Source organism: Loxodonta africana, chromosome 11 (genome assembly GCF_030014295.1).
Source record: "Loxodonta africana isolate mLoxAfr1 chromosome 11, mLoxAfr1.hap2, whole genome shotgun sequence".
NCBI lineage: Eukaryota > Metazoa > Chordata > Mammalia > Proboscidea > Elephantidae > Loxodonta > Loxodonta africana.
Window position 1 is genome coordinate 102,218,871 of NC_087352.1, and position 273,581 is coordinate 102,492,451.

At 40.3% G+C, this 273,581-nt stretch overlaps 1 protein-coding gene across 5 annotated transcripts; it reads right to left on the reverse strand.

The window, feature by feature from the left end:
- Nucleotides 1-35,636: 35,636 nt before the first annotated feature.
- On the reverse strand, nucleotides 35,637-141,384 carry PPP4R1 (protein phosphatase 4 regulatory subunit 1). 5 transcript variants are annotated; one of them, XR_010323494.1, is made up of 21 exons: nucleotides 141,283-141,384; nucleotides 141,014-141,058; nucleotides 114,149-114,284; nucleotides 113,259-113,365; nucleotides 103,175-103,317; nucleotides 102,545-102,691; nucleotides 99,370-99,477; nucleotides 99,177-99,242; nucleotides 98,342-98,500; nucleotides 79,623-79,753; nucleotides 71,480-72,003; nucleotides 65,969-66,117; nucleotides 64,555-64,647; nucleotides 53,768-53,953; nucleotides 52,511-52,672; nucleotides 48,870-48,970; nucleotides 44,709-44,829; nucleotides 44,475-44,609; nucleotides 43,480-43,621; nucleotides 41,637-41,921; nucleotides 35,637-39,624 (listed from the first exon to the last, which is right to left on the reverse strand). XR_010323494.1 is itself a non-coding variant. In XM_064294724.1 (20 exons), the coding sequence occupies exons 1-20, from the start codon at nucleotides 141,287-141,289 to the stop codon at nucleotides 41,758-41,760; spliced, it is 2,826 nt and encodes a 941-aa protein (XP_064150794.1). In that variant the 5' UTR covers nucleotides 141,290-141,384; the 3' UTR covers nucleotides 40,327-41,757. The 5 variants fall into 5 exon arrangements, 4 of the variants coding, with proteins under 4 accessions (XP_023399750.1, XP_064150794.1, XP_064150795.1 ...); XM_064294724.1 differs by lacking the exon at nucleotides 35,637-39,624 and having other exon boundaries at nucleotides 40,327-41,921; XM_064294725.1 differs by lacking the exon at nucleotides 35,637-39,624 and having other exon boundaries at nucleotides 40,329-41,921; nucleotides 114,149-114,233.
- Between the last annotated feature and the right edge of the window lie 132,197 nt (nucleotides 141,385-273,581).

A 273,581-nucleotide genomic window follows, 5' to 3' on the forward strand; every position in this document is an offset into this window, starting at 1 on the left:
CAGCCCTGCTCGGGTATGGCCTAATTACCATAACAAAGGAAATTCCGTTTCCAAAGGGGATTATATCAACAGGTATGGGGTTAGGATTCCAGCATGTATTTTGGAGGGACATAATTCAATCCATAACAGCCTGGTCACAGGGAAGGAAAAAGAATTTGACCGAAACCCATCCCTGAGGAAACTCAGACACTATAATTATTAGTCAAAGGTATTAAATCAACTGTCTTAAATATGTTCATTGAGCTAAAGGAAATCAGGAAAATGATGTCTGAATAAAATGAGAATACCAATGAAGAGGTAGAAATTATAAAAAAGGAACCAAACAAATTTTGGAACTGAAAAGTACAGTAATTGAAATGAAAAAACTCCCTAGAGGATTTCAAACCGAGCAGGCAGAAGAAAGGATCAGCAAACTTGAAATTATCCAGTCTGAGGAGCAGGAAAAAAAGAAAAATGAACAGAGCCTGAGGAACCTGTGGGACACCATCAAGTGTAACAGCATACACATTATAGGAGTCCCAGAAGAACAGAAAGGGAGAAAGAGGCAGAAAAAAGTAGTTGAAGAAATAATAGTAGAAAACTTCCCAAATAATGTGAAAGGCATGAATATACACATCCCCAGAAGCTCAACAAATTCCAGGCAGGATAAATTCAAGGAGCTCTACACCGAGACACATTACAGTCAAATTGTTGAAACCCAAAGACAAAGTACCAAGAGAGAAGATACTCATCACGTACAAGTTATCCTTAATAAGATTACCTGCTAATTTCTCAGAAACCATGAAGGCCAGAAGGCAGTGGGATAGCAAATTTAAAGAAAAAAAACTGTCAAGAATTCTATACCTGGCAAAATGATCCTTCAAAAATGAAGGAGTAAGACATTTCCAGTAGATAAAAACTGAGGGAGTTCATTACCAGTAGACCTGCCCTCCAATAAATGCTAAAGAGAGTCATGTTGAAATGGAAGTACAATAGTAACTTGAAGCGATAAGAAAAAATAAAGAACAACAGTAGAGGGAACTTCATAAGTAAATATAAAAGCCAGTATTATTGTACTTTTGGTTTGGTTTGTAACTTCCTTTCCCTATGTGATTTAAAAGCTGAATGCATAAAACAATACTTATAAACCTATTTTCATGGGCATACAATGTATAAAGATGTAATCTGCAACAATAACAATACAAAGGGGAAGGGACAGAGATGTATAGGACCAGAAAGCCCCTTCCTCTCCCAGTCTCTTTCCCACAATTGACTGCATTTCTCTAATCAAATTTGATCTTACTCCCTTTTCTTGAAATATTTCAGGGGCTTCGCATTGAAACCAGGAGAAAATCCACAATTCCTGGCAAAATGTGCAAATTCTTCAACCATAAAGCTCGTAGTTTTCCAAAACCGTGTTATGTTTGTCTGCCTTTACAATTATTGTTTCCTTTCTCTTGAAAACCCCATCCTCTGGCCACATGATCTGGAATTAACTCCTACTCATCTTTCACAGCTCAGTTGCGGTGTAATTGCCCATGGTACCGAGCTTTTGGCCTCCCTATGCTTTAACTGTCACATGGAAGTTGTTCCATTACTGCTCAGTAAATAAATGGGTGAATGACATGCAACAAAAATGGTCACTTTGCTCTAGTATTAAGAATAAAAAAAGAATGATGATGGGATTACAGAATTTTTGAGTTGCATGGACCTTAAAAAAAATTAGGAATTATTAATGCTTTTGTCTTAAGAGTAGGGCCGAAAGAAAGTATCCATGTTATAGAGAATTATTTACAAAAAAAATGTTCTTTGAGTCAGATGGTTTTTGATTCAAAATCCAATCCTGCAACTTAAAGAGTTTCTGTCCTTGGACAAGCCATTTAGTAGCCTCAAGGTTATCAGTTAAGAGACATTTAACAAGCTCATAGGATGTTGTTAGGTGCCATCTAGTCAGTTCAGGCTCAAAGTGACCCTATGCACGACAGAACGAAACACTGCTGGGTCTTGCGCCATCTTCACTATCATGGCTATCCTTGAGTCCATTGTCGCAGCCACTGTGTCAATCCATCTTGTTGTGGGTCTCATTTTTCAATGTCTGCCAACTTTACCAAGCATGATGTCCTTTTCCGGGGACTGATCCATCCTGATAACATATCCAAAGTATGTGAGACAGTCTCACCATCCTTGTTTCTAAAGAGCATTCTAGCTATATTCCAAGACAAATTTGTTCATTCTTTTGGCAGTCTATGGTATATTATTCATTGTCCAGCTTTTGCATGCATGTGAGGCAGTTGAAAACACCATGGCTTGGGTGAGGTGCACCTTAGTCTTCAAGGTGACATCTTTGCTTTTCAACACTTTAAAGAGGTCCTTTGCAGCAGATTTGCCCAATGCAATGTGTTGTTTGATTTCTTGACTGCTGCTTCTGTGAGCGTTGATTGTGGATCCAAGTAAAATGAAATCCTTGACAACTTCAATCTTTTCCCCATTTATCATGATGTTACTTATTGGTCCAGTGTGAGGATTTTTTTTTTTTTTTTATGTATGGCATATATATATATTTTTATAGTGGTTAAGTGCTACAGCTGCTAACCAAAGGGTTGGTAGTTCAAATCCGTCAGGCGCTCCTTGGAAACCCTATGGGGCAGTTCTACTCTGTCCTATGGGGCCACTATGAGTCAGAACTGACTCGACGGCAGTGGGTTTGGTTCAGTGGGTTTTGAGGTGTAATCCATTTTGAAGGCTGTATGTGCTTTAAGTCCTCTTCACTGTCAGCAAGCAAGGTTGTATCATCTGCATAATGCAGGTTGTTAATGAGTCTTTGAATCCTGATGCCCTATTCTTCTTCATATAGTCCAGTTTCTCGGATTATTCGCTCAGCATACAGATTGAATACGTATGTGAAAAGATAAACCCTGACACACACCCTTCCTGACTTTAAACCACGCAGTATGTCCTTGTTTTGTTCAAACGACTGCCTCTTGATCTATATACAGGTTCCTCATGAGCACACTTAAGTGTTCTGGGATTCCCATTCTTCCCAATGTTATATATAACTTCTTAATGATCCACACAGTCAAATGCCTTTGCATAGTCAATAAAATGCAGGTAAACTTTTTTTTTTTCTAAACATCTTTTTGGTATTCTCTGCTTTCAGCCAGGATCCATCCGACATCAGCTATGATATCTCTGGTTCCACGTCCTCTTCTGAACTCAGCTTCAATTTCTGGCAGTTCTCTGTAGGCATACTGCTGCAACCACTTCTGAATGATCTTAAGCAGAATTTTCCTTGCATGTGACATTAATGACATTGTTCAATAATTTCCACATTCGTGGGATCACCTTTCTTTGGAATGGGCATAAATATGGATCTCTTCCAGTTAGTTGGCCAGGTAGCTGTCTTCCAAATTTCTTGGCATAGACGAGTGAACACTTCTAGTGATGCAACTGTTTTTGAAACATAACCAATTGGTGTTCCATCAATTCCTGAAGTCTTATTTTTCACCAATGCCTTCCGTGCAGCTTGGACCTCTTCCTTTAGTATCATCAGTTCCTGTCATATGCTACCTCCTGAAACGGTTGAATGTCAACCAATTCTCTTTGGTGTAGTGACTCTGTGTATTCTTACCATCTTCTTTTGATGCCTCCTGCCCATATTTTGCCCACAGAATCCTTCAATATTGCAGCTCGAGGCTTGAATTTTTTCTTCAGTTCTTCCAGCTTGAGAAATGCCGAATGTTCTTCTTTTTTGGTTTTCTAACTCGAAGTCTTTGCACATGTCATTATAATACTTGGTCTTCTCAAGCCACACTTTGAAATATTCTGTTCAGCTCTTTTACTTCTTCATTTCTTCCATATGCTTTAGCTACTTAACGTTCAAGAGCAAGTTTCAGACTCTCTTCTGACATCCATTTTGGTCTTTTCTTCTCTTTTTAATGACCTCTTGCTTTCTTCATGTATGATGTCCTTGATGTCATTCCACGACTCGTCGGATCTTCAGTCATTAGCGTTCAACGCATCAAATCTGTTCTTGAGATGGTGTCCAAATTCAGGTGGGATATACTGAAGTTTGTACTTTGTCTCTTGCGGACTTGTTCTAAGTTTCTTCAGCTTCAACTTGAACTTGCATATGAGCAATTGATGGCCTGTTCCCCAGTCCACCCCTGGCCTTGTTTTGACTGTTGATATTGAGCTTTTCCATTGTCTCTTTCCACAGTTGTAGTCGATTTGATTCCTGTGTATTCCAGCTGGTGAGGTCCATGTGTATAGTCGCCATTTATGTTGGTGAACAAAGGTATTTGCAATGAAGAAGTTGTTGGTCTTGAAAAATTCTATCATACGATCTCGTTTCTATCACCAAGGCCATATTTTCCAACTGTTGATCCCTCTTTTTTTGTTTCCAGCTTTTGCATTCCAATCACCAATAATTATCCTGATTGCCTGTTCAATCAATTTCAGTGGTTGTTGCATAAACTTGAATAATAGTTGTATTAACTGGTTTTCCTTGTAGGAGTATGGATATTATGACTGACAGCATTATACTTCAGGATAGATCTTGAAATGTTCGTTTTGATGATGAATGCAATAGTCATTGCAGCATAGTAGACCATATGATTGTCCAATTCAGATGGCCAATACCAGTCCATTTTAGCTCATTAATGCTCAGGGTATGGATGTTTATGTGTTCCATTTCATTTTTGACCATCTCCAATTTTCCTAGACTTGTACTTTGTACATTCCACATTTCAATTATTAATGGATATTTGCAGCTTCTCATTTTGAGTCTTGCCGTACCTGTAGATGGTGGTCACCAAAGCTTGACTCCATCCACATCATTAAGGTCAACACTACTTTGAGGTGGCAGCTCTTCCCCAGTTGTCAATTTTGAGTGCCTTCCAACCTGAGGGGCTCATCTTCTGGCACTATATCAGATGATGTTTCACTGCAGTTCTAAGGTTTTCACTGGCTAATCCTTTTCAGAAGTAGACTGCCCAGTCCTTCTTCCTAGTCTGTCTTTGTCTCAAAGCTCAGCTGAAACCTGTCCGCCATGGGTGACCCTACCAGTATTTGAATACCAGTGGCACAGCTTCTAGCATCACAGCAACATGCAGGCCCCCACAGTAAATGATAAATGGACAGATCTCATAGGAGAGTCTGGCTTAAATAGGATACTCTTTAGGAAGATCATTTATGATCTGAATTGTTTTCCTCAAACATTGGTTATAAGGTTGAAGTCCCAGGTGATGAAGCTATTGAAGAGGCAGAATCAGGACTGGAAATTCAGGTTTACTCCCTCTTTGTTCTAGAGGTTTGGGTAGGACATGTTACTGCTTGGATCACCTAGATTTCTTGTGTGGCCAGGTGGGGCCTAGAGTGGTCAAAGCTCACCAGCTGGTTGGCTCTGGCTTTAATCAGCCTTTTCCGTTCCCCAATGTACTGTACAAATGTTAATGCTTACAGCTTGCACGGTGACTAGAGCACAGAGAGGGTTTCCTTTCCCCCAACCCCACTGATGGTCTGTCCTAGTTGTAAAAAGATTGGAGTGACCACAGAAGGCTTTGAAGAATTCAAGTCATCTGCCAGTGGAAGCCAGTTGTCTGAACTTGCAAATGCTGTGTCTGGCAGCACTGACTAAAGATGAATAGACCCACCTTTTCACTGGGGGAAACAGGCAACCTTCTCCACTAAGAGCAGAAAAGTGAGTCCCCTACAATTTAATCTCATGGAGTGATGACAGTTCCTCTTGAAGGACAGGCACAGTCACTCAAAGAGGTATCAAAATCCCTCCAGTCTTGCTCTTAAATGCTAGCAAGTGGCCATCTGAGATGCATTAATTGGTCCCAACCCACCTGGAGCAAAGGAGAATGAAGAACACCAAAGACACAAGGTAATTATGAGCCCAAGAGACAGAAAGGGCCACATAAACCAGAGACTACATCAGCCTGAGACCAGAAGAACTAGATGGTGCCCAGCTACAACCGATGACTGTCCTGACAGGGAACACAACAGAGAACCCCTGAGGGAGCAGGAGAGCAGTGGGATGCAGACCTCAAATTCTCGTAAAAAGACCAGACTGAGACTAGAAGGACCCTGGAGGTCATGGTCCCCAGACTTACTGTTAGGCCAAGACAGGAACCACTCCCAAAGCCAACTCTTCAGACAGGGATTGGACTGGACTATGGGATAGAAAATGATACCGGTGAGGAGTGAGCATCTTGGATCAAGCAGACCCATGAGACTATGTGGGCAGCTCCTGTCTGGTGGGATAGATGAGAGGGCAGAAGGGGTCAGAAGCTGGCTGAATGGACACAAAAATAGACAGTGGAGAGGAATGTGCTGTCTCATTAGAGGGAGAGAGCAACTAGAAGTATATAAAAAAAAAAAAAATTTTTTTTTTTTTTTAAGGTGTATATAAATTTTTGTATGAGAGACTGACTTGATTTGTAAACTTTCACTTAAAGCACACACACACAAAAAAATCCCAATCTCAAGTGACTGAGGGCAAAAATATCTTAAAGGCATCTCAGAAGTGTATCAGACAACATCAGAGGGGAATAGTCAATGGTTTGGGTGAAAAGCTTTCATTCAGGGAAGCCTAAAGCTGTTTCTCTAAGAAAATGCTGAATGGAAGGAAAGAAGGCAGGAGCTGAAAGAACAGGGAGAAAAAAAGGCTTGAAAATTTCAACATGACCAAATTGCTTACAGTTCAAGTCCAAAGTCTCCAACCAGAGCAAGCACCTTTACTGGAACAATAAAAAAAAAGTGATATTGAAAAACCTCAGCTGAAACTTCAGGTACTGCCTGAACCACATGAAGAACATGAAATGCAGCTTCACAGAACGTCAGTGGAGAAGGGAAATTACTGGTCAGAAATAGAAGTTCCCAAAGTGCATGAAAACATCAGCCTTGCACATCAGCACCGTGATTCTTACAGGGAAATGGCCTGAGACCTGGAGACACAATTGGGAAGCACCACTTCCTTCATTCAAAGGTACATCAGCTCCTGTGAGGAAATCAGTCAAGAAAGTTGGTTGGCAGTTGTGTCAACAGAGAGAAAGCTCAATGATCTAAGAAACCAGTCACAATAGGAAAATTTGGCAGAATTAGAGTTTGAAAGACAAATTCTTCAAAGTGGCCCCTTTGGGCCTGCTATTCCACGGGTAGCCCAGGGCAGCAGCCTGAGAGTATCAGGGCCGCCTCTGGCTCCTTTGGAGCCCAGGGCAGCAGGAAGGGCGAGCCGTGAGGGCACAGGGAGACGTGCAGGTTTGAGTCTGGTTTACAGCAACCAAAGCTGAAACATTCATAGCACGCCAAAACATCGGATGTGCTTCCACTCTTTATATTAATTCTGATTGATGTATTTTTAGTTTAACTTCTGGTACTTAACTGATGCTATATTTGCTCTTATTGAAGTATGATAGAAGTACAGTTCCTAGGATGATGCTTGCAGAATATAGATCATTTTAGTATAAATTTTTTCAACAGTTTTTTTTTTTTTTTTTTTTATATAGTACACATTGTTTTATGACATTGGTTAAGCAACCCTACGACATGTCAACACTCTCCCTTCTCGACCTTCAGTTCCCCATTACCAGCTTTCCTGTTCCCTCCCGCCTTCTAGTCCTTGCTCCTGCGCTGGTGTGCCCTTTTAGTCTCGTTTTGTTTTATGGGCCTGTCTAATCTTTGGCTGAAGGGTGAACCTCAGGAATGACTTCATTACTGAGCTAAAAGAGTGTCCGGGGGCCATACTCCTGGGGCTTCTTCAGTCTCTGTCAGGTCAGTTAAGTCTGGTCTTTTTTTGTGAGTTAGAATTTTGTTCTACATTTTTCTCTAGCTCTCTCTGGACCATTGTGATCCCTGTCAGTGCAGTCAGTGGTGGTAGCCGGGCACCACTGAGTTGTTGGACTTAGACTGGTGGAAGCCATGGTAGTTGTGGTCCATTAGTCCTTTGGACTAATCTTTCCCATGTGTCTTCAGTTTCCTTTCTTCTCTCTTGCTCCCAAAGGGATGAGACCAGTGGAGTATCTTAGATGGCCACTCACAGGATTTTAAGACCTAGGATGCTACTCACCAAAGTAGGATGTAGAAGATATTCTCTATAAATTATATTATGCCAATTGAGCTAGATGTTCCCTGAGACCATGGTCTCCACAGCCCTCAGCCCAGCAATTTGATCCCTCAGGGAGTTTGGATGTGTCTACGGTGCTTCCATGACCTTGTCTTGTACGAGTTGTGCTGGCTTCCCCAGTATTGTGTACTATCTTACCCTTCACCAAAGTTACCACTTACCTATTGTCTAAACCCAGAAAAAAAAAAAAAAAACAGTGCCGTCGAGTCGATTTCGACTCATAGCGAGCGCCTGGCAGATTCAAACTGCTGACCATTTGGTTACCTATTTTATAGGTTACCTATTTGGTTACCTATTGTCTATTTAGTGTTTTTCCATCCCCACCCCTCCTCCCTTGTTACCATCAAAGATTGTTTCTTTTTGTGTGTAAACCATTTCATGAATTTTTATAGTAGTAGTCTCATACAATATTTGTCCTTTTGTGATTGACTTATTTTACTCAGCATAATGCCCACCAGATCCACGTTGTGAGATGCTTCGCAGATGCATCATTGTTCTTTATTGTTGTGTAGTACTGCACTTTTTTTTTTTTTTTTTTTACTGCATAGTTTGTTTATCCATTCATCTGTTGATGGGCATCTAAGTTGTTTCCATCCTTTTGCTGTTATGAACAATGTTGCAATGAACATGAGCGTGTATAGGTCTGTTTGTGTGATGGCTCTTATTTCTCTAGGATATAGTCCTAGGAGTGGGATTGCTGGATCATATGGTATTTCTATTTCTAGCTTTCTAAGGAAGTGCCATATTGTTTTCCAAAATGGTTGTACCACTTTGCATTCCCACCAGCAGTGCATAAGTGTTCCAATCTCCCTGCAGCCTCTCCAGCATTATTTTCTGTTTTTTTGATTTGTGCCAGTAATGCCAGGGTGAGATGGTATCTCATTGTGGTTTTGGTTTGGATTTCTCTAATGGCTAGTGATCAAGAGCACTTCCTCATGTGTCTGTTAGCCATTTGAATGTCTTCTTTGGTGAAGTGTCTGTCCATTTCTTTGCCCATTTTTTAATTGAATTTTTTGTCCTTTTGTTGTAGAGGTGTTGGGTTTTCCTGTAGATTTTAGAGATTAGGCCTTTGTCTGATTTGTAATAGCCAAAAAATTTTTCCCCAGTCTGAAGGTTCTCTTTTTACTCTTTTGATGAAGTTTTTTGATAAGCATAAGCGTTTAATTTTTAGAAGATCCCAGTTATCTAGCTTACCTTCTGGAGTTTGTGTATTGTTAGTTATGGCTTGTATCCTGTTAATGTCATGTATTAGGGCCTCTAGCATTGATCCTATTTCTTCTTCTATGGTCTTTATAGTTTTTAGATTTATATGTAGGACTTTGATCCATTTTGAGTTAGTTTTTGTGTATGGTGTGAGGTATGGGTCCTGTTTTTCGTTTTGTTTTTTTTTTTTCGCATATGGACATCCAGTTTTGCCAGCAATATTTGTTAAAAAGACTGTCTTTTCCCCACTTGATGGACTTTGGGCCCCTGTTGAAGATCAGGTGACCATAGGTGGATGGATTTACATCTGGGTTCTGAATTCAGTTCCACTGGTCTATGCATATGTCATTGTACCAGTACCACGTTGTTCTGACTACCGTAGCTGTATAGTAGGTTCTGAGGTCAGGTAGTGCAAGTCTTCCTACTTTATTCTTCTTCTTCAGTAATGCTTTACTTTTCCAGGGCCTCTTCCCTTTCCATATAAAGTTAATGATTAGTTTTTCCATCTCTTTAAGCAATGTTGTTGGTATTTGGATTGGGATTGCATTGCATTTTGGGTAAAATTATTTTCACAATGTTGCATCTACCTGTCCATGAGCATTTATGTAGATCTCTTTTGGTTTCTTGTAGTAGTGTTTTGTAGTTTTCCTTGTATACATCTTTTACATCCCTGGTTAAATTTATTCCTAAAAAAATTTTTTTTTAGGGGCTATTATAAATGGTATTGTTTTCCTGATTTCCTTTTCATTGTTCTCTTTTGGTGTTTCATGTAATTCTTTAGAATACATATTTCCATTTCATTGGACTCTCTAGAACTAGATTCTATTAAGCATTGTATTTTAATTTAATAATTCGGTCCATTATAACTTAAACCATATTTGAAGTTTGACTTGACCAGGTAAAGACAATTGAAAAATTAAACACCATTTCTGTATGCTATGAGGTGTGATATGAAATCTATACAAAAATAACCTATTTGCCTCAATATATATTACTTAGCTTAAAAAAAAGAAAAACCAAATCAATGACAACCACACCCCCAGCTGAACACATTGGTATTTTTATTAGTTTCTCCCTAAATTCATGGCTTAATCTTGGGGTGGTGACATTTGGTAAGCTTTTTTTAAACCTTTGCTATGTTTATAATCTTTGGTATTTAAATGTTTCTGAATTTTATGTAGTCTATGTTTTTATGTTTGAGAAAAAGGAAAAATGTATATATTTAAATTTTCATTTACTGAATGTCTAAAGCACCCTGATGTTGACTGCATTTGCAGTTCATCTTCACTTGGAATGGGATCTTGAAATGGTGTGCTCCATTAATGTAATGCAAGAACTGAGATAACGCCAAAGAAGGAATCTAGTGGTTACAGGATGTTTTTCTTTTGACTGTAGCTAGTTGTTTTAAAGAACACATTTCTTTCTATTTAATAATCTGTACCGAATAACCACTTACTAACGTCCAATAAATCCTAGGGCACCTTAAAAACAAAACACATTTCCAGCCCAGCCCATGCTGAGTGGGATGCAGGCTAGGACACCAGAGCTTTCATCAGTGGCATGTTCTCTGTTTTCCTCTCTGTAGCCCCAGCCCTGGCACAATGCAGGTATGTAAGGTACTGTTTTCATTTAATTTTCATCAGAAACTACAGCTGAGGCCCAAAGGGAAGAGCCAGAGTCAACTGGATTGTAACAACATCACAGTAAGATTATATACTTATGTGGACAAAAACACAAAACCTGGGGAGAACTGAGAAAGTTAACACCTTCGAAAATTCCAATGTCCTCCCCCCAAAAAAATCACAAGACACACAAAGAACAGAGAAATAATGGTTCATCCAAATGAACATGATGAAGGGAGTGAAAAGAGATGACCAAATAATTTTTAAAAAATGGAAGAATATATTACAGCGTTAAACTTAAAGAGTTAAGCAAAAACACAGACAAAGATCTCAAAGAAATAAGGAAAATAATGCAAGAACAAAATGAAGATCTAAAAAAGAGATTGCAACTGAAAGGGACAATAAATGAGATACACAACTGAAGGATCTACCAACAGATTTAATCAGCAAAAGAAAGAATCAGCGAATTACAGGATAAGACAGTTAAAGTTACTAAGGCTGAAGAGCAACAAGAATAGAGGCTCAAGAAGGCTGAGCACAGTTTAATGGAATTATGGCACAACAACAAGAGACCTAATATATGCATCGTGGGAATTTCAGAAGAAGATGACAGAAAAGGACATAAAGAATAGTTGAAGAAATAATCACAGAAAATGTCCACAATCTAATGAACACATCAATCTAAAAATCCAGTATTCATGAAGAACTCTAAGCAAGATAAACCCAAAGAAATCTACACCAAGATATATCATAGTTAGGCTCTCAAACAGTGAAGGTAAAGAGAGAACCCCGAAAGCAGTGAGAGAGAAGCAGTCACATACAAAGGATCCCCAGTAAGATTAAGTGCGAATTTCTTGTCAGAAACATTGGAGGCCAGAAGGCAAGGTAGTGATATATTTAAAAAGCTGAGAGAAAAAGAAAAGAAAGAAAGAAAGAAAGAATAAACAAACCTGTCAACCAAGAATACTACACCCAGCAAAACTGTCTTTCAAGAATGAGGGTGAAATTAAAACATTCCCAAACAGAAGCCGAGAGAGTAAATATCCACCAGACTAGACCTATAAAAAATACGGGAGTTCTGTAGATGGAAGGGAAAAGACACTAGAAAATAATGCAAAAAAAAAAAAAAAATTTTTTTTTTTCATGCAAAGCTATACATAAAAAGAAAAATCCCACATAAAGGGAATTGTATGGACAAGTATAAGGGCACTTAATAAGGTATTTCTACTTGATAATTGTAATGCTTTTGTCCTTCTTGCTTTTTAGTGACAACTGTATAAAAATCCAGGGTAAAATTATGTTCAGGGCACATGAAATATAAAGATGTAATTAGTGATCTATCCAGAAGTACAATGCTATCAGTGATAATATCCATACACCTACAAGGAAGACCAGTTAATACGACTATTATTCAAATTTACGGACCAACCACAAAGGCCAAATATGAAGAAACTGAAGGCTTTTAGTAACTTCTGCAGTCTAAAATTGATCGAACAATCAGGATAATTACTGGTGATTGGAATGTGAAAGTTGGAAACAAAGAAGAAGGATCGATAACTGGAAAATATGGCCTTGGCGATAGAAACGATGCCAGACATGACATGATAAAATTTTGCAAGACCAATTACTTCTTCATTGCAAATACCTTTGCTGACCAACATAAATGGCAACTATACATATGGACCTCACCAGATGGAATACACAGGAATCAAATTGACTATATCTGTGGAAAGAGATAATGGAAAAGCTCAATATCATCAGTCAGAACAAGCCAGTGGCCAACTGCAGAACAGACCATCAGTTGCTCATATGGAAGCTGAAGAAAATTAAAACAAGTCCACAATAGCCATCGTATGACCTTGAGTATATTCCACCTGAATTTAGAGACCATCTCTAGATTTGATGTGTTGAACACTAATGAATGAAGACCAGATGAGTTGTGGAATGACATCAAGGACATCATACGTGAAGAAAGCCAGAGGTCATTAAAAAGACAGGAAAGAAAGAAAAGACCGAAATGGTTGTCAGGAGAGACTCTGAAACTTGCTCTTGAATGTCAAGTAGCTAAAGCAAATGGAAGAAATGAAGTAAAAGACCTGAACAAAAGATTTCACAGGGTGGCTCAAGAAGACAAAGTAAAGTATTATAATGACATATGCAAAGAGCTGGAGATAGAAAACCAAAAGGGAGGAACACACTCAGCATTTCTCAAGCTGAAAGAACTGAAGAAAAAATTCAAGCCTCGAGTTGCAATAGTGAGGGATTCTATGGGGAAAATATTAAATGATACAGGAAACATCGAAAGAAGATGTAAAGAACACAGAGAGTCACTATACTAAAAAGAATTGGTCAATGTTAACCATTTCAGGAGGTAGTATATGATCAGGAACTGATGGTACTGAAGACAGAGGTCCAAGCTTCACTGAAGGAATTGGCGAAAAACAAGGCTCCAGGAATTGATGGAATACCAATTGAGATGTTTCAACAAACAGATGCAGCACTGGAAGTGCTCACTTGTCTATGCTAAGAAATTTGGAAGACACCGACTGGAAAAGATCCATATTTATGCCTGTTCCAAAGAAAGGTGATCTAACTGAATGTGGACATTATTGAAAAATATCATTAATATCACACGCAAGTAAAATTTTGCTGAAAATCATTCAAAAGCAGCTGCAGCAGTATATTTACAGGGAACAGCCAGAAATTCAAGCCAGATTCAGAAGAGGAAATGGAACCAGGGATATCATTGCTGATGTCAGATGGAACCTGGCTGGAGGCAGAGAATACCAGAAAGATATTAACCTGTGTTTTATTGACTATGCAGAGGTTTTCGACTGTGTGAATCGTTACAAACTATGGCTAACATTGTGAAGAATAAGAATTCTAGTACACTTAATTGTGCTCATGAGGAACCTCTACATAGATCAAAAGGCAGATATTTGAACAGAACAAGGGCATGCTGTGGGGTTTAAAGTCAGGAAAGGTGTGCATCAGGGTAGTATCCTTTCATCATACTTATTCAATCTGTATGCTGAGCAAATAATCCGAGAAGCCTTGCTTGCTGAACACAAAGAGGACTTGAAGCACTTACTGATGAAGATCAAAGACCAGAGCTTTCAGTATGGATTACACCTCAACATAAAGAAAACAAAAATCTTCACAACTGGACAACAAGTAACATCATGATAAATGGAGAAAAGAGTGAAGTTGTCAAGGATTTCATTTTACTTGGATCCATAATCAACACCCATGGAAGCAGCAATGAAGAAATCAAAAGATGCATTATGTTGGGCAAATCTGCTGCAAAAGACCTCTTTAAAGTGTTAAAAAGCAAAGAGGTCACTTTGAAGATAAGGTGCACTTGACCCAAGCCATGGTGTTTTCAACTGCCTCAAAAATGCATGCAATAACTGGACAATGAATAAGGAAGACCGAAGAACTAACGCCTTTGAATTGTGGTGTTGCTGAAGAATATTGACTATACCATGGACTGCCAAAAGAACAAACAGGTCTGTGTTGGAAGAAGTACAACCAGAATGCTACTTAGAAGCAAGGATGGTGAGACTATGTCTCGCATACTTTGGATATGTTATCAGGAGGGATCAGTCCCTGGAGAAGGTTATCATGCTTGGTGGAGGGTCACTGAAAAAGAGGAAGACCCTCGGTGAGATGGATTGACACAGTGGCTGCAACAATGGGCTCAAGGATAACAACGACTGCGGGAATGGCCCAGGACCGGGCAGCATTTTGTTCTGGTGTACGTAGGGTCGCTATGAGTTGGGACTGACTCAATGGTACCTAATAACAACAATTAGTGATAACAACAAAATGGGGGTGTGAGGTAGGAGGAACAGTAAAGGTATAGAATTTGTTGTATATTATCAAAGTTAAGTTGATACCAACTTACCCTAGGATGTTATAAATAAAAATGGTTAATGTAATATTCATGGTAGCCACTAAGAAAATATCTAAAAACATAGAAAAAAGGAATGGAGAAGGAAAGCAAAATGGCTCACTACAAAAAAACAACAAAACACAAAAGCAAGCAGTAGTAACAGACAGACAAAAAGGCTTAAGACTCAACAAAAAACAAATAACAAAATGGCAGAAGTAAGTCACTTATTGGTAATTAATGTAAATGGATTAAATGCTCCAATGAAAAGACAGAGATGACAAAATGGATAAAAACATGATCCAACTGTATGCTGTTTACATGAGAGACACCTTAGACTCAAGGATACAAATAGGTTGAAAGTGAAGGGATGGAAAAAAATATACCATTCAAATAATAACCAAAGGAGAGCTGGGGTGGCAATCTTAATATCAGAAAAAGTACACTTTAAGACAAAAATCTGTCAGAAGAGACAAAGATGGACATTATATACTAATACAAGGATCAATTAGTCAAGAAGATTTAACAATCATAAATATATATGGACCCAACATTGAAGCACCAAAATATATAAAGCAAACACTGATAGAATTGCAGGGAGAAATGGATAGCACTACAATAATAATTGGAGACTTAAACACACCACTTTCAATATTAGATCATCTAGAAAAAAGATCAGCAAGGAGACAGAGAACCTGAATGACATTATAAACCAACTAGTCTTAAAAGACATATATAGAACATTCCACCCCAAAACATAAAATCCTCCCAACTGTACCAATAAGCAACATCATGATAAACGGAGAAAAGACTGCAGTGATCAAGGATTTCATTTTACTTAGATCGACAAACAACACCCTTGTAAGCAGCAATCAAGAAATCAAAAGACATTCCATTGGGCAAATTGACTGCAAGAGATCTTTTTAAAGTGTTAAAAGCAAAGATGTCACCCTGAAGACTAAGGCAGGCCTGACCCAATCCATGGTGTTTTCAATTGCCTCGTACACATACAAAAGCTGGACAATGAATGAGGAAGACCGAAGAATTGATGCCTTTGAATTGTGGTGTTGGCAAAGAATATTGAATATACCTTGGACTGACAGAAGAACAAACAAATCTGTCTCAGAAGAAGTACAACCAGAATGCTCCTTGGAAGCAAAGATGGTGTGACTGCATCTCACATACTTTGGACATGTTGTCAGGAGGAATCAGTCCCTGGAGAAGGACATCATGCTTGGTAATGTACAGGTTCAGCGAAAAAGAGAAAGACCCTCAACGAGATGGATTGACACAGTGGCTGCAAACGTGGGCTCAAGCATAGCATCAATTGTGAGGATGGCACAGGACTGGGAAGTATTTCATTCTGTTGTGCAGAGTCAGAACTGACTCGACAACACCTAATAACAACAACCCCAGAACAGGACGATATGCATTCACCTCCAGTGCACATGGATTATTTTCCAGGATAGACCACATTAGGTCACAAAGAAAGTCTCGATAAGTTTAAAAATATCGACATCATACAAAGTATATTCTCTGACCACAACAGCGAAGCTTGAAATCAATAACGTATGCACGCACGCACACACACACACACACAAACACAATAAACTAGAAAATACAGGAACACATAGAAATTAAACAACACACTATTAAACTACCAGTGGGCCAAGGAAGAAATCAAAAGAGAAATCATGAATTTCCTAAAAATGAAAGCACGACATACCAAAATTTATGGGATGCAGCAAAGGCAGTACTCAGAAGGAAATTTATAGCAATAAATGCCTACATAAAGAAAGAAGAGAGATCTAAAATCAACAGCCTAACTTGACAACTCCAGGAACTAGAAAGAGAAGAGAAAACTAAGCCTAAACCTACCAGAAGAAAGGAAAGAACCAAAATCAGAGCATAAATAAATAAAACCAAAACCAGAAAAACAGTAGAGAGAATCAATAGAACCATAAGTTGGATCTTTGAAAAGATCAATAATATTGACAAAACTTTAGCCAGACTGACAAAGAAAAGATGCAAACAACCAAAATAAAAAATGAAAGAGGTGACATTACAACTGACCTGATAGAAATAGAGAATTATGACAGAATATTATGAACAACTGTATGGCAAAAAACTGGATAATCTAGATGAAATGGACAAATTCTTAGAAGTACAAATCCTATACAAACTGACTCAAGAGGAAATAGAAAGTCTCAAGAGACCCTATAACAAGTGAAGAGATTGAATCAGTGATCAAAAACCTCTCAATAATAACAACAAAAAAGTCCTGGAACAGATGGCTTCACTGGGGAATTCTACCAAACATTTAGGGAAGAATTAACACCAATTCTGTTTAAGCTCTTCCAAAAGATAGAGAATGAAGGAATACTCCCTAATTCATTCTATGAAGCAAACATAACCGTGACACCAAAACCAAAGACACCACAAGAAAGAAAACTACAGGCCAATATCTCTTATAGACGCAAAAATCATCAACAAAATACAAGAGAACAGAATCCAACAGCATATTAAAAGAGTCATACCTCAAGGCATAGTGAGATTTATTCCAGACATGCAGGGATGGTTCAACACTGGAATATCAATTAACATAATGGACCAACCACATCAAGAGAACAAAGGAAAGCAACCACATCATCATTTCTATGGTTGCAGAAGAAACATCTGATGAAATGCAACACTCTTTCTTGATGAAAACCCTCAGGAAGATTGGAACAGAAGGGAAATTTCTCAAGATGATTCAGAGCATATATGAAAAGCCAACAGCCAACATTACACTTAATGGAGAAAAACTGAGAGCTTTCCCCTTGAAATTGGGAATGAGACAAGGATCCCCGCTCTGAACACTTCTATTCAATATTGTATAAGAATTCCTAGCCAGAACAATAAGACAAAAAGAAATAGAAGGTATCCAGACTGAAAAAGTAAAATTATCTCTATTCACCTAATGATATGATCTTATAGGTAGAAAATCTCAAAGAGTCCATAAGAAAACTTCCAGAGGTAATAGAAGAATTTATTAAAGCTGCAGGGTACAAGGTAAACAAAACAAATCAGTTGGGTTTCTACACACCAGCAGTGAGAAATCTGAAAGGGAAATTAGGGAAACAATTCCATTTACAATAGCATCTAAGAGAATAAAACACCTAGCAATAAACCCGATTAGGGATGTGAAGGATTTATACAATGAAAATCATAAAATATTGCTGAAAGAGATTAAAGAAGACTTAAATAAATGGACAGATGTTCCATATTCTTGGCTTGGAAGGCTTAATATTTTTAAGATTTCAATACTACCCAAAGCAATCTACAGATTCAATGTAATCCCAATACAAATTCTAACAGTCTTCTTTACAGAAATGGAAAAACCAATCCTCGACTTTATATGGAATGGCAAGAGGCACCGAATAGCTAAAGTAACGTTGAAAGAGAAGAACAAAGTAGGAGGACTCATACTTCCTGATTTTAAAACATCTACAGTAATCAAAACAGCCTGATACTGGTATAACAATAGATACATAGACCAATGGAATAGAAGTGAAAGTCCAGAAATAAACCCACACATCAATAAACCCACACCTGGTTTTCCACAAGGGTGCTAAGTCCATTTGATGGGGAAAGAAGAGTCTCTTTAGTAAATGGTGCTGAGAAAATCAGATTTTTCACATAAAACAAATGAAAGAGGATTCATGCCTCTTACCATGTACAAAAACAGATTCAAAGTGGATTAAGGACCTAAACGTGGAAACTTAAACCACAAAATTGTTAGAAGAAAAAGAAGGGGCAGTGCTGTCGGGCCTAGCTTTTAACAATGGATTACTTAATAACAAAAGCACAAAGAGCAAAAGCCAAAATAGATGGGACCTCATAAAAATTAAAAAACTTTTGTTCATCAAGACTTTACCAATAAGGGAAAGAAGTTACCATCTGGGAGAATATCTGTCGAAACCATATATCCGATAAGAACCTAATAACCAAAATATATATAAAACTTTGACAACTTAACAACAAAAAGACAAATAGCAAAGGATAAATGAGCAAAGGACTTGAATGGACATTTCACCAAAGAGGACATTCAAATGGCCATCAAACACATGAAAACATGCTCAACATCAGTAGCCATCAGAGACATGCAAATCAAAACCACAATGACATACCATTTCAATCCCACTAGGATGACTAACCCCCATGTGTCTGTCAGTTTGTCGTACTGCGGGGGCTTGCGTGTTGCTGTGATGCTGGAAGCTATGCCACTGGTATTCGGATACCAGCAGGGTCACCCATGGAGGACAAGATTCAGCTGAGCTTCCAGACTAAGACAGACTAGGAAGAAGGACCCGGCAGTCTACTTCTAAAAAGCGTTAGCCAGTGAAAACCTTATGAATAGCAGCGGAACATTGACTGATATAGTGTTGGAAGCCACTCAAAAGTTGACTGGGGAAGAGCTGCCTCCTCAAAGTAGAGTCGACCTTTAGTGACATGGATGGAGTAAAGCTTTCGGGACCTTCATTCGCTGATGTGGCACGACTCAAAATGAGAAGAAACAGCTGCAAACATCCATTAATAATCAGAACCTGGAATGTATGAAGTATGAATCTAGGAAAATTGGAAATTGTCAAAAATGAAATGGAACGCATAAACATCGATATCCTAGGCATTAGTGAGCTGAAATGGAATAGTACTGGCCATTTTGAATCAAACAATCATATAGTCTACTGTGCTGGGAATGACAACTCGAAGAGGAATGGTGTCACATTCATTGTCAAAAAGAACGTTTCAAGATTTATCCTGAAGTACAACACTGTCAGTGATAGGATAATATCCATACGGCTACATAGAAGGCCAGTTAATACAACTATTATTCAAATTTACGCACCAACTACTAGGGCCAAAGATGAAGAAATAGAAGATTTTTATCAGCTGCTGCAGTCTGAAATTGATCGAACATGCAATCAAGATAATTACTGGCGATTGGAATGCAAAAGTTGGAAACAAAGAAGAAGGATCAGTAGTTGGAAAATATGGCTTTGGTGACAGAAACAATGCCGGAGATCGAATGATAGAATTTTGCAAGACCAACGACTTCTTCATTGCCAATACCTTCTTTCACCAACATAAATGGCGATTATACACTTGGACCTCACCAGATGGAACACACAGAAATCAAATCGACTACATCTGTGGAAAGAGACGATGGAAAAGCTCAATATCATCAGTCAGAACAAGGACAGGGGCCAACTGTGGAACAGACCATCAATTGCTTACATGCAAGTTCAAGCTCAAACTGAAGAAAATCAGAGCAAGTCCGCGAGAGCCAAAATATGACCTTGAGTACATCTCACTTGAATTTAGAGACCATGTGAAAAATAGATTTGATGCATTGAACACTAGTGACCGAAGACCAGACGAGTTATGGAACGACATCAAGGACATCATCCATGAAGAAAGCAAGAGGTCATTGAAAAGACAGGAAAGAAAGAAAAGACCAAGACGGATGTCAGAGGAGACTCTGAAACTTGGTCTTGAGTGTTGAGCAGCTAAAGCAAAAGGAAGAATTGATGAAGTAAAAGAACTGAACAGAAGATTTCAAAGGGCCTCTCGAGAAGACAAAGTAAAGTATTATAATGACACACGCAAAGACCTGGAGATGGAAAACCAAAAGGGAAGAACACACTCGGCGTTTCTCAAGCTGAAAGAACTGAAGAAAAAATTCAAGCCTCGAGTTGCAATAGTGAATGATTCCATGGGGAAAATATTAAACGACGCGGGAAGCATCAAAAGAAAATGGAAGGAATACACAGAGTCATTATACCAAAAAGAATTAGTCGATGTTCATCCATTTCAAGAGGTGGCATATGATCAGGAACCGATGGTACTGAAGGAAGAAGTCCAAGCTGCTCTGAAGGCACTGGCAAAAAACAAGGCTCCAGGAATTGATGGAATATCAATTGAGATGTTTCAACAAACAGATGCAGCGTTGGAGGTGCTCACTCATCTATGCCAAGAAATATGGAAGACAGCTTCCTGGCCAACTGACTGGAAGAGATCCATATTTATGCCTATTCCCAAGAAAGGTGATCCAACCAAATGTGGAAATTGTAGAACAATACCATTAATATCACACGCAAGCAAAATTTTGCTGAAGATCATTCGAAACCGGCTGCAGCAGTATATCAACAGGGAACTGCCAGAAATTCGGGCCGGTTTCAGAAGAGGACGTGGAACCAGGGATATCACTGCTGGTGTCAGATGGATCCTGGCTGAAAGCAGAGAATACTAGAAGGAAGAAGGATGTTTACCTGTGTTTTATTGACTATGTGTGGATCATAACAAACTGTGGGAAACATTGCAAAGAATGTGAATTCCAGAACACTTAATTGTCCTCATGAGGAACCTTTACATAGATCAAGAGGCAGTTATTCGGACAGAACAAGGGGATACTGATTGGTTTCAAGTCAGGAAAGGTGTGCGTCAGGGTTGTAGTTTTTCACCATACCTATTTAATCTGTATGCTGAACAAATAATATGAGAAGCTGGACTATATGAAGAAGGATTGGGCATCAGGATTGGAGGAAGACTCATTAGCAACCTGAGTTATGTAGATGACAGAACCTTGCTTCCTGAAAGTGAAGAGGACTTGAAGCACTTCCTAATGAAGATCAAAGACCACGGCCTTCAGTATGGACTGCACCTCAACATAAAGAAAACAAAAAAATCCTCACGACTAGACAAATAAGCAACATCATGATAAACGGAGAAAAGATTGAAGTTGTCAAGGATTTCATTTTACTTGGATCCACAATGAACAGCCATAGAAGCAGCAGTCAAGAAATCAAAAGACGCATTGCATTGGGTAAATCTGCTACAAAGGACCTCTTCAAAGTGTGGAAGAGCAAAGATGTCACCCTGAAGACTAAGGTGCGCCTGACCCAAGCCATGGTATTTTCAATCGCATCATATGCATGTGAAAGCTGGACAATGAATAAGGAAGACCGAAGAAGAGTTGATGCCTTTGAATTGTGGTACTGGCGAAGAATATTGAATATACCATGGACTGCCAAAAGAACGAACAAATCTGTCTTGGAAGAAGTGCGGCCAGAATGCTCCTTAGAGGCAAGGATGGCGAGACTGTGTCTTACATACTTTGGACATGTTTTCAGGAGGGATCAGTCCCTGGCGAAGGACATCATGCTTGGGAGAGTACAGGGTCAGCAGAAAAGAGGAAGACCCTCAACAAGGTGAGGGATTGACACAGTGGCTGCAGCAATGAGCTCAAGCATAACAACGATTTTAAGGATGGAGCAGGACCAGGCAGTGTTTCGTTCTGTTGTGCATAGGGTCGCTATGAGTTGGAACTGACTCAGCAGCACCTAACAACAACAACAACAGTATGACTAAGATTGAAAAATAAATAAATAAATAATGCTGGCAAGAACGTGGGGAAATTGGGACCCTTATCCATTGCTGGTGGGAACACAAAAAGGTACAGCCATTGTGGAAAACAGTGTGGCAGTTCCTTATAAAACTAAAAGTAGAACAACCATAAGACCCAACAATTCCACTCCTAGGTGGATACCCAAAAGACTTGAAAGCAGACTCAGAGACTTGTACACCAATGTTCATTCCAGCACTATTCACAATAGCCAAAAGGTGGAAACAACCTAAATGCCCATCAACAGATGAATGGATAAACAAAATGTGGTACATACCTACAGTGGATTACGACTTAGCCAGTAGAAGAAACAAAGTCTTGATCCATGCTACATTACGGACGGAACTTGAGGATATTATACCAAGTGAAATAAGTCAAGCACAAAAGGACAAATATTGTATTGACCTCACATATAAAAAGATAAGAACAGGCAAATGTATAGAGACCGCAGTTTATTAGTGGTTACCAGGGGTGGGAAGGAGTGGGGAAAGGGCTGTTAACGGTGATGGAAAAATCACATTGATTAAGGCTAGGGTTGCACAGCGGATCATCGTAATTGCTGTCAATAAGTTGTACACCTGTAAAAAGTTGAGCTGGTAAAAGTTGTGATGGATATATTTACAACAACAGCAACAAAAAACCCTAAAAAACAAAACAAAAAGTAGCTGCTGAGGCTGCTTATGTACAACCAAAAACCTCATGGCATTTGGTTCCTTGGTTTGGAGGTTTAGGGTGTTTCAATGGGACGTCCCAGTTAATTGGCCTAATAACATTCAGTGTGTCTGTTCTGCCTGCTATTATTTTGTGTAGTCCCTGGGGTTGGGTAGTGGTTAAGAGCTATGGCTGCTAATCAAAAGGTCGGCAGTTCGAATCCAGCAGGCACTCCTTGGAAACTCAATGGGGCTATTCTACTCTGTCCTATACGGTTGCTATGAGTCAGAATCAATGGCAACAGATTTTTTTCTTGGGGGGGGGGGTGTCTTAAAAGCTTGCAAATGGCCATCCAAGGCATGATAATTGATCTCTATTCATCTGAAACAACAGAAGCAGAAGGAGAGTCAAGAATAGAGGAGGATATGAAATGTGTCATTGCCTCCATGAACAACTGCCTCCTTTGCCACAATACTAGAAGAACTGGATGGTGCCTGACTACCATAACTGAACATTTTGATCAAAGATTCCATAGAAGAATCCTGATCAAAAAGGAGAAAAAGCAGAATAGAATTTCAAATTCTCATGGATTCCAGACTTTCTGGAGCACTGGAGGCTGGATTAACCCCTGAAACTATTGCCCTGAGATAATCTTAAATCAAAAATATCTCCTGACGTTTTCTTAAAACCAAACAATGTTGTTGTTATTGTTAGGTGTCAGGGAGTTGGTTCTGACTTATAGTGAACCCATGTACAACAGAACGAAACACTGCCTGGTCCTGTGCCATCCTCACAATTGTTATGCTTGAGCTCATCATTGCAGCCACTGTATCAATCCAAACTCTTGAGGGTGTTCCTCTTTTGGGCTGACCCTCTAATATCCAGGTATGGGTGGCAGGACAGCAGATTGAGTGTTTAGCACTCAGTACCTCATGAGAACCCTCACAATTTTTTCATGTGACGTCTAAAAATATACCAAATATCAGTCTTTTATCCAACAATTATTAACAGCAAATAAAAACTGACCAGAGTGAAAGACACACATGGTAAACTACTGACTAAAAACTGTAAGTATCAAATCTTGAGAAATTTAAGTTAGCAAAATTTGATCTAAAAAAAAGTAAGACTTGGTAGTAATAAATGTCCATTAACACTAAAACACCACATGGACTAAAAACTGGATGAAATACAAAGGTGTAAACGGCTCTCAGAGTCCCCTGCAGGAAGTACCATCCACACAGGGGTGTCCTTGATGGATGTTTGTGTTCACAAACAGCCAAAACCTCCATGAAGTCAAGCACTCATACTCAAGATGACAGAATTACCTAATCTGAAGTTGATGGTGGAGGATGAGAAATGGGCCACCTTCTCCTCCCTCACCTAAAACAGGATCAGATTTCCTAGTGACAGATCTTGCCCTGCAGACGCTGGATACCCAGGCCACCTGAAGACCGTCCCACACACCCATCAGGAAGGGCCCAGCCACCATCCTTCCTGTGTGGTGTTCCACCCACAGAAGCCCCAAGTGCAGGACCTAGAGTGGAGGGAGGATGGACCCCTGAAGATGCTGTGCTTGGCAGCTCCTACCAACGGCCTGACCGTTCCCCATGGCCCTGCCTGACAGCATACATCTAGCATGATGGCAATGTCTTAGGCTGGGTTCTCTAGAGAAGCAAAACCAGTGAAGCATATATATACAGTGTATATATATGTGTGTGTATATATATATATATATATATATATGGGTTATATATGTATATATGTGTATATATATATGCACATGTATTATACAGAGAGACAGAGATTTCTATCAAAGAAATGGCTCACACGGTTCTCGAGGCTGGAAAGTCCCAAGTCCATGGGCAGGCTGGAGGCTTCTGCAGACTCACGGAGCTGCAGGGGCTGGCAAACACAAGATTGCCAGATAAGACAGTAGGCCGCTGGCTCACATGCTGCAGTGGCTGACGAATCTCAAGATTGGCAAGTAAGATGCTAGCTCAAGTCCCAAGAACCAGAGGTCGGATGAGTCTCCAGAGTAAGCAAATGCCAGTAAGCTTTGCCAGCTCATAGCAGATCTCATCATGGAGGTGGTTACATTATATCAGATCTCATTATGGAGGTGATAACATGATTATATAGCTCCCAAAGTACATCATAAGTGTCAAACCACTGAGAATCATGGCCCAGCCAAGTTGACACACAACCTTAACCGTCACAGTCCACCCCTTGTCAACCTGGCACTAATTAACATCTCCCTAAACCATACACGATGTCTACATAAAGACAATTATGTGCCTAACATGATACAACCAATGTGTACAACTGAAAACGCACTACACTGTTTATGTCTTATATTTTATAAGTGAAGAAAACAAAAATATTTGAGGCACACATACAAGGAAGAAATACTCATAACAATTACAGTCCTCATTTCTGCAACTGGTCACATGGTCATAGCTGGTATTTAGAACTACCTTCTTCCATCACTCATTCCATTCTCCCTTTATCCTCAGCAAGCACCTCAGCGGGTCATGGTTCTTTGCCTGGTGGAGTGACTCAAACATTCATTTCTGGAGGGTCTGAGCCATTAGTAGTCGTGCTGGAATTTGGTTACTGTAGTTTCCCATTGACTTTAATCACAGGGGATGGTAGTACTAACAGATGCCCTTAGGTGTCTCCCTGTACTCCAGGCATACTCTGCCTCCATTATGCAACACCAGTCTGATTTCCTCTAGGTAGTCAGGATCAATCACATCAGCCAATACAGTTAACTCCCTTCTTTGCCTGCTGATCCAGAGGCATGAGGAGCCCAAAATGCCTGGGCGGCATTCTTAACTTCTAGTTCAATGGAATCTGTGTTGTATCTCCTGGTGGGAGCATTTCTCCCTTTGGAACTAAGACCTCTAGACCTGCGGAGCATGGGGTTGCAGGACAGGAAGCAAAAATTTTGCAAATGGGCTACTAGGGGTAATAATGAGTGGTGCCACTCCCATTCCCACCCCTTGATTCCTGGACCCATGAATCCTGGCAATGGAAGAAACAGCACCACATATTGGATGCTGGTTTAGAGCATCCTGGAGAACACTGCCCCAACCCTGCAAGGTATTGTCACCCAGCTGGTGACACAGTTCTGTCTTTAGAAGGCCATTTCATCGTTCTATCAAGCCAGCTTCTTTAGGAAGATGGAGAACATGATAAGACCAGTGAATTCCATGAGCATGGGCCCATTGCCACACTTCATTTGCTGTGAAGTGAGTCCCTTGATCCGAGATGATGCTTTGTGGGATATTATGACATTGGATAAGGCATTCTGTAAGTCCATGAACGGTAGTTTTGGCCGAAGCATTGCATGTAAGAAAGGCAAATCCATACCCAGAAAAAAAAAAAAACAATACCCAGAGTGAGTGTCTATTCCAGTAAGAACGAAATGTTGCCATTTCCATGATGGAAATGGTCCAATGTAATCAACCTGCCACCAGGTTGCTGACTGATCACCTCAAGGAATGGTGCCGTATCAGGGACTCAGTGTTGGTCTCTGCTGCTGGCAGATTGGGCACTCAGCAGTGGCCGTATCCAAGCTGGCCTTGGTGAGTGGAAGTCCATGTTGCTGAGCCCATGCATAACCTCTCTCCCTGCCACCATGGCCACTTTGTTCATGAGCCCATTGGGCAAGGATGGGAGTAGCTGGGGAAAGAATATGACTAGTTTCCACATAACATGTCATCTTATCCACTTGTTAAAATCCTCCTCTGCCAAGGTCACTCTTTGGTGGGCAGTCACATGAGACACAAATATCTTCACTTCTTTGTCACATTCAGTGAGGTCGATCCACATGTATCTTCCCCATACCTCCTTGTCACCAATTTTCCAATCGTGTTCCTTGCTAGCCCCTGACCATCCAGCCAAACCACTGGCCACAGCCCATGAATCAGTATACAGTTGCACATCTGGCCATTTCTCCTTCCAAGCAGAGTGAACAACCAGTGCAATGCTCAAAGTTCTGCCCATTGGGAGGATTTCCCTTCACCACTGTCCTTCAGGGAGGTCCCAGAAAGTAGCTGTTGCTGCTACTGTCCACTTTCGAGTGGTGCCTGCAAAAAGCACAGAACCGTCTGTAAACCAGGCACAAATTTTCTCTTCCTCAGTCAACTGATTGTAAGGAACTCCCATGAGACGATAGGTACAGACACAGACTGGAAGAGGGCAGAAAATGAGACAGAAGTGGAGACTGGGCATTTGGGCCACTTCCTCATGCAACTGTCCTGTGCCTTCAAGTCCTGCTCAGGCCTGATCTGATATATACCACTTCCATTTAATGATGGAGTGCTGCTGTGCATGTCTCTCTTTATGACTCTGAGTCAGAGAAGGCCCAGTTCATGATGGGCAGCTAAGGCCACATGGCGACTTGGTGGCCCACAGTTAAGCGTTCAGTCTCTACTAAGGCCCCGTAGTAAGTCAAAAGCTGTTTCTCAAAAGGAGACTAGTTATCTGCAGAGGATGCCTGGGATTTGTTCCAAAATCCTAAGGGTCTGCACTGTGATTCACCAACAGGGTCCTGCCAAAGACTCCAAACAGCACCTCTATCTGCCACTGAGACTTCAAGCACCATAGGATCAGCCAGATCATATGGCCCAAGTGGTAGAACCGCTAACACAGCAGCCTGAACCTGTCACAGAGCTGTCTCTTGTTCTGGGCCCCACTCAAAACTAGCAGCTTTTTGAGTCACTTGAAAAATAGGCTGGAGTAGCACACCCAAATGAAGGATATATTGCCTCGAAAATCTACAGAAACTTACCAGGCTTTGTGCCTCCTTTTTAGTTGTGGGAGGGGCCAGATGCAGTAACTTAATCTTCACTTAGAAGGACTATCTCCACATACCCCTTTATCACTGGACCCCTAGAAATATCAAGGAGGTGGAAGGCACCTGAATTTTTTTTTTCTTTTTAGGTCAGCAGTTTTAATCACATCAGCCATGTAGAACAACAGTAATAATTTCGTGCAACAGATGGATAGATACACTTAAGTTTACATGGAATGAAGTGACTTTTAAAATAAAGAGAACTATTTTTTTTTTCCTGTCTAATCTTTTTTTTTTTTGTTAATCTTTGGCTGATGGGTAACTTCAGGAGTCACTTTATTACTGAGCTAAAAGGGTGTCCAGGGGTCCTACTTTTGGGGTTCCTCCAGTCTGTCAGGCAAGTCTGGTCTTTTTTTGTGAGTTAGAATTTTGCTCTACATTTTTCTCATGCTCTGTCTGGGACCCTCTATCGTGATCCCTGTCAGAGCAGTCAGTGGTGGTAGCCAGGCACCATCTAGTTGTGCTGGACTTAGTCTGGTGGAGGCTGTGGTATTCGTGATCCGCTGACCATTTGGATCTTTCCCATGTCTTTGGTTTTCTTCATTCTCCCTTGCTCCAGAAGAGCTGAGACCACTCACAAGCTTTTAAGACTCTAGATGCTAATCAAAGTATAGTGTAGAACATTTTCTTTATGTTATGCCAACTGAGCTAGATGTTCCTGAGACCATGGGACCAGCCCTCGGCCCAGTAATTCGGGCCTCAGAGAGTTTGGATGAGGCACCTGAATTTTTGTCGGATTAATTTCCCACCCTCTAGCATACAAATATTTTACCAGCAAGTCCAGAGTTATTGACACTTCTTCCTTACTAGGTCCAATCAACATAATGTCACCAATGTAATGGACCACTGTGACATCTTGTGGAAAGGAAAGGTGATCAAGGTACCTGCAGACTAAATTATGACATAGGGCTGGAGAGTTGATATAGTCCCGAGATGGGACAGTAAAGGTGTACTGCTGACCTTGCCAGCTGAAGGCATACTGCTTCTGGTTGTCCTTCCAAACAAAAACCAAAAAAACCAAACCCGTTGCCATGGAGTTGATTCCGATTTATAGTGGCCCTTTTTTTTTTACAGGACAGAGTAGAGCCGCCCCATATGGTTTCCAAGGAGTGCCTGGTGGATTAGAACTCCCGACCTTTTTGGTTAGCAGCCATAGCTTTTAACCACTATGCCACCAGGGTTTCCCCTTCCTAACATGTATAGAGAAAAAGGCAGTAGCCAGATCAATATCTGCATATCAGGTATCAGGAGATGTATTTGCTCAAGCAATGAAACCACATCTGGCACATCAGTTGCAATTGGAGTCACCACCTGGTTAAATTTTCAATAATCCACTGTCATTCTCCAAAATCCCTGTTTTTTGCACAGGCCAAATAAACAAATAGAATGGGGACAGGGTAGGAACCACCACCTCTGCATCCCTCAGGTCCTTAATGGTGGCAGTAATCTCTGCAATCCCTCCAGGAAATCAGTATTGCTTCTGGCTTACTATTTTCCCAAGCAGGGAAAGTTCTAATGGCTTCCACTTGGCTTTTCCTACCATAATAGCCTTTACTCCACTTGTCAGGAATCCAGTGTGGGGGTTCTGCCAGTTGCTGAGTGTATCTAATCCAATTACACATTCTGGAACTGGGGAAATGACTGCAGGATGGTTTGGAGACTGACTGGACCCACTGTGAACCAAACCTGAGCAAAGACTCCATTAATAATCCAGCCTCCGTACACCCCCATTCTGACTGGTGGGCCACAGTGATGTTTTCTGTCTCCTGGAAATTATTTTCAGTTCAGAGCCAGTATCCAATAATCTCTGAATAGTCTATTTCCTCTTCGCCAATGAACAGTCACTCTTGCAAAAGGCCATAGATCCCTTTAGGGAAGGCTGTGAGAAAGATTACCATTATAAACTTGTGGCAGTGTAGTGGTGTCCGTCCTCAAGGGGACCCTACCTCCCCTTCATTCAAGGGGTTGTGGGTCTGTAAACTGGCTCAACTGTGGGAATTGAGGGGCCATGACTATTCTGGCGATTCGCAATACACTGCCTTTCACTTGACCTAGAATTCTTCTGTTTGTACAGATCAAGCTAATTAGATTTTTGTGTACCAATGCCATCTGATTACTGCTTTAACTCTACTGTCCATTACAGTAACCATGCCCACTTTTTCTTTGTTGACTGCCGCCACTTGGCCCCTACCGCCACGGGGTCCGATCAGCCCCATTGTAGTTAGGTGTCTTAATCAGTTAGGGCGGTTCCCACTGTCAAATCTGACTTACATAAAATAGCCATCACGGCAGTCTTCAAGGATGCTGGGGCTCCCTTCACAAATTTGTTCTCCACTGTGGTGGTAAAAGGTGTGTCCTCTGGGCACTCCATGTGCGGGTCTGAGAGTTTAATCTGATAAATCCACTGTAACATGCCAATTTCCCTAAGTCTTTGGATACCTTCTTTTACAGTATACCGAGGCAGGTTTGGCACTTCAACTTGATTTAGTGTGGGCCACTGTGTGATTACGTGCTTCAGCGAACAAACCAAATAAACTATTAGATCCTTTCCTAACCTCTCAAGCTGAAACACTGAATGAGGAATCTGTGCTTAGTGGGCCACTATCAATAAACTCAGACTGATACAACATTATGTTCCTTGCACCATTATCCCACACTTTTTTTTTTAAGGCCAAGTTACATTGGCCTTATCTTTTTTAAAAAAAAAATTTTTATTGTGCTTTAAGTGAAAGTTTACCAGTCAACTCAGTCTCTCACACAAAAACCCATATACACCTAGCTACACAGTCCCAATTACTATCCCCCTTAAGGAGACAGCCCGCTCTCTCCCTCCACTGTCTCTTTTCGTGTCCTTTTCGCCAGCTTCTAACCCCCTCCACCCTCTCACCTCCCCTCCAGGCAGGAGATGCCAACATAGTCTCAAGTGTCCACCTGATCCAAGAAGCTCACTCCCCATCAGCATCCCTCTCCAACCCATTGTCCAGTCCAATCCATGTCTGAAGAGTTGGCTTCGGGAATGGTTCCTGTCCTGGGCCAACAGAAGGTCTGGGGGCCATGACCACTGGGGTCCTACCAGTCTCTGTCAGACCATTAAGTCTGGTCTTATAATTTGGGGTCTGCATCCCACTGCTCTCCTACTCCCTCAGGGGTTCTCTGTTGTCTTCCCTGTCAGGGCAGTCATCAGTTGTAGCCGGGCACCATCTAGTTCTTCTGGTCTCAGGATGATGTAGTCGCTGGTCCATGTGGCCCTTTCTGTCTCTTGGGCTCGTAATCACCTTGTGTCCTTCATTCTCCTTTGATCCAGGTGGGTTGAGACCAATTGATGCATCTTAGATGGCTGCTTGCTAGCATTTAAGGCCCCAGACGCCACTCTTCAAAGTGGGATGCAGAATGTTTTCTTAATAGATTTCATTATGCCAATTGACTTAGATGTCCCCTGAAACCATCGTCCCCAGACCCCTGCCCCTGCTACGGTGGCCTTCAAAGCATTCAGTTTATTCAAGAAACTTCTTTGCTTTTGGTTTAGTCCAATTGTGCTGATCTCCCCTGTATTGTGTGCTGTCTTTCCCTTCACCTAAAGTAGTTCTTATCTACTATCTAATTAGTGAATACCCCTCTCGCACCCTCCTTCCCTCCCCCCTTTCGTAAACACAAAAGAATGTTTTCTTCTCAGTTTAAACTATTTCACAAGTTCTCATAATAGTGGTCTTTTTTTTTTTTTTTTTATAGAATATTTGTTCTTTTGCAACTAATTTCACTCACCATAATGCCTTCCAGGTTCCTCCATGTTATGAAATGTTTCACAGATTACTCACTGTTCTTTATCTATGCATAATATTCCATTGTGTGAATATACCATATTTATCCATCCATCTGTTGATGGGCACCCTTGGTTGCTTCCATGTTTTTGCTATCGTAAACAGTGCTGCAACAAACATGGGTGTGCATATATCTGTTCCTGTAAAGGCTCTTATTTCCCTAGGATATATTCTGAGGACTGGGATTGCTGGGTCATATGGTAGTTCTAATTTTTAAGGAAGCATCAAATCGATTTCCAAAGTGCTTGTACCATTTGACATTCCCGCCAGCAGTGTACAATTGTTCCAATCTCTCCACAGCCTCTCCAACATTTATTATTTTGTGTTTTTTGGATTCATGCCAGCCTTGTTGGAGTGAGATGAAATTACATTGTAGTTTTGATCTGCATTTCTCTAATGGCTAATGATCATGAACACTTCCTCATATATCTGTTAGCTACCTGAATGTCTTCTTTAGTGAAGTGTCTATTCATATCTTTTGCCCATTTTTTAATTGGGTTATTTGTCTTTTTGCAGTTGAGTTTTTGCAGTATCATGTAGATTTTAGAGATCAACCGCTGATCAGAAATGTCATAGCTAAAAACTTTTTTCCAGTCTCTAGGTAGTCTTTTTACTCTTTTGGTGAAGTCTTTGGATGAGCATAAGTGTTTGATTTTTAGGAGCTCCCAGTTATCTAGTTTTTCTTCTACGTTCTTTATAATGTTTTCTATACTGTTTATGCCATGTATTAGGGCTCCTAACATTTTCCCTATTTTTCTTCCATGATCTTTATCGTTTTAGATTTTATATTTAGGTCTTTGATCCATTTTGAGTTAGTTTTTGTGCATGGAGTGAGGTATGGGTCTTGTTTCATTTTTTTGCAGATGGATATCCAGTTATGCCAGCACCATTTGTTAAAAAGACTGTCTTTTCCCCATTTAACTGATTTGAGGCCTTTCTTAAATATCAACTGCTCATATGTGGATGGATTTATGACTGGATTCTTAATTTTGTTCCATTGGTCCATGTATTTGTTGTTGTACCAGTACCAGGCTGTTTTGACTACTGTGGCGGTATAATAGGTTCTAAAATCAGCTAAAGTAAGGCCTCCCACTTTGTTCTTCTTTTTCAGTAATGCCTTATTTATCTGGGGCCTCTTTCCCTTCCATATGAAATTGGTGATTTGTTTCACCATCTCATTAAAGAACGTCCTTGGGATTTGGATCGGAATTGAATTAAATATATAGATCGCTCTTGGTAGAATAGACATTTTTATAATGTTAAGTCTTCCTATCCACGAGCAAGGTATGTTCTTTCATTTATGTAAGTCTCTTTTGGTTTCTTGCAGAAGTGTACTGTAGTTTTGTCTTTTACATCTGTGGAAAGTTTTTTATTTTATCTTCCTGGGGGCTACTGTAAATGGCATTGATTTGTCGATTTCCTCTTCGATATTCTTTTTGTTGATGTAGAGGAATCCAACTGATTTTTGTATGTTTATCTTGTATCCCGATACGCTGCTGAACTCTTCTATTAGTTTCAGTAGTTTTCTGGAGGATTCCTTAGGGTTTTTTGTGTATAAGATCATGTCATGTGCAAATAGAGATACTTTTACTTCTTCCTTGCCAATCTGGATGCCCTTTATCTCTTTATGTAGCCTAATTGCTCTGGCTAGGACTTCCAGCACAATGTTGAATAAGAGTGGTGATAAAGGGCATCCTTGTCTGGTTCCTGATCTCAATGGGAATGCTTTCAGGCTCTCTCCATTTAGGGTGATGTTGGCTGTTGGCTTTGTATAAATGCCCTTTATTATGTTGAGGAATTTTCCTTCTATTCCTATTTTGCTGAGAGTTTTTATCATGAATGGGTGTTGGACTTTGTCAAATGCCTTTTCTGCATCAATTGATAAAATCATGTGATTCTTGTCTTTTGTTTTATTTACGTGGTGGATTACATTAATTGTTTTTCTAATGTTGAACCATCCCTGCATACCTGGTATGAATCCCACTTGGTCATGGTGAATTATTTTTTTGATATGTTGTTGAATTCTATTGGCTAGAATTTTGTTGAGGGTTTTTGCATCTACATTCATGAGGGATATAGGTCTATAATTTTCTTTTCTTGTGGTGTCTTTACCTGGTTTTGGTATCAGGGATATGGTGGCTTCATACAATGAGTTTGGTAGTATTCCATCCTTTTCTATGCTCTGAACTACCTTTAGTAGTAGTGGTGTTAACTCTTCTCTGAAAGTTCGGTAGAACTCTGCAGTGAAGCCGTCCGGACCAGGGCTTGTTTTTGTTGGGAGTTTTTTGATTACTTTTTCAATCTCTTTTTTTGTTATGGGTCTATTTAGTTGTTCTTCCTCTGTTTGTGTTAGTTTAGGTAGGTAGTGTGTTTCTAAGAATTCATCCATTTCTTCTAGGTTTTCAAATTTGAGTATAGTTTTTCATAGTAATCTGATATGATTCTTTTAATTTCAGTTTGGGTCTGTTGTTGTATCACCCATCTAATTTCTTATGAGGGTTATTTGCTTCCTCTCGTGTTTTTCTTTTGTCAGTCTGGCCAATGGTTTATCAATTTTGTTGAGTTTTTCAAAAAATCAGCTTTTGGTCTTGTTAATTCTTTCAATTGTTTTTCTGTTTTCTATTTCATTTAGTTCAGCTCTAATTTTTATTATTTGTTTCCTTCTGGTGCCTGTGGGTTTCTTTTGTTGCTCTCTATTTGTTCGAGTTGTAGGCATAGTCCTGTGATTTTGGCCCTTTCTTCTGTTTGGAAGTTTGCATTTATCAATATAAATTGGCCTCTGAGCACCGCTTTTGCTGTGTCCCAAATGTTCTGATAGGAAGTGTTTTCATTCTCATTGGATTCTGTGAATTTCTTTATTCCATCCTTAATGTCTTCTATAATCCGGTCTTTTTTGAGCAGGCTATTGTTCAGTTTCCAAGTGTTTGATTTCTTTTCCCGTTATTGATTTCCACTTTTATGGCCTTACGGTCAGAGAAGATGCTTTGTAATATTTCAGTGTTTTGGATTCTGCTAAGGCTTGCTTTATGACCTAATATGTGGTGTATTCTAGAGAATGCTCCATGTGCTCTAGAAAAGAAAGTATAGTTGGTTGCTGTTGGGTGGAGTGTTCTGTATATGTCTATGAGGTCAAGTTGGTTGACTGTGACAAGTTCGATCTTCCGTGTCTTTATTGAGCTTCTTTCTGGATGTCCTGTCCTTCACCGAAAGTGGTGTGTTGAAGTCTCCTACTATTATTGTGGAACTGTCTATCTCACTTTTCAATGATGATAGAGTTTGTTTTATGTATCTTGCAGCCCTGTCATTGGGTGCATAAATATTTAATACGGTTATATCTTTTTGGTGTATTATCCCTTTAATCATTATATAGTGTCCTTCCTTATCCTTTCTGATGGATTTAACTTTAAAGTCTATTTTGCCAGAAATTAATATTGCCACTCCTGCTCTTTTTTGATTGTTGTTTGCTTGATATATTTTTTTCCATCCTTTGAGTTTTAATTTGTGTGTGTCTCTAAGGCTAAGGTGTGTCTCTTGTAGGCAGCATATATAGATGGATCTTGTTTTTTAATCCATTCTGCCACTCTCTGTCTCTTTATTGGTGCATTTAGCCCATTTACATTCAGGGTTAATTATGGATAGGTATGAATTTAGTGCTATCATTTTGATGTCTTTTCTTTGTGTGTTGACAGCTTCTTTTTCCCACTTGATTTTATGTGCTGAGTAGGTTTTCTTTGTATATTGTCCTTTCCACATATTTGTTGTTGATTTTTTCTGCTAAGTCTGTATTTTTCCCTTCTATTTTATTTTGATGAGTAGGATAGTTTGTCTCCTTTGTGGTTACCTTATATTTACCCCTATTTTTCTAAATTTATAACTAACTTTTATTTCTTTGTATCGCCGTATCTTCCTCTCTATACGGAAGGTGTATGATTACATTTCTTAGTCCCTCTTTATTATTTTAATGTTGTCTTCTTTATATAATAACATTGCTGTTACCCTGTGTTGGGCTTTTTTTTTTTTTTTTATTTTAATCTTGCTTTATTTTTTTTTTTTGGATTTCCGTGTCTGGGTTGACTTCTGGTTGCTCTGCCCAGTGTTCTAGTCTTGGGTCGATACCTGATTTTATTAATTTTCGAACCAAAGAACTCCTTTAAGTATTTCTTGTAGTTTTGGTTTGGTTTTTATGAATTCCCTCAACTTGTGTTTTTCTGGGAATGTCTTAATTTCACCTTCATATTTAAGAGACAGTTTTGATGGATATATGATTCTTGGCAGGCAATTTTTTTCCTTCAGTTTTTTAAATATGTCACCCCATTGCCTTCTTGTCTGCATGGTTTCTGCCGAGTAGTCCAAGCTTATTCTTATTGGCTCTCCCGTGTAGGTGACTTCTCTTTTATCCCTCGCTGTTCTTATAATTGTCTCTTTATCTTTGGTTTTGGCAAGCTTGATTATAATATGTTTTGGTGACTTTCTTTTAAGATCTACCTTATGTGGAGTTCGATAGGTATCTTCTCATCTTCCACAGTATCAGGGAAGTTTTCTGCCAACAAATCCTCAACAATTTTCTCTGTACTTTCTGTTATCCCTCCCTGTTCTGGTACTCCAGTCACTCGTAGGTTATTTTTCTTGATAGAGTCCCACATGATTCTTAAGGTTTCTTCATTTTTTTAAATTTTTATCTGATTTTTCTTCAAATATATTTGTGCCAAATGATTTATCTTCGAGTTCAGAAATTCTAGCTTCTACTTGCTCAATTCTGCTCCTCTGACTTTCTATTATCTAATTCTGTAATTTTATTGTTAATCTTCTGAATTTCTGATTGCTGTCTGTCTATGGGTTTTTCCTGCTTATTAAAGTTTTCATTATGTTCCTGACTAATCTTTCTGATTTCTTTACTTGCTTTATCTGTGTGTTCCTTGGCTTGTTCTGCGTATTGCCTCATTTCCTTCCTGATGTTTTGAAGGGTTCTGTATATTAAACTTTTGTATTCTGCATCTGGTAATTCCAGGAATGCACTTTCATCTAAAAGATCCCTGGATTCTTTGAGAGCCTGTTGAGGTGATCATAGCCTGTGTCTTTATGTGACTTGATATTGACTGTTGTCTCCGAGCTATCTATAAGTTGTTGTATTAGTTTATGCTTGCTTACCGTGTCGTAGATACTTGCTTTTTTTTGTTTTGGTATACCCCTATGGGTTGCTTGAGTGAGCTAGCTTATTTTCGCCTTTGGAGCTCTGGTGTCCTGTTCGCAGCCTGCTAGACCTGTTATCAGGTCTATCAGTCTAGAAGTCCATTCACTTTTCTTGTATGAATTCAGCTTAGGTTTCCAGGTGGCTGATATCAAGTGTGTGGTACAGGCTCTGTCCTACAGTCTTAGAGAGGCAGGGGTGATTGGCGTATATACCTGTATCTGATTGCACCAGGGGGTCACGCTCTGAACAAGGCAGGGGGCTGAGAACCGACCCCCAAGTGTCTCTGTGGAAAACGTGTCTGTTTCCTAGGGCGTGCTGGTGGGTGGGCTCTGCAGAGAGACCATGGGCACACACAGTTTTTGTTGCAAGGACTGGGAGGTACCAGTTATCCCTGGACTCCTGTTGCTGGTGGAAGGGCAACCCAAGTGGACCCACCAGTCCTTAGGTCCCTGTTGCAGGTAGGTGAGGACCGTGTTTAACAGGCAAAGCAACGTCATACGTCAAACACCCACCTCTCCACTGTACCGCTCAAGTGGTTGGAGTTTGCCAATAAGGGCTTATTCTCCCGAAATAGGCCCACACAAGTCCGTGCAGAATGGAAAGGTGCTCAAGGTCCATGGTCAGTTTATGCCTGGACAGGAACCGCTTCTGTTCTGAGCTCTCCCAGTGAATGGAGCTAGCAAATTATCTTGTCCCCCCAGTTGCAAATTTTTTCCTTCCTCAAGGCCGGGAGGACGGCTCCAGGTTCTCAACAGGGTCTATCTCAGGCCTAGGGATTCAGCCACTGAAGCTGGCTTGGGGGCAGGGGGCATGGTAAGATATACGCAAGTACTTAGCTTTTGCCAAGGGCGCCCGTCTCCTCAGGTTCCGGAGGTGTGAGTGGACTGTGTGGCGGGCTGCTTCTCCCTGAGGAAACTGCGGCCAAACGCTAGTACCAGCCTGCTGCCACCACTGCTCTGGGAGCGGTGCCTGAGGCTCCCCGCGATTCAGCTCCGGCAACTCTTCTCCGCCTCTGAATAGTCTCTTCCTTCCCCTTCCCCTCAGTTCTTTGTCTAAGCTTGTCTTTGATGCTCAGGGCTCCCAGCTTGTCATAAATATACTCGTGAATTTCACTTGTTTTTTCGGGTCTTTGTTGTAAAGAGGGCTTGAAGGAAGCGTCTATTCCACCATCTTGGTTCTGCCCTATCCCACACTTTTAATAGCCATTCTCACACATATTCCCGAGGTTTCTGTTTGTATATATTAGAAAACTCAGGCAGTTCTTCTGGAGTGTTGTGTACCTCCTCCTGGGTCATGCCTTGTACTTTACGTTTTGGGGCTCACTGGGACTTAAGTCTAGCTATAGGTGTAGAAGCAAAACTGAGTGGTGGGGATGTGTTCTGAGAACATTCAGCAACGTCCTGTAAGGCATCTGCCTCAGGTGATGCCCCAGGCAATGACTAAGATGCCACCTCAGTTTATAACAACTTAGAAGTAAAAACTCAAGAGAAACCACAAAGTCTTGCTTTTTCACATTTGTTTCCACACTCAATTCATTTTCTTCTGGTATGAGTTAGAGGGATATTAAGAGGCTACTTGCTTGTTTTGAATTGCTGCGAGTTTCCTTCCTTCCCTCCCTCATTGCTCTCCTCAGTCTCCTGGTATCTCACACAGAAACATGACCATACAAGGAAGGAATCACTTGCTTCCCGGTGCCCGAGATGCAGCAGCTTTTGCTATAGACGGTCACTTTAGAAGTCTGGCCTCTCACTCATGTTGGTCCCGTCTTTCCTGAGCTGTGCTGGTGATAGTTGGGCATGTGAAGACAGAAACACACGAAATCTACCACGGCCTACTGCTGATGCGAGAGTTCCATGCTGCAGTGGGTATGTGGTTGCTGACACTTCCCTTCAACCCTACTCGGGGCCCTGTAGGCCAGGAGAGAGGTCCAGCCCCAGGTCAGGGGAGCGTGTACTGTTCAGGAAGGAGAAATGATGATGCTGTAGCCACCTCCTGAGCTTGGAGCCAACAACAGCTCAGCACACTGACGTCACCCAGGGCAGGTGCTCAGCAGCAGACTGGCCAGGTGTAGGGATCTCTGGGGACATGAGTGCTACTGTCCACAGTCGCTGTCTCAGAACACGGTACCAGCCAAGTCCGAGTTAGCCGGTGCTACATGCACCAGAGGTCTGGCACTGCAGAAGTATCTGTGCTCAGGACCAAGTCTCACACACCCGAATAACTGCCCTGAGTGGTCAGATGGGAAGTCTGGCCCCCTGGGATTAGTACATTCAATAAGTGACACTCACAGAAACATACTTCTCCCACCCAGCAGGGCTACAGAGACCGAGTACAGCACATGAATGTAACCCATACAATGCTTGCGAGGAGGCCCCTCGTGCAAGTGCACACGGCGGGGTCGGAGGGGGTGGAGGACAGGGGGACCGGACTGGAGAAGAAACTTCTGGCAACAACCAAGTACATGGGCTGGACAATGAGCTATTTTAAGTTTTCTTCTTCATCCTTATTCATTCAAAAGTCCTAAGACATCACTGAATATCTTCTATGATTAGTAATGCAGTATTAAATACCTACAAGGACATAATTACAACCATTTTATTCATTTGTATATTGTGAAATTAAAAGTTTGAGTACTAATTGGCTTGCTGCTTTTGTTTTCACCTCCTGGTGGTTTTGAAAGGAATCATTGAATAACTGTGTTTGCTTGGTCTCACACTACTTTCTACCTTAGATCCTGTCCCGTGAGAGGCCACACTTGGTTTCAGTACCCTTGTGGTCTTCAAAAGTTCAGCCCCTGGTTCTCATGTTCAGCTCAGCTCCTGCTGCCCCATAACATGCCTGAAAAAAGCAGAAGTCATACCTCAACTAGTCTTCATTAGGGCAACTACAGCAGTATTACTACAGTAATTACTAAATAAATCACTGAAATTAACGGAGATATAGATTTTAATTTTTTTTCTTATTCTGAAATATATTAGTGATTACTCAAACTGGAAATAACTGGATTGCATTATATAATTGCTACTAAACAATACGGGTGCCTTTTTGTACTCACTCCCATTGATAACTAAAATTCCAGAACAGTGTGGGGAGCACTGTGAGACCCAAAGGGGAGCCTGAGGCTATCTGTTGGTACAATACAAGCAGCAGCATCAAGTCCAGAGATTAAGGACTAGCCTGTGCATTTTAACTTTACAGGCGGTCTGGACGCCCTCAGCCTGAATTCAAAACCTTTTTGCCCCAAAATGCAAGTTATCATTACCACTGCTATAAAAAAAAAAATTCTTGGGAGGGCAGAATATTTAATAGCAGAGAATATATACCTCAAACATCAAGCTAAGTGAGAGCAGACCATGTCCTCATCCCTCTTGGCTCTAACACCACTCTGACAGATGCCTTTGGTGACTGCGAGCCCCTCCCACCCTCCTCATCCTGTTTTATTCATTGCCCCAGCCCTGTGAACTTATTTATTCGTTTCCCCAGTGGGATTTGTTCTCAGCTATATTCCTGGGGTTCAAAAGGATCTATTCTGACTATGAGCCCAGAGGCAGAGCCAGCTAAGTAAAACCAAAAATTATAGTCTCAGATGTGCCAAGGATTTTTCAGCCTGGCTAATAATAGCAACTTACATTTATACACAGTGCTTTAGGAAAGTGCCTTTGCATATTATTTTACTGCAAAATGAGCTGGTGGGAGGTAGGGCACGTTAGGCTAATTCTCATCTTGCAGATGAAGAAATCAAGGCTCAAAGGTGCTTTCTTGTATCCCAGGAGCATCGGCACAAAACCAGAATCATGTGTCCACTCTCAGTCTCCGGGTGACAGCCTGGTCAAGGCCCAACATGCACTCGGCCCACATTCCCCCTGGTGGGGTCCCACAGCAGAGGCTGGGGGTGCAACGCCCCATGTGCCTCTGCTGTGTGCCAAAAGCCAAACACCTGCCCACGTGAAACAGACTTCAAAAAAAAAACCACTAAACTGCTTAAAGGACAAATATTTTAATTTCATTTCCCCATTTTATACTAAATCATTAATACAGGTCACAAATTACATTTATTTGCAGACATCTAGAAAACAATCAAAAGTGTATATATCTCTCCATATAGATCTTATTAATAAATTTATTGGGACAAGTAGGAGAACTTGTGCCACGACAGTTTCAAACAGCGTGATTACAGACCGCAGCACGCCCAGGAGTGGTCACAGGTGTGCACAGTGTCTGAGAAAAGGCTGCACCGCAGAGCCAGTCATGATCAAGTTAGGACACCCGACATACAGTGTACGTGCTAATAAATTTCCTCCAGGTCATGACCAGCATGAAATAAAAATCAAGACATAGATAGTTCTGTAAATGTGTACAGCAATATGCTGCATTTAAGAGTTAAAATCAGTCTCTACTTTAGTGTTAGCATCAAGCCCTTAGGAGAAATCCAAAAAAATCTCCTTTTCCCATTTACACATGTCAAAACCTATTCACACAGGGACGGCTGGGCAGTAGGTCACAGAACCCAGAGGTCCTTGCCTGGGTTAAGCATCTAGAGCGAATACTGCAGGGCTCTCTCTCATCCTGGCTCCCCTTTGCCTTCTGACCCTAAGAACTCCATCTATGGGTCGTTAGATAGAGCCAGGACAAAGCAATGCAGATCTCTGGGGATCTTGTCCCTTCCATAATGAAAATGCTCTGCCAATTCAAGTTTCATTCAATCAGGAAGACAGAAGGATTTAAGGCTTCGGTGACAATTATAATCCTCTGAGAAATTATTTTCCCTAAAGTCAAGATGAGATGATAGTGTTTGCTGTACTTTCTCTTAACTTTTAAAATCCCTGGCATCTGGAGTAGGCGGCTTTCACCTGCACTTAAGTCTGGCAAGAGAGGAAGGTCTTTCCTTCTCCACAAAAGGCCGCTGCAGATCATACATGTGAGAAGCACGTGGAGAACCTCGCCCAGGAAAGACGCTGAGAGACAAGCTCTTTAGTAAGTGGAAGAAGCTGTGCTCATGGCATCTTCAGCAATTTTGGTGCTGGCAGGGTGAATGCTTGCGAAGTATTTCACATCACTGTCACGATCCATTTGAAGAGCCATAATTGTCTGTTCTACAGCCTCCTGGTGACAGTTGGCAGAATTTAAGAAATATTCTGCAAATGAGAAGTACAGATTACAAATAAAAGTAGTCTAATATTTAACAGTTTTATCAAGATCAAATATAAAAACTTCTTAGTCATTATAAAACACTTTTTCTGCACAAATAAACACAAGTTATGTTGACTGACAACAGTATCCTAAATTAATTTGTGTTAAATTAAAAATATATATATATAAGAGTTATAAGACTGATTATTTTTATGACAGACTAAACCTCATGATTCTCAGAGGCAGTTAGGCAGTATTAAACTAATAAATATATTGAAGCATGATACTTTTTTAGGTATTAATTAGTTCAGTAAAAGAAAAAACACCTCCGAACACCCACCCCACACACACACACACACACACACACACACACACACACATAACCAAACCAAACCAGCATCTTCTCTAGCCGTTTCATTCTAATTGATATTTGCTGTGTGATTAATTACTTTCGTGGGTGGCTTTTCTAGGGGTCTTGTGACTCCTACTCAAGTGATTGGGTGGGGCTGTGCAAAATAAGATAATTGTGGTCGACCACAAGGATTGGTCAGTTTTGCCTTAAAGAGAGCCAACTCCAGAGCAAAGAGGAAGAGCCCACCACCACAAGGAAGGAGAGACCCAGCAGTATGAGACAGTACAGTGGGCTTCCTGGCTCATCTAGATAGAAAGCTGAGTGCCTCTGGGCAGAGACTGAGGGCCAGGGAGAGGTGTGCCTGCGAGCACAGCTGGGGAGAGGCTGTCCTGATGGGAAAACTGTATCCTGAGTGTTCCCAAGCCTGAATTGTAGCTGTTACTTCCCTATAATAAACCCCATAATCGTGAGTATGTTCTGTGTGGCCACTGGAATGAATTATCACACCCAGCAGAGAAGCAGAGAGTGCTGTGTGAGGGACAGCTGGTATGAGAATTAGTGAAGATGGCAGAGAGGAAGCCTGTCTGGCCTCCGCCTCAGGAGAATCAGCCCTGGGTTGTTGATCCTGGTTCTTCTTCCCCACTGTGGGGTCGGAGGGGGTTAGACGCTGTCCCCAAGCCGTTTTTACACTATTTAATAAAATCTACGTGAATTCCAAAGGAGGAAAAAGAAACAACATTCATTTACCTTTATTTTTTGAAGTGTACTACTGAAACCTGTAAGGCTTTCTGGGGGGGATTACAATAAAAAAAAAACCACCTGAGTCATGAGGCGCTCACAGCTGGCAGCCAAGCAGACGTTCCGGAGCATGTCTTCTGCTTGATGAGATAGGAAGAGGAAAAACCAACACATCTCCCAACAAGGACCCATACCAGGTGGGCCTCTTCCAAAGGCCATGATTTTGCAGTTTTAAGAAAATATCCAATTTTTCAAATGACTAAGTGTGGAATTACAAAAATGATATATGGTAAAAAATTGTTTTTTCAACTGGAGCAGAGAAGGGATACAAGTCACCTCCCTACCTTTTCATCTTTGTCCTGTCTCAAGCAACTTACCATATACCCCGACCAGACTATTCTCTGTCAGCATCTATTCATGCGGTCTCTGACGCTCCCCGCCCGCCACACACACTCTAACAGTCACCTACTTACCTTTCTCTAACAGGCTTTGTCGCAATGTTTTTGCAAGCAGTACTCTGACATTTGGAACCCTGTCATTTGCTAAGGTGAGTAAATGTGGCATAAGATGCAGCGCAAACTGGTCCATGGGAAGACAATCGTCCTCAATGACAGTCTGGGGAAAAGAAAAAACTGCTTCAGATTTCTTTGTAAATTCAGTCTACCGAGCTATGAAATACTAGCTAACAAAATGTCTTGGTAACTACTTAAGTGCTACAGATTATAGTTACTGCAGTCCCCCCTCAACTGCGGTTCCACCTTCAGTGGGTTCAGTCCTAAAACGTGAAATGAGTAGCGTGACAAGCTCTCCCGCCATCCTGCTCCGTCTTGCCAGGGCCCACACTCACATAACTTTTATTACAGTGTACTGTTATCACTCTATTTTATTATTAGTTATCGTGTTAATCTCTGTGCCTAATTGATAAATTAAGCTTTATCACAGGTAGGTATGTATACGACAAAAACATAGTGTATATACGGTTTGGTGCTATCCATGGTTTCAGGCATCCACGGGGCGTCTTGGAACACAGCCCCCCTGTGGATAAGAGGGGGACTACTGTGTATCAGGTACTTGGGACCTCAAAACAAAAATTACATAATTAACTTCCGGCACACACACATTTCAGAAACTGCTACATACATGAAGGCTTAGAATTTCAGTCATCCCTCCATTTTCATAGCTGCAGTATGGGCCGTAGGCTCTGAACGCCCTCTAGCGGAGTGCTATGCTGTGCTGCCAGCTCTAGAAAGAACTCAGCTGACTGAGAGGGATGAGGGGGCAGGCAGCTCAAGATGAAGACCCAGACAAACACTCGACTTTGAGGGATTGGGGGTCCTATAAATAGCCAGATGCCAAAGTGCTGTTCCTTAAGGACAAGAAAGAGGGTGCGAGACAAGCAGGAAGTGAAAGAAAAAACGGTTCTAGGAAAAAACTGGCCACAAAAGGGTAAGCCCAGTTCCTTGCTTACCTGGCAGACAAAGACAAAGGCTTGCCGACCAGACCATTTGTGACATCGACCGAAATTTTCTACCAGTTCATTTATGAGGTCGACTCCAAATGTTGGGGGTGTTGCCACGTACAGTTTCTTCACCATTTCACTAACCTAGGAGCGTTAAAATGGGGAATTGAGAAATATCTTCCCTTCTACAATATCATAAAAGAGCTTGCTAATCTAAAATTTTAAAAGCTTTTAACTACATACCAACTTGTAGGAAATCCAGCGAACAGAAGAAACTTTATCTGCACAGAGATTCAGAGCGATGGGACGCAAGTAGTCATACACATCTCTGGGGCTGTATAATTCTAGAAGTAAAATCAACTGTCTACAAAAACAAATTATAAAAATAAAAAAATAATCAAAAATTAAAATAATTAGGTCTGTCATGCACAGAATTAGTGTCAGTCTCTGTTAATTTGGAAATGCCATTTAAACACAATGGAAGTTCCAAGAGTATCCCTTCCCCTTAGAACGTGAGGAAAATCTGGTGGCCTCCCCGCCCACAGGGACGGCAGCAGAGCAAGCACTGGCTAGCGTGTATGGTTGGATCAGGAAGCTCTTCTTCCAGAGTAACTGCTGAAGAAGTACAAACTAGCTCTCCTCCATCTTACAACAAATCAATTACTAAATAGGAAAGTCCCGCAGATTTAGGTGCCCTGGTGTGTGTCTGCCAAACTCTGAGCATGTTCTGAGGGAAGTACTCGCCTGCCGGGTAACGGGAAGAGCAGATCCTCTGGCAACAGTTCCTACTATGTCTGTGGAAAGGCAACTGAAGACTGTAACAACACCCGCTTTTGGGTAAACACATTAATGCCCTAAAAGAAATACCTCAGACATGAAAGAGGTTTCTGCAGTTTGGGGTTTATGTGTATGATTATTAACAATTCTGATCAGCAGGAAGTGAATCAAACGTGAATATCGGGAACACAGGAATGGATAAATACACCCATATGTGGTATATACACATACATATAAAACCTTAAGAGAGAGAGACACACTATTTTCTGACACAAAAGGTGAAAATAAAAATCCCAAACAGGACTTCAGCTTCTGCTTGGGATGTAGAAAGCTGTGAAGGATGGCATTATGACCCTAACAATGAAACAAAGCTGGATAAACTACAGAGTATTTTCCAAAACGGAACAAGCCCCATCCCAGGAGAGATAGGCCACAAGGCTGACTCACCTGCTGGGAGCCTGGGCTCAAGAGGCAGGGGCCATCACGTGAGAAATGAGCCAAGAGGATGAGTGTGTCAGCATGGAACAGCTGGGGACTCTGGACGTGAGGGGAATTCACACTCACTTGCAAACTCTTTCCCACTGACCTCCACTGGGTGCCCACAACAAAGACTGAGGTCACGACAGGAAACTAGAAAGTGGTCCCTTGGCAGGTAGGCAGTGACTGACAGATGTTAGGGGACAGGCATCAAACACTCTGCACTTCCCTGGGCCCTTCTCTCATACAAAACAAAACCTTTAAGACCCTAGTGGTGGGGCAGAGAAGCCTGCCACCCCATGGGCACAAGAAGGACATACTGTGGTTAACGGAAGAGTAGATGAAAAATGTTTATTCCAGGATGGGTGGGCAGGAAACCTTCTTGAGCTAAGGCTCTATAGGTTTATAACCAAGCAAAAGTTTCCTACTGTGGGAAGAGGGGCAGGAACTCTGGCCCAAGACTAAGCACAAATAAGAGGCAGAGACTGGAAGCCATCGACAGGGGCAAGGAGCTCGAGAGAAAGGTATGCAGAGCCTCCCAAAGACTGAGGCTGAATCAGAATAATAGAGAATCATCCCTTCCCCAACAGGAGCCTACCACTAGTCTACAGCTGGGGGGAAGGGCAAGAAACCCACCTCAGTGACACAGAAGTGCAGGGGCTGCTGAAAGGTGAGGATGGAATGCTGTCACTGGGAAAAGCTCACTAGCACCCCGAGCTCCCACCCTCAGCAAAAGGCAATGGCAGTCACCACTAGAAAAATTGAAGCCTGTGGTGCACGGAAAGTAACCCTAGCAACAACAAAACTCAAACCCAGCTCGACTTCTGGCTGGGTTGACTCAACCCTCCACATTAATGGCAGAAGAGGAGGCATCCCCATTTCCATGCCTAATGCAATTTAACTCAGTCTCTAATATTCTACACGTCACGTACAGCATTCAATCATAATTAGGACACACACACACAAACAACTACTGTCAAGATACAAAGCAACCAAATGAACTGGACTCAGAGATAACCCAAATGTTGAACCTATGGGATTAGGGCTTAAAAAAATATATGATTCCTTGTTAAAAACTCTTTTTCTGTAAAAGAAGGATAACGTGAGTGAAAAGCAGACTGAGTTTTAACAGATACAATAAGGAGTCAAATGAAAACACTAGAAATAAAAGCATGCTACCAGAGTTGAAGTACTCCTTCCACAGGCTCATCAGTAGTAGACTGGACATAGCAGAATAAAGAATTAGTAAACCTGAAAATACCCCCAAACTCATTGCCCTTGAGTCAATTTTGACTCAGAGAGACCCTCCAGGGCACAGTAAAACTTCCCCATAGGTTTCCAAGGCTGTAGTCTTTCATTCTGCTGTACACAGGGTCGCTATGAGTTGGAACTGACTTGACAGTGCCTAACAACAAACTATGTGGAAGCAGACTGCCACATCTTTCTCCTATGGAGTGGCTAGTGGCTCTGAACTGCCAACCTTTCTGTTAGCAGCCGAGTGTTCGGCCAGTGTACCACCAGGGTGCCTAACCTGAAAACAAGTCAATAGAAATTACCCAAAATGAGAAAACAAAAAAGAGCTTACCAAAAAACTCTAGCATAGCCTGTAAGAGCTGGGGAACAATACCAAATGATCTAACACTCAAGTAACTGGGGTCCCAAAAGGAGAAGAAAGAAAGAATCAAGTGGTGGTAAGATCTGAAAAGGTAATGATTAGCCTAGGGTTTTCCAAAAACAATGAAAAGGCACAAACCACAGGTCCAAGAAGTTCAAAGAGCCCAAGCAGATTTAATGGCAGAAAAACAATAATCATCATAAACACAAACAAACGAAACCATCTAGATGTAGATATAGTCACACTGCTGAAAACCAAAGAAAAAGAGGAAATCTTGAATTCAGCCAGAGGAAAAGAAAGAGTACACATAAGGAATCAATGATGATGAATCACTGAAGATTTCTTGTCCAAAGCTGGGCGAGCTGTGCAGCTCAAAGAATGACATCTTTAATGTTTTAAAAAACTGTCAACACCAAATTATATAACCAGCAAAAATATCTTTTAAAAATGAAGGTGGAGTCTAGAATCCAGAATGTATAAAGAACTCATACAACTCAATAAAATGACATGCCAATTTAAAAATGTGCAAAGGGCTTAGACATTTGTCCAAAGAAGATACATAAACGGCCAACAAGCACATGAAAAACCGCTCAACATCAATCACCAGGGAAATGCAAATCAAACCACCAATAAGACACACCTTCATACTTGCTAGAATGGCTATAATTTAAAAAAAAGAAAATACCAAGTGTTGGTAAGGATGTGGAGAAGTTGGAACCCTCATACACTGCTAGTGGGCATGCCAAATGTTGCAGCCACTGTGAAAAACTGTTTGGCTGCTCAATAAATTAAACATAAGAATTACCATACAACCCAGCAATTCCACCCCAAAAGAACTGAAAACAGGGACTCAGACACTTGTATTCCCATGTTCACAGTGGCATTGTTTACATTAGCCAAAAGGTAGAAAACAACCCGAGTGTTCATCACCATATGGACGAATGAATAAACTGCGGTATACCCATATAACGGAACATTATTCAGCCATAAAAGGAAGGAAGTACTGACACATGCTACAATGTGACTGGACCTTGAAAGCATTATGCAAAATGAAAGCTGCCAGACACAAAAGGCCACAGGTTGTATAATTTCATTTATATGAAATACCCAGAATAGGCCAATCTATAGACACAGAAAGCAGATTAGTGGTTTCCAGGGAGTTGGGGGAAGAGGGAAACGGAGAGTGACTGCTTAATGGGAATAGATCTTCTTTTCCGGGTGATGAGAATGTTCTGGAAGTAAATAGTTGTGATGGTTGCACTACTCTGAGTGCATAAAATATCACTAAAGGTCAATTCTGTGCTGTGTGTATTTTACCACAATAAAAGACAAACGAAGTTAAAATACTGTTCCCCCCCCGCAAAAAAAAAGTTCAGAAAAGTCATTCTCAGCAAATCAGTTTTACAAGAAAAGTTAAAGGAATACAATATCAAACAGAAACCTGCATGAACACAAATGAAGAAATCTGAAAAGGGTAAAAATGAAGTAAATACTAACCCCTCCAAAACATAATCTAACAAATTGTTAGAACTTACTCAGCCAGTTCAGCTCGAAAGCGCCAATTTCTACTATTATCTGTCACCAAAAACTCTTGAAGTTGATAAAGATATTCTCTTCTTTTGTCAATATGAAGAAGCTGAAGTAATAAAATAGAAAATACTTAGCAAAACAAACAGTACATTCTTTCTTTTACTAGACTGCTTACGAATGGACTATACCATATTTTTACACAAATAACATACACCTTCCATGTTTGTTTGCCAACTGCACCCTCCTGCTGCAAAAAACATGTAAAAAAAAAATTGGCATAATGGCGCTTATTAAAAAATCTTGTGGGGAGGGCACAATTGGCAAATAAATATAGAAAGCATGCATTATCTGAGTAAAAATATGATAAATAATATGGTTATTTTGTCTGAAAAACAAATGCAGTACCCGTATGCAATTATTTTAAAAAATTGGTATTAAATTCATTTTCCCCTGAATAATTCCCATTTATCATCAAGAATCATCATTTTCTTTCAAAATCCATCTTCGGAGCCTGCTGGTGACCTTCACTAAACTTATAGTTCCTTGAGCATAACTCACCCACTCTAAGGAAAGTCTCGTTATCATGAACTCTTTCTTTTTAAACACATTACTCAAGGGTGAAAATCTTTACTCTTTGGGCTAAACTGTTACTTAAAGGTGACCTTCAAGAGATAGTTTCAATCCAAGGGTTTGAACAGCAACTCAAGGCCATAGCCTTAGGGGTTCTTCTGGTCTCAATAGGTCCAATAAGTCTGAATTCCTTAAGAATCTGAAGTTCCGGCCCATATTTTTCTTCCTTTTTATCAGGATTCATCTAGTGTGTCCCTGATCAGAACATTCAGTAGTGGTAGCTGGGCACCACCTAGTTCTTCTGGTTTCAAGGTGGTAGAGGCAGTGGTTCATGTAGACAAATTAGTCCTGTAGTCCAGTTCCTTCTCTGATTCTTGGGTTTCCTTCTTTTTCTTTTGCTCCAGGTGAATAAAGTTTATCTTAGATGACCGCTTGCCAGCTTTTAAGGCTCCAGACACTACTCACCTAATTCTTAAAGTTTATGTTCCACCTCCCCGTATGGTGAGTGGCATCTGGGGTCTTAAAAGCTCGTGAGAGGCCAACCAGGAAAAAACTATTGGCCTCTACTTGTCCAGAACAAAAGAAAAAGAAGAAAACCAAAGACTCAGAAACGGAAGTAGTCTGCAAGACTAATACTCTACACGAACCATGGCCTCATCTACCCTGATACCAGAAGAGCTAGATGGTGCAAGGCTACTACTGCCAACTGTTCTGATCAGGGCCACAATAGATGGATCCTGACAGAATGGGAGAAAAATGTCGAACAGAACTTAAATTCTTAAAAAGTCCAAACTTGCTGGACTAGTTTAGACTAGAGGACTCCCTGAGACTATCACCCTGAGATTCTCTTTAAAACTTAAACTGAAATTATCTGTAAAATCACCCCTTTTAGTTAAATAATAGATTGGCTCATAAAATAAAGGCTATCACCTGTAAATAATGAGCTCCTTTAAAAAAATCAAACGGTCAAAATTTACTCTAAAGCAAAGATGAGATGGGGGCAGGGAAACTAGAGCGCTGAAAACGGTACAACCAGAACAGAATGAACAGGAGTGATGACACACTGTGAAAAATGTAACCAGTATCACTGAATAACTTGTATAGAAATTGTTAGATAGGAACCTAATTTGCTGTGTAAACTTTCACCTCAAACACAATGTTATTAAAAAAAAAAAAAAATTTTATTCTGCCAATTCACCTGACAGTCCCATGAGACTCCAGCCCTAAGCCCCACCATGAACTCTTTGAAGACAGATTATGATCTTCCTCACACACGTAGGCTCAGTGAATGGCCCCACGTGTCAGTTTGTCATACCGTGGGGACTTGCATGTTGCTGTGATGCTGGAAGCTATGCCACTGGTATTCAGATACCCACAAGGTCACCCATGGAGGACAGGTTTCAGCTGAGCTTCCAGACTAAGACAGGCTAGGAAGAAGGGCCCGGCAGTCTACTTCTGCAAAGATTTAGCCAGTGAAAACCTTATGAATAACAGTGGAACACTGTCTAATATAGTGCTGGAAGATGAGCCCGTCCAGGTTAGAAGGCACTCAAAAGCTGCACCAATGGGCTCAAGCATAACAACGATTTTAAGGATGGCGCAGGACCAGGCAGTGCTTCATTCTGTGGTAGGTAAGGTTGCTATGAGTCAGAAGTGACTCGACGGCACCTAACCACAACAACAACAGGGAATGACACTTTGACTGGCACATGTGAGTGCTCAATGAATGTTTATTGAGTAAAAGAAATAAAAAGAAATTTATTTCACATATGTAAAAGTAGGTTTATAATCAGTATGAGGGGAAACCGAAATTTTTATATAAATAAGCAAAGAAATCTAATTATACATCAAACAGATAACACAATCACACAGGGGGAAAGAGTCTGTTTTTTACTTAGTACTCCAACCATACATCTTCACAGGATATGTTCTAAGGACAGAAAGGGGTGAAGAAAATCTTGAACTTTAGTTGATTTGATGTATTCATGGAGTAATTCTGAAACCATTTCATGTATATCATTAAAAAAAAAAAAGTTTTTTTTTTTTATAGAATTGAACAAATGAGTAAATACATTGTTGTTGGAAACAGGGTTTTTACTGTGTGAGAGAAGAAAAAGAAGTGTGAACTGAACAAAGGCAAGGAAATAGTATTCCACTGGAGGCGAGGATATTGATATGAACTCAATAATTTAAAACATAAAAACCTCCTGTCCATTGAAAAGGCCTAAAAACAAAACAAAAAAACCCAGTAGCAATGGGCACATTTAGTGCCCAGATCTTGGTTTTTAAATACCTTTCTCCACTAAAAGGGATCAGGGGTCCTTAAGAAATGCTGATTTCAGGTCTGAGGTAGAGAAAGAAGGTGAGCCTGAAAGAAATTTCTACATTATCTAACATATATGAATATGGTATCAATGTTTTTAGAATTCACATTTTAGTAGGATTATAACTACTTTTGTAACTCATACCTTAGAACTGTGAGAGCGCCAATTCCAAGGCTAATATAATACCTAAGAAACAAGAGTATGCCAGGATGAAACAATATGCAAAAATGAGGGCTGTTCACTTTGGCGACCAGTGATCCCATACAAAAGGAATGAGGATGAAAGGTAAATTCTCAGACTCCTAAAACATGCAGGAAAGCCTCCAAGCTTAATGTCCACGACCTTTTTTTTTTTAACATGTATGTTATTCAAGAATTTGATAAAAGGTACATTTGTAACCATGATCTAATACACTTAAAAAATGAAATTAGCGTAACTATTTTTAAGTTAAAAATTAAAATGACACCAGCAAAATTGATCAAAATGGGAATATGTCTTCTTTTAAGTCACCATCAACTCGGCGATATTTTCTTACATAAAAAAACCACTGCTGTCAAATCGATTCCAACTCACGGAACAGAACCATCCTCTACCGTTTCCAAGGCTGTAGTCTTCCTCCCTCGGAGCAGCTGGTGGGTTCAGTTAGCAGCAGGGCACTTAACCACCGGCTCCACCAGGGCTCCTTATTTTCTTACATAAAACTTCAGAAGTGTTGATGATAGCAGAAAAAAAAGAATTAAAAAAAAAATTACCTTCAGAAAATCATGCAAATGTTTCAGGACACCTATCCGGACTTCATCCAGGTCTTTTAAAAATCCATTAAAAATTGGAACAAGATCTGCAGCCGTCAGCTGATCTCCAAGAATAACTGCAAGCTCATGGATGGAGAACGCTAAAGTTCTTCGAACTTTCCACTGGAGAATTAAAAGTAAGTATTAAAAAAAAAAAAAAAAAATTTTTTTTTTTATATTAGTAATCTAAATACAAAGTGCATTTTAACCTTTAGACTATATATGAAGGTTAGTTTATATTTTTAATTAAATCAAAATAGTACTAATATTAGGCAGTAGATTTTGAGTATTTTTTTTTTTTTTTTTTACTATGTACCAAAAACTATGACAGAAAAAATTTAAAGCCCTGCATGGTACGTATTATTTCCCTTTCATTGGTGAAGGGAAAAATGCTTGGCAATCACCAATAACACGGCTGTTGAGGTTCCCTGACTTAGAGATGCTCCACACACACCACCAGCCAGCGGAGCCATCGCACTTTCCTCTTCCCCTTTAGATTCACGTACAGCCCACCTTGCATCCGGCAAAAAAAAAATCTGTTTTTAAGGAACTGCGATTTAACAAATATAGGAATTGGAGAATCATTTGTTTATAGCCCTGGATAAGAGCTCCTAAACAGAAATATCTTGTGTATATAAGTACCTTTAAGTTAAAAACATCTTTTTCTCCATGCTGCCTCAATTTTAAAATTTTTACATGGTTACTTAGCCTAGAACTTTACTCACTCAGAGAGTTTAGAACAAAAGTTTTACTTCCCCCAAATACCAGAACCCAATCATGAAATAATATTTTATGTCAAAGTTCAATATATAAAACAGATGAAAACGAGATTTTCTGATGGGGAGCAGGGCAGAGGAGGCAAAAAGTCCCATCCAGAGCCTTCTTAGTGAGCCCAGTGGCCCTGAGGTATTCCACAGGAACCCCTCAGAGCTGCATGGAATAAAGACTGGGAACTGCTAACACACATGGGGAAAGCACTCTATAAATGTAATATTTTATAAAAATAATAAAAGTGAAACTGTGGAGATCTGACTAAAAATATTGGGGAAAAAAACCAGGAAGGTCATTGATAGTAATTTTAAGCTCTTCCTTACATAATTTTGTTCAACACTAAGTCCATGCTAGAGGAGGAACTGAAATTTTGGTAAGTTTTGGAAGGCAAAAACATCGTGCCTTCCATACATACGTACTTGCTAATTCTTTAATTGCTTTACTCACTTGCATGTCTGAAGCCAGGGTCTCGTAAGTCTCTCTCAGGCAGTGCCAATTCTGCCTGCCCAGTGTGAGGGCCACACCAGGAAGGCTATACGCACAGTGTTTAGCAATTTCAGTGTCCACTGTCTGTGCACGAGAAGGGTCGGTCATAGATAAATACTGATCTAGTAAAGCCTGAGGTACAACATCCTAAAGAAGAGAGAGATGACAGGGATGCATTTTTAGCAGGTTAGACAAATTACGTAAGATTATATACATTTTAACACAGACCCTTAAATACTAGAAAAAATCTATCTCAATTTTCCTGGTATTTAGTAACTGAAAAGAAAAACATTCTAAGGAAAACACACATAATAAATACATAAAAGCAGCTCTAAGAGAACGGCAATGAGTAAGATCTTAAAGCAGAAAAAAGCTTAAAGGGCATGTTGTGGACTGAACTGTGTCCCCCCAAAAATATCTGTCGACTTGGCTAGGTCATGACTCCCAGTGTTATATGACTGTCTACCATTTTGTCATCTGATGTGATTTCCCTATGTGCTGTAAATCCTATCACCATGATTTAACGAGATGGGTTAGTGGCAGTTATATTGATGAGGTCTACAAGATTAGGTTGTGTCTTAAGCCAATCTCTGTTGAGTTATAAAAGAGAGAAGCAAGCAGGGAGACATGTGGACCTCACATCACCAAGAAAGCAGCACCAGGAGCAGAGGGCGTCCTTTGGTCCTGAGGTTCCTGCACTGAGCTGCTCCCAGACCAAGGGAGGACTGAGGACAAGGACCTTCCTCCGGAGCTGACAGAGAGAGAGAAAGCCTTCCCTTGGAGAGCTGGCACCCTGAATTCAGGCTTCTAGCCCTACTGGACTGTGAGAGAATAAACTTCTCTTTGTTAAAGTTATCCACTTGTGGTATTTCTGTTATAACAGCACTAGATAACCAAGACGGGGCAATTAGAATTAATTACTAAACATAAAAAATATATTAAAAATGAGACCAGCACGTTTCCGTGCTCATTGGAAACAATTAAAAAGATGTAGCTTAATAAATGTAGTAAAAACAGGTATACTCATGTTTAAAAAAAAAAAAAAGCCTACCTTCTTTAGATGGAATTTAACAATTCTCTATAAAAACGTATACATCTAGCCACGTGTGTAAAACGTGAGGAAAAGAACGTATACACAGTCTTGCTTATGCATGTCTAACATAGCTTTGGAAGGGTACACAAGAGAACACTGGGTGCTTCTGGGGAAGTAAAACAGATGGCTGCAGTGCCATAGATCACTTTTGTGTGGCTTGTCTAGCTATGGTCTTGCAGCTCTCACCCAAGTGACTGGGCAGGACTATGTGATAGGGTAATTGTGGCCCATCAAGGTGACTGGTCAGTTATGCCATCCTGCTGGGTTTGAAATGAGCCACCCTAGAGGAAAGAAAGATAAGATACCACTACCACCAAGAAAGAACAGCCAAGAGCCAGGATGTCCTTCTGGACCTGGGATCCCTGTGCTGAGAAGCTCCTGGAACCAGGAGGCAGAGAACAAGCCGTTACCCTGAAGACCCTGAGAAGTGGTGGCAGGAGAGACCTGGCAGCAGAAACCGGCAAGAGACTCTCAGGAGAGACCTGCAGGAGATGGTGCAGCAGGCTTCCCGGCCCAAGGAGAGAGAAAGCTGAGTGCCTTTCAACGGCGAATGAGGGCCATGGAGGGGTCTGCCTGTGACCATGACTGGGAAGAGGGTGTCCTGATGCAAGAACTACATCCTCAGTGTAACCTGTTACTTCCCTAATAAACCCCATAACTGTGAGTATTGTCTAGAGTTCTGTGTGGCCCCCGCAATGCATTATCGAACCCAGGAGAGAACTGGAGAGTGCCATGGGAGGGAAGGTTGGAGTCAGAATTGGTAAGGATGGTGAAAAAAGGCCTATCTGACCCCCACCTCATGGGAATCAGCCTTGGGCTGTGGATCCTGATTCTGCTTCCCCCTCATGAAGAGACAGGAAGTCAGACACTGGCCCTATGCCGTTATTACAATGCCTGAGGAGAAAAATGAGAAGAAAACTTTTCACTGAATGCCTTTGTGTACTTTTTGAATTCTGAACTATGTAAAATTATTACCTATTATTTAAAAATCAAAATATATAAATTAAAAGAATAGGATAGATCTACACATGCTGACTTGCAAATATATCTACAATATAAGTGGGGAAAATCACATTTCAGAACACTGTGAATATTGATTCCATTTAAAACAAATGGAACAAAGAAGCAAAAATAAAGAACATATACATCTGACCTAGATAATCTATAGCTACTAATATAGATCTATTCCCACAAGCAAACGAAATGCATAAATAAACACGATGAATGCCGCACTGCTTGTGCTACAAGCATCTAAGCACCATCAATAAGGAACTATGTCGATGGCAGGATCTTCTTCTAATGGAGGACGTGGCTACAGGAATACAGTCAGGGTGTCCTTATGCGCTGAGAGGCAAAGAGCTCCAAGGAATGTTGAAAAGGAGAAAAGCAAGGTATAAATTAACATATTCAATGATTCTCTTAACCTGTGCAAATTTTCCCACCCTTAAAATCTCTGAAATTGGAATCTAATTTGCTAACAGATGGCAGTTTACAACAGTTTTGAGCAATTTTTTCATATTTTTTTCGTCTTTTCATATTTTAATCTCTGAAACAGTGCTGTAACTTACATTTCTTGGTAATTCAGATGACAACTGCACGTGACGGCAATGATTCTACCTGTCTCTGAATGACAGAAAAGGGGACATATATATGTTTTGGAGCCCTGACAGCATTTGGCTGCTAACCAAAAGGTAGGCAGTTCAAATCCCCCAGGTGGTCCCTGGAAACCCTAAGGGACAGCTGACAGCAACATTTTTTTTTTTTTTTTAATATATATGCGTTTATATAACCACAAAGATTGCTGGACACGGGGGCAAGATGGTGTAGTAGTCAGACGCTTCCGATGATCCCTCTTACAACAAACACTCGAAAAAACAAGCAAAATGATTATATTTATGACAAGCTGGGAGCCCTGAACATCAAAGGCAAAGTTAGAAAACGGACTGAGTGGCAGGGGTAGGGAGAGGCGATTCAGAAGCGGAGGGAGTTACCAGGCCTGAATCACCGGAATCCCTCAGGCACCATTCCCGGGAGCGACTGCAGCAGGCTGGTGGTAGCGTTCAGCCGCAGTTTCCCCAAGGGGAAGCAGCCAGCCGCACAGCCTACTCACACCTCCAGAATCAGAGAAGAACGGTGCTCTCGGCAAAAGCTAAATACTTGAGTATATTTCACAGTGCCTCCAGCCCCCAAGCCGGTTTCAGAGGCTATTGATTTCCCTGGGCCTGAGATACACCCTGCTGAGCACCCTGAGCCATTCTCCTGGCCTTGGAGAATGAATAAATTCACAATTCAGGGAAAAGATAATCTGCCAGCTCCACTAACCTGGGGAGCTCAGGACAGAAGCAGCTCCTGTCCAGGCATAAATGGTGCATGGACTTTGAAAACCTTTCCCCCCTGCAAGGACCTGTGAGGGCCTATTTCAGAAGAACAGACCCTTGTTTGCAGATTGCAACCATTTCAGCTGTGTGGTGGAGAGATGGGTGTTTGATATTTGACACTGCTTTGTCTATTAAACAGGGTCCTCACCTACCCATATCAGGGGCCTAAGGACTGGTGGCTTCACTAAAGTCACCCAGCCACCCACAACAGGGGTCCAAGGATAAGCAGTACTTCCCAGTCCTTACAACCAAAAGCATTGGGTGCCCATGATCTGTCTGAAGAAACCACCCACCTCTGCGCTGCAGGGAACAGGGATGTGCTTTCGTCACAGAAACTCGGGGAACGATTGTCAGTCCACAGCCTTGTTGAGAGTGTGACCCCCTGCTGCAACCAGATACTGGTACCTACACCAAACACCCCTGCCCCTCTAAGACTGTAGGGCAGACCCTGTACCACAACCTGAACACTTGAGCTGAATCCATACAAGAAAAGTGAATCGACTCCTGGGCTCATATACCTGGTAACAGCTCTAGCTATCTAGTGACAGGATATTAGAGCTTCAAAGGCAAAAATAATCAAACTAGCTCACTCAAGCAACCTCTTTGGACATATCAAAACAAAACAAAACAAGCTAGCATACAGTAAGCAAACATAAAATAAACTAATACAATAACTTGTAGATGGCTCAGAGACAAAAGCCAGTATCCAATCACATAAAAAAGCAGACCATAATCGCTTCAACAAGCTCTCAAAACAAAGAATCAAGAGATCTTCTGGATGAAGGTGTTCTCCTGAAATTACAAGATGCAGAATTCAAAAGATTAATACACAGAACCCTTCAAGACATCAGGAACGAGATCAGGAAGGAAATCAGACAATATGCAGAACAAGCCAAGGAACACACAGATACAGCAGTTGAAGAAATTAAAAAGGTTATTCAAGAACAAAATGAAAAATTTAATAAGCTGCAAGAATCCATAGAGAGACAAAAATCAGAAATTCAGAACACTAATAATAAAATTACATAATGAGACAACTCAATACAAAGCCAGAGGAGCAGAACTGAGCAAGTGGAAGGGAGGATTAGTGAGCTTGAAGATAAAGGATTTGGCGTCAATATATTTGAAGAAAAATCAGATAAAACAATTAAAAAAAAAGAAAACTTATGAATCATGTGGGACTCTCTCAGAAGAAATAACCTACGAGCAACTGGAATACCAGAACAGGGAGGGATAACAAAAAATAGAGAATTGTTGAAGATTTGTTGGCAGAAAGCTTCACTGATATAGTGAAAGATGAGAAGATATCTACCCAAGATGCTCATCGAACTCTACATAAGGTGTATCTCAAAGGAAAGTAGCCAAGACATATTATAATCAAACAGGCCAAAACCAAAGATAAAGAGAGAATTTTAAGAGCAGCTGGAGATAAACAAAAAGTCACCTACAAAGGAGAGTCAATAAGAATAAGCTCCGACTACTCAGCAGAAACCATGCAGGCAAGAAGGCAACAGGATGACTTCTATAAAGCACTGAAGGAAAAAAATTGCCAGCTAAGAATCACATATTCAGCAAAACTGTCTCTCAAATATGAAGGCAAAATTAGGACATTTCCAGATAAACAGAAGTTTTGGGAATTCGTAAAAACCAAACCAAAACTACAAGAAATACTAAAGGGAGTTCTCTGGTTAGAAAATTAATACTATCAGATATCAACCCAGGATGAGAACACTGCATAAAGCAATCAGATGTCAACCGAGATAGGTAAATCACAAAAATAAATCAAGACAAAAAAAAACTCAAAACAGGGAAACAGTGATGTCATTATGGAAAAGAAGACATTAAAACAATAAAGAGGGACTTAGAAATGTAGTCATAGATCTTTCATATGGAGAGGAAGACAAGTAAATACAAGGGTAAATATTAAGGTAACCACAAAGGAGACGAACAATCCTAGTCATCAAAATAAAATACAAGAACAAAAACAGAAACTTAGCAGAAACAAAATCAACAACAACGAATATAAGGAAAGGACATTATATAAAGATAATGTGCTCAGCACATAAAATTAAGTGGGAAGAAGAAACTGTCAACAACGCACAAAAAAAGACATTAAAATGACAGCACTGAACTCATACCTATCCATAATTACCCTGAATGTAAATGGACTAAATGCACCAAAAAAGACACAGAGAGTGGCAGAATGGATAAAAAACACGATCCATCTACATGCTGCCTACAAGAGACACACCTTAGGTTTGGAGACACAAACTAAAACTCAAAGGATGGAAAAAATATATCAAGCAAACAACAATCAAAAAAGACCAGGAGTGGCAATATTAATTTCTGACAAAATAGACTTTAAAGGTAAATCCACCACAAAGGATAAGGACACTATATAAAGATCAAAGGGACAGTATACCAGGAGGATGTAACCATAATAAATAATTTTGCACCCAGTGATAGGGCTGCAAGATACATAAAACAAACTCTAACAGCATTGAAAAGTGAGATAGACAGCTCCACAATTATACTAGGGGACTTCAACACACCACTTTCGGCGAAGGGCAGAATATCCAGAAAGAAGCTCAATAAAGACACGGAAGATCTAAATGCCACAATCAACCAACTTGACCTCACAGACATATACAGAAACACTCCACCCAACAGCAGCCAAGTATACTTTCCTTTCTAGTGCACATGGAACTCTCGCTGGAATACACCATATATTAGGTCATAAAGCAAGCCTTAGCAGAATCCAAAACATCGAAATATTACAAAGCATCTTCTCTGACCATAAGGTCATAAAAGTAGATATCGATAACAGAAAAAACAGGGAAAAGAAATCAAACACTTGGAAACTGAACAATACCATGCTCAAAAAAGACTGGGTCATAGAAGATATTAAGGATGGAATAAAAAAAATCATAAAATCCAATGAGAATGAAAACGCTTCCTATCAGAACCTTTGGGACACAGTGAAAGCAGTGCTCAGAGGTCAATTTATTTCAATAAATGCACACATCCAAAAAGAAGAAAGGGCCAAAATCAAAGAATTATCCCTACCACTTGAACAGAGAGCAACAAAGGAAACCCTCAGGTACAAGAAGAAAGCAAATAATAAAAATTAAAATATAGTTAGATGAAATAGAAAACAGAAAAATAATTGAAAGAGTTAACAAGACCAAAAGCTGGTTCTTTCAAAAAATTGACAAAATTGATAAACCACTGGCCAAATTGACAAAAGAAAAACAGGGGACAAAGCAAATAAGAAATGAGATGGGCGATATTACAAAAGACCCAACTGCAATTAAAAGAGTCATATAGATTACTATGAAAAATTGTACTCTAATAAATTTGAAAACCTAGAAGAAATGGATGAATTTCTAGAAACAAACTACCTACCTAAACTAACACAGAGGTAGAACTAAATAAACTGACAACAAAAGAAGAGATTGAAAAGGTAATTATAAAACTCCCACCAAATAAAAAGCCGTGGCCCGACGGCTTCATTGCAAAGTTCTACCAAACTTTCAGAGAAGAGTTAACACCACTACTTCTAAAGGTATTTCAGAGCATAGAAAAGGATGGAATACTCCCAAACCCATTCTATGAGGCCAGCACATCCCTGATGCCAAAACCAGGTAAAGACACCACAAAAAAGGAAAATTACAGACCTGTATCCCTCATGAAATTAGATGCAGAAATTCTCAACAAAAATCTAGCCAATAGAATTCAACATATCAAAAAAATAATTTACCATGACCAAGTGGGATTCACACCAGGTATGCAGAGATGGTTCAACATTAGAAAAACAATTAATCCATCATATAAATAGAACAAAAGATAAGAACCACGTGATCTTATCAATTGATGCAGAAAAGGCATTTGACAAAGTTCAACACCCATTCATAATAAAGACTCTCAGCAAAATAGGAACAGAAGGAAAATTCCTCAACGTAATAAAGGGCATTTATACAAAACCAACAGCCAACATCATCCTAAATGGAGATAATCTGCAAGCATTCCCTTTGAGATGGGGAACCAGAGAGGGACGCCCCTTATCACCACTCTTATTCAACATTGTGCTGGAAGGCCTAGCCAGAGCAATTAGGATAGATAAAGAAATAAAGGGCATCCAGATTCGTAAGGAAGAAGTATCTCTATTTGCAGATGACATGATGTTATACACAGAAAACCCTGCAGAATCCTCAGGAAAACTACTGAAACTGATAGAAGAGTTCAACAGAGTATCAGGATACAAGATAAACATATAAAAATCAGTTGGATTCCTCTACACCAACAAAAAGACCGAGGAGGAGGAAATCACCAAATCAATACCATTTAGAGTAGCCCCTGTCCCATTCCCGTTGGCATCGAGTCGATTCTGACTCATAGCGACCATGCAGGACAGAGTAGAACTGCCTCATAGAGTTTCCAAGGAGCGCCTGGCGGATTTGAACTGCAGACCTTTAGGTCAGCAGCCGTAGCACTTAACCACTACACCACCAGGGTTTCCAGTAGCCCCCAAGAAGATAAAATACTTAGGAATAAATCTTACTAGAGACATAAAAGACCTACACAAAGAAACCTAAAAGACACTACTGCAAGAAACCAAAAGAGACCTACATAAGTGGAAAAACATACTTTGCTCATGGACAGAAAGACTTAACACTGTAAAAATATCTATTCTACCAAAAGCGATCTACAGATACAATGCAATTCCAATCCAAATTCCAATGACATTTTTTAATCAGATGGAAAAACAAATCAACTTCACATGGAAGGGAAAGAGGCACTGGATAAGCAAAGCATTACTGAAAAAGAACAAAGTGGGAGGCCTCACACCACCTGATTTTAGAACCTATTATATCACCACAGTAGTCAAAACAGCCTGGTACTGGTACAACGGATACAAAGACCAATGGAACAGAATTGAGAATCCGGACATAAATCCATCCACATATGACCAGCTGGTATTTGAAAAAGGCCCCAACACAGGTAAATGAGGAAAGGACAGACTCTTTAACAAATCGTGCGGGCATAACTGGATATCCATCTGCAAAAAAAGGAAACAAGACCCATACCTCACACCTTGCATAAAAACGAACTCCAAATGGATCAAAGACCTAAATATAAAATCGAAACGATAAAGATCATCGAAGAAAAAATACAGAAAATGCTAGGAACCGTAAGACATGGGAGAAACAGTTTACACAAAACATTAGTTACGATGCAGAAGAGAAACTAGGTAACAGGGAGCTCGTAAAAATCAAGCACCTGTGCCCATCCAAAGACTTCACCGAAAGAGTAAAAAGATTACCTACAGACTGGGAAAAAGTTTTTGGCTATGACAATTCCGTTTAGCATCTGATCTCTAGAATCTACATGATACTGCAAAAACTCAACTACAAAAAGACAAATAACCCAATTCAAAAATGGGCACAGCATATGAACAGACACTTCGTTAAAGAAGACATTCAGGTACCTAACAGATACATAAGGATATGTTCATAATCGTTAGACATTAGAGAAACGCAAATCGAACTACAATGAGATTCCATCTCACTCCAACAATGCTGGCATTAATCCAAAAAACACAAAATAATAAAGTCGGAGAAGCTGTGGAGAGACTGGAATACTTATACACTGCTGGTGGGAATATAAAATGGTACAACCACTTTGGAAATCTATTTGGCACTTCCTTAAAAAGCTAGAAATAGAACTACCATACGATCCAGCAATCCTACTCCTTGGAATATATCCTAGAGAAGTAAGAGCCTTTACATGAACAGATATATGTGCACCCGTGTTCACTGCAGCGTTGTTTCTAACAGCAAAAAGATGGAAGCAACCAAGGTGTCCATCAACGGATGAATGGATATATTATGGTATACTCACACAATGGAATACTATGTGTTGATAAAGAACAATGATGAATCCATGAAACATTTCATAACGTGGAGGAATCCGGAAGGCATTATGCTGAGTGAAATTAGTCAGTTGCAAAAGGACAAATATTGTATAAGACCACTATTATAAGAACTCAAGAAACAGTTTAAGCAGAGAAGAAAATGTTCTTTGAAGGTTATGAGAGTGGGGAGGGAGGCTGGGACACTAATTAGATAGTAGACAAGAACTATTTTAGGTGAAGGGAAAGACAACACACAATACAGAAGAGGTCAGCACAACTAAACTAAACCAAAAACAAATTTTCCTGAATAAACTGAATGCTTCGAAGGCCAGTGTAGCAGGGGCGGGGTTTTGGGGACCATGGTCTCAGGGGACATCTAAGTCAATTGGCATAATAAAATCTATTAAGAAAACATTTTGCAGCCCAATTTGGAGAGCGTGTCTGGGGTCTTAAATGCTAGCAAGCAGCCATCTAAGATGCATCCATCGGTCTCAACCCACCTGGAGCAAAGAAGAATGAGGAACACCAAAGACACAAGGTAATTATGAGCCCAAGAGACAGAAAGGGCCACATAAATCAGAGACTACATGAGCCTGAGATCAGAAGAACTAGATGGTGCCCAGCTACAACCGATGACTGCGCTGACAGGCAACACAACAGAGAACCCTGACGGAGCAGGAGAGCAGTGGGGTGTAGACTTCAAAGTCTCGTAAAAAGACCAGACTTAATGGTCTGACTGAGACTAGAAGGACCTGGGAGTCATGGTCCCTAGACCTTTTTGTTAGCCCAAGACAGGAACTATTCCCAAAGCTAACTCCTCACGCAGGGATTGGACTGGACTATGGGATAGAAAATGAAACTGGTATAGAGTGAGCTTCTTGGATCAAGTAGACACATGAGACTATGTTGGCATCTCCTGTCTGGAGGGGAGATGAGTGGGCAGAGGGGGTCAGAAGCTGGCTGAATGGACAGGAAAATAAGACAGTGGAGAGAAGGAATGTGCTGTCTCAAGAAGGGGAGAGCAACTAGAGTACCTAGCAAGGTATGTATCAATTTTGGTTTAAGAGGCTGACTTGATTTGTAAACTTTCACTTAAAACACAATAAAAACTAAAAAAAAAAACTTCTGAAGAAATACAGAAGGAACTATGATCAGTAGTTATTCAAAATGAAGAATGTGATCACAGGCCTGGAGAAGAACACGAGTTTTGTTTATATTTTATTTGCTCTAATACCTGAATTTTCTTATTTAAAGCATAAATACACTGCCTTTGATTTAAAAAAACTTGTTAGGTCTGAAATGGGCTTTAAAAAGAGGAATTAAGAACACATACATAAAATAAAACATTTTTTTTCTCACTTACTTGTACTTTGGATTTCGTTTCCTCATCAGGGCTAAAACTATTATTGGTGCTCAGGTCTGAATCATGAATATAGCGAAGAGTGCAGTCCATATTCTGTTAGAAAAAAAAGTCTACTTAAAGATCTGTTCTGTCTGGAAGCTTTCTTCATTTAAAACATCTTATTAGGTTACTTCATAAACACACAGCACCACCACTAAGGTACTTACCTTTCAAGACGACCAAAAGATATAGATACATGCAAATTCTGCATGTTTTAAAAAGTTTATAAACGACCTCATAAGAACTTCCCCTGCCTTAAATCAAACTTGCGGACCAGGTTGCTAAATGTATAAAAATGGATTCCAGAAAAAAATGAACATTTCAGTACTATGACATATCCACGCTTCAGAAGGCTTGTGTTTTTACGTTTTGGCCTTTTTGGCTATTAAAAAATATACCTGTGAAATTAGATATTAACAGCCAAAAACAATCAGTAGACTAAGAAAAACTGCAAATGACATCCGATGGCCTCTAAAAGGCAATTAAAAGAAACATCTAAATACTCTTTATAATAAGCTATCTTTAAGATATTTAGACCCTTTCAAAATTACTTTGAAATTTATTTTTAATTCCATTTTTCCAGGGTTTCATTCTAAAGCAGTGGTAGTGTACAGGTTTTAGCTGCACCAAATGACATCTGACAAAAAGCAAACACACACACTGAGGCTAGCAAAGGCCTCTTGCCATTCCTAACATGTGGGTAGGCATTCCCTCCTGAGCTTACCATTCAACCCACTACGATATGTGCTCCTCTGATTCTGGCAATCAGTGTGACCCTTCTCCTGTTCATGTAAATGAGGGCTAAGAATACTGACATGAAATAATGCTGGCTGATGGCATAGCAGGAAACCGGGAAGGGTCATATAGAACAGCCACAAGTACATATCAAAGACGATGCTAGCAGCAGTACCCACCCTCACACTCCAGAGTCCAGATAATGGCACTGGCCCTCCGCAACATGGCCTCAAGTCCCGATCTTCCGCTCAGAATACTGTGTTGCTTGCTGCAGTGAAATGGTCCGATCAGAAACAAAGCACCTCTCCAAAAAGAAAAGGGAAGAGTTAATAATTCTTGATAAAGGGCTTTGTTTCCAGTAAGACTATTTCACTGCAGTGAGCTACATTAACATTGAGGCTACTAAAATGGTCATGTAGACAGGATTGGATTGACCTTTCCAAAGATTTAAGAGGACACTAAGGTCACAACGACAGGATGTGGTGAGAACAATTACTTTGACTTTATGCAACAGGGAGAGCTGAAAAAATCAGCCACACAGAATGTGCTGACCAGAAGGTGCTTAGCTGCAACTATCTCCCAACAACATACTTCTCACTCAAACTGCTCTCACTTGATAAACACTTTCTGAGTTCGTTACCTCGACAGCATCGCAGATTAAAGGCACAGAATCATCTTGATTTACTTGACCATTTGGTAGCGAATCACTTCTCTTGTCATTACTGGCGGTCTCCTCGTGCGTGTCCAGCCGGGAGGCGCGCAGTGCCGCGGACAGCACTTCCACTTGGGCTGCAGCAGAAACAAAGACAGCGACTCACTACAGAATGACAGCGTCTTTAGCTTCTCCTCCATCTGCATGAACGGCAGCATTGACATGTACACTTTTTTGACACTGCCATCAAAAAGCTGAAAAAAAAATTTCTACTGTGGTAAATCATTAGTCCTTCAAGAGAAAAAGTAGGAAACTAATATGCTGTCATGAGATTAAAAATGTTTACTACTGTACATTATTCTGCGTTAGTATGAAAAGAGAAACGCTATCTAGTTGGAGGTACCTCCAGTGTATTAAGGCTTCCAGTACAAGTTAACTAGGTTTTGGTAGTGCGTGAATCAAACTGACAAGGCTTACTTACTAAGCTATTTTAGCAGAAGAGCAGTCACACAAACCCTGCCAACATAAAATAACGGCAGTTACAAAGATTTTTGTTGCAGTTACATTTAAACATATCTTATTCCAGTTTATCTTATTTTTCTCTTTTTTGAAAACTAGTAATTTGTCCCAAAGACAGAAACTGTAAACGAGCACTGCCTTGCTTGCAGGAAAACCCAAACGACAACTTACCAAGCCATGGTTCTCAAATCTGACCATCAACACTGCCTACACTTTGAGTCGCACCTTCTTGGAAAAGGTGATCCAAAACTTAGAATAAAGCATTCTTACTTCCTCAGGTCAACAAGAGATTTAGCAAAACATACTGCCCAGCATTTCTTCCAAGTAACAATGCACCTGGATACTCAAAATATAAAAACTTTAACTTCAAGTTTATTTAGTACCAAGACTATTCAGCGAGCTCCCACCCTACTCAAGATGATATAAAAAACAATCAGGGTCCAAGTTCATTAAGATAATCTATTACGATTTCTGCTGTCTCAGCACGTTAAGTTTGTCTACAGCTCCTGGCTATGGAGGGACAAGAAACATACAGGACGAGATTCCATCATGCTAAGGCACGAAAAGCTCCAGGGAAGTAATCTCATTCTTTTGAGAATTTCAGATGCAACTTGTTCTAGTCCTTTTAATCGCTTTTAGCTCCCCCTTTTGGGACTTTTAAGTTTCCCAAACCAAACCCCAAATAGCACTCAAAGGAGACTGAGATCTATACAAAGGTCAAAATACTGTTTTCAGTATTTTCAAAACAGTGTACGAATTTTACAGGCCTTTCAAACCTAGATGACGGCTGGGTGTGTATCTGCACTCCTGAGGGCACCCCGTTCTCTTCCCTGGGATTAACTAACAGATCAGAGCCTTCTGGAGACAGTGCCTCACACAGGTCGTTCATGTCCAGGCAGACTCCATCCCCCTTTATCTGCCCAGGCCAATGCCCGTCATTAAATGAGTGGCACTGGGAACCACCTTCTTCAAAAACTGATAGAAAGATAATGAAGACAGAGCTTAGTGCTGATTCATGAGGAAATCTGACGGTTCAAACTATGGAGCCAGAAAAAAATAAGGCAGAATCTTCTTTCTTTGTTAATGCTGAAATTTGAGCAGGACAGACAGCACCAGCACCACTAATTTAAGAAATCGGAACACAGGTCTTACTTAAGCCTTCGGAAAGATTTGCAATTCATGTACAATGTGGGCTGGAATCCCAGGAACCAGAGACAGAGAACGTGACACAGAGGCTCGCTATAGCTGACACTCAGCTCTTGACGGCACACTCTGAGTCGGCTTCTCCGGGCAGGTAATATATTAACTCTGGCTGTAAGGGCACCCCACAATCTTACTGCCCCGTGGCCACGAAAAAGTTACACATGCAACGTGACTTTAGTTACTCCTTGCAGAATTTAGTTTCCATTTTGGATTCAAGTTCTGTCTTTGAACAAGGTAGACATTTCTTGGCAGTTTAAAGAAAACGACTGCGCCACCATGCCAGGGTTAGAAAAGAAAAAGCACTGAAAGTAAGGCACACCCCTTGAAAATTTTAAAATGCCTTTGGAAACTACGGAGAATGAAGGCACAGCTACTTAAATCATCACAGATTAAGTATGCCCTCAGAGTTCAATCAAATAAAAGGGAGAAGGATTCTGTGGCCTAAGTAGTAGCCCTGACAATCCCCAACTCCCCTTCCCACCCTCTTACTGCAGAGCTTAAGGCCGCGGGGCACAGTCTGCAGCTGATGTGCTTGCTGACTGTCTCCTAGAGGCTGGGGTTTTTGTCTGGTTTGCTGTTGCTGTATTCAGTGCCTAGGAAAGTAGCTGGCACATACCTCCCCCTCCAAAAAAAAAAAAAAAACACTGCTGTCGAGTCGATTCCGACTCATAGTGATCCTATAGGACTGAGTAGAACTGTCTCACAGGGCTTCTAAGAAGCAGCTGGTAGATTTGAACTGCCAATCTTTTGGTTAGCAGCTATAGCTCTTAACCACTGCGCCACCAGGGCTTAATAAATACTGCTGAATGAAGATCAGTAGACGTTGTGAAAGTATCATCATACAGACAGAATAAAATGACAAATTTAAACTGCAGCAGGTATAAGAGCCGAATTTGAAACAGAACGGAATAAATCACAATACAGCATTTATACTGAAATCTCTCAATTGTAGCCTATGAATTTATAGTACAGTTTTAAGCCAAACAGTATTAGCCATCTTCTGAGACACAAAGTTATATCCATATCCTGAAAGAGAGGGCTACGTATATGCAGGTCTTTTTAAAAAACAAGCTAAGCATATTACTTTTAGTTTATCTTTTCTAAAAAGATTTGAAGCAGCTTATTTAATATTTCAGTTAATATTTAAGTGCCTCCTAGGTCCCTGGGGCGCAAGTGGTTTACGATCAGCTGCTAACTTAAAGGTTGGTGGTTCAAACCCACCCAGCAGCACTATAAAACAAAGGCCAGGCAATCTGCTTCCATAAAGATTATAGCCAAGAAAACTTTATGGAGCATTTCTACTCTATAACACATCAGAATCCACTCAACAGCAACGATGTGTCAGAGAACCAGCAGGTACTGCAATAAAATGATAGCTCCCGAACTGGCTTGAAGCCTAAAAAAACAAAAACCAAACCCGTTGCCATCGAGTTGATTTTGATTCATAGCAACCCAACAGGACAGAGAAGCACTGCCCCAAATGGTTTCCAAGGAGCGGGTGGTAGATTCGAACCGCCGACCTTTTGGTTAGCAGCCGAGCTCTTAACCACTGTGCCACCACGGCTCTGGGTTAAAGCCTAGCTGACAATTTTTCCCTTATAAAAACAGAGTATCAGAAAAAGAAAGTTAATTTGAGTTACTGAAGTTTGATCAATAAAACTTAAGTTAAGAAATAGTGATAAAACTTATTTAAACAAAAAGCTAAAAGCTAACAACTGTGAAGACATTTTAACTATCCTTAACTGTGAACATTCTTAGTTTTAGGTATAATTCCCTGTCCCTCAATCCTCCTAATTTGGGGGTGGCAGAGTGGAAGGAATGGATGGAGTCTTATAAAAACAAAGTATCCAGTGAAGACTCTAGTTTGTCAAACAAAGCCAAACCCTTGGCTCTTGCTGTACCGTCGAGTTGTAATAAAATGCAGAATACTGGCTAAGGGGGACAAAAACCAATGACAACGGCCACAATCGAGGAATACAGCCAAGAAAGTAAAGCCTTACAGTTCTTCTAAGAAAGAATGATAGTCTACTGTGATAGATGAGAGCCCTGCGTGGCGCACACAGTTTGTGCTCGGCTACTAACCGAAAGGTTGGTGCTGCAGAAGAAAGGCCTGGTGATCTCCTGCTCTAAGATCACAGCCACTGAAAACCCTAGGGAGAACACTTCTACTCTGAAAACATGAGGAGTCACCGTGACTCAAAATCGACTTGACAACAACGGGTTATGGGGCTGCATTAGGCTAAGTGACAGAGCCAGACTTCCCACATGGCCTGATTTCACTGATGTGGCATTTGGGAAAAGACAAAACCATCACGACTGAACACAGATCAGTCGTGTTTTTAAACTGTTCCAGGTTGGGGGTGGGAGGAAGGACAGGTTTATACAGTGACACAGGGGATTCTGGGGAGTAATGGAACTGTTCTCTACCTGGACTACTGTGGTAATTAGGTGACTATTTGTCAAATCTCATCACTGTCCATTCGAAAAGCTGAATTTTACTGATATAAATTATACTCCAATAAACCTAAAAAAAGTTGCAAAAAGAAACTGACAACCTACCAGTTAAATTATCTTTCAACAATCAAGGAAACGAATTTGCCTTTAATCAAATCATTTAAGTACAAAGTTGTAATAGGAAATCCTAAAAACCACAACAAAACTAAGCCAAATAAAAGTAAACGCTAACTTAACCAACACTGAAGCAATTTTTAAAGTTAAACGTAACAAGGTGTTGTATGTTTTAGAAGGATACTGGAGGTATCCTTTATTTGCTTTAGAAGCGGGTATTTCCCAACATTGGACACACTGATAATTTACAAGTTTTAGCTTTTTAACAACAACAACAAAATTTCCACAAAGTGACATTAAGGTGCGAAGACTTACAGCTACAGGATTTAAAAAAAAAATTTTTTTTTTGTTTTGAATAACATTTCTAATTTCATTTACTGTTTTGTAGAGTCATGAGGATGGCCCTCCCTTGAGCAGCGTCTTCAAAGGACAGAAAGGGCACATCTCCATCAGCTTCCAGCCCCAGCAAGAGAATAATGGGGACTGCTTCGGGACCCCTCACTGCCCAAACTGACTGACTCAGAAGACATATCCCACTTAAGAGGCGACAGTTTATTTTAAGGTAGAACAACCATTAAAGCTATTGTTCACAAGGAATCAATCTAGGTCATATGTGTGTAATCCATTAGAAAAAAGTCAAAACCCAGAGACAAATCTAAATGATTCTTCTAAAAGTCCACAGCTCTCAAAACATATGTCCTACAGAAATAAACAACTTTGCCCATCGTTTAGGCCGTAATTCTTCCTAAGAACAGACCACCATGTTTGCTATTTTTTAAAAACAGCTAATGAAACCCAAAGCAAATTAATTAAGGTAGGAATCAAGATTTAAAATTGTAAACGTAAAACAGTTTGCATTACTGTGAAAATTTCAGAGTGTGATTTGTGAAAAAAAATAACTCCATATATACTCCAGTTAGGAAGTCAAAGATAGGCCTACTTTAAATGAGATTTCCTAAAAAGCTGATCAATCATATTTACCAAGTGAATTTAAGAATACATGATGCACTCCTTGGAAACTCTATGGGGCAGTTCTACTCTGTCCTATAGCGTTGCTATGAGTTGGAATCGACTCGATGGCACTGGGTTTTTTTTATAGTCAGAATAAATTCTTAAGGAAGCACTTTTTCTCTGGAAAAAAAAATATTCAGAAAATAACACCTGATATTGATTTTAGTACAAACGAAGCCCCGATGGAGCTTTTCCTACCTTTAACATCTGGATCATCGATATGGGGCTCTAAATTTTCTATCATTTCTTCAAGCTCCCTTCTGGTAGCCATGGTGATACTTGGAGAACATGGCCCAGAGACCTCAGGAGTTTCTTCTGGTCTCTCTGGGCTGTATTCACCCCCAGAGTCGAGTTCAAGCTCTGTATCGATATCTATGTCAGGAAGAGGAGTCCTCCAGAAATGGAAGGAGTTGTACAATTCCTGATCTGAGACAGTGGGATCCTGTGAACCAGAGCCCACCTCGGGCTGCAGTAGGGATGTGTAGTTACCAGGCTTTTTATCATTCACATGGCTAGCTGCATCCTGATGAGGGTCTGAGGACAAAGCACAGAGCAGGGAGCCGTCCACCGCAACACTTTTTTCAGCTGGAGACCTCCGAGTGGTTTCCACAAGCTCCTCCGTTGTGCTTTCCAGTTTGACACTCGAGTCATTGACGCTGGGACCAGAAGGTGCTGCCTCTGGCTGCGTCTGTATAGCCTCTGGGACTTCTCCATCACTGACTCTTTTGTTGTTTGATTTGAAAAAACAAACAACAAAAAACAAACAAAAAAGACACATGGAAGTATAAAAATAATTACTGAAAAGAAAAGCAATGAAAGATTCTACAGACAGCATTTAGACAAGTTAACTATTAAAATCAGACTATCCCATAGAGATTGCATAGGTTTATCTATACTACTTATAATGCTTCTTTTTCTACCAGCTGTTCTCTGTTCAGAAATGTAAACACCTGTTAAGCTTAAATCTAGATGTTTAAGGGCAGATTCAAGAATTGCATATTAGCTGGAAAATACTTATGAATCTTGGGATTCTATAATACCATGACAATTTCAATAATAAACACCCAATGAGAAGTAATAAAAAGATAAATTCCTACAAAGCATTTGAAGTGAAATACAATTTTAAATTATTTTATTTTTAGGATTCTGTGAATTATCACTCTGCTCCAATGACATATTCAAGAACTGAGAATTAAAACCTATGTTTTTATGTTAAAAAAAAAAGGAAGAAAAAAATCCTACACAAGATTAGAAAAGATCCTTATTCAGTATCTCACAAAATATATTTAAATCCTCTGAAGAGTAAATAAAGGTTATTTTTATTTCTTCACATTTTCTAGCTGCACTACCAAAGGTCTTCCTAAAACAGTAACAATGTACTTGGCGAGGACATATGTACAAGCTCCTACATTAAATTCCACTGACTACTGCCATTCATTATCGAAATTAAAGCAGTACAGTGAGTGTTATGTTTATCTCCTATACTTTAAACTCAAATTTAACAAACATTTATTGAGCACCTACTAGGGACCAGGAAATGAAATAGATTTTGAGGATTCAAAGATGAGTGAGATGCAGACCCTGCTCTTGAAGATTACAGACAAACAAGGGAGACAAACTTGCAAGCAGGTGATGGCCGGACAGTGCGACAAGCCCAGAAGTATGCACATGGCACAGTGCAGACACATTGACCTGGGAGGAGGAAGGGACGGGAGCTGTAATAAAAGTTTTAGTGTAAATGGCCTTGAGTTGTATTTAGGACAGCCAATAAACGTTTATGAAGCTAAAGGAAAGAAAAAGTATTCAAAAAGAAAACGGCACAGGCAAAGGCAAGAGCAACAGAAAAGGTACAGCAGACTCAGAAAACAGCAAGGAGTTTAAACGGCTAAGAAAAGGAAATGATGGAGGCAAGGATGAAAAAACTCGCAAGAACCACTGTGTTCCATGCTAAATACCTCCGGAATTTATCCTCTAGGATACATGAAAAAATATATGAATTTAGGGAATTATACGATCAGCTGTGTTGTCTTTGAAAGATCATAGCGACCCTATGGGACAGAGTAAAACTGTCCCACAGGGTTTCTAAGGAGCACCTGGTGGATTCGAACTCCCAACCTTTGGGGTAGCAGCCCTAGATCTTAACTACTGAGCCACCAAGGTTTCCAAAATCCAAACCAAACCCACTGCTGCGAGTCGATTCCAACTCATAGCAACCCTCTAGGACAGAGTAGAACTGCCTCACAGAGTTTTCACGGAGCACCTGGTGGATTTGAACCGCCAACCTCTTGGTTAGCAACTATAGCACTTAACCACTATGCCACCAGGGTTTCCGGGTTTCCAATAGGAGGCAGGAATTAGAATAGTCCAGGTGATGGATTATGATGATGTTCCCAACTAAGGTAGTGTCTCTGGTGCTGTAGAAGGAGTGGACATGCTCCAGTGATGACAAAATCAACAGGACTTGTTCACTTTGGCACTTCAGAGATGAAGAAGAAAGGGAGAAACACAGGAAGGTTTTCAGGTTTCTGACTAGCACAGCTTAACAGATAGTGACAGAATACCAACTAAAGATGAAAAATGCAAGAATAGTTTTCATGAGAAAGCTAATGGGCTCAGGCCGGGAGACAGGCTGAGTTAGTCAGGCATGCTGAATTCTAGGTGGTGATGATGTCAGATACAGGGGAAGAAGTGGAGACTGGAGACAGATTTGGAGGTCACTGACTCAGACATGTATGGTATGGGACTGAGCTGCGTGTAAGGCAAGACAAAGAAAGAAAAACATGACAACAGCATAGAGCAGCAAAGGGAGGGGAGGCTATTTCTCTTGTACGAGTGTAGAGACTTGAACATATTTTTAGGCTGAGGGAAAGATGTTAGAAGAGATGAAGTGGGGACACTGGACACTGACAGAATAACTGATAAAGCAGTATCTTTCTCAGAAGAGGAAAGAACATGGGTTCGAGAGCACAGGTAAACAGATAAAGAGACACCTCGAAGAAACATGAAAGGGAAGTTACGGATGGGTGAATGTGTAGGTAAATGCGTACGGTGAGTATGGAAAAAAAAATTAAGGGTGCTCCCTTGAAACACTGTGTTCCTTTAAAAACACACAATGAAATGTATTAAACGACAGGACTGTGCAAAAGGAGGGTTACATTTACACCTATGTGAACACTCCAGTTAAAGAGTCACCATACATGTTTTCATAAAGTTACTAGGTTTCCGCTGATTAGGCTTTATCGCACTGTAACATTGACATTGTTTTCAACAACGTATTTTTAAAAATAGGTTATTAAAAAAAAAAACCCCAGAAAATACAAATCAGCAAAAATACATATAAGTCACCTAAAAACACAGCACACAGCAAGGGCATCTTACATGTTTCCCTTCCATTCCTCTAACTATAAAACACACAGTAGGCACTTATGATAAAATGGTGTTACAGCGGTGAGGGAAGAGGACTGTAAACTCTTGGATTCCTACTACGAGCATGGACACACAACCCTGAGCTTCTCAGGGACTCAGATTCCTCATTTACTGCTCCCTCACAGAAACGAGGGCTTGGCTTTGATAGCTGTGAGATCTTCCCCTCTCCAAAACAATGCTTGAAGCCAGTGCTGCTATACAAAATAAACTGTCTTGTATGTGTGTGTCAATTATTGTATTTCCCAGTCATTGTGGCCTTATTTAAAATACACAACTTTTCTCTTTTGCTATAAGAACATTAGTGGGATAACCGGTGAAATTTTAACAATGTCTATAAATTAGATGATGATAATGCATCAACGTTCCTAGGTCTGGTAACTGTACTGTGGTTATGTAAGAATGCCTGTGTTTTGAGGAAACACACTGAAGCATTTAAAACAGGTGAAAAGAACGTCACATCTACAACTTATTATCAAAGAGTTCAGGAAAAAAAAGAATGATAAAGCGAGTAAGACAAACCATAACATTTGAGGAATCCAGATGAAGGATATATGGGATTCTCTGTGCTATTTTTTAAATTTTTCTGTAATTATTCAACCTAAATATTAAAAACCCTAGTATAACAAGATCTCTTTCAGAGGTAGGGTACAGAAAAGACTAAACAGGTAAAACCTAGAAGACTTCATCTATTATCCGATGAATTTAAGAGACTTTCATTTAAAATACAGAAAAATAATCCAGTTAAAAGGCCATTCAGTATGTAAAACTACACCAGGGCCTTGAGGTTCCTTAACATTAAGACCACATTTTAATATTCTTAGCAGCAAAACCAACAGATCACCTTAAACACAATAAAAAATCATTTTAAAAAAATTAAAAAAAAAAAGACAAAAGGAGAATGACAGGTCCAATCACTGTATTTGTCTAATAAATGTACAGTTTTTAAGAGAGAACTAATATTAAATCTGGGAGGAAGGGCTGCATGTGCGATTAACAGCTGCTTCAAAACTGTCAAAAACGTAAATTCTTATTTTTTCTGGAGCTGGATTAATAGTCAACGCAAGACCAAGCTGCTGAATGCCAAGATTCTGATATTCTCACTTGTCAGACTTCCAAACGCTATTATATGAGATAACATCGTTTTGAAAATCGAAGGGAGTGGTGATTCCATATAATGGAGAATTATCCTGTTTCCTGAGAGAGGTAGGAAACTAGAGCACAGAGGGTGGGCCAGAAATTCTCTCAAAAAGAACCGTAAGCTTCTTTCAGTGCAGACAAAGCACACAATCGAGATTCTCAGAGTTCCTGACCAGAGGCCACGGGCCCAGAAAATTAAGTATAGTTGTTTCAAGGAGAAAATGACCTGTAGGTTACCTGGTTAAAGAATCACTGTAACTGAAGGAGAAGGCACTCCAAGACACACCTTCCAATTACTGTGAATTAACGAATGAAGTTTTAACATCCATGAAATACTTCCACACTTGCATTAGTAACAGTTTAACTTGCACATAGTGGTATTAGGCTGCACTGACAAAAACTAGCAAAGTGGTTCAGTTATTTAAGACTTTTGCTATTAAATCCATATTTTCATAGAATAACTCATTCGAGACTTATTATGCAACCAACTATGTGCCCAGTGAAGGTGTTAGTATAAACTAAGACAAAAAAACTAGATTTCTATACATAGTGGACTCAAAGTCTACTGGATGATATATTCAAGTACATAATTAAAACGACGATTACATGCTTAGGCTGCTCATGTACAACCAAAACCTAATGGATTTGGTTCCTTGGTTTGGAAGTTTAAGGTCACGGTTTCATGGAACATCCCAGTTAATTGGTCTTAATAACGTGTCTAGTGCCTCTGTTCTACCTCCTAGTTTGTTCCATAGTGCCTGGGGTCTTAAAAGCTTGCAAGCGGCCATGCAAGGCACGACAATTGGTCTCTGTTCACCTGGAGCAACAGAAGAAGAAGGAAAATCAGGAAAGGAGGAGGAAATGGAATGTGTGGCTGATTGCCTCCATAAACAATTGTCTCCCTTGCCATGAGACCAGAAGAACTGGATGGTGCCCAGCTACTGTAACTGAACATTTTGATCAAAGATTCTATAGAAGAATCCTCATCAAAAGGGGGAAAATGCAGAACAGGATTTCAAATTCTCATGGACTCTAGACTTTCTGAAGGCTGGATGAACCCCTACTACCCTGAGATAAACTTTAAACCTTAAACCAAAACTATCCCCTGAAGTCTTCTTAAAACCAAACAATAGTTGGTTTTAAGTAAAAAAGGTCTGCCTTGAGCATTAATCTCGCTTAAGAACTATCTACATGGGATCAAACTGACAACATAACTCAAAAACTTAGATAGGAAACTTACAGGACAGTGAGTTCGTGTTAACTGGGGAAGAACAACTCAGAAAAGGAGGGTGAGAATGGTTTCACAACCCGAAGAATATAATCAATGTCACTGAACTGTACAAGTAGAAACTGTTGAATCGGTATATGTTTTGCTGTGTATATCCTCAACAACAAAATAAGTAAAATTTTAAAAAAGGAAGAAAAAGAAAACTTTGGACCTGGCCGGAGACAAAACTCTCAGTGACAGAAGCTATAATCAGTAAAGTTTGATGCAGACCAAAATAAATAAATACACAAAAAGTTGATTACAAATTAGTGCTCTAATCCCAATGCTACGGGCAGCAACGACACGAAAGCTCTACATTTCCTGGCAAAGGCTTCTAGAGGCAGTGCGCCTAGAGACAGACATTCACCTTGTTAAGTGAGGGTAGCGAGGGAACAAGATGGCTCCCCAAGCAGAAAGCAGAGAGTACAAGGGCAGGGGAACCAAAGGAACGTAGCGCATTCTGAGCAGCACAGTACTTTGTTTGACTAAATATGAAAACGAACACTGATTTTACATAGCTGAACATGCAAATCTGAATGTTTAACACTGCTTCTAGAAGTAGCCTTTATGAATGCTTTCAATGAAGCAGTAACAGCCTGATCCAGGATGAGCGGAAGGTAAAACTGGTATATCAAGTCAGAGGTTTATAACCAATAAATGTTTCATGGAGTATTAAATAATATTAAATGTTTCTACAATCTGGGAAACATTACATAGAAAATAAATAGTAGTGGAATATATTGTCAAAATCTTGCTTCCTTCATAAGATATATGACGTGCTTGAGAAATCTGAATTCTATGAAACTGGGAGGACTTTGAGAACAGGAATCAAGTTCGATCTTTCCTTCTGTAGTATCTTGTTCATAGTAGGTGCTCAATTAATTTGTGCATAATGAACAAATCAAAAACCAGTGCCGTCTTTCAGGGAGGGCAAACAAGCATTTGATAACAATGAGATTTAATAATATAAAGGACTCAACAGAGTCTAGTGATACAATGAAAATCCAATGCAACAAATACATCTGAGCTGTCATTAAGGAATACCTAACTACAATGAAAAGGAACTGGGGTTTGTAGCTAAAAGATAACTGCCTTTAAATAGCTCTTCCAGTAATGCCCAAGACAGCCCAGCAGACATTCTGGCACACAGCCAGGCCTGTTCATTCAGGTATGCATTACCCACGGCTGCTTTAGGGCTATGAAGGCGGAGATGAGTAGATGCAATGGAGGTCTTATGGCCGTAAACCTGAACATATTATCGGGCCCTTTACAGAAAGTTTGCTGACCCCTGTCCTATATAATGCTCTGTAAATTTGCATTTTCACTTACTAGATCCTTTCCAGATTTAAGAATAAATCAAAGTGATGCCACAATCTTCAGTATACTACATGCAGTAAAAAGGTACAGTGACTTGAAAAATGAAAACAGACATTTTCCCCCACCATCATTTTTGTCAAACACCTCACAGCAGCTGTTTTCAAAAGAAATTAGACTCTGCCTGTGAGGAACACTGGTTTAGAGTGATCTTTCTTCCTTTACAAAAAACAGTACCTCAGGTCTGTTTGGCTATTCAGCAGGACAGTAGGAGAACGGGCAAAAAGGTAAAACAAGGCAGCAGAGAAGAAAGGAAGAACTGCCAAATCAAAACAGCAAGAAAGCAAATACCACAGTATCAAGACCTACAGAAGAAAATTTCCATTAGCATCATGACAAGGGAGAGGACAAGACACGACGGCAACTCAAGCACTATAATGGGGACCTTTAAAATAACGGGGACTAAATTACTGCCAAGTGCATGACTGTAAAAGTCTGTGTACATCTCCCATGCACTAAGTGAGGTCTGAGTAGGTTTTGCCCAACTATATATTACAATAAATTTTAAAAATAAAAATTTAATTGAATTTTTTAATTAAAAAAATTTAGAAGTCAGATTTGTCTTCTTTAAGCATTATTTAAAAACTTGTTTACACTATTAGATTAATACACTTAAAATTGATATCTACATTAATGAGCATTCTAATTTGGTGCCAGTCATTAAAATACTTTCCCCTTCAACTAACAGACTATAATCATTCTGGAGACACAGACTCCAAGATCTTTAATTAAATTCACTGACTGAAAGGAAAAATAAAGACATGGACCATATACTAAAACAAACATATTACTGTTCCTAAATTAGGTTTTACTCCTTAAAAACAAATTTGAAAAAACCCTTTACACTGTAAAACCATTACCCTGTATATTCTAAATATCAACAGGTTGTTTACTAACTAAATAACTTACTAAAAAACTTATTTAAGAATTATCTAATATCTATAGTGTTCTATGCGCCAGGTAGCAAGACACATTGGCAACCAAATGTGCCTAAATTAAAACTCTATAAAAATATTTACCAGTTTTTATATTCAGGAAAAATAGTATATTCTACAAAAAGAGCATTTATTATAAACAGTGGAAATGAAAAAACATTTCACAAGCAGGAAAATCTGAAAACTGTTTTAAAAATTATACCTATTTTTGCCTTCTACTGACAAGTTATCTTCCGAACTTTTGCTTTCTTCTTTAAAATACTGGCCTGAGCTAGATGGATTAGCGAAAGTAGATATGAACGGTCCCAGAGACTGAAAGGCAGCTTGGCGAACCTAGGAAGAAAAACAGGACACAATATAAGCATACATGTAAGGGCTTACGCTGATTTATTCTCCAAGTAATGAAGTATGTTTAAGATAACAGTAAAGCTTTTCTTAAAAAAAGAAGAAGAAGAAAAAAAAAAAGATTCACAACTATAAATCTTTTTTCAGCTAGGATTTAAAATTCTTTTTAAATGATTTTTTTTCTTATTTTCCATTTTTTTTAATCCTGGTTTGAATATTTAAATGATGAAATTCTGAATATAAGATTATATAAAACATTTGCATGGAACAAAACTAAAGAAAGTCCTGTTGTGCTCACAAGAACAAAAAGAATGAAGAAACCCATTAAAGCAATAAAATCAACAAAATGCAACAAATATATTTCATATTTTCAGGTAGGAAACGCTGCAATTTGTTCACTAAGACAGAGCAAGGCAGATGTACCAGAATTATATATATATATATACACACATCAGACATAACACTGGCTAAAAATATATTTCACAAAAACCAGGAAGCTTACTGAATCAACACATGTTTCTTAGGAGAGGTGACAAAGAGTTTACAGAATTTAATATCTCATTTCTCTATTATTTCTATAATCAAGATTAAAAAATTAAATAGGGGTTTTATGGGAGGAAGTACAAGGATGGGCACATTCTGAAAAAGACAATTATGACAAAAAAAAACTATTATGTTAATAAAAAATGACTTTGTCACAAATAATTTCTCCAAGGTTTATCATTACTTTTGAAAATGGGTATCACAGTAGTTTTTTCCAAGCTCTTAAATAAGGTTTATATTATAAATGTATAAAATTCTAAAAGGCAAGTAAGTATATGCTATATTCATTACTGCTTTTTACTTGGTGTAAACTATGTTCATTATTGCTTTTTATTTGATTCAGCTGGCTTAAAAAAGGTTAAACATGTGATGGGGAAAAAGAATAGTGCGTATGTGTGGGTATGAATTTACAGCTTTTTTCCCCCTTTGTAGTTAACAACAGGTCCCTGGATGGCACAAACTGTTTGCGTTTGACTACTAACCAAAAGGCTGGCAGTTCAAACCCACCCAGTGGCGCTGTGGAAGAAAGGACTGGCAATTTGCTTCTATAACGATTACAGTATGAAAACTTCATGGAGCAAGCAGCTCTACTCTGTAACACATGGGGTCACCATGAGCTGGAATCGATGCAACGGTAACAGATTATTTTTTTAATAGTTAACAAACATTACCTCCATAAAAACAGAAAAGGTTACTTTACAATTTTATGCATGAGTTTAGACATCTCTGGATATTATTAAACATCTGAGCTTGTTACCCAATAAAGACAAATTAATTTATCTGAATCATTAGCTCGGTCTACTCTTCTGCTGATTAGGATAAAAAGAGTTTATTGTGGAGGAGAGACATCGCTTAAGGTTATCTGTAAGGGAATTAGATAATGCTATTAAAGACTAATATATTGCCTTGATTTCACAAAAGAGGAAAAGTGAAATGCAAATAAAACGACTTCTTCAATGTCCCCCTACTGGCTACAATGAGAACAGGACTAGGATATAAATCTCTTCACTTTCCAACACATCTTAACTGCCTGTAATTGAGTAATTTTCCAACACTACAAAAATACCTGGAAATTACCTTTCAGCTACTCCTCAAAATAAAGCGCTTTTGGCTCATATTATTTTTACTTTTTCCCATATTTTAAGAAATAAGATAAGGATTTTAAAGAGCTTGTGAAAACCATGACAAAACCTACAAGTTACTCAAAGAATGAATTTTATTTCAGAAATAATTTTTTTTCTATTATAGTACTATGCATTGTAAAACAATTTAGATATTACAAAAATATGTAACCGATAACCAGTGTTAACCATTTGGATTTTTAAATGCATCTATTAATATAAATAATCTAATTTAATATATACTAACAAATACAACCAAACTGTATGCATACTAATATCTAATGGCATATATATTCCAAAAAAACCCAAACGCACTGCCATCGAGTTGATTCTGACTCATAGCAGCCCTACAGGACAGAGCAGAACCGCCCCATAGTTTCCAAGGAGCGCCTCGTAGATCCGAACCACCAACATTTGGTCAGCAGCTGTAGCACTTAACCACTATGCCACCGGGGTTTCCAGCATATATATTAATACGTATAAAATCTAATTATTTAGAAATAAAATTTTTAATCCAATCTTTACTTTTGAAAAGGGAGATTAGCATAGATTTAGTCTCCCCCAAATAATTTCTTAACATTTCTGTGACCTAAATCTAACTTCTCATTTTTTCCTTCACACCTAAACAGGCATGAGACTTGAGTCCTTCATTTTAATAGGAGCCCTGGGGGCGCAGTGGATAAAGTGTTCAGTGCTAAGAGGTCACTGGTTCAAACCCACCAGCTGCTCCTCTGGTCAAAGATGTGGCAATATGCTTCCGTAAAGATTTACAGCCTTCGAAACCCTATGGATTAGTTCTGCTCTGTCCTATAGGGTCACTGCTATGAGTCGGAATTATCTCGATGGCAGAGGATGTTGGTTTTCATCTTAATATAAACGTATCACCAAACTTAGAGAAAATTGTTACTGAGCCAAAATGACAAAGTTGTGTAGTTTCAAAACAAGAAATGTCAGATAAGTTATATTAATCTTTTCTAACAATCCCATACAATTCATTGCCATCAGGTCAATTCCAACTCATAGTGACCCCATAGGGTTTCCAAGGCTGTAAATCTCTACGGAAGCAGACGGCCACATCTTTCTCTGGCGGAGCTGCTGGTGGTTTCAAACCACCGACCTTTCAGTGAGCAGTCAATCACTTTAACCACTGCACAACCTATACAGGATATTGTAAACACGGTACTGCTTAACAGTCTTTCCCTCTGTAAAGATTTTGTTTTGAATGTGACTAAAACAATGTTCTGAGACTGGTTCCTGGCCTGACTGCGTGAAGAGCTCAGCTGACCTAGTCCCAGTGAACCTGGTGAAAATTTCGAAACTTAACCATTCAAAGCCTCTGGAAAGGGTCCTGCAGGCAAATAGCAAATGAAGGAATAGCTATTCAAGAAAATCTGTGAAAACTGGTGAGAAAAGCTAGTCTGCTCCCTTCTTCTTCCCTCCCAGCTCAGGGAGCTGGAGACTCCGCTGCAGGCTGTAGCCCTGAGACCACAAGGCTCCCTCTCTCCCCAGCTCCCAGCTGAAGGGCTTTCTTTCCAGGAGGAGTAGGATTTCAGAACATTTCATCCTGCCCCCAGTTGCCTGTTGCTGAGGCTAAGTCCCAGGGGAGTTCAGTTGAGAGGTAGGGGCTCACTTCTTTCACCCAAGCCCTTTCATAGAACAAAGCTCTAGTTTAGACAAGGCATGCTGAGAAAACTGGGGCCCCGGAAGCCCTCCTCCCAGCTCACAAGGCATGGCTGAACACCAGGAGAGGATCTTAGGGTGTTTGCACCTTACCTCCAGCTAGAGTTCAGCCCCAAGAGTGGGGATGTCACTCAGAGAAGCCTGCCATTGTCCACACTCCCAGGTCCAGAGCCCTGGCTCTGAAGTTTTTGCATCGGGGAGATGCAGGCCATAAAGCACACGCTCCTAATTTCTTCCCAAAAGAACTGATTTCATTTGCAATAGAGCTTGGAGAAGTTCAAGTGTAAGGGCACTCTCAATGAACAGCGGAGACTGTGGGGAAAGGCGGCTGGGAGAAGATTCAAACACAGGCTAAACTGCAGGCCAGCTAGTTTGCAGGACAGAGTTCAGAATAAAATAGCAGAAAGAGGCCCTCTTGGAGTAAAAATAAATATCAAACACTGACCTCAGAAAGTTTTCCTTCAAAGGAACCTGAATATGATTGGATTAGTTTGTAGAGCAATTTATGCCCAGAGCACTGTTAAAAACAAAAAGACTACTGGCTGGCAATCTGTGCAGTGTAACAGCTACATGTGGCAGGGAAAGAGGAAGAGCCCTACCAAAACCAGTCTCAGCCCAGACTGACTGTGGGCATACCCAAAGCTGTGCATCCCTGGGTAATAGTATCAGAGGCTGAAGACTGTGTTGGGGGGGTGGCGGTGGTGGTATTAAACATCACTAAAACAATTCAGCCCGTCACTAAACAAATAAGCAAAAAACAAGCCCCAGAGCGGGGAGGGACCAGAACCCAGAACTGCTACAATATACTATCTAAAATATCCAGGTTTCAACAAAAATTTATGAGCATACAAACAAACAGAAAAGCATGATGCATACACCAGAAAAAAGGCCGGAAACAAACCCACTGAGACAATGATCAGATGTTAGATTTAATGGAAAAAGATGTCAGAGTAGCCAGTATCAAGAGTTCACAGAACCAAAGGAAAGTGTGATTAATATGCAAAGAAAGATGACAATGTAACACCAAATAGAAAATAGCAATAAAGAGACAAACATTATAAAAAAGAATGAAATAAAAAAAATAACTAAAATAAAAAATTAAGTAGATGGACTCAGCAGTAGATTTGAAGTAGACGAAGAAAGAATAAATAAACTTGAAGGTAGCCTGACAGATTACACAAGCTAAAAAACAGAGAGAGAGAAAGAATGAAGAAAAATGAAAAGGCCGAGAGAAACGTGGGACCCCAATAAGCCACCATATAATGGGAGCACCAGAAGGCAAGGAAAGAAAGGAATGGAAAAAAATTAAATAATGGCTCAAAACCTTCCAACTTTACTGAAAAACAATAACCTACATATCCAGGAAGCTCAACAACCTCCAAGAAGGATAAGTTCAAAGAAAACTACACAGACACTTCATAGTATAAATGCAGAAAGTCAAAGAAGAAAATTTTGAAAGCAGCAAGAAGAAAATTTACAACACTTCTAAGAACACTGACAGGACAAGAGCTGAGTTCTCAGCGGCCACAATGGAGGTCAGAGATAGTGGGATAGCATGATCAAAATGCTCAAAGAAAAATACTGTCAACCAAGAATCCTATATCCAGCTAAGACATCATTCAAAAATGAAGGTGAAATAAAGACTTTCCCAGATAAAAACTGAGTGTTTGATCCTAGCAGACCCACTTTACAAGGAATACTGAAGGAAGTTCTTCAGGCCAAAAGCAAATGACTATAGGTGGTAATTCAAACTCAGATGAAAACAGTGCTCTGGTAAATATAATTATGCAATTATAAAGACACTATGAATTCCCACCTTTTTTTTTCATTTTTTCTCAACTGGTTTAAGAAGAAATTGTACAGGCATACCTTGTTTTATTGTGCCTCGCAGATAATGGCATTTTTTTTTTAAAAAAAAAACAAACTGAAGGTTGTGGCAACCTTGTGTGGAGCATGTCTATCGGCATCATTTTTCCAACAGCATGTGCTCACTCCGTGTCTCTGGGCCACATTTGGTAATTTTCACAATATTTCAAACTTTTTCATTATTATTATATCTGTTATGATGATCTGTGCAATTGTTTTGGGGCACCACGAACCATGCCCGCATAAGACATCAAACTTAGTTGACAAATGCTGTGTGTGTTTTGACTGCTCCACTGCTCCATCTCTCTCCCTCTCCTTGGGCCTCCCTATTCCCTCAGATATGACAATATTGAAATTAGGCCAATTAATAACCCTACAATGGCCTCTAAGTGTTCAAGTGAAAGAAAGAGTTGCATGTCTCTCATTCTAAATCAAAAGCTAGAAATGATTAAGGCATGTGGAAAGACGAGACAGGCCGAAAGCTAGGCCTCTTGAGCCAAACAGCCAAGCAGCAAAGGCAAAGGCAAAGTTCGTGAAGGAAATCAGAAGTGCTACTCCAATGAATACACAAATGATAAGAAAGTAAAACAGCCTTATTGCTGATGTGGAGAAAGTTTTAGCAGTCTGGACAGAAGATCAAACCAGCCACAACAACCCCTTAAGCCAAAGCCTAACCCAGAACAAGGCCCTAACTCTCTTCAATTCTCTGGAGGCTGAGAGAGGTGAGGAAGCTGCAGAAGAAAGTCTGAAGCTAGCAGACACTGGTTTATGAGGTTTAAGGAAAGAAGTCATCTCCATAACACAAAAGTTCAAGGGGAAGCAGCGAGTGCTGATGGACAGGCTGCAGAAGCTGGCCAGAAGACCTAGCAGAGGTAACTGACGAAGGCGGCGACACTGAACAGCAGACTTCCAGTGAGGATGACACAGCCTCACACTGGAAGAAGACGCCATCCAGGACTGTCATAGCTGGAGAGGAAAAGTCAACCCCTGGCTTCAAAGCTTCAAAGGACAGGCTGACTCTCTTGTCAGGGGGCTAACGCAGCTGGTGACTTCAAGTTGAAGCCAATGCTCATCATTTACCATTCTGAAAAATCTCAAGGCCCTTAAGAATGATGCTAAATCTACTCTGCCTGTTCTCTAGAAATGGAACAACAAAGCCTGGATGACAGCATATCTATTTACAATGTGGTTTACTGAATATTTTAAGCCCACTGTTGAGACCTACTGCACAGAAAAAAAGATGTCTTTCAAAATATTATTGCTCACTAATAATGCACCTGGTCACTCAAGAGCTCTGATGGAGATGTACAAGGAGATTAATGTTGTTTTCCTAAATCTCCTAACACAACATCCATTCTGTAGCCCATGCATCAAGGAGTAATTTTGACTATCAATTCTTATTATTTAAAAAATACATTAGACTGTGATTTCTCTGATGGATCTGGGCAAAGTAAATTGAAAACCTGGAAAGGATTCACCATTCTAGATGCCATTAAAAACATTGATGATTCATGGGACGAGGTCAAAATATCAACATTAATAGGTGTTGGGAAGAAGTTGATTCCAACCCTCACAGATGACTGTGAGGGGTTCAGGACTGCAGTGGAGGAAGCAACTGCAGATGTGGCGGAAACAGCAAGAAAACTAGAATTAGAAGTGGAGGCTGAAGGTGTGACTAAATTGCTGTAATCTCACAAAATTTTAATAGATAAAGAGTTGCTTAACGATGAGCCAAGAAAGTGGTTTCTTGAGATGGAACCTATTCCTAGTGAAGATGCTGTGAACATTTTTGAAATAACAAAGGATTCAAGATATTACATAAACTTAGTTGATAAAGCAGAGGCAGGGTTTGAGAGGACCAACTCCAATTCTGAAAGAAGTTCTACTGTGGGTAAAATACTATCAAACAGTTTCACATTGCTACAGTGTAATCTTTCATAAAAGGAAGAGTCGATTGATGCAGCAATCTTCACTGTTGTCTTATTTTAAGAAAGTGCTGCAGGAAAGCAGTAGGATGTAGACCTCAAATTCTCAAAAGACCAGACTTAATGGTCTGACTGAGACTGGAAGGATGCCGGGGGTCATGGTCCCCAGACCTTCTGTTAGCCCAAGACAAGAACCATTCCCAAAGCCAACTCTTCAGACAGGCATTGGACCAGACTATTAGATAGAAAATGTCACTGGTGAGGGGTGAGCTTTTCTTGGATCAAGTAGACACATGAGACTACGTGGGCAGCTCCTGTCTGGAGGGGAGATAAGAAGGCAAAGCGGGACAGAAGCTGGCTGAATGGACACAGAAATACATGGTGGAGAGAAGGAGTGTGCTGTGTCATTAGAGGGAGAGCAACTAGAATAGATAGCAAGGTGTATATAAATTTTTGTATGACTGACTGACTTGATCTGTAAACTTTCAATTAAAGCACAATAAAAATAAAAAAAAAAAAAGAAACTGCCACAGCCACCCCAACCTACAGCAACCACCACCCTGATAAGTCAGCAGCCATCAATATCAAGCAAAACCCTCCACCAGCAAAAAGACTACAAACCACTGAAAGTTCAGATGATGGCTAGCGTTTTTTAGCAATAAAGAATTTTTTAATTAAGGTACATACATTGTTTTTTTAGACATAATGCTATTGCACACTTAATAAAACATTTAATACACTACCAAAAAAAAAAAACCCACTGCCATCGAGTCGATTTTGACTCATAGCAAGAGACTACAGTACAGTATAAACATAACTTTTATACCTAAAAAAAAATATGCACTGGGAAATCAAAAAACTCACATAACTTGCTTTATTGTGATATTCACTTTATTGTGGTGGTGTGGAACTGAACCCACAATATCTCCGAGGCATGCCTGTATAAAGTGTAAGTACATAATGTATTGTAGGACTCGTTAACATATAGAAATGTAATATATTTGCCAATAAAAGCACAAAGGAGGTGGGTGGGAGCAACACTGTAATAAGCTAAAGAAATGACTACAAACACTAAAGTAAAAACTATAAAAATGTGTTGTTCGGTTTGTAACATTAACAGATGTAATAGGCATAGCAACGCTACAAAAAGGAAGAAGGGGATAGTTACACAGCAGTAACTTTTCTATATGTATCACTAGAATTGAGTTAGTATAAATCTGAAATGATTTTGAGTAAGTTAAAGATGTATATGGTAAAGTCTTGAGTAGCCACCAAAAAAAAAAAAAAAATACAGTGGCAAAAAATTGCTAAGAAAATTAAAATGCTATATTAAAAAACAGTCGCTTGGAGGCAGGGCCAAGATGGCAGAATAGCCAGACTCTTCCTGCGATCCCTCTAACAACAAAAAAAATGAAAAAACAAGTGAAACAATTGTATTTATGACAAGCTATAAGCCCTGAACATCAAAGGCAAAGTTAGAAAACAGACTGAGCAGCAGCTGGAGGGAGACACGGTTCAGAAGCAGAGAGGAGTCATGGGACCTGAATCACCGGGATCCCTCAGGCACCATTCCCAGGAGCAGCTGTGGCAGGCTGGTGGTAGCATTCGGCTGCAGTTTCTTCAGGGAGAAGCAGCCAGCCCGCATAGCCTATTTACATCTCTGGAACCAGAGAAGAACGGTGCTCTCAGCAAAAGCTAAGTACTTGCATATATTTTACCATGCCCCGAGCCCCCAAGCTGGCTTCGATGGCTGTTGATTTCCCTCGGCCTGAGGTATGCTGTGCTGAGCGCCTGGAGCCATCCTCCCGGACTTGGAGTAGGAATAAATTCACAACGCACAGAAAAGATAATTTGCCAGCTCCACTACCTGGCGAGCTCAGGACAGAAGTGCCCCTGTCCAGGCATAAATAGTCCATTGACTTTGAATACGTTTCCCCTCTGCATGGACCTGTGTGGGCCTATTTTAGAAGAATAGGCCCTTGTTGGCAGACTGCAACCGTTTCAGCTGTGCAGTGAAGAGGTGGGTGTGTGATATTTGACACCACTTTGCCTATTAAATAGGGTAATCGCCTACCCACATCAGGGGCACAGGACTGGTGGCTCCACTCAGGTCACCTAGCTGCCTACGACAGGGGTCCAAGGATAACTGGTACCTCCCAGTCCTTACAAACAAAAGCATTGGGTGACCACGGTCCGTCTACAGAACCCACCCACCTGTATGCTCTAGGGAACAGGGATGCTCTTTCCTCACAGACATCCGGGGGACAGTCTCAGGCCCCTGCCTTGTTCAAAGCATAACCCTCTGCTGCAACAGGATACCAGTACCTACACCAATCACCCCTGCCCCTGTAGGACTGTAAGACAGAGCCTGTACCACACACTTGATGATCAGGAACCTGGACACATGACCTCAATTCATACAAGAAAAGTGAATGGACTCCGACACTGATACGCCTGATAACAGATCTAGCCAGCTGGTTACAGGACATCAGAGCTTCAAAGGCCAAAATAATCAAGCTAGCTCACTCAAGGAACCCACCTGGGCATAGCAAAACAAAACAAAGCAAGAAGCTACAACACAGTAAGGAAACATAAACTAATACAATAACTAACAGATGGCTCGGACAGAACAGTCAATATCAAGCCACATAAAGAAACAGACCATGATCGCCTCAACAAGCTCTCAAAACAGAATCAATGGATCTTCTAGATGAAGGTGCCATCCTGGAATTATCAGATGCAGAATTCAAAAGGTTAATATACAGAACTCTTCAAGACATCAGGAATGAAATTAGGAAGGATATCAGGCAAAACGCAGAACAAGCCAAAGAACACACAGATAAATTAGCTGAAGAAATTAAAAATGTTCTTCAAGAACATAACGAAAATTTTAATAAGCTGCAAGAATCCACAGAGAGACAGCAATCAGAAATTCAGAAGATTAATGATAAAACTAGACAGCTCAATAGAAAGTCAGAGGAGAACTGAGCAAGTGGACGGTAGAATTGGTGAGCTTGAAGATAAAGCACTTGGCACCAATATATTTGAAGAAAAATCAGATAAAACAATTTTAAAAAATGAAGCAACCTTAAGAATCATGTAGGATTCTATCAAAAGAAATAACCTGAGTGATTGGAGTACCAGAACAGGGAGGGATAACAGAAAACAAAGAGAGAACTGTTGAAGATTTATTGGCAGAAAACTTCTCTGATATCATGACAGATGAGAAGATATCCAAGATGCTCATCGAACTCCACATAAGGTAGATTCTAAAAGAAAGTCACCAAGACATATCATAAACCAATCTTGCCAAAACCAAAGACAAAGAATTTTAAGAGCAGCTAAGGATAAATGAAAAGTCACCTACAAAGAAGAGTCAATAAGAATAAGCTCGGACTACTCAGCAGAAACCATGCAGGCAAGAATTCAATGGGATGATTTCTATAAAGCACTGAAGGAAAAAAAACTGCCAGCCGAGAATCATATATCCAGCAAAACCGTCTCTCAAATATGAAGGTGAAATTAGGATATTTCCAGATAAAAAGAAGTTTAGGGAATTCGTAAAAACTAAACCAAAACTACAAGAAATTCTAAAGGGAGTTCTTTGGTTAGAAGATCAATAATACCGGGTATCAACCCAAGACTAGAACACTGGACAGACCAATCAGATGTCAACCTAGACAGGGAAATCACAAAAATACATCAAGATAAAAAAACACTGATAACAGGGAAACAGTGATGTTATTATGTAAAAGAAGACAACATTAAAACAAAGAGGGTCTAAGAAATGCAGTCATAGATCTTTCATATGGAGAGGAAGACAAGGCAATACAAAGAAATAAAAGTTAGGTTTAAACTTAGAAAAACGAGTAAATATTAAGGTAACCACAAAGGAGACAAACTATCCTACTCACCAAAAAGAGAAAAAAATACACACTCAAAAGAAACAAAACCAACCACAAATAAAGAAAAGACAATATATAAACTACTCAGCACAAAAGATTAAGTGGGAAAAAGAAACTGTCAACACACAAAGACATCAAAATGACAGCACTAAACTCATACCTATACATAATTATGCAGAATGTAAATGGACTAAATGCAAAAGAGACAGAGTGGCAGAAGGGATTAAAAAAACCACAATCCATCTATATGCTGCCTACAAGAGACACACATTAGACTTAGAGACGCAAACAAACTAAAACTCAAAGGATGGAAAAAAATGTATCAAACAAACAACAATCAAAAAAGAGCAGAAGTAGCAGTGTTAATTTCCGAAAAAACAGACATTAAAGTTAAATCTGCCACAAAGGACAAGGAAGGAAACTATATTATGATTAAAGGGACAATACACCAGGAGGGTATAACCATACTAAATATTTATGCACCCAAAGACAGGGCTGTAAGATACATAAGACAAACTCTAACAGCACTGAAAAGGGAGATAGACAGCTCCACAATTATAGTAGGAGACTACAACACACCACTTCCAGTGAAGGACAGAACATCCAAAGAGAAGCTCAATAAAGACACAGGAGGTCTAAATGCCAAAATCAACCAACTTGACCTCACAGACATATACAGAACACTCCATCCAACAACAGTCAAGTATATCTTCTTTTGTAGTAGACATGGAACGTTCTCTAGAATAGACCACATATTAGGTCATAAAACAAGCCACTGCAGAATCCAAAACATCGAAATATTTACAAAGCATTTTCTCTGACCATAAGGCCATAAAAAGTAGAAATCAGTAACAGAAAAAGCAGGGAAAAGAAATCGAACACTTGGAAACTGAACAATACCATGCTCAAAAACGAATGGGTCACAGAAGACATTAAGGATGGAACAAAGAAATTCATAGACTCCAATGAGAACGAAAACACTTCCTATCAGAACCTTTGGGACACAGCTAAAGCAGTGCTCAGAGATCAATTTATATAATTAAATGCACACATCCAAAAAGAAGAAACGGCCAAAATCAAAGAATTATCCCTATAATTTGAAAAAATAGAAAGCAACAAAAGAAACCCTCAGGCATGACAAGAAAGCAAATAATAAAAACTAAGAGCAGAATTAAATGAAATACAAAAGAAAAACAACTGAAAGAGTTAACAAGACCAAAAGTTGGTTCTTTGAAAAAATTAACAAAACTGATAAACCATTGCCCGAAGTGACAAAAGGAAGACATGTGAGGAAGCAAATAACCTGAATAAGAAATGAGATGGGCAGTATTACAATAGACCCAACTGAAATTAAAAGAATCATATCAGAATACTACAAAAAATTGTACTCTAACAAATCTGAAAACCTAGAAAAAAAAAATATTTTTTAGAAGAAAACGATGAATTCCTAAAAACACACTACCTACCTAAACTAACACAAACAGAGGTTGTTGTTGTTAGGTGCCGTCAAGTCAGTTCTGACTCATAGTGACCCTATGCACAACAGAACGATACACTGCCCAGTCCTGAGCCACCCTTAAGATCATAGTTGCGCTCGAGTTGACTATTGCAGCCACTGTGTCAATCCACCTCACTGAGGGTCTTCTTCTTTTCCACTGACCCTGTACTTTGCCAAGCATGATGTCCTTCTCCAGGGACTCCTGACAATATGTCCGAAGTATGTAAGACGCAGTCTCGCCACCCTTGCTTCCAAGGAGCATTCCGGTTGTAAGACAGATTTGTTCGTTCTTTTGGTAGTATGTGCTATATTCAACATTCTTCACCAACACCACAATTCAAAGGCGTCAATTCTTCAGTCTTCCTTATCCTTGTCCAGCTTTCACATGCATATGATGCAGCTGAAAATACCATGGCTTGGATCAGGCGCACCTTAGTCTTCAAGATGACATCTTTGCTCTTTAACACTTTAAAGAGGTCCTTTGCAGAAAATTTACCCATAAACAGAGGTAGAACAACTAAACAGACCCATAACAAAAGAATAAATTGAAAAGTTAATCAAACTCCCAGCAAAAAAAAGCCCTGGCCCATATGTCTTCACTGCAGAGTTCTATCAAACTTCCAAACAGTTAACACCACTACTACTAAAGGAATTTCAGAGCATAGAAAAGGACGGGAATACTCCCAAACTCATTCTATGAAGCCAGTATATCCCTGATACCAAAACCAGGTAAAGACTCCACAAAAATAAAATTAGAGACCTATATCCCTCACGAACATTGATGCAAAAAAAATGCTCAACAAAATTCTAGCCAATAGAATTCAACAACATATCAAAAAAAAATAATTCACCATGACCAAGTGGGATTCACACCAGGTATGCAAGGATGGTACAACAGTAGAAAAACCGATGCATGTAATCCATCGTATAAATAGAATAAAAGACAAGAACCACATAATCTTATCAATTGATGCAGAAAAGGCATTTGACAAAGTTCAACGCCCACCATGAATGCATGATAAAAACTCTCAGCAAAACAGGAATAGAAGGAAAATTCCTCAACATAGTAAAGGGCATTTATACAAAGCCAACAGCCAACATCATCTTAAATGGAGAGAGTCTGAAAGCGTTCCCCTTGAGATTGGGAACCACACAAGAATGCCCTTTATCACCACTCTTACTCAACACTGTGCTGGAGGTCCTAGCCAGAGCTCTTAGGCTAGATTAAAGGAACAAAGGGCATCCAGACTGGTATGGAAGAAGTAAAAATATCTCTATTTGCAGATGACACGATCTTATACACAGAAAACCATAAGGAATCCTCAAGAAAATTACTTAAAGTAACAGAAGAGTTCAGCAGAGTATCAGGATACAAGATAAACATACAAAAATCAGTTGGATTCCCCTACACGAACAAAAAGAACAGTGAGGAGGAAATCAGTAAATCAATACCATTTACTGTAACTCCCAAGAAGATAAAATACTTAAGAATCTTACCAGAGATGTAAAAGACCTATATAAAGAAAACTAAAAGACACTATTCCAAGAAACCAAAAGAGACCTATGTAAGTGGAAAAACATACTTGCTCATGGATAGGAAGACTTAACATGGTAAAAATATCTATTCTACCAAAAGTGATCTACAGATAGAACACAATACCGATTCAAATTCCAATGACATTTTTTAATGAGATGGAGAAAGAAATCACCAACTTCATATGGAAGGGAAAGAGGCCCCGGATAAGTAAAGTATTACTGAAAAAGAAGAACAAAGTGGGAGGCCTCATTCTACCTGAGTTTAAAACCTAATATACTGCCACAGTAGTCAAAACAGCCTGGTACTGGTACAACAACAGATACACAGACAAATGGAACAGAATTGAGAATCCAGACATAAATCCATCCACATATGACCAGCTGATATTTGAGAAAGGCCCAAAGTCAGTTAAATGGGGAAAAGACAGTCTGTTCAACAAATGGTGCTGGCACAACTGGATATCCATCTGCATAAAAATGAAACAAGACCCCCACCTCACACCATGCACAAAAACGAACTCGAAATGGATCAAAGGCCTAAATAGGAAATCTAAAACAATAAAGATCATGGAAAGAAAAATAGGGACCACGCTAGGAGCCCTAATACATGGTTTAAACAGTATACAAAACATTACTAACAATGCAGAAAAGAAACTAGATAACTAAAAAACTGGGAGCTCCTAAATATCAAACACCTATGCTCATCCAAAGACTTCACCAAAACATAAAAAGATTACCTACAGACTGGGAAAAAGTTTTTAGCTATGACATTTCCGATCAGTTTCTGATCTCTAAAATCTACATGAAACTGCAAAAACTCAACTACAAAAACAAAAACAACCCAATTAAAAATGGGCAAAGGATATGAACAGGCACTTCACTAAAGAAGACATTCAGGTAGCTAACAGATACATGAGGAAACGCTCACGATCATTAGCCATTACCAAAACCAAAAAACCAAACCCACTATCGTCAAGTCAATTCCTACTCATAGCGATCCTATAGGACAGAGTAGATCTGCCAGATAGTTTCCAAGGAGCACCTGGGGGGTTAGAACAGCCGACCTCTTGGTTAGCAGCCGTAGCACTTAACCACTATGCCACCAAGGTTCAGATGAATGCAGATCAAAACTACAACGAGATTCCATCTCACTCCAAGGCTGGCATTAATCCCAAAAAATACAAAATAATAATTGTTGGAGAGGTTGTAGAGAGACTGGAACACTTATACACTGCTGGTGGAAATGTAAAATGGTACAACCACTTTGGAAATCGATTTGGTGCTTCCTTAAAAAGCTAGAAATAGAACTATCATATGATCCAGCAATCCCACTCCTTGGAACATATCCTAGAGAAATAAGAGCCTTTTACACGAACAGATACATGCACACCCATGTTCACTGCAGCACTGTTTACAATAGCAAAAGGATGGAAGCAACCAAGATGCCCATCAATGGATGAATGGATAAATAAATTATGGTATATTCACACAGTGGATGAATCCACGAAACACTTCATAACGTGGAGGAACCTGGAAGGCATTATGCGGAGTGAAATTAATCAGCTGCAAAAGAACAAATATTGTATAAGACCACTTTTATAAGAACTCAAGAAATAGTTTAAACTGAGAAGAAAATATTCCTTGATGGTTACGAGAGGGGCAAGGGAGGGAGGGTGGGAGAGGGGTATTCACTAATTAGACAGTAGATAAGAACTATTTTAGGTAAAGGGAAAGACAACACACAATACAGGAGAGGTCAGCACAACTGGACTAAACTAAAAGCAAAGAAATTTCCTGAATAAACTGAATGCTTCGAAGGCCAGTGTAGCAGGGGTGGGGGTTTGGGGACCATGGCTTCAGGGGACATCTAAGTCAACTGGCATAATAAAATCTATAAAGATAACATTCTGCATCCCACTTTGGAGAGTGGTGTCTGGGGTCTTAAACGCTACCAAGCAGCCATCTAAGATGCATCAGTTGGTGTAAACCCACCTGGAGCAAAAGAGAATGAAGAACACCAAAGACTCAAGGTAATTATGAGCCCAAGAGACAGAGAGGGCCACATAAACCAGAGACTACATCAGCCTGAGACCAAGAGAACTAGATGGTGTCCATCTACAACCGATGACTGCCCTGACAGGGAACACAACACAGAATCCCTGATGGAGCAGGAGAACAGTGGGATGTGGACCTCCAATTCTCGTAAAAAGACCAGACTTAATGGTCTGACTGAGACTAGAAGGACTCTGTAGGTCATGGTCCTCGGATCTTCTGTTAGCCCAACACTGGAACCATTCCCAAAGCCAACTCTTCAGACAGGGATTGGACTGGACAATGGGATGGTGAGGGATGCTGGTGAAGAGTGAGCTACTTGGATCAAGTAGACACATCAGACTATGTTGGCATCTCCTGTCTGGAGGGGAGATGAGAGGGCAGAGGGGGTCAGAAATTGGCCGAATGGACACGAAAAGAAGAGTAGAGGGAAGGAGTGTGCTGTCTCATTAGGGGGAGAGCAATTAGGAATATATAGCAAGGTGTATATACATTTTCGTATGAGAGACTTACTTGATTTGTAAACTTTCACTTTAAGCACAATAAAACTTAAAAAAAAAGTCACTTAATGAAATGAAAGCAGTAAAGGAGGAAAGAGGAATATAAAAAGGTATGAGACATACAGAAAAGAAAAAACAGTAAGTAGATATAAATCTCACTGTATCCATAACATTAAATGTGAATGGATTAAATAATTCAATCAAAGTGCAGACTGTCAAAACTGGATTAAAAAACATTACCCAACTATATGTTCTCTATAAGAGATCCAGTCTGGATTCAAAGGTACAAATAGATTGAAACTAAAAGGACAGAAAAAGATTTACCAGGAGAGCAGCAACCACAGGAAACCTGAGGTGGCTATCCTAATACCAGGCAAGATAAACTTAAAAAAAAAGTTACTAGAGATAAAGAAGGGCATTTTATAATAAAAAGGTCAATCCATCAGGAAGATATAACAATTATAAACACATATGCACCTAAAATACATGAAGCAAAAACTGACAGTAATGGAGAGACAGACAATTCAATAATAATAGCTGGAGACTTCAAATGCTCAATTTTTAATAATGGATAGAACTAGACAGAGGATCAACAAGGAAACAGAAATCTTGAACAACAATTAAAACCAAGTAGACCTAAACAGACATCTATAGAACACTGCATGCAACAATAGCAGAACAGACATTCCTCTCAAGTGCACATGGAACATTCTCCAGGATAAGCCACTTCTAAATAACCAATAGATCAAAGAGGAGATCAGAAAATACTGAGATGAATGAAAATTAAGACGCAACATACCAAAACTAAAGGCTGCAACTAAAGCAGTGTTTGGAGGGAAATTCATAGCTGTAAATGCTTATATTAAAAAAGATCTCAAATCAATTACCTAACCTTTCACTTTAAAATAGAAAGAAGAGCAAACTAAACCTGTAAGCAAGCAGAAGAAAGGAAACAATAAAGATCTGAGGAGAAATTAACAAAATAGAGATTAGAAAAACAGAGACTATCAATGCAACCAAAAGCTGGTTCTTTAAAAAGATCAACAACAAAATTGATAAACTTTAGCTAAGACTGACAAAAAACACTTATAATAAAAATGGAAAAAATTCAAATTACTATTACTAGAATCAGAAAAGAGGGAAATTATTACTACCTTACAGACACAAAGGAAGTATTATAAAAATGTGTATACCAACGAATTAGATAACTTGGATGAAATGTACAATTTCCTAGAAAGACACAAGCCAAAAAAACCAAACCCACTGGCGCTGAGTCAATTTGCCTCACAGTGACCCTGCAGAAGAGGAGGAAACACTTTCCATTTTATGTGGCCAGTGTTACCCTGATACCAAAACCAGACTAGAAAACTATCGAAAAAACCAAACCTGTCGACGTTGGCTGATTGTGACTCACAGTGCCCTACAGGACATAGCAGGCGTGTCCGATGGGGCTTCCAAGGCTATAATCTTTACGGAGGCAGACTGCCACATCTTTCTTCCATGGATTGGGCTGGTGGTTCGAACCGCCAACCTTTTGGTTAGCAGCTGAGCACTTAACCAGTACACCACCAGGGCTCCTTCTAGAGAACTAAAGACCGATATTTCTTATAAATATGGATGCAAAAAATGTTCAACAAAATAGTAGCATATCCAGCAACATATAGAAAGAAATATACACCATGATCAAGTGGGATTTATTTACCCCAGGAATGCAAGATTAACTTAACATCTGAAAATTAATACATCGATGAACATGATTTATATTTGTAAAAAAAAACTTTGTCCAGTTAAAAACATATAAACTGTTAATATTTTAGTGCTTCTACTGTTTATTCCTGCATCGACAATAACTTAATTTATAAATTTTTTCTCACATTATTCAAAAATCACGTTTGCTTTAAAACAGATTTACATTATTTTACAAAAGTGATTAATTAAACAAAACCCTACCCAACGTGAAGGATCACTGATCAAATTAATAAACAGTGCCGATAATTTAGTCCGCCGGATTTCTTGACATGTTGCACATGAAACCGCCATGAAGCATTCAGCACAAGCCTTCCGAACTCCCCAGACGTTATCAGAACAAAGCTGGAAAAACCTGGGCAGCTATGCAAGAAGGACAGGGGATTTTTAGGCAAATAAATAGGTTTCAGTAATTACTTTTATTTCATTTTCTGCTTTCATGGTGTTTTAAAGTATTAGATTTTCTTAACCAGTAGAAGACATACACAGTACTAATACTCAACAATTTTATATAAATCACACCTAACAGACAATACGATTGACTACACAAAAGACAAACACGTCCAACAAACACAGCTTAAATGTTACCCAAGAGTTTGGATTTGAGCTAGTTTTGCATTAACAGATGGTTTCAATAATGCTTCAGGTACATTAACTTGTACACTAAGTGCATGTATCTCAAGTAGTAACATTTAGGAACAGCCTGCTGTGGATTCAGTAAGTTACCAAAATACTGTGAAGGTCGCAATAAAATTTACAGGCTCCACTGAACAAACAGGAATTGATCTGTTTCACAGAGGTGGGGAGAGGTAGAACAGATTCAATGGTTCTTACACATGCCTGCATTTCTTAACAAACCGCCCTTATTACGACACAATTCAAGTGCCCAAATTATAGAATTTTAACTCCTAAACTTGTATCTTTGTAGTTTACATTCATGAGTTTGTGCTAATAAAATCTGGGGGTAAACGCATGCATTTCCAACTTGACATGCTGCTTTGTAATATATTGCTTACTCTTTCATATCTGCAGTACTTACCAACATTTCCTCCGTAGCTTGCTGGCCAACTACACTGCAAATATCTCCAAAATTGGCAGCACAGACCTACCAACAAAAGCATCACTGACATTTCAGAATATTACATATAGAGTTCTTTGAAAAGAATCTTTTAAATGTCAGGTACCGATACGTTAAGCTGTGTTCTTAAAGAGAATAAAACTGTAAAAAATACCTTTCGAACATGAAACATTCTGCAATCACAGCACATCTCACAAAACCTAGGGAGGATAAGACGTTCGGTAATGTCCTTCCCAACCATGGGAGCCATTTTGCACATTATCTGAAATAAATAAGAACAAAAACACAGTGAAAATATCTTCAAATTACGAGTTTTTCAGTTAAGTTTCTTAATATAATATAAAATTTAAGAAAATATGAAATATGATATGGCATCATTACACTGCATAAATCACAGAAAAACACTGACAGCAGCTTATTAATCCCATCTCATATACCCAAGTAGGAAACAGAAAAATAAGAGTTTAACTGCTATAACAAAATCAATCAATAAATACTAAATATACAGTAAACCTACAGAAAATCCTAAAAATTTCATTTTTGTTTATAATTTTGACCTATTAATTATTTTGCCTGGCAATTATAAACGCAAAAAAAAAAAAAGGTTACTCTTCCAAAGGAAAGATTATCCATAGGAAGGATCTTGGTTTAAGCATACCTATTTTGCTCACAAAAGACTATAAAGGCATACAACTATTGGTCTCCTCCCATCTAGAGCAAAAGAGGATGAAGGAAGCCAAAGAAGAAACTATTCCACAGGACTAACAGCCCCTGAACTATGGCCTTTTCTAGCCTGAGACCCAAAAAACTAGATGGTGCCCAGCTACCACTACCAATCGTTCTGACCAGCAACACAATAGAAGGTCCTGGAGAGAATGGAGAAAAATGTAGAACAAAACTCAAATTCCTAGAAAAGACCAGACTTGGACTGATAGAGGAACCCCGAGACTATCGCCCAAAGATATCCTTTTAACTTAGAACTGAAGTCACTCCAAAAGGTCACCTTTTAGCCAAATAATAAACTGGCTTATAAAATAAACAATATCACCCCTGAGGAATGTGCTCTCTTAAGCAATCAACTATAGGAGACCAAATGGTCAACATTTACCCAAAAGAAAGATGAGAAGACAAGAAGGGGCAGGGGAAGGTAGATAACTGGAAACAAATAGAATGGTAGTAATGACAATGCTGACACATTGTGAAAACTGTAACCAACGTCATAGGACAATCTGTATAGAAGTTGTGAAATGGGAACCTAATCTGCTGTGTAAACTTTCACCTAAAACACAATTAAAAAAATCAATTAAAGATGGTTGGCATCTGTTAAGAAAATGAGATTATAAAACCAAAACTTTTTTTTTTTTAATTGTGCTTTGGGTGAAAGTTTACAACTCAAGTTAATTTTTCATACAAAAATTTATACACATACTGATGTGTGACACTAGTTGCAATTCCTTTAATGTGACAGTGTACTTCCCCCTTTTCCACCCCAGGTTTCTCACGTACATCCAGCCAGCTCCCATCCCTCTGTGCCTTCTCATCTGGCCTCCGGACAGGGGCTGCCCATCTGTCTCGTGTATCTGCTTGAACTAAGAAGCACAACCCTCACTAGTACTATTTTATGTGTTATAGTCCAGTATAATCTTTGTCTGAAGAGTGGGCTTCGGGAATGGTTTTAGTTCTGGGTAAACAGACCAACCAGGGGCCATGGCTTCCGGGGTTCCTCCAGTCTCAGTCAGACCATTAAGTCTGGTCTTTTCACATGAATTTGAGTTCTGCATCCCACTTTTCTCCTGCTCTGTCAGGGACAAAACCAAAACTTTTGTCTGAATAAATGATCACCCATTTTTGCATATGAATAGCAAGAGAAAAATATTCAGTGCCTGGTATTTCCTTGGCAAATAACTCATTTGCTCAACATAAAAATAAATAAGTAGTTGAAGCCTTAAAAATAAAAAGACTATACAGGCAGACCTCATCCTGCAAAGTACTTACTGTTCACTGAAAATCAAGCATTTCAGGACCCTGTTCTCACTTCACAAGCCTCAGTCATCCAGAGCAAGGATACAATTCCAACATGCACGTTTCACAGTTAACTCAGTACTGGGCCAAGTGAGGACTTACTGTACTTGAAAACAAGCCCTACGTTATTTAAATAAATGCTCCCTGAAGTTACCATACAAAGAAAACTGCTAATGGACCACAACTACCACCGCCTCCACCAGACTGAGTCCGGCACAACGAGATGGTGCCCAGCTACCACCAATGACTGCTCTGACAGGGATCACAATAGACAGTCCCGGATAGAGGTGGAGAAAAATGCAGAACAAAATTCTAACTTACAGAAAAAGACCAGACTTACTGGCCTGACAGAGACTGGAGAAATCCCGAGAGTATGGCCCCCAGACACCCTTTTGGCTCAGAAATGAAGTCACTCCCGAGGTTCACTCTTCAGCCAAAGATTACATAGACTTGCAAAACAAAATGAGGCTTAAGGGGCACACTAGCCGAGGGGCAAGGACTAGAAGGCAGGAAGGGACAGGAAAGCTGGTAATGGGGAACCCAAGTTTGAGAAGGGAGAGTGTTGACATGTCAAGGGGTTGATAACCAATGTCATAAAACAATATGTGTACTAACTGTTTAATAAGCAGCTAGTTTGTTCTGTAAACCTTCATCTAAAGTTCAATTAAAAAAAAAGTGTAGAAAGAAATCTGATGGTCTGTCATCATTTATCTCTTGTATCTACTCCTAAACTACATAAAAGGCATATGGACTACAAAGAAAGAACTAAAACTGTGTCTATTCATAGATGCCATGATAATCTATGTAAAAACCCAAGGTATCTATAAAGAAGCCACTAGAACAAATAAGAGAGTTTAGGAAGGTTACAGAATTCAAGTCAGAATACAAAAACCAATTGTTTCCTTCACAACAACAAAAAGGTAATCTTTAAAAAAAAAAAATTCAATCCATTGTTTCCCAGAAGCTTAGCACACTAGGGGCCCACAGAGACACACATTTCCCCTTGCAAGCCTGTGATGGCCCCTTCTAGCCCTGCATTTCATTTCAAATTTAATGATTTGTGGCCACTTTAATAGGTACATGTTAGACAGGATAAACCCTATATAGCATGTGATATGTCCTAACATTTAATGAGCACCTACTACTGTAGTTTCTAGCAATTAACGTGCAGCACTTATGAAAATACCTCTCGGGTGGAGGGCACGGTTAGCATACAAACGTAGAAAGCGTACGTTACTTGCAGAAAAATACGGTATTAGCCAAGACAGTCGCATTTGACCTAAACTGAAAAATCACATTCTACTTACAGCCACAGCTTCTGTCTTCACATCATCATTGCTATCTGGAGCAGTTAGTTCTATAAGGACTGAGCACACTCTGGTCTCTACATCATATCGCTCAATTAGCTCCTGCTCCAGCAGAGCCAGCAAAGCTGCCTGACTGGTTTTTCTCACCTAGGAAAAAACAGTATAAAATGAGTGCACGCATGACGTAACAAACCTATCACTTGGTTTCACAGATTTGATGAGTTTTCATCTCAACTTAAAGGGATTCGTAACTGGCAAAATCTGCAAATAAAGGAGTTATGGCTACTTTCTGCTACTACTGCAAAGATAAAACTTGGTAAAACTATAACAGATTAAGTTGAACATAAAAGTCATCCTTGAAGATGATGTCACACCTCACAATGAACATTAGGACACACACCTACAAGGGTACCAGGTCAGAGTCAGCCCACAGCTATCATGAGTAATGGCATTAGAAGAGACTGGATAGATTTGGCAGACTCTCGATACATCTTGTCTAAGAAAAAAAAATTGTTGTTTTTGAAAAATAATGAAGGCAAAGTCAAGAAGAGAAAATTCAAATAAGACCACTTAAGTGACATACATCACACTACATAAATTTCTTTGATGACGTGTAAATGGAACTCTTACCTGGTTATTCTGGTCTGCAAGATATCTGACCACGATAGGCAGTAAGTATTTGGAAAAAGCATATGGGATTGAAGGCCGGTTTTCTTGACAAAACAACGCAATATGAGGCACCTGTTCCATCAGCTCTGCTCTCACAGTTGGTTCTATTAAAACAATAGCAATATAAGCAAGCAAATTTTCCCATAGCCAGAAAATCTTTACCTGGGTTTGAGACTACTTAGGAAGGCTTTGGACTTCCATCTTAAACTTACAAAAATGTTCTCTAACTCTGCAAACCTTTTCACAGTCATATACAGGTTAACTTCATGAGTGAAAGGAGGGCCTTTGTCCTCACCCCGGGCTTCTATCACGCATAGTATGCACCCAGCAGGCATTTATCTCTTAAAATGAATTCATTCATCACCTAGACTGTATCACACTGTGCCAGGGGTTAAATATTTGACATTCACATCAATACTACAACATGGTGACATGATATTATCCATAAACTTTTCTCTATTTAAGAGCATACCTCCTAGGACAAGTCATAGGGACTGGATCCTAATCTCAATTTATCAGATTTAGTCAGGCTTAACTAAGACTAAAAGGGATGAGTGAATAACAAATAAGACCAAAAAAAAAAGGAAACCTGAAAAGTACACATGGCAAACCTGAACATGAGAACTACGGCATTTCAACTCTCTGTGTTTCAAACAGTAAACTGTCTAATAAGGAATGGTGGGGAAATCAGCTAGCTATGTAAGAAAAAAAGGTAAGATTCCTACTGTCCACCATACATAAATTCTAGGTGAATTAAAATCCTGAAACGTCTTTAAAAATAAAGATCAAAAGCACTAAAAGATAGTATTTTTTAAACGTTCACTCTTGAAGCATGAAGCATTTCCAAAGCAAACACAACTAAGAGATCAACTAATTTCATTTTATGAAAACTTCACTATAGACAACAGATACTATACATGGTTAAAACGCAAAACAACCTGGGAGAAATCTACGTATAATAAACTATTAATGACTAAAATATATAAATAATCCATTGTTTGAATAAACACAAGAAAGAAAATCAAGATACAAATAGGCAATTCATGGAAGAAATGCAAGTGGTTACAACACAATGACACATAATGGATTACCAGTAAGAAGGCATTACATTAGACCTAATTAGAAGTCTGGCCCCTACTAATGATCATAATCAAGGAGCCTTGGTGGCGCAATGGTTAAGTGCTGGGCTGCTAACTGTAAGGTCAGAGGTTTGAACCCACTAGTGCCTCTGTGGAAGAAAAGACCTGGTGGTTGCCTCCCATAAAGGTAACAGCCTAGGAAACTCCACGGGGCAGTTCTACTCTGTCATATAGGGTCACCAGTATAAGTAACCTTAAGGAATTATCACAGTGACCCTGTAAGTCAGAATCACCTCAACTAAAGCTAACAACGAGGTAAACGTGTGGATGTGTCCAGTAAGATTTCAGACCTCAACAAACAGAAATTAACATAGGTATCAGTAGAAAATATACTGCCATTTCACAAAGCTAAGAATCTTATCAGGGAAGCAGTATTTGCAACTGTTATTACACTGCTGTGCCATCTGAAGTCAAACAGTATGTGAGCCAAGTGGGGTGCTTCCATTCTGAAGAATAAAAATGTAACCCCTCCCAGAAAGTAGAACAGACCTCTACTCTCTTCACTGATCTTGAATTTGCTAGACAACACTGATCTGATTATTTATATATTTATTTGAAACAAAAGAAGGTCATAAGTTACAGTTTCAGTAATAATTAAATCAGCAACTTTTCTTTCTTTCTTCAAACAGACTAACAGAACAAAATAGAGTCCAGAAACAGACCCATGCACATAAAACCAAACCAAACCAACCCAGTGCTGTCGAGTCGATTCCGACTCATAGCAACCCTATAGGACAGAGTAGAACTGCCCCATAGAGTTCCCAAGGAGCGCCTGGCGCATTCGAACTGCAGACCCTTTGGTTGGCAGCCATAGCACTTAACCACTACGCAACCAGGGTTTCCACCCACGCACATAGGGTGAACTAATCTATTAAAAGGAATCACTGTAGAGCAATTGGGGAGAGACGGTCTTTTCAATAAATGGTGCCAGGTCTACTGGCTATCTGTATTAAAAAAAGAAAGCAAGCAATAAAATAAAACTTGTCCCCTACTTCATACCATAAAGAAGGCTAAGTACAGGTAGAATGGAGATCTAAATGTCAAAGGCAAAAACAATAATGTATCTAGATTACGTAATATAGGAGAAAACAACCATGACTTTAAAGTAGAGAAAAAATTCTTAAACAGGGCACAAACTGCACTTACTCATAAAACAGGACTTCTCAACCAGATGGTGCCCTGCTGCTACTGCTGACCATTCTGATCAGGACCACAACATCAAATTCTTTAAAAGTCCAGACTTACTGGACCAACTGAGACCAGAGGACTCCTGGAGACTACTATCCTGAGATACTCTTTAAACCTTGAACCGAAACTATCCTGAGGTCACCTTTTAGTGAAATAACAGGCTGGCACACAAAATAAGAGAATATTACCCGTGAGTACAGGGCTCCATTAAAAAACCATCTGTATAAGACCAAAAGGTCAACAATTTCTATAAAGCAAAGATGAGAAGACAAGTGGGCAGGGAAACTAGATTACTGGAAATGGAACAACCAGAACACAATTACAGGGAATGCTGACACCCTGTGAAAATGTAACTCAACAATCTGTATAAACTGTATAGAAACTGTCAAATGGGAACCTAATTTGCTTTGTAAACTTTCACCAACACAATAAAATATTTTTTTAAAAAGAGAATTTTTCTTCCTCAAGAAGCACCATTAAGAGAGTGAAGACAAGCTACAGAGTGAAAAAGACACCTACAAGGCACACAAACAGCATAGGGCTCACGGCCAGAACACATCAAGAACTCCTGCCGATCTGTAAGGAGCAGACTGACAATAAAAAAGGGGGGGAGGGAGGGGCGAGACATGAACACACACTTCAAATAGAGGATAAGAAAGTATTAATTGTAGCCAGGTGCTCAATTCCACTGGTCACCAAGGAAACGTAAACTAAAACCACAATGAGATACCACCACACACCTACCCATTCCTCTCTGGCAAAACTTAAACAAGTGCTGGTGAAGGTATGAGAGGAGAGAACTCTCAGACATTGCCGGTAGGTCTACAGATTACTGTACAACTTGGAAAACCCTACGGCACATCCACGGAAGATACACATAAGCAAACCCTAGGGCTGGGAACTCCACTTCTGCTTACGCCCACTCCTCACTCACTGACACGGCTAGGTTCCGAAGACCGGGGCGGTATGCGGAAATCGGCACTATGCGAAAATGGAGAGGCTGTTCCTGTTTCCAGACCATGCATTTGCCCTTTTTATTTAGAAAATATGATCATAGAAATCATAACAGCTAAGATGCACTCATCACTGTGACAAGTCTGGTTATGGTTTATTCCTCTGTGGAGAAGGAGGCCTGGAGGAGACAAAGCTGGATAAAGCCGGGCTGTGTGACTGGGCTGTGTGATGGCTTAACCACTTCACCTTTCTCCTGTGCCGGGTCAGAGCTTCACTCCCACCCTTGCAAGCTCTGTGTTCTCGATCTGGAGACTGCTGTGCCCTCCGGGCCAGATGAATCACCACCAAGGCTCCAGGCTCAGGGCTTCCTGTGAGGGCGCTGGGAGCCTGGCCGAGTACCAGCACCACTGAGGCAGAGGCTTCAGGTCCAGCTGGGCTCATTATGCGATGTCACTACACTCGCACGCGTTTCTTCCAAACACGCCCTCCGATGCCTCTTGCTTTCCTCCCTTCCTACCCCACAGCACTTCTGAGCTGCAGGGCCTCAGGCCACATAGGAGCTGGGAACGCAAACAGGCATCTGCTGGCTCGGTGCTGCCTGTGTCTAACCAGAGACAACAGCCAGGGAGGAGGCTGGCATCTCCGCCAGTGGGACGGAGCAGAGGACGTGGGGCAACACGATCTCACTTCCTGGAAGCCGCCCAGAGACTGTCCTCGAGAGGGGGGACGCTGGCAGCCATTGCTGCCTTGCCAGCCGCCTTGTTAATATGTGGAATGGTCGGAGAGTGGACTCTTTACTATTGCCGTAAACTGAAATGCTGGATAACCAGACAGTAAGTGAGGAGTAGGAGTATGCGCCTACAGAAACCTGCAAAAATGTGTGTGTGTGTGCGCCAAATGTTTCCGCTACTCCAGCAGCATTACGAGGCTGATGCTCCTAATGCTGGAAGCATTCTATACGTCCATTAACAAAATAAGGGGCAAATATACCACACTATAGTCCCACAACAGATTAGTGAATAACAAAAGAGAAAAATTAATAAATATAGCTACATGCAACATGGATGAATTTCAAAAATATAAAGAACCCGGACACACGAGGATATGTTCAGTATAAAATACCCACCGCCATCGAGTCAATTCCAACTCACAGCAATCCTATAGAACTCAGTAGAACTGCCCCATAGGGTTTCCAAGGAGCAGCTGGTGGATCCGAGCTGCCGACTGTTCTTTTGGTTAGCACCCGAGCTTTTAAACCACTGCGCCACCAGGCCTTCATTCAGCATAGTTCCATACGAAGCTCAGACAGGCCAACTAAGCTATAGTTTTTAATGGTCAAAATGGTTATTACCTTTGGAGAAGAGGGATGGGATAGAAACTAAAGTTGCAAGAAACAGGTAATCTGAGTATTAATTTCACGGGCATTCATTCTGTGATACTTCATTTGGCCTGTACGTTTAGATTCCGTGTACTTTTTATAGTATGTTACAGTCAACATAAAAAGAACAAAAATATCTGCTTTAAATATCTTATTTCTAAAACTCTAGGTATATATACAACCAAGGTTTCCAATTTATACATCCAGGCATAGTTTGAGAACTGCTCCCTCTTCCCAAACACACACATACACGTTCAAGAAATTAACATAAAATCACTCCTAGTTTCTAACAACTCTGAGTCTGGCAGAACAACTCAAAACCACTTGAGGGACACGCCTACAACGAAGGCTGAACCAAATACCAAATTCCCATGAAGACCTGTTAAAGATGAGCTTACAACCCAAACCCAAAAAAAACCCTCAGTAGCAAAATGATTAAGACACTACACAAGTATTATAACACCAACTTCCTCCATTATAAGTAATCCCTGGAGGTTACAATCATTTTAAACACTCTATTTTAAAGGCATAATAAAAGGAAATATAAGAAAAGGACATAAGAAAAATAAGATTTGAAAACAAAACCCATAAAACTCTTTGAAATGAAAAATGGAGTTAACCAAAATGAAAAATTCAAAAGTGAGATGGTAGATTAGAATTTGGTAGCAGATAGAGAAATAACCAAAATGCAGATAGGAAATAAAGGAAAATTCAGTACTTTTATCTAACAGGAGTCCTATATTCCGAACCATGTAAAAAACACCTTTAACAACAAAAGATCTTTGAAAGGAGGAAAAAAAGGAATATGAGCTGGAGGAGAGGCAATATTCAAAACCTTAGTGGTTGAAAATTTCCTGTAACTGATGGAAAGGCAAGAATCCTCAAATTCAAGCAGCAAGGCAAATCCTGAGTTGAATAAATAAAAATAAATCTACACCCAAAAACATCACAGTGAAACTGCAAAACATCAAAGAAAAAAGATCTCAAAACCAGTCAGGAAGTAAAAACAATATTACCTACAAGGACACAAATTTATATCAGAAAACCCCTCAAGTAATAAGAGATAATACTATCAAAATCATTGTATCAGATACCAAATAATATAATATCAAAAATATCAACTAGATCTCTACACTTTGCTAAATGCTCATTTAAGAGTAATGGTGAAATAAACACATTTTCAGACAAAGAAAAGAGAAATACATCACTACCAGGCCCTCCTCCACATCACTACCAGGCTCTCCTCCACATCACTACCAGGCTCTCCTCCACATCACTACCAGGCCCTCCTCCACATCACTACCAGGCCCTCCTCCACAGATGTCCTTTCAGGAAAAGAAACTGAACCAGAAAAGAGTAGGATAAAAGATGTATTCATGAGGAATAAAACAGGCAAACTCAGTAGTTAGTCTAAACAAGAATTTAATATGTAACATAAATAATACAGACGAGAAATTCAGAGGATATTAAAAAAATCGAGATAAAAGTTGATAGAAGATAAGGTGGAAGAAAGGTTTAAAGGTCCTAAGCTCCTAGTTCCTTTAAGAGAATGGATATATTAACTTTAAAGATAAATATTTCAACAGTCCTTCTCTTACTTGAACAACATCATAGCCAACCCAGCCTACCAACGGAGAACCCTTCAGGTCAACTCCTCCTCTTCCTTCACTCCCTCAACCACTGAGGTAGGTCTGGAATTCCTCCCCAACACTTCCGTTTCTCCCAGACAACCTGTACTTAGGACAATGACTACAGTCTCCCAATTAGTCTTCCTGCCACCCATCTTTTTCAACAGGTAATCCAGACTGCTGCATCACTGTTCTAAATCACAAAAAATACAGCCTTTACAATCTAACCCTCACCTACTTTATTTAACAGCCTCATTTTCCTAGACTACGTAGACTCAGCAGACTCCTCATGACCAAATGGGCCACCCTCTTGGACTCACCAAGTTTCTAAACTGTCCACCCCTTGACCGAGCACACCCTTTTCCCTTTCTGAACTTCACCATCCTATCAAATCCAACTCAGATGGCACTAATCTTTTTAAACCAGCCCCAATCCTACCCATTATAATTTATTGTTTATATGTTGGTGGCATTCACTAAACTGTTAATTCTATGACAAGAATTCTTATTTGTCTTCATAATTGCTCTAGTACCTAATCTGGAACCTGGCAGAGCGTGCACTGTTCTATACTGACTGAACAAATGCAAAGTGTGAATGTCAACAGAGACATTCATCATGAACTTAACAACTTAAAACACATTAAAATATACACGTAAAATAAAGATTAAAAATATACATATAAAAAAACACAGCATGGAGTTAGTAAACAAGTTAAAGGGAACTAAAATACTGAGCTATTGTTATTAACAGAAACACAAATTTCTCCTTAAAGAATATCTATCTCTTTACTAAGAAAGGAATAATTACGGTGGGCTGCAACAGTGCCGCAAATTTAAGTTGAACTGTTGTATTTCTGATAAACTGAAAAAACTAAGTACAAATTATACTTGATGAGACACACTCTCTAGAAACTGTTCTGGAACAAGCATATGCGTAAGCAGTTAGGTACACAGACCATCACGAGATAGATTAGCAGTGATCATCAAATGTGCTTTCTGCCCTCTACAAGAAAAAAAAAAATCTATTTAAGGCTCATATAAACAGTAAACACATTCCTATAAACTGAACTGCTTACCAAGAGATCTGCACATCTAAAAAGTGAAAGATGAGACTTGATGACAAGAAAAGTTTGTCAGAGACTGAAATATAACACATTTTAATAAAGAGTTTATTATAGACTTAAGAAAAACAGTATTTTGAACTATTTTTTAAAATCAAGTATAAAAAACAATTAAAATTAAATATTAATATCAATGTTTTATAAGCCTCAAATTAAATTTACCTTTTTCTCTTTTTATGAATATTTTATTGTGTTTTTGGTGAAGGTTTACACAGCATTTTAGGTTTCCATTCACCAATTTCCACACAAACTGTCCAGTGCCATTAGTTACATTCTTCACAAAGTGTGAACATTCTCATCATTTCCCTTCTGGGTATTCCATTTCCATTAATCTAGTTTTCCTGCCCCTTTACATTCTCGTCTTTGTTAAAAGGACCACAGCACTTATGGGTGATATTCTTTATTTTGTGGGCTAATCTGTTATTTAGCTAAAACATGCTCTCTGAGGCTAGTTTTGGTTCAAGGTTTGAAGGGTATCTCAGGGTGACAGTCTCCAGGAGTCTTCCAGCCTCGACTGGTCCAGTCGGTCTGCTGTTTTTTTTTTTTTTGGACCTTGAGGTTCTGTTCCACGTTTTTCTCTCATTCTATTAGAATCCATCTATTGTGGCCCTGGTCAGAATGGTCAGTAGTAGCAGCCGGGCATTATCTAGTTCTTCTGGTCTCAGGGTAGATGAGGCCATGGTTTGTGCAGACTATTAGCCTGTAGACTACTTTCTTCTCTGTCTTTGGTTTCACTTTCTCTTTTGTTCTGGACAAGTAGAGACCAATAGTTGTATCTTAGATGGCTGTTCACAAGCTTTTGAGACCTCAGACACTATCCTCAAATTAGGATGTAGAACATGAACTTTATGGACTATATCACGCCAATTGAATAAGATATTCCATGAGCCTTTGGTCCTAATCCTTCGAACCCAGGAAATCAATCCCATGAGGTGTTTAGTTATATCTATGAAGTACTTGTAACTGTGCCCCTAATGTGCTTTGTTATATATATGAACATGTGTGCATACAGTCACATACATGCATATCCAAAACCCCACTGCTGCTGAGTCATAGTGACCCTGTAGGACGGAGCAGAACTATCCCACAGTGTTTCCAAGGCTGCAAATCTTTATGGAAGCACAATGCGCCACCTTTCTCCCACTGAGTGGCTGATGGTTCCAACTGCCGACCTTTTGGCTAGCAGCTGAGCACTTAACCACTGCACCATCAGGGCTCCTTATACATGCATGTACATAGGCATGAGTCTATAATATACACATATATGCTTACATATACATACCTAAACACATATCTGTCTACATTCATACATATATACCTGCATATACATTTCTAGGTTATTGTTGCTATTGTTTCAAAATCATATATGCCACAGCAATTACCAAAAAGTCCTTTTCCTGTATACATTTTAGTGACATCGTTCATCTTTGTCAAGCTGTACACATTTCACCCTCATTTGGTATTACCCTTCCCACCACCAAAAACAACAAATGTCTATTGTCTAGAGAGTGAACCTGCCCACACCCCTGGTAACCACTAATGAACATAGTTTCTGTATATTTACCTGTTAAGGCCACTTCATAAAAGTGAGACATACAATGTTTGCTTTTTAGGAATAACTTATTTCGCTCAACATGTCCTCCAGGTTCATCCATTTTCCAAGATGTTTTGGGAACTCATTTTCCTTTATCTCTGAGTAGTATTCTGTTATATGTACCATGTTTTACTTATCCATTCATTTGTTGATAGGCACTTAGGTTGTTTTCATCTTTTTGCTATTGTGAACAGTGCTGTGATGAACACAGGGGTGCACATATCTGTTCGTGTTATTTCTACCAGACCCCTAGGCTACACACCTAGGAGTAGAATTGTTGGGTCATATGGCAGCTCTACCTCTAGCTTTTTGAGGAGCCGCCACACTGTTTCCCACAATGGCTGTACCATTCTGCATTCCCATCAGCAATGGATAAAGGATCCAACTTCTCCACATTCTCTCCAACACTTGTTATTTTCCTTTTTTAAAAAAAAAAAAAAATCTTAGCCATCCTAGTGGGAGTAAAATGGTATCTCATTGTGGTTTTGCCTTGCATTTCTCTGATGCTGAGCATCTTTTCACATGCGTTTGCACCCTCTGTCCAGTTTCTGACTAGAAGTTTACCTCTTTCTTAAGCAGGCCCTTCTATGTTCACTTTGGAGACAAACAGGTTTTAATTTTAAAAAATGGGTGAGGAACATTTTTTTTTTGTGAGACAGCATAAAGAAAGAAAGCACTTATATTGCCTAAAAAGTTTACAACCCTATCTTAATTTATGCTAAATTATTTTAAAACATTTTATTAATCCTAAACTATTAATATACCTGATACAAAACAAAAACCTTAGATTTGTTTTGATGAGAAATTTCCAAAATTAAACTAAATGGGCCTACTATAAAATGTTCAGGTGTTAGTAATAGATTTTTATTGTTTGCTTTTTCTTGTTACTGAAGGGTTTGATAATGTATTTAGAAAATCTTTTAAAGAAATATTACCATTTTCTCATATCACACTAACTTTTTCATTAGTTTTTAGACAAATTTGGTAAAAGAAACCAAAAAGAGTAAAAAATGGGGTAAGCCTGCTTTCTCTACATAAATATACCTGAATCTTCAGCTAATCTGCTAATTCTTTCCAAAACAGCAATACAATCTCTTTCATCATCGCTGACTTCCCTCAATGTATCCAGCAAACTCCGGGCCACCATTTGTCTACACAGAGAAAGGAAAACAGAAAAATTTCAGGGACATCAGTAGTTAACATCTAGAATTTTAAAAGAGAATTTTTTTCCTTTCTTTTTTTTAATTAGGCAGGTAATTTCCTAAGCGGTAAATGCTAATACTGATTTTATTTTAACAAGATGAGACAGAATATTTATTCCAAAATATTTTTCCTATCTTTATCTAGCTGACTTAGCAAATTTCTAAGGTCAATGGAAATTCACTTTAAACAACTATCCTTCAAATATCATAATAGGAAAATACAATCATTTTTCATTATACAAAATGTTATCTTTTTATTTTTTTACTAATATGAGTTGTATACATTTATACGCAAATATTTTGAGTAAAGGCTTTTGTTTTCCAGAAAAGTCTGACACAGGTGGTTTGCAGACCATAACTGGAAAAACCACATCAGGAGAGTGTTAGCTGTAATCACTGCTGTGATCTAATCCCCTTGACCATCACCTGGCACAAATAACAGACTCCCCAAATAATCAGTTAATGAATAGCAAAATTACGCTCAATGGCAAAAAAAAAGCAATCATTTTTTTTGCAAAAAGCAAAGGAAGAGTTGTATGTTTACTAAAATCAAGAAGTAAACAACTGGAAAACAGGCTATGTCTGTGATTATTAATAAAACTTGGAGATTCAGATTGTTCATGCTAATAATACCTACTTGAATTGGATACTGTTATTTTTCCCAACTGAAAGTAATGTAATAAAAATTACCCTTCCTCCACTTCCCCTTTAACTAAAAGAATATGCACGTACCTGTTAAATACGTTCTCACTTGCTGCATACTTGTCCAATCTTCCCAGCGGCGTCAACATTTCATCTTGTGAGACAAAGTCCAGGGCTGAAGGTACAATAATCACATCAGACTCTGAGCTGTAGTCATCCACACCAACTATCAGAGACATCAGAAATACTCCTTATAACACTTTGAAACTAAAAAGTCCCCCTTGCCTGCCTGAAGCGGCATAGGTAGACCTGCCCTTGACGTTTCTGAAGTGGTACAGTCACAAGAGAATCAATCCAGCGGTCATGAGCAACTGAAGGCCGCCTCCTCTCCTTTTTCTACAGGTATTTTCTAGCTGTCCCTAGAAGCATGGGTCAGAGGCCACAGGAGCTCAGTGTGGGTGAAAGAGCACACAGAGTGCTGACAACTTATCCTCTCAATCAAAACATAATAACTTGTGAGTCAATAAATAAAAAGTCCAACAGTGACATAGTTAATTCTGCAATGCAAAAGAGGGAGCTAACCTGAAGTGACTCAATATGGGAAAGCTAAAACCATCAGTATATTTACTTTAACTAAACAAATATTTATTAAGTACATTATGTGCCAAATATTAGACTGGATGCTGAGAGACAAACAATAAAAACACTAAGGTCTCTGCCTTCAAAGAACTAACATTTTATTGAAAATTAATGTATTTTTAAATGATCATTGTAAAGGAAGGAATCCGGAAAGTGCAATTCCAGGAACCCCTTGGAGCTGCAGGAGTAGGAAAGGAAGGCCAAGGAAAAGTGGCTGAAAATGAAACACAAGGTAGTGGTTTCAAAGGAATTAACAAGCAAAGAGAGCTTGGAGGTGCATTTAAACAGCACCTAGGGCCAAAGCGGAAACGCTGCAGGCGCGGTGGTTAAGAGCTACAGCTGCTAACTAAAAGGTCTGCTGTTCGAATCCACCAGGCACTCCTTGGAAACCCTATGGGGCAGTTCTACTTTGTCCTACAGGGCCACTAGGAGTCAGAATCGACTTCGACGGCAACGAGTTAGGTTTGTTTTTGTTTTTTAACTGCCAAAGGAGTCAAGCAGAAAACTGAAAGGTGACCACTGAATCTGGTGCTTTTGTGTCACTGTGGTGCCTAGTTCACTGAACAAGGCCAATTTTCAGTGGTATGAAAGCCAAGCTAGAATGATTAACGAGGTAATGAAAACATAAAGAAGTAAAAACGAGTGCAGTATATGCTTCCCAGAACTGCGGCTATGGAATAAAAAAAAAAAAAAAATTTTATGGAATAAAACCAGTGCATACAGGCAAAAAGATTTGTTTTGGTGCCAATGTTTAAAAGGAGAAAGATCTGAAACATTTATATACTGACAATAGCTAACAAATAAATGTTAGTTGAAGCTCTAGGAACAAGAGAACATAAACTGATAGAAAAATGATGAGGTCGGAAAAAATGGAACCCAGCGCTGAGGTAGATGGGTCAGAAAAGATTGATCATTTCCTAATCAAACTCCCAATCACACTGCTTTTATAGCATTTAAAAATGCCTGTTTTTTAAGTAAATGAGTACTGCACAGGCTTACCTCGTAGAACTATTCTGAATAAGATTAAGAAAACTACTTTTACAACCAACCGAAAACTACCAGGAAGAGACCATAAAACACAACACATACTTTTAATTTAACTATGCTAAATTGATGGTCTCTTCCACAGTTGGCCCCTGGTCTTGTTATCAATCTTTTCTGTTGCCCATATAGCAGCATTTGGGAGGGTTTCTTGTGTATTGTTCTTTTTTTCTCATAAGCAGAGAACTGACACAAAGATAAAAGCTCTAGTCATGAGTGATGAATAAACTTATTTATTTTAAAAACATTAAGTGCCCTTAAATGTGTCAGAAAATATTCTGGAGATAAAGCCTTGAACAAGGCAAAAGCCCCTGCCCTCATGGAGCCTCCATCCTGTTGTAGAAACAAGTCATCTAGACCAGGTGGTGACAGTGCTGTAGGGAAGAGCGAAGCAGTGAAGGGGGGTAGGATGGGAAGGGCCCGGAATAGAAATAGGAAAGGCATTTCTTGGGCAGCTCTTAGGAGTTTGGGAAAGGCCCTGAATTCCTGACAATTAAAGAGCTAAATCTTGAAGAAAATTAGAACAAGTCAATGAGAGCCAAAGTACGACCCTGAGTGTATCCCACCTGAATTTAGAGACCATCTCAAAAATAGATTTGATGCGTTGAACACTAATGACCGAAGACCAAATGAGTTGTGGAATGACATCAAGGACATCATACATTAAGAAAGCAAAAGGGCATTAAAAAGACAGGAGAGAAAGAAAAGACCAAAATGGATGTCAGAAGAGTCTGTGAAACTTGCTCTTGAATGTCAAGTAGCTAAAGCGAAAGGAAGAAATGATGAAGTAAAAGACTTGAGCAGAAGATTTCGAAAGGCAGCTCAAGAAGACAAAGTAAAGTATTATAATGACACGTGAAAGGATCTGGAAACGGGAAACCAAAAGGGAAAAGCATACTATGCATTTCTCAAGCTGAAAGAACTGAAGAAAAAATTCAGGCCTCTAATTGCAATACTGAAGGATTCTATGGGGAAAATGGGAAGCCCTGGTGGCTTAGCGGTTAAGTGCTACGGCTGCTAACCAAAGGGTCGGCAGTTCAAATCTGCCAGGCGCTCCTTGGAAACTCCACGGGGCAGTTCTACTCTGTCCTACAGGGTCGCTATGAGTCGGAATCAACTTGATGGCGCTGGGTTCTGGATATGGGGAAAATATTAAACGACTCAGGAAGCATCGAAAGAAGATGGAAGAAATACAAAGTCACTATGCCAAAAAGACTTGGACGACATGCAACCATTTCAGGAGGTACCAATATGAGCAGGAACCACTGGTAATGAAGGAAGTAAGTCCAAGCTGCACTGAAGGCATTGGCAAAAAAACAAGGCTCCAGGAAGTGCCGGAATACCAACTGAGATGTTTCAACAAACAGATGCAGCACTGGAAGTACTCACTCATCTATGCCAAGAAATTTGGAAGACAACTGCCTGGCCAACCAACCGGAAGAGATCTATATTCATGCCTATTCCCAAGGAAGGTGATCTCCCTGAATGTGGAAATAATTGAACAATATCATGAATATCACATGCAAGAAAAATTTTGCTGAAGATCATTCAAAAGCGGCTGCAGCAATATATCTACAAGGAACTGTCAGAAATTCAAGCCAGATTCAGAAGAGAATACGGAACCAGGGATATCACTGCTGATGTCAGATGGATCCCAGCTGAAAGCAGAGAACACCAGAGGATGTTTACCTCTGTTTTACTGACTATGCAAAGGCATTTGACTGTGTGGATCATAACAAACTACAGATAACATTGCGAAGAATGGGAATTCCGGAACACTTAATTTTGCTTATGAAGAACCTCTACTTAGACCATGAGGCAGTCATTGGAACAGAACAAGGGGACACTGTGTGGTTCAAATTCAGGAAATGTGTATGTCAGGGTTGTATCATTTCACCGTATTTATTCAATCTGTATGCTGAGCAAATAATCTGAGAGGCTGGACTATATGAAGAAGAACGGGCCATCAGGACTGGATGAAGACTCATTAACAACCTATCATATGCAGATGACACAACCTTGCCTGCTAAAAATGAAAAGGACTTGAAGCACTTACTGATGAAGATGAAACACCACAGCCTTCAGTACGCATTACACCTCAACATAAAATGAAAATCCTTACAACTGGACCGATAGGCAACATCATGATAAACAGGGAAAAGACTGACGTTGTCAAGGATTTTATTTTCCTTGGATCCACAATCAACACCCATGGAAGCAGCAGTCAAGAAATCAAAAGACGCTTTGCATTGGGCAAATCTGCTGCAAAAGACCTCTTTAGCGTGTTGAAAAGCAAAGATGTCACCCCGAAGACTAAGGTGCGCCTGGCCCAGGCCATGGTGTTTTCAATCGCCTGCTATGCATGTAAAAGCTGGACGATGAATAAGGAAGACCGAAGAAGAACTGACGCCTTTGATTTGTGGTGTTGGAGAAGACTATTGAATATACCATGGACTGCTAAAAAAAACAAACAAATCTGTCTTGGAAGAAATACAACCAGAATGCTCCTTAGAAGAAAGGATGGTGAGACTGTATCTTACATACTTTGGACATGCTGTCAGAAGGGATCAGTCAGTCCCTGGAGAAGGACATCATGCTCGGTAAAGCAGAGAGTTAGTAAAAAAGAGAAAGGCCCTCGTCGAGATGGATTGACACAGTGGCTGCAACCATGGGCACAGCAGCAACTGTGAGGATGGCGCAGGACCAAGCAGCGTTTCGTTCTGTTGTACACAGGGTCACTACGAGTCAGAACCAACCCGACGGTACCTAACAACAACAAAAATTTGCCAAATAAAACTAGTTTCGGTATTTAGGGGCAGGTTAACCAGTAAGCAAGGTAGCATGGGGTTAATTGTGTTTACTTACTAATCTGTAGTCCACAATTTCACATGAGTTTCACCACATCTTTCATACCTTAAACAATTTAAAACACAGTCAAAATATATGAAATATATTGTTCAGACACTGGACAAAAAGCAGTACAGGACAACCACCACTGAGAGAGGGGGAACAAATGAGGCAACCCAAGGACTGCCTCAGCTTACTGCCTGCAAAAAAATTTTCAGGCCACAGTACCATCGGGATCCCCCAGGAAACCCAGGAGATTCCTTGAACTGAAGAGACAAAATGAGCATTCAGGGAGGCCAAAGCAGCTAGAATATGCAGGGCAGAGTACCACAGAGGAGAGCGTTCCACAGAGCATGTTGGAGGTTTACAGAAGATTCCCGAGTCTTCAGCTAAGTTCTAAATCACTGCATACATGTGAACAAACTACCTGAGTCTGGGAAAGAACCACCTGAAAGGGTGAGGTGGACCAATCCCCAACGATCACAAAGAGCCAGGAACAGTTCATGTCCCTCTCAGCGAAAAGGAAAGCCTTTATAATACATGGGGCAACAGGTGGAGTACTCACAAAGGTATTGCCTCCAAAGTGGCAAATGATTAGCCCAAGACCAAAAGCCGTTCTAATTTTGCCTAACAAAGCTTAAAGCAAGCTTTCAAAGAAATTTTCAACAGAACAACCGGAATGGAAATAATGAGAATGTTCATGCACTGTGAATGTAACCAGCGTCTCGGAACAACTTGTGTGGAAATTGTTTAATCGGAATCTAAACTACTGTGTAAAATCTTACCAAAAACACAATAAAATATTATTAAAAGAAAACGAAACAAACTGTCACCAAGAAACCTATCTGTGTCCCAAAACAAAGCTCAAGAGTACCTAAAGAACATAAAATATTTGGCACCCAACAAGGTAAAAATTGCACTGTTTAGCAACCAATAAAAAATGATCAACCATGTGTGCAAAAAGCAGGAAAACAGAAGCCATAATGAGTCAAAAAATTCATCAATAGGAATAGATCCAGAATTAAAAAAGCCAACAGAATTAGCAGATAAGGACCCGGAAAAACAGGTATTAAAACAATACTTCCATACGTTCAAGAAAGACAAGCCCGTGTACGTTAAGAAGACACATGGAGAAAAAAAGGACCCAAATTGAACTTCTAGAGATGAGAAAAACAATGTCTGACATGAAAAATACACTGGATGCAATTAACAGCAGATTAGATGCTGCAGAAGAAAAGATTCATGGCCTTCAAGACATAGCAAGAGAAACTATCCTATATGAAACGGAGAAAAAATAGTCACTTCTTGTTATTCACAGTAGTAATTATGTTCTATGAAGGAGCTGTGAACACTGAATTAGCAAATACCAAACCCGCCTTGTTTGACCTTAGATGACAACAAGTTGTCAGGCAACTCACGTTTTCTGCCACTGTGAGCGTGTGTGTACGTACAAGTGACCACAAAAGTGCTGTAAGCACTGAGTTTGAGGCTACAAATAAATTTCAGCAAGTAGGTGAATTCACAAGTACAGAATCCATAACGATGGGGACCAACCGCACTGAGGAAGGAAAACACGGGATCACCAGTTAACTCTGGGAAGACTGCAGGCACATGGATGACACATACGCAACGGGGATCCCCAACGGAGGAAGGGGGACGTAAACATATTTGAAAACACTGTTGTGTGCCATCAAGCCAATTCCAACTCAGGGCAACCCCAGGTGACAGAGTAGAACTGTCCCACTGAGGTTTGCTGTCTGTAATCTTTACGGAAGCACATTGCCAGATCTTTCTCCCTCAGAGTGTCTGGGTGGGTTCGAACCACCAACGTTCCAGTTAGGAGCCAAGCATTTAACCACTGCACCACCAGGGCTCCTTTTTGAAGACATAGTGAAGGAAATTTTTCCAAATTTGAGGAAAATTATAAAGCCACAGACCTAAGAAGCTCAGTGAATCCCATAAGCAAGAATGACGATAATGCAGGCAGCCCCCGGGTTTCAAACGTCTGACTTACGTACACCTATAGTTACGAACCAACCCCCTGTAAAGTCTAACAAAAAAACGGACTCAATGTTCAGGCCCCCAAGCTCCCACGACAGGCTACACTTCTCTCATGTGCACAGGTGCTGCAGTGGGTCCCTGAGTGGCTGCTGGCAGCAAGCAGGCCCCTGTGACACGGTGTGTCCAGCCACAGCCCACAGCAGCGAGTGGAGAGCCCACATGCTCCTGCCTCCCTTGGAGCTCAGAAAGAGCTGAACCCGCCATTCATGTGCCACAAGCGTCACAACTCTGCTCTGCATGGTGGGTCTGCAGGTGGTGATAACCAGCAGCCAGAAGGCGGGCATCACACTGTGTTCTCCCAGTACAACTGGACAGTGTGTCACACTGGGCACACTGCTGGGCCTCTACGGAGCCCCCTTACCCAGGTCTGTTCCACCCCATCCTGCTGGGCTCTCCACGCTGTGCAATGGGGACCATCAAAGCACCTCTCTGGGCTTCTGTTTCCCCTACCTCACATATGTGGGGTTTCACTTCTGCAGTAGTTCTTAGCCTTTTGGCGGCTGGAAGTGGGTAAGGGTAGTCTTAGATTCCTGACTTCCGTACGTCTATACGGTTTCCAGGGTCCATGGAGAACTTTTGGAGCCCTGGTGGCATAGTGGTTAAGAGCATAGCTGCTAACCAAAAGGTAAGCAGTTCAAATACACCAGCTGCTCCTTGGAAACCCTATGGGGCAGTTCTACTCTGTCCTATAGGGTTGCTATAAGTCAGAATTGACCCCACGGCAAGGGGTCTGTTTTTTTGTTTTGGTTTTATGGAGAACATCGGACTTGGGTTTTCCTAAGCGTCCTGTTCTCAACCCTTGGGCACCGGGCTTGCTTTTAGCACATGCAGGGGCCTAATAGTTTGCACATGAGGTTGAGAGGTCTGGTGAGGAGGTGATGCAGGAACGAACCCTCTGGCCCCAGCACCATCCTACCCATACCCCCAACCCTGCCTGCCTCTGCTGCGGAGGGTTCAAAACCCAGTGGAATGCAGCCTGGTGGTACAAGGTAGATTTTTTGGTTCAGTGTCTACAACAAAGTATCTAACTGGTCTCCAAGACTTTCGAGAACAGAATCCTCTGAGTAGTTTGGGTAACATTTGCCCTGTGGCTATCTCTTCAGCTGTGCAGAATGTACATACAATGGTTCGTATTAACACGTACTACTTTGCAACATACATCAAAACATTATTATTACTCTATTATTATGTTAAAGATGTTTTAATGTATCTGGAAGTGTTCCTTTAATGTTTTTTATGCATAGAAAGGTTCACTACATACTAAGACAAGCATCCGACTAACTGACATCAGATATGAACCATTCTTAACTGTTCCGACTTATGTACAAATTTGACTTAAAGACAGATTTAGGAACACACCTTGTTCATAATCCCGGGACTGTCTATACACCAAGGCACAACACAATCACAAACTGTTTAAAGGCAAGGATAAAGGGAAAACTTTTTAAGCAGCCAGAGGAAAAAACTCATTACATACAGAGAAACAAAAGTAAGGATGACAACAGACTTCTCATCTGAAACAATATAAGCCAGGAGACAGTGGAACAAATCTTTAAAGTACTGAAAGAAAAAAAAAAAGTCAACCTACAACTCTATACCCAGCAAAAACAACTTCTAAATACAAAGGTGAAAAAAGACTTTTTCAGACATGCAAAAGCTGAAAGAGATCACCAGCAGATCTGTACTACAAGAAATATTAAAAGAAATCCTTCAAGCAAAAGGAAAACAATACTAGACAGAAATCTGGATCTAAACAAAGGAATGAAGAACATGAGAAATGGAAAATATGTGGATAAATATAAAAGCCTTTTGTTCTTATTTTAAAAATCACTTTAAAAAATAACTGACTGTTGAAAGCAAAAATATGCATTGTGGGATTTATAACACGTAGAAGTAGAGCATATAACCACAAGAGCACACAGGCAGGGAAACGATAAAGTACAGTGCTGTAATCTTACACTACAAAGAAATGGTAGGCTGTAATAAACCAAATATGTATCGCTACTATAAACTCTACAATCCAAAAAGAATTAGTCCATGTTCAACCATTTCAAGAGGCAGCATATGATCAGGAACCGATAGTACTGAAGAAGTCCAAGCTGCTCTGGCAAAAAACAAAGCTCCAGGAATTGATGGAATATCAATCGAAATGTTTCAACAAACAGATGCAGTGCTGAAGTGCTCACTCATCTATGCCACAAAATATGGAAGACAGCTTCCTGGTCAATTGACTAGAAGAAATCCGTATTTATGCCTATTCCCAAGAAAGGTGATCCAACCAAATATGGAAGTCATTGAACAATATCATTAATATCACATGCAAGTAAAATTTTGCTGAAGATCATTCAAAAGCAATCGCAGCAGTACATTGACAGGGAAGTGCCAGAAATTCAAGCAGAAATTCAGAAGAGGACGTGGAACCAGGGATATCATTGCTGATGTCAGATGGATTCTGGCTGAAAGCAGAGAATACCAGAAAGAAGTTTACCTGTGTTTTATTGAGTATGCAAAGGCATTCGACTGTGTGGATTATGGATAACATTGCGAAGAATGGGAATTCCAGAACACTTGATTGTGCGCATGAGGAACCTTTACGTAGATCAAGAGGCAGTTGTTTGGACAGAACAAGGGGATGCCGTGTGGTTTAATATCAGGAAAAGTGTGTGTCAGGATTGTATCCTTTCACCATACCTATTCGATCTGTATGCTGAACAAATAATCCGAGAAGCCGGACTATATGAAGAAGAATGGGGCATCAGGATTGGAGGGAGACTCATTAACAACCTGTGTTACGCAGATGACACACCCCTGCTTGCTGAAAAGTGAAGAGGACTTAAAGCACTTACTAACGAAGATCAGAGACCACAACCTTCAGTATGGACTGCACATCAACATGAAGAAAACAAAAATCCTCACAACTGGACCAATAAGCAACATCATGATAAACGGAGAAAAGACTGAAGTTGTCAAGGATTTCATTTTACTTGGATCCACAATCAACACCCATGGAAGAGGCAGTCAAGAAATCAAAGGACACATTGCATTGGGTAAATATGCTAGAAAGGACCTCTTTAAAGTGTTGAAGAGCAAAGACGTCAACTTGAAGACTAAGGTGCGCCTGACCCAAGCCATGGTATTTCCAATTGCCTCCTATGCCTGTGAAAGCTGGACAATGAATAAGGAAGACCGAAGAAGAACTGACACCTTTGAATTGTGGTGTTGGCAAAGAGTGTTGAATATACCATGGACTGTCAAAACAACAAACAAATCTGTCTTGGAGGAAGTGCAACCAGAAAGCTCCCTAGAAACAAGGATGGTGAGGCTGCATTTTACATACTTTGCACATGTTGTCAGGAGGGATCAGTCAGTCCCTGGAGAAAGACATCATGCTTGGCAAAGTACTGGGTCAGCGGAAAAGAGGAAGACCTTCAATGAGGCGGGATGACACAGTGCCTGCAACAATGAGCTCAAGCATAACAACGACTGTAAGAATGGCGCAGGACCGGGCAGTGTTTTGTTCTGTTGTGCACAGGGTCACTATGAGTCGGAACCAGCTCGACATCACCTGACAACAACAATATAAACTCTAAAACAATCACTGTGAAAAACAAAACCACCAGAAAAAAAATCCACCAAAGACATATAGGTAATAAGCCAATAAAGGATATAAAATGGAATCATTAAAAAATACTTTCTTTTGAAAAGAAAGCAGAGAAAGAGGATAAAGCAGACAAGGAAGAGAGAGAACAATCTTATCAATAATCCCATTAAGGGCAAAAAGTTTAAATATCCTAATTAAAAGGCAGAGACTGTCAAGCTGGATTAAAAATAACACCCAGCTGTGCAGAAAAAAAGGAGCCCGGTAGTGCAGTTGTCAAGCGCTCAGCTGCTAACCAAAAAGGTCAGTGGTTTGAACCCACCAGCAGCTCCACAGGAGAAAGATGTGACAGACTGCTTCTATAAAGATTACAGCCTTGGAAACCTTATGGGGCAGTTCTACTCCGTCCTGCACGGCAGCTATGAACTGAAATCAACTTGATGGGATCGGGTTCAGTTCGGCACAGAAAAATTTTGATACAGCTTATTCTCAACTACAACTCATAGCAAAGTACCCCATTTACTACCTAACAAAGCTGTAAAAGCCACTTGGCTACTCTCGTTTGCCTCATTTTCCTTCTCTGTAACATAAGACTGGTGAGCTGGCATGACCTCAAAGGTACCTTTATGTAGGCTTTAGAATTCTAGTACCGTGACCAAACTGTTTCATCAGAGTCTCTCACTGCTAATCTTAATATTAATCCTGTTCCATAAAAAGTGGTTTGTTTTTTGAGCAAAGGAGGGGAGAGAAGACTCCTGGACTGTCAAACGTTAACGTGTTTAACATTCCTCTGGGTCAGGAACAGAAAGTGTCGATTTTCAGATACCGACTATGTAGGCTTGGGGTAAGGACCACCAAAGCCACTGCTGTCGAGATGATTCCAACTCATAGCAACCCTACGAGACAGAGCAGAACTGCCCCGCAGGGCTTCCAAGGAGTGGCTGGTGGATTCAAACTGCTGACCCTTTGGTTAGCAGCTAAGTTCTTAACCACTGCATTGCCAGGGCTCTGCAGTGAGGCCCAGGAGCATTCAATTTTAATCAATAACCCAAATAGTTCAAATGTGGATTATTTAGTGACCATATTTGAAAAACATACTCTTAGATAGTAACAAAATTATATTTTCCTTCAACCTTTTTGGCACCACTTTATCAATCATGATTGACAATCACTTCCACACAAAAGTGGTACAAGTACTGGAGACAAAGGCTCACTTCTATTTCTCGATGCTGCTACCTCCCGCCAAGATCTGTGAAATCATTCTGGTGTGAATCTCTCAGTTCAAGATACTGAAATGACTTCCTCATTAATTTTTCATTGGATTAATAAGGCTATGGATTCCATCTTTATGGAGGCCACAAGGATTTGATTATCATGATTACAGAATGCACACTTATCTTACCCAGCCATCCTGCAAATGCATCAATTTCTCCTTTTCATTTTAAGAGCTATAAACCAAACCAAACCCATTCCCATTGCCATCTACGCAACTCTGATTCACAGTGACCTTATAGGACAGAGTAGAACTGTCCTATAGGGTTTTCAAGGCTGTAAATCTTTACTGAAGCAGGCTGCCACATTTTTCTCCTTCGGAGCAGCTGGTGAATTTAAACCACTGAACTTTCAGTTAGCAGACTAGGACTTAACCACAGTGCCCCCGGGCTCCTTTTCAAGGTCATATAGGTAGTTAAGGATTTGAACCTTAAAACAGTTTTATTCCTGAGTCCATGGTCTTAACTATCAAGCAACAGAGCTATAAGCACTAAGAAATTTTGTTCCCATAAATAAGTCGGTGATGGTAAGGGTTTTGATAGCACCGCCACTCATTTTCTTGAACTTCTTCCAAATTATGTGTCAAATATTCAAAATTTAATTTTAATGCACTATCAATGTCTCTATTTTTTTATGAAAGCAAAGTTTTAGAAACCACCTGACTTGTAAAACTATTTGTTACAGTCTTTAGATAGTCCACCTCTTAACACTTTCATCGATATTTCAAAGGGTCCTTTTGTTTGGCACTGAAGGTTTTTCACACCCTGGGACAATGCACACTATTAGCTCTGAGGTAGTTGAGAGATAGGCCTTTTTGTCAAATGGGAGAAGGGGGAGTGTGAAAGGAACAACCTTAGATCCAAACCCCCAGGCATATCTTTGCTACAGCGTACTCATGGAAGTTGGGGTCTAGAAAATCCCTTAAAAGTTATCCAACCTGATTTATCCCCTGGAAAATCGTTGTATGCCTTAAAGGGTTCAAGTGCCCCAGTTTGTGTCTGAACTAGGGTGTTGGAAACTGCAAAGAGAGAAGAGATACAGAATACTTTATAACAGTAGAAATTACAGCTCTTAAGAGTCTACCCAGAGGCTTAGAACTTCAAAGGTCTGATGATCTACTTCTGCAAAATCAGCCATAGAAAACTCTGTGGAGCACAGCTCTACTCTGACACACATGGGGTCGCCATGAGTCAGAATTGACTACAGGGCAAATTTTTAATTTTTTTAGCATCTGATCAGAAATGTAGGTGAGAAAGGTAGGGTTAAAAACTAATTCAAGACCTCATGTTTGGTAACTCAAGATAACTGGGGAGAATGATGGTAATTGGAAAGTCATGAGGAAGAGCTTATTTTATGATTAGTTTAGATAGCTGAATTTCCAGAACAAATATGACACTGAGATGGAGACTCTATTGGGGGAAAAAAAATCCAAACCATACAGTTTCTAAGACTGTAATCTTTACGGAAGTCGACTGCCTCATCTTTTTATTCTCTTCTAGGAGCCCTGGTGGCACAGTGGTAAAGTGCTGGACTGCCAATCAAAAGGTCGGTGGTTTGAACCCACCAGTGGCTCAGTGGGAAAAAGGTATGGCTACCTGCTGCCATAAAGATTTACAGCCTTGGAAACCCTATGGGACAGTTCTACGCTGTCCTCTAGGGTCCAATAAGTCAGAATCGACTAGATGGCAGTGCGTTTGGGTTGTTTTCTTTTTGGTAAGATAGTCACAATGGAGTTTCTGGGTTCATTAGCATATTAATGTCTTTGAAAAGTACTACAGCAAAAAAAAATTTGTATAACCTAAATCAACCAAGAAACCAAGCCAGTTGCCATCCAGTTGATTCTACTAACAGCAACCCTATAGGACAAAAGTAGATCTGCCCCACAAGGTTTCCAACGAGCAGCTGGTGGATTCAAACCGCCAACCTTTTGGTTAGCAGCCAAGCTCTTAACCACTGTGTGCCAGGGCTCCAAGCTTAACTCAAACTTGATCAAAATACCTTTTATGTCCCACTAACCTCTAATAATGTGCTATAAAACAGAAAAACGCTGATAGTCCATTCTACTCTTCAATTTTTCCCTTGATACCACTTAGGCCACAATTGTTTTTAGGTGCCGTTGAGTTGATTCCAAATCCAAGTGACCCCATGCACAACAGGACGAAACACTGCCTGGTCCTGCTCCATCTCACAGTTATTGCTATGCTTGAGCCCACTGTTGCAGTCACTGTGTCAATCCATCTTGTTGAGGGTCTTCCTCTTTTTGCTGACCCTGTACTTTACCAAGCATGATGTCCTTCTCCAGGGACTGATCCCTTCTGACAACATGTCCAAAATATATAAGACGCTGCCTCACCATCCTTGCTTCTAAGGAGCATTCTGGTTGTACTACTTCCAAGACAGACTTGTTTGTTCTTTTGGCAGTCCACGGTATAGTCAATATTCCTCGCCAACAGTAGGCCACAATAAACTTGACAAACTCCCTCCTCTGTTTCCCAAGTCCTTACATCTTAGAAAACGGAAGATGAGAAAGAGACAAACCCAAATCGACTCTTCAAAAATGTAAGTTTCGTTAAAGGTATCTGTTGGTTTTGACTCACGGCAATGCCATCTGTTACAGAGTAGAACTGCTCCACAGGGTGTAATCTTTACGGAAGTAGTCCCTTCTTTGGTGGCGCTGTTCGGTGGGTTCCAATGGCCAGGCCAATCTTTAGGTCGGTAGCCAAGTACGAACAGTTTGTGCCACTTAGGGACCTTATATAATGAAAGAAAAAGGCTGAGAAATTATTCCCAATCAAAAAAGGCTTTCAGTTAGTCTAGATACAATGCATGTGCCTGGATTGGCAAAAGATAGTTACTATAAGGACACTGGAGTCCCTGGGTGGTGTAAGTGGTAAACGAGCTAGGCTGCTAACCAAAAGGCTGAAGGTTCAAGTCCATCCAGTGGTGCCTTGGAAGAATGGCCTAGCGAATCATTTCCAAAAAAATCAGCCACTGAAAACTCTATGCACTCAGTTCTACCCTGACACACGTAGGGCCGCCACTGAGTCAGAATCGATTCAGTGGCAACTGGTTGCATAAAGGATATTACTGGGCAATGGGTAAAATTTGAATATGTACTATATACGATAGAATTGTATCAATGTTAAATTTTCTGAGTTTGATCACTATGATCATGTAAGAGAAATGTCTTTATTCTTAGGAGATATAGGCTAAAGGTCATAATCTCTACAACTTATTCTCAAACAGTAAAAAAGGAAAATTAAGACTAAGAATAGGTGAAACATTTCACAACATGGAGGAATCTGGAAGGCATTACGCGGAGTGAAATTAGTCAGTTGCAAAAGGACAAATATTGTATAAGACCTCTATTGTAAGAACTGGAGAAATGGTTTAAAGAGAGAAGAAAATATTCTTTGATGGTTACGAGAGCGGGGAGGGAGGGAGGGTGGGAGAAGGGCATTCGCTAATTAGACAGTAGACAAGAACTACTTTAGGTGAAGGGAAAGACAACACACAATACTGTAGAGGTCAGCACAACTAGACTAAACCAAAAGCAAAGAAATTTCCCGAATAAACTGAATGCTTCGAAGGCCAGCGTAGCAGGGGTGGGGGTTTGGGGACCATGGTTTCAGGGGACATCTAAGTCAACTGGCATAATAAAATCTATTAAGAAAACATTCTGCAACCCACTTTGGAGAGTGGCGTCTGGGGTCTTCAATGTTAGCAAGCAGCCATCTAAGATGCATCAATTGCTCTCAACCTACCTGGATCAAAGGAGAATGAAGACCACGGAGGACGTGAGGTAATTACGAGCCCAAAAAACAGAAAGAGCCACATAAACCAGAGGCTACATCAGCCTGAGACCAGAAGAACTAGATGGTGCCCGGCTACAACCGCGACTGCCCTGACAGGGAACACAACAGAGAACCCCTGAGGGAGCAGGAGAGCAGTGGGATGCAGACCCCAAATTCTCATAAGACCAGAGTTAATGGTCTGACTGAGACTAGAAGAACCCTGGTGGTCATGGCCCCTAGACCTTCTGTTGGCCCAGGATAGGAACTATTCCCAAAGCCAACTCTTCAGACAGGGATTGGACTGGACAATGGGTTGGAGAGGGATGCTGGAGAGGAGTGAGCTTCTTGGATCAGGTAGACACTTGAGACTGTGTTGGCATCTCCTGCCTGGAGGGGAGATGAGAGGTTAGAGGGGGTTAGAAGCTGGTGAAATGGACACGAAAGGAGAGAGAAAGGGGGAGAGCAATTGGGAGTATGTAGCAAGGTGTATATAAGTTTTTGTGTGAGAGACTGACTTGATTTGTAATCTTTCACTTAAAGGACAATTTAAAAAAATTAATAATAGTATATACACTATGTGCGTGAATCTGTGTCTATGTGTAATTGCACAGAGCAAAATACAGCAAATTGGTAAAATGTTATTAAAGCAGGTAAAGAGTTTTGGAAGTTCATTATAATATCTGTACAACTTTTGTATAGGTCTGAAAGTTTGCGAAGTGAAAAGTTCAATTAAAAATAACATATTTCCACCAAACTGAGTCCAGCACAACTAGATGACGCCCAGCTACCACCACCGACTGCTTTGACAGGGATCACAATAGAGGGTCCCGGACAGAGCTGGAGAAAAATGTAGAACAAAATTCAAACTCACAAAAAAAGACCAGACTAACTGGTCTGACAGACACCGGAGAAACCCTGAGAGTATGGCCCCCAGACACCCTTTTAGCTTAGTAATGAAGTCACTCCTGAGGTTCACCCTTCTGCCAAAGATTAGATAGGCACATAAAACTAACAATACACATAGCTCAACCACATATACAAGACTAAACGGGCACACCAGTCCAGGGGCAAGGAGGAGAAAGCAGAAGGGGATAGGAAAGATGGATGAATGGAAATGGAGAATCCAAGGCTGCGAAGCAGAGACTGTTGACACATCTCTGGGTTGGCAACCAATGTCACAAAACAATATGCGAATTCACTGTTTAATGAGAAACTAATTTGCTCTGTAAAACGTTCATTTAAAGCACAATTAAAAAAAAAGAAAAAGAATTTCATTATTTGACCCTATATCAGGTTTATGGCCTAATTTAGCTTGGCCAGAAAATCAAGATTTATTTCAGCAAATATGTCTTGAAGCCCTCCTGTGTTGCTGGGCACTCTGCTATGGATAAAGAATAAATTTACTACAGAGCTGGAGGACTTCATTTATGCATTGTCTATGGCTCTTTTTGGAAACCCTGGTGGCGTACTGGTTAAGTGCTACAGCTGCTAACCAAGAGGTGAGCAGTTTGAATCCACCAGGCGCTCCTTGGAAACTCTATGGGGCAGTTCTACCCTGTCCTATAGGGTCGCTATGAGTCAGAATCAACTCGATGGCAGCAGGTTTGGATGGCTCTTTTTGCACTACAGTGGCAGAGCTGAGTAGGTGCAACAGAAACCCTGTGGCCTGTAAAACCTAAATATTTACTACCTGGCCCTTTAAAGAAAAAGCTTTGGATCCTTGGTCTTGTGATTTAGAGGGCACCCAACTGTGCCACTGCTTGGGCGGGGGGGGGGGGGGGAGGTCATAAAATTAGTAGAAACAGACAAATAACACAAAATTGAAGGACCTGACAACCTAGTCCTTGTAATGTGGCCTCAAGCCATAGGCATGTAGAGTTTCCATTTGTACTTTGTGATTTAATATAAATACTTGTCAGAGATATTTCCTTCAAATATAAGCATAAATCTTTACTAACGTCTCAGCAATGATCTTTAAGTGCAAAATTTTCCTGAAACACGTTTAATCTCACAACTGAATTAACACAAGCATGATTTGCTAAAATTCACTCTGCAAGTATTTCAAAAAGCATTTCCTTAATGTATATATATAAATAAAAAAGGTAGCAATGTGATGATGTACTTTCAAAATTAGTTATGAAAACCATGCCTGGTAGTCAGAGAAGTATTCAGCATACCAAAGCACTTGCAGGTGTGGGCCTCCCATACGTGCGTTTGTTCCCTTGAGTGAGTAAACATCTTCCTTGCAGTCTTACTAACCCAGTTACTTAACCAGTTGCTATCAGTCCTTTTTTTCATAGGTAATCCAAATATAAAATGCAAGCTAACCCAGGTATGACTTACTACCAATTCCCAATAAATGATGCTGTGAACAGATGAGTTATTCCTACCAGAAATTAATTTGATAGATTTAAATGTAAAAATGTCTACACCACATCTGACTTTGAATATAAATTCAGATCTCTGCAGTAACTGTGGAAATGTTCAGACCATAGACATAAGGCCATCACAGGTAATTAGCTAACAACAGGATCAGTGCATCAGATCACACAGACATTCTCACTCACATTTACTCTCAGACTAGCTCCCCCATAAGTGAGCGCATTAAAACACAAGGAAATGCTGCTTCCAACATTTCCATGACAGACAGGAGCCCACCAAATGCTTAGACAGAGCATGCTTCCTATTGCCTTATATCCCCTGAAGCTTTAAAAGGCTGACTGACCTAAAACATAATTTAAGGGAAGCCAAAATTGGAAGGTACATTTTGTCAGACAGGTTTAATTCTCCCTAACACTTTCATGCTAGACGACTTTGAGCAAATTACTTCACCATTAAATAAACTTCATCAGGTACCACTTTTGTGTACTTGTGGGACTGGCTAACTCTCAGGGGACTACTGTAAGGTGCTTTTAGCACAGTATGACAATAAGTGGTAATCTAAACAACAAACAAAACCCAGAAATGTCCCTCACCTCCCTTTTGTAGAAAGCTATATTCCAGTTATATTAGATGATATACAGGAAGAGGATATGAAAATCTCCAGGGTCTGAATTGTATCCTAGCCTCTACCACCATGTTACCTTTACCTTAGAAACTCTGGGTCTATCTTTCTCATGCCTAAAATGAAAAGGAAGAATATTTAATATGTCCTCTAGACCTAGATTTCTGTAATTCAGGGATCACTCTGGCTCCTAGATTTCTGTAATTCAGGGATCACTCTGGCTCACTACAGGCATAGCATAACTAAAATTAAAATGGTTGTGATCCTCTAAAAGGTACAATAAATGAATATAAAATTTAATCTTTGGTTACCAATATTATTTTGTTACCATTAAAGCTGACCCAAAAGGGTGAAATGAGCTTAGCATGATAAAAATAGGCAAGATGTTGCTTTGTTTAATCTGGTAATCAGTATGATTAAGATGAAAGTGAATTTAGTAATTATACAGATGTGCTGTTACAAGGAAATTGTTTTTAAAGAATTTAATCGTTCAAATTTCCATAAATTATGTTAGTTGTTGTTAGGTGCCGTCAAGTCAGTTCCAATTCATAGTGACCCCACGTACACTGGAACAAAACACTGCCCGGTTGGGCGCCATCCTCACAACTGTTGTTATCCTTGAGCCCACTGTTGCAGCCACTGTGTCAGTCCATCTCATTGAGGGCCTTCCTCTTTTTTGCTGACCCTCTACTTCACCGAGCATGATGTCCTTCTCCAGGGACTGATCCCTCCTGATAACATGTCCAAAGTACTTGAGATGAAGTCTCACCATCCTTGTTCCTAAGGAGCATTCAAGCTGTACTCCTTCCAATACAGATTTCTTCCTTCTTCAGGCAGTCCATGGTGTGTTCAATATTCTTCTTCAACATCGTAGTTCAAAAGTGTCAATTCCTCTTTGGTCTTCCTTATTCACTGTCCAGCTTTTGCATACATATAAGGCGACTGAAAACACCATGGCTTGGGCCAGGTGCACCTTAGTCCTCAAGGTGACATCTCTGCTTTTTAGCACTTTAAAGAAATCCCTTGCAGTAGATCAGCCCAATGCATGGATGATTTCATGACTGCTGCTTCCATGGGTGTTGACTGTGGATCCAAATAAAATGACATTCTTGACGACCTCAATATTTTCTCCGTTTATCATATTGCTTATCCATCCAGTTGTGAGGATTTTTGTTTTATGTTGAGGTGTAATCCATACTGAAGGCTTCAAGTCCTCTTCACTTTCAGCATTTGCATATAGCAAGTTGTGTCATCTGCACATCAAAGGTTGTTAATGAATTTTCCACCAATCCTACTGCCCCATTCTTCTTCATACAGTCCAGGTTTTCAGATTATTTGTTCAGCATAAGGACTGAATAAGTATGGTGAAAGGATACAACCCTGATGCACACCTTTCTTTACTTTAAACTACACAGTATTCAATTGTTCTGTTTGAACGTCTGCCTCCTGGTCTACGTACAGGTTCCTCTTGAGCACAATATAAGTGTTCTGGAATTTCCATTCTTCAAGACGTTATCCATAATTTGTTATGATCCACACAGTTGAATGCCTTTGCATAGTCAATAAAATAGAGATAAACATCTTTCTGGTATTCTCTGCTTTCAGCCAAGATCCATCTGATATCAGCAATGATATTCCTCATTCTACATCCTCTTCTGAATCTGGCTTGAATTTCTGGCAGTTCTAACCGCCTTTGAATGACTTTCAGCAAAATTTTACTTGCATGTGGTATTAATGGTATTGTTCGATAATTTCTGCATTCAGTTGATCACCTCTCTTTGGAATGTGCACAAATATGGATCTCTTCTAGTCTTTTTTTTTTTTTTCTAGTCAGCTGGCCAGATGGCTATCTTCCAAATTTTTTGAAATTACTATACCTTGTCATGACTGTAGATGTATAACAGGTTATACCACACTTCAAAGTATATACCTAGTGAAGTATTTAGAGATAAAATAACAGTTGGCATTTCTTTGACGGACTTCAGCTCTCTCCTTCACGCCTTCCAAAAAAATACAGATATTAGTAAGTGGATAAATGAAAGTTGAATCTGAGTGACAGGTACAAGATGGCTCATTTGCTTTTGTGTGTTTGAAACTGCCCATAACAAAAAAAATTTAACAGTATATACTCAAAAAATCAATGTAATTCACCATATTAACAAATTAAAAAAGAAAAATACACAGGATCATCTCAACACAGAAAAAGCATCTGACAACATGCAACATTCATTCTTAATCTCCCAACTCCCAAGGGAACTTTCTCAACCTAATAAAAGTCATCTGTGAAAACTGACAAATTGAACTTCATCAAAATAGAAAACTTCTGCTTTTCAAAATACACTGTTAAGGGAATAAAAGGACAAGCCAAAGATTGCAAAATATTTGCAAATCACGTATCTGAAAAAGGACTTATAGCCAGAATACGTAAAGAACTCACAAAACTTAGTAAGAAAGCAAACAACCCAATAAAAATATGGGCAAAAAAGCTGAACAGACATTTCACCAAAGAATATATACAAATGGCAAATAAGCACATGAAAAGCTGATCAACATTAGTCAATAAGAAAATGCAAATTCAAACCACAATGAAATACCATACTTAAATGAATGGCTAAAATTTAAAAGACTGTCCATAGCAAGCGTTGGCAAGGATGTGGACGAACTGAAACTCTTGTACACTTCTGGTGGGAATGTAAAATGGTACCAAACCAAACCCACTGTCGTCAAGTCGATTCCAGCTCATAGTGACCCTGTAAGACAGAGCAGAACTTCCCCATAGCGTTTCCAAGGAGCAGCTGGTGGATTTGAACTGCTGACTTTGTGGTTAGCAGCCAAGCTCTTAACTACTGTGCAATGTTTGGCAGTTTCTTAAAAAGTTAAACAGCCATTCCACTCCTAGGGATATACCACAAAGAAAGAAAGCTTATGTTCACACAGAGACTTATACATGAATGTTTACAGCAGGTTTGTGATAGCCACAACCAGGAACAATCCAAATGTCCATCAACATTTTAAAGATAGTAAAGAGCTGAGAAAAGTTGCTCGAAATTTAGAGAATAAATGGCAGGGCCAGAATGTGAACATAGGCGTAAAGGTTTACAAATCCCAGGGTGCTTTTCTCCATACAAGACAAAATATATTAAGAGGTCTTCCAGAATTGCCACATGATAAATGCTCAAATACCAACCAAACTGATAGAAATCAGGCCAAAAAACAAGTCTGCTTCCAAGTCTAAGAAAATAGGGCGATAAGAAGATACGACTTTAAAGTTAACAGAGTCAAGGAATGGATTTGGGGAGGGTGAATCTTACGTGCTCTTCCAGCTGAAGGGATCTGTGCTAAAAGGGCAGCTTCCAGACCCTCTTGGCAGTTCTTGGGAATACAGACTTTTTAACCTCCTTAGCCAAAATCCCACCTTCCCAAATGTTACTTTAGTCTTATTTTCAGAGCAACGCTAAAAACAAAACTGTAATTTTAGGGACTTTCTACTCTATTAGGTTGCTGATGGCAAAAATTCTTTGCTATCAAGAGAAAAAAAAATTATATATATATGTATGTATATACATATACACACACAGATATATATTTGGAGCCCTGGTAGCACAATGGTTGACAGCTCAGCTAACCAAAAGGTCAGCAGTTCAAACCCACTACGTGATTCCTGGAAACCCTATGGAGCAGTTCTACTCTCTCCTATCTGTCCTATAGGGTCACTATAAGTTGGAATCGATAGCAATGGGTTTGATTTTTGGTGTGTGTATGTGTGTTTATAAAAGATACAAGGCAAATGTACCAGTGAGGTAACAATAGTTTAACGAACAAATATAAATTCTTTGTTTTGGTAAGAGGACGGACTGAGGCAAAAAAGGTCTGAAATAACAAATCAGCAACCAAACAGATGAGGCAGATATGAACTTAACCTACTGAGGGCTAGTGACTTTTCATAGGCAGGCAGGAGCAAACAGAAACTATGCATTTAGGGTTTTTTTTTAGTTTTGCTTTGTTTTGGTCATACATCTATAAGCCCAAGCAGCTGTGATGCATATTTACAAAGGGTTTCCTCCTTTTTTCTTTTTCTACAAGTGAAATTAACCAAGGCATCATTAACTGACCTTACACACATGTGGATACCACTAAAACCATTTTTAAAGCACTCTATTCCAGGATGCCAATTACATGATTTCTAAATAACGATTTCTCCTGCCCAGTCTTGTTGGTGGCCATCAAAACATGCTACCAAGTCTCATGACTCTCTCCCAAATCCTCACTTAACAACACTCCTAAATATCATGAAGTTCAAGGGCACTTGGCTAGGGTTCTGCACGATTCCCTTGCCACTCCTGGACATAGCCCCATTTTTCACTCCTCAGTTCCCAAGTTGGCAAGGACTTTAAGAAACTTGTCAAAACAGGTTTTCAAAAATAGCTGAAGGCTTCAGAGTATTTGAAAGGAGCACAGTCTAGGCAATTATTTGAATATAACTGAATTTAACTCTGGATCCATCTTCTATTTCAACACTACCCTCAAACACAAAAAACAATGTAAAAGGATTACAAAACTTCAACAAATACAGAAAATTCTGTGGTGCAGTATACTCCATAATTCAGATCCAAGCACTCTTCAATACCAGTTAGTTACAGCTGAAAAAAATTAACATAAACTAAACTATATTATAGCCGGGCACTGCTAATAATCTCTCTCCAGGTTACATTAAGCCATACGCAGCATCTAGACGAAGACATTGTTTCGGCTGTTCAATTCTGTAAACTATGCAATTTAAGAAAGCACAGTGTTTAAAAAACAGTATTTAGGTACAAGAAGCCTGGGTTAAAATTCTGTCTGGTACTTAGGAGTTCTGATCTACTGTAAACTACTGTTGTGTAATCATTCTTTTAAAATACTTCTTAATGTAGTACTTTGATAAAAATTAAATTTTATTCAAAGCTCTTCAACAAAATTATTTTCACTAGCATTAACTCATCAAATCCTATTGTTGTTGTTAGGTGCCATCAAGTCATTCCAACTCACAGCGACCCTAAGTACAACAGAACGTAACACTGCCTGGTCTTGCACCATCCTCACAATCCTTGCTATGTTTGAGCTCATTGTTGCAGCCACTATGTCAATTATAGGCATGAGAGAAAGATTTTAAATCTGACTATTGTCAGTTTTTTAAAGACGCAATTTTGATTTACATTTACACTGCTAGATTTTCTTAAATCTTTTCCCCCACTCTACCACCTCAACACAGAAACTTTGGGGCTTAAAACAGAACAAATCAAAACAGAAGGCCTGAGACTTGTGTGAAGTCCCCTTTTCTAAATCTAGACTCATACCAGGTCCTTTCTTAGCCTCCACAGCTGTACATTACCTATATAATTGTACTTACTTTCACTTCGTCTAGGCTCTGCATTTAGGAAAGGCAACCAAGATTCTATACCTCGACCAAAAAATAATTTCCTTCCATCCCATGGGCCTCCATATCTGCTTCCTGAGACAGAGAAACTCACAGCCTAAGAAATAGCCTACTTGTAGCACCAGCCCAAGCTCCGTTCTCTCTACGAGCTCAGATCCTCTACCTTCTCCAACTTCTCCAGGATGTTTGCACATTTCCGTGACAAGCTTTCTCATTCCCTTACCAACCATCTTGCCAGATTTCCTCCTCATCCTTTCTCCCTTACCAACAGATGGCAAGTGGTCCTTCAACTGGCCATACGGCCAAAGAGTCCTTGTTCCTGAATATTCTTGGCAAAGGCAGCACCTGTAAAAACTGTAGCAACTGAGAAAAACAAGCAATTATTCTAACAAAATCTTCAACCAAATTATAAACATGCAAACAAACTATCTGTGCTTTCAAATGCCTAACATTTTAATCATAAGATGCAGAGAACAAAATGAACCTAAAAAAGGTCACTGAAAGCATTAGCAGTAATGCTCAGCATCAGAATTTCCTTCTCTGCTCTTCCTTTTAAGCTTCCCTAGAGCTCTTATTTAACTCACAACAAGATCAAACATATACACAGTAATTATTTACTATGTACTGTTTTAGCCACTTTAGATGCATTATTTAATGTTCTTAAATAAAAATAAGTAATACATATTTATTATGCCTATTTTACAAGGGACACAACTTGGGCATAAATAAGTTAAGTGAATTGCCCAAAGATTGGAGCGAGGCAGTTTGGCACTAGCCTACTCTTAACTACTGCACTAAATGGCCGCTTATACTTTCATCATAGCACTCATAATAAAAGTGCTCCTAAACCACTACAGGGCATGGATTGTGACCATTCCATTCACTGCTTTATCCCCAGGACTGAGCAGAAGTCTTGAAGCTCATGAATAAATCATCGCTGAATTCTTTATGTCTTCACCTCTCGACTATGGTTCTAAAGGGTCAAGAAAGAAACAGACTACATCTCATCCCTTTACTGTGGGAGGATCCTAATTGAAAATAAGAGAACACTTGGCTGAAAATAAACGAATACTCAGAAGTTCTTGCTCCAGATATGCATAAATACTTGTTGAATGAACAAATCTTTTATTTACAAAGTTTTGAAGAACCTAAATATAAGAAGCTCCTGTATAGAGATAACATAACCAGTCATTTCTCTAATTCTAACCTTGTAAGATGCCTGAAAATCAATGTTGTTTTTATTAGGCCTAGACTCATGGTGACCCCATACACAAGGGATTGAACTGTCATGATTCATAGGGTTTTCACTGGCTGATTTTCAAAAGTAGACTGCCATGCCTTTCTTCCTAGTCTGTCTTAGTCTGGACGCTCTACTGAAACCTGTTCAAATATGTAACACCCAAAGCCTCCACTGACAGAGAAGTGGTAGCTGAGCAGGGGGTGCACTGTCTGGGTATTGAACCCGGGTCTCCCACATTGAAGTCAAAAATTCTACTACTGAACCACCACTGTTCTCCTGAAATCAATACCCGTACTCATTGCTGTTGAGCCGATTCCAACTCACAGCGACCCTATGACAGAGCAGAACTGCCCCATAGAGTTTTCAAGGAGCATCTGGTGGATTCGAACTGTAGACCTTTTGGTTAGCAGCCACAGCTCTTAACCAGTATGCCACCAGGGTTTCCCTGATATCAACAGATTCCCTAAGTATTTTAAACTAATTAGTAGGCAGCTAAATGGACTAAGATAAAACATGAAATGAAATGTAAAAGCCTTCCCTCACTGCATGAGTACTACTCACTTTGAGAAATGTTTATTTAAAAACAAACAAAACCCAGACTTAGCAAAAGAGAAGCCTGGATATGCTTTATTTACATTAAAAATAACTTTTTAGAGAACCTTCCTAAATTGCACATTCCCCTTACTGTAGGTACTTCTGTTGTTGTTAGGTGTCAGTCAAGTCAGTTCTGACTCCGAGGGACCCTACGTATGACAGAACTAAACATCGCCCAATTCTGCGCCATCCTCACAATCATTATGCTCGTAACAAGCAAGAATTTAAAAATTAAGCTTAACTTGAACAAAGGGAATCACATTAGACAACGTTAAAGATGAACTAGACAGCATTTAAAAACAGCAATTTCAAACTGCAACCATCTCTGAATTACTAACATAGGTTTTAGCCACAGTAAACCTCAGTTATCAGTGAGGCTTTCCCTTAGATAAACCACAAACTCTACACTGGTTATCCCTTCAAATCAGAACAATTTCCTGGCCACCTGAGAGATCCCATGACATAAACTTAACACATCTTGCATAGACTTCTCTCTTAAAATCCTTTTCAGAACCGGATTTTTGCATAACTCACTATCCTGGAACATCAGTTGAATAGAAATTATTTAAAGCTAACTGTAATTTGTGACTTCTTTCACTAAATTGCTTCTCTTTCAGTCTTTTTTCTCATCGACCCAAATCATCTGATGCTTAGCGAAACAGAAAATGAAAAATTCCTGTCCAAATATCAAAAGAAATGTTTAACATTTAACATTCTGACGCTATTCTGGAAACAATATCAGAAAGTCTTTTCTGAATAAAAAAATCAACTATTTTAACACTTCATTTTCTCAAAGATAAGCTGCAATTATAATATTTACGGAGGTATGGCGGCCTTCTGAACATCTGATTAAAAAAATATGCTCTCTACACCTAATACCTATCAAGTCCATACCTTCTGACCTTCCCGTAATCCACAAACCAAACGGGTATCGGGGAAACCTAAACGCTGCTCAGAGCTAAGGTAAAACTACAGCTACGGATCTTCATACAATCAAAACTGGGGAAATAAACTGGATCAAGAGCGGGAGCGCGAACAGCCAGCCGCCCTACAGCCGGCTGCACCCCGTAACACTTGAGAGCAACTCGAAGAAAACACACCTCACTTCATTATAGCCTCTTCCTTCCTCCGAAGTGTTGAGGTGGGGGTGGGGGTGGGGCTCGCGGACGACACTTAAAGAGGAAAAATACACCCCAATTCCCATTTCAAATTACTGCTCCCCCAGTTTCTCCTTCCAAAGCAGACGACCGGGAACCCCGCCTGGGGTCTGGGGGCAGTAGGAGGGTGGGCGGGGGGTAGGGACCGAACGCGGGTGCACAACCGGGCGCCGCCCGTCCCCGTGCGGCCCGGCGCCCTCGATCCTAACGGCAGCGCGTCTCCCTGGGGTCGCCAGCCGCCCAGGCCGCCTCGCCGCGCCCTCCCGCCGCGCCCGGCCCAGGCCGCACTCACATCCGTCCGCGTCGTCCGGCAGGTCCTCCTGGAGCAGCGAGAGATCTGCGCGGGAGGGAAAAGGAAGGCCGGGTCAGCACCCCCGCGGGACGTGCGCAGCCCGCCTCCACCCCGCGCCCACCTCCCGCCCGCGACGGGACCCCCGCCCGGCCCGGCCCGGCCCGACCCGGCCGGCGGCGGCGGCGGCGGCGGCGGCGGCGTGGCGGCGGCAGGCAGGTAGGGCGGGGCGGGGGGCGCCGCCGCCGCCGCCGGAGAGCAGGGGCACGTACCCGCCATCTTGTGGTCGCCCCCTCCTCCTCGGTCTCCCGGGGATCCGGGGCTACATGGACGCGGCGCGAGCCGGGGAGCCGCTGGGCGGGCGGGCGCGCGCGGGCGGGCGGTGGCGGCGGGAGAAGGCGGGGCGGCGAGCGCGCGCGGGGCGGGCCGAGGCCGGGCGGGCGCGCAGGCTCCCGACGGCGGGGAAGGGCGGTGCGCGCCGGCGTCCCTCCGCCCCGCCCGGCCCGGCGCGCTCGCTCCCTCGGCTGAGGCGCCCGGACGCCAAGCGCTGCGACGCGGGAGGCGAGTGCCGCCGCCGGGGCCCTGCGGCGTGTGCCGGGCCGGGCCGCAGCCCCGCCGCCGCCGCTTTGTTGGGTCACCGGCCTCGCCCACCACGCTCGCCGCGGGCCCTCCCGCAAAGTCACCCTTGCGAGAGTCGGCCGTGCCCAGGCAGCTTTCAGACACAGGGCACTTCGTTCCTAGGTTATTCCGCTGGGTTTGGCCTGCCACTGCGGAGCGGACAAAGCGGGACGCGCCAGCGAGAGCGGCGGCTGGCCTGGGTTCAAAGTCTGTCGCTGCCGTTTTCTTAGTAGGTGTTTGGTCAGTTCGTAAAATGAAGAACGGCACCTGCCTCTTGGGAATATTGGGATTAAATGAAGACTGTAGGAAACATGTGGAGCCCTCGTGGCGTAGTGGTTAAGAGCTCAGCTGCCAACCGACGGCAATGGGTTTGGTTTTTGTTAAGAAACAGTACAGTACTTGTCATTAGGAGGTGCCCAATGAAGGATGCCTATTGTTAAACCAAAAAAACCAAACCTGTTGCCGTCGGGTCGATTCCAACTCATAGCGACCCTATAGGACAGAGTACGACTCCCCCATAGAGTTTCCAAGGAGTGGCTGTGGATTCTAACTGCTGACCTGGTTAGCAGCCGAGCTCTGTGACCACGAGGAAAGCCACCAGGGTTTCCCATCTTTTTAAAAATTGATAATTTTGGTGGCCCTTGAGGTGCTGTGGAATCCATTCGATACTGTTTGGAAACCCTATAGAGCAGTTCTACTCAATCCTATAGGGTTACTGTGAGTCGAAATGGACTTACTGGCAATGTTTTTTTTTTTTTGGTTTGAGGTGCTCCTCTGCTAAACAAAAGGCCGGCAGTTCCAGTCCACCAGCCGCTCCTTGCCATGAGTTGGAGAATGGACTGACAGCAACGGAATTGTGTTTGGTTTTGAGGTGCCCAGCCGAAATCTGCACCACAGATTTTACTATTTCCGTTTGTTGTTTGTTTTTCAGATAAATTAAGTGATTTACTCAAGCTCCCAAGGGTAAGAATCAGATTTTCTGACTCCATTTTACTGTCCTATTCTCCACCTCCACCCAAGGCCTCCGGAATGTTAATCTTCTGAAGTGGATAACAAAACACTGACTACTTGCTGCCCCTACTACTGGGAGCCTGGTCTCTTGGAGAGGAAGTTAATCAGTTGGTTTCTTTCTGCATAGTGGTCTTAACCAAGGACAAGAACAACAACAAAAAAACAATGTATTGGTGCTTTAGCGTTGTCAAGGAGCCAGAGACTGAGAAATCCCCACCCAAACTGTTGCCCTTGAGTGGATTCTGACCCACCACATGAGAGTGGAATTGTGCTCCAGGGGGCTTTCACTGGCTGAGTTTTCAGAAGTAGATAGGTCTTTTCTTTCAAGGGGCCTCTCTGTGGACTCAAATCTCAAACCTTTCTCAAACTGAGGAATCAGACCTCTGACATCCATAAATGTGTGTAATAAAGTGGGTTCTACATTGGAAAAAAACCGTTGCCATGAAGTCTTCTACATAGCTATTCCAAAAGAAACCCCTCTCGGATACTACTAGAGGCAACACAGATTGCATTAAAAAAAAAAAAAAAAAAAAGGGCAAACCTGTTTCTAAGGAGTCAATTCTGATTCTGACTCATAACAACCCTATAGAAGAGAGTAGAACTGCCCCATAGGGTTTCCAAGGAGCAGCTGGTGCATTTGAACTGCCAACCTTTTGGTTGGCAGTGGAGCCCTTAACCACTGTACCACTAAGGCTCCATAGTGTGTATTTCTGAGAGTAATAAAAATCAGAGTAGACTGTACCTCCAAGTGATCAGAAATACATGTCTAATTTTCTCAAATTCTGAATAGTTAACACAACAGGACAAATTTTCATATTGTGTTTCTCTCCTTCCCTTACAGAACGCAAGCATGTGATTTCAGCTGACACTAACTCTCAAAATGACAAGACCTAGCAGTTCATAAACTGTCAACAGAAACTAGTCCCAGATGATTGAAACCCTGTGAGTTCCTGCCATGCTGCCCCACTTGCCTTATTGACACCCACCGCTTTAGCAATTCAGGGTAGGAGAAGGAGGCAAGAGGAGTTCGCTCTTCACACTAGCTTGTGGTTTTGTTGCAACAACACAAAATCTTCTGAGCGCCAGCTAAGCTTCTCTCACTGGGCATACATAGGCGAAGAAAAATTCTTAAAAGTCTACCCAGAAAAGCCCGACTTACAGTCCTCAGTGATGGTGATAAAATAGAGATTATGTCCCAAATGCTATCCTAGGACACGGAGTAACTACCTCTGCCTTGGGAGCTAGCCCTGAGTAAGTTTAGGTCACTATTCCAGGAAGAACAGCAAAGGAAGCAAGAGCTTCACGTTTGATTATCATCTGAACTGCATTACACAACAACAGGAGCCCTTAAGCAGTATGGTTCTTAAACATTTCCATCGAGTAGCCTTATTTATAGTTTAGCACAAGCACATGTTTTTCACATTTGATTTTTTTTTTTTCCTCACTCTCCACTCCTTTCTCAAAGATATGTTTCTAACCCAGCATTTATAAACTAGCACTCTGTTCCCTTCATATAACTGTGGTATTTTAACAGAGAATAGTGATCATTGTTGTAAGTACCTGTGCCCACTTGCACGCTGGCTTGTGGATGCCAGAAGCTGAGCGTTGTCTCGTGGTCAGCGCACAGCACGAGCTCTGAATTCCCGCCCTGCTCTGCTGCCACTGAAATCTGTAAGATAGGGAAGGGCCACAGTCAGGTTTATGTTATTTTTTTGTTTTTTAAAGTATCATCCAACTACGTCTACGAAAGCATGAATATTTAAGGATAAATCCTTTTTCAAATAATAGTGGAAGGATTTGTTAGCAGTCAGGGAGCCTTGGAAATTGATAGATTTTGCCCTTCAAACTCAAACATCACAAATACCATGGAGAAAATATTGTCAACACCCCACCTGACATTGCCTGATGCTGTCCCACTGACTAATTCTGGTGTCGGCAATTGAACTGTTTACTTTTTTTCTTCAGAATGATCATTCTTGAAGCTGAAAGTATATAAAAGGCAGACCTATCAGTTATTGTTTTAACTGATTAAAAAAAAAAAGTGAATCTGAAAATGCAAAAACATTTATGAGATAAAAGTACTTTTTAAATAAATTTTCATTCAACAGTTTTTTAGAGCCAGGCTGGTAAGCTGTCCTTCCTAGATTGTTATTACCAAGTAAGAAGAATAAGTATGTTCCTCTTTATTTTGTTTTGTTTAATTGCCAATCTCTTTCCTAAAGCTCCCTATACGTTTTGGTACGTTGTATAAAGGCGTAATTATTTGTGTGAAATTTTTCTTGTTGTTCCTCTCTATGCTGCTTTTAGCACCTTTGAAAGCTCCATGTCAAGATGACATTCCAAAATGCAAAATCTTGGCCTCGCCTAGAGCTCCAGTAGTTTGGTTTTGTTTTTTTAAAGTCACTGGATCTCTTTTTATTCTCATTAGCTAAAGATACATTTTCTCACACCACCCTAAAAAAAAGAAAGGAAGTTAAAAAATAGCTTCAAAACTGAGATCCCTCCAGAGTTTTCCCTGTTCAGGCTGTTTTTTCTCCGTCTATGAGTTGGAGCTTGGCCGCAGAGTGCAGCGGTGCAACCAGCCACCAGCCGTTAGCCAATATTCAGCCACATCTGCGAGGTTTGTCCATCTGCTTGTTCTGGACATAGGAGTGCATGCTGTCAGAACCACTAGTGTATACCGAGTGTAAAAGAAAGTAAACCCACTGTGTTGTCTCCAGCACTCTAGCACTTTTCAGGGTGTTCCGGGTCAGTAGGCCAGAAGGATTCTCCACTGAAGAATCGTGTAGTTATTCCAGCAGAGGGACAGAATGCAGGCATTTTAATTTCATTAGAAAAACTGAGATGTGTAAACAGCCTTACATGGATTAAAACGGTAATGCTAATTTTCTTCATACCTTCCTCTTAAAATTCACAGAGTTTTAGTTGCAGTCACATTCAAAGCAATGCAAAGGAGCCTACCCACACCGTCTGGCTCAGAATAAGTAAGTGCTGAGAAAATATTTATAGATTCTGAATCCGAATGGATGAGTCAAGTTGCACCAGGGAAAACTCATAAACAAACCACATATTCTAATTTATAAGCCCAGTGGTCACTCTGCCCAGATTCTAAGGTCCCGTTATGTCAACACTGCTCCATGCTTCTACGGTTCAGCAGAAATTGCTTCCATTTGAATTCTACTTCTGTGTAACTCTTTGTGACAAAATTGCTTGTGTCCCATGTCCTTGAGCCTTCATTTGGTAAGAAAAATATTACCACAGTGACACAATTCATATACAAGATAGCTAATGCATTTTTAAACAGATTTATATGAAGGCATAAAAAAAAGTGCAGGGAGATCCTGTACACCCTTCACTCAGCCTCCTTAGTCATAACCACATGCTACATTTTAAAGCATTTTGAAGCATATTGCCAGGCACTATGTTAAGTGCTTTTTTACTTTCTCATTTAATTCTAAAAACAACTCTGTGAAGTAAGTATTAATATTACCATTAAAAAAAATAAAGAAACCAAAAGTTCAAGGAGCTTAAGTATTTTGACAAAGGTCGGATAGCAAGTAACCCATAGCCATTGAGTTGATTCCAAATCATAGTGATCCTATAGAACAGAGTGGAACTGCTCTGTAGGGTTTCCAGTCTACGGAAGCAGACTGCCACGACTTTCTCCCATGGAGTGGCTAATGAGTTCAGACCACTGGCCTTTTGATTAGAAACTGAGTGCTTAACCACTGTACCACCAGGACTCCTAGATAGCAAATGGGGGACTTAGAATTCAAAGCTAGGAATCCTGGTTCTAAATAATGGTAATAGTGTGTGCATATCATCATGTTCATGACTTTTCCATCAAAATTGTCCCTTAGCTGACTTCTCTGCTGTCAAGAGAGCCTCTTCTACATGTATGGTCTTGTCAGCCTCTTTAATGTCATGATACCATCACTGTTTTGTTGTCAGTTTCCTTGGAATCAATTCCAATTCATGGCAACCCCATGTGTGCAGAGTAGAACTGTGCTCCATAGGATTTTCAAGACTGTGATCTTTCAGAAGCAGATTGCCAGGCCTGTCTTCCCAGGTGACCTAGTAGTCGAGCAGTTAACTGTTTGCGATGCCCAAAAACGAAACCCATTGCCATCAAGTTGATTCCAACTCAGCTACCCTGTGGGGCAGAGTAGAACTGTGCTCCATAGGATTTTTAAGACTGATCTTTCAGAAGCCAATTGCCAGGCCTGTCTTCCTGGGTGGCCTAGTTGTTGAGCAGTCAACTGTTTGCGACACCCCAAAACCAAACCCGTTGCCATCAAGTCGATTCCAACTCAGTGACCCTGTAGGACAGAGAACTGCCCCACAGGGTTTCCAAGGCTGTTATCTTTACTGAAGCAGACTGCCACATCACGTGGAGTAGCTGGTGGGTTGGAACTGCCAACATTTCAGTTAGCAGCTGAGCACTTAACCACTGTGCCACGGGGACTCCATTCCAGAGACTCCTAGACCGTAACCATTCCTACTGATTTTGCCATCGAAACATTTGAAGAGTCACCCTTTCCACTTCTCACCTAAAATCCTGACCAAGGTAGTAACTATTTTACGCCCATACTAGCAACTTTCTATCTAGGCTTTTTCAATTTGTTCTGGCCAACGATGCAAAAGTTAGCTTTCTTGTGTGATACTTTGCTCATATCAGTCCTATGAAAATCCCAAACACATGCCCTCATGCCCTCCTCCCAACAAATGCCCTTTGCCCCTTTAGCTCCAGTTGACTAACATTTCATTCTCTGTTTTTAGCCAAGTTATACAGGGTGGACAATCTTGAATTCAGATGCCAGCTCACTTCTCCCTCAAACCATGTTCCTGGGAAGAGGGACAGATGGGGATGGGTTTCTATATCTTTGTAAATTTATTCTTTTTTGATTTTTCGAATTGTGAAAATGCATGTTCTTGGAAATTCCAGGAAAGTACAGTGTAAAGAAAAAATTAAAATCACCAAAAATCATCAAATTCAGAAATTATACTCAAGAACATTAGTGTATCTTTATCTCCTATTTAAAAAGCTTTCAAAGTCCTGCATAAAATTCTTAAACATCTTTATTGAGATGTAAATCACATTCTATACAATTCACCCATTTTAAGTGTACAATTCAATGATTTTTGGTATGTTCACAGAATTGTGCAACTATCACCACACTCTAATTTGAGAACATTTTCATCACCCCCCAAAAAAACCCCTATCCATTAGCGGTGACTCACTATTCCTACCCTCAAAGACCCCAGCTCTAGATAACCACTAATCTGCTTTCTATCTATGAATTTGCCTGTTCTGGAATCATACAATGTGTGGTGTTTTGTTACTGATGTGACTTGGCATAATGTTTTCACAGTTCATCCAGTTTGAAGCATGTATTGGTACTGCATTCCTTTTTGTTGCTGAATAATATTCTACCATTTGGGTATACCACTTTTATTTATCCATTCATCAGCTGATCAGTATTTCTGCTGGTTCAACTTTTTGGCTATCATGACTAATGGAATTATGAACACTTGAGTACAAGTTTTGTGTGGATGTATGTTTTCATTTTTCTTGGGTATATAGCTGGGAGAGGCATTGCTGGGTCCTATGATAAGTCTATGTTTAGTATGCTGAGCAGCTGCCAGACTTTTCCAATGCAGCCACATCATTTCACATTTCCATCAGTAGTGTATGGTGGTTTCGGTTTCTCTACATCCTCCCGCACCAAATCTCCCTCTTCCAAAGTAAAGCTGTCATTATTCACAAATGATATGATTGCATATGTAGAAAATATAAGAAACTACAAATAAGCAATTAAAATTGAGAAGAAATTTAGTACTGGATATAAGATCATTACAGAAAATTCAATTCTATATAGATCAGCACCCAATAACTATAAATAGAAGTTTAAATGCCATTTTACAAAAGGATCAAAAAAGTCAAAAAACTAGGAATGTCTAATGAAAGATATGCAGGATTATTACATAGAAGACTATAAAATATTATTGAGATAATTTATTACATAAAATGGGAGAGTTGCATTGAAGTTACAGATTAAAAATATAGTTCTTTAAAGATACTTTACCCTCCAAATTGATACATAGATTCAATTCATTACCAGTCAAAATCTGAGCAGTTTTTTTTTTTTTTTAGTAGATGTCAACAGTCTCCTGTGGAAATGCACAGGGCCAGGGCAATAATTTTGAAGAACAACAAAGTGAGAGGTGCTTACTCAATTTGATATCCAGACTTACACTAAAGCTACAATACTTAAGGAAGTATGGTATTGGAATGTACATAAACAAACACCAATGAAACAAACAGACCAATGAAACAAATGGACCAATAAAACAGACGTACTAATAAAACAGTGGCAATGAAGGGGAGTAAGAGCAAGACAAAGGTAACACAGGAGAAAGACGACATTGGCTCAGTTGAAATGCCATATTAAAAAAAAAAAGAAACCTGGCCCCATCTCACTCCATATACAAAAATTAATTACAGGTGGATTGAGATCCCAATGGGGTAAAACAATAAAGCTTCAAAAGATGACATAGGCTACAACATGGATGAACCTTGAAAACATGCTGAGTGAAATAAGGCAGACTCAAAAGGACAAATATTTACTGTCCCATTTATATGAAGTATCTAGAATAGGCAAATGTATAGAGACAGAAGTACATTAGTGGTCATAAGCGTATGGGGGGACAAGGGAATGGGGAATCATACTGCATAGGGGGAACTGAGTTTCTGTTTAGGGTGACAAAAATATTTGGAAATGGATAATGGTGATGGCTGCTCAAAATGGTGAATGTAATTAATGTCACTGAATTGTGCACTTTAAAATTGTTAAAATGGCAAATATTTTGTTATATGTGTTTTGCCATAATAATAATAAAAGATAACATCAAGTATCTTCCTGGCCTTGGGGTAGGGAATGATTTCTTAGCAAACAAGATAACACTAACAGTGAAAGAAAAAGATAAATTGGACTATATTAAAATTAAGAAGCTCTGTTTATCCAAAGGCCTGGTGGCGTAGAGGTTAAGTGCTACAGCTGCTAACCAAAGGGTCGGCAGTTTGAATCCACGAGGTGCTTCTTGGAAACTGTGTGGCAGTTCCACTCTGTCCTATAGGGTCGCTATGAGTCAGAATCAACTCGACGGCACTGGGTTTGGTTTTTTTTTTTTTTTTTTGGTTTATCCAAAGATGCTATTAAGAGAGTGAAAACAGAGGCAGAGCCAAGATGGCGGAGTAGTCAGACCTGAAAAAACAAGTGAAATGATTGTATATATGACAAGCTAGGAGCCCTGAACATAAGAGGCAAAGTTAGGATATCGGACTGAGCAGCATGGGGAAGGAGAGATGGTTCAGAAGTGGCAAGCAGTTGCTGAACCTGACTCAGCAGGAACCCTCAGGCACGATCCCCTGGAGTGACTTGGCGGGGCTGGTGGTAGCATTCGGGACATGGTTTCCTCAGGGATAGACAGTGAGTCACACAGTCAACTCACACCTCCAGAACCAGAGAAAAAGAGTGCTCTCAGCAAAAGCTAAGTATGTGTGTTTATTTTACCATGCCCTCAGCACCCAAGTCGGCTTCAGTGGCTGTCGATTTCCTAGGGCCTAAGATAGGTCCTGCTACACGCTCTGAGCCATTAACCCGACCTTGAAGAAGGAATAAATTAACAACTGAGGGAAAGATAATCTGCCAGCTCCACTAAGCTGGGGAGCTTAGGACAGAAGTGGCTCCTGTCCAGGCAGCAATGGTCCACGGACTTTGAATATCTTTCACCCCCACGTGGACCTGTGTGGGCCCACTTTAGGAAAATATGTTGTTGTTGGCAGACTGCAACAGTGTATGTGCTTGAGATCTGAATACTAGTGCGGTGGAGAGGTGGGTTTTTGATGTTTGACACTGCTTTGCCTATTAAACAGAGTCCTCACCTACCCATATCGGGGGCCTGAGGACTGGTGACTCCATCCATGTCACCTAGCCACCGGCGGCAGGAGTCCAAGGATAAATGGTGCCTCACAGTCCTTACAACCAAAAGCATTGAGTGCCCATGGTCCGGGTGCAGAACCCACCGACCTGTGTGCTCTAGGGAAGAGGGGCACACTTTCCTCACGGATACTTGGGGGACAATTGGCAGCCCCCTGTCTTGTTCAGAATGTGACCCCCTGCAGCAACAAGATACTTGTGCCTACACCAATCACACCTGCCCTGTAAGACTGTAGAACAGAGCCTGTACCACACACTTGATGACCAACTACCTGGACACTTGAGCTGATCCCATACAAGAAAAGTGAATGGACTCCTAGGCTCATATACCTGGCAACAGCTCTAGCCACCTGGCAACAGGACGTTAGAGCTTCAAAGGCGAAAATAAGCTCGCTCACTCAAGCAGCCTATTTGGGCACATCAAAACAAAACAAAGAAAGAACCTAGGATACAGTAAGCAAACATAAAATAAATTAATACAGTAACTTATAGATGGCTCCAAGACAACAGTCAATATCAAGTCATATAAAGAAGCAGACCACAATCACTTTAACAAGCTCTCAAAACAAAGATTCAAGAAATCTTCCAAATGAAGATGTCTCCTGGAATTAGCATATGTAGAATACAGAAGATTAATGTACAGAAATCTTCAAAAGATCAGGAAGGAGATCAGGCAAAACCCAGAACAAGCCAAGGAACAAACAGATAAAGGAGTTGAAGAAATGAAAAAAGTTATTCAAGAACATAATGAAAAAATTTAATAGGCTGCAAGAATCCATACAGAGGCAGCAATCAGAAGATTAACAATAAAATTACAGAATTAGACAACTCAATAGAAAGTCAGAGGAGCAGAATTGAGGAAATGGAAGGCATAATAAGTGAGAAAGAAGATAAAACACTTGCCACCAATATATTTGAAGAAAAATCAGATAAAAGAATTTGAAAAAGTGAAGAAACCCTAAGAATTATATGGGACTGTATCAAGAGAAATTGCCTACGAGTGATTGGAGTACCAGAACAGGGAGGGATAAAAGAAAATACAGAGAGAATTTTTGAAGACTTGTTGGTAGAAAACTTCCCTGAGGAGGCGGGGCCAAGATGGCAGAGTAGTCAGATGCTTCTGTTGAACCCGCTTATGACAAACATCCAAAAAAACAAGTGAAGCAATTATATTTATGACAAGCTAGGAGCCCTGAACATCAAAGGCAAAGCTAGAAAATGGACTGAGTGGCGGAGGAGGGACAGTTCAGAAGCGGAGAGGTATTGGCAGGCCTGACTTGCCAGGAACCCTCAGGCTGTGGTGGGCTAGTGGTAGCACTCAGCCGCAGTTTCCTCAGGGAGAAACAGCTAGGCACACAGCCTACTCACACCTCCAAAACCAGAAAAGAAGAACACTCCTGACAAAAGCTAAGTACTTGCATATATTTTACCGCACCCCCAGTGGCAAAGCCACCTTCAGTGTTTGTCTATTTCCCTGGACCCGAGATAGGTCCTGCTGCCGGTCCTGAGCCATTCTCCTGGCCCTGCAGAACGAATAAAATCACAATTGGGGAAAAGATAATCTGCCAGCTCCACTAACCTGGGGAGCTCAGGACAGAAGCGTCTCCTGTCCAGGCTTAAACGATCCATGAACTTTGAATACCATTCCCCCTACATGGACCTGTGTAGGCCTATCTCAGGAGAATAGGCCCTTGTTGGCAGACTGCAACTGTTTCAGCTGTGCGGTGGAGAGGTGGGTGTTTGATGTTTGACACCACATTACCTATTAAACAGCATCCTCACCTACCCACATCAGACACCTAAGGACTGGTGGCTCCACTCAGGCCACCCAGCCACCCACGACACGGGTCCAAGGATAACTGGTACCTCCCAATCCTTACAAACAAAAGCATTGGGTGCCCACGGTTCATCTGCAGAACCCACCCACCTGTGTGCTCTAGGGAACAGGGACATGGTTTCATTACAGACACTCAGGGACAGTTATCAGCCCCCTGCCTTGTTCAGTGTGTGACCCCCTGCCACAACCAGATATCTATACCTACACCAATCATCCTGCCCCTCTAAGACTGTAGGGCAGAGCCTATACCACACACTTGACGACCAACTACCTGGACACCTGAGCTGAAACCGTACAAGAAAAATGAATGGACTCCTAGGCTCATATACATGATAACAGCTCTAGCCATCTGGTGAGAGGACAATAGAGTTTCAAAGGCAAAAATAATCAAGCAAGCTTACTCAAGGAACCTATTTGGACATATCAAAATAAAACAAAGCAAGAAGCTAGGATACAGTAAGCAAACATAAAATAAACTAATACAATAACTTATACATGGCTTGGAGACAACAGTCAATGTCAAATCACATAAAGAAGCAGTCCATGACTGCTTCAACAAGCTATCAAAACAAGGGATCTTCTGGATGAAGGTGCCTTCTTGGAATTACCAGATCCAGAATACAAAAGATTGACTATACAGAACTCTTCAAGACATCAGGAATGAGGTCAGGAAGTGGATCAGGCAATACTCAGAACAAGCCAAGGAACATATGGCTAAAGTAGTTGAAGAAATTAAAAAGGTTATTCAAGAACATAATGAAAAATTTAATACGCTGCAAGAATCCATAGAGAGACAGCAATCAGAAATTGAGAAGATTAACAATAAAATTACAGAATTAGACAACTCAATAGAAAGTCAGAGGAACAGAATTGAGCAAGTGGAAGGCGTAATAAGTGAGATTGAACATAAAGCATTTGGCACCAATATATATGAAGAAAAATAAGATCAAAGAATTAAAAAAAATGAAGAAATCCTAAGAATCATGTCAGACTCTAGAAAGAGAAATAACCTACAAATGATTGGAGTATCAGAACAGGAAGGGATAACAGAAAATACAGAGAGAATTGCTGAAGATTTGTTGGCAGAAAACTTCCCTAATATAGTGAAAGATGAGAAGATATTTATCCAAGATGCTCATCGAACTCTGTATAAGTAGATCTTGTAAGAAAGTCACCAAGACATTATCAAACTTGCCAAAACCAAAGACAAAGACAGAATTTTAAGAGCAGCTAGGGATAAACGAAAAGTCACCTAAAAGGAGAGTCAATAAGAATAAGCTCAGACTACTCGGCGGAAACTATGTAGGCAAGAAGGCATGGGAAGACTTATATAAAGCATTGAAGGGAAAAAATTACTAGCCAAGAATCACATATCCAGCAAAGCTGTGTCTCAAATATGAAAACAAAATTAGGACATTTCTAGATAAACAGAAGCTTAGGGAATACGGAAAAAAAACAAACCAAAACTCCAAGACATACTAAAGGGATTTCTCTGTTTAGAAAATCAATAAGAACAGATATCAACACAAGATTTGAACACTGGAGAGAGCAATCAGATGTCAACCCAGATAGGGAAATCACAAAACTAAATCAAGATTAAAAAAAAAAAAATGCTCAAAACAGGGAAACAGTGATGTCATTATATAAAAGAAGACAACATTAAAACAATAAGGAGGGACTAAGAAATATAGTCATAGATGTTTCATATGGAGAGGAAGAAAAAATGATATAAAGAAATAAAAGTTAGCTTTAAACATAGGAAAAATGGGTTAAATATTAAGGTAACCAAAAAGGAGAACAACAATCCTACTCATCAAAACAAAATACAGGAAAAAATTGGAGACTCAGCAGAAACAAAATCAACAACTACAAATAAGAGGAAAAGACAATATACAAAGAAAAACTACACAGCACAAAAAATTAAGTGGGAAAAAGAAACTGTCAACAACACACAAAACAAGACATCAAAATGACAGCACTAAACTCATAAAATCTATCCATAATTATGCTGAATATAAATGGACTAAATGCACCAATAAAAACACAGAAAGTGGAAGGATACATTAAAAAAAAAGGTTCTGTCTATATGCTGCCTACAAGAGACACACCTTAGACTTAGAGACAAAAGCAAACTAAAACTCAAAGGATGGAAAAAAATATATTAAGCAAACAGCAATCAAAAAAGAGCAGGAGTGGCAATATGAATTTCTGAAAAAAGAGACTTTAAAGTTAAATCCACCATAAAGGATCAGGAAGAACACTATATAATGATTAAAGGGACAATATTTTTTTTATACTAGGAGGTTACAACCATATTAAATATTTATGCACCCAATGACAGGGCTGCAAGACACATAAAGGAAACATTAACAACACTGAAAAGTAAAAGAGACAGTGCCACAATTATTGTAGAAGAGTCCAACACACCACTTTCAGTGAAAGACAGAACATCCAGAAAGAAGTTCAATAAAGACATGGAAGACCTAAATGCCAAAATCAACCAACTTGACCTCATTGACATATACAGAACACTCCACCCAATGGCAGCCAGGTATACTTTCTTTTCAAGTGCACGTGGAACATTCTCTAGAATAGACCACATATTACATTATAAAGCAAGCCATAGCAGAATCCAAAACATTGAAATATTACAAAGGATCTTCTCTGACCATAAGGACATGAAAGTAAATAACAGAAAAAGCAGGGAAAAGAAATCAAACACTTGGAAACTGAACAATACCCAGCTCAAACACGAGTGGGTTATAGAAGACATCAAGGATGGAATAAAGAAATTCATAGAATCCAAAGAGAATGAAAGTGCTTCCCATCAGAACCTTTGAGAGACAGCTAAAGCAGTGCTCAGAGGTCAATATATATCAATGAATGTACACATACAAAAAGAAGAAAGGGCCAAAATCAAAGAGTTATCCCTACAACTTGAACAAATAGAAAGAGAGCAACAAAAGAAACCCTCAGGCCCCAGAAGAAAGCAAATAATGAAAATTAGAGCAGAATTAAATGAACTAATCCAACAGAGAACAGAAAAACAACTGAAAGAGTTAACAAGACAAAAAGCTGATTCTTTGAAAAAATTAACAAAATTGATAAGCCATCGGCCAAACTCACAAAAGAAAAGCAGGAGAGGAAGCAAATAACTCGAATAAGAAATGAGGTGGGCGATATTACAACAGACCTAGCTCTGATTAAAAGGATCATGTCAGATTACTACAAGAAAGTGTACTCTAACCAATTTGAAAACCTAGAAGAAATGGATGAATTTCTAGAAACACACTACCTACCTAAACTAACACAAACAGAGGTAGAACAACTAAATAAACCCATAACAAAACAAGAGATTGAAAAGATAATAAAAAAAAAACTCCCAACAAAAAAAAAGCCCTGGCACAGATGGCTTCACGGCAGAGTTCTACCAAACTTCCAGAGAAGAGTTAACACCACGAGTACTAAAGGTATTTCAGAGCATGGAAAAGGACAGAATACTCCCAAACTCATTCTATGAAGCCAGCGTATCCCTGATACCAAAACCAGATAAAGACACCACAAAAGAAGAAAATTACAGACCCATATCCCTCATGAACTAAGATGCAAAAATCTTCAACAAAATTCTAGCCAATAGAATTCAACAACATACCAAAAAAAAAAAATGATTTACCGTGACCAAGTGGGATTCATACTAGGTATGCAGGGATGGTTCAACATTAGAAAAACAATTTTTATCACATAAATAAAAGACAAGAACAACATGATTTTATCAATTGATGCAGAAAAGGCATCTGACAAAGTTCAATATCCATTCATGATAAAAAGTCTCAGCAAAAAAAGAGTAAAAGGAAAAGTCCTCAATATAATAAAGGGACTTTATACAAAGCCAACAGCCAACATCATCCTAAATGGAGAGAGTCTGAATGCATTCCCCTTGAGATCAGGAACCAAAGATGCCCTTTATTACCACTCTTATTCAACCTGTGCTGGAGGTCCTAATCAGAGCTATTAGGCTAGATAAAGGAATAAAGGGCATCCAGATTGGTAAGGAAGAAGTAAAAGTATCTCTATTTGCGGATGACATGATCTTATACACAGAAAACCCTAAAGAATCCTCAAGAAAACTACTGAAACTAAAAGAAGAGTTCAGCAGAGTATCAGGATAAACATACAAAAATCAGTTGGATTCCTCTACATCAACAAAAAGAACATCGAAGAGGAAATCACCCAATCAGTAACATTTACAGTAGCCCCCAAGATGATAAAATACTTAGGAATAAATCTTACCAGAGATGTGAAAGACCTATGCAAAGAAAACTACAAGACACTACTGCAAGAAACCAAGAGACCTACATAAGAGGAAAAACATACCTTGCTCATGGATAGGAAGATTTAACATTCTACCAAAAGCAATCTATGGATACAATGCAATTCCAATCCAAATTCCAACAACATTTTTTATGAGATGGAGAAACGAATCACCACCTTCATATGGAAGGGAAAGAGGTCCCAGATAAGCAAAGCATTACTGAAAAAGAAGAACAAAGTGGGAGGCCCCACACTACCTGATTTTAGAACCTAGTATATAGCCACAGTAGTCAAAACAGCCTGGTACTGGTACAACAACAGATAGATAGACAAATGGAACAGAATTGAGAATCCAGACATAAATCCATCCACATATGACCAGCTAATATATGACAAAGGCCCAAAGTCAGTTAAATGGGGAAAGGAGTGTCTGTTCAACAAATGGTGCTGGCATAACTGGATATCCATCTGCAAAAAAATGAAACAGGACCCATACCTCACACCATGCACAAAAACTAACTCTAAATGGATCAAAGACCTAAATCTAAAATCTAAAATGATAATGATCATGGAAGAAAAATTAGGGGCAATGCTAGGAGCCCTGATACATGGCATAAACACTATACAAAACATTACTAACAATGCACAAACTCCAAAAGAGAAACTAGATAACTATGAGCTCCTAAAAATCAGATACCTATGCTCACCCAAAGACTTCACCAAGAGTAAAAAGATTACCTAGAGACTGGGAAAAAGTTTTTAGCTATGACATTTCTGATCAGTGCCTGATCTCTAAAATCTACATAATACTGCAAAAACTCAACACTAGAAAGACAAATAACAGAATTAAAAAATGGGCAAAGGATATGAACAGCCAGTTCACCAAAGAAGATATTCAGGTCACTAACAGATACATGAGGAAATGCTCACGATCATTAGCCATTAGAGAAATGCAAATCGAAACTGCAATGAGTTTCCATCCCACTCCAACAAGGCTGCCATTAATGCAAAAAACACAAAATAATAAATGTTGGAGAGGTTGTGGAGAGACTGGAACACTTACACACTGCTGGTGGGAATGTAAAACGGTACAAACGCTTTGGAAATCGATTTGGCACTTCCTTAAAAAGCTAAAATAGAACTACCATATGATTCAGTAATCCCACTCCTTGGAATGTATCCTAGAGAAATAAGAGCCTTTACACCAACAGATGTATGCACACCCATGTTCATTGCAGTGCTGTTTACAATAGGAAAAAGATGGAAGCAACCAAGGTGCCCATCAACAGATGAATGGATAAATAAATTATGGTATGTCCACACAATGGAATACTATGTATGCATCGATAAAGAACAATGATGAATCCATGAAACATTTCATAACATGGAGGAACCTGGAAGGCATTATGCTGAGTGAAATTAGTCAGCTTCCAAAGGACAAATGTTGTATGAGACCACTATTATAAGAACTCAAGAAATAGTTTAAACTCAGAAGAAAATATTCTTTGATGGTTACAAGGGTGCGGAGGGAGAGAGGGAGAGCAGTATTCACTAATTAGATAGTAGACAAGAACTGTTTTAGGTGAAGGGGAAGACAACACACGACACAGGAGAGGTCAGCACAACTGGACTAAACCAAAAGCAAAGAAGTTTCCTTAATAAACCAAACACTTTGAACGCCAGAGTAGCAGAGGTAGGGGTCTGGGGACCATGGTTTCAAGGGACATCTAGGTCAATTGGCATAATAAAATCTATTGAGAAAACATCTTGCATCCTACTTCGGAGAGTGGCATCTGGGGTCTTAAACCCTAGCAAGTGGCCATCTAATATGCAGCAATTGGTCTCAACCCACCTGGATCAAAGGAGAATGAAGAACACAAAAGACACAAGGTAATTATGAGCCCAAGAGACAGAAAGGGCCACATAAACCAGAGACTACATCAGCCTGAGACCAGAAGAACTAGATGGTGCCCAGCTACCACCGATGACTGCTGTGACAGGGAACACCAGAGAGAATCCCTGATGGAGAAGGAGAGCTGTGGGATGCAGACCTCAAATTCTCCTAAAAAGTCCAGAGTTAATGGTCTGGCTGATACTAGATGGACCCCGTAGGTCATGGTCTCCAGATGTTTTGTTAGCCCAAGACTGGTACCTTTCCCAAAGCCAACTCTTTAGACAGGGATTGCACTGTAGAAAATGATACTGGTGAGATGTGAGCTTCTTGGCTCAAGTAGACACATGAGACTATGTGGCCAGCTCCTGTCTGGAGGTGAGATGAGAAGGCAGAGGGGGACAGGAGCTGGCTGAATGGACATGGGGAATACAGGGTAGGGAGAAGGAGTGTCCTGTCTCGTTAGGGGTAGAGCAGCCAGGAGTAAATAGCAAGGTATATATAAATTTTTTATGAGAGACTGACTTGATTTGTAAACTTTCCCTTAAAAACCCAGTGCCTTAAAGCATGATTTAAAAAAAGGGGGCGGGGGGGAGGGTGGGCAGAAGAGAGTGAAAACAGAAGCCACAAAGTGGAAGATATTTGCAACACACATTACTAGAAAAGGTTTATGTTCAGAACATACAAAGAATTCCTAGGCATCAATGAGAAAAGGACAGACAACCCGATAGAAAAATCTGCAGTATGTGTGCATAGGCACTGCATAAAATAGAATACCCACATGTTCAACTTCATTTCTTATCAGGGAACTGTAAATTAAAACCATAACAAGTTACCATAACACACCCACCAGAATAGCAAAAATGAAAAGAATAGATAGTACTGAGAATGTTGAAGTACATTACTTTTGTATTGAGGCTATAACAAATTAACAACCTCAGCAGTGTGAAATAACTCAAATTTATTATCTTACAGTTCTGTGCACAAGAAGTCTGACACGGGCCTCACTGGGCTAATATCAAGGTGTCAGCAGATCTGTGTTCCTTTCTGGAGGCTCTAAAGGAGAAAGTTTCCTTGCCTTTCCTAGCTAAAGACTGCTCACACTTCTTGTCTATGGCCTCCTTCCTTCATCTTCAAAGCCAGCAACCTTGTATCTCTGTCCATTCCTCTAGAGTCACATCTCTCTCTGACCCTCTTCTGCTTCTCTCTTCTACTTTTAAGGACTCTTGTAATTACATTGGACTAACCTGAATAATACAGGATAATTGATTAATCAATCTATAAAGTCTCTTTTGCCATGTAAGGTAACATCTTCACAGGTTCCAGGGATTAGGACACAGACATTTTTGGGGGGCCATTATACTGCCTACCAAATGAGGCAACACAACTTTCATACAGTGCTCTTGGAAATGCAAATTGGGACTTACACTTTAGAAAATATTTGGCAATATTTAATATCTCACATACTTTGGAGATGTTATCAGGAGGGACCAGTCCCTGGAGAAAAGCATCATGCTTGGTAAAGTGTCAGCAAAAAAGAGGAAGACACTCAACCAGATGGATTGACACAGTGACTGCAACAATGGGCTCAAGCATAACAATTGTGAGGATGGTGGAGGACTGGGCAGTGTTTTGTTCTTCTGTACCCAGGGAATCAACTCGACAGCACCTAACAACAACAACATCTACTAACACCCAACACATGTAAACCCTTTGATTCATATATATCACCATTATTTCTAAAAACCCCAAAACTAGAAAAAAAACCAAGTGATCATTAACATTTAGAATGAATAAATAAAATTGTAATATATTCGTATTATGGAATACCATAAATCAACAAAAATGACGAACTACTGCCACACACTATAAAATGTATGAATCTGCAAATGTAATACTAACTGAAAGAAAACAGATGGTGAAGAATACATTCTGTATAATTCCATCTATTCAAATTTTAAAAACAGGAAAAACTAATCCTGGATGTTTAGAAGTCAGTCTAGAGGTTGTTGCCTTTGGGAGGGAGCATGACTGACTGGAAGCAGACCTGAGCAAGGCTTCTGGGTGATGTTCCTGAGGGGAGATTGCGTACTGTGTGAGAAGTTTTTGTGTGGCATTTGGGCATTTTTTTTTTTTTAACAATTTTTATTGTGCTTTAAATGAAAGTTTACAAATCAAGTCAGTCTCTCGCATATAAACTTATATACACCTTACTACATACTCCCACTTACTCTCCCCCTAATGAGCCAGCCCGCTCCCTCCTTCCAGTCTTTCCTTTCGTGACCGTTTTGTCAGTTTCTAACCCTCTCTACCCTCCCATCTCTCCTCCAGACAGGAGATGCCAACATAGCCTCAAGTGTCCACCTGATACAAGTAGCTCACTCCTCAACAGCATCTCTCTCCAACCCATTGTCCAGTCTAATCCATGTCTGATGAGTTGGCTTGGGGAATGGTTCCTGTCCTGGGCCAACAGAAGGTTTGGGGACCATGACTGCTGGGATTCTTCTAGTCTTAGCCAGACCATTAAGTCTGGTCTTTTTATGAGAATTTGGGGTCTGCATCCCACTGTTCTCCTGCTCCCTCAGGGGTTCTCTGTTGTGCTCCCTGTCAGGGCAGTCATCGGTTGTGGCCAGGCACCATCCAGTTCTTCTGGTCTCAGGATGATGTAGTCTTTAGTTCACATAGCCCTTTCTGTCTCTTGGGCTCTTAGTTATCGTGTGACCTTGGTATTCTTCATTCTCCTTTGATCCAGGTGGGTTGAGACCAATTGATGCATCTTAGATGGCCGCTTGCTAGCGTTTAAGACCCCAGGCGCCACACTTCAAAGTGGGATGCAGAATGTTTTCTTAATAGAATTTATTTTGCCAATTGACTTAGATGTGCCCTGAAGCCATAGCCCCCAAACCCCCGCCCCTGCTCCACTGACCTTGGAAGCATTCAGTTTGTTCAGGAATCTTCTTTGCTTTTGGTCCAGTCCAGTTGTGCTGACCTACCCTGTATTGAGTGTTGTCCTTCCTTTCACCTAAAGTAGTTCTTAGCTACTAACTAATCAGTAAATAACCCTCTCCCACCCTCCCTTCCTCCCCTCCTCATAACTGCAAAAGTATGTGTTCTTCTCAGTTTATACTATTTCTCAAGATCTTATAATAGTGGTTGTATACAATATTTGTCCTTTTGCCTCTGACTAATTTCACTCAGCATAGTACCTTTCAGATTCCTCCATGTTATGAAATGTTTCACAGATTTGTCACTGTTCTTTATCGATGCGTAGTATTCCATTGTGTGGATATACCATAATTTATTTCTCCATTCATCCGCTGATGCACACCTTGGTTGCTTCCAGCTTTTTGCTATTGTAAACAGTGCTGCAATAAACATGGGTGTGCATATATCTGTTCGTGTAAAGGCTCTTATTTCTCTAGGATATATTCTGAGGAGTGGGATTTCTGGGTTGTATGGTAGTTCTATTTCTAACTTTTTAAGGAAACCCCAAATCGATTTCCAAAGTGTTTGTACCATTTTACATTCCCACCAGCGGTGTATAAGTGTTCCAATCTCTCCACAGCCTCTCCAACATTTATTATTTTGTGTTTTTTGCATTAATGCCAGCCTTGTTGGAGTGAGATGGAATTTCATCGTAGTTTTAATTTCTCTAATGGCTAATGATCGAGAGCATTTCCTCATGTATCTGTTAGCCACCTGAATATCTTCTTTAGTGGAGTGCGTGTTCATATCCTCTGCCCAATTTTTATTTGGGTTGTTTGCCTTTTTGTGATTGAGTTTTAACAGAATCATGTAGATTTTAGAGATCAGGCGCTGGTCGGAGATGTCATAGCTGAAAATTTTTTCCAAGTCTGTAGGTGGTCTTTTTATTCTTTTGGTGAAGTCTTTTTTTTTTAGATGAGCATAGGTGTTTGATTTTTAGGAGTTTCCCAGTTACCTGGTTTCTCTTCGTCATTTTTAGTATTGTTTTGTATTCTGTTTATGCCTTGTATTAGGGCTCCTAACCTTGTCTCTATTTTTTCTTCCATGATCTTTATCGTTTTAGTCTTTATGTTTAGGTCTTTGATCCACTTGGAGTTAGTTTTTGTGCATGGTGTGAGGTATGGGTCCTGTTTCATTTTTTTGCAAATGGATATCCAGTTATGCCAGCACCGTTTGTTAAAAAGGCTATCTTTTCCCCAGTTAACTGACACTGGGCCTTTGTCAAATATCAGCCGCTCATATGTGGATGGATTTGTATCTGGGTTCTCAATTCTGTTCCACTGGTCTACGTGCCTGTTGTTGTACCAGTACCAGGCTGTTTTGACTACTGTGGCTGATAATATGTTCTAAAATCAGGTAGAGCGAGACCTCCCACTTTGTTCTTCTTTTCCAGTAACACTTTACTTATCCGGGGCTTTTTCCCTTCCATATGAAGTTGGTGATTTGTTTCTCCATCACATTAAAAAATGTTGTTGGAATTTGGATCGGAAGTGCATTGTGTATATAGATGGCTTTTGGTAGAATAGACATTTTTACTATGTTAAGTCTTCCTATCCATGAGCAAGGTATGTTTTTCCACTTATGTAGGTCCCTTTTAGCTTCTTGTAGTATTACCTTGTAGTTTTCTTTGTATAGGTCTTTTGCGTCTTTGGTAAGATTTATTCCTAAGTATTTTATCTTCTTGGAGGCTACTGTGAATGATATTGATTTGGTGATTTCCTCTTCGATGTTCTTTTTGTTGATGTAGAGGAATCCAACTGAAACTCTGCATTTGGGCATTTTTTCTGTATGCATGCTTTATTTTAATTATTAAAAGTTTATTTAAAAATGAAAAATAGAGATCTAATAATAAAGACACGAGCAGACATATGCACACCTATGTTCATTGTAGCATTATTCACAATAGCAAAAAGGTGAAAATAACGTACGTGCCCATCAACGAATGAATGGATAAACAGAATGGATAAACAAGACAAGACAATGAAATATTACATAGCCATAAAGAAGAATGATGAGTTCTCAAAACACATTATAAAGTGGATGAATCTGGAGAACATTATGCTGAGTGAAATAATTCCATCACAAATGGGCAAATATTGTGTGACCTCGCTTTCATAAGAAGACAAGAATAGGTATATAAACAGGGACCAAAGTTCATTGTGGTTACTGGGGATGTGGGGGGAGGTGGGTGGGGAGAGGGGGAATCATTCTCTAGGTGGTAGACACTTTTTTATATATGTATTTGCTGTGTGTGTGTGTGTGTGTGTGTGTGTGTGTATGTGATGGGAAAGCTAGCACGAAATGTGGTTCAAGAGTGCATAGCTTGACCAAGGTAAACAAAGTACTAAGAAGTGCACAGGAAAAGGATGTTTTTGTTTTGTTTTTTTATTGTGCTTTAGGTGAAAGTTTACAGAGCGAATTAGTTTCTCATTAAAAACAAAAACAAACCAAACCCAGTGCTGTTGAGTCGATTCCGACTCATAGCGACCCTATAGGACAGAATAGAACTGCTCCATAGAGTTTCCAAGGAGCGCCTGGCGGATGTGAACTGCCGATCCTTTGGTTAGTAGCCGTAGCACTTAACCACTACACCACCAGAGTTTCCAGTTTTGTGACATTGGTTGCCAACCCCGTGATGTGCCAACACTCTCACCTTCTCCACTGTGGGTTCCCCATTTTCATTCGTCCAGTTTTCCTGTCCCTTCCTGCCTTCTCATCTTTGCTTTTGGGCTTTCGTGCCCATTTAGTTTTGTTACTCCCGTGTGTTGTTTTATAGGCCTGTCTAATCTGTGGCTGAAGGGTGAATCTCAGGAGTGACTTCAGTACTAAGTTAAAAGGGTGTGCAGGGGCCATACTCTTGGGTTTCTCCAGTCTCTGTTAGACCAGTAGGTCTGCTCTTTCTTTTTGAGTTAGAATTTTGCTTTACGTTTTTCTCCAGTTCTGTCCAGGACCCTCTATTGTGATTCCTGTCAGAGCAGTCAGTGGTGGTAGCTGGGCACCATCTAGTTGTACTGGACTGAGTCTGGTGGAGGCCTCGGTAGATGTGGTCCATTAGTTCTTTGGACTAATCTTTCCCATGTATCTTTAGTTTTCTTCATTCTTCCTTGCTCCCAAAGGGGTGAGACCAGTGGAGTATCCTAGATGGTCTCTCGTAGGCTTTTAAGACCCCAGATGCTACTCACCAAAGTAGAATGTAGAACCTTTTCTCTATAAACTCTATTATGCCAATTGAGCTAGATGTTTCCCAGGACCATGGTACCCACAGCCCTCAGCCCAGCAATTCAGTCCCTCAGGGAGTTTGGATGTGTCTGTGGAGCTCCCATGACCATGCCTTGTACAAGTTGTGTTGGCTTCCCCAGTATTATGTACTGTCTTACCCTTTACCAAAGTTACCTCTTATCTATTGTCTATTTTGTGTTTTTCCATTCCACCCTTTCCCTTCCTCATAACCATCAAAGATTGTTCCTTTTTGTATATAAGCCTTTTCAGTACAGTAGTGGTCTCATAGAATATTTGTCCTTTTGTGATTGACTTATTTCACTCAGCATAATGCCCTCCAGATTCATCCACATTACGAAATGCTTCACAAATTCATTGTTGTTCTTTATTGTTGCATAATACTCCATTGTGTGTACGTACCACAGTTAGTTTATCCATTCATCTGTCTGATGGGCATCTAGGTGGTTTCCATCTTTTTGGTATTGTGAACAATGCTGCAATGAACATGGGTGTGCATATGTCTATTTGTGTGACGGCTCTTATTTCGCTAGGGTATATTATTAGGAGAGGGATTGCTGGATCATATGGTATTTCTATTTCTAGCTATCTAATGAAGCACCATATCTTTTTCTGAAATGGTTGTATCATTTTGCATTCCCACCAGCAGTGCATAAGAGTTCTGATCTCCCCACAGCCTCTCCAACATTTGTTATTTCCCGTTTTTTTGATTCATGCCAGTAATGCCAAAGATGGTATATCATTGTGGTTTTGATTTGCATTTCTCTAGCGGCTAGTGATCGCGAGTATTTCCACATGTGTCTGTTGGCTGCTTGAATGTCTTCTTTGGTGAAGTGTCTGTTCATTTCCTTTGCCTATTTTTTAATTGGATTATTTGTCTTTGTTGTAGAGGTGTTGGATTTTATTGTAGATTTAGAGATTAGAACTTTATCTGATTTGTAATAGCCAAATTTTTTCCCCCAGTCTGTAGGTTCTATTTTTACACTTTTGGTGAAGTTTCTTCATGAGCACTTAAGTGTTTAATTTTTAGAAGATCCCAGTTATCTAGCTTATTTACCTTCTGGAGTTTGTGTGTTGTTGGTTGTGTTCTGTATCCTCTTAATGTCGTATATTAGGGCCTCTAGGGTTGATCCTATTTTTTCTTCTATGAACTTCATAGTTTTTGGCTCTATTTTTAGATCTTTAATCCATTTTGAATTAGTTTTTCTATTTGGTGTGAGTTATGGGTTCTATTTTTTTTTTTTTTGAAGATGGACATCCATTTTTGCCAGCACCATTTCTTAAGGAGACTGTCTTTTCTCCCATTTGATGGATTTTGGACACTTGCCAAAGATCAGGTGACCATAGCTGGATGGATTGACATCGGGGTTCTCAATTCTTTTCCATTGGTCAAAGTATCTGTCATTGTACAAGTACCAGGCTGTTTTGACTACTGTAGCTGTATAGCAGGTTCTAAGTTCAGGTAGTGCGAGCCCTCTTACTTTATTCATCTTCTTCAATAGTGTTTTACTTATCTGGGTCTTCTTCCCTTTCCATATAAAGTTAATAAGCTTTTCCATCTCTTTAAAGAATGTTTTTGGTATTTGGATTGGGATTGCATTGTATTTGTAAATCACTTTGGATAGAATTGCCGTTTTCACAATGTTGAGTCTACCTATCCATGGGCATGGTATGTTTTTCCATTTACGTAGATCTCTTTTGGTCTCTTACACTAGCGTTTTGCGGTTTTCATTGTATAGGTCTTTTACATCCTTGGTTAGATTTATTCCTAAGTATTTTATATTTCTAGGGACTATTATAAATGGTATTGTTTTCCTGATTTCCTTCTCATCATTCTTTTTATTGTTGTATAGGAATCTAACTGATTTTTGTATGTTTATCTTGTATCCTGCTAATCTGCTGAATTAGCTATTAGTACCAGTAGTTTTCTTGTGGAGTCTTTTGGGTTTTCTATGTATAGTATATCATCCGCAAATATGGGCAGTTTAAGTTCTTCATTACCAATTTGGATGCCCTTTAGTTCTTTTTCTTGCCTTATTGCTCTAGCTAGGACTTCCAGCACAATGTTAAATAGGAGTGGTGATAAAGGGCATCCTTGTCGTATTCCTGTTCTCAAGGGTAATGTTCTCACCCTCTCTCCATTTAGAGTGATGTTGGCCTTTGGTTTTGCATAGATGCCCTTTATTATGTTGAGAAATTTGCTTTCTATACCTATTTTATTGAGACTTTTTATCAGGAATGGGTGTTGGACTTTGTCAAATGCCTTTTCTGAGTTGATTGAGATGATCATGTGATTATTTTCTTTTTAATTATGTGGTGGATTACGTTGATTGGTTTTCTAATGTTGAACCATCCTTGCATACCTGTTATGGGTCCTACTTGGTCATGGTGTATTATTTTTTTGATATGATGCTGAATTCTATTGGCTAGAATTTTGTTGAGAATTTTTGCATCTATATTCATGAGAGATATTGGTCTGTAATTTTCTTTTTTTCTGGTGTCTTTGGCTGGTTTTGGTATCAGGGTTATTATGCTGGCTTCATAGAATGAATTTGGTAGTATTGCTTCCTTTTCTATGTTCTGAAATTTTAAGTAGTACTGGTGTAAGTTCTTCTCTGAATGTTTGGTAGAATTCTCCAGTGAAGCCATCTGGGCAAGGGCTTTTTTTTGTTGGGAGTTTTTTTTTTTTTTTTTAATTACCTTTTCCATCCCTTGTTGTGGGTCTGTTTAGATTTTCAACATCATTTTGAGTTAGTTTGGGTAGGTAGTGTGTCTGTAGAGATTTGTAGATTTCCTCTAGGTTTTCAAATTTGTTGGACTATAGTTTTTCATAGTACTCTGTTATGATCCTTTTTATTTCAGTTGGGTCTGCTTAATGTTCCCCATTTTGTTTCTTATTTGGGTTATTTGCATCCTCTCCTGTTTTTCTTTTGTTAATTTGGCCAGTGGTTTGTTGATTTTGTTGATCTTTTCAAAGAACGAACTTTTGGTTTTGTTGGTTCTTTCTATTGCTTTTCTATTTTCTGTTTCATTTATTTCTGCTCTGATCTTGATTATTTCCTTTCTTCTGGTGGCTGTGGGTTTTTTTTTTTTTTTTTGCTGTTCTCTTTCCATTTGTTAAAGTTGTGTACTAATGTTTTGATTTTGTCCCTTTCTTCTTTTTTGATGTGTGCATCTATTGCTATAAATTGACTTCTGAGGACTGCCTTTGCTGTGTCCCAAAGGTTTTGGTATGATGTGTTTTCATTCTCGTAAGTTTTTGATTCCATCTCTGATTTCTTCTGTTACCCAGTGGTTTTTAAGCAGGTGTTATTCAGTTTCCATGAAATTGATTTTTTCTCTTGCTCTTCCTGTTGTTAATTTCTACTTTGATAGCACTGTGGTCAGAGAAGATACTTTGTATTATCTTAATGTTTTGGATTTTATAGAGGGTTACTTTTTACTCTGTGGCCTAAGATGTGGTACATTCTGGAAAATGTTCCTTGTGCATTGGAAAGGAATGTGTACTTTGCAACTGTTGGGTGGATTGTTCTGTATATGTCTATGAAGTCAAGTTGGCTCATTGTGTCCTTTAGGTCTTGTGGATCTTTGCTGAGTTTCTTTTCTAGATGTCTGTCCTTTTACCAAGAGTGGTGTGTTGAAGTCTCCTACTATTCTTGTGGAACCGTCAGTTTCTCCTTTCAGTGCTTTTAGAGTTTGTTTTATGTATTTTGGAGCCCTGTCATTGGGTGCGTAGATGTTTATTATGGTTAACTCTTCATGATGGATTGTGCTTTTAATCATTATATAGTGCCCTTCTTTGTCTTTTATGGTGAATTTTGTTTTAAAGTCTATTTTATCTGAGATTATTATTGCCACTCCTGGTCTTTTTTGGTAGTTATTTGCTTGATATATTTTTTTCCATCCTTTGATTTTTAATAAATTTACATGTTTGTTTCTAAAGCATGTCTCTTGTTGACAGCATATTGATGGATCCTGTTTTTTTATCCATTCTGTCACTCTGTGTCTCTTTGTGGGTGCCTTTAGGCCATTTACATTCAGTATAATTATTGATAGTTGTGAGTTTATTGCTGTCATTTTGTAGTGCTGACATTTTCTTTGTTCTTCTTGTGCAGAATTACTTTTGTTTGTGGATTTCTTTTGTTTTTGTAGGTTTTGTTTTTATTGAGACTGTGCTTTTCTCCTTTATTTTGATGAGTAGTTTTGTTAACTTTCTTTGTGGTTATCTTGAAATTTACCCTTATTTTCCTAGGTTTGAACCAGTCTATTATTACTTGGTATCACCTTGCCTTCCACTCCATTAGAACATTCTATACCTACACCTTTTATTCCCTCTTTTATTGATCTGACACTGTTGTCTTTTACAGAGTAACCTCTCTGGTTCCCTGGTGCAATTCTTTTGGTTTTGGATAGTCCTTGAGAGTTCATTTCCTAGGTTGGTATCTGCCTGGTACAATCTTGCTTCCTGGATTCAGGATGTGGTCTGATGTTGTTTGTTCTCAGACCGAAGGACTCCCTTTAATAATTCTTGCAAGTTTGGTTTGGTTTTTACATATTCCCTTAATTTCTGTTTATCTGGAAATGTCCTAATTTCACTATCATATTTGACTGAGAGTTTTGCAGGATATGTTATTCTTGGTTGGCAATTTTTTTCTTTCAAAGTTTTATACATGTCATCCCATTGCCTTCTTGCCTGCATGGTTTCTGCCGAATATTGTGTCTCCTCTGTATGTGACTTTTTGTTTTTCTCAAGCTGCTTTCAGGATTTTTTTTTTTTGTCTTTGGTTTTAGTGAATGTGATTATGATATGCCTTTGTGTTTTTCTTTTGGGGTCTATCCTATAGAGGTTCCTTAGGTTTCTTGGATGGTCAGCTTTCCATCATTCATGATATTAGGGAAGTTTTCTGTCAGCAATTCTTCAATGATCCTCTCCGTGTTTTCCGTTTTCTTTTCCTGTTTTTGATTGTATCCCACATAATTCTGAGAGTTTCCTCATTTTTCTTCATTCTTTTTCAGATTTTTCCTCAGAGTTGTATCCAAGTATTTGTCTTTGATTTTGCTGGTCCTGTCTTCCGGCATTTCAAATCTGCTCTTTAGCCCTTCTATGACCCTTTCCATTTCTGAAATCTTATTGTTTATCTTTTGGATTTCTAATTGTTGTTTTTGTATGATTTCTAGTTGTGAATATATTTTGGCATTTTTTTCCTGTATTATTTTCTGGAATTCTTCCATTTCTTTTGTCTGTATTTTCCATGAATTTGTCTATTTTTTCCTATTATTGTCTGCTTTTTGCTTCAACTCTTGGATAGCTCTGAATAGTAGAGATTTGAATTCCCTGTCAGGTAGTTCTAGTGCCTTTTCTTCTACTGGATATTCATCTGCTGTTTTATTTTGGATGCTTACTGGAACCATCCTGTCCTGTTTTTTAAATATGTTTTGATATTGTCTTTGGGACATTCAGTAGTTATTTCCTTTGTTTATTGATTGTAGATCTGTTTGTTTTGTCCTGCTTTCTTGATTTATTTGGTTATGTCTGAGCAGACAGGCTGTGCATTCTTTGTTGTTTGCTTATCTGTGGTCATGATACTTTTCACTTCCTTGTCTGATGGGCAGGGCCAGTTGCTCAGGTATGATGCAGCAGGGCAGGTCCAGCTGAAGGGGAGAGGCTGGGATGGGTTGTTTATGGCGTATACTAGAGCTGACAGGGCGGGCTGGGAATCAGTGCTGGGCAGGCTCTGGTAGGTCGTGCCTGTGCTGCTTGGCAATGTGATGTTCAGTGCACAGTGCAGGTAGGCAGGAAGTCGGGGGGAGGTTGTGATGTCTGGAGCTAATATGCGTACAGGAAAGTTGAGAGAGGATAGAGGAACAGGAGCCAAAACCAACCAACCAAACAACAACAACAACAAAAAAGAGTGCTAAGGGAGCTTGCCATGGGAGTGGAGAGATGAGAAACTGAGAAATGGAGAAAAAAGAAAGAAAAAAATAACTAGATGAAAATTTGAAGGAAAAGAAAAGAAAAGCCCCAAGAGGTCCCATTGGTGCAACTGTGAAGACCAGGGAAGTGGCACCCAGGCTGTACAATGTAGCCTGACAGGGGTGTATAGATGTCACACAATACCAGGTATCTGCAGACAGAAAAAGAAGGTAAGTGTAGAGAGATGAGAACTGATATATGAAGAAAAACAGAAAGGAAAGAGAGAAAAAAGAAAGAAAAAAGTCATGCCCCAGGGGCTGCACAGACTGGATAAGTGGCTCCTATGCTGTGCAACGCAGCCTGGCTAGAAGGGGCTCCCATGCTGCAAAAAGAAAAAAACAAACAATACAAAGCAAAAAAAAAAAAAGCCCCAGGGATCCTACCAGTGTGGTACTGCAGCCCAGGGGAGTGGTTCCCCAGTCAAATGGTGCTTCACAGCCTTTCAAGAAGAAGTAAAGATGGCACATGGAGCCAGGTGTTCAAGAGAAGGGAGAGGGAGGTGGTGGGAGGCATAGAAGAAACCAAAAGAAATGGAAAAAAAGCAACATCAGAACAGACAAATGGCAGTCAGGAGCTGGCCATTGTGGGAGAAGTAAATCCAAGTGGCTCAAGGCTGAAGCAGTTGCCTTTGAGCCAAGAGACTGTAGCAGGTGGAAAAGAGAGGAGGTTGAGGGGTGGGGGGAGTAGGGTGAAGGTTAGGAAAGCATATATTGCTGGTTACCGGGTGCACTGTTTCCCATTGGAAACTACGTGAAGCTGTATACTCCCTCTCCGCTGATCTCTGATGTGGAAGGGGCAAATCCAAGCGGCACAGATACCGAACTTCCTGGCCAGCCAGGAACCATGGAGTTAGAGCAGCAGGGAGAGGATGGGGGTGGGAAACTGTGTATCACTGGTTACTAGGTGCTCTGTCTCCTGCTGTGAGCTCTGTGAAGCTGCTTTCCGGTGCTCCCTGTCTGCCAATCTCCAACAGGAATCCAAGATGGTGAATCCGTTCTACGTTAGCTGATATGGGACCTCTGCATGTGTCTGTCTTCGCTCTCTGTTTTCTGTCAGTTTCTTATTCCATTTGGTGTTTCGCTGAGTTCTTTATCTCTTCATTTGACACTTCAAGTTTCCGGAATGACGTTTGTTTCTGTTTTACTTAGTGTTTTGGGTCTTTGCTGTGGAGGGACGATGTGGTGCTTCTCTCTATGGCACTGTTTTGGCTGGAACTCTGTTTCCATCTTTTTGCTATTGTGAATAATGCTGCAATGTCTATTTGTGTGATGGATCTTATTTCTCTAGGATATATTCCTAGGAGTGGAATTGCTGAATCATATGGTATTTCTATTTCTAGTTTTTTAAGAAAGCACCATACTGTTTTCCAAAATGGTTGTATTATTTTACATTCCCACCAGCAATGCATAAGAGTTCCAATCTCCCTGCAGCCTCTCCAACATTTGTTTTTTTTTTGATTCATGCCAGTAATGTTGGGATGAGATGGTATCTCATTGTAGTTTTGATTTGCATTCCTCTAGTGACTAGTGATTCGAGAATCTTCTCACATGTCTGTTAGCATCTGAATGGCTTCTTTTGTGAAGTGTCTGTTCTTATCCTTTGCCTGTTTTTTAATTGGATTGTCTTTTTTTTGTAGAGGTGTTGGATTTTCTCATAGATTTTAGAGATTAGACATTTGCTGAATGTCATAGCCAAAATTTTTTTCCTAGTCTGTAGGTTCTCTTTTTACTCTTTTGATGAGCATAAGTGTTTAATTTTTAGAAGACCTCAGTTATCTAGCTTATCTTCTGGTGTTTGTATATTGTTAGTTATCATTTTTTAAAAAATTTATGGTGTATATTAGAGCCCCTAGCATTGACCCTATTTTTTCTTCCATGATATTTATAGGTTTTGATTTTATATTTAGGTCTTTGATCCATTTTGTATTAGTTTTTGTGTATGGTGTGAACCATGGGTCATATTTCATTTTTTTACAGGTGGGCATCCAGTTCTGCCAGCATCTGTCTTTTTCCCCATTTAATGGACCTTGGGCCTTCATCAAAGATCAGGGGACCATAGGTAGATAGAAAAGGATGTTTTTGATACAGAGTATGATATATATGATGTTGCAAGAGCATCGACAACAACCAAATATGTGTGTGGTTATCTATATATGTATATATGCATCTATGAGTATGAGTATATATGTGTGCACGTATAGATGTATTTATATGTATGTGTGTATACATGTATGTGTGTGCATACATGTATATTTTTATATGTAATAAGCCACATAGAAAGCACAGTTATGGCTACTTCTTTGATATAACCAAACACCTTATGAGATTGGTTTTCTGGGTTTGAATGCTGAGGACCATAGTCTCATGGGACAGCTCAGTCAGTTGGCATAATATAGTTCATAAAATTTATGTTCTACATCCTAGTTTGGGGAGTAGTATCTGGGGTCTTATAAGCTTGCAAGCAGCCATGTAAGATACAACTATTGGTTAGCACTCATCAGGAGCAAAAAAGAAAGAAGAAAACCAAAGACTCAAAGAAGAAACTAGCCTACAAGACTGTCTATACAGACCTCAGCCTCATCTACCCTGAGACCAAGAGGACTAGATGGTGCCCAGCTACCACTAATGGACACTCTGATCAGGGCCACAATAGATAGACTCTGATAGAATGGTAGAAAATTGTAGAATAGAACTCAGATTCCTAAAAAGTCCAGACTTACTGGACTGGTTGAGACTAGAGAACTCCCCGAGACTATTGCCTTGAGATACTCTTTAAACCTTGAACTGAAACTATCCCTGAGGTCATCTTTTAGCTAAATAATAATTGGCTCATAAAATAATGAATACGCATGTGAGAACTGTGCTCCTTTAAAAAATCATCTATAGGAAACCAAATGGTCAACAACTACTTTAAAACAAAGATGAGATTGTAAGGGGCCAAGGAAACTAGATTACTGGAAAAAGCACATCCTGAACGGAATTAATGAGAATGTTGACACATTGTGAAAAATGTAACCAATGTCACTGAACAATTTATGTAGTAATTGTTAAATAGGAAACTAATTTGCTATGTAAACTTTCACTGAAAACATGATGAAATATTATTTAAGATAAATAAGAATTTGCCTCTTTCAGAAAAGCTTGCCTGACAAAATATATCCCAGTTCTGGTACTACTGAAATTTCAAACATTCTGAATTTTTCTCCATATCATTTTAAGGAAAAATGAAAAAAAAAAAAAAAAAAAAAGGAGAAAAGAGTGGAGAGCAGAAGGAAAATCAAAGTTTTACCGACTTAATTCATTTGATTACTTAGTAATTAATTATTTTGGTTTCGTAAAACAAAGTGTTCTTATACATGTGAGGTAAATTTTGCCTTTCCTTAGCCAAATTAGGGAAATCAGTGAGTATCCTTTCTTTTATTCCTATTCACTTATTTCTCTCTTATCATTCATTTCTCTCATCCCCTCAAAGTCTTCAACCCATTTCTGCAGGTGAAAGTTGAGGATTTTGATTCTCCTTGAACCTTCATCTCTGAGGGTAGAAACCAGTGGTGAATCGAGTCTGTTAACTATTGTGCCCCATGCAGAAACTGGAGAGAAGATGAGATCCTGAGTGTCAGTTATGAGTCTGATTCACAAACACATATAGGGCCATGTGGTGCTGTGAGCAGGGGTGTGGCCTTTGCAGCCTGGCAGCCAGGTGTGGCTCCTACCCTTGCCACTTAGTGTTTAGGGCCCTTGAGCAGTTGCTTCATCTCTTTGTGATTTGGTTTCCCCATTTGTGAGCTGGAGACAAGAAAACAAAAGTGCCCTTCTCACAGGGCTCCCATGAGAGTAGACGAGTTAGTGCCTGTGAGTGCTGAGACAGCAGCTAGCACACTTTAAGAGCTCAGCAACAAACTCAATAGGGAACTTGTTAAATAACCATTCATTCTGAGCATCTAGCACTGCTGGTATAAGGAGCAACATTACAGTCCTAACCTAATTTCAATTAACTTTGTCTCTGATTACTTTCTATTTTTATCTAAGTCCCCCAAATTTAATGGCTTTTAATGAGAGTAGCGAGGGACTGGAATTCACATGCCCACAAAGCTCCCATTCCCATTATGGTACCTCCTTAGAATAAAATCATATACTAGGGATATAATGACAATCAACCTCACCTTTGGTGTTCAGCCAGAATCTGCTATTTAGCTTCAGTTTTGACTTCAGCCTTTGGAAAGCCAAACACCCCAGTGCTTGCTTTGGCATCATTCCTAATGTCCCTGAAATTACGGTGACCGGTGACCATATGAGTGTGTAAGTTGTCAGCATAGCTAATCAGTGCGACAATGTCAATAATAGGAATAAGCTATGCCGTGGACTATTTATTATTAATATCTGAAAATACCTTTTCAAAGATACCCGTTCAAAATATAACTTGAAGTGAAAATCTCCTTCTGTGCTTCATATGTTGAGATTCTGTCACTTAAAGAACAAACAAACAAACAAAACCGGTAGCCATTGAGTCGATTCCGACTCATGGCAATCCCATGTATGTCAGAGTAGAACTGTGCTCCATAGAGTTTTCAGTGGCTGTTTTGGGGAGGAAGTAGACGGTCAGGGCTTTCTTCTAAGGCACCTCTGGGTGGGCTCAAACTTTCAACCTTTCCATTAGCAGCCACGAGCATTAACCATTTGTACCACCCAGGGGCTCCCTGTCAAATATAGTTATGCATATATGTGTATTTATAATGACCAGGGTAAAATGCTGCAGTATTAATGAAAACTGTGAGAACTGTTAATTTAAAGAGAGTGTTTTAGATAGACAATTTTAGAAAGACATTATAGCCTTTTATCAATGACATTATTGATATAATTGACATACTATACAATTCAATCATTTAAAATATACAATTCGATCATGTAAAGTATACAATTCAATGGTTTTTAGTATATTCACAGCTGCTTTTAGAACATCTCTATCACCTCAGGAAGAACTCCTGTATCCTTTAGCTGTCACTCTCCTACCCCCAGTGGCAAGAGCAGACTTCCTTGTCTTGCTACTGATTGTAGAGGGAAAGCAACAATTCTTTAACCACTGAGTATAATGTTAGCTGTGGGTTTTTCATAGATGCCCTTTATCACAATGAGGAAGTTCTTTTATATTCCTGGTTTGTTGAGTGTTTTATCGTGAAAGGGTGTTGAATTTGGTCAAATGCTTTTTATCAGTCTATTGAGATGATCATGTCATTTTTGTTTTTTCTTCCATTGAGTGTATATATATATATATATATATATATATATATATATATCTGATTTTTTGGAGGTTAAACCAAACTTGCATTCCTGGGGTAAATCCCACTTGATCACAGCATATAATAATCTTAATATGTTTTTGGATTTAGTTTGCTAGCATTTTGTTGATGATTTTCACATCTATATTCATGAACATTTTTTCCTTTTGGAACCAATAAATTTTTATAAAAATTTAATTACTACCATAAGGTAAAATAATGATTCCAATCTTTACATAATATACAATTGTGTAAACATTGGAATCATGATATAATTACCAGCATTTCTAACATTGAACAAAATAATCTTTAAAAAGTGTATTCGGCCAAAGGACTAATGGACCACAACTACCACGGCCTCCACCAGGCTGAGTCCAGTACAACTAGATGGCGCCCGGCTACCACCACTGACTGCTCTGACAGAGATCACAATAGAGGGTCCCAGACAGAGCTGGAGAAAAATATAGAACAAAATTCTAACTCACAAAAAAAGGCCTGACTTACTGGCCTGACAGAGACTGGAGAAACCCTGAGTGTATGGCCCCCGGACACCCTTTTAGCTCAGTAATGAAGTCATTCCTGAGGTTCACCCTTCAGCCAAGGATTAGACAGGTCCATAAAACAAAACAAGACTAAAGGGGCGCACCAGCCCTGCGGCAAGGACTAGAAGGCAGGAAGGGACAGGAAAGCTGGTAATAGGGAACCCAAGGTCGAGAAGGGAGAGTGTTAACATGTTGTGGGGTTGTTAACCAATGTCATAAAACAATATGTGTACTAACTGTTTAATGAGAAGCTAGTTTTTTCTGTAAACTTTCATCTAAAGTACAATAAAAAATAATAATAAAAAGAAAAATAAAGATTTTAAAGAATTGTATTTGATCTTAAGTCAAAAGTCTTTCAAAAAAAGTCCTATTTGAAAATTCTTTGTATCTCATGAAAATGAATTAAAAGCATAATGTCAACTTTGCCATCTCAATTTAATAAGGAGGAAAACAAATCCAAATCAAGACAGAATAAATCCATAATTAATTCTTGTAGATACACTAAAGAATGCAAACAGAGGGGGAAAAAACTGTTGGAAAAATATTAGGTATCCTAAATACATTTTATTCCTTCTAATAAGCTTAAAAATACAGATGTCACAGAATACTTAAAGAAAGTAATTCCTTATAGATTTGAGTCCATAGAAACTAAACATTATTATAAAAAGCTTATCAAAATGTTTGCAATGGTCTGCTGTTTTTCGGTAGTTGAAGATATTAAAAATAATCAAAACACAAGGAAATTAAAGCACAGGGTTTATTCTGACCAGTCATTGTGTATGGATGCAGACAGATCATTTGTTTCTAAAAACAAGTGGCTCAAAGTAGGCTAGTTATAATTGTTAAAAAAAAGAAAAAAACTTTGAATTAGTTCAAAACAGTAACACAATATTTTACTGCCCTCTGATTTAATAAACAATTTACAAATTGGGGAAGCACCTCTCCCTGTAAGAAGAAAAATGCTCCTCCAGACCAGAGATTTTACAGAAGTGTAAATACAGGTTATCTTTTTATTTTTTTTCTTAATGAAACAAATTTCTATGATGATAAAGTACTTATAGGTTATTCAGTTAACATTAAAAAAGTAACTTCTGATCATCTCTATGGATACAGAAGAATCATCTGATAAAATTCAACACCCTTTCTTGATGAAATCCTCAAGAAGATTGAAATAGAAGGGTAATCCCTCAATATGATTCAGAATGTATATGAAAAGCCAACAGCCAATATTACTTTTTGTGTAGAAAAATTGAGAGCTTTCCCCTTGAAACTGGGAATGAAACAAGGGTGCCTGCTCTCATCGCTTCTTTCCAATATTGTGTTATAAGGTCTAGTCAGAGCAAAAAGATAACAAAAAGAAATAAAAGGTATCTAGATTAGAAAAGAAGACATAAAATAATCTCTAGCCACAGATGACATGATCCTATATATTGAAAATCCCAAAGAGTCCACAAGAAAATTATTAGTGCTAACAAAGGAATTTAGCAAAGTCTCGGGGCACAACAGTAACAAACAAAAATCAGTTGGAAGACTTAATATTGTTAAGATGTCAATGCTACTTGTTACAGATTAAATCGTGTCCCCGAAAAGTATGTGTCAACTTGTTGAGGCCATGATTGTGTGGTTGTCCTCCATTTCATGATTGATGTGATTGTCCTATGCGTTGTAAACCCTAATTTCTGCCTGTGGTTAATGAGGCAAGATTGGGTTATGCTTAAAAGGATTAGGTTGGGATGTAACAGCCTTACTCAGGTCACATCCCTGAGCCTATGTAAAGGGAGTTTCCCTTGGGTGTGGCCCTCATCTCCTTTTATCTTACAAGAGATAAAAGGAGAGGAAAGCAGGCAGAGAGTTGGGGATCTCATACCACCAAGAAAGCAGCGGCAGGAGCAGAGTATGTCCTTTCACCTGGGGTTCCTGTGTGGAGAAGCTCCTAGGCCAGGGGAAGCTTGATGAGAAGGACCTTCCCCTAGAACTGACAGAGAAAGAAAGCCTTCCCCTGGATCTGGTGGCCTGAATTTGGACTTGTAGCCTACTAGACTGTAAGAGAATAAATTTCTCTTTGCTAAAGCCATCCACTTGTGGTATTTCTGTTATAGCAACACGAGATGACCAAGTGGTTGGGGACCAAATGATGACCAAGTGGTCATCTAGTGCTGCTATAACGGAAATACCTCAAAGAGAAATTTATTCTCTCATAGTCTAGTAGGCTACAAGTCCGAATTCAGGATGTCAGCTCCAGCGGATGGCTTTCTCTGTTGGCTCTGGAGGAACGTCCTTGTTATCAGTCTTCCCTCCGTGTGGGAGCATCTCAGCACAGGAACCTCAGGCCCAAAGGACTCACTCTGCTTCCAGCACTGCTTTCTTGGTGGCATGAGGTCCCCCATGTCTCTCTGCTCACTTCTCTCTTTTATGTCTCAAAAGAGATTAGTTTAAGACACTATCTAATCTTGTAGACCTCATCAATATAACTGCCGCTAATCCACCTTATTACATTGTAGTGATGGGATTTACAACACAAAGGGAAATCACATAAAATGGTGGACAATCATACGATACTGGGAATCATGACCTAGCCAAGTCGACAGATATTTTGAGGGGACACAATTCAATCCATGACACTACTGAAAGTGATCTATGGATTCAACGCAGTCCTGATCAGAATTCCAACGGTCTTCTTTACAGAAATCCTCAGCTTTATAGGGAATAGCAAGAGGTCCTGAAGTTAAAGCAGTATTGAAGGAGAAGAACAAAGTCAGAGGATGCGTGCTTCCTGATTTTAAAACATACTAGACAACTACAGTAAACAGAACAGCCTGGTACTGGTATAATAATAGACAAGTAGAACAAGTAACTAGAATTGAAAGTCCAGAAATAAACCCATACATCTATGGTCAACTCATTTTTGACAAGGGTGCTATGTCCATTTGATGAGGAAAGAATAGTCTCTTCAATAAGTGGTCCTGTGAAAATTAGATTTCCACATGCAGAAAGATGAAACAGAATCCATGTCTGACACCATATTAAAAAACAAATTCAAAGTGGATCAAGGACCTAACTGTGCAAACTAAAACCGTAAAATTCTTAGGTAAAAATGCAGGAGCAATGCTTTTGGGCCTAGCTTTTAAAAATGGATTATTTAACTTAAAAGCATAAACAACAAGAGACGAAATAAATAAATGGGACCTCATAAAAATTAAAAACTTTTGTTCATCAAAAGATGTTACCAAAACACTGAAAAGACAAGCTACCAAGTGGGAAATATCTTTGGAAACGATATATCTGATAAGAATCTAATAAGCAAAATATAAAACTTTGACAACTTAACTAGAAAAAGACAAACCAGTCATAAAATAGACAAAAGGCTTGAATAGACTTTTCACCAAAGAAGACATTCAAATGGCCACCAATAACTGCTCAGTGTTATTAGCCACCAGAGATATGCAAATCAAAACCACAATGAGGTACCATTTCACTCCCATTAGGATAGCTAAGGGAATCCCTGGTGGCATAGTGGTTAAGAATTCAGCTGCTAACCAAAAGGTCAGCAGTTCAAATCCACCAGGTGTTCCTTGGAAACCCTATGGGGCAGTTCTACTCTGTCCTATAGTGTCGCTATGAGTTGGAATCTACTCGACGGCAGTGGGGTTTTTTTTTTTTTTTTTTTTTTTGGAGGATGGCTAAGATTAAAAACAAAACACCACAAATGCAGAAAATAGCAAGTGTTGGTGAGGATATGGGGAAATTGGAACCCTTATCCATTGCTGGTGGAAACGCAAAACAGTGCAGCTGTTGTGGAAAACAGCGTGACAATTCCTCAAAAAACTGAAAGTAGAACCTCCATATGACCCAACAATTGTACTTCTAGGTATATACCCAAAAGACTTGAAAAAAGAAACTTGAACAGAGACTTGTACACCAATGTTCATTGCAACACTATTCAAAATGTCGAAACAACCTAAATGTCCATCAACAGATGAGTGGATAAACAAAATGTGGTACATACATATAACGAAACACTACTAGGCCAGTATGTGAAATGAAGTCTTGATACATACTACAATATGAATGAAGTTTGAAGACATTATGTTGAGTGAAATAAATCAACCACAAAAGAACAAATATTGCATGGTCTCACTTATACAAAAAGACAAGAACAGGCAAATATATAGAGACCAAAGTTTATTAGTGGTTACCAGGGATGGGTGGGAGGGGTCAGGAGGGGTTATTGCTTATAGAGTACTGGCATACTTGAAGACCGTAATCAACATCACTGAATTGTACATGTAGAAACTTGAATTGGTGTATGTTTTTGCTGTGTATATTCTCAACAACAGCAAAAATTATTAGGGAAAAAAAAGTAATTCTTGAAAATTTGGCCTCTTACCTATTTCTAGCTATGAGAACTCTTAAAATTAAGAGAGTACACAGTCTTTTCCATTAAGTCATGTGACAATGGGTTTGTTATTGACTACCCTTTCTGAACCAGAAAAGGCAAATTGACAATGTTGCTGAGTAGTTAGTGTTTTCTGGTTTAAAAGACTGAGTCAATAGTTTTTCAATTTTGGGTCAGTCTTTTGCTGTTAATTTTGGGTTTGTTGCCCATGAATCGTGGGTAAGAGAAATCCCTTGAAATCAAAGTAAAATGTCTGTTTTTAGTTTTTTTTTCCACAAAGGTAAAGGGATTTTTAATTTTTTTTTAGATTTTCCCAGACCATGAATTCTAGGTGCCCAGTTCCTTCTAGAAAATAAGGTACTGAAAACAATTTTCCTGAACTATATTCTGTTATGCACAAAAAGATCAGTGCCATTGCTCAACGTGACAGTGTCAATTCAGTCTCATAAATGTGTGGTCAAGAGATTACAGAAGTGATTTCACAGCTGACGGCATTGAAAAATTTTGTTTGTATACTATAATGTCAAATTTTAAAACATTGATTACTAAAATACTTAAGGGTAAAATTATAATCCTAATTAAAATTTTAATAACATGTCATTTATTTTTATACTCCAAAGCTTACTCTATGATATTCAGCTTCAGCTTCACCTTTGAATTTGGACAGTCTGCATGACTTTTGAGAGACACTTCGCCCAGCTCTGGCTAAATGTGGTTTTTATGACTTGGTTATTTAGCATTTGGCCATAGTATGTATACTGTGCAGCGCTGGAATACAAGGCGAAAGATGAGCAAGCTGAAGATTTTTACCAACTTCTGCAGTCTGAAATTGATTAAACATGCAATCAAGATGCATTGATAATTAGTGGTAATTGGAATGTGAAAGTTGGAAACAAAAAACAAGAAAGATCAGTAGTTGGAAAACATGGCCTTGGTGATAGAAATGATGCTGGAGATCGCATAATGGAATTTTGCAAGACCAACAACTTATTCATTGCAAATACCTTTTTTCAACAACATAAATGGTGACTATACACTTGGACTTCACTGGATGGAATACACAGGAATCAAATCTACCAAATCTGTCCAAAGAGATGATGAAGGGAGCTCGATATCATCATTCAGAACAAGGCCAAGGCTGACAGCAGGACAGACCATCAATTGCTCATAGTCTGGACTTTGAGCCAGTTCATTCTGGTTCTAACCCCTGCTGAGAATTTGCATTTCTAACAAGTTCTCTGCCGAGAATTTGCATTTCCACCCCAGATATACTGAATCAGAATCTACAGTTTAACAAGATCCCCAGGTGATTTTTTTTTTTTAAATAATATTCGATTGTGTTTTAGGTTAAAGTTTACAAAGCAAATTAGGTCCACCTGTAACAATTTTTATAAGTATTGTTCTGTACCTGTGTTTGCCATTTTTATAATATGTCAGCGTTCTCATTTCCATTCTGTTTGTTCTGTTTCCATTGATCTAGCTTCACTTCTCCTGCTTGCCTTCTCACATTTGCTTTTGAGTAAATGTTAACCATGTGGTCTCATATAGTTAATTATTTAAGGTAGCAAATTACTCTCGGATGATATCATTTATTTTATAAGCCAATCTGCTATTTGGCTGAAATGTGACCATCTTAGTCATCTAGTGCTGCTATAACAGAAGTACCACAAGTGGATGACTTTAACAAACAAAAATTTATTTTCTCACGGTTTAGAAGCCCAAATTTAGGGTGCCAGTTCTAGAGGAAGGCTTTCTTTCTCTGTTGGCTCTGGAGAAAGGTCCTTGTCTCCTTTCAACATCTGTGGGCCCAGCAGTCCTTGGAGATTTCAATGTGTCTTAGCATCAATCTTCCCCTGGGTCTAGGAGGTTGTCAGGGCAGGAACCTCTGGTTCAAAGGAAGTGCTCCGCTCCTGGCTCTTCTTTACTGGAGGTACTAAGTTTCCCTCCCTCTCTGCTAATTTCTCTCTTCTTTTATCTCTTGTAAGATAAAAGTTGGTGCAGGCCACACCCCATGGAAACTCCCTTTACATCAGATCAGGGCTGTGACCTGAGTAAAGGTGTTGCACCCCACCCTAAGCCCCTCACAACTGATTGACTGATCACATCAGATCACATCATGCGGGATGATTACGTCATTACTTAACTGAAAGCACTGAGAACCATGGGCCAGCCAAGCTGACACATATTTTTTGGAAACACAATTCAATCCATGACAGTGACCTACAGAAATAAACTTCAAATTCAAACTCGAAGCTTGTCTTAAGGTGATAGTCTTGGGGGTTCCTCTAGTTTCTATCAGTCCAGTAGATCTGGCCTTTTTTGCAATTTGAGTTTTGTTCTAAATTTTTCTCCCATTCTGTCTGGGACTTTCTATTGTGTCCCTGGTCAGACTGATCAGTAGTGGTAGCTGGGTGCCATCTAGTTCTTTCGGCCCCAGGTTAGAGGAGGCTGTGGTTTTTATGGGCTGTTAGTCCCATGGACTAGTTTCTTCTCTGAGGCTTTGATTTCCTTCTTTCTCTTTTGCTCTGTACGAGTAGAGACCAATAATTGTATCTTAGACTGCTGCTTGCAAGCTTTTAAGGCCCTGGATGCTACTCACCACTGTAGAATGTATTGTGAACTATTTTATGTCAATTGACTAAGTTGTCCCCCAAGACTATGGTCCCAGGCCTTCTAACACAGCAAACCAATCCTGCAAGTTGGTTGGATATGTCTGTGAGCCTCCATAACTGTGCCCCTTTTGTGGTTTGTTATATATGTGGATATACATGTAGCACACACAAATGTGTACCTACGTATGTCTACAGGTACATCTATATATCCATGTGCATTTACTTGCATGTGCCATCCTAGACACACATATGCATCCATATCTATCCATGTAACTGCACACATATTTTTGGCTGTTTTTCTTGTTGCAAAATTGTATATTATAGTATTTGCCTAAATCGCCAAGCAACCATATAGCACAGAGTAGAATTGCCCCATAGGATTTCCAAGGCTGTAAATATTTACAGAAGCAGACTGCCACATCCTTCACCTTCAGAGCAGCTGGTGGGTTTGAACTGTTGACCTTTCAGTTAGCAGCTGAGTGTCTTAACCACTGCATCACCAGAGCTCCTTCTGTGATGATTAGATGACCTGATTTATGAAAACAGTAGATGGTGCCTGGCACATGTTAAATGCTCAAAGCATGTTAGTCTCATGTCTGTTCCTTCTGTACCCCAGAACGGTATCACCCTGTTACCCAGCACCCAGTGAGTGGAGCCCAGGCCAACATGGCTGTTGCCTGGTGGCTGCTCACCGCTGGGTACTGATTGTTGTGAAAGAAAAAAATGAATAACAGACATCTTACTTTGGTTTTAAGGAGTTCTTCTTACCCACAAGTCCAAAAAATAACTGTAAAAAGCCTGACCTAAACTGCAAAAGTATTCACTTTCTTTTTCCCACCAGAAACGGCTCTGCAGCACTGTAAAGTTGCCTTTTCTGGATAGAAAAGTATAGTCAGTAATGAAAACGACTGTGTGCTTCCCTAATTTTAATTTCAAGAGGTCTCACAGCTACAAATGGGTAAATGTCCAAATTTTCGGAAGTTACTTTTTAATGTTATCTCAGTAACCATTAAGTACTTATACCACGGAAATCTACATTCATTAAGAAAAAAAGACTTAAGCTTCTGTGAAATCTCCAACTCTTGAGAGAGCTTTTTCTTTAGTTTTCTTTGTGCACTCCTCCAATTGGCAAATTGTTTACTAAATCATGAAACAATCAAATATTATATTATTGTTTTGAGCTAATCCAAAGGTTTATTTCTTATTTATTTAGCAACTGTAACCAGCCTGGTCTGAGTCACTAGCTCTTAGAATCCAAATGATCTCCCTGCCTGCATACAGAATGGCTGCTCAGAACAAACCTTATATTTTATTTGTGTTTCAGTTATTTTTAACACTGTGAAAGACTGCTAAGAAATATGACTAACTGCGTTTGTGACTGCCAAGCACCAATACAATAATTTTTTTTGTTTCACAGTTTATAAAGACCTTTATAAGTTATCTCATTTGTTAATCAAAACAGCTGTGTGAGATCAAAGGGCAGGTGTATTACCAATGATGGAACAGAAGCTTCAAATGGTTACAGACTCATTTCGAACAATGTGGTTAGCACGTGGCAGATTCAGGACTAAAATCCAGGTGTTCAAGAACCTAATAAACCTTGAATTTTAAATATTTCTCATCATTTCAAATTTACTTTTAATCTGTGCTAATGTACATAGACCTATTGGTGAATATTTTTTCCTAGTGTGATCTTCATTTTATTCCGTTTTTGCTTTTATTTTACATAAACATTTTCATGTAAGCCAATTTAAGGAGATTTCTTTGAATGGCATTCACTGAGGGCCCAATTTCTTGTAAGGAAACCTAGTTAAACGGAATGAAGAGATTTCCTGTAAATGTATCTAATTTAATCCACAAACACCGACACACAATAACACCTTATTGTGAAAAGGCTGTTGAAACAGCACACCTGGTGATTGTCTGCAGCTCTGTCCCCAGCAGTTACCTAGCCTGGTTTGGTGCTTGTGTTTCCTGTGGTGGCCTTTCCTCTGCCGCAACTCCAGCGCTAACCATTCTGTCACATCAGCTCAGTCTAGAAGACTAGCAGAAGAATGCTTGAGCCATTTCTACAGCATGTTTATTGAGACCGTATTTGTTGACTAAAAGGATGCTTATTCAAGGACATAATATGTTTCAACAAGTTTCAACAAGGAAATTACATACCTGCCATGCTTTAGTGTATTGTGAATTTAGTTATTCCCCCGGGGTTGGGGAGCTTAGGTGCCTGCTGAGCTAGCTGTAGGATCAGTGGCTGAGAAGTGTGGCAGGCTTCGGAATCACCCAGACGGCTTTGGAAAGCACAGATTCTGGGCCTGCTACACAGTTTCTGATTCAGTGGGTCTGGGGTGAGGCCCAAGAATTGCCTTTCTGACGCATTCTCAGCTGATGCTGAAGCTGGGGGTCCAGAGACCACACTTTGAGAACCAGGGACATACGTAACCTTGTGCGGAAAGCATGCACTAATCTTGCAAACTGATATTAAACAACAATTGCTTCTTTTCAAATGTCCTCTTTGTAAACAGAACACGTATTACACATCAATGAAAAAGTTAAAAAATAGACATGATGTCCCCCTCAGTGATACCATCAAAATTTCCTGTGCAAGAGTATAGGGTTGTTTCCATAGAAGATATCTTTGTATTGAAAGAAAAGATCAGTGGGCTAGGAGGCCCTTGTTCCAAATCTTTTAAGACTCTGCTACAAAGCAGACGGGAGTTCCTGAGTGGTGTGAACACTCGGCTACTAACCAAAAAGGAGCCCTGGTACCACAATGGTTAAGTGCTCAGCTGCTAACCTACCCCACCGACGGCTCTGCAGGAGAAAAGACCTGGCTATCTGCTCCAGGAGACCTAGGATTATAGCCTAGGAAATGCTATGGGGCAGTTCTCTCTCATGTAGTATTGCTATGCATCGGAATTGACTCCAAGGCGAACAACACTAACCAAAAGGTTGCTAATTCAAGAATACCCAGAGGCAACTCAGAAGAAGTCTGATGATCTATTTTTAAAAAATCAGTCATTGAAAACCTCTGGAGCACAATTCTCCTCTGACGTACATGGGGTTGCCATGAGTTGAAATTGACTCAATGGGAACCGGTTGGTTGTTTGATTGGATGGATGTAGCTGATTAGAATTGCACAAGGCTGAAAGAGGGCTCTGTGGGATCTGATCAGAGGCAACATAACCAGTTTGCTTCTCTTTCTCTAACTATCAACAGCATTTAAAACATTATGCTAAGAATGCAAGATATATCTTTCAAGAGATGGGCAGACAGACAAAATGTGGTCTATTCATACAGTGGAATGTTACTCAGCCATAAAGAGAAACGAAGTTCTGATGCATGCTGTGACATGAATGAATCTTGAAAACACGATGCTACGTAAAGTAAGTCAGAGATAAAAGGACAAATCTTGTATAATCCCATTTATATGAAATGCCCAGAATAGGTAAATGCAGAGACAAAGGGTTGTTAGTGGATACCAGGAACTGAGGAAAGAGGGGGATGGAGAGTTACACTGAAGGGGCACGGAGCATCTGTTTGGGTTGATGAAAACTACTGGAAATAGATAATGTTGATGGTAGCACATCATGGCGAATATAATTGTCACTGAATTGTACGCTTAAAAATGGCTAAAATGGAGGAGGGGCCAAGATGGCGGATGAGGTGGACGCTACTGCGGATCCCTCTTGCAACAAAGACTCAGAAAAACAAGTGAATCGATCACATACATAACAATCTACGAACTCTGAAGAACAAACACAGACTTAGAGACGGAGAACGAACAAATATGGACAGTCAGCGATCGTTTTCAGAACCAGGAGCCAGTGTACCAGGCAGGTGACCTTCGGAGCCAGATCTGGGGCAGAGCCCAGGGGGGCAGACGGCACAGACAAGGGGCCCAGCCCTACCCCCCGAACTCATCCCAGGAGGGAGCCTAGCCGGTTGGCGATGGCGGCGTAGCGGTGCAGCCGGTGGGAGAAGCACCCGGGAGGCAGTGACTGATCTTGGAGCGGGAAGAGCAGCGTCCCAGCCGGGGAGCAGTCCAGCCGGGAGTTTGGCGGGAAGCGGGCATGGCGCGAGCGTGGGGATCAGCTATGTTTCCCTAAAGCGACCCCGGGGGCGGGCCCAGCCGTTCGTGCAGGCGACGCCCACCCAGTTCGCGCGAGCGGTGCGGCGCACCGGAGGGAGAAGTCCCCGGGAGGAAGTGACAGGTCTCGGAGCGGGGAGAGCAGCGTCCCAGCCAGGGAGCCCTTCCGCCGGGATTTTGGCGGGCGTGGGCGGAGCATGAACGCGGGGATCAGCTCTATATTCTGAGGTGCTACACTCCTAGCTCTCTGATCCCTCCCCCACCCTCCCCAGGTGGCTCCATTAACATCCGAATACCCTGAGCCAGAGGGAGAATTCAGATAGGGATCTGACTGCATTTTTTTTCAGCTGATTACCTGGAAAAACTAGTTTCCCAGTGATGGCTCGGAGACAGCAGTCCATATCAAACCACATAAAGAAACAGACCATGACAGCTTCTCCAACCCCCCAAACAAAAGAATCAAAATCTTTCCCAAATGAAGATACAATACTGGAATTATCAGATACAGAATATAAAAAACTAATTTACAGAATGCTTAAAGACATCACAAATGAAATTAGGCTAACTGCAGAAAAAGCCAAGGAACACACTGATAAAACTGTTGAAGAACTCAAAAAGATTATTCAAGAACATAGTGGAAAAATTAATAAGTTGCAAGAATCCATAGAGAGACAGCATGTAGAAATCCAAAAGATTAACAATAAAATTACAGAATTAGACAACGCAATAGGAAGTCAGAGGAGCAGACTCGAGCAATTAGAATGTAGACTGGGACTTCTGGACGACCAGGGAATCAACACCAACATAGCTGAAAAAAAAATCAGATAAAAGAATTTAAAAAAATGAAGAAACCCTAAGAATCATGTGGGACTCTATCAAGAAGGATAACTTGCGAGTGATTGGAGTCCCAGAACAGGGAGGGGGGACAGAAAACACAGAGAAAATAGTTGAAGAACTCCTGACACAAAACTTCCCTGACATCATGAAAGACGAAAGGATATCTATCCAAGATGCTCATCGAATCCCATTTAAGATTGATCCAAAAAGAAAAACACCAAGACATATTATCATCAAACTTGCCAAAACCAAAGACAAACAGAAAATTTTAAAAGCAGCCAGGGAGAAAAGAAAGGTTTCCTTCAAGGGAGAATCAATAAGAATAAGTTCAGACTACTCAGCAGAAACCATGCAGACAAGAAGGGAATGGGACGACGTACACAGAGCACTGAAGGAGAAAAACTGCCAACCAAGGATCATATATCCAGCAAAACTCTCTCTGAAATATGAAGGAGAAATTAAGATATTTACAGATAAACACAAATTTAGAGAATTTGCAAAAACTAAACCAAGACTGCAAGAAATGCTAAAGGAGATTGTTTGGCCTGATGACCAATAGTATCAGGTACCAGCACAATACAAGGTCACAAAACAGAACGCCCTGATATCAACGCAACTCAAATAGGGAAAGCACAAAAACAAACAAATTAAGATTAATTCTAAAAAATAAATAAATAAACAAAATAATACACATAACAGGAAATCATGGAAATCAATAGATAAACGATCACAATAATCAAAAAGAGGGACTAAATACAGGAGGCATTGAACTGCCAGATGGAGAGTGATACAAGGCGATATAGAACGATACAAGTTAGGTTTTTACTTAGAAAAATAGGGGTAAATAATAAGGTAACCACAAAAAGGAATATCAATTCCATAACTCAAGAAAAAAGCCAAGAAAAACATAACGACTCAACTAACATAAAGTTAAACATTATGAAAATGAGGATCTCACAATCTACTAAGAAAAACGTCTCAGCACAAAAAAGTATGTGGAAAAATGAAATGGCCAACAACTCACATGAAAAGGCATCAAAATGACAGCACTAAAAACTTATTTATCTATAATTACGCTGAATGTAAATGGACTAAATGCACCAATAAAGAGACAGAGAGTCACGGACTGGATAAAGAAACACGATCCATCTATATGCTGCCTACAAGAGACACACCTTAGACTTAGAGACACAAACAAACTAAAACTCAAAGGATGGAAAAAATATATCAAGCAAATAATAAGCAAAAAAGAAGAGGAGTAGCAATATTAATTTCTGACAAAATAGACTTTAGACTTAAATCCGCCACAAAGGATAAAGAAGGACACTATATAATGATAAAAGGGACAATTGATCAGGAAGACATAACCATATTAAATATTTATGCACCCAGTGACAGGGCTGCAAGATACATAAATTAAATTTTAACAGATTTGAAAAGTGAGATAGACACCTCCACATTTATAGTAGGAGACTTCAACACACCACTTTCGGAGAAGGACAGGACATCCAGTAAGAAGCTCAATAGAGACACGGAAGACCTACTTACAACAATCAACCAACTTGACCTCATTGACTTATACAGAACTCTCCACCCAACTGCTGCAAAATATACTTTTTTTTTCTAGTGCACATGGAACATTCTCTAGAATAGACCACATATTAGGTCACAAAACAAATCTTTGCAGAATCCAAAACATCGAAATATTACAAAGCATCTTCTCAGACCACAAGGCAATGAAGCTAGAAATCAATAACAGAAAAACTAGGGAAAAGAAATCAAATACTTGGAAAATGAACAATACCCTCCTGAAAAAAGACTGGGTTATAGAAGACATCAAGGAGGGAATAAGGAAATTCTTAGAAAGCAACGAGAATGAAAATACTTCCTATCAAAACCTCTGGGACACAGCAAAAGCAGTGCTCAGAGGCCAATTTATATCGATAAATGCACACATACAAAAAGAAGAAAGAGCCAAAATCAGAGAACTGTCCCGACAACTTAACAAATAGAAAGTGAGCAACAAAAGAACCCATCAGGCACCAGAAGAAAACAAATAATAAAAATTAGAGTTGAACTAAATGAATTAGAGAACAGAAAAACAATTGAAAGAATTAACAAAGCCAAAAGCTGGTTCTTTGAAAAAATTAACAAAATTGATAAACCATTGGCTAGACTGACTAAAGAAAAACAGGAAAGGAAACAAATAACCCAAATAAGAAAGGAGAAGGACCACATCACAACAGAGCCAAATGAAATTAAAAGAATCATTTCAGATTACTACGAAAAATTGTACTCTAACAAATTTGAAAACCTAGAAGAAATGGGTAAATTCTTGGAAAAATACTACCTACCTAAACTAACACATTCAGAAGTAGAACAACTAAATAGACCCATAACAAAAAAAGAGATTGAAACGGTAATCAAAAAACTTCCAACAAAAAAAAGTCCTGGCCCAGACGGCTTCACTGCAGAGTTCTACCAAACCTTCAGAGAAGACTTAACACCACTACTACTGAAGGTATTTCAAAGCATAGAAAAAGACAGAATACTACCCAACTCATTCTATGAAGCTACCATCTCCCTGATACCAAAACCAGGTAAAGACATTACAAAAAAAGAAAATTGCAGACCTATATCCCTCATGAACATAGATGCAAAAATCCTCAACAAAATTCTAGCCAATAGAATCCAACAACACATCAAAAAAATAATTCACCCTGATCAAGTGGGATTTATACCAGGTATGCAAGGCTGGTTTAATATCAGAAAAACCATTAATGTAATCCATCACATAAATAAAACAAAAGATAAAAACCACATGATCTTATCAATAGATGCAGAAAAGGCATTTGACAAAGTTCAACACCCATTTATGATAAAAACTCTTACCAAAATAGGAATTGAAGGAAAATTCCTCAACATAATAGAGGGCATCTATGCAAAGCCAACAGCCAATATCACTCTAAATGCAGAGAACCTGAAAGCATTTCCCGTGAGAACGGGAACCAGACAAGGATGCCCTTTATCACCGCTCTTATTCAACATCGTACTTGAAGTCCTAGCCAGGGCAATTAGGCTAGACAAAGAAATAAAGGGTATCCAGATTGGCAAGGAGGAAGTAAAGCTATCACTATTTGCAGATGACATGATCGTACACATGGAAAACCCTAAGGAATCCTCCAGAAAACTACTGAAACTAATAGAAGAGTTTGGAAGAGTCTCAGGTTATAAAATAAACGTACAAAAATCACTTGGATTCCTCTACATCAACAAAAAGAACACCGAAGAGGAAATAACCAAATCAATAGCATTCACAGTAGCCCCCAAGAAGATAAAATACTTAGGAATAAATCTTACCAAGGATGTAAAAGACCTATACAAAGAAAACTATAAAACTCTGCTACAAGAAATTCAAAAGGACATACTTAAGTGGAAAAACATACCCTGCTCATGGATAGGAAGACTTAACATAGTAAAAATGTCTATTCTACCAAAAGCCATCTATACATATAACGCACTTCCAATCCAAATACCAATGTCATATTTTAAGGGGATAGAGAAACAAATCACTAATTTCATATGGAAGGGAAAGAACCCCTGGATAAGCAAAGCATTACTGAAAAAGAAGAAGAAAGTGGGAGGCCTCACTCTACCTGATTTCAGAACCTATTATACAGCTACAGTAGTCAAAACGGCCTGGTACTGGTACAACAACAGGCACATAGACCAATGGAACAGAATCGAGAACCTGTATATAAATCCATCCACGTATGAGCAGCTGATATTTGACAAAGGACCAGTGTCAGTCAATTGGGGAAATGATAGTCTTTTAAACAAATGATGCTGGCATAACTGGATATCCATTTGCAAAAGAATGAAACAGGACCCATACCTCACACCATGCACAAAAACTAACTCCAAGTGGATCAAAGACCTAAACATAAAGACTAAAACGATAAAGATCATGGAAGAAAAAATAGGGACAACCCTAGGAGCCCTAATACAGGGCATAAACAGAATACAAAACATTACCAAAAATGATGAAGAGAAACCAGATAACTGGGAGCTCCTAAAAATCAAACACCTATGCTCATCTAAAGACTTCACCAAAAGAGTAAAAAGACCACCTACAGACGGGGAAAGAATATTCAGCTATGACATCTCAGACCAGCGCCTGATCTCTAAAATCTACATGGTTCTGTCAAAACTCAACCACAAAAAGACAAACACCCCAATCAAGAAGTGGGCAAAGGATATGAACACACATTTCACTAAAGAAGATATTCAGGCAGCCAACAGACACATGAGAAAATGCTCCCGATCATTAGCCATTAGAGAAATGCAAATTAAAACTACGATGAGATTCCATCTCACACCAACTAGACTGGCATTAATCCAAAAAACACAAAATAATAAATGTTGGAGAGGCTGCGGAGAGATTGGAACTCTCATACACTGCGGGTGGGATTGTAAAATGGTACAACCACTTTGGAAATCCATCTGGCATTATCTTAAACAGTTAGAAATAGAACTACCATACAACCCAGAAATCCCACTCCTCGGAATATACCCTAGAGATACAAGAGGCTTCACACAAACAGATATATGCACACCCATGTTTATTGCAGCTCTGTTTACAATAGCAAAAAGCTGGAAGCAACCAAGGTGTCCATCAATGGATGGATGGGTAAATAAATTGTGGTATATTCACACAATGGAATACTATGCATCGATAAAGAACAGTGACGAATCTCTGAAACATTTCATAACATGGAGGAATCTGGAAGGCATGCTGAGCGAAATGAGTCAGAGGCAAAAGGACAAATATTGTATAAGACCACTATTATAAGATCTTGAGAAATAGAAAAAACGGAGAAGAACACATACTTTTATGGTTACAAAGGGGGGAGGGAGGGAGAGGGTTTTTTATTGATCAATCAGTAGATAAGAACTGCTTTGGGTGAAGGGAAAGACAACACTCAATACAAGGAAGGTCAGTCTAACTGGACTGGACTAAAAGCAAAGAGGTTTCCGGGATAAAATGAAAGCTTCAAAGGTCAGCGGAGCAGGGGCTGGGGTCTGGGGAACATGGTTTGAGGGGACTTCTAAGTCAATGGGCAAAACAATTCTATTACGAAAACATTCTGCATCCCAATTTGAAATGTGGCGTCTGGGGTCCTAAATGCCAACAAGGGGCCATCTAAGATACATCAGTTGGTCTCAACCCACCTGGAGCAAAGGCAAAGGAAGAACACCAAGGTCACACGACAACTAAGAACCCAAGAGACAGAAAGGGCCACATGAACCAGAGACCTACATTATCCTGAGACCAGAAGAACTAGTTGGTGCCCGGCCACAATCAATGTCTGCCCTGTCAGGGAGCACAACAGAGAACTCCTGAGGGAGCAGGAGACCAATGGGATGCAGACCCCCGATTCTCATAAAAAGACCATACTTAGTGGTATGACTGCGACTAGAGGAATCCCGGAGGCAATGCTCCCCAGACCTTCTGATGGCACAGGACAGGAACCATCCCCGAAGACAACTCATCAGGCATGAAAAGGACTGGTCAGCGGGGGGGAGAGAGATGCTGATGAAGAGTGAGCTAATTGTATCAGGTGGACACTGGAGAGTGTGTTGGCAACTCTTGACTGGAGGGGGGATGGGAAGATAGAGAGAGAGGGAAGACGGGAAAATTGGCACGAAACGAGAGACTGAAAGGGCTGACTCAATAGGGGGAGAGCAAGTGGGAGAAGGGAGTAAGATATATGTAAACTTACATGTGACAGACTGATTGGAATGGTAAATGTTCACTTGAAGCTTAATAAAAATTAATTTTAAAAAATGGCTAAAATGGCAAAACAAAAAAGCTAAAAAAAAAAAACTGTAAAAAAGAAATGCAAAATAGGTGAAAAAGACAGCAATGAAATACACTGAGTTATGATCCTAAAAAGCATCTAAACCTTTGGAAATGCCTAGGTGACATCTAGAATATGGCCTCTGTGACCCTGAACTTCTACTTCAGTGTCTCCTGACTGACAGCGAAGGGCTAAAAAAAAAGGAAACATTAATTTATTTTAAATTAAAGAGTGATAATGTTGGTCTTTCTGGTTCAGGTGAGGGGCACATCACCTGAACTGAATCAACCATTGTAGGATGCTTAAGTCAGGGGAGGGAGAAAATTCCCAGGAAGGGCCATTTCCTCAGAGACCTACAAGTCAAGGCCTGGGGCGGAGTTATTTGCTCTTTGAATAAAATAAGCTGCCTACTAACCTGTTCAGAGCATAGGCAGAAGTTTTCTGTTCCCCACATGAAAATGGCGTTGGAAGAGCACCTGGGACCCAACCCTACCTCTGCCCCCTTCACTTCACTTATTCATTAATTTAGAAAACAGTTTAGGAGGGCTGGCTATCTGCCAGGCACCTGGGTTCTAAAAAGGACAGTAGGGTCTTCTTTTGCAAAGCAGGGGTCATGCTAACCTCCCCTCTGCTTTGTTGAGGGCCGTGTGCTTGGGATATTGGGGAGCTTGGTGGACCTCTCTCTGTCCTCTAACCTGTCACCCCGTGTAGAGCCCCACTGTGGTGCTCAGCTTATTCCACACAGTGTCCTGCTGCTCCTGGCCTTTAGGTGAGCCCTCCCAACTTCAGGGGGTTTTGAGAATCAGATGAGATACTTCTCCAGCTCTAAGGCACCAAAGGTGTGAAGGCGTTTTTAAGGAACTTTCTGTGCCCACAGCACCACATGCAGCAGTAGGCATGGGGAACACACCACCTTATTTAATCCCCACCTTGCTTTTTGCGGTGAATCACTTGGCATTATTACAAAATCAAAATTCTTTGTCCCCACAAAGTCTCTTAACGAAGTACCTTGCACTTTGAATTGAACCGGATTGAACCAAGCGCTCTCCAATCTCATGCTTTCAAGAAGTTGTTGTCAAAAGGCATTTGCAGCTGTTTTAAAGAACTATCTAATAACCTTCTCTCCCCCGGCATACTCTCCTCCCCTGATTTTTAAAACAAAAAAGTCTCTTGAATTAATGGGGAAACGAACATTTTTCATCTCATGCTGACTCCGTGAGATGAAATGATGGTTTATTTCCACAGAAAAGAACACATCCGTAGAGGTACAATTACGGAGAAAGGTTGGAAAGGCCACAGCGGCCGACTCAGCAGGTGGGAGGGTAGTGAGGAGGAAGCCAGACCACAGGTTTAACCCCTGGGCAGGCCAGGCCAAGCTAGGCCACGGAGGCCTTTTAACCCAAGCAGCGGATTGTCTCTAAGGGCCCAGACAAGAACTCAGGGCTGCAGCCATGCAGATCTACCATGAATGTTTTGAAAAAGGACCAAAGTTCCTTCTGGTGGCAGATTAGTAGCACTCTCTCTTTGTACCTTTAAGAGGAGCCTCATTCTTTTGTTATATAGGTGATTAGGACAGAAGTAGTCTTGAAATCATAGCTTTTCCAGCATTATACACAGTGCTGCCCAAGGCAGAGTCCTTGGGATGTGAATCTACATGGGTACTAAAACTTGCTGTAAAAAAAAAAACAAAAAAAACTTGCTGTAGCACGCCTAAAATCCTTACAATAATGCATTTCCTGGTGTCTCAACTTCCCACACTAAGTCACTGACAAAGCTAAATGGATAATGATGATGAGTAAGATGCTTCTAGAGAAATTAGGGTGATATCACTGAGAAAGAATGTCGCTCTTAGGATCAAGAGTGTCTTGGACGTTTCCCTAATGAAATATCCTTGCCAACATGTTTAACCTGAATATAATCAAGTCTTAAAATCTAAGTTCCAGTTGACTGGAAATACAGAGGATAAAACCAAGAGAAAACAAACAAACAAACCCGTTGCCATCGTGTCAATTCCTACCCATAGTGACCCTATAGGACAAAGGAGCAAGTTAAACCACTGCTCAAGAAATAGGCAGTTGTAGAGAGTGGGAGATCACACAGCATAGCAGGACCCCTCACAGTCAGTATCGTGGTTTAAAAAAGGGGAGAGGAGTACTGTTCTAGATTAAATTGACTTCTGGTTTCAAGAAAGCAGCTGTCAAAGACACTTTTGGTGCAATTGGGGAAATTTGAATGTAGGTTGGTGTTATGGATTGAATTTTGTCCCCCCAGAATGTGTGTCGACTTGGTTAGGCTGTGACTCCCAGTAGTGTGTGGTTGTCCTCCATTTTGTGATTGTAATTTTATGTTAAAGAGGATTAGGGTGGGATAGTAACACCACCCTTACCCAGGTCTCTTCTCTCTGATGCAATGTAAAGGGAGTTTCCCTGGGGTGTGGCCTGCACCACCTTTTATCTCTCAAGAGATAAAAGGAAAGGGAAGCCAGCAGAGAGGGGGACCTCATACCACCAAGAAAGCAGCACCAGGGTCCCTGCATCTGAGAATCTTCCTCCGGAGCCGACAGAGAGAGACAGCCTTCCCCTGGAGCTGACACCTGAATTTGCACTTGTAACCTACTCGACTGTGAGAGAATAAATTTCTCTTTGTTAAAACCATCCACTTGTGTATCTCTGTTATAGCAGCACTAGATGCCTAAGATATCTGGATATTAGTAAATAAGACAGGAATTACTGCTAATTAGGTTTGGTGTGATAATTTTACTATAGTTAGGTTAAAAAAAAAAACCTTTATTTTTCTGGGGTGCATTCTGAAATATTTAAGGATGAAATGACATGACTATAAAACTTTTCAGAAAAAAAAGGAAAAGAAAATGTGTTGAAATCTTAATTGTTAAATCTAGGTGATGGGTAGATTTCATTGTATTGTTCTCTCTGCTTTTCTGATGTTTGAAATTTTTCAAGATAAAGGTTTAAACATAGATTTCAAATTCATGTTTAAAAAGTGTCTTGACTTCCTCATTCATCAGCTGTATGAACATGGGCAAGTCCTTTACATTCTCTGATCTCTGATTCCTCCTTTGTGAATTGGTGATGATAACAATAAATTCCATGTTGTGTGAAGATTTAATGATATGTTTGTGAAAATGCTTCACCAACATGTAAAGCTCACAACTCTCACTCCTCGTTTGAACATGACTTTTTAAAGTCTTGAAATAAACTCTGGACTGCAAAGAGAAATTCTCTCAAAGTAATGCAGGTGCTTGATAAGTGGCTGCTGTCTCACTCTGCAGGATTCTGTGCACAAAAGTGATGGGCTATTTGTGCCAATTGCTTGATGTCACAGCTTCCCAACCAGCAGGGTGTATTTGTTGTTGTTGTTGTTAGCTGCTGTCTCTTGACCCCCGACTCATGGCAACCCCATGCACAATGTGATTGAACTAATGTCTGTTGTCATAGGGTTTTTACTGGCTGATTTTTGGAAGTAGATCTCCAGGCTTTTCTTCCTAAAGGAATATTTAGGGTTAAAAAAAAAAAAAACCAACTATATTTTATTGGTGTCGTTCCTGTAACTTGCTTTCTAAACTTTATCCTTGATCAGTGTATAGTTAAAATCCTTATTTTCCATGATGACAAGAATGTCAGACCCTGAAAACAAGGATCTCTCTACCCCTCTACTGCTGCTGTCCTGGTAGCTAGTGTGGTGCCTGGCAAATATGGGGCACTCGATAGATGTTCGTGAATGCATGAATTCACGATGATGCAACTGAGCAGAGATTGAAAGCACAATTAAGAAAGTGTGATCAAGATACCACATGTACATTTTCTATGACAAAATTGAGCACTGGTCAGCATGCACAGGAGAAATTCCATTTCGGTGTAATCTGAAACACTCCACTTCTTCCACGGATTTTGAAGGTCAGGTTTATTGAAGTAGCAATTATTAAATAAAATATGAGGATGCCATCCAACTATATTCTGCATGTACCCTTTCGTGTGCATGGAATGACATACCAAACCCTGGAGTAACTGACTAACTCATCCATCAGGTGATAGATGCCCCATATGTCTTTTCCTTTGTACTTCTTTTCAGTTTTGATAATTCAGAAATATCCGTAATCAAGTCTGCTCTTATAACTGGAGAGGAATCAAATCTGACGAAAGCAATGGGGTTTATAGTCATTTTTTTTTTCTCTACTCATACATTTAGATTACTTTAGAAATAATCTGTTTTCACATTTATGAAAGAGAAGAGCAGCGTTCCAAGCTTGCCTGGCACTTAGAGACGACTAATGGCCCTGGAATGCTGCTGGCAGTCTCTGTCAGTGTGTTCTCTGTCGGTGTGTTCTTGTGGTTGCCAGGGCCCTCTCCCATATATCTGTAGACTTACATAAAAAAAGCCTGCGGGGTGGAGAACCAGCACGCATACTGCAGGTGTTCGGTGAGCATTTCACAAACCTATCAGATTTTTCTGTTGTCAGGTCTTCAAAAGTCAAAACCATGCATTTAACAGAAAAAGTGACCAAGAAATGTTTATTATATACATTCATAGTTATATTGCTGGATTCTGATAGAATATTATCATTAGAGCAAATATTACACTGGGAAATGCTTATTTTAAAAATAAATAAGCCAAAAGCCTATAAGAACACTTCAAAGTTCCCTGTTTTTCATTAAAGTCTATTATGAATGTATCTACCTCATAATGTCTGTTGTTCAAGTTACAACCTCAGGATGACATACAAAAAATTGCATTTTGACTAGAAAAACTGTCGTTCGATTCCCTCCCTCAGATAAAATTTTACAATATTATAACCAAACCAGTTGTCGTCAACTTGATTCTGACTCATAGTGACCCTATAGGACAGAGTAGAACTGCCTCGTAGGGCTTCCAAGGAGCAGCTGGTGGATCTGAACAGCCGACCTTTTGGTTAGCAGCCAAGCTCTTAACCACTGTGCTACCAGGGCTCCTTGCAATATTATATTAGTTTTAGAATCACGTGAGAATACAAATGGCTTAACAGTGATAAAGTCATATGCTCTGAGGAAAGAATTTCCATTCCCTAAGTTTTCTTTTTTTTTGGTAATAGGAATATTGGAAACAGATAGCTGGAAACTACTACCTTATCTTTTATAGAATTAGAAGCAGTACAGTAACATACTCTGTTGCAGGTCCTACCACATAGCTCATAGAGTGAGAATGAAATGGAACAGTGCATTATAGTTTCCAGCAAAATACCTGGCAGATTGTAGTTACTCTCCAAATACTAGTTTCCATTATTTATTCTAAGGGATCTTAAATTTGCACAAGGAACAGTTGAAAATGGACTGGTTATATGAACAGAAATTTTTATGAATCAGGCAAGATTCTGCTATTACAAGTCGAATAGTTTTCCTATGTCTATATCATAAGTCAAATCAAGTCTGACTAAAAAGTTTTCTATGAAGAGAATAGAAGCCTTTTCCTCCTCCTTCTCACAAGTTCCAACCTTGCTGAACTCAGCCTCTAGCGTGAAAACCATGTATGGCTCCCCTTTCTCAAGGTGAAGAGCACAGTGTACGTTACATGTTCAAGGGCACATCTAGAAATCAAATGTGCCTGTAATTAGTACACCAGATGTTGTTTGCTGTGCAGAAATACAAACGAGTTTCTCCTCTAAGCTGATACTCAGTTGTTTTAGGAAATAATGCATTTTGGAAGTCTAACGAATCACTCACAGAATTATGTATCAATTGTAAGTCAATAAGATTGTCTTTAAAAATGTTGAACAATTTTAAAGTAGAATATTGCTGTATATTCATACTTACACAAAACCACCGATGTCTGAGGAAATCTCTGGCCCTTTGCAGTTTTCTTTTCACACTTCCTTTTAGAGTAAATTTTTGGTGAGGCTCTGTCCTGTTGGATGTATGATGTTTCAAACACCCAGTCTGGTCTCATAACAATTCATTTCACTAAGTAAATGTTTGGAACCCTATTGGCCAATATGGTTTTGCCTCCTTTATGAAGACGCTGAGCTATCCGCCCTCCCTTTCACGAATGACTGCTGTTTCTCACTGACCGGCCTCCAACCTCTGCTCCCAGAATTCAGGGCCAACAATGTCAGAACTGTTCTTGTTGGTAGTTACCTAGGTAATTTCAAGATGCTCATCATTTAGAATGTTCAGAAATGGGAGTTCCTATATGGGATTCTCTCAAATAACAGAAGTTTAGCGAGATACCACTGTGTCTCTGCTTCTGTAGTATGACTTTTGGGCACCTTCACACATAGTAGACTCAGGGCACCAAAAACAAGTATTTCTATTGTGCATAAAAGGATATGAACTTTTATCCCCTTGAAAAGTGTGATAGCATTGGAATTCACAATTATCTTCCCTGATTTGCCCTCTGAGTTACATTTTTCCTTTGACCTATTGCACTTCCTTATGCACCTTCATGGCTTTTAAACCCAGGTTGGTAGTGATTCTTGGCATAATTGTGTGAATAATTAGGAACTTCAATTACATTGATAACAGAAACTAAGACTACAAAAGTTTTTGTTGTTGACATACAGAGCTTGGGCACCAAGGACAATTAACCCACTGCTGTCGAGTCCATTAAGTTGCTAGATTCCTCTCGTGCCTTCTTTACCACCCAAATGTAAGCAGCCATGACGGGCTTGCCCACATCTTGGCTTGGTGTGGAGGAGCTTACACTCTCTGAGGCACCGACTCAGCCTTTCGTATTCTGATTTGACTTTATAGGACCCCTCCCATGAGTCACTAACTTGTAAACTTTTACCTCCTGGAATACCCTATAATATAATTTGAACTGGATAGTTGTTTATCTAGCTCTTGTTTTTAAAAAAATGTATGGAATTTCTTTTTTAAAAAGTGCTGTTTTCTTTTCAAAAAGAACACTTTAAAGTTTAGCGATATCAGTTAAGCTGAACAAGCTATGCTTTTAAAAAAGGGCAATAATAAATATTGACTATTCAAATTTTGATTTGCATGTTGCAAAACAAACATCTCAGGACTGAATCTTGTGACAAAGTGCAGAGATATTTTGTCTCTCTAAAATCGTGAAATATAATCATGTGAGAGCCATGTTTTTTATTTGTTTTTACCTTGAGCTCTCCTATATTTAGTCTATTTAATAGTATGATGGGAATCATAACGTGGAGGAATAGACAGTTGTCTTCATTGCTGTCAGCGGTTCCTGGTCACGCAGGTATTACACTTTCTGTAAGCTCAGGAGACTACTTATTGTCCCAGGAATTGGCTGAGTTGAAACACTAGAGTGATATTTATATAACTGAAATATTTGCATTAGTTATTTTGATTTTTACATTCTTACATATTTAAGATTTTCTTGGAAAATGCATTATTAGAATTATTTTTGCTTTTAAAAGTTTGAATACACCAGCAGCTCCTTGGAAACCCTGTGGGGCAGTTCTACTCAGTCCTATAGGATCATGATGAGTCGGAATTGACTGGATGGCAATTTTTTTTTGTCTGTTTGTTTTTGGTATGCAACATTCTATGTAGATGTACCATAATTTATCTAAGTATTTTTGTACAGATTAACCTCTAGGTAGTATAGAATATTTCTGTTTTAAATCATTTTGAAACAAACCCCTCTACATGTATAACTTCCCTTACATTTTGGATTCTTCTCCACAGTAGATTTTAGTAAAGAAAATAATGGCACACACACAAGAAAAGTGCTATTTTGTTTCAGAGCAGTTTGAAACAAAAGAATGTTCTGATAGTGGTGTAGAGACAGAGTGATGTGGCCCTGTGATCCTGAGCTGAGCAACGCCCCTATCCTGGCATTGTAACTATCCCCAAACCACACCTATCCTTGCTAATGACCCCAAACAGTACTAGAAGGGGCCTCGGCCAGGGACTGGAACTCTCCTGGTCTGTTGTGGCCGAAGTTTGCTACCAAGGCATGGAAAGGAAATTAATTCAGCCAACTCCTCACCATGTCTGGGGAAATGAAAACTCAGGGTACAAATTCCCTATAAGAAAATTTTCCAACCTAAGAAAACGACATCATAAACCCATTACCGATGTGCGAACTCTGACTCATGGCAACCCCATGTGTGTTAAAGCGGACTTGCTCGGTAGGCCTTTCTTCTGAGGTGCCTCTGGGTGGGTTTGAACCCCAACCTTTCAGTTAGTAGTTGAGCATTTAACCAACTGAGCCACTGAGAGACTCCAGACAATGACATAGACCAACATAAATGCACTTTAGTTTTTGAGTTTTTTTTTTATGTTGGATTTTTTTTTTTTTAACTTTCTATCTGTATCGTTTTTAAAGTTAAAGGAGTTACTCAGTTACTCCCAGCAGTTCACGGAGCTCTGGGGCAGCCTTACTCCAGAGTTGGCTGTAAAGATGCTTGAGTGAGATGGGAGTACTGCCAGTTGTGCTCATCAGTTCTAGCCCTCTGTAGCTCAGTTTTCCTGAGTGAACGAATGTCATACATCAAGGCCTGTTTTTGTTTAATAATTTGTGACCCTACATATTCTGAAGTTCTTTTGCCTGAAGACTAATCATTCAGCCAAGCACTATTTACTTAGCTCCTACCTTGAGCACACCCTAGTGCTCATCACTTTGGAGTATACAAAAAAAGGGGCCACAATTTCATCCTAAAGAAGCTTAATTTCTGCAGGGAAGATGACGCAGTAAATAAAAGCTGTCATAGGGAATATGTAATACGTAAGGGAAGATGCAAACAAGTGATTTACAAGTTCAGAAGAGACATGGATTCCTAACAGATTTCAACTGTTCAATCACCATTTTGTTCATTAGTTCATTCATTCATTGGTTCATTCCTTCAACCAATCAGTGTTGGCACAGTGGTTAAGAGCTCAGCTGCCAACCAGAAGTTTGCAGTTGGAATCCACCAGCCGCTCCTTGGAAACCCTATGGGGCAGTTCTACTCTGTCTTATAGGGTCACTATGGGTTGAAATCAACTTGATGGCAAGGAGTTTGGTTTTTGCTTGTAATATACAGTAGAAGGAGCCCTGGCTGTTAACTGAAAGGTGGATGGCTGGAACCTCCCAGCAGGAGAAAGATGTAGCAGTCTGCTTCCATAAAGATTACAGGCCTCTAAGCATAGGAACTCTCACGCTGTTTAAGTAAAAACAAAGAGATTTATTGAGGGTAATACAGTTGTCAAACTGGGGAACACAGGGCAGACAGGAATCTACCAGATGCTCCCCTCTTCTGAGGGAGAGGTGAGTCTTTTCTATGGTAAGATGGAGGATAAACATGTGACAGTGCATGACTGACAGTAAAATGGGGTGGAGTAGCCAGAGACCATCAAAGCCATAATCTGTTTTAACTCAGCCAAGTGGAGAGGGGCAGCAAGAAACCACCAACGTCATTCTCTCTCTTGGCATCAGCAGAGGCTTCCTGAACAGCCACTTTCTCACCCTGACCCATGTTTAGGGAAGTCACGGCCACCTTCTAAGGAAGGCACAGGTTGCGGTCAAGCTAAAGTCTCATTTAAAACGGAGTCTAGTTAACAACACGGAGTTTGATTCAAGCCAGGGTTAACGATCTTGTTCCAACCAGGTGCGTCAATTTGGAGTGTTCCTACACACAGCCTTGGAAACTCTATGGGGCAGTTCTACTCTGTCCTATACTGTCACCATGAGTCAGAATTTACTCAACAGCAAGGGATTTGGGTTTTTTTTTGAATGTACAGTAAAACCTGCAAAAGCTAGAACCCCTGTAAGGAGGAAACCTGTTAGAGAAGGAAAACTCAGATATTTTCCACAAAAACAAGAGATAGAAAAGTAGTAAGACTGCACCGTTTCAAGAGCAGAAAACTTGTGAGACCTGGAAAAACAAGGCAGTCCCATTGAGCTCTGGCTCTCACAGGTTTCACTGCGTGTAAACGGGGAAGTGGTAGCTCAGCAGTAGAATTCTCACCTTCCATGTTCCAGGGTCAATTTCTGGTGAATGCACCTCAAGTGTGGTTACCACCCATTGTCAGTAAAGGCTTATGTTTACAATGATGTTGAACACATTTCAGTGGAGCTTTCAGACTAAGACAGACTAGGAAGAAATACCTGGCAACCTACTTCTGAAAATCAGCCAGTGAAAACCCAAAGGATCACAATGGCCAAAGTCGTGCATGGGGTCATCATGGATTGGGGGTCCACTTGACAGAAGCTAACAACAACAATATATATAAGGCACTGTGTTTAAGGGTTACATGAGATTTCAAGATAAGCAAGAAAGGGGCCTTCCTCTTGGATGTGAAGTAAACAAGCTATGTCGTGTACATAAATAACTGTAATTCAAGGTGGGAGGCGGTACGTGCCACAACAGAGGCAGACATCAATGTGCTGGAATTCCAGAGCTCAGCGATTCTCACCTTGGAGTAGGCACAAGGAGTGGAGGCGTCTGTGACAGGGAGATTCCCAAAGGGGGGAACCAGGCTGTGGGGCCTGAAGCTTATACAACTCTGGGGGTCCTGAATTTAAGAAAAATAATTTTAATATAACTTACTTTTGCCAACTTTACAAAAATGTAAGGCTTTGTGCACATATCGCTAGGGCCCTTCCCAGGGTCTTGGAAGGGTCTTAACAAGTAAGAGGCCCTGAAGCTTCAGCTTCATTGGCTTCCTGGCTAATCCACCTCTGTGTTTTGAAATACTTGGTAACCAGGACTGTTTATTCTCTTTTCTTCACTAAAATGTGGTGACTCCCTGTAGGGTAATGCTATTCAGCTATATGCATCCCCTCCCTAACGGAATCAGCATTGCTCTTCCCCGAAGCATGCTGGGGATGAATTTGGGATGGACTCAGACTAAGGTACGAGGCCGGGAGTGGCACGACTGGGCCCGTGGCCAAGGCTGAAGAATGCCTTAGCAACAAGAAGGAAAACACCTGGGCCTGGACGCGAAGTCCCTGGGAACACTGGCTCCCCAAGGACGTGGGAGAAAAACGATGAGCCTTGGTCCCAGCTGGAATGGTGTATAAGCTTGGGTCCCTCGCTAGGTGGTTGTGAAAAATACTCCAGCCGGCTGCCACTGGAGAGCAGCTGCTTGCCCATGTCAGTAAGTTTCCCTGAACAAATGAATCTGGAAAGGGCTATGTGTCAGTTCTTCGGATTGTCTGCCAGGACGCACAGTGAGGGTCTTTCCTTGCTGGGGCTGTTCCCCGACACTCCCTAAGTGTTTTCTACTAAGGGGGAAAGTGACTAAGAGTTCTCCTAGCCAACTCCTTCGCTGCCCCTGGGGTAAAGGGAACGCAGGGGTGAGGGGAACGGAGGGGGACCGGGAAGGGTGAGGCCTGATTGGCAGTTCACAGCACAGGCTAGGACCCAGACAAACCTGGGCTGGAATCCCAGCCCACTTTTTCCAGAACCGATCTTAGACAAATGAGTCTACCCCTTTGAGCCTGAGGCTTCTCACTTGTACACAGGAAATAGTAACACCAACTTCAAAGGGTTGTTTGGATGAGACAATGGGCCTGAAGTACCTACCATGGTCCCTGGCTTACCTGGCTCACTGCCAGCAGGAACACAAAACAACTGTGTCTAACAACATGTAGAGACAGGTCAGCTGGGAAGTTGTGATTCTACCTATTCAAAACAGCTTTGCAAAAAACCCACTTCTCTGCCTATCACTTTAGTACATTTGCCTCTACCCCTGAACTGAAGAAGGGACTACAAGAGATGTTGCCAGTGTCAGTGAGGACGTAAGGCATTCTGGACAGGATGGGTAGAAATATGTGTAAGTCCTTTGTAAACTGCAAAATCCAATGCAGATGTGAACCGATGTTGATATTAGCTTGACTCTCAGAGATGGTGCATAGATGGCCCAGTCCCTAGCCAATACAGTGTTTTCCAAAGGATGAAGGTAGGTTGAGTTGCTGGGAAAGCAGGAACTGGAGAAGCAGGTTGGGTTAGAGACTTGAAAGAATTTAGCATAGCTATTTTTACTAAAAATTGGTGAAGTAGAGTCCTTAACTTTTAGAGAGAAATACTGAAATATTTACAGATAAAGCAATATGATGTATGAGATTTGCTTCCCTGAGGGCAAGTAGTTGAGATCCCCACCCCCCCCTTTTTTAATTGTGCTTTAGGTGAAGATTTACAGAGCAAATTAATTTCTCATTAAACAATTAATACACACATTGTTTTGTGACATTGGTTGTCAACCACATGACTTGTCAACACTCTCCCCTCTCTATCTCGAATTCCCCGTTTCCATTCATTCAGCTTTCCTGTCCCGTCCTGCCCCTGGGCTGGTGTGCCCATTTAGTCTCATATACATGGCTGAGCTATGTGTATTATTGTTTTATGGGCCTATCTAATCTTTGGCTGAAGGGTCAACCTCAGGAGTGATTTCAGTACTGAGTTAAAAGGGTGTCTGGGGGCCATACTCTTGGGGTTTCTCCAGTCTTCGCCAGACTATTAAGTCTAGTCTTTTTTGTGAGTTTGAATTTTGTTGTCCAGCTCTGTCTGGGACCCTCTACTATGATTCCTGTCAGAGCAGTTGTGCTTTCTCCTATCGTATATGTCTGCCAAAAGTTGGAAGCAACCAAGATGTCCTTTGAATGCTGCCAAAAGTTGGAAGCAACCAAGATGTCCTTTGAATGGGCAAATTGTGGTACATCCAGACAACTGGAAGATTATTTAGTGATTAAAAGAATTGAACTTTCAAACAATGAAAAAACATGGAGGAACTTTAAATGTGTATTGCTGAGTGAAAGAGTACCATCCATTTGTCAATTTGTCACACTGTGATGGCTTGCATGTTGCTATGATGCTGGAAGCTAAACCGTCATTATTTCAAATACCAACAGGATGATCCATGGTGGACAAGTTTCATTCGAGCTTCCAAACTAAGAAAGAAAGAAAGAAAGGCCTGGTGATCTACTTCTGAAAATTAGCCAGTGAAAACCTTACGGATCACAACAGATCATTATCTGACTCACTTGCTTTGGACATGCCACTGGGAGTGGTAAATCACTGGAAGAGGACATCATGTTTGTTGAAGTGGGGCCAACGAGAGCGTGGGAAACCCTCACTGATATGGATTGACACAACAGCCACAACAATGGACTCAGACGTGCTGGTAATTATGAGAATGACGCAGGATTGGCTAGTGTTTTGTTTTGTTGTGCTAGGTCACTGTGAGTTGGAGGTTATTTGATGGCAGCTTACAACAATAATAAATGGAAGAAGTCAGTCTGAAAAAGCTATTTACTGTATGATACCAACTGTGATGGTTAAGGTTGGATGTCAACCTGGATGGGCTATGATTCCCAGTGGTTAGGAAGTTATGATGTAATTTGGCAGTGTTGACACATCGCGTGGTTGACAACCAATGTCACAAATACCAGCAGTTATGTAATGATGTAACCAATTCCATAATGAGATCTGCTATGAGCAGCCAATCAGTTGAAACAGTTTCCTTGGGGGTGTGGCCTGCCTCTAGTATGTATATGGATGATCTAGCAAGACGCTCGCTCTGGATCCTGCACCCGGCTTGTCATCATCTGACCTCTGGCTCTTGGGACTTGAGTTAGCTTACCTGCCCATCTCGGGATTCATCAGCCTCTGCAGCCTATGAGCCAGTGGCCTGCAGTCTGACCTGCCGATCTTGGGCTTGTCAGCCCCTGCAGCTACATAAGTCAGGAGAATCCTCCAGCCTGGTGCCTGACCCATGGACTTGGGACTTGCCAGCCTCTACAACTGTGTGAGCCATTTCCTTGAGATAAATATGTCTCTCTATATATGCATGTATATATATATATATACATACATGCATACATTCTTCACTGGTTTTGCTTCTCTATAGAACCCAGCCTAAGATACCAACTACGTTACATTCTACAAAGGGCAAAACTATAGAGAGAGTAAAAAGATCAGTGGTTGCCAGAAGTTCAAGGGAAGGAGGGGAGGGATGAATAGATGAAGCAAAGGGCATTTTCAGGGCAGTGTAACGATTCAGATTCCTCGTGATGCTGTAAGGTGGACACAAACTTTATCCATTTGTTAAAACACAGAGTGAGCTGTAATGTAAACTTTGGGCTTTGGTTAATAATAATGTATTAATATTGCTTCATCAATTGTAGCAAATGTACCACAGGAATGCAAGATGTTAATAACAGGAGAAACAGAGTACAGGTGGGAAAAGGGATATATGGGAACACTCTGTACTTTCTGCCGCATTTCTCTGTAAACCCAAAAAACTGCTCTAAAAAATTAAGTCTATTAAAATGAAACTCAGGTAAGTAAAATTATGGAGCAAATGTCAATCTATGTCTTTTGTTGTCCTTGTGTGTAGTGCCCTGTGCCTGCTGTCATTACCTTTCTCCTAGCTCTGGCCCTGCCTTGGCCTTCAGTACTTCTGTACTATCTGTCTGCTGACTCACAGCTGGCCTTCAGCTGGCCTCTGACACCTGCTTGGCTGGCTGTCTCGGTGAGATCTCCACTATCTACGTGTTTCCAGGCTTCTGGCTTCTCTCTTAAGTCTGGAACCTGGTGTTTGGGCAACTCCCAAGTTCAACTGAATTCCACCCCTAGTGCCTTTTTTCTCTGCCTCTCAGCTTGGTATTTTACCTATTCTCTAAGATCAATTGCTGCTCACAGCAGATAGAGACATTAAAAGAAGGTGCAATTGTGTCTATTTAACTCAAAAGAGTAACGTGCATTTCATTTCCTTGAAATCGTATTCTGGAATTAATTTTTTTTCTTTAAATTTATCAAGCTTAAGCCATCTTAGTGAAATCACTACAGTAAATCTCTGAAGCATCAGAATGTACACCATCTACTAGTTTCCTGTGGCTGTTATAACAAATCACCACAAACTTACTGACTTGAAACAATACAAATTTATTACCTTACATTCCTAAAAAGGTCTCGCTAGGCTAAACTCAGGGTGTCAGCAGAGCTACGTTCCTTCTGAAGACTCTAGGGGAAATCTGTTTCCTTGCCTTTTCCAGTTTCTAGAGACCACCCACATTCCTTGACTGGTGGCCCCTTCCTTCATCTTTAAAAGTCAGCAGCATACCATTTTCCAATCTCTAACTCTGACTTTTAACCACCTTCTTCTACTTATGAGGGTCCTTGTGATGACATTGGTCCCACTTGGATGATTCAGGATAATCTTCCTATTTTAAGGTCAGCTGATTAGCCACCTTAACCCATTTGCAAAATTAATTCCCCCTTGCTACGCACCACAACATATTCATAGGTTCCAAAGAGTAGGATGTGGACAGCTTTGGGGGCCATGATTCTGCCTACCATATATCACATTAAAAACCACATTAGGAACGGAATATCACCTTTAAGGAAACTTGGAGCAAAAACCATACAGGTGACAAAGTGTTCATAGAATTTGCCTAAGTAAACTGGTGATTGAACCGCTCAGGCTCCCAACACCCTCCTTTTTTCTATTCAGCTCTTCCGTGAGCTCTGGATTTCTGACTAGTCAGAAAGAGTTCTTGGTGATTGCAGGTGGACTCCTGATCCCTGTAATGCTGTCTCTGAGATAACAGACTAAATGACACACACTTAGAGCTTATTGCTGTTGGCCAGCACGGCCCCAGGCTTGCTTTCTGCTCAGTCCCAGGGCGCCAGCTGGGGCTCACAGGGTGTGAGTCCCAGGGATGTGGCCTTGGTGTCCGCACAAACATGCCAACTGCCAGTGTTATGGGTGCAGGAGACCCACAGGCAGAGAATGAATTTTGAAGCTGGAAGGGAACCTAGAAATCGGCTTTTTCTTTTTCTCTAGTTTTTCATCTTATAGAATGAAAATGAGGTCTTGGGATGCTCAGTGACTTTAAAGACATGTAAGTTGTGCTAGAAACCAGAACCAGACCTTTGATGGGCCAAATGGAATGTACCCTGGTTTCCTTCTAAGTCACCACTGGTAACATTTATAACTCTTTTAGACCGAGGAGTTGTTTTTAACCAGAAGGTCAATGCCTTTTAAGTATTGTAAGACTAAAGCCTCACGATGATAGAAGAATGAAAGTTCTTTGTTCCCAAAGTGCAACTGAGATAAAACATAGTAAAATAAAACAAAGTAACACAGTGGAGATCACTGTTCAGCCTGCATGCAGAATAAGCTACTTTCAAGTGTTCAGGCCAAGTTTAGGAAGGTGGTACTAACAGCTTTCCCACAAGCAGTTCGTGTTGTCAATTGTTGTGCAGTCAATTCTGAATCATGGCAACCCCACGTGTGCAGAGAACTGCTCCATGGGACTTTTAAGACTGGGACCTTTCAGAAGCAGATCACCAACCCTGCCTTCTGAGGCGCCCCTAGGCTAATAGTCCACGGCTTAACTGTTTACTCCACCCAGAGACTCCCCAGAGTAGTAAAAAAAAGTGGGGCCAAAAAGAGGTGCGCCCCTCCCCTGACACAAGGGGAATGACTCCAGAGGGCAGTCGCATCCCCATCACTGCCTCCAACCCCCTGGCAGAGGAAAAAATGGCATGCAGGCTCCTTACTTGAGGGAAGGGTACCTGAACACTTCACCCCCATGTCCTTGCTCATGCTGCCTCCATTCATTCATTCACTCACTCAGTCAATAAATAGGTTTTTTTGTTTTTTTTTTAAGTACTTGCTCTGTGAGTTAGGCCAGCAGAGACTGGAGAGAATGAAGAATGGAACAACTATGTGAGCATCGACTTTAAGGAGCCTCCTGTATAGTAGAGATCTTCAACAGTATAAACTCTCATGTAACTGAGTTCCAGCAGACAATTCATGGAAGGAACACAGTCCCAGGATGTACTGTGGTTAGAAACATCTGAGTTTGCAGAACGCCATCCTGAGGGCAAATGCAGAAAGAGGACAATACTGGGCACATGCTCCCTGAGGGAGTCTGTGTCTAGCAAATCACATCATCAGCAGTGGAGCTGGGTCAAATTGTTAAAGCCAAGTGTGAGTTTGTCAGGCTGCTCAGGGTCATTTTATCATCCCTGAAATGTGATTGTTATAACTCACCCGACAACTCGTAATCTGCTCATTCCTGTCTTTCTAGGGAGTAGATCTGCCAACCTTCCGTCAAGCAATTGACAAACACAGGCTCATTGCCACATTGAGCACTGAGGTGCAGGTATACAGGTGGGCCCCTAATGTCATGTAAAAATGGCATGGTGGAGGCATCTGACCTCCTCTAACTTCACAAGAGGGAAGGATAATCAAGATCAACGGCCCAGGGCTGTTTCCTATGAGGCAGAAGTTAAACATACCTCTGCCCTTCAACCTTTTTACTAATTCTGACACCAGCCATCTCTCCCACGGCACTCTCTACTTCTCTGCTGGATTCAATAATTTGTCACAATGGCCACACAGAACTCACAGACTACATTCCCAGTTGTGGGGTTTATTAGGGAAGTAACAGGTTATAACTCAGAATTAGAAAGGAATCGGTATACAGTTCTTCAATCAGGACAGCCTCTTCTCAGCTGTGCCTGCAGGTAGGCCTCTCTTTGGCCCTCAACAATTCTGCCTGGCCTCTGCTCTGCTCAGGCAAGTGTTACAAAGCACTTTAGCTCTGCCAATAAGTGCCTGGGGGCACCCCACTCTGCCAGTAAGCCTTGGCCCAAAGGCCAAGCTCTCCCAACAAATGCCCAGAAGCACCTTACTCCACCAGCAAACCTCCTGCCTGAAGATATTCAGTTCTCTCGCTCCGTGTGTGGGCCAGGAAGCTCACCACATCATCTGCTGGTCTCCTGGTTCTGCTGCCTCTGCTGCTGCCATTTCTGTGCCGCTGCTTCTTGCTGCCCTGCCATCTCTGATATTACAGCTCTCTCTCTCTCTGTATCCTGGGTCTAGGAGGGTCTCAGCACATAGATCCCAGGTCCAAAGGATACATTCTACTCCTGTCTCTTCTTGGTAGTGAGGTCCTACCTGTCCGCCTCTAGGATGGCTGATTTTAAACCTAGAGGGATGGCAAAACAGACCAATCCTCTCATTATGGTTCCATACACACTATTTGCATGGTCCCATCTCCACAAGAGTGCCAAGCACCTTATTTATATTATTACCAAGCTATCCAATCCCCTTGGTGGGCCACAATCACCTCATTTGCATAGTCCCACCCAGTCATTTGGTGGGAGTTACAAAAACTATAGCTAGAAGGGCTATACTAAGTGCTTAACAATTCAATTTGGAAACTGACCTAAGTCTTAACAAAAGGGAAGAAATGATACACTTTGTGACATTTCAGAAATGGCAATTAGTGTTACCACTTTTCTTTTTCAATACTGTACGTAACTGCGGGGCATTCTGCCTGTTAGGGAAAGACAGTTTGACTCAACAACATTTATTTCTCAGGTGGTTCTCCCATGATCAGACATTTGAGCAAGCTGTGTGAAATATGTTCCTGAACAAGGAATATCCAGATGATTCACACATTTCTAATTCATAAAATTGATACCTTATTGAGCAGTGATTTATTCTGTATATTAAACAATACAAAAATGAATTCTGACAAATAGGTGTCAGATAAATAAATTATATATGCTCTTTAATTTAGTTTTACATCATTTGACCTTGGTATTCTAATTCATTGCCATTTTGAACCATTAAATGAGCTTTCATGAGAGGGACTGACTTATTACATTTCTTCCTATTTCCTCTTTCCCTTTCCTTCTTTATAGCATTCCTGAAATAGTACAAGAGAGTTATTTTAAAAACGCAGTTCTTTATGTGTGTCTGATCAACAGCAGAATAATTTAAAATTTTAAATGAAGTATATTTGAGGGTCCTTATAAACCGCACCATGGAGACCAGAGAGTGAATTGTTACCATGGAGACATTTGTGAGTTCTCTATGCCTGGAATTATTATTACCTAGATTCAGATATTCCTGTGGATTGGATACCGTATACAGAGCATTCGAAGGTCGTTGCCGAAAGCATATTGATGAACAATATAAAACGTAATCAGTGCTCCAAAAGGCACCTCATCCCTGGTACACACGTGCGGAGGAAAGCGCAGTTCCTGGCCTTTCCCCCGCAGACTGTTGCTTCAGTTTGGAGTGGAGGCAGAGGTCTGTGTCTTAGCCAGCTTGTCAGGCAGCTCAGTTCCAGTGCACCAAGAGAATTGTCCCTGTACTATGAACAGGAACTTCTGTGATGTTAGTCATCAGTAATGGGGCCCTAGATTTTCTTTATTAAAACGAGTTTTTGTTGATCTCTCAGGGGTTTACGTTCAGTTTAAAAATTAATATTCAATTAACTTGTTCTTAAGCATCTAAGATTGATTCATATATTTTATTCTATTTACAAATCTGACATGTTTTGAAAGGGCTCTTACAACATAATTCCTTTAAATATTTCAAACTGTTTATATAATTATCACATAACTAATTTCTTTTTAAGTACTTCAAACTTTCCTCAAATAAAGCTTTCTCAAATTCTTTTTTTTTTTAATTTTTATTGTGCTTTAAGTGAAAGTTTACAAATCAAGTCAGTCTCTCACACAAAAACTCATATACACCTTGCTACATACCCCCAATTGCTCTCCCCATAATGAGACAGCCCACTCCCTCCCTCCACTCTCTCTTTTCATGTCCATTCCACCAGCTTCTAACCCCCTCTACCTGCTCATCTCCCCTCCAGGGAGGAGACGCCAACATAGTCTCAAGTGTCCACGTGAACCAAGAAGCTCACTCCTCGCCAGCATACCTCTTCATCCCATTGTCCAGTCCCAACCCTGTCTGAAGAGCTGGCTTTGAGAATGGTTCCTGTCCTGGGCCAACAGAAGATCTGGGGGCCATGACCACCGGGGTGCTTCTAGTCTCAATCAGACCATTAAGTCTGATCTTTTTTACGAGAATTTGGGGTCTACATCCTACTTATCTCCTGCTCCCTCAGGGGTTCTCTGTTGTGTTTCTTGTCAGGGCAGTCATCGGTTGTAGCTGGGCACCATCTAGTTCTTCTGGTCTCAGGCTGATGTCGTCTGTGGTTTATGTGGCCCTCTCTGTCTCTTGGGCTCGTAATTACCTTCTGTGCTTGGTGTTCTTCATTCTCCTTTGGTCCAGCTAGGACGAGACCAACTGATGCATCTTAGATGGCCTCTTCTTAGCGTTTAAGACCCCAGACGCCGCTCTCCAAAATGGGATACAGAATGTTTTCTTAATAGATTTTGTTATGCCAATTGACCAAGATGTTCCTGGAGACCATGGTCCCCAAACCCCCGCCCCTGCTACGCTGGCCTTCGAAGCATTCAGTTTATTCAGGAAACTTCTTTGGTTTTGGTTTAGTCCAGTTGTTCTGACCTCCCCTGTATTGTGTGTTGTCTTTCCCTTCACCTAAAGTACTTCTTATCTACTGTCTAATTAGTGAATACTCCTCTCCCACACTCCCTTTCATAACTATCAAAGAATATTTTCTTCCCTGTTTAAACCATTTCTCCAGTTCTTATAATAAAGGTCTTATACAATATTTGTCCTTTTGTAACGGACTAATTTCACTCAGCATCAAGTCTTCCAGATTCCTCCATGTCATGAAATGTTTCACAGATTCATCACCATTCTTTCTGGATTCCTACTAGTCTATTGTGTGAATATACCATAATTTATTTATCCTTTCATCCATTGATGGACACCTTGGTTGCTTCCATCTTTTCGCTGTTGTAAACAGTGCTGCAATGAACGTGGGTGTGTATATATCTATTCACGTAAACGTTCTTATTTCTCTAGGGTATATTCTAAGGAGTGGGATTGCTGGATCGTATGGTAGTTCTATTTTTAGCTTTTTAAGGAAGCGCCAAATAGATTTCCAAAGTGGTTGTACCATTTTACATTCCCACCAGCAGTGTATAAGTGTTCTACTCTCTCCACAACCTTGCCAACATTTATTATTTTGTGTTTTTTGGATTAATGCCTGCCTTGTTGGAGTGAAAAGGGATCTTCTTGCAGTTTTGATTTGCATTTCTCTAATGGCTAATGATCGTGAGCATTTCCTCATGTATCTGTTAGCTACCTGAATGTCTTCTTTAGTGAAGTGTCTGTTCATATCTTTTGCCCATTTTTCCATTGGCATATTTGTCTTTTTGTAGTTGATTTTTTGCAGTATCATGTAGATTTTAGAGATCAGGCACTGATCAGAAATGTCATAGCTAAAAACTTTTTCCCAGTCTATAGGTAATTTTTTTACTCTTTTGGTGAAGTCTTTGGATGAGCATAGGTGTTTGATTTTTAAGAGCTCCCAGTTATCTACTTTTTCTTCTGCATTGTTAGTAACGTTTTCTATACTGTTTATGCCATGTACTAGGGCTCCTACCGTTGTCCCCACTTTTTCTTCCATGGTCTTTATGATTTTTGATTTTATATTTAGGACTTTGATCCATTTTGAGTTTGTTTTTGTGCATGGTATGAGATACAGGTCTTGTTTCGTTTTTCTTGCAGATGGATATCCAGTTATGCCAGCACTGCTTGTTTAAAAGACTGTCTTTTCCCCATTTAACTGCTTTGGGGCCTTTGTCAAATATCAACTGCTCATATGTGGATGGGTTTATGTCTGGATTCACAATTCTGTTCCATTGGTGCATGTATCTGTTGCTGAACCAGTACCAGGCTGTTTTGACTACTGTGGTACTATAATAGGTTCTAAAATCAGGTAGAGTGAGGCCTCCCACTTTGTTCTTCTTTTTCAGTAATACTTTACTTATCCGGGACCTCTTTCCCTTCCATATGAAGTTGATGATTTGTTTCTGCATCTCATTAAAAAATGCCATTGGAATTTGGATTAGAATTGCATTAAATCTATAGATCGCTTTTGGTAGGATCGCTTTTGGTAGGATAGACATTCCTATCCATGAGCAAGGTATGTTTTTCCACTTAGGTAGGTCTCTTTTGGTTTCTTGCAGAAGTGTTTTATAGTTTCCTTTGTATAAGTCTTTTACATCTCTGGCAAGATTTATTCCAAAGTATTTTATCTTCTTGGGGGCTACTGTAAATGGCATTTATTTGGTGATTTCCTCTTCGATGTTCTTTTTGTTGGTGTAGAGGAATCCAACTGATTTTTGTATGTTCATCTTGTATCCCGATACTCTGCTGAACTCTTCTATCAGTTTCATTAGTTTTCTGGAGGATTCCTTAGGGTTTTCTGTATATAAGATCACGTCATCTGCAAATAGAGATACTTTTACTTCTTCCTTGCCAATCTGGATGCCCATTATTTCTTTATCTAGACTAATTGCTCTGGCTAGGACCTCCAGCACAATGTTGAATAGAGTGGTGGAAAAGGGCATCCTTGTCTGGTTCCTGATCTCAAGGGGAATGCTTTTAGACTCTTTCCATTGTAGGATGATGTTGGCTGTTGGCTTTGTATAAATGCCCTTTATTATGTTGAGGAATTTTCTTCCTGTTCCGATTTTGCTGAGAGTTTTTATCCTGAATGGGTGTTGGACTTTGTCAAATGCCTTTTTTGCATCAATTGATAAAATCATGTGATTATGATGGATTACATTAATTGTTGTTCTAGTGATGAACCATCCCTGCATACCTGGTATGAATCCCACTTGATGATGGTAAATTATTTTTTTGATATGTTGTTGAATTCTATTGGCTAGAATTTTGTTGAGGATTTTTGCGTCTAAGTTCATGAGGGATATAGGTTTGTAGTTTTCTTTTTTTTGTGTGGTGTCTTTACCTGGTTTTGGTATCAGGGATATGCTGGCTTCATAGAATGAGTTTGGGAGCATTCTGTCTTTTCTATGCTCTGAAATACCTTCAGTAGTAGTGGTGTTAACTCTTCTCTGAAAGTTTGGTAGAACTCTGCAGTGAAGCTGTCCAGGCCAGGCCTTTTTTTTTTTTGTTGGAAGTTTTTTTTTTTTTTATTAACTTTTCAATCTCTTCTTCCATTATAGGTCTATTTAGTTGTTGTATTTAGTTGTTGTACCTCTGTTGTAGGTAGTCTGTTTCTAGGAATTCATCCGTTTCTTCTAGGTGTTTGAATTTGTTAGAGTACAGTTTTTCTTAGTAATCTGGTATGATTCTTTTAATTTCAGTTGGGTCTGTTGTAATATTGCCCATCTCATTTCTTACTCAGGTTATTTGCTTCCTCTCCTGTTTTTCTTTTGTCAGTTTGGCCAATGGTTTATCAATTTTGATGATTTTTTCAAAGAACCAGCTTTTGGTCTTGTTAATTCTTTCAATAGTTTTTCTATTTCATTTAGTTCAGCTCTAATTTTTATTATTTGTTTTCTTCTGGTGCCAGTGGGTTTCTTTTGTTGCTCTATTTGTTCAAGTTGTAGGGATAATTCTTGATTTTGGCCCTTTCTTCTTTTTGGAAGTGTGCATTTATTCATATAAGTTGACCTCTGACCACTGCTTTTGCTGTGTCCCAAAGGTTCTGATAGGAAGTGTTTTCATTCTCATTGGATTCTATGAATATCTTAATTCCATCCTTAATGTCTTCTATAACCCAATCTTTTTTGAGCAGAGTATTGTTCAGTTTCCAAGTGTTTGATTTCTTTTCCCTGCTTTTTCTGTTATTGATTTCTACTTTTATGGCCTTATGGTCAGAGAAGATGCTTTGTAATATTTCAATGTTTTGGATTCTGCTAAGGCTTGCTTTATGTCCTAATATGCAGTCTATTCTAGAGAATATTCCATGTGCACTAGAAAAGAAAGTATACTTGGCTGCTGTTGGGTGGAGTGTTCTGTATATGTCTAAAAGGTCAGACTGGTTGATTGTGGCGTTTAGATCTTCTGTGACTTTACTGAGCTTCTTTCTGGATGTTCTGTCCTTCACCGAAAGTGGTGTGTTGACATCTCCTACTATTGTGGAGCTGTCTACCTCACTTTTCAATGCTGATAGAGTTTGTTTTATGTATATTGCAGCCCTGTCATTGGGTGCATAAATATTTAATATGGTTATATCTTCTTGATATATTGTCCCTTTAATCATTATATAGTGTCCTTCGTTATCCTTTGTGTTGGATTTCACTTTAAAGTCTACTTTGTCAGAAATTAATATTGCCACTCCTGGTCTTTTTTGATGGGTGTATGCTTGATATATTTTTTCCATCCTTTGAGTTTCAGTTTGTTTGTGTCTCTAAGTCTTAGGTGTGTCTGTTGTAGACAGCATATAGACAGATGATGTTTTTTAATCCATTCTGCCACTCTCTGTCAATTGGTGCATTTAGTCCATTTACATTCAGCGTAATTATGGATAGGTGTGAATTTAGTGCTATCATTTTGATGTCTTTGTGTGTTGTTGTCAGTTTCTTTTTCCCACTTAATTTTATGAGCCAAGTAGGTTATCTTTATGTATTGTTCTTTCCTCATATTCGTTGTTGTTAATTTTTTTTCTGCTGAGTCTCTATTTTTTCCTTGTATTTTATTTTGATGTGTAGTTTCTCTCCTTTGTGGTTACCTTATTATTTACCTCCATTTTTCTAAATATAAACCTAACTTTTATTTCTTTGTATCTACTTGTCTTCCTCTCCATATGGAAGATCTATGACTACATTTCTTAGTTCCTCTTTATTGTTTTAATGTTGTCTTCTTTTACATAATAACATCGCTGTTTCCCTGTTTTGAGCATTTCTTTACCTTGATTTATTTTTTTGATTTCCCTGACTGGGTTGACTTCTGATTGCTCTGCCCAGTGTTCTAGTCTTGGGTTGAAACCTGATATTATTGATTTTCTAACCAAAGAACTCCCTTTAGTATTTCTTGTTGTTTTGGTTTTTATGAATTCCCTAAAGTTCTATTTATCTGGAAATGTCCTAATTTCACCTTCATATTTGAGAGACCAGATTTTTTCATTTTTCAAAATTCTCTTATCTGATTTTTCTTCAAATATATTAGTGCCAAGTGCTTTATCTTCAAGCTCACCAATTCTGCTGTCCAGTTGCTCAGTTGTGCTCCTCTGACTTTCTATTGAGTTGTTTAATTCTGTAATTTTATTGTTAATCTTCTGAATTTCTGATTGCTGTCTGTCTATGGATTTCTCCAGCATATTAGATTTTTCATTATGTTCCTGAAAAACCTTTTTAATTTCTTCAATTGTATTATCTGTGTGTTCCTTGGCTTGTTCTGTGTATTGCCTCATTTCCCTCCTGATGTCTTGAAGGGTTCTGTATATTAATCTTTTGTATTCTGACTCTGGTAATTCCAGCAATGCACTTTCATCTAGAAGATCCCTTGATTCTTTGTTCTGTGAGCTTGTTAAGGCGATCATGATCTGTTTCTTTATCGGACTTGATATTGACTGTTGTCTCCAAACCATCTATAAGTTATTGTATTAGTTTATTTTACGTTTGCTTACTGTGTTGTAGCTTCTTGCTTTATTTATTTATTTTTTGATATGCCCAAATGGGTTGCTTGAGTGAACCAGCTTGATTATTTTCGCCTTTGGAGCTCTGACGTACTGTCCCCAGATGGCTAAAGCTGTTATCAGGTATATTAGTATAGGAGTCCATTCACTTTTCTTGTATGAATTCAGTTCAGGTGTCCACTGATCACCAAGAGTGTGGTACAGGCTCTGTCCTACAGTCTTAGTGGGGCAGGGGTGATTGGTGTAGGCACCGGTATCTGGTTGCAGCAGGTGGTCACCCTCTGAACAAGGCAGGGGGCAGAGAATCATCTCCCATGTGTCTCTGAGGAAAGTGTGTCCCTGTTCCCTAGAGAGTGCAGGTAGGTGGGTTCTGCAGATGGACCATGGGCACCCAAAGTTTTTGGTTGTGAGGACTGGGAGGTATAAGTTATCCTTGGATCCCTGTCATGGGTGGCTGGGTGAACTGAGTGGAGCTACCAGTCCTTAGGTCCCTGATGTGGATAGGTCAGGACCCTGTTTAATAGGCAAAGCAATGTCAAACATCAAACATCCACCTCTCTGCCACACAGCTGAAATGGTTGGAGTCTGCCAACAAGGGCCTATTCTCCTGAAATAGGCCCACACAGGTCCATGCAGAGGGGAAATGTACTCAAAGTCCACGGGCCATTTATGCCTGGACAGGAGCCACTTCTGTCCTGAGCTCCCCTGGTTAGTGGAGCTGGCAAATTATCTTTTCCTCCAACTACAAATTTATTCCTTCTCCAACGCCAGGAGGATGGTTCTATGCACTCAACAGGGCCTATCTCAGGCCCAGGGAAATCAGCCACTGAAGTTGGCCTGGGAGCTGTGGTTGAGGGGGGGAAGGTAATATATATGAAAGTACTTAGAGCGCTGTTCTTCTCTGGTTCCGGAGGTGTGTGTAGGCTGTGTGGCTTGCTGCTTCTCCCTGAGGAAACTGTAGCCCAATGCTAGTACCAGCCCACCGTTGCCACTCCCAGGGATGGTGCCTGAGGTCTCCTGGTGATTCAGGTCCGGTAACTCCTCTCTGCTTCTGAACTGTCTCTTCTTCTTTTCCCTGCCCCTCAGTTTATTTTTTAACCTTGCCTTTTATGTTCAGGGTTCCTAGCTTGTCATAAATATACTCATTTCACTTGGTTTTTTTTGTCTTTGTTGTAAGAGGGCTCTCCAGAAATGTCTGTCTATTCTGCCATCTTGGCCCTGCCTCTCAAATTCTTAAAGAGCTAATAAAACTTAAACATTAAATTTATATTCTCTTCAGTATTCTAATAATATAAAGGCTTGGTGAGATTTCAACTAAATTGCCAGTCGAATAAAGTTACATCTTTTAAATATGAATCACAATACTAACCTCTGACTGAATAACACAATTATATATCTTGCAAGTATTAAAAAAAAAAAAAAACACAGGGCCATCAAGTCACTTGCAACTCAGAGCGGCCCCATGGGACAGAGTAGAACTGCCACATAGTGTTTCCAAGGAGTGCCTGGCAGATTCAAACTGCCAACCCTTTGGCTAGGAGTTGTAGCACTTAACCACTATGCTACCAGTGTTTCCTTTGCAAGTATATAAAAAAATACGACACTTAAATTCACAAATTCCATAGCACAAAACTACATTTTATTGAATTCTACAGATTTTATTTTCTTAAACATTTCTATACTTAATTCTAAATCTTCCCAGGGAGAGAATTTCAGAGATTTAGGAAGTGACACTTCTGGATGGGACATGCTGAGCATTACTTTTAGTTGCTGTGTCAGTGATCGCATCACCTACAGAAGGAGATGGCCATTGACTCAACTTTCTTAAACTCTGGCCGTAATACTACCTAATTTTACCTAACATTAAAATTAGCATCTGTAATTGCTTCTAAGATGGTTACAGCGTTTGATTTAAAAGGTTAAACATATTTTTTAATATTTTTACAGAACTTTGAAATGGACAGAATTCTATTCTTTTGTTTGTTTTTATTTTTAATTCTTCCTGTCTGGAAGGAACACCCTCTGTTATATCACTGATAACCTGAAAAAGATGGTTAGGAAAGGCAGAGTCACGAGAATAATTACATATAATTCAGGATCATGACAATGTGCCAGTCTAATTGTTGTTGTTAGGTGCTGTTGAGTCAGTTCCGACTCGTAGCAACCCCATGTACAATAGAAGGAACTACAGTCCTGTACTGCACCATCCTCACAATCATTGTTATGCTTGAGCCCATTGTTGCAGCCACTGTGTCGACCCATCTCGTTGAGGGTCTTTCTATTTTTTGCTGACTCTCTACCTTACCAAGCATGATGTCCTTCTCCAGGGACTGATCCCTCCTGACAACACATCCAAAGTATGTAAGACTCAGTCTCGCCATCCTTGCTTCTAAGGAGCATTCTGGCTGTACTTCTTCTAAGACAGATTTGTTCATTCTTCTGGCAGTCCGTGGTATGCAGTATATTCAATATTTGTCAACACCATATTTCAAAGGCATCAATTCTTCCTGAAAAGTTTCAGTCCTAAGCCTTGAGAAGCCAGTGTGAGTAACTGCAGACAACAAATGGCATCCCTTGGTCCTCTTTTTGGTTTAGGGATTGGGAAGGCTGTCCTTTCTCATTGTCCATCCAGCTACATGGGTCTATTGAAGGACAATCTGGGTCCTGTTGTTAATTGCAATTTAGTCGATTCTGACTCATGGCATAAAAATTTTAAGAAATTTTCATTAGATCCTAGTCCTCATATGTGCGATCAAAGCAAGGAACTTCAATTTTCTAACTCAAGGGAAGGACCATGAGCAGAAGTTCAGTACAAGCAATTTTGTTTGAAGCAATCAGGAAGAATCTGCTCATGGCTTAGTCACTTAGTGACTTACGCATTTGGCCACACTCAGCCTCAAGGGTATCTGGGGTATGTAGTCTCTAGCTGGGCAACCGTGTGTTTCATTTAAACCTATTAATATGGAAGAAGGGGTGATTGACTACCAGTGGTCTCCACCACAAGATCGTATTCACCAGTCCAGTGATGTTTTGGTAGGGAGACCTTCATAGCAGCACTAATGGGCCTCCACCCAGGGTGAGGACCTGCTGAATCACTCTAGCTACTCTGTCTTGCCCTTAGGCAAAATATTTCTGGGGATTGGGCGATATCCTGGAGAAATCAGGCACTGGGTTTCGGGTCCTTATACTGAGCTGCCCACCAAGCAAACACCCAGGGTGATCAAGTCCATGAGATTTTCCAACAAAGGTTATATAAGACTTGATATTTTATTCAATGTCACTGCCTAAACTGAGGGTAGATAAGGAAGTTTTCTTTGGGTCTTGGAGAAGAATGCTGAAGGTATTGGTGTAATGGTGCCCTGAGTCATGCTTTTGTCAGATAATGTGGAGGCAGTTACTATTTAACAGGATTGCCAAAAATATGTTGAAACTTTCCCAGGAAGGTGCCATAGTGCCTCAACAAGGGCTTTTCTGTTCTTCCTTGAATAGGCTTTTACCCATCTCTCTAAATATGTGGGTCCTGAGACCACTGCCCCAGTCACTTCACTCCACATACTTAGACAGCAGATAGCCAAGGGAGTGAACGATGAGGGTGAGAAGAAGTGAGAAAGGGTGTGTCTTTCTGTGAAATTGTATAGATGAGATAAGAAATATATGGTTGAATTACTCAGGGAAAGCTGTGCAATGAATAAGGAAGACCAAAGGAGAATCGATGCCTCTGAATTATGGTGTTGATGAAGAATGTTGACTGTACAATGGACTGCCAAAAGAATGAACAAATGTGTCTTGAAAGATGTATAGCCAGAATGCTCATTAGAAGCAAGGATGGCGAGACTTCGTCTTACATACTTTGGACATGTTATCAGGAGGGATAAGTTTCTGGAGAAGGACATCATGTTTGGTAAAGTACAGGAACATTGAAAAAGAGGAAGACCCTCAACAAGATGGGTTGACACAGTGGCTGCAACAATGGGTTCACGCATAACAATGATTGTGAGGATGGTGTGGTACTGGGCAGTGTTTTGTCCTGTTGTACACAGGGTCGCTATGAGTTGGAGTCAACTCTTCAGCACCCAAAAACAACAACAACAAATTGGCCTGGCTCCTACCAAAGTCAAATTAATGAAAGAGGCTTTGTATTGTAATTCAACGTCAGAGTGGAACTAATGCTCCCTTATCATACAAAAACAAAAAACAAACCCGTTGCCACTGAGTTGATTCTGACTCATAGTGACCCTATAGGACAGAGTAGACTGCCATAGGGTTTCCAAGGAGCGGCTGGTGGATTTGAACTGCCGACTTTTTGGTTAGCAGCCAAGCTCTTATGCTAGCCAGGGCTGGAGTGGAAACTTGAGTTATGAAGATCCAAAGAAGGCAATCATAAAGAGATTAAATCTTCCCTTGTGACCTATGTCTAATAATAATTAAAAAAAAAAATCTGGAAACAACCAAAGAAAAACAAAAGAAAGGCTACATTCAGGGAGTGGAGGATCACCCTGAAGCCCTTCCTCCCCACCCCATCTAGTCCTGGGCCCCCGAGTGTGTACTGGGTAGTAGGTAGAGGCAGAGGTGAAAATAGCTTTGATTTACAACTCAAAAAGGAGGCTGGGAAAATTTCTAAGACACCAGAGGAAGTTTGGGGCCTTGTAATGGTATCAAGAAATGGGGGAGGCAGGGACTTTGGGAGAAGAACAGGAATTAAAAGGGCCAAGGGCATTGGGGGAAGAAACAGTGGGGGCTTCCATTTGTATTTTACCACTTACCGACAGAGTGAACTAATTATTATTCTTTTCCCTTTTTAAAATAAGTTATCATATGTTTCTTATATTTCTTTCTTCTATTTGGTATGTTGTTGTTTTTAGCCACTGTCTAGTTGGCTCTGACTCATGGTGACCCCGTGTACAACAGAAGGAGACATTGCCCAGTCCTGTGTCATCTTCACAATCATTGGTCTGCTCGAGACCTTTGTTGTGGTCACTGTGTACTTTGAGTGCCTTCCAGCCTACGGGACTCATCTTTCAGCCCCGTATCTGGCAACGTTCTGTTGTGATCCATTGGGTGTTCGCTGGCTAAATTTTCAGAGTAAATCACCAGGCCTTCCTTCTTAGTCTGCTTAGTCTGGAAGCTCTGAGGAAACTTGTCCACCATGGATGACGTTGCTGATGTTTGAAGTCCTGGTGGCACAGCTTCCAGCATCACAGTAGCATGCGAGACACTACAATACAGCACGATGATAGATGGCTGGTGGTATACATATACGTCGTTGTTGTTAGGTGCCGTCATGTTGGTTCTGACTCATAGCGACCCTATCTACGTACAACAGAACAAAACATTGCCTGGTCCTGTGCCATCCTCACAATCATTGCTGTGTTTAAGTCCATTGTTGCAGCCACTGTGTCAGTCTGTCTCATTGATAGTCTGCCTCTCTTTCGCTGACCTTTTACCAAGCATGACATCCTTCTCCAGGGACTGGTACCTCCTGATAACATGTCCACAGTACATGAGTCGAAATCTCACCATCCTTGTTTCTCAGGAGCATTCTGGCTGTACTTCTTCCGAGAGAGATTTGTTCATTCTTCTGGTAGCCCATGTTATATTCAAAATTCTTTGCCAACACCATAATTCAAATGCATCAATTCTTCTTCAGTCTTCCTTATCCATTGTCCAGCTTCTATCTATATATATACACATGCATGAATATATGTATAAACATACACATATATGTATATGCATCTATCTCTCTATATATTCTACTATGTATATTAAATGAATAATTTCTTTTACAAGGATTAGCACAAGACTTTTTCCTGTGATACAAAAAAAAAAAAAAAAAGATCCAAACCTGTTGCCATTGAGTTGATTCCACCTCATAACAACCCTATAGGACAGAGTAGAACTGCCCCATAAGTTTTCCAAGGAGCGACTGGTGGGTTTGAACTGATAACTTTTTGGTTAGCAGCTGAGCTGTTAACCACTGAGCCACAAGGGCTCCGAATATCCAACCTTTCCAAACTACTGTACCTCTCCACCATCTCTAACATCAATGGCTCCCTGTCTACTCTTTGGGTTCAGTAATTAGTCTGCAACATCTCACATAACTCAAGAAATGTACTTACAATAAAATGCTTTATTAGGGAAGGAATGGGGCACAACTCAGGATCAGGATCAACTTTAGAGGCAGAGAAACAACTCAGGACACAGTTCCTTCATTAGGACAGCTTCTTTTGCTCTCTACTGCTGGGTCCTGTTGGGGCCTTGCTGTCACCAGGCCCTGCTCAAAGTCTTCTTCCGCCAGATGTGTTGGGGCCTTACTAGATTTCCCCAGCTGCATAACCCATTTATTCATTCCCTTACCTTAATCTATTGTTTCTCCTTACTTCCATTTGTCACTTATTTTTATCCAAATTTTTCCACCTTGGGAAGAAACATCAGGTTCAGCTGCTGGGCTAGTCCTGATTGCTGGTAGCAAGACCAGTTTAGCAAGTGCTTCCCACTCAGTCTATTCCTATGCAGCTTGGGTACGGTTACATAGCTACAGCTCTAGTGGGCTATCTTGCTCACTACACAATACGGCAGTATTCACTGTCAACCCCAGTTTTGGCCCTTGGGAGTTCTGGGATACAGATTCAGAGGTATAGTTACAGTCTCTTGCTTAGGGATCACCTCAGCTTCTGGCACCCACAGCTGCCTCCCTGGTCCTAGGACTGCACCATCCAGCAGGAAAAAAAGCAATTTTAGGTGACGTGGGCAAGAACTGTACAGGGGCACCAGCATCCTCCCCCACCCCCTCTTCCCCAGATCCCCCAGAGAAGCATAGGATACTGTCCAGTGGTGACCCTCCTTTTGTCCCCCTCATGTTGAGTGTGAGAACACACTCATGAAGGCATGTGAGCCAGGCTTTTATGCCTTTATCTCCCTCCATTTTAGAATAACAAATGTTTCAATTGCCCATTCCAATTCTCTATCAAACTATTAATCTGACGGTAGTATGCAACACGGTATGTCCATTTAATATGATGTTTCTTGGTGCATTGCTGCACCCTGTGGGCTGTAAAGTGTGTTCCTTGATCTGATGAAATATAACTCAGTGGCCCAAATTGGTATAGTATCTTTTGTTCCAATTCCTTAATGCTATTTTTGGCATTTGTATCTGTCATGAGATATGCAAAGCCCAGTCCAGAGTATCTATTCCTGTAAGGACCCATTTATAGCCAGCTGGTATCACCCGCGTCATTGGTCCAATATAATCAACTTGCCACCTATGTGCAGGGCCTTTCCCCCAGGGAATCTGCCCCATAGCCATCTGCAACTTGTGTCTTTCTTGCTGGCAGACAGAGCAGTTTTTATTGGCATTTTGTTCCCCAGAGAATACAAGAGGGATGTATCTAGATTCAGCCCATCTCTGCATTGCTGAAGCACCCCATCTCTGCTCATTTCATGGATTCAATTGGCCATCTCAAGTGAACGTACCAACAGGTCTATTTGCTGATTCCAATGACCTTACAAATCAGGAAGGGAGTTCTTCTGATGGCCATCAACATATGCTACTCTAATGTGCCCTCTAAGTCCCCAAAGTGCTTTCCATAGGTCCATGCCTCACACAGGTGTCCTCTTAATAGTCCAATTTTCCATCACTCATTTGCCTGACCATGTAGCCAGGCTGTTGGCCACTGCCTGTGAATCAGTAAAAATCCAAACATCTGGGCTTTTACCATTGCCCAGTTCTTCCATCATGGCTAGGAAGACAGCATGCAGTTTGGCCCATTGAGCTGACTTGTTTTTACCTTTTTCAGTCAGGGCCTTTCCATCCACTGGTCTTAATGCAGCAGCTTTTCAAATCAAATGTTGTCCATGTATCCTGGAACTGCTATCTGTGAACCAAGCAGCCTTCTGCTGGTCAGCAGAAAGTTGTTCACAGGGCATTGCCCATGTAGCAATGGACTCTGGCAGCTTCTCAGGTGCTTCTAAAAGGCTACCTGTTTCTGGCTACAGGGGGTGCTTCCCTACGTCCCCCCGGTAGCGTGTTCTTGTACGAACAATTACCATTTATTTTGGAAAAATTTTGGGCACCACCTTCCTTATTAGAGTGTTTCTCTGACATTACTGAAGATATTATGGGTATTTCAGGTCTCATGATGATTTTATGTCCTGTCATTGAGGCAGTCTCAATCAACACCCAAAAGCAGGTGAGTAATTGCCTTTCAAATGGCATATATCATGCTGCAGCATCTGAAAACTTACTAGTCCAGAATCTCAATGGTCAGCATAGAGCGGCGTTCTCAGATTTTTGCCATAAACTCCAGTCTGCATGAGCATGTGCGGCAGACACCTCCAAAATCATGTCTGCATGTGGATCATAAGGGCCTAGAGGCAGGAAGAGTGAAAACGCTTTCTGTAATTCAGACATAGCCTGCTGTTGCTCTGACCCCCATTCAAATGCAATTTTCTTCTGAGTGGTTTTATGGACGGAAGCCAGCAATATTCCCAGATGTGGAGTATGTGTTCTCCAATATCCAAACAGACCAATCAAATGTTGGGCCTCCTGCTTAGTGTTGGGGGTAGGTAGTGACAGCAACTTATTCTTGGCTGCTTGTGGAATGTCATGGATAGCTCCTGCCAAATTTATTCCCAAGAACTTCATCTTTTGGTCAGGGCTCTGGATTTTTGTTGGATTTATTAACCAGCTTCTGTTGGTCATGTGGGTTACCACTGTGTTCAAATCAGCCCTAGTCTGTTCCTTGGTGCTTGATATTAAGATAATATCATCAATGTAATGTATCATTACACTTGAGGTCTGCTCCAAGTCCAAGTCTGTTCTAACCAAGCTATGACAGTAAGCTGGTAAATTCAAGTAACTCTGTGGCAATACAGTGAAAGTAAATTGGGATCCTTCCCATGTGAAAGCAAACTGCGGCTCTTTCTTTTCTGAGATTGAGATCAAGAAAAAGGCATTTGCAAGATCAGTCACCGAGTATCAGTCTCCTTTAGGCTGCCTTATTTTCTGCACTGTTGATACTATGTCTGGAGCAGCTGAAGCCATTTGTAGCACTACTTTATTTAGGCCTCAATAGTCTACTGTCAGCCTCCATGAGCCATCTACCTTTTTCACAGGCCATACAGGGCTATTATACAGAGAATTTATTGGCACTAACACTCCAGTTACAGCATGTCTTTTATCAAAGCAGTAATGCCCTTTTGTCCACCAGGTATCTATCCAGTTCTGTTTCAAATTAGCAACCTTAGTGGGTTTGGGCAATTCTAATGGTTCCCATTTAGCATGGCCAATCCATACTGGCATAAGGGCAGAGTTACACACCTTCAATTTTACAATATTAGGTAGGGGAACATAATATCCATACCAATAATACTTTCAGGTAAGAGAGATGCAACTACTTCATACAAGATCTGTTTACACCTTACAATTCTCATCTGTCATGGATTGCATTGTGCCCCCCCCCCAAATATGTGTATCAATTTGGCTGGGCCATGATTCCCAGTATTGTGTGATTGTCCACCATTTTGTCACCTGATGTGATTTTCCTATGTGTTGTAAATCGTATCACTATGATGTTAATGAAATGGATCAGTGGCAGTTATATTGATGAGATCTACAAGGTCAGATTGTTTCTTAAGCCAACCTCTTTTTTAAAAAAAGTTTTTAGTGTGCTTTAAGTGAAAGTCCACAAACCAAGTCAGTCTCTCACTCAAAAACCTACACACAGCCTGCTATATACTCCTAGCTGCTCTCCCCACAATGAGACAGCGCACTCCTTCTCCCCACCCTTTACTTTCGTGTCCATTTAGCCAGCTTCTGACCCCCTCCATCCCCCCATCTCCCCTCCAGACAGGAGCTACCCACACAGTCTCATGTGTCCACCTGATCCAAGAAGCCCACTCCTCACCAGCATCATCCTCTATCCCATAGTCCAGTCCAGTCCTTGTCTGAAGAGTTTAAGCCAATCTCCTTTGAGATATAAAAGAGAGAAGCGAGCAGGGAGACATGGGGCCTCATACCACCAAGAAAGCAGAGCCAGGAGAAGAGTGCGCCCTTTGGATCCGAGGTTCCTGTGCAGAGAAGCTCCTAGATCAGGGGAAGATTGACAAAAAACACCTTACTCCACAGCAGACAGAGAGGAAGGCTTCCCCTAGAGCTGATGCCCTGAATTCGGGTTTCTAGCCTACTAGATTGTGAGAGAATAAACTCTTTGTTAAAGCCACCCACTTATGGTATTTCTGTTATAGCAGCACCAGGCAACTAAGGCATCGTCCAGACTTTCACCTTAGTCCCATCAACTGTTGTGTCACCATATCCCCCCTATCTAAACTTAGACCCCTTCGAGATTTTATTGGCAGGTTTTAGGATTAGTGTACATTGGCCTCCTGTGTCCAGGAGCCCCAAGAAGGTCTCTCCCCTACCCCCAGACCACTTCACTCACATGTGTGTATATGGCCTCAGCTGCCCTGGTAGGGGTTGGACAAGAGGACCCGGCCCCTTTCATCAATCCTTATCTTGGTTGACTAGCTAAGCCTCTGCTTCAAATGGTGCCAGATGGGACTTCCCATTATTAAATTCCTCCTGACTGGGGTGAATAGAACAGACTTGTTTAGGCCTCTTTAACACTGGGGAACCAGCAGGAGTTTTCATTGGTCCACCCTCCCTCCTGTAGTGCTGCATTAGAACCTTTGTCTCAAATCCATCAATGTCCACTATATTCATCCCATTTTTTAGCAACATTTAAAAATTTCTGACCTGCTGGGATAAGTGCTTTCACCATTGCCTCTTCCTATTCTCCTATGAATCATCCCCATGTTTCTTGCATCTGTAAGACCCATGCAGGGAAGCTGTGCCAACAAATCTGACAAGGCTTCTCAGATTGTTGCTTTGTTTCACTAGCAAGGTTATATGGGGTGCCCATGCAGAAACGCCTCACTTGATTATCATATCTGCCATGACTTGTATAAGGGGCATACTCATTTGATGAATATCCTGATAGCCATAAATCCATCCCTTCTCAGGATAAACAAATCTCACTGCAAATTTTATCCAATCCACCAGGTTGGCCATCCTCTCTAGGTAAACCTGCTGTATGACTGGATCTTGTATCATCATTCGTGACTGTTCCATAGTGGGTTGTGGGTCTTGCATCAACCCAAACGCACTCTTCCATTCTGCAGCATTCAAAACTAAAGACACTGCCCATAAACGTGTTGCTGTCACAATCCATTTTAATAATGATACCTCAGGAAGCTGACGATATGGATCTACAAATTGAAGCAACTCTTTTATTGAACTCCTGGCTTCAATAGCTTCAATAGCTTCTTGGTTTTGCCCGATTCCCCTCCTGGACTACCTTCTTGTTGAACAGTGGTCCTAGGGGTACTTCCTGTTGTTCCAACACAATTTATCCTTCCCAGGTCAGCTCTGAGACTAGCAGTCATAGTTCTGACCGTATCTGGGCTTGGTTCAGTACTACACTCTGCTGCTATGTTCTTTTTCCCTGCCCTTGCAGCTATTACTGATAAAGGCAACCAAGGAATTGTATGTCTCCCCCTCTCCTTATCACTCTATTTTCTTATACATCCAACTAGCCAATTCCTCAGGAGTTAGATCCACCACTCCTACTTCCCATGAATAGCTTTTACCTTGGGTAAGGACTGCAACATAACAGCTGCTTCAATCCATGGGTGTTTTTTATCCCATCCAGAAACCAAAGATTCCTCATTATCCTATTTATCCCCTTTTCTTCCAAAACCACATGTTCCCCACAGCCTCCATCAGCTTGAACACAGAATAACTAGATGGTGCCTGGCTACCATCATCTACTGCTGAGAAGGATCACAATAGAGAGTCCCAGGCAGAGTAGGAGGAAAAGGCAGAACAAAATCCAAATTCATAAAAAAAGACCAGACTTACTGGTCTGACAGAGACTGGAGGTACTGCTGAGATTATGGTCCCTGGACATGCTGCTAACTCAGAACTGAAGCCACTCCTGAAGCCCACTTTTCAGACAAAGATTAGGCAGGTCTATAAAACAAACAACACATGTGAGGAACATGCTTCTTAGTTCAATCAAATATATGAGACCAAATGGGCAAATCCTGCACAAAGGCAAGGCAAGAAGGCAGGAAGGGACAGGAAAACTGGATGAATTGACACAGGGAACCTGGAATAGAAAGGGGGAGAGTGTTATATTGCAGGGATTGCAATGGAAGTCACAAAACAATTTGTGTATAAATTTTTGAATGAGAAACTAATTTGCACTGTAAAATTTCACCTAAAGCACAATAAAATGAAATAAAACAAACAAAAAACATATTCCAGTGAGCCTGGGAACCTCACCAACCTGACACCAACTAAATGAACAATTTCCTTTATAAGGATCAGTAGAAAGCTGGTTCCTATAAGGTGGGGGTTAAAGATGTCCCAAACGTCATATGCATATGAAAGCTGGACAACGAACAAGGAAAACCAAAAAAGAATTGATACCTTTGAATCATGGTGTTGCCAAAGAATATTGAATATACCATGGCCTTCCTGAAGAACGAAGAAATCTGTCTGGGAGGAAGTACAGCCAAAATGCTCCTTAGAAGCGAGGATGGTGAGACTCCATTTCATGTACTTTAGACATATTATCAGGAGGGACCATACACCTTATCATACTTGGTAAGATAGAGGGTCAGGGAAAGAGAGGAAGACCCTCAACAAGATGAATTGTTACAGAGGCTGCAACAATGGGCTCAAGCAACTATTGTAAGGATGGTACAGGACTGGGCAGTGTTTCGTTCTGTGGTGCATAGGGTTGCTATGAGTCAAAACTGACTCGATGGCATCTAACAACAACAACAAAGACAACAAATGTCCAACTTTTCCAAACTGCTGTACCTCTCCACCATCTCTAACATCAACTACTCCCCGTCTCCTCTTTGGGTTCGCTAACTCACTACAATGTCTCACAGAACTTACAGTTAAGTGATTTGTTAGGAAAGTAATGGAGTACAGTTTAGGATTGGGATCAACCTGGAAGTAATAGGAACAACTCAGGACACAATTCCTTGATGAAGACAACTTCTCCCCCTCTCCCACCGGGCCCTACTGGGGTCTTTATCATGCAAGTGTTACAACTGTTGGCTTTGTGAATTGGCAAGTCCCACCACGGCTGTCTTGCACCACTATCACTCTTGCTACTTTTGTGTTGCTGTCTCTTGTTGTCATCTCTGTTACAGCTCCTCTTTCTCTCCTCGTCTCCCTTTAAGCCTAGCAGGATGGCAAAACTGACCAGTCCCATTTTTAGGGTTTCATATACCTTATTTGCATCATCCCACCCCCAAAAGAGTGTCATGCACCTTATTTACGTTATTAGCAAGTTATCCAATTTCCTTGGTAAGCCACAAACACCTCGTTTGCATAGTCCCACCCAGTCGTTTGGTGGGAGTTACAAAAACTATGGCTAAAAGAAGGACAAGATTAAGTAATTCACTGTACCACAATATTAGATAATTTTAAGATAAGATTATTACTATCAATATCTATTTTGCTCAAAGTTCCTTTGTGATTATTTTTGTCCCTAACATTATGTACTGGGTAAAATATTTTCCTTCGTGATTCAAAATGCCATTGTCTCTTATATTAACTTTTCATATTATTTGAGTCCATTCTGGTTTTCATTGTGTCCCAGTTCATTGATCTCTCTACTCAAGTGTCAGTACCACACAGTTTTCATTGCTGTAGCTTTTTTAAAATATATTTTAACATCTAGTAGAGCCATTCTCCTCTTATTATTATTATTTTTCAGATTTTTCTTGACTGTTATCATTTTATCTTTCCCATGAAATTTAAATTCAGCCAGTTTACCTAGAAATATTCTGTTAATATTTTTATTGGTTATATCAGTTTTGATTATTTGTTTTCTTAGAAAATCATCTATTCCATGCACATTTAAAAAACTTTTAATTTTATTAAATCAAACTGTGGTTATATTCTCCTGTTTCTGTCATTGTTAGCTGTAGTTGAGTCAGCCCTCAACTCACGGTAACCCCATGTGTTACAGAATAAAATTGCCCCATAGCTTTTTCTTGGTTGTAATCTTAATGCAAGCAGATCTTCAGGCCTTTTCTTCCCTGGAGCCACTGGGTAGGTTTGAAATGTCAACCTCTCAGTTAGCAGCAGATTACAAACCGCTTGCGCCACCCAGGCTCCTTTACTAATGTCATGTGCGTTGATTTTCTTTTTCTTTCCCAGCTTATGTTTTCCAATAAATTGTCCATTTCTTTCAAAGAACCAGCCCTTGGATTTATCTATCAAATGTATTGTTTTATGTTTTCTAATTTATCCATTAATTTTTTTGCTTTTGACATTATTGTTTCTTTCCTTTTTTCTCCTTAGGGAAGAAGGAATTAGAAGAAAAGGTGATTGATTATGAGAAATGCCTGTTTTCAATTTAAGAAAGGCTTTTTTTCATCCTTTCACTGAATGGATGCCTGTTATGTTCTGAACTCGGTACTAGCCAATGGGAAAATAAAAATATTCATTTTAAAGGGAAATAAAAATTATTCCAGCATGTAAATACTGTCAAAGTTGCAGGAATGTTTTTCTGGAACATTTGTAACCTGAATTGGTAGGCTCTAGCTTTTCTCTGGCTCCATTTATTATCACCTGGATGGTTTCCTTTCTACCCTTAAAGGAATAACAGAGTTCTTAGACTGGAGTTAATAAATTACATGTATTGTACTGAGATGCCTTAGTCACAGCTGTCTCACACTGGTTTCTGCAGACCTGCACAACTTCTGAGAACACTCCCTAGTGAGGTAAGAGAACTTTGAGTCAATGAGTCATGTGGTTCTCTAGCTACCAAGGAAAGGTAATTAGATACTGAAAATAGAAACATCTCAATGACATTCACTCCCATCTGTGCAGGTATCATGCTATTTCAGTTTATACTTCCTATGTGTAGTAAATGGATGTCAACCAGAAATAAAACTTCAAATTCCAGCAGTGTATGAGGCAGCACAACATGTCCCTTTCAGAAATCTTTTGAGGTTATGTAACACGGATGCCTTCTCTTCATCACTTAACGTGAGCATGGAGGACCCTGCAGGGGCAGCTTAGCTTGTAGTCACTGTCACTTCATGTTAAAAAATTTTTTTTTTTTTTTTTTTTTAGAGGTGAGAAATTACCCAGAGGCTAGTCCATCCCCTTACTTTGAAAAAAAAAGAAAAACCAAGCTCACTGCTGTTGAGTCGATTCTCACTCATAGTGACCTTATAGGGCAGAGCAGAACTGCCCCATGGGGTTTCCTAGGCTGCAAAGATCAAGTGACTTGCCCAAGGACATAAGGAGTTAGTGGAAGAAGGTGGTTCTAGATCGAAATCTCCAATCCCTGCCCTTCCCACCATACCTCAGCTTCCTCATCTGTAAAATCAGAGTAGTGTTGGTAATAGCATTGGTAGCTACTACTATTGTGAGGGCAAAAGAAGATAATACATAAAGTGCTTAGTGTAGTAACTGGTGGTCATTGTTAGGTTCCTACTCACAGTGACCCCATGTACAACAGAAGTAAACACAGCCTGGTCATGTGCCAATTATTGTTATGCTTGAGCCCATTGTTGCAGCCACTGTGTCAGTCCATTTCATTGAGGGTCTTCCTCTTTTTCGCTGACCCTCTACTTTACCAAGCATGCTGTTCTTTTTCAGAGACTGATTCCTCCTGACAGCATGTCCAAAGTATGTGAGACGCAGTCTCACCATCCTTGCTTTTAAGGAGCATTCTGGTTGTACTTCCTCCGAGACAGATTTCTTCATTCTTTTGGCAGTCTGTGGCATATTTAATACTCTTCACTAACACCACAATTCAAAGGCATCAATTCTCCTTCAGTCTTCCTTATTCCTTGTCCAGCTTTCACTTTTATAAGAGGTGATTGAAAACACCCTGGCTAGAGTCAGGTGCACCTTAGTCCTCAGGGTGACAGCTTTACTTTTTAACACTTCAAAGAGGTCTTTTGCAGCTGATTTGCCCAATGCAACGCGTCTTTTGATTTCTTGGATTCTGCTTGCCTGGGTGTTGATTGCGGATCCAAGTAAAATGAAATCCTTGACAACCTCAGTCTCCTTTCCATTTATCATGGTGTTGCCTATTGGTCCAGTTGTGAGGAATTTTGTTTTCTTTATGTGGATGTGTAATCCATACTGAAGGTTGTGGTCTTTGATCTTCACCAGTAAGTGCTTCAAGTCCTTTTCACTTTCAGCAAGCAAGTTTGTGTCGTCTGCATGACGCAGGTTGATAATGAGTCTTCCTCTGATCCTGATGCCCCATTCTTCTTCATATGGTACAATTTCTCAGATTATTTGCTCAGTATACAGATCAAATAGGTATGGTGAAAGGATACAACACTGACACACATGTTTCCTAACTTTAAACCATGCAGTATCCCCTTGTTCTGTTCAAGTGACTGCCTCTCAATCAATCCATGTACAGGTTCCTCGTGAGCGCAATTAAGTGTTCTGGAATTCCCATTTTGTGCAACGTTATTCATAATTTGTTATGATTCACACAGTCAAATGCCTTAGCATAGTCAATAAAACACAGGTAAACATCTTTCTGGTATTGTCTGCTTTCAGCCAGGGTCCATCTGACATAAGCAATGATATCCCTGGTTCCATGTCCTCTTCTAAATCTGGCTTGAATTTCTGCAAGTGTCAGTTTGTCATACTGTGGGGGCTTGCGTGTTGCTGTGATGCTGGAAGCTATGCTAAAAAAAAAAAAAATGCTACTGGTATTCAAATACCAGCAGGGCCACCCATGGTGGGGAGGTTTCAGCTGAGCTTCCAGACTAAGACCAGGATGGAGGTCTACTTCTGAAAAGAACTGGACTGCAAAAACCTTGTGAATAGCAGTGGAACATTGTCTGATATAGTGCCGGAAGATGAGCCCCCTCAGGTTGGAAGGCACTTAAAAGATGACTGGGGAAGAGCTGCTTCCTCAAAGGAGAGTTGACCTTAATGATGTGGATGGAATAACGCTTTTGGGACCTTCATCTGCTGATGTGGCATGACTCAAAATGAGAAGAAACAGCTGCAAACATCCATTAATAACTGGAACCTGGAACGTACAAAGCATGAATCTAGGAAAATAGAAAGCCATCAAAAATGAAATGGAATGCATAAACATTGATATCCTAGGCATTAGGAAGAAAATTAGAAGTCCACCAAAGCCAAAGTACAACCTTGAGCATATCCCACTTGAATTTAGAGACCATCTCAAGAATAGATTTGACGCCTTGAACGCTAATGATCAAAGACCAGACTAATTGTGGAATGATACCATACGTGAAGAAAGCAAGAGGTCATCAAAAAGACAGGAGACAAAGAAAAGACCTAAATGCATGTCAGAAGAAACTCTGAAACTTGCTCTTGAACATTGAGTAGCTAAAGGAAAAGGAAAAATGATGAAGTAAAAGAGCTGAACAGAAGATTTCAAAGAGCTACTCGAGAAGACAAAATATTATGATGACATGTGCAAAGACCTGGAGACAGAAAACCAAAAGGGAAGAACACACTCAACATTTCTCAAGCTGAAGGAACTGAAGAAAAAATTCAAGCCTCAAGTTGTAATTCTGAAGGATTCTACAGGGAAAATATTAATACAGTAACTGGTACATAGCAGTTAATAAGTGTAGGCTTATTATTATTATTATTTTTTAAACATCCTACAGATACCTGGAATTTTTAACACTATTTTTTTAATAGCGATAATGTCCTTTCATTCCTAGTATTAGGTGGTAAAGAAAATAGAGCGCTTCTAGAATTTCAGATACTTTTAACTTATGAAACTGATGGTCTGGCTGCAATATCTCTGCATAAGAAAGATTTAGACGTAGCTATCTGGTTGCAATCAAAGTTGTATTTTGTAGCAAACCTACAGCTTTTGCTTAGATTACCTATTGCATACCCTTTAAAATGGCATAGATTTTATCAAATTTACATAATAGAAGAACAGGTCAATTTTTCATATAAAACTATAATTATTTTGTGGGTTAATGGCTATGAAAAATAACAACAAAAAACCAAACCCATTGCTATCGAGTTGATTGTGACTCATAGCGACCCTATAGGACAGAGTAGAACTGACCCATAGGGTTCCCAAGGAGTAGCTGGTGGATTCGAACTGCTGACCTTTTGGTTAGCAGCCAAACTCTTAACCACTGTGCCACCAGGGCTCCAATGGCTATGAGAATGGTATGAAAATATGGGGTAGTTAAAACCTTCCCCGTCAACTCCTTGTCTCCACCATTGAATATCATCTTTGTGATTTCTTTTAAAACAGTTCAAAGAAGCAAGCTTATTTTTATTGTTGTAATATACATACAACACAAAAAACATTTCATTAATTTCTACATGTACTCTTCAGTGATATAGATTACATTCTTCTAGCAGTGCGACCCATTGTGCTCACTTTTTTCAAATTATCCCACCACCTCAACACGACTTCGGTGCACTCTAAGCAAAAACCACCTCCCTCTTGCACTTGGTAACCACTAATTACTTTTGGTTTTCATGTATTTGATTATTTCATATGAGCACTATCATACAATATTTGTTCTTTGGTGTCTGATTTATTTCCCTCAATGTAATGTCCTCAAGGTTCATCTGTGTTGTGGCATGCTTCAGAGCCTCATTCCTCATTATGCTGAGTAATATTCCATTGTATTCCAGTAGTTCTATGCTGAGTCTTTTGAGGAACTGCCAAACTGTTTTCCACAGTGGCTGTACCATTTCGAAGCAAAGTTGTTTTTAACCAAAGGTTTATATAAATTGAGCCCTGGTCCATTTTAAAACTTGTTTTCCATATTTCTCCCCATCTCCCACATCAGTTCGGCAAGAGAATTTCAATATAAAGTTGATAGAGTTTTTATCTTGGAGATGCTGAGAGCCCTGGTGGCAAAGTGTTTAAGCACTCAGCTGCTAATCAGCAGTTGAATCCATCAGCCACTTCTCAGGAAAATGTGTGGCAGTCTCCTTCCATAAAGATTACAGCCTTGGAAACCCTATGGGGCAATTCTACTCTGCCCTGTAGTTGCAATTCGATGGCAATGGATTTTTTTTTTTTTTTTAATGTGCATACTGGTGACCTTTTGAAACCCTGGTGGCGTAGTAGTTAAGAGCTACGGCTGCTAACCAAAAGGTTGGCAGCTCAAATCCAGTAGCTACTCCTTGGAAACCCTATGGGGCAGTTCTACTCTGTCCTATAGGGCTGCTATGAGTTGGAATTGACTCGATGGCAACCGGTTTGGGTTTGGTTTTGGGTGACCTTTCAATATTTGACAGTCAGCATTTGAAACCTCCTATCTGAACTAAGGAACTGTGGACTTCCTGGTGCTGGGGAGTTTACCTCTTCCAAAATAATAGATAAGGGCAAGAACTATCCAAAAAACATGGGAGAAAATGAACAATTTTTGGTTAAAAATAGAATGTTAGATGCTAGAAAGGGATGCAAGTCCTGTCCTGCAAATGATAAGACGTGGAATACTGGCCTAGGGGCCTTGAAATATCTTTAGACTATCAATTTCTATTCCTTAAAGTGGTTACCCAGTATAGCTCACCCTGAGTCCATTTGAATATACTCTTTTTCTGCATACCCAAAAACCCTCTGCATAGAGACTCCAAAAGAGCTCGCCATTCATGTGTGGTGTGAATGGACAATGTCTGCTCCTCCATATAACAGCCAGATGAATACTCTTGGTTGCTTGGATTTGGGGGAGAAATAGCCAGTGGATTTGGCAGGTATGCCACAATTTGTTTATCCATTCATCTGTTAATGGACATTTGGGCAATTACAGATACTATGAACACATGCTTTTATTTCTCTTGGCAAATATGTAGGAGTGAAATAGCTCTATTATGTGGTAGGTGAATGTTTAACTTTTTAAAAAACTGCCAAATTCTTTTCCAAAGTGATTGTAACATTTTATCGTCCCACAAGAAGTTCCAGTTGCTCCTCATCCCTGTCAACACTTGGAATGGCCAGTCTTAAATTTAGCCATTCTAATAGATGTTCAGTGGTATGTTACTGGGTTTTAATTTGCATTGCTGTAATAACTAATGATATTAAGTATCTTTTCATGTACTTATTTGCCATTCATATCTTCTTTGGGGAGTTTGTTGAAATGTTTTTCCCATTTTTAAATTGAGCTGTTTGTTTTCTTATTATTGAGTTTTGAGAGTTTTTTTTTTTAATATTCTAGATACAAGTCCTTTATCAGGTATATGATTTGCAAACATTTTCTCCCAGTCTGTGGATTGTCTTTTCACTCACTTGAAAATGTCTTTTGGAGAGCAGAAATTTTTAATTTTGATAAAGTCCAATTACTATCAGGTATTACTACACACAGAGAACTGGCGGTGCAGAGGTTAAGAGCTATGGCTGCTAACCAAAAGGTCAGCAGTTTGGACCTACCAGCCGCTCTTTGGAAACCCTATGGGGCAGTTCTATCCCGTCCTACTGGGTTGCTATGAGTCTGAATTGACTCAATGGCAATGGGTTATTTATATATAATTTGATAATTGAAATGGTTTGGTTAAATTTATCATCTTGCTATTTGTTTTCTATTTGACCGATTTTTATTTGTTTCTTTTTTCTGCCTTTTTTGGATTACTTTAGTATTTTTTGTGATTCTGTTTTATCTCCATTGTCAGCATAGTAGCTAAAACTCTTTGTTGTGCTATTTAAGTGGTTGTTTTAGGGTTTATAGTATACGTATTTAACTCATCACAGCTGTAAGAATGGCAGCATTGAGAAGGAGAATCAAGATCAACAGCCCAAGGCTGATTCCTATGAGGCGGAGGTCAGATATGACTCTTCTCTCTGCCATCTTTACCAATTCTGACATCAACCTTCCCTCCCATGGCACTCTCTACTGCACTGCTGGGTTTGATAATTCATTGCAATGGCCACACAGAACTCACAGACAATACCGATGATTATGCGGTTCATTAGGGAAGTAACAGGTTATAATTCAGGTTCAGGAACACTCAGGATACAGTTCTTCCATCAGAACAGCTTCTTCCCAGCTGTGCTTGCAGGAATGCCTCTCTCTGACCCTTGGCCTCTGCCCTGGTCGGGCAAGTGTTATAAAACTCTCCTAGGTCTGCTGATAAGTGCCCAGAGGCACCCCACTCCTCCAGTAAGCCTCCACCTGAAGGGTTCAGCTCTAGTTCTGTGGGTCGGCAAACCTAGCTCCACTGAGTGCCTGGAGGCACCTTTCTCTGCTAGCAAGCCTCCTGCCCAAAGGCGCTTAGCTTTCTCACTCTGAGCCGGGAAGCCCTCCGTGCTGTCTCCCGCTACTTGTCTCTCCAGCCATTGTTTCTCTGCCACTGCTTCCCACTGTTTTCCATGTTACAGCTCTTTCTCTCTCTCTCTCCTGGTTGCAGGAGCTTCTCAGCACAGGGACCCTGGGTCCAAAAGATGTTTTTCACTGGTGGTGGTGGGATCCTCTCTCTCTGTCTGTGCGTCATGTGTAGGCTTTTCCTGACTCACATGGCTGCAAGGGCTGAAGAACCCAAACAGGCAGTTCAGACCACATGCTGCTAGCTCACAAGGCTGCGAAAGCTGGCAAATGAGGACAGACGATAGTCCACTGGCCCTTGGGGCTGTGGTGGCTGGTGAATCCTAGAATCAGCAGGTCAATTGATCACGAGCTGGACTTGGGGTCCAGATGTAGAGAGAGAGAGCCCTGCCAGGACACACACATATATCTTAGGTGTGGTCCACACCCCAGGGAAGCACATAACATGAGTAAGGGTGGGATAAGACACACCCTACACCAATCCTACCTCATCTGTGTGTAGAGGTCAGAATCCACAACACAAAATGGAGGGCAACCGAACAATGTTGGGAATCACAACCCAGGCAAGTTGACACATAATAGGTTCCATATACCTTATTTGCATAGTCCCACTAAATCATTGTGTGTGAGTCACAAAGACCATGGCTAGAAGGGCCATATTAAGTAGGTAACTACACTGCAGCAATCTACCTTCAAGTGATATTATAGCACTTCATATATAGCATAAAATCCTTTCAACAGTATGCTTTCGTTTCTCCCCTCTCAGCCTTTGTGCCATTGTTTCATGCATTTTGCTCTTACGTGTCATATTCCCTAAACTACATTGTTATTGTTTTTTAAATAGTCAATTATATCTAAATAATAAGGAAAAACATAGTTACTCATGTAATAAACCATACCTGGGGCTCTTCATATCTTTGTGTAATCTGAATTTCCACCAGCTATCTTTTCCTTCTGCCTGAAGGACTTCTTTTAATTTCTTGTGTTACAGATGGGCTAGTGATGACATCTTTCAGTTTTGGTATGTCTAAAAATGTCTTTATTTCACCATCAGCTTTGAAAGATATTATCACTGGGTATAGAATACTAAGTTGATAGTTACTCCACTTTTTTCTTGCTTACATTATTCACCACCAGTAATTTGCTCTTGTTCTTATCTTTGCTTCTCCGTATGGGATGTCTCCCCACCCCAGCTGCTTTTAAGTTTTGCTCTTTACCTCTGTTTCTGACCAATTTGATTATGATATGCCTTGGTGTAGTTTTCTTCGTTTTTCTTGTGTTTGGGTTTCATTAAGCTCAGACCTGTGGTTTATAGTTTACATCAAATTTGGAAATTTTTCAGCCAGAATTTTACAAATGTATTTTTTCTTCCTCCCCTCTTTTGGGAACTGCAATTGCACAAATGTCTCTTGAAGTTGTCTACAATGCACTGATGTGTGTTCATTTTTTAAATAATATTAACAGCTTATTAAGGTGCAATTCGCATATCACACAATTCACCTGTTTAGAAATGTATAAATTCGATGGTTTTAGAATATCCACAGAGTTGTGCAATCATCACTGTGATCAATTTTAGACCATTCTTCTCACCCCTAAAAGAAACCCATACTCATTAGCATTTCTCCCAACCCCCTCAACCTTAGACAACCACTAATTTTTCTGTCTCTATATATGTGCCTATTCTGGACACTTTATATAAATGGAGCCATACAATATGCAGTCTTATGAGATTGCCTTCTTTCATTTAGCATAGTGTTTTTAAGATTCATCTGTGTTGTAGCATGTATCGGTACCTCATTCCACTTTATGCTAAATAATATTCCAGTGTACGATTATACCACATTTTATTTATCCATACATTAGTTGATAGACATTCAGGCTGTTTCCATTTTTTGGCTATTTATATTATATTTATATTCATGAATGATGTTATACGAACATTCTTGCGTAAATTCTTGTGTGAACATTTATTTTCCTTCCCATCAGGTATATACCTAGGAGTAGAATTACTGGGTCATATGGTAACTCAATGCTTAACATTTTGAGAAACTGCCGGACCGTTTGACACAATTGCTGTAACATTCTACAATCTCGTCAACAGTGTATGAGGTTCCAGTATATCCTCATCTTTGCCAATTCTCCTCACTTTGGTTATAGCCATCCCAGTGGTTCGGAATAGTATTACATTGTGGTTTGATTTGTGTTTCCCTAATGATTAATGATATTGAACATCTTTCCATGTGTTTACTGGCCATTTGTATATCTTCTTTGGATAAATGTGTATTCATATAATTTGTCCATTTTTTAATTGGGCTATTTGTCTTATTTTTGAGTCGTATGGGTTTATATATACATATGTTTTTCTAGACACAAGTTCCGTATCAGATGTATCATTTACCAATAAAAAACCAAATCAAACCTGTTGCCATCGAGTTAATTCTGACTGATACCAACCCTATAGGACAGAGTAGAACTGCCCTATATTGTTTCCAAGGAGCAGCTGGTGGATTTGAACTGCTGACCTTTTGGTTGGCAGCCGTAGCTTGTCGAAGCTCCAGGCTCCATTTACAAATGTTTTCTGAGTTTCCTTTTCACTTTCTTGGTGGTATCGTAAGGAAGCAAAAAGGTTTTTTAAATTTTGATGAAGTTCAAAATATCTATTTTTTCTTTTATCACTTGTGCTGTTGGCATCATAGCAAAGACACCATTTCTTAACCCAAGATCATGAAAATTTAAGCCTATATTTTCTTCTAAGAGTCTTATATTTTTAACTCTTCCATTTAGGTCAATTATACATTTTGAGTTAGTTTTTGTGTATGGTGTGAAGAAGGGACCAATTTCATTGTTTTGCATTTGGATATCCAGTTGTTTCAGCACTATTTGTTGAAAAGAATATTCTTTCCCCATTGAATTGTCTTAGCACTCTTGTCTAAAATCAATTGATTGTAACTGTGAGGGTTTATTTCTGGACTCCGAATTCTAATCAATTGATTTATACAACCATCCTTACGCTAGTAACACAATGTCTTGATTTTTGTCGGACTGTAGTAAGTTTTGAAATCAGAAAGTGAGATTCCTCCAAGTTTGCTCTTTTTTTCCAAGATTGTTTTGGCCATTTTGGGGCCCCTTAAACATTCTTTTTAAACATACATACGGATTTTAGGATTGGCTTGTAATTTTCTCCAAAGAGGCCAGCTGGTATTTTGATAGAGATTGTGTTGAATCTGTAGATTGATTGCTGTTTTTAAAAAACATAATTTCTATATATTTATATTCTCTATTTGATGAGACATTATTGTCCTACTTTCCTTTACTTCTTTAAGCATGGTTTCTTTTCATTCATTGAACATATTTATGAGGGCTACTTTGAAGGCTTTGCCTATTAAATCTGATATCTGGGCCTTCTCACAGGTAGTTCTATTGACTGCTCCCCTGCACCCCCACGTATGGTTTGTACTTTACTGTTACCTTGCATGTCATACAATTTTTTGATGAAACCTTAACATTTAGATAATATATTGTAGCAAATCTACAGATTTCAACACAAGCTCTATCTGCTCGCTTCACTAGGGTTGATGTCACCCTGTGCAGTAACTCATGGTATCACCGTCCCCCCACCCCCACCCCATGGATTTCCTGCCATACCAGGCCATACGGAATCCTTAGTAATGTTTTTTGGACTAACGTCACTCATAAATCGTCATTCCCATATATCACTGAATGTAATGGCAATAGTAATAACATTAAAAAAAAACCAAACAAACTTATTGCCCTGGAGTCAATTCTGACTCATAGCGACCCTATAGGACAGAGTAGAACTGCCTTTTAGGGCTGTAGTGTTTCCAAGGAGTGGCTGGTGGATTTGAACTGCCAACCTTTTGGTTAAGAACGGAATACTTAATCACTACACCACCAGGGCTAGCAAAATTACAATATCATATGCACGACCTAAATGTATTTACATTTACATAGTTTCCTGTAGTTAAAGTGAAAATTCGGTAACTAACCAATAGAATGTGAAGTAAAAACATTTAAGAACTACATGAAAAATATGTTTGTTTTGATGCTGAACTTTACTGTTACATGAGATACATTAATGGATTAGGTTTGGAAAGCTGGACTGAGAGCAAGACAGAGCAAGCCCTGCGATCTGAGCATCGAATCTGACCAAGGGTTTCAGCTCTCGGGTCATAGGCCTTCTCCTGTCTGTTCCTGCTACCCAGGTTGGTACTGACGACTTATTTATTTACTTATTTTTAAGTCTGATTACTTTTAACCACTTGAGAGGACTTTTAAAAATTTTAAATCAAACTCTCCTCTCTTGGAGGGTTTCTACTAGCAAGAAGGTCCTGGGATCCAGAGGGAGGGAGGAAAGGGGGGAATTGTTCTCCAAGTTGGGCTGACTCGGATGTTGTTGGGAGTCTTTTTCCCTCTCGGGCTGTGTCCCTGTTTTCCCGAACTCCAGAGGAGGTGTGTGCATGTGTGTGTCCCGCAGGCGGTCAGTATGCTGGCGCGGGGCTGAGTGTAGGGGAGGTGTGTACACCCCACAGCCAGCTCAAGGGTGGTTGGTGTCACCCCTCTGACAGTGTCCCCAGGTGCGTCCACAGCCCCCGCAACTCCCTCGTGACTCCACTGGTTATGCACACGGTGGCCATGAGTAGAAGCCAATGCTAAGGTAACTATCAACTGATCACACTCTCCAGAGTCCCATGAATTATGAAGTTTTCCAGTCTGGCTTGTGGGGATAAGCTCTAGTCCTAACCCTGCGTGAGCACCCAGCGCTGTTACCTCTAATTCTTTTAGGTGCTTTTTTCTGGGCCTCAGATAATTTCCTCAGAGGAATGGGCTGATCAGTACTCTGCTGAACATTTGAGGGGGCACCTCTGCAGCTCTCCAGAGTTCTCCCTGTGAAACTCTTTGTCTGGTTGCCATGCTTGTAAATGCTAGATGCCTTGTTTCCCAGGCTGTCTCCTTCACCTCCTCAGTTTAAGGAATCCACCCGGCTTTGCCTGTGCTGGTGACTCTGCACCACAGCCTGGAAACTCTCTTAAGGTAAGATGGGGCCATCATGAGGCTCACCGCACTGGTTTCTCATCTCTAGGAATCACTAACCTTTGTTGCCTAAATCCAGTATCTTGAAAACTGTTTTTTTTTTTCTTTAATAAAGGGTTTTTTTTGTTAGGTTGTTTCAGACAGGAACGTGAATCTGGTACCTGTTACTTCATCTTGGCCTGAAGCAGAAGCCTATAACCCTTTTTTAAAGTCTACATTTCTCTCTGAAGCCAGTGAAGGAGACGATATAAGATGTACATGCTAGTAAGAAAATAAAAAAAATGCATAGTAATGTTCTGTGCATAAAAATGAAAAGCACCTGGACGCGCCTTAGTTCCAGATGTCAAAAACCAAATGCAAATGGCTACTCCTCTAAAATTCGATCCTTTTCCGGTAGGTTGTGCTCTCTAGGAGATCTCCACAGCCAAAGGGAGAAAAGGGATGTTTTGATCACTGGAACTTTCAGGGAGCCACCCTAATTGTCTTAAACTTCCTCTTCATTTGTGGTGTGTGTTCTCTCCCTTTCTAAAGCTCCACTCTCTGAAACTGACTTTAGGGCAACAAGAAATTCTAGTTAAAGTGTTCATGTTAGTGAAAACATGGGTTTATTTAGGAGTACTTCAAGTAAAATAACATACTAAAGAATAAGTTTTTCAAAGTATTCCTGTTTCAAAGCAAAAGTCTTTGAACACTAAACTTTCATATTTCTGTTTTTACCAGACACTGGAAAACATTGAAACCAAACCAGTCCCTAAGAAATATGTTCCTAACCACAAGTCCATGTAGGCAGACAAACAGAATTTATGTCAGTTCCTGGAGAAAAAAAGCCTTGGGAGTCACATTTAACTATCGCTCTTTGTTCATGGTCCTTGGTCTGGTCCTCTTCCTCAGAGATAGTGTCTGACATGTCCTGTTCCCAGCCTTTCTCTGTTCTGATTGTGTTTCTGGGTTTTCGGTGGTCTGCTTGGATTTCTGGAGGCCTTTCTCTGGCTCCTTATCCCTTCCCAACTAGGTGTGAAAAAACTGGGTCTCCCTGGTTTCTTTCCATGATGATTTGATCCAGGCCGAGACAGAGGCTCAACCAGAATCGAAACTGTTAAGTAGGCCAAGTGTTGCCTTCCTGTTATATTGTGGGACTCCTCTCAAAAGGGGCCCTGGTGGCACAGTGGTTAAGAGCTCAGCTGCTAACCAAATGGTCAGCAATTTGAATCCACCAGCCTCTCCTTGGAAACCCCCCTGGGGCAGTTCTACTCTCAACGGTTTTCTGTCATTGTTAACAACAGTGCTTTCCGATATCATGCCCTGCTCTAGAGGATGCCCTCTTAGAACAGTCCACTCACGGTGGAGCTGAAGTTGAGGTCCAGAGACTCGGAGTGTGTGCGTGGCTGTATGTATAGTAGGTCGGTTTCAGGGGTGGCATTTTGGTCATGTGGTCACGTGGACAGGGGACGCAGAGAAGGCCAGTCTACGGGCAGAAAGGAGAGCAAACTCCATGGGCAGACAGAAGCAAGAAGGAAGGTCTCTTCTAAGTACCAGTCCCTTCCTGAGTCCCAGCTGTGCTCCCCGTCTAGACTTTAGGAGATATCCCTGAAGCTGTTCAATAGATATCTTCCCTAGCTACCACTTTTTCTGGCCTACGCAACTCCTGAGTTAGTTTCTATTACATGGAACAAAAGGAGCTCCTAGGCCTGCTTCACTTCCGTGTGATCCTGGATTATTAAAACATTTAAAATCTATGCTAATTTTGGGGGTAATGTTAATGATGTAATAATTTTTATATTTTGAAGGTTATGTTCTAGAGAAGCTCTGTCCAATGGAAATATCATGTGAACCACATATGTAATTTTACATTTTCTAGTAGCTACATTTAAAAAAGTAAGACCCATACCCATTGCCTTTGAGTTGATCCCAACTCATAGCAACCCTATGGGACAGAGTAGAACTGCCCCACGGGGTTTCCAAGGCTGTAAATCTTTACGGAAGCAGACTGCCACATCTTTCTCCTGCAGAGCCGCTGGTGTGTTTGAACCGCTGACCTTTAGTTAGCAGCCGAGAGCTTAATCACTGTGTCACCAGGGCTCCTAAAAAAATGAAAATAAGCTAAATTCATTTAAACATATTTTATGTAACCCAATGTATCCAAGATATCATTTCAACATGTAATTAATAAAATATTAATGAGATACTTGGCATTTTTCTTTTCATACTAAGTCTTCAAAACTTGGTATGTTTTACACTTACAGCACTTCAGTTTGGACGTATTTCAGGTGCTCAAGGGCCACCTTTGGCTGACGGCTACTGGACAGCACAGTTCTAGTGGCTGGGCCGTAACTAACAGAAGCAATTTTAATAGTGAGAATATAAAATGCCAGAGCAAAGTGGTAAAAATTATTTTAGGAGAAGAGGGGTCTTATAGTAACTTTCATATGAAACCATACTATTAAGGAAGACACCATGATTCTCACCCGTGATGAGAAGGGACATATTTAAAGCTAAGAAGATACCTGATGACAGAGATGAAGGCATTCATTATTGATCCAGCAAATATCAATCAAAGTCTATTAGCTAGGACAGCTAAGAGTGAAGATTATAAAAATAGAACATTTTCTGCGTCCATGGAGATTACTGTCTCTTAAGGGAGAGAAATATTTGCCAGAAGGACACAAATAAATGTTCTAAGTATTATAGAGGAAACATACTCAGTGTGGTAAGAGCAGATCCTAGGGACTAAATTTAGTCTAGAGTTTAGGGAAAGCTTCCCTGGTTGGGGTGGGGAGGAATGTTAGCTGAGTTTTGAAAGGTGCATATGTGCTTACAGTACAAAAAAGAAAGAAAGAAAGAAACCAAACCCATTACTGTGGAATTGATTCTGACAAGAAAGAGGACAGGAAAGTTACTTGCAGAGGCAGGAGAAAGCGTGACATGTTCGGGACCTGAAAGAAGACCTCTAGGACCAGGATGCAGAGAGGGAGGTACAGCAGGGGCTGCCTTTAGGCAAGGGTCAGATCATGCCAAGTGTATTAGGTCAGTTACAAATTTTTGTTTTTATGCCAAGAGCAGTGGGAAACCATTGTGGGTTTTATGCAAGGGAGATGATGTAATCAGATCTCCGTTTTGAAGACTCTTCTGACTACAGTTTAGAAAACGGCCTGAGGAGGGTGAAAGATCTTTGTGCAGACCAGCCAGGATACTAGAGAAGAAATCTCAACAACAGACAGTGGTAGCCGGCACTACAACGAGGGCTGTAGAAATGGATAGAACAGACGGCTTTGAGAAATAGCGTAAAGGTATAAGAGACAGGTCCTTGTTGAGGGAGGTAGGAGATGGATCCAATCATTGTGCTGGAGAAAGCAAAATGACCAGATTTGGAGGTGAGGATCATGTATAGTTTTAGGGCTCAACAGACATCCATGGTGGACACGTCAGGTAGATAAAGACAAGAATCCAGAGCTCAGGAAAGGCCAAAACTGAAGATAAAACTTTTGAAATCATCTGCGTATACAGGTAGTCCCCAACTTAAGACGTGGTTCCGTTCCAATGACTCTGTCATAAGTTGGTTCTGACATGTCAAATACCTCATTTCTTTTAGTTTTCATTATTATTGCATTTTATTATCAGTATCTTTATAAATCACAACATTGATCATCTGTGAGTGAACATCTAAGAATAATAACATCAACAAATTACATGCTGTAACATTGTATGTAGTACATATTACTAGTGATCAGATACACACACACAAAAAAAAGACAGTCATAAGTGTGGTTCTTTGAAACTCCAGTGCATCCCAAGTCAGGGACTAACTATACTCAATTACTGGGCCATCCCGGCCTTTCAGTTTCTCAGAAATGTCAAGCTGAGTGCCTTTGAACATATTGCTCTATCTGCTTAAAATCCTTCTCTCTTTTGCCTAGTAAGCCCCTACTTATACCTCAGATTCAAGATCAATTTTCGCTTCCTCAGGGTTATGTTTTATGACCTCCCTCAATATAATAAACCCTCACAACGATGTATCTCACCTTTGTGGCATTTGGAAGCAATCACCAATTGCAGTTTTACATTTATTTGCATTGTTTTTTGGTTAGCAGCTGTCTCAGTCACTAGAATGTAAATACATAAGAACAGAATCAAGTCTATTTTTGTTCACCATTGTATATCCTGTGTCTAGCATTATACTTGGCATTCAGTAGAAACTCAGTAAGTATATAGTAAGTGAATGAGTAAGAAGGAGATACTGAAGCTGTGAATAAAGATTAGCTCTCTACATAGGGAGTATAAGAATGAAATGAGGAAAGAATATCTAGGACCAAGACTGAGGATTTCCTTCATTTAATGGCTAGATAAAATAGCCAAATGGTCACTGAACATAAAGAAAAGGACTCAGCCATATTAGTCATCAGAGAAATACAGATTAAAATCACGAGATAATACCAGTCCCATGCCACCAATGGCTAAAATTCTTGAAAGGGTGGACAATATCAACTGTTGATAAGGATGTGGAGCAACTGGAATGCTCATATATTCTACTAGGGAGAGTGTAAATTCATACAACCAATTTTAAAAACTGCTTGGTGGTATCAACTAAAGCTAAAAAATTCACATTTTATGACCTAGCAACATACAGAAAAACATTATTCTATTCACACAAAATTCAAAAGTAGGCAGAACTAATCTATGATATTAGAAGCCAGGATAGTCATTATCTCTGGAAAGAGCAATGACTTGGAGGAGAACCAAGCCAAGGTGTTGAGAATGAGTTCCTTCCTCAATATATACATTGCTGGGAGACTAAGGTAAGGAACACCTTGGTGGGAGGGAGGTCTTGATATTGGAGATTGTCACTCTCAATGCATTCAGGCATGCTCTCTCCTTATGCAGACAAATCTCAGTTGGCCTGTTCATTTTTCTTTATGCACATGAGAAAAAAATATATACAGGTACATATATGTACATATATAGATGACACAACCTTGCTTGCTGAAAGTGAAGAGAACTTGAAGCACTTACTAATGAACATCAAATACTAATGAACATCAAACAGCCTTCAGTATGGATTGCACCTCAACATAAAGAAAACAAAAATCCTCACAACTGGACCAATGAGCAACATCATGATAAGCGGAGAAAAGATTGAAGTTGTCAAGGATTTCATTTTACTTGGATCCACAATCAACAGCCATGGAAGCAGCAGTCAAGAAATCAAAAGACACATTGCACTGGGTAAATCTGCTGCAAAGGACCTCTTCAAAGTGTTGACCAGCAAAGATGTCACCCTGAAGACTAAGGTGCACCTGACCCAAGCCATGGTATTTTCAATCACATCATATGCATGTGAAAGCTGGTCAATGAATAGGGAAGACCAAAGAAGAGTTGGCACCTTTGAATTGTGGTGTTGGTGAAGAATATTGAATATACCATGGGCTGCCAAAAGAATGAACAAATCTGTCTTGGAGGGAGTGTGGCCAGAATGCTCCTTAGAGGCAAGGATGGTGAGACTGCGTCTTATCTACTTTGGACACGTTGTCAGGAGGGATCAGTACCTGGAGAAGGACATCATGCTTGGCAGAGTACAGGGTCAGCAGAAAAGAGGAAGACCCTCAACGAGGTGGATTGACACAGTGGCTGCAACAATGAGCTCAAGCATAACAACGATTGTAGGGATGGCTCAGGACCAGGCAGTGTTTCGTTCTGTTGTGCATAGGGTTGCTATGAGTCGGAACTCACTCGACAGCACCTACCAATAACAACAACAACATAGATATAGATTTAATTATAATGAATGTACATGCACTGAATATAAAGAGCTGAAACTTAAATTTACTTAAAACAGTTTATCTGTATTCCTTACAGTATATTATGGTATTTAAAAGCATAAGCTTTAGAAATAGAGCTAGGAAAAAATGTGACATTCAATCCTGGTTTCGTCACTGACCATCTGATATTTCAGGTTAACCTTTCTCTTAGGCCTGGTTTCCCCACAGAATTATTTCATATTTTGTCTCGTTTATGCCAACAGTCATATGAGGTATTAATAACCATAATTTATGCAGAGACATCTGGTACACATTTGCTCCTTTTTGTTTATCTATTTATTTTTACTTTCATCCTGGCCAGGACTCTAGTCCTCTAGAGAATAGGAGTACTAAACTCCTATAATAAATCAATAATATGTAAAAGAACAAAATTAAAAAACTAGAAAGAGAAACTAATAAACCTAAGTATACATCAGATGATCACATGATGGCACAGACAAAAGAATTAACTCAATTAGCTTTCGTACCCAGTGCTCTGATTGCATACCCTTAGCAGATATGAGGAAAGAAAAAGAATTGTAAAGAAATCTTGAGTTTACTTAGTAGTTTTGTTGTTGGAAGTAGTGTTTGTTGGTGATATTGGAACTACTTTCTGTGCATTGTAAGATAAATGTGTTATGTCTTATTGGGAACCAGGGTTCTCATTGAGGAAAAAGGGAAATAAAAATTAGTAATGGGGGAAGGTGAGACAGAAGAGCTGTAATTGTATTAGAAAGAATGCTTTTTTTTTGCTTTTATCTTATCAATTGAAAGGGCCTATGGAAACCCTGGTGGCGTAGTGGTTAAGTGCTATGGCTGTTAGCTAAAAGGTCAGTAGTTCGAATCTGCCAGGCACTCCTTGGAAGCTCTATGGGGCAGTTCTACTCTGTCCTATAGGGTCTCTATGAGTTGGAATCGACATGATGGTAGTGGGTTTGTTTTTGGTTTTTTATATATCCATTCCAATGTCACTAAAACACCTAGTACCAAAATCTTTGTGTCTAAACACCATTTCTCTGTTTAAAAAATCAGGGCTCCTTGGAGAAAAAGCTGCCAGCAGGTCTGGGGCAGGTAAAGTAAAAGATGAGTCTGACACCCTTATTGTGTCAGATTACTTATTAAACACAAAGGGAAAAATATCTCTAAAGTGGAGCAATCTGATGGATGACACTTTAACCAGGTGATCAAACTTAGCGTCACCAACAATGGGATAAATTTACATTTGTGCCTCCTGTTATAATGCGATGGGACAGATAACAATATCACTGTTGAAGAATTCTTGCCAAAGTGTTTAACCTGGATCTAATCAGTAGAAAACAGAACAGTTCAGTTTGTGGTATGTTCTCTAAGACAACTGACTCCTCCAAAATGTCAAAAATTTTGAGAGCTAAAACAAAACATGGAACAGTTGCAGATTAAAAGAGATTCAGAGACATGACAACTGAACGCAATGGTGGGTCCTCGACTGGATCTTGAATCAGCAATAACAACAGCAAAACAACTTTAAAGAACACTATTGGAAGTCTTGGGTGGCACAAATAATGACGCGCTCAACTACTAGCAGAAAGGTTGGTGGTTCGAACTCACCCAGAGGCACCTTGGAAGACAGGCCTGGCAATCTGCTTCCAAAAGGTCACAGCCTTGAACCCTATGCAGTAGTTCTACTCTGACACATAGGGTGGCCATGAGTCAGAATCCACTCAACGGCAACTAACAACATTGGGACAATTGGAGAAATTTGAATATGAAGTGTATATTAAATGATATTAATATATATAATTAAATATCTGGGGTGTGATAATGTTATTGTAGTTTTATATGATATGTCTTAGTTCATGGGAGATATATTCTGATGTACTTGGGGTGAAGTGTGATGATGACTAATTTACTTTAAACTGGTTCAGTCAAATATTTTATATATATGTATGCATATAGATATGTTGTTGTTGTTAGGTGCTGTCGGGTCAGTTCCGACTCATAGCGACCCTATGCACGACAGAACGAAGCACTGCCCGGTCCTGAGCCATCCCTACAATCGTTGTTATGCTAGAGCTCATTGTTGCAGCCACTGTGTCAATCCACCTCGTTGAGGGTCTTCCTCTTTTCTGCTGACCCTGTACTCTGCCAAGTATGATGTCCTTCTCCAGGGACTGATCCCTCCTGACAACATGTCCAAAGTAGGTAAGACGCGGCCTCACCATCCTCGCCTCTAAGAAGCATTCTGGCCACACTTCTTCCAAGACAGATTTGTTCGTTCTTTTGGCCGCACTTCTTCCAAGACAGATTTGTTCGTTCTTCTGACAGCCCATGGTATATTCAATATTCTTCACCAACACCACAATTCAAAGGCGCCAACTCTTCTTTGGTCCTCCTTATTCATTGTCCAGCTTTCACATGCATATGATGCAATTGAAAATACCATGGCTTGGGTCAGGTGCACCTTAGTCTTCAGGGTGACATCTTTGCTGGTCAACACTTTGAAGAGGTCCTTTGCAGCAGATTTACCCAGTGCAATGTGTCTTTTGATTTCTTGACTGCTGCTTCCGTGGCTGTTGATTGTGGATCCAAGTAAAATGAAATCCTTGACAACTTCAATCTTTTCTCCGCTTATCATGATGTTGCTCATTGGTCCAGTTGTGAGGATTTTTGTTTTCTTTATGTTGAGGTGCAATCCATACTGAAGGCTGTGGTATTTGATGTTCATTAGTAAGTGCTTCAAGTCCTCTTCACTTTCAGCAAGCAAGGTTGTGTCATCTGCATAACTCAGGTTGTTAATGAGTCTTCCTCCAATCCTGATGCCCCATTCTTCTTCATATAGTCCAGTTTCTCAGATTATTTGTTCAGCATACAGATTAAATAGGTATAGTGAAAAAATACAACCCTGATGCACACCTTTCCTGACTTGAAACCAATCAGTATCCCCTTGTTCTGTCTAAAAAACTGCCTCTTGATCTATGTAAAGGTTCCTCATGAGCACAATTAAGTGTTCTGAAATTCCCATTCTTCATAGTGTTATTGATAGTTTGTTGTGATCCACACAGTCGAATACCTTTGCATAGTCAATAAAACACAGGCAAACATCCTTCTGGTATTCCCTGCTTTCAGCCAGGATTCATCTGACATAAGCAATGATATCCCTGGTTCCACGTCCTCTTCTGAAACTGGCCTGAATTTCTGGCAATTCCCTGTCCATATACTGCTGCAGCCGTTTTTGAATGATCTTGCAGCAAAATTTTGCTTACGTGTAATATTAATGATATTGGTCTGTAATTTCCACATTCGTTGGATCACCTTTCTTGGGAATAGGCATAAATATGGATCTCTTCCAGTCAGTTGGCCAGGAAGCTGTCTTCCATATTTCTTGGCATAGATGAGTGAGCACCTCCAACGCTGCATCTGTTTGTTGAAACATCTCAATTGATATTCCATCAATTCCTGGAGCCTTGTTTTTTGCCAGTGCCTTCAGAGCAGCTTGGACTTCTTCCTTCAGTACCATCGGATCCTGATCATATGCCACCTCTTGTAATGGTTAAATATCGACTAATTCTTTTTGGTATAATGACTCTGTGTATTCCTTCCATCGTCTTTGGATGCTTCCTGCGTCGTTTAATATTTTCCACATGGAATCATTCGCTATTGCAACTCTGGGCTTGAGTTTTTTCTTCAGTTCTTTCAGCTTGAGAAATGCCAAGCATGTTCTTCCGTTTTGGTTTTCCATCTCCAGCTCTTTGCCACATGTCATTATAATACTTTACTTTGTCTTCTCGAGAGGCCATTTGAAATCTTCTGTTCAGTTCTTTTACTTCACCAATTCTTCTTTTTGCTTTAGCTGCTCAACGCTCAAGAGCAAGTTTCAGAGTCTCCTCTGACATCCATCTTGGTCTTTTCTTTCTTTCCTGGCTTTTCAATGACCTCTTGCTTTCTTCATGGATGATGTCCTTGATGTCATTCTACAACTTGTCTGGTCTTTGGTCACTAGTGTTCAATGCATCAAATCTATTCTTGAGATGGTCTCTAAATTCAGGTGAGATATACTCATTGTCGTATTTTGGCTCTTGTGGACTTGCTCTGATTTTCTTCAGTTTCAGCTTGAACTTGCATATGACCAATTGATGGTCTGTTCCACAGTCAGCCCCTGGCCTTGTTCTGACTAATGACATTGAGCTTTTCCATCCTCTCTTTCCACAGATGTAGTCAATTTGATTTCTGTCTGTTCCATCTGGCAAGGTCACTGTGTTGGTGAAAGAAGGTATTTGCAATGAAGAAGTTGTTGGTCTTGCAAGATCCTATCATTCGATCTCTGGCATTGTTTCTATCACCAAGGCCATATTTGCCAACTACTGATCCTTCTTCTTTGTTTCCAACTTTCGCATTCCAATCACCAGTAATTATCAATGCGTCTTGATTGCATATTTGATCAATTTCAGACCGCAGCAGCTGATAAAAATCTTCTATTTCTTCATCTTTGGCCCTAGTGGTTGGTGTGTAAATTTGAATAATAGTTGTATTAACTGGTCTTCTTTGTAGGCGTATGGATATTATCCTATCACTGACAGCATTGTACTTCAGGATGGATCTTGAAACGTTCTTTTCGATGATGAATGCAACACCATTCCTCTTCGAGCTGTCACTCCAAGCATAGTAGACTATAAAAAAAAAAAAAATTATTTTTTAATTTTTTTATGATTGTCCAATTCAGAATGGCCAATACCAGTCCGTTTCAGCTCACTAATGCCTAGGACATCGATGTTTATGCGTTCCATTTCATTTTTGATGATTTCCAATTTTCCTAGATTCATACTTTGTACATTCCAGGTTCCGATTATTAATGTATGTTTGCAGTTGTTTCTTCTCATTTTGAGTCGTGCCACATCAGCGAATGAAGGTCCCGAAAGCTTTACTCCATCCACGTCATTAAGGTCAACTCTACTTTGAGGAGGCAGCTCTTCCCCAGTCATCTCTGAGTGCCTTCCAACCTGGGGGGCTCATCTTCCAGCACTATATCAGACAATGTTCTGCTGCTATTCACAAGGTTTTCACTGGCTAATGCTTTTCAGAAGTGGACTGCCGGATCCTTCTTCCTAGTCTGTCTTAGTCTGGAAGCTCAGCTGAAACCTGTCCTCCATGGGTGACCCTGTTGGTATCTGAATACTGGTGGCATAGCTTCCAGCATCACAGCAACACACGTGCCCCCACAGCACGACAAACTGACAGACACGTGGGGGACATATATATATATATATATATATATATATATATATATATATTTATGCATATATGTAAAAATAGATAGAGTAAAATTATTATATTTATATGTAAATTAAATAGAGCCTTAGCTCTTAACCAGTGTGTTACCAGGGTTCCAATTTATACGTAAATTAAATATAAAGTTATGTGTGCATTTATATATCTCTACATCTATAGAGAGAGAGAAAGAAAGCAAACGTGACAAAATGTTATCTCTTGGTAAATCTAGGTGAATGGCGTCTACGTGGAAAATAAAATCCCACTCCTCTGACATCAAACTGTGTGGAAATCAAAATCAATTTATTATCAGTTCTGTTCTGACACCAGTTGCATGTGTAACACTTCTTCCTCTACCCTAACCACCTAGAGCTAGGTCAGACCTCACAAGTTAAAGGACAATATCTTCCAGACTGCCGAGTCTGCCCAAGACATCAGATGCCAGCTCCAGGCTTGGTGGTCTCCATGACACCATCACACCCTCACTTCTGACCCACTGGCTACAGATTCGATGTTTTCCCACTACTCCTTCACAATGCCAGCCTAAGATCCTCACTTCTAACCTACCTGCTATAAACTCGAGGGTCCCTCTAGCCCCTCAGGATAGCAGCCTTAAGCTCAAGGGTCCCCAGAGCTCCTGTTACTTCTGACCTGCTGGGTCCCACTACTCCCTTGGGTTTGATAATTCTCTAAAATACCTCACAGAACTTGGGAGAGAACTCTACTTATGATTATAGCTTTGCTGTTACAGAAAAAAAAAAAAAAAGATACAGATGCAGATACCCAGAGCAAGGTCCAGGAGAGCTCTCAGTGTAAAGCTTCCATGTCCGAGAAAGGGATGCAGACCCTCCGACCAGGAAGCCCATTGAGCTTCTGTGTCCAGGGCCTTTATTGGGGCCTCATTGATTAAACTCAACCTGAGGTCGGGCTGATATCCTGTGGAAGGTTTTTCTGGCCTGGCTAGCACCCACCCAAGAGACACTTCATTAGTATCAACCTTCAAGTGTAGCCTGGAGGCTTCATCAAAGACACTTCAATCACTGAGGAAATTCTGAAGTTTTACAGGTTGTCTCTCAGGAACCAAGGACAAAGACCAAATTCTTCAGGTAAACTTAATTGTAAACCTTACAGTATCTGAATGGTTTGTTCTATTCTTTCAACTTTTCTGTTGGTTTGACGTTTTTCAAAACTTGTGGCAAAACTCCAGTGTTAACTTCCAGCGTAGACCTAAAAATCCCCTCCTCTGGCAGCAGCCACATTAGATCAAGTGAGGAGAGGTTCTAGAGAGAGGCTATGTTGTTTTCTGCTTCTTTCCACTTAAGATTTTAAGACAGATTGTAAAGTTTGTTGGAAATTAAGCTGAATCCTAGAGTCTGGAATCCAGAGTTGGAAGGGTGCTTAAAATCAGATAGTTCAGTAGTTCTGGGTGCTTGGATCTCGTGGGCCCATATTAAAAAACAAACATGTACAGAACAACAACAACAAAAAACAGGGGAATGACTCAAATTTGCTAGCTCTGTATTTTGCTTAGTAACGACTGACATTAAAAAATCAAAAATACTCATCCTTTATTTCATCTCTTATCGTACTTAAGTCATTAAAAATGTCATTTTTACCTCAGAGAAGAAGGCAGTCTATTATTCTCTCAGAATGAAAACAGTTTTTTATTGTTTTGTTTTTTAATTGAGTACATTTAACTATGTGAAAGCCTACATTGTTCTTTTTCCACGATGAACAAGTGCAAGTGGTGGCCGGCTAACTTGCGTCACTGGACAAGCATTGGGCCCCTGCCTTAGTCATCTAATGCTGCTATAACAGAAATATCACAAGTGGGTGGCTTTAACAAACAGAAATTTATTTTCTCACAGTTTAGGAGGCTAGTGCCTGCTCTAGGGGAAGATTTTCTTTCTCTGTTGTCTCTGGAGGAAGATCCTCGTCTCTTTTGAGCTTCTGCTCCTGGGTGATCTTCATCCTCAGAGGATGACAAGATGAATGCAGGATTGAGAAAGAGAACGAAAGCTTTCCCTGAACATCCATAAATATTGGATGCAGGCCACACCCCCAAGGAAACTCCCCTTCCAACTGCTTGGCTGCTCCCATCAGATCGCAAAACAGAGGATGAGTACATAATTGTTTGCCAAGCCACTGAGGATCATGGCCTAGCCAAGTTAGCACACAGCATTAACTATCACAGGAGGTTTTATGGGTAGCTCAAGGATCCCAAGGCAGGGAGTGTGGCTGTCCTCACAGGGGCCAAAACCAGGAACTGGAAGGCTGACTGGAGCTATGACAGCCGTTTCCTCAGATTTTCTCTCTCCCTCTTGAGATAAGGTCAAAACTGGTTTCTCTCTCTACACCCGAGTTTATGTGACCTTCATCCCAGTCACACACAGAAACTGGGTCAGATCTCAGTGCCTCAGTTCCAAATTCCTGTGAGATGATTTGATTGCTATCTCTCTCATCAGCTTTCCAAGCCTGGCCAAGTCAGTGGTGCCCAGGCACCTGGGGCCTGGAGTAAACCAATCACTACCTGGCCTTCCTTTTCTTGTTTTTGTTTTTAGTCGGAGGAGCATTCCTCAGAAGAAGAGGCCTTGTTGAACTTGGCAGAGCTTCTAAAACAAGCATCTGCTATAAGGTTCTTTAACTTGCAATATAGCAATAGGAATAAATGAGAAAAACTGAACTCACACTTTGAAGTGAGCTCTGTTGAGTTTATCAAAAAGTTAACTTAAACCTAAACACATATACGCAATCCACTGTAAACAATCTGGACCCTCTCCGCCTCATGGCTGCTGGGAGAATTGTATCTGTTCTGCCTCATCCTGTCCTTTTCTCTTGCCTGCTTAGTCTCTGGTGGGGGTAATACGCTGATCTCTCAAGGAATGGCCCCATTGGTTAGGTTTTTGCTCATCTCAGGGGCTTCATAGGCCTATAATTTCTCAAAGTTCAGACGGTGAGTGTTCAATGGTTGTTTCTATTGCTCTAGTTATTGAGTTCATGTGTGTGTAAGTAAAATCACAAGGCTGGAGTCTGAGGAGGCTTGCTGTCCTTCACAGTGCCCTGCCCATGGCAGGCTGCAGATCCTCATTGCCCCTAAGGGGAGTTTCTTAGCCTCCCTCCTGCCATGTTCTCGTTTTCTCTTTCTTATCTGAGCACTCTCCGATCTTCTCTGTGCTGTGGCTCTGAGGCAGTTTACAACAGGCTCTGAAGTTGAATATGGCCTAACAATGGCTCCTGATTGATATTGCAGCCTCTGGGGCTTTCCTATGAAACCATCCTTAGTCTGCTGTCTTTACAGGCCAGTGACTCCTACACATAAAAACTAAAAAAACCAAACCTGTTGCCACTGAGTCAGTTCTGACTCATAGCAACCCTAAAGGACAGAGTAGAACTGCCCCACAGAGAGTGCCTGGTGGATTCAAACTGCCAATCTTTTTGGTTAGCAGCCTTAGCTCTTAACCACTATGCCACCAGGGTTTCCACACGGGAATAGCTGAAAATAGGCTTGGAAGAAACATGAAAAAGTTAATAAAACAAAAAAAAAATTCCAAACGTTCCCTCTATTACCACTACCATGTGTAAAAGAAAGGACATTTTATTACCCACAAAGCAGGAAAGTCAGAATCTCAGAATAATATAATTAGATATATTTAGGATAATGGAAAGCTTGTCACCTTGCTTTTCTTTTCCTCTTGTTTGAGGGAAGTTTGTCATAGATAATTTGGGAGCCACTGCTTTAGGCTACCATGTGCAATGGAAGATAAGAAGTAAAACCCGTGTCCTTAGGGAGCTCACCCCAGAATCTTAGCTGGTAACAACTCACAAAGTCATCTGTCCAGGCTCCTCATTGTTCACAGAAATAGATTATACAGGTGAGGTCTACGAAGGAGATATGACTATAACGTGGTGTAAAATGTGAGAGATTCTCTCAAAGAGTTATGGTTATGTTCAGTGGGAAGTAGCAGGGAAAGCTCATGGAGGTAAAATATTAACTAGACTCTGAAGGAGTGGTGTGATTTTGACCAGTGGTTCTCATATTTAGTGTCCATTACAATCACCTGGAAGGCGTGTTAAAAAACTGGATTCTGTTTTGATTTAGTTGGGCAGGGGCAGGCAGAGGTGTGGGTGGGGGTGAGGGGGGAAGTGGTGCATCTGAGAACTTGCATTTATAACAATTTCCCAGGTGATGTTGATGCCACTGGTCTGGGGACTAGGCTTTGGGAACCACTGATGGAGGCACTCAGAGATTTGGGACTTGAGCAAAGTTACAGATGCAAGAAAGTAAAGAGTAGGTGGGTGCTCATAAGATGGGTAGCCAGGATTATGTAGAATAGTTAATGCCATACTAAAGACGAAAGAGCATGAACTTTATTTGGATAGGCAGCGGGATGCCAAACAACATTGTTGAGCAGAAGAGTGGTATTTAAAACAGTATCATATAAGAAATGAAGTACTGATACATTCTATGACTTGAATGAACCTGGAAAGCATCATCCTAAGTGAAAGAAAATAGACACAAAAGGGCACATGTTGAATGATTCTATTTATATGAAATATCCTGAATAGGCAAATCCATAGAGACAGAAGACAGACTAGTGGTTGACAGGGGTTTATTTTATTTATTTGTATTTTGGGTTTATTTATCAATAGCTCATACGCAAGTTCAAGTTGAAGCTGAAGAAAATGAGAACAGGTCCACAATAGCCACCATATGACCTTGAGTATATTCCACCTGAGTTTAGAGACCATCTCAAGAATAGATTTGATGCATTGAAAGCTAATGACCGAAGACCAGATGAGTTGTGGAATGACATCAAGGACATCATACACAAAGAAAGCAAGAGGTCATTAAAAAGACAAGAAAGGAAGAAAAGACCAAAATGCATGTCAGAAGAGACTCTGAAACTTGCTCTTGAACATAGAGTAGCTAAAGCAAACAGAAAAAATGATGAAGTAAAAGAGCTGAAGAGAAGATTTCAAAGGGCAGTTTGAGAAGACAAAGCACAGTATTATAATTACATGTGCAAAGGCCTGGAGTTAGAAAACCAAAAGGGAAGAAAATGCTTGGCATTTCTCAGGCTGAAAGAACTGAAGAAAAAATTTAAGCCTTGAGTTGCAATATTGAAGGGATTCTATGGGCAAAATATTAAATGACGCAGGAAGGATCAAAAGAAGATGGAAAGAATACACAGAGGCACTATGCCCCCCAAAATCGGCTGATGTTCAACCATTTCAGGAACTGATGGTGTTGAAGGAAGAGGTCTAAGCTGCGCTAAAGGCATTGGGGAAAAACAAGGCGCGAGGAATTGATGGACTACCAATTGAGATGTTTCAACAAATGGATACAGCACTGGAAGTGTTTGCTCATCTATGCCAAGAAATCTGGAAGACAGCTACCTGGCCAACTGACCAGAAGAGATCCATATTTATGCCTATTCCCAAGAAAAGTGATCCATCTGAATGTGGAAATTATTGAACAATATCATTAATATCACACGCAAGTAAAATTTTGCTGAAGATCATTCAAAAGCAATTGCAGCAGTGCCTTGACGAGGGACTGCCAGAAATTCAAGCTGGATTCAGAAGAGGAGTTGGAACCAGGAATATCATTGCTGAGGTGAGATGGATCCTGGCTGAAAGCAGAGCATACCAGAAAGATGTTTACCCGTGTTTTATGACTATGCAAAGGCATCCAACTGAGTGGATCATAACAAACTATGGATAACACTGTGAAGACTGCTAACTACAGAATGCTTAATTGTGCTCATGGGGAACACGTGCATAGATCAAGAAGCAGCCATTTGAACATAAGTAGATACTACGTGGTTTAAAGTCAGGAAAGGTATGTGTCGGGGCTGTATCTTTTCATCATACTTATTCAATCTGTATGCTGAGCAAATAATCTGAGAAGCTGGACTATATGAAGAAGAACAGGGCATCCAAATTGGAGGAAGACTCATTAACAACCTACCATATGCAAATGACACAACCTTGCTTGTTGAAAGTAAAGAGGATTTGAAGCACTTACTTATGGATTACATCTCAACATAAAGAAAACAAAAATTCTCACAGCTGAACCAATAAAGAGCATCATGATAAATGGAGAAAAGAACAAAGTTGCTAAAGATTTCATTTTACTTGACTCTATAGTCAACACCCATGGATGCAGCAGTCAAGAAATCAAACAACATATTGCATTGGGTAAATCTACTGCAAAAGACCTCTCTAAAGTGTTAAAAAGCAAAGATGTCACCTTGAAGACTAAGGTACGCCTGACCCAAGCCATGATGTTTTCAAACGCCTCGTATACATGTGAAAGCTGGGCAATGAATAAGGAAAACTAATAAGAATTGACACTTTTAAATTATGGTATTGGCAAAGAATGTTGAACATACCATGGCCTGCCAAAAGAATGAACAAATCTGTCTTGGAAGAAGTACAGCCAGAATGCTCCTTAGAAGCAAGGATGGTGAGACTACATCTCACATACTTTGGACATGTTATCGGGAGAAATCAGTTCCTGGAGAAGGACATTATGCTTGGTAGAGCAGGAGGTCAGAGAAAAAGAGGAAGACCCTCAATGAGATGCATTGACACAGTGGCTGCAACAGCAGCTCAAGCACAACAATTGTGAGGATGGCGCAGGACCGGGCAGTGTTTCGTGCTGTTGTGCGTATGGTTGCTGTGAGTCCGAACCAACTCGATGGCACCTGACAACAACAACAAGCAGTTAGGGGTGTGTGGGATTGGAAGTGGGGACTCCTAATGGCTTCATGGTCTCTCTTTGGGGTGATGAAAATTTTCTGAGACTAGTTAGTGGTGATGGTCACATAACACTGTAGTAAATGTCACTAACGGTAACATTTTCTCTTTTTTTGTGGTAAATACATGAGTAACAAATCCTTTGCCTTTTGTAAATTTTCTTTTGTGTCTTTTATCACAATGAAAAATAAACAGTATCAGAGCCCTTTACAAAGATTATGTTATAATATAAGAAAATACTTAGGATATAATGTTAAGGGATAAAAATGCAAAATTATGTATGTAAGATGGCTATAACCATATCAAGACTCAACTTTATACGTAGAAAAAAGACCAGAAATAGCTTACTGTAATAAATGTTAGCTGTTTTGTTTGTTTTGGGGTGATAAAATATGTGATTTTCCTCTACCTGTTAGAGTTTTTCTTAACTTTCAATTAATAACCAGATGTTACTCATATAATTTTTTAAAAATGTTTTAAAAGAGAAAGGAGGAGGAGAGAAATGGCTGTGGCATAACTTCCCCAAGGATAACTGCGCCTTGTCCTGAGCACGGGGTGGCCTGTGTCTTGGATGCTGGGGTTGGAGAGGCCAGGCTGACAGGAGAGACTAGGGGGCACCAGCAGGAGGGAGGAGACATCCCTGAGCACAAAGGGTAACTTTCCACCACTCACCCAAGGCTCATGGTTTCTTCTGAAAACCTCCTCCTACGCACCCGCACCCTCTGTTTGTCTTTTCTGTCTCTCTGGCTTCTCCTTCATTGGGCAGTCAGCGTGCCCTGGGACTTTATTCACCTTCCATCCATTTTTCAGCAATCCTTAGTTGAGCACCTGCTCTGTGACCTGTGTACCACCTGTATCCATGTAGCCAAAGTGCAAGCACACAGCCTGTGACTCTGGCCAGCTGGGGTGGCTTAACGCAGTGGACCTTTATATTATTTCTCTTTCATTTTCTAGCTACACTCTGCCTTTGATTCCTGGTCTGAGCTACAGTCCTCTCTCTCAATGCCTTTGGACAGTAAGGAAGTAATGCCTTTTCTATCTCATTTGTCTGGATCTGGCCTCTGAGTTAGGCTAAAGATTGCAGCCCAGATGAGCTCCTGGACATCCTGAATGTGAGTCTTTCCCAGGAGCTGCCTGCTTCCCTCTGGGCCTGCAGCCCTCACTCTGGAGCCTTGCTATCTCTTCTGACCACAGGCTTCAACTCAGGCTGTCTCTGCTTCTTTTCTCTAGAGCCCTGGTGGCGCAGTGGTTAAGAACTCGGCTGCTAACCAAAAGGTCAGCAGGTTGAATCCACCAGCAGCTCCTTGGAAACTCTGTCCTGTAGGGTCACTATGAGTCAGAATCGACTCGACAGCAATGGGTACGGGATCATAGCTTAAACCTTGTGGATCATGCTGCATGCTGTTTTTGCTTTGGACCTAAACCTATTATCTCCAATTTTTATTTTTTAATTGCCACTGCTCTCACCTCTCAGCATTAATGTGGCCCAGACCCATATTTGTATTCTTGAATTCTCACCTTGCATTGCAGCTATAGCAACAGAGGTTTGGGGCAGAGGTCTATTTCTTCAAACATCTAGAGATAGGCTCAGACATAAGCTCCTTACGGCAGGGCTCCGTGTCAACCTTTTCCCTCTCTAGCTCCTGGCATTGTGTCCCGTCATGGTAGGATCACTATGTATGCACATTGGGTGGTGGATTCATGCAAGGAAAACATCAGTTAAATATTATCGTTGTGTTTATTATTTGCTCTTTAGGTAAGAACTCTTGTTGTTTGCCATCAAGTGGATGCCAACCCATATCGACCCTATAGGATAGGGTAGAACTATCCCATAGGGTTTCCTAGGCTGTAAACTATACGGGAGCAGATTGCCACATCTTCCTCCTATGGAGCATTTGTTTGGTTCGAACCGCTGACCTTTTGGTTAGCAGCCAAGTGCTTAACCACTGTGCCACCAGGGCTCCTTGGTAAGAACTCTGGGGCATTAAAAATAACACAGTTGGGAGGGAATGTGTTGTCTTTGATAGACATGGTCTCATTTATTCAACAAATATTATTTTTACTCCTTGAGGGACTCCTCGGCCCTGCAAAGGGCAACAATGCTCTGGGTGCTGTTCTGGACCCGTAGAAGCTTCCTTCCAGTCAGTAGAAATATGACATATACTAATAGCATTGTGTGTGTGATTACGCCACCCAGCACCAAGTCTTATATCTTTGCAGCTAGCTCCTGATTCTCTACAGCTAGCTTTGGTATTTTATTTCCCACTTTGCTCAGCACCTCGAACTAAAGCTAGCTGAAATTAAATCTGTCAGGGGGTAGTTATCACGCTTACTGATGTTAAAAACCTGAATGCAGCCCAGAGAAACCCAGAAATTAGTGTAACAGAATATATTTATTGTGAGTAGGTATGATATGAATCGGGCAGCATCAATCCGAAAGTATCAGTACAGCGCTCCAAAGAAGGGATAGTGAAACAGGGGTTCGGGCAGGGTCCTTCCTGAAGGTCATTTTAATGCCCCAAAAGAATCCAGTGCCTAAGGCAAAGTGGTCTCCACTAAGCTGCTCACTAGGCTATTGTTTGACTTGAAGGTGACCCCAGGCAAACCAGTTCCTTAAAGGTTCAAAGTTCAAAAGGACGTCTAAGGGTAAATGGTCTGGGCGGGTCACCCCAACTCCATGGACCTAGAAATCTGGATTCCAGAAGGATTAAAATGGTTTCTCCCTGATAGGGACAGTGTTTGCGGCTGAATCTTGGCCCTTTGTTCAGTTTCATTAATAGTAACACCTTCCTCCAGGAAGAAGGAGAACAGCAACTTAGTCAAAATGAAATTCTTGGCAGGGTAGTATGCGGTACCTGGCTAGCAATTAGCACTCAATAAGGGTTAGCTCTTACTGTTGCTCTAGTCAGTCTCCCTTCCAAATTTCCACATTCAAAAGAGAAGAGTATTACCAGTTATCCGGACCTAAATGTTCAGGGTTGCTTTTCTTCCTCTGCTTCCTCTTATCTTCTGCATGCAGAGATTGTATATTTGGGGAAGAGCAGAGAACGTTCAGATTCTCTATCCCCACCATCCCCAGAATGCAGAATTAAACTTGGTAAGGCTAGAGGATAAATTTGCTGATAGACAGTAAAATATACAACAAACAAATATTGCATTAGAGAGAGGATTTGTAAAGATATTCAAATGATCCAAGATGGCCATACAGATATTAACATACATAAAGAAAGAATGTGTGACTAGAAGAAGTCCAGATAGTTTATTCTCTGAGCAGCCTGAACAAGCATTCCCATTTCAACCCCCTCACAGAGGCACGAAACATTATTTAATACAACTTGGTAAGTGAAAAACTGTTTTTTGATGTTTCAATTTCTTTTTACTTACTAGTGATGTTGAATACTTCATATACTCATTTCCTACTTGCGATTTGCCTGCTTTTTTTTAAATTAATCTATTAGTTCTTTCGGAGCCCTGGTGGTGCAGTGGTTAAATGCTCAGCCGCTAAACAAAAGGTTAGCAGTTCAAACACGCCAGCCGTTCCTCGGAAACGCCATTAGGGCAGTTCTACTCTGCCTGTAGGGTCGCTGTGACTTGGAGGCGATGTGACAGCAACAGATTTGGTTTTGGTCTGGTCTTCTCTTTATAAGTGCCATTGTGCCTAGCTTCTTTGAGCTGTTTGCTTTTTCTGGAATCAAAATTGTTTTATTTTTTATCTTTTTGGATATGTGTATAGAATTACTGCTCAGAATAAACCTTATGTTGAAATTTCATTGAGTTTTGATTATTGTTCACAGAACTTGGGGTATGTAAACATGTAGGCTAAGGAAGAATTGTTTGGAGGAAGGCTAGCTTCCCAGAAATTTTTACTCAAGAAAGGGTTCCGACTCAAAATCTTCTCTATCTGAGCTGTTGATGGGTGGGTTCTGCTGATGGGTGTGACATTGAACACATGTATGTGTCTGGGAGGGGGCCAGGTGGCGTTGTGGTGGATAAATTACTTTTATGTGTGGCCTTTCTAGCCATGGTCTTGTAACTCTCACCCAGAGGATTGTGTGGTAGGGTAATTGTGGCCTACCAAGGGTATTGGTCAGTTTTGCCTTAAAAGAGAGCCAATTCCAGAGCGGAGGGGAGGAGCCCGCCACCACCAAGGAAAGAGAGATCAGCAGGAGAGACCCAGAATCTAGTTCTTGGCACAGCAGATATTCTGTGTGGATGTGAGAGTAAGTCCCAGGCAGAACTGATATATCACAGGTGTCATGGGGTAGAAAGGGCAGAGACTTGGCAGCAGGAGATGGTGTAGTGGGCTTCCTGGCCCAGGGAGAGAGAAAGCCGAATGCTTTTGGGCAGAGACTGAGAGCCAGGAAGAGCCTATCCTGATGGAAGAACTGTATCTTGAATGTTCCTGAGTCTTAACTGTAACTGTTACTTCCCTTATAATAAGCCCCATAATTGTGAGTATGTTCTGTGAGGTCTTTGTGGCCATTGCAATGAATAACGGAACCCGGAAAAGAAGTAGAGAGTTCTGTGTGAAGGACAGTTGATGCCAGAATTAGTAATGATGGCGGAGAGAGGAGGCTTGTCTGGCCTCCACCTCATAGGAGTCAGCCTTTCGCTGTTGATCTTGTTTCCTCTTCCCTCGTTGTAGGGTTGGAAGAGGTCAGACATTGCCCCCAAGCTGTTTTTATAGACATCAAGTGAGGGAGGTACTTGCTGGAGTTACAGGAGATTAAGAACTGCCAGAGGGGGAAGGTGCCTTACCAGGGGACTGGAAAACTAGGCAATCCTTTCTTCTTTTCTCTTTAAGTCTGGTATGCTTTTCAGTAAATCAGTTGATATTTAGCTGAAGTTTGAATTTGCATATTAAAGTCTTCTATGAGAACTGAGAATAAGATGGTGAGAAAAATGATAGGTCATTCAGATGTTTATAATTATATACAAAGTATTGATGCTGTTGCCTGAGCCTGGAGTCATTTATATGTTCAAAAAAATTGAGGAAGGAAGTGAGGATGTTTGGAAGTTAACACTTCTTTGTCAATGGATATTAGCAATCCCGCCAACAGTTTTATAGGCTTAGGGAAGGGAGCAGGGTGGCCAGCTTTTCCAGTTTACACGGGACTGAGCTTCCTCTGGATGCAGGACTTCCAATATTTAAAACAAAACAAAACAAAACAAAAAAACAGAACCACTAAACAAACAAACAAAAAACACTTGCTAATGAGTCAACTCTGACTCGTGGAGACCCTACGCATGCCAGTGTTGAACTGTGCTCCACAGGGTTTTCAATGACTGATCTTTCAGGAGTAGATCACCAGGCCTTTCTTCCAAGGTGCCTCTGGGTGGACTTGAACCTCCACTCTTTTGGTTAGCAGTCAAGTGCTTAACCATTTCCATCACCCAGAGACTCAAAAACAGGACAGTCCTAGGCAAACCAGGACAGTCAGTCACTTAGATGGTTTGCCACACACGGACGAACTGCAGGTAATCCTCCCCAGGATAAAGCAACAGGCTCTTTATGTCCACTTTCGACAGAGGATGAAATTGCAGATTTAAAAGATTCAGGAACTGCCTTAAGTTCACATAAACTGGGCATGAATGAGCCTTGATTTAAACTCGGTTCTGCCTGATGTCAAAGTGCCCTTTCTACTCCATGACACCTGTGATATATTAGTTCTGCCTGGGACTCACTCTCACATCCACACAGAATATCTGCTGTACCAAGAACTAGATTCTGGATGATTTGAAACTGACTCTGTCACACTGGTAAGTTTAAAAGTCAGTGAATAACAACAAGAATAACAGTCCAATAATAGTAGCCACAAGAATAGAAATACAATTTCTAGTGTCATTGGAGCCTGAAGGCAACTTGGTTAACCACTAAATTTACTTAGATCTTCTGAGAAGGCACATTGAATTAGGGGACAGTTACCAATGGCCTCTTCCTAGTCTGGTGCAGTCTTGGGAATCCAGACAGGCCAAAGAGAAGATCTCACATACACATTCACACACACGAAACACATGCTTGCACACACACGCAGCTCGTGGTTGATGAGATTCGAACTCGGCCATCTTGGTCATCTTCCCCTTCACTTGAGGGCTACGCTGGGTTGCATTTAAGGCTTGCTGACTCTGCAAGTTATACTTATTTTCTTAATGGAAGGAGTAAGAAAAATGAAAAAAATATACAGAGTCTCAGACAAGCAGCAGCAGGTCACGGTTGCCTGTTTACTTGTTAGTCTCTCCTGTGTAGGCCCCGAATCAGCGTATCTCCTCATTTGGTTGTACACCGGTATCCAGGGCAGGGTCTCTCCCAGAGTCAGCATCTGCCCTTTGCTGAGTGGGTGTGTAAACGATCAACAAAAGAAATGCCTAAAAAGGAGAGAATCATTGCCAATGTTGAAAATTAACTGGATTTTCTAATTTGATAACAAATATGTTAAAGTACAAAAAATGTTAGACATAACCTCTTCTAAGGAAAAGTAAATCCTAAACTCCAGAGTATTACTCTGAGCAACTGTAGTAAAACTACCAGGACTAGCCAGAAGGAGCAACCTGTTGATGGTCTAAGCAAAGAAACTGGGGCTGGGTTGACTTTGGTCTGTGTAACTGAAGTTCAGTCTCCCAGTTTTACAAGTTAGCAGTGACAATGAACAGAACCAACTGGGATACACATTACAGAGGGCTTTTGGAATGTTGTCACAGCTGGATCAATTCATCTACATTTTTTGGGAAATTTCAATAAGTATCTTATATTTTACCTCTTTTAACTTAACACTTTGAGATCACCCAGGGATTCAAAAGACAGTTGAGTTCAATGTGCATCTGTGCCCACAGAGAGGGCATTAGATGGTGAGGGTGTCTTAAATTGCCCAGTGCTAGAACTCAGGAAGGTATGTTTGGAAAATTTAAAACTTATCAGCTGACACCAGTCTTTTGTGACAGGCTGTTTGCTCTTGAACACTGCTCAGCACTCTTAGTTCTCAGCGTGAAATGGTGAAGGTCCCCACCCTCATCGCTGCCTTCCAGAGTGCTGGGAGTGCCCTGACTGGGACAGCTGCTCCAGGAGTTCTAAGAGATGTCACGTCCTTTCCACATGAAGACCAAGACGAGTGAGTGGAAGGGAGGCTGGCCATTTGCAGAGGGTCTGCGTCCACTTACCCCACCTCTGCCAGACTGCTATACTCCTAGGGCTTCTCGGGAAACACCCCACTTCCTCACACATGGAGGCTCTACAAGTTTGCTTCCTTAGCACTAGGGATTGCTTCTATGGGCTACTTTGTCTTTTTTCAAATCTGAGTGAGTTGTGGTGTCCATTTACTCTGTGTTTCTAAATCCTGCCGTAGAATCCCAGGACTCATCTCCCCCAGATTGGTTTAAAGGGTTCCAGTCACAAACATGGTAATGTAGCACAAGCTGCTTAGAAGGTTTCTGAAACTTGAGGAAGGAGGCAGGAAGAAAGGATGGGAAGGAGGAAGGGAAGAAGGGGGAGAGGGAGGGACACAGGGGAGGAAGAGAGGGAGGAAGGAAGAAAGGAGGGAGGGCAGGAAGAAGGAAGAGGAGAGGGAGAAAGAAAGGGAGTTTTCAGTAAGGAGAAATAATAAAAAACAATGTATTTGATATTGAGTGAATCTTCTGCAGAAGACCTTGTTAAAGTTTTAAAAAGCCAAGATGTCACTTTGATGACTAAGGTATGCCTGACCCAAGCCATGGTCATTTCGATTGCTTCATACGCATGGGAAACTGGAAGATAAAAGAGGATGGTGGAAGAAGAACTGATGCATTTGAATTATGGTGCTGGTGAAGAATACTGAATATGTAGCTGACTGTGTGGCAACTAACGACAACACAGTTCCATAAAAAAGATATAATTATTAAAAACAAAGTTAATAAACATTTGTATTTTTCCTTAACTGGCCCTTGATGACAGCCAAAAAGAAGAGCTTCAACCAAAATATTCCTTAGAAGCACAGACGGAGAGACATTGACTTGCTTACTTTGGATGAGTCATCAGGAAAGACCAAGCCCTAGAAAAGGACATCATGTTCGGTCAAGTAGAGGGTCATCAAAAATGAGGGAAACCCCCAGTGAAACGGCTAGCCACTGTGGCCATGGCAACGGGCTCAAACGTATCAACAATCATGACGATGCTGCAGGACTGGGCACTGCTTCACTCTGTCACACAGAAGGCCACCAGGAGGCGGGGCTGACTATGTGGCGACTAAAAACAACAACGCAGCTCCACAGAAAAGATGTAATTATTAAAAACAAGGTTCATGACCATTTTAATTTTTTCCTTAATTGGCCCTTGATGCCTCATCTCGGGACCACCTGCACGCTAGGGTGCGTAATAAATATGTCTTGCTTTTCCCGTTTGACGTGCAGACCCAATATTGTGTCATTATTTTCACCGAACCTTATTTACCTGTAAATCTACATAGTATGCACGTTTCATTTAACACCTAAGTGATATACCATTGTACACCATTAAATACACCCTAGGTTTTTTTTTTTTTTAGTAAAGACAGCATAATTTGCTTAATCGTTCCTCAGTTGTTCAGAGATTTGAGTTGTTTTCATCCCTGTAATGCTACACCTAATATAGTTACAGTCCCTTTACCTCAATACGGATGATTTTTGTTTCTCTAATGCGGCTCTTTATTTCTTTGTGTGCACGTGTATTTGCCCACAATTAGGAAGGTTTTGTTTAGTTTTTTTTTTCCTCTTTGTTTCTATGTTATTGTCCAAAAAAGGATTTTCTGGGTCAGAAAACACGATCTGTGTTACTGACTTTTCCAGATTTTAAAAAAAACAATGGAACTGTTTTCCAGGTATAAAGTCACTTTGCTCTTTTAGACAAAGTCCCTGTAAAGAATTTTCTGAGATGAAGGGTATCTTCCAAGAATAAGGAGCATCTTTCAGGCTCAACAATCCTATTACTTGGCTACTCCCTGGTGCGGGGACCGGATTCTGGGACTGTATCATGATAATTCTGTGGGCTCCCAGCCCCTTCCTTGTTGTTAGTTGCTGCCATGTTAGCTCTGACTTATGGCGACCTCATGCACAACAGAATGAAATGTTGCTGGGTCCTGTGTCATCTTCATGATCATCTGTGTGCTCAGGTCCATTGCTGTGGCCACTGTGTGTTTTGAGTGTCTTCCACCCTAGGGGGCTCTTCTTCCAGCACTGTAGTGGACAGTGTTCTGTTGTGATTCACAGGGTTTTCATTGGTTAAATTTCAGAAGTAGATCGCTAGGCCTTTCTTCCTAGTCTGTCTTATTCTGGAAGCTCTGCTGAAACCTGTCCACTATGGGTGACTCTGCTGTATTCGCAATACTGCCGGCATAGCCTCCAGTATCATTGCAACACACAGGCCACCACAGTACGACAAACTGACAGATGGGTGGTAGTCTCAGACCCTAACAAAAAAAAAAAACCAAACCTGTTGCTGTGGAGTTCGTTCCAACTCATAGTGACCCTAGAGGCCCATAGAATCTTAGTCTTGTTTGATGAGCAAAGAGAGGTCAAAAAAAAAAAAGATAACACTGCAGACAAAAGAATTCCTTTCTAACCGTCATCTGTTGCTTGTGAGAATATAAAATAGTACAGCCACTGTGAAAAACAGTTTGGCAGTTCCTCAAAAAGTTAAACACAGAATTA

Bases quoted from the DNA above. Each gene is read 5' to 3' on its own strand.
- PPP4R1 (XM_064294724.1), bottom strand. The intron at 64,648-65,968 runs GTAACGAACTCA...TTTTTCTAACAG, and splicing joins TAATCTGCGATGCTGTCGAG to AATATGGACTGCACTCTTCG. The intron at 48,971-52,510 runs GTAATTTTTTTT...TTATTACTTCAG, and splicing joins ATTTGCATGATTTTCTGAAG to CTTCTTCATATTGACAAAAG.